This window comes from Podarcis filfolensis (genome assembly GCF_964270895.1).
Source record: "Podarcis filfolensis genome assembly, chromosome: 9".
Lineage (NCBI taxonomy): Eukaryota > Metazoa > Chordata > Lepidosauria > Squamata > Lacertidae > Podarcis > Podarcis filfolensis.
This window is the reverse complement of record NC_139610.1, coordinates 67,703,016-67,925,472: the sequence shown is the minus strand read 5'-3', so window position 1 is coordinate 67,925,472 and position 222,457 is coordinate 67,703,016. Positions and strand designations below refer to the sequence as shown.

Sequence of the window (222,457 nt, the reverse complement as noted above, 5' to 3'; positions counted from 1 at the left end):
ACACTTTGGTTTCCGCACATTTTGGAAGTCAAACAGACTTCCGGAACAGATTCTGTTCAACTTCCGAGGTACGACTGTACTTTTATTCTCGTTTTATTTAACTATGCATCTCGTATGTAATAAATTATTTATTTATATTTATAAAAAGAAATCTAAACAAGGTCTATGGAAGAACAGCATGTCAGAAAGTCTGAGTGAAGGGAAAAACCAATGAAGGAGCATGTGAAGAATGTTCATTCTCCTGTGGAAAGCATGGAAGGAAAGAAGTTCTTCCCTGCCCACTATTGTTGATCTTAGCTGGGGTTGGTGGAAACCGGAGTCCACCAATATCAGGAGAGTCACTGGCTCCCCATCTCTTTTGAAAGCGCAAACCCTCACTATATGTCAGGCTTCGAGGAAGCGGCTTCCTCCCTCCCATTGGATAAGCAGAACAAAGCAAAAATAGTTTCTCGTCATTTAAAGAGTTTTTAATGATCACAGCGAAAGAACAAAAAGTCCATCTCACAGTAAAGGTGCTCCCAGTTAAGGTTTCCACCCACTTTCTCCCTAGTCACCCCTGTCTCTTCCGCGCCTTGCAACCTGATCTCGCAACCACCGTGCTTTTTGTGTAGCCACCTTACATAGCTGTCAACGTTTCCCTTTTTTAAATTCCCTTACAGTGGTGCCTCGCAAAATGAAATTCGTTCCGCAAGTTTTTTCTTCTTGCGAGTTTTTCGTCTTGCGAAGCACGGTTTCCCATAGGAATGCATTGAAAATCAATTAATGCGTTCCTATGGAGACCGCTTGCCAGGCTGGCGGTGCGGAGAAGGGCTTTTCTCCCCACCGCAAGACTTCAGGACAGGTACGGGAACAGAGGGGAAGGCGCGCAGCGCTTCTCCTCTGTTCCCGGGGCTTGCGGTGGGAGGAGGGTTTTTTCTCCCCCCCCGCCAACATTCAGAACAGCATTCTGAATGTTGGCGGTGGGAAGGAAAACCCTCCTCCCACCGCAAGTCTTCAGGACAGCCATCTGAAGGCTGGCGCGGGGAGAAGGTCTCTCCGCCCCACCGCCAGCCTTCGGAGGAGGTCCGAGGACAGTGGGGAAGACGCGCTGCGCTTCCCCGCTGTCCTGGAGATTTCCCTATGGGCTTTCGCCTTGCGAAGGAAGCCCATAGGGAAATTCGTCTTGCCAAGTGCATCGAAAAACGGAAAACCCTTTCGTCTAGCGGGTTTTTCGTCTTGCGAGGCGTTCGTCTTGTGGGGCACCACTGTATTCCGAATAGGATTCCTCGCAAGAAAAGGGAAAAGTTGACAGCTATGCCACCTTATCTGCTCTATGTGACCTTGGACTTATAGGCTTGGCAATCTCCGCTGAGAGAGAGTCTGTTCTGTCTCTTCCAGTTCTTCTTCGCTTTGCTGTTCACCCCCCAGTTCTTCCCAATTTCTGTCTTCAGAACTATGCCCCTCTGCAAACCACTGTTCCAAATCTATACTGCTCCCCTGCTCCTGGGCAGCTTCAGAAGGGGAAGGCTCCCACCATTCGTCATCAGAGCAGTCCTCCTCAGCCTGGTCTCTGACATTATATGACAATTCCGCTGAATTTTCTCTGGCAGGAGAGAAGCTTCAGTTTGGAACTTTACTCCTGCTGAAGGTTCTAGCCAATGAGGTCAGGACTTGTTCTTCCTGCTTTGCATCCGATTTTCCCATTGGATGGTTTCAGACAATGAACCCGTCCAGCTCAAAATGGGTTGATTGGCTTGTTTTGGAAGCCAGGAAAAGCCCTAGAACACACTAGCATTCTGGCTGAATCAGTCGTACAGTTGGGAGGGATGAACAAGAAAAAAAGTGCCAAGAATTTGGCTGAAGAAAATAAACCATCCTTTAAGCTCTTCCCTTTTTCGGGTGAGTGCCAGTCCCGATTTTCGAGGGACACTCCCGAAATTGCAAAAGCCATCCTGGCTTCTGATTTGACTCTGGAATGTCCCTATTTCCCCTGCAAGTGCTATTGGTGTGTGTTTAAGGGGGTTTCTTAGTATGGTGGAATGTGTGTGTGCTATGTCCCACACATAGCAGTATGGAGCCAGTGTGGTGTAGTGGTTAAGAGCGGTAGACTCGTAATCTGGTGAACCGGGTTCGCTTCCCCACTCCTCCACATGCAGCTGCTTAGGCTAGTCACACTTCTCTGAAGTCTCTCAGCCCCACTCACCTCACGGAGTGTTTGTTGTGGGGGAGGAAGGGAAAGGAGATTGTGAGCCGCTTTGAGACTCCTTAAAAGGTAAAGGGACCCCTGACCATTAGGTCCAGTCGTGACCGACTCTGGGGTTGCGGCGCTTATCTCGCTTTATTGGCTGAGGGAGCCGGCGAACAGCTTCCGGGTCATGTGGCCAGCATGACCAAGCCACTTCTAGCGAACCAGAGCAGCGCACGGAAATGCCGTTTGCCTTCCCGCTGGAGTGGTACCTATTTATCTACTTGCACTGGCGTGCTTTCGAACTGCTAGGTTGGCAGGAACAGGGACCGAGCAACGGGAGCTCACCCCGTCGTGGGGATTCGAACCGCCGACCTTCTGATCGGCAAGCCCTAGGCTCTGTGATTTAACCCACAGCGCCACCTGCATCCCTTGAGACTCCTTAGGGTAGTGATAAAGCGGCATATCAAATCCAAACTCCTCCTCTTCTATTGGTGTGGAGGTGGCGGCAGCACTCGCCCTTCTTCCACTCGGGGGGCGGGGAAGGAGGAGGTCAGTTGGTGGGGAGTCAGAAATGTCCCCATTTCTATCTGAGAAATGTTGGGAGAGTATGAAGTGCTAGGAAAAATGGAAAACACGAGACTGTTGAACATGACGTACAAACATGTTTATATGCTTCTGCTTCCTGCACCCAGTGCAGCCAAACAGGTTGCGCTCCCCTAGATGTGCCTTTGTTGGGGGCAGAGGGCTTTGAGGTGTGTCAGAGATTGCCCTCATTTGGGCGAGAAGAGAGGGGAGGAGACTAATCCAATGGTAGGAGCTGTTCAACAGTTGAATGGACAATTTCAGAAGGAGGTGGGCTCTCCTTCATGGGCGGTTTAATAAACAGAGGTTGGCTAGCCAGAGATTCCTGATTCCTGAGTTGTGGTCCCTTGTGGCCCTACAATTCTATGAACAGCAAGAATATCTCCTACCAGATCTTAATTTCTTCAAAGCGCAGCATAGGGTTCTCTCTCCCATTTCTCATACCACACCGGTGGCATAGGGTGGGTTGCCAGTGCCCGGGGCCGTTCTACCCATCTGAGAAGCTCCTAATGTTTCTTCCCTTCTCCAAAGAGCTTCTTGGACAATCAGAAACAACAGGGTTGTGAGCTGCCTGCCATTTTACTTACCCACAATGCTCCAGTGGTGCGCTGCTATGGCACAATGTGGGCCATTTAAAATGGCAGGCTGCTTCCTAGGCCCAATCCCTACTACCAGTTAAGTCGATGGCTGAAGAAATGGATGGGTGGCAAGGCCAAACTTCTGTGTCATGTGGACTCTGCCATGATACCTGACCCCAACAGCTGCCCAAGGTTGCTAGCTGCTGATGCCAGCTGTTTGATGGGCTTCATGTTTCTGTACTCCAAAAAGCAAGAGGCTATATCACACATCTCTCTTTTTGCATCTCAGCCTTCAGAGGAGCTATCCTGATCCAAACGTGGTATCGACGCTATGTGGCCCGGCTTGAAATGCGCCGAAGATGCACATGGCGCATATTTCAGTCCATAGAGTATGCAGGAGAGCTGGATCATCTCAAGGTATGATGGCAAAGGAGGACGGCAGAGGGGAAATTCTTCCTTCTGCCTGTTCTACTTTTGCTGTTGGTAGTGGTAAAAGAATTATTCTTCTGATTCTCATCTGCCCCCAACACAGCCCAGACTTGGCTAGAAGTACAACAGCAGGGAGCATTCGGTTTGGAACCTAAGGGTTAATTCTGTTCATAATTAGTAGGTGGTGTGGGGTGGAGGTGTTGCCTAGCAACAAGTCAGAATGGCATGATCCATGCTGAGGTAACTCGTGCTGATTGGCTGGTTATTTCTAAGGGAGTTTTCCTCTGTACGCATAGCTGAATATTTTTCTGATATGTACAAGGCCCAAAGTAAGGGAGACAAAATCTTTTCCCCCTCAAATTATACACTGTTTTGGTTCAGTTGTCCACAGTCAAGTGTTATCAGGGTTTATTTCCCCCCTGGTCTCCATCCTGTGTTAAGTGACTTTGCTAACAGAATTCAGTGATCCAAATTCATTCTAAACCCTCTGCCTAAGTACTTTCATGCAAGCATAACTCAGTCCAACAGTGCTCTCATTCAGTCTTTGCTATCCTCGTTTTGAGTTGTGACTCCTATTAGTAATATATGTATATGTATGCATGTATGAGGGACAGAGGAGGCAGAAAACTCCAAACAAACCCAAACTGCCCAACGATGCAGAGTGTGTGTTGGAAGGAGAAGCACTGCACACTCGAAAAATTACATGGCATGTGCCAGCTTTGCACATCCTCTGAATCACATGCAGCCCTGTGTGGCACAGTCACCTAGTGTGAGTTGGGGGGCACAGGGTTGGTTGCCCCAGGCACAAAATCAATTAGGGGCACAAAATTTCTTTTCTTTTCTTTTCTTTTCTTTGAAATCAATTTTATTTGATTTTTCCAAATGCAAATTAGTTACAGTGCCAAATACATATCCATAAAATGAGATTTCTCTGAATCTCGCAACTTCCCCCCATCCCCTCCCTGGGTCCTATTGTCAACATTTCCAACTGCATATTATTTCACAGTCTGTGTTTTGTACCCATCCATTTTGTCCGTAATATTTGTTACATGACAAGTGGGATTAAAATCCTGCTAATGTTTTCATCTGCTTACAGTGGTCTCCTAAATAAGTTATAAACTTTTCCCATTCTTTCTTGAACTTCTTGTTTTCTTGGTCTCTGAGTTTCCCACTCAGTTTAGTCATTTCCGCATAGTCTAACAGCTTAGTTTGCTATTCCTCTCTGATAGGGACTCTTTCTTCTTTCCATCTCTGGGCTAGTAGCATCCGTGCTGCTGTCGCATACATAAAAAGTCTTTTCTGTTCCTTTGGGATGTCGGTACCTATAATTCCTGATAGAAAGGCTTCTGGTTTTTTAACAAAATATTTTTTTTAAACATTTCCCCCCCCCAATTCATTATATATCATTTCCCAGAAGGCCTTTATTACCTTACAAGACCACCACATATGAGGGAAGATACCTTCTTTTTCTTTACATTTCCAGCAGGTATTTGTACCTGTTCTGTACTTTTTTGCGAATTTACTAGGAGTTAAATACCACTGGTACATCATTTTCATATAGTTTTCTTTCAGCGTACAGTGGTACCTCTGATTGCGAACAGGATCCGTTCTGGAGGCCCGTTCGCAACATGAACAGAACGCAACCCGCAGCAGCACATCTGCGCACGCGCGGGTTGCGATTCACCGCTTCTGCGCATGCGTGAGCGACAAAACCTGGAAGTAACCCTTTCCGGTACTTCGGGTCGCCGCAGGACGCAACCTGAAAAAACATACCATGAAGCAAACGTAACATGAGGTATGACTGTACAACACGCCGTGAATTTCAATTTCTTATCTCTACAGTTGTGATCTCCTGGGTGATGCGGATGCTGATTGGCAGCCGAGTGCGAATGTGTACTCTGTCCGTTTCTCTCCCTTCCAGCCCAGCCTCTCCACACGGCCCCGGGCTCTGGCAACCTACGCTACATCACTGGTGTGGCATGAGAAATGGGAGAGGGAACAGAATGGGAGGGAGAGGCTATGGCAGGGGAAGAGAGTACAAAGATGGCTTAATGATGGACGTTGACAGCATTCTTCTTGTCTTCTGCAGCTCAACCATTTCTTTGACTACCTTATGACCTACTTCACACCAAGCAACAACAAAGATAGTAAGCTCAAAAATGGGGAAATACAGTTTGTATTATATATCACTCTCTCTCTTGTCAGGGCAACTAAATTTTGTGACCTTGTATGCATTTTGCAAACCGATCAAATGTGGAAATGTTGGTACAGTGTACCTCGGTTCTCAAACATCTCCGTTGATGAACATTTCGGAATATAAATGGCGAAAACCTGGAATACTTCTGTTTCCGAATGCGCCTCGGAAATCAAATGGCTTTCCGCATGTTTTTCAATTTTCTCAATTGAATTTGCAGACAGCCCTTTGCACCTTGGTTTTCAAACATTTCGGAACTCAAACGGTCTTCCGGAACTGATGACGTTCAAGAACCGAGGTACCACTGTACCTACAAATCCTGGATGAATAGCTCTGGAGCAGGGGTCAGCAAACTTTTTCAGCAGGGGGCTGTTCCCCTGTCCCTCAAACCTTGTGGGGGACCGGACTATATTCTCAAGGGGGAAAAAAAGAACGAATTCCTATGCCCCACAAATAACCCAGAGATGCATTTTAAATAAAAGTACACATTCTACTCATGTAAAAACACCAGGCAGGCCCCACAAATAACCCAGAGGTGCATTTTAAATAAAAGCACACATTCTACTCATGTAAAAATATGCTGATTCCTGGACCACCCACGGGCTGGATTTAGAAGGTAAGTGGGCCGGATCCGGCCCCTGGGCCTTAGTTTGCCTACCCATGCTCTGGAGTGTACAATCTAGATTTATATTTCAGAAAGCTGCACCTTTAACAACTATTGGCTTTAACCAAACTGGACACAATGTTGAAGAGCAGGCATTTTTGTCTGTGTTTGGATACCATCACATCAAGATGGTTGACTGAACCTTTCAAAATGGCACTGACTTGAACCACGGGCTCTGATTGGTTGGTTTCTTAGGATTCTTGAGCCAATATAAGGCCAACTAACTTGTAGCTAACTGAACAGCACTCAGGTGTGTTAAATTTCATGGTGTGCTCACCTCTTTAACTGTCAGCAGGTGGCCTTTAGAATTGTTTCATTGCCTTCAGACTATTCTGATGCTTTCAACTGGCGTTACCGTCTGGTTGGTTTGTTTGTTTCTATTATTATTGTGTCTTTTTGGCCATGGAGTGGTTTTAATTTCTCTGGCTTTTACGTGATACTTGTAAGATGCCTTTGAGGCTGCATGTGAGAAGGGGGTTGGGAAGAAAGGTCATCTACGAAACCGACGCGCTTATTTTGCATCATAGAATCTTAAGAGTTGGAAGGGACCCACGTTTCCACGTGGAAATAACTAAATTAATGGTTATTATTACCCTGAGTAGTACCGAGTTAAAAACAAAAGAGGAATGAAAATGGGTAAAATTGATGGTAATTACAGCCAGACATGTTATAGTGAGTAATTGGAAAAATGCAGAAGAGCTAGGGGCGAACCAATGGAGGAAAAAACTGAATAATATTATAATTTTAGAATACCTAACTGTGAAGATACATAGAATGAAAGGTCATTGAGAAAGAGGAGGATTGGTTTGAGATGATATTGAATTATTTGAGTAGGTTTGAACAATTTGGGGCAATTAAAATGTTGAAAGTTAAATAAACCTTGTGGAAGGAGGAGTGTTAAGGTATATAGAAGTGTACATACGGTTAATTTGAATATGTTATTATTGAATATGTACCGGTATATTATTGAATATGTACATTATTGAATATTGTATACCCAATGTATCAGCCACCTGGGGGGTTTCACTGTTTGTGTTTTGGTGGTTGGTAAAAATAAAATAATTTCTTTAAAAAAAAAAGAGTTGGAAGGTACCCAAGGGTCATCTAGTCCAACCCCATGCAGTGCAGGAATCTCAGCTAAAACTTACGCTGCTGCTGCTGCTGCTGCTGGCCATGTAGAGAAGCAAAGAGCCACATTCTAGAAGCCAACCGTGTTGGTTGTCATTCCACCCTAGGAGATTTCCTTAACCGCATATTGTCAGAACCTGAAATCATCTTTGACCCCAAGCTCGAAAAACCCATTGAAACCTTTGAATCCGTTGTGGTGCCGGACACCTATGTGGGGCCTCGCCTTTCCTTCCCACTCGTGCCTGAGGATGCCACTAACTTACTGGAAGCATACCAACACGAGCAAGTAAGTATCTTCACAGTAGCCGTCTACTTTTACCTCAGTTTTTGCTTCCAGAAGCTCCTGCTAGGTCAAGAATGGAACCAAAGGGGAATTTCTGTAGCTCAGTGATACGCAGCATTTGTGAGGTCCAGGCTGGGAAAGACTCATCTCCTTAAATCCCTGGAGAACCACTGCAAATCATTGTACGCCCGGGATGAGGGATTTGTGGTCCGCCAGATGTTGTTGGACTACAACTTGTTTGTGTTCCTTCTGGGAACTATACCGAAAACATACCTTGGCTTTTGACACCTGAGCAGGTGCCATAACTAACCCTAACTATGCCTGGCGCAAACCATAGGTTGCTATTTGTATAAACCAGGGGTCAGCAAACTTTTTCAGCAGGGGGCCGGTCCCCTGCCCCTCAGACCTTGTTGGGGGCCGGACTATATTTTGAAGAGAAAAAAAAATGAACAAATTCCTATGCCCCACAAATAACCCAGAGATGCATTTTAAATAAAAGCACACATTCTACTCATATAAAAACACCAGGCAGGCCCCACAAATAACCCAGAGATGCATTTTAAATAAAAGGACACATTCTAATGTAAAAACACACTGATTCCCAGATCGTCCAGGGGCTGGATTTAGAAGGCGATTGGGCTGGATCCCACCCCGGGCCTTAGGTTGCCTACCCATGGTATAAACGATAAGCAACCCAACCCAAAATGCTTTGCTGATTTGGCTTCCCAATATTTTACACCACAGCCAGTTAGCCGGCAGCAGGGCCATGCGGCTGATGGCTCTCAGACCCCGGCCTTAGCAATAGCTGTGGGAATAGACTGTTCCGGAAAGCATGAACTGGTTTAGAGAAGGGACATTACTTTCTCTGCCTTTACTGAGGATGTTGTCAACACACTCTGTCTGTGTGACGTCATGGCTATTTGTGTTGCAAGGATTTTTAAGGTACCTGTGACCCACTCAAGTTCTGTCCAAGAATTGACAGACGCAGCAGTGGAGAAAAAGAAAGTGATATTTATTGCTGAGCAATAATTGATTTCCAGTGGAATGATTTCCAAAGACTGGGCCCCGGGCTCTAGCGCCCTGAGGCTTTATACCCGAGTACATACATGACATGATCGAATACAATCGCACACGGCAGCAAAAATAAGACCAATGAGCGCATTCAAGCCTTGCCCCCTGACCATGTAAAGAGTTCCCCCCCCAACTTTTGCTTTCTTCAGTCTGAACATTCAGTGTAACCTTTCCCCTGATTTATGGCAAGAAGGAGAAAAGGAAACTTAAGGCGAAAGGAACTTTGACCGTTACGTTCTCCTACGTGGCATCTGCTATACAGGGACATTTGCAGTTAGCATCTTCCTGTTTTTAGCTGCTCAGGACCCTGTCTGGACAGGGGGGAAAGTGCCAGCACATCAGATTTATTGCTTCCCCCTTATGTTAGCGAGTCATTGAGAAGAACAAGGGAAGGGAACTGGGGCAGAGTTCATTTAGGATTTTTCAAATCTAAGCAATTTGCTCTAAGCTTTGCAGAAGCCTTCATGATTCAAACATGGATTATATAAAAATCATCATAGAAATATTTGGTTATATATGGATATATGAATAACTGATTATAAGAAAGCATAAGGGTAAAATTCCTCCAGGTGGTCCTGCTTCATTTGGAGAAAGGCCGACTTTAGCCCTGGGAGCATCTTGGCGACTGTACCCATAGGTGTCCAAAACGGGAGCAGTGGGTTTAGGGGCTTCTGCTGGAGCATTAAAGCTGCACCTGCTCCTAGGCAGTGGCGTAGCGTGGGGGGTGCAGGGGGGGCGGGCCGCACCGGGCGCAACATCTGGGGTTAGGGCAAATCCATGGGTTAGGGGGCGCAAATCCACGGGTTAGGGGGCGCAAATCCACGGATTAGGGGGCGCAAATTACTTGCCTTGCCCCGGGTGCTGACAACCCATGCTACGCCACTGCTCCTAGGCTAAACTTTGATATTTGCAAACGAAAGCAAATGCTGCAAAAAGCCATAGGACACCAAATCTGGCTAAAGTCCTCCGCCCCAGAAATCTCCCACCACTTGGAAAATTGGGGCATGCATAACGCTGTGTTGTTGTTTTTAAATTGTGAACTGCCTAGTTTCTGTAGAAATGCGGGGTATAAATTAGCGCAAGTAAACAGTTAATTGCTTCTCCCCGAAGGATCCTGGGAATTGTAGTTTGAGAGGCGAGCCAACACTCTCCTCGATGGCTTTCTGTAATTTCCTCACTTTCTCCCAGTAGCATCTTCACGCTTACTATGTCCTAAGACTCTTGAGTGAGACTGAAAAGCATCTTGCCCAGCTTCCCAACATCACCTGCATCTCCACCTGCTACAGTGAGGAGATCACTGTATGTGGTAAGTGCTGTTGTTTACCAACACTGCTGAGGTACATGCCTCAAGCACCGCCTCAGCCCATGTGATCTAATCCAGACCCTGCGCTCATTATTTGAGGTGCTTCTTCATGTGCCAGCTCCATGAGAGGTACGCAGGGTGGCAACGTGAAAACAGGCCTTTTCTGTGGTGGCTCCCCACTTGTAGAATGCTCTCCCCAGGGAGATTCGCCTGGTGCCATAATGATATATTTTTAGGCACTGGGCAAAAAGTATTCACTCTCTCCAGGCCTTTTGCCTTTAACTACCTGTGGCTTTTTAAAAGTGGCTGGGATGTTTTTAATGTATTGTTATAGGTTTGTAGGCGCTAGAATTTAATTAAGGCTTGGGGCATCAGAAGCCAATTAGGATAATCTAGTCTCCTGTGTAAGGTGATGGATGGACCCGTGGGTGTATTTGACCTGTGTATTTCCAAACCCTCTGAAATTAGCATGTGTGGAAAGCTAATTTTGTTAGGCAAGCTTCCTAAACTGTGTATTAGGCATCTCTAAAGCCTAGGAAATCAGCTTGTATTAAAAGCTAATTAACTCAGCCTAATTTCCTTGGAGGTGTTATCCTGTGGGGGTATTGATCCATTAGCACAGCAATGGCTCAAAGGAAACTCTGTGAGATGACAATCTACCCTAAATCTTCCAACATACAAACAAATTGGAGATAAGAGGAACAGGTGTGTAACTGAAACAGATCTGGAGAAGGGAGACAGGTGAGGGAGACAGGTTGGGCATCTACAACAGAGTGCCCTTTGCTAGGATACTAGTACCTGCCCTTTCCCCACTCTTAACATGAAAGAGCAGTGTGCCTCTAAGAACGTACAAAGTGCATTTTCTTCCAAATATTAATGACCAACTGTAGTCTGTACGTTTCTTCCTCGTTTACACATAAGGAGCAGGGCTAATGAACATCACTTCTGTTCAGATAAGTTCCAACATCTGTCTTTAGAAACCAGGCACTGCCCCTCCCACCTTTCTTAACAAACTGTATAACTTGTTTTCCATGGGAAAGTAGTGTGATTAAAGAAACCCTGGTAGAGCAGAAACAACTCTTGCTGGTCCAGAAAGGAAACCTGTGATAGTGTCGTGGACTGGTTGGACTCAGAGGAATGGCGGGAGGAACCAGCTGGGGAATCCCCAAGGGAAGAAGGCGCAGAACCAGGAGAGGCATGATAAGGGCAGAGGAGAGATTGACTATGTGAAGGGGCACAGTCCTTGACTGCTTGGGGGGAAACCTGGAGAGGAGGCGGCTTAGGCAGCTGTGGGGAGTCAGGGACCACCTATCTCAGCAACTGCTTCATGGGGGCAAGACCTGCCAGAGACAAGTCGATGCACTCATTAGGCCCGACACTCCTGTGCAGATGGTGTTTTTGCTAATAAAGAGTTAACTCCAGCTTGCTCAGTGCGATTTACTGCTGGCTCGCTTCTGGCAGATGGTGACAGGCAGACCTTCATGGGGAGAAAAGCCACAGTTCCCTGGGAAATATAACCTTGCTCAGTGCGATTTACTGCTGGCTCGCTTCTGGCAGATGGTGACAGGCAGACCTTCATGGGGAGAAAAGCCACAGTTCCCTGGGAAATATAACCTTGCTCAGTGCGATTTACTGCTGGCTCGCTTCTGGCAGATGGTGACAGGCAGACCTTCATGGGGAGAAAAGCCACAGTTCCCTGGGAAATATAACCTTGCTCAGTGCGATTTACTGCTGGCTCGCTTCTGGCAGATGGTGACAGGCAGACCTTCATGGGGAGAAAAGCCACAGTTCCCTGGGAAATATAACCACAGTTCCCAGGTCCAATGGTATGGTCCGAAAGCACATGGCACCACCAGCTTGCTGAAGCTAAGCAGGTTTGGGGCTGGTCAGTGCAGGGAAGGGGGACGACCTGCGAACTACCAAATAACACGTTGGGTTTCACAGCAGAAGGAATGTGGGCTGTAGAACGTGAGAGGGGGGTGGGAATGTGAATAAACCAGCACCATGAAAGGAATACACTGCTTGATGTGAAATGCTTATAACTTTAAACCACAAAGCTGACTTTTTGCCCCCGTCATTTATTAGGAGATTTGCACGGGCAGCTGAGTGACTTGTTCCTCATTTTCTACAAGGTATGTAAGGAATACGTGTTCGCATTACATGTATGGCCACGTGCCAAAATGCAGCATATATATTTTTTTGGAATCATTTTTATTTGATTTTACATATATAAATTTATAACAATCCAAATGCAAATCCATGTATAGAAGTTACTCTGAATCTCGAGACTTACCCGCAAACCCCTCCGCAGGTCCTATTGTCAACATTTACAACTGCATATTATTCCATAATCTATACTCTGTATCTATCCATATTATCCTTCGTATTTGTTACATTACAAGTGGGATTAAAATCCTGCTAATGTTTTCATCTGCTTACAGTGGTAAGCAGATGAAAAGTGGTAAGTGGTAAGTAAATTATAAATTTATTTAAGAGACTCTTTTTTAAAAAAAAAATTGTTCTCTTGGTTCCTGAGCTTTCTGGTCAGCTTTGCCATTTCTTTTCTTTTTAAAAAATAATTTTTATTGAATGATTTTATGTTACAAAAAAACATTACAACCATACTACCACTAAATATAATTGAGAAATAAAAATTACGAAAACGAAGGTTTACTTCACCCACCCCAGTACACCTGGCCAGAACCAGTTAGGATGATGCTTCCCTTAGAAAATAATAATAATAATAATAATAATAATAATAATAATAATAATAATAATAATAAAATAATAGTTTTTATTTATACCCCACCCTCCCCAGCCAGAGCCAGGCTCAGGGCGGCTAACACCAGTAAAATTACAATAAAAACATAATAGGGGAAGAAATAAATTTAAAATACAGGTTAAAATACTGTATTTAAAATGCAGCCTCATTTTAAAAGTAGCCCATAGATAAAAACCGTAAGGGGAGGAAAACTTAAGGGTCAGACTGAGTCCAAAACAAAGGCCAGGCGGAACAGCTCTGTCTTGCAGGCCCTGCAGAAAGATGTCAAGTCACGCAGGGCCCTAGTCTCTTGTGACCGAGCGTTCCACCACGTTGGGGCCAGTACTGAAAAGGCCCTGGCCCTGGTTGAGACCAATCTAACCACCTTGCGACTTGTGACCTCCAAAATGTTGTCATTTCTGGACCTTAAGGTCATCCAGGGGGCATACCAGGAGAGGTGGTCCCGTAGGTATGTGGGTCCTAAGCCACAAAAGAGTGTATCTGCCCCCTGACCTATCTGCCTGGGTAGGATTGCTCTGCCTGTGTTGTTGGGTAAAGGTGTCAGGTTGTCCGCTTGCCTTTAAATTTACAGTTGAATTGGGAGATGAGGCAGCTGTGGTTTCTCCCCTTCTTCCCCTTCTTCTGTGTCCTCCTGTCAAGCCTATTCCCCTCACCTGTGGCTTGTGGAATTCCTGACTGGCGATCTTCTCAAAGTATTGCAGAGTGGGAGCTGTGGAGGGTGGCTGGTAGAAACTTCCAACCATTTTGTCTCCAAATTTAGCATTTGGTAAGCGGGTGGCACTGTGGTCTAAACCACAGAGCCTAGGGCTTGCCGATCAGAAGGTTGGTGGTTTGAATCCCCACGACGGGGTGAGCTCCTGTTGTTCAGTCCCAGCTCCTGCCAACCTAGCAGTTCGAAAGCATGTCAAAGTGCAAGTAGATAAATAGGTACCTGAAATATACTCAAGAGTCGCAAAGTGATTTCATGCTCTTTATTCAGCTCATAGTGGTGAGGAGGAATGAATGAATGTCCCCTCAAAGTATCTGCTTTATATACATTATTTACACAATGGGCTGCACATGATTGGCTAATTCCGGAATTCTACTGTAAGCCAATCAGGTTGTGGATTCACTTCTATCTGGAGCATGATTGGGTGGTTCCTGCCAACCAATCATACTGCTGCATTGTTCTAGGACCAATCAGACTGCTGCTTCTGAATCCTATTGTTCTAGGACCAATCAGACTGCTGCCTTTTGGATCCTATTGTTCTAGGACCAATCAGACTGCTGCAGTTTGGATCCTATTCAACTCAGTACATAACAGTACCGCTCCGGTGGGAAGGTAAACGGCGTTTCCATGTGCTGCTCTGGTTCGCCAGAAACGGCTCAGTCATGCTGGCCACATGACCCAGAAAAACTGTCTGCGGACAAACATCAGCTCCCTCGGCCAGTAAAGCGAGATGAGCGATGCAACCCCAGAGTCGTTTGCGACTGGACTTAATTGTCAGGGGTCCTTTACTTTTACCTTTACCTACGTACTTCCTTTATGACTGTTGTTGTTTTTCCATTGCAGAATGGTATTCCCTCTCCACAAAAGTTTTATGTCTTCAACGGTGACTTTGTGGACCGCGGCAAGTGTTCCATAGAAGTCCTGATCATCCTCTTCGTCTTCCTTTTGGTTTACCCGAAGGAAGTCCACCTGAACAGAGGGAACCACGAGGACTATATGATCAACTTACGGTATGGCCCCTGAAAACACGTTTCAGGAATTAAGAAATGTATGGGTTATGTTAATGGGCATCTACTTACAAGTCCTTTCTTCTCTTGATCTCTAGCTATGGTTTCACCAAAGAGGTCACGCGGAAATATAAGGTAAGCTTGTTTGTGAACCTTAGACTCACAGACGTTCTCAAAAGACATCGAGTCCAATCTGCACTGTCAACACAAGAAATCCACTGCTACAGTCCTGCTGAGATGTAGCCATCCAGCCTCTGCTTAAGAACAGAGGACAGTCCACCACCTTCTAAGCGAGGCTTCCCCACCCATTTATGCCATGTTTTAGTTTTTGCTATTTTGGTTAAAGTATCAATTCCTTCCAGTGATTGCTTAGTTTGCAGTTTAAGGTTCCTAAACCTGTGCTGCAAATATTTATGGTATCGCCATTTGCAATTTGAATACTGCCCTCCAGTGATGGGTTAATATTCTCAATGCTGCCAAAGAAACATTTATCATAACGTATGTGAGAAGGAACATTCAGAATAAATTTGTTGGATTTTGTATCACAGCTGTTTACAGCTGGTCTCTTCTCTTTCAAAAGAAGATTGCGTTCTTTGTCCCTGTTCCTCTTGTTTGCCTCTTGCCAGCGTGGTGTAGTGGTTAAGAGCGGTGGACTTGTAATCTGGTGAACCGGGTTTGATTCCCCGCTCTTCCACATGCAGCTGCTGGGTGATCTTGGGCTAGTCAAACTTCTTTGAAGTCTCTCAGCCCCACTCACCTTACAGAGTGTTCGTTGTGGGAGAGGAGGGGAAAGGAGATTGTTAGCCGCTTTGAGACTCCTTAAGGGGAGTGAAAGGCGGGATATCAAGTCCAAACTCTTCTTCTCTTCTTGTTTTGATTCCCTTGTCCCTTGGAATTTTGTTGCTTAAATGAAAGGAATTTTGCTGGTTTGTGGGCTTCACAGAATTTGGATATATGCCCTTCTTTGTTGCATCTGAAACAAGTAACTGTTTTTGGTGGAGCCTTGGCTTTTCTCTTAGAGTCAGACATATAATGGCTCAGGGCCTCAATACTTCAAGGATCACCCCTCTCCATATGAACTGACCCAGACCGTGAGATGACTTTCTGAGGCCCTTCTTTGTGTGTCTCCTCCACGAGAAGTCAGAGGGTGGCAACACAAGAACAGGGCCTTTTCTGTAGTGGCTCCCCGATTGTGGAGTGCTCTCCTCAGGGAGGTTCACTTGGCACCTTCATTACACACCTCTAGGCACCAGGCAAAAATGTTCCTCTTTAACCAGGCCTTTGGCTGATTGATAGTCTATGGCCTTTAAAATGTGTATTTTAGGGGGGTGTTGTTTTGTACTTTTATTGTGTATTCTTATGTTGTGACCCACCCTGAGGACTTTAGATGAAGTGTGGTATAAATAATAATAATAATAAATAATAATGCTCTATCTCCCCAATGATGTCCCAGTACAAAAAAAACAAGCTCAGTCTGTATTCTCACACTGTTAAATCATTTGACACCCTGGTGAAGACTCCCAGCATTTAGTAATTCTGAATATGTAGGAATTAAGGCTGCTTTTGCACCCACAAACTCTGGGACCTGGATACATATCAATATGTGTGTGTGTTATTCATTTTTTAATGTATCATTTTCAACAGTCATTCAACATAAGTTACATCTTATACAATTTTTTTTAGACTTCCATCAACCACATCTGAAAATTCCCCCCCTGCTTAATTTACATTTCTTAATTTCACTATTGCTATTAATTATCTTATCTATTGACTCTCTCATCATAACCTTCCTTACAATATTTCATATATTCCTCCTTACAAAACTTCTTGCAGTCCTACTAGCGTAATCTGTTGATTACAGTTGCTTTTCAAATGGTTCGCATATTTATTCCAGTCTTCTGAGAATCTCTGGTCCTGCAGGTTTCGAATCCTTCCTGTCATCTTATCTAATTCTGCGTAGTCCATTCATTTCGTCTGCATTCTTCTTTCGCTGGTAATTCTTCTTGTTTCCATTTCTGTGCCACATATTAATATTTGTAGTGGGCCTTTCTCTCATTCTCCTTTACTGTTCCTGCCCTCCGTTCTAGGAACACGGCAGCAAAATCCTGAAAGAGCTCAAGAGGGTCTTCAGCTGCCTGCCTCTGGCCACCCTGATTGACCAGAAGGTCTTGATTGTACATGGAGGAATCTCGAACATGACTGATTTGGAGCGGCTAGCCACGGTCGACCGGCGCAAGGTACAGAGCCCTCCAGATCTGTAGATCTCAGGGCAGGTCCTCGGAAGGTTCCCTATGAGCAGATGCAGCCCACTTATGAGGCAAGGGGAGGCAACTGCCTCAGGCGGCAGGATCCAGAGGGGCAGCAAGGAATACATTGCCTGCTGCCACCTCCGTGTAGCTTGCTCCTTGGAGGCTGGGCCTGCCAGCACCTCAGCAGCCCCCCAGCCCCAAATTCTTCCTCTACAGCAGCTTATTGGCAAATAGGGGGCACTGTTGTTGTTCTCCTCCCACCTATAGGGAGGAAATAGTGGGGGCTGCCTTCTGGGGTCTCCTGATCTTTGCACCTGCCCAACATTACTCAGAGCGGCCCCCTGCCATGATTCCCACTTCAACCGTTGTTGGATAAGATGGATTTGATGCCCCACTCTTCTTCATTTATGCTTTCTTCCCCGGCTGGAGGGAGGGGTGACCGTTTTGTGGTTGACCTCAGGTGCCAAAATGTGTTGTGCAGGACCTGCCTGTGGAAAGTGGTCCTTGGGATGGAAACACTTCCTCATCCCTGCTCTCAACCCAGTTTTCCTTCATCTCCTCAATAGGATTTGAGTGGGGAGTTTGCATGTCAAATCCCCTCTTCCCCTCCTCCTTCGGCCTATCTGTGGGATGTACCGTATTTTTCGCTCCATAAGACGCACCTAGTTTTTAGAGCAGGAAAACAAGAAAAAAAACTCTGACTCAAATGTTGTACTAAATTATTTAAAACAGCAAAGTGGGCGGCTCCTGTCCGCTTTGCTGCTTTAAAGCGAGCCACGGTATATAATGAAGAGAATGGGAAAAGGATAGACATTCCATGACAATGTAGCTGTTTTCATTATCACTGGGAAGTCAGTATTGGCAGCGGTCAAGTAAACTAAAATTTGAGCATTTTACTGTATTAATCAAGAATGGTAATAGTCAGGGAGAGAAACCAGGGCTGTGCAAATGAGAAGGGCTTGGAGTATGGAGGAACAGCAAAGAGATCAAATGATTGCGCTCCAATTCCTAAATCTGTGAAGTTTTCTCAAAATAGGCATGGTTGTTTTGAAAGGAAGATTCAAAGAGTGGGAAATCGAGTGACTGAGCAAAGAACAGAGGAGGAAAAGCCTTCCTGCTGCTTGCAAACCTTGCCTGGACTTTAGGGGAAAGCGAAGGCTGAACGCAGATCAGTGTGGCTTTCCCCCCACCCCCCACAAGCAGCCCAGGAGCACAGGGCAACGGCGATTTGGCTCCAGGGACCACACATTCGCTCCATAAGACACACAGAGATTTCCCCTTACTTTTTAGGAGCAAAAAAGTGCGTCTTATGGAGGAAAAAATACGGTAATCCGTTGGAGCAGTCAAGGACAACATTCCTTGTTTGCCTAGAGTGGACACAGATGGGGGGGGTTGGTCCAGCCAGTTGAACTTCCTGTTACACCTGGTCTGGAGCATCCTCCCCCTGCCTGTGACCAGGTAGGTGGGCGTGACCCTTGGAGATCCCACAAAAGGTCCAGTCACACAGCCACCTCCCTCTTTTGAGGCCATTTCTTCACATGGGCCCATCCTTGCAAGGATGTAAGCCACACTGTACAAGCTAAAGCCTGACTTCAGGGATCCAACTGTGAACTGAATGTGAGTAAACTTGTTATCCTTTTAAAAGAAGACTGTTTTGTCTTTATTCTTATTAGGAGGGAATCAAAGGGGTCTTACCAGGAATATACTCTAATCTAGGCAAGCCAGATTGGATTGTTTAAGTAAAGAGATTCAAGCGAATCTACCAACTAGCTTCCTGCTATATTTTGGGGAATGTCGCTCTGCTGCTGACTCACAGGCATGAGTTAGGAAGGATACTATTAAATCAATATATCCTCTCCTAGTACGATTTTTACTATATCTTTATTGTCATTGTCCCATACAGAACAATGAAATTGAAAATCTACATAAGACATTCAAAAACCCCTAAAAACTCTGAAACCCCATTTTAAAATACATTATACTATAGAGGCTCCTTATGCTGCGTTTAGAACCAGTATTGCATTTGCATAGAAACTGTTTCTACAACATTCCCACGTTATCATCAGCCTCCACAGTGAATCTGGGGGGGGGGGGGGAGCGTGTGTGGTGTAGTGGTTAAGAGCGGTAGACTCGTAATCTGGTGAACTGGGTTCACTTCCCCGCTCCTCCACATGCAGCTGCTGGGTGACCTTGGGCCAGTCACACTTCTCTGAAGTCTCTCAGCCTCACTCATCTCACAGAGTGTTTGTTGTGGGGAAGGAAGGGAAAGGAGATTGAGCCGCTTTGAGACTCCTTCAGGTAGTGATGAAGCGGGATATCAAATCCAAACTCTTCTTCAAACTCTTCTAACCCCATCACCTTGTCTTGAGTGCCTTGAGTGCGGCTTGAAGCCCATTAACTTGATCTGGGGGATCCAAAAACCAGATGGATTTTTTGTTCTCACATTCCTGTATTTGGATTATCTGACTCCCTGCCTTGCTTTTCTTAGCTTCTCTCTGTATTGACCCAGAAGAGAAAACAGTCAAGAGTTTGGGGCGTCCATGAATCGAAAGCATCCCGATGCGGCAAGAGCAGTTTATCAAGCAGGTCTCAGCTGCCCCACTCAGCTGTGCAGGAGAGTGTCCAGGAAGAGCTCCGGTCCTGCCGCAGGATGGCGGGAATGTCACTTACCTCTATGGATACCAGATCTGTCGACTCATCAATCCTTGAAGACGAGGACGTTCAGCAGGTAGGTTGATTCGGAGAATGAATGTAGCGCAACGCCCCCCCCCCCGGATGAATCTTCATGAGTATTACAGGTGAAACTCGAAAAGTCCACTCAGTCCACTCCTTGTGAAAGTTCCCAACACGTTTGAATGGCCTTTTCCTGACAATCCTCTCCAGGCTGCGGTCATCCCTGCTGCTTGTGCACCTTTTTCTTTCACACTTTCCCTTTCTGCATAACTTTCCATTAATAATAGCACTTTGGGAACATCCAACTTCTTCTGCAGTTACCTTTTGCGGCTTTCCCTCCTTATGGAGGGTCTCAATGATGGCTTTCTGCACAACGGTCAGGTCAGCAGCCTTCCCCATGATTGTGCTTCCTACTGAACTAGACAGAGAGAACATTTAAAGGCTCAGGAATCCATTGCAGGTGTTACAGATTGAATAGCTACTGCACCTTTTCACAATATTCTAATTTTCTGAGATTGTTAATTTGGGGTTTTCATCAGCTGTGCACCATGATCATCACAATTATAACAAATAAAGGCTTGACATATCTCGCTTTGCATGTCATGAGTCTATCTCATATATTAGTTTCACCTTTTAAGTTGAATTACTGAAATAAATGAATTTTTCCACAATATTCTAATTTTTCAAGTTTCATCTGTCTTATTATGATTATTTAATAGCAAATTGTGAATTCTAGACTGGAAAAATGGGAAACGGAGGGCAGATCCATCCATCCCTCGTCGTCCAGGGCTACAGGTTCCTCAACTCTGAATAAAACTACATCAAAATGTCATACACATTCACATATCGAGATTACTCCTGACTTCCCCCCATCCCATCCATGGGTCCTCTCAATTCTGTTTTCATCTGCATATCAATACTTCTCTAAAATTTTCATCTTCCTAAAGTATCTGTAGTTTCTATCACATTACAAGAGTATTTAAAATCCTGTTAGTGATTTAACCTGTCAAGCCTTTATTTGTTATAATTGTGATGATTATGGCGTACAGCTGATGAAAACCCCAAATTAACAATCTCAGAAAATTAGAATATTAAATGAAATCAGCAAAACAAGGATTGCAAATAGAGCAATATTGGACCTCTGAGAAGTAGAAGCATGCATATGCATTCAGTACTTGGTTTGGGACCCTTTTGCATCAATTACTGCCTCAGTGTGGCGTGGCATGGATGCTATCAGCCTGTGGCACTGCTGAGGTGTTATGGAAGAACAGGAAGCTTCAATAGCAGCCTTCAGCTCTTCTGCATTGCTCGGTCTCATGTCTCTCAGCTTTCTCTTGGCAATGCCCCATAGATTCTCTATGGGGTTCAGGTCAGGGGAGTTTGCTGGCCAATATACATTATAAACATTTCCCATTCTTTTTTTAAAAAATTGTCGTCTTGATTCCTTTCCACATATTTTCTAACTAAACTAAGATAAAGTAAAATAAAATAAAATAGACTTCCCATCGTTTCCCAATGTAATTAACATTTGTAATATTGAATGTACTTATAACTATTACCTTGCTCTTAATATATTTCCTAATACTTTCTTACAGCATGTTGTACCATTTCCCCTTATTTCTTAATATTTACTTTATACAAGGGTCATTTGAACGCTGCCATAGATGTTATACCACTGTTACATTTTTGTAAATATCTCTTGAACACATCCCATTTTTGAATAAATGGTTGTTTAGTATTACCCCCTCAGTTTATTTGTCAATAGAGCCATTTCTGCGTAATCTAATATTTCTTTTCATTTCATTTTATATCATTTCCCAGAATTTTAAAATTACATTACAGTTGCACCACATATGGTAAAAGGTACCCTCTTTTTCTTTGCATTTCCAGCTTGTATTGGTACTTGTTCTATACAATCAATCAAATCCATTTATTGTGAGGACCATGCCTGTGCACAAACATCAACACTACAATAGTTAAAAATATTAAAATTCATTACATACTATGCCAACAAAACCTTCTTCCCACAGAATAGAAAAGGAGGGAAAACGAGCAACGAGTTAAACAGACGATGAAGGGGTCTTTACATTGTCGTCCATAAATCTTTCCCTGGCTTTCATGGCCTTCATCACAAAAACCGCTACCACATGGGTAATGCGTGGGTTTGCATCAACTAACAAAAATTTTACTCTATCTTCAGGACTGGTTATAGAATTGGGTATAATTTGCAGCAATGCGTCTCTAAAGCCCGAGTAAATGGGGCAATAGAGGAGGTAATGTGTAAGATCCTCTTTAATTTTCATAAGGCAAGGACATAAATGGTGTTCTACTGGGGTTTTTGTGTATCTACCGGTCAAATAAGCAGTTGGCAATGTTTGGAACCGTGCCATAGTAAAAGCTCTCCGAAGGGTGGGATCGGTGATCTCCACCAAGTAGTTGACTTGTTCTATACATTTTTGCTAGTTCTGCTGGGGTTAAGTACCACCGATGCATCATTTTCATACAGTTTTCTTTCAGTGAAGACCAGCACTTTGGTTTCCAATCTGGGTCGGCGCCAAAGCAGTGCTTAACAACTCAGCTCCTCCTCTCTCCATTTTCAGGTGACGGATATATTGTGGAGCGACCCCATTCCTCAAAATGGCTGCAGAGTGAATCAGGACCGAGGAGGAGGCTGCTACTTTGGCCCCGATGTGACGAAGGAGATTCTGGAAAAGTACAACCTGCAGTTCATCATCCGTTCCCACGAGTGCAAGCCGGAAGGTTATGAGTTCTGCCATGACCGAAAGGTAGCTCAGAAGAGCATCAATCAAGGCTTTGGGCAGAGCTGGGAGTGGGAGGATATGTCTTGATATACAGCATTTTTCGCTCCATAAGACGCACCTGACCATAAGACGCACCTAGTTTTTAGAGGGGGAAGGCAAGAAAAAAATTTTTCTTTAAAGGGAGCACTGAGCAGAGCCTGTATGCATCCCAGGCTCTGCTCAGCGCTCCCTTTCACGAGCCGCGTGGAGCGTGTGTGCGCTGCTTGCAGGCTTTTCGGTAACGGGCTGCCCTTCTCCCTCCTCGGGGAAAAGCCCACACACACGCTCCGTGCAGCTCTTTAAAGGGAGTGCAGCTCTTGGGGGCTTTTCCGGGAGGGGCTGCCCTCTATGGGGCTGCCCTCTGTCCCTTCCCCCACCTCCTGGAAAAGCCAGCAAGAGCCATGCGCTCTTTAAAGAGCCACGTCTAGCGTGTGTGTAGCTCTTGGGGGCTTTTCCGCGAGGTGGGAGAAGGGACTGACAGTGTGCCCTTCTCCCACCTTGTGGAAAAGCCCCCAAGAGCCATGCTCCCTTTAAAGAGCATGCGGAGCGTGTGTGCAGCTCTTGGGGGCTTTTCCCCAAGGAGGGGAAGAAGAAGAAGAAGAGTTTGGATTTGATATTCCACTTTATCAATACCCAAAGGAGTCTCAAAGCGGCTAACATTCTCCTTTCCCTTCCTCCCCCACAACAAACACTCTGTGAGGTGAGTGGGGTAGCCCTCCTCGGGAAAAAGCCCCCAAGAGCCGCACACACGCTCCACGCGGCTCTTTAAAGGGAGCGCTGAGCAAAGCCTCCCTCCTGCATTCGCTCCATAAGACGCACACACATTTCCCCTTACTTTTTAGGAGGGAAAAAGTGCGTCTTATGGAGCGAAAAATGCGGTATTTTCCTGATTGCCCTTCATCATGCAGAGTGAAGAGGGGTGCATGCATGCATCCTGCAGGAGTCCTCAGTCGCATATTCACATTACTTCTAGCCAGTTGCATTAGTGGGAGTTATAGGGGGAAATGAGAGGTGGTGTGGAGGGTGGAGTAGTGCAAATGAACTGGCAGGGGCACCAGATTGGCTCTGCTAGTGTGTTTGCACTGTGCCAACCTTGCGGGCCCTCCTCCCCTTCCTTTCTGCCTCCACAGTAAGCAGCGGCAATGTGACTGACCGGAAGACGCGTTTAATGGATATTTGGCATATGTTCGGGTCTAATTTAATATCTGGCAGAAAATGGAGGTAGAAAAATTGATATGAATGGGAAATCCTGCTGACGGACAAAAGGAGAATGTGGCATTTAATGAGAATACAGTGGAACCTTGGTTTTCAAACGTAATCCGTTCCGGAAGACCCGTTCGACTTCCGAAATGTTCGAAAACCGAGGATCAAGGCTGGCTGCAAAGTCAGTGGGGGGAAATGAGAAACATGCCTCGGAAGCCGTTCGAATTCCAAGGCGCATTCGAAAATGGAAGCAATTCTGGGTTTTTGGCCTTCGGGTTCCAAATTGTTCGGCTTCCGAGACACTCAAAAACCGAGGTTCCACCGTAGGTTTAAATGGAAGAGTTTCTGGGATCTTAGGCAAGGAAGAACCTCCCAGAGGATTTTATTCTCGGTTTTGCAATGTGAGTTTTGTTGCATGGTAAATGCAGTTGTCATGGGGAAGAAAGTGCGTGGAAATGCTTTTGCAAATCTGTAGGGCATGTTTATGATGAGACTGTATAGCTGGGGGGAGAAGGGAGCTGACCGTAAAGTAATATGTGCTTCTTACCGATTTGAAATTGCCGGTTTGTTTCTGTTTACTTGCTTAGGTAATCACTGTATTTTCCGCTTCAAACTACTATGCAGTTGGCAGTAACAGGGGTGCCTACCTCAAACTGGGGCCTGACCTGATCCCTCACATCATCCAGTATCAAGCCAGCAAGGATGCACATAAACTGACAATGACTCAAAGGCAAGCATCTCCCTCTCTCTCTTCATCTCTTCTCCTCCCCATCACTTAGGCCATTGGAGAAAGCAATCCTTTGTATGGCCCTATCTTGCCCCATTAGTTTTCATTTATATGCTTGTTTATATCTGCCCCTTCCTGCAGATACGCCATTAAAAATGAAAGCAAAGCGAAAACATTCTAAAACGGACGAAAGATTCTAAAAACAATTACAGTTAAAAAACATACTTCCATCCAAAGACCTCAAGGTTACCAGGAACTGTATTCTTCAGCTACTAGGAACACTTTCGGTTTCCTCCTGAAATTTAATACTGATGGAGACAGGAGCCACTCACTAGCAGGGGAGGGCATTCCACAGCAGGGGAGCCACCACTGGCAAGGCCCTGTCAAGGGTCACTGCTAACTGGGCAGACCCAACTAGTGGGTGATAGTGACTTATACCAGGTGTGGCAAAGTTGGCCCTCCATGTGTTGCTGAACTACAACTCCCATCAGCCCTAGCAAGCATGGTCAATGGTCAAGGGATAATGGGCGTTGTTCAGCAACAACTGAATGTCAAAAGCTTCACCATGCCCTGATTTAGACAAAATCCTATGCAGGTTTGGGACCCAGTTAAGAATGCATAAATTTCTGTTCCCATCTGTACTTGTTAGTTTCTGTTGTTTCCATTCATCTGCAGTTCATCTTCTGCCACATAACTACATTGCTCATCTATCTCACTGACCCCTATTTAACTTAAGTTACATATCTATTCACGTAACTTAAGGTCATTTTAGTATAAAGGAAATGCCAAAACAATATTTAAAAGGTCCTAAATTACCGTATTTTTCGCTCTATAAGACGCACCAGATCACAAGACGCACCTAGTTTTTGGAGGAGGAAAACAAGAAAAAAATATTCTGAATCTCAGAAGCCAGAACAGCAAGAGGGATCGTTGCGCAGTGAAAGCAGCAATCCCTCTTGCTGTTCTGGCTTCTGTGATAGCTGTGCAGCCTGCATTCGCTCCATAAGACACACACACATTTCCCTTTACCTTTTAGGAGAGAAAAAGTGAGTCTTATAGAGCAAAAAATACGGTAGGTATTATTTCCTTTCTGTGGTCCTTTCACCCAAAGCCCAGAAGGGCTCTCTGTTTCTCAGAAGGGGCAGAGACGTGTGTGTGTGTGTGTGTGTGTGTGTGTGTGTGTGTGTGTGTGTGTGTTGTATTTTCATCCCTCATGTATGATGTTACATGGCAGAAATGCTTATCTACTCTCCTCAGGATCAGCCGGGTGGAGGAATCAGCGTACCAGGTTTTAAGGGAGCGATTGTTTGCTCACAGGTCAGAGCTCGCCTCCGCCTTCAGGCAATGTGATCAGGATTCAGGTAAGGTGATGGGTAAACACCTAATATATAAGGGTATTTAGAAGGAATATAAGGAATTTATTTATAAGGAATGTAAGTACCTGACAAAAAGGAGAGATTTCTGACAGCCAGCCGTGCAAGCTCCCTGCTGGATATAAGAAAACAAGGCTTGCCCTACGGATGCTCTGCAAGAGAAGTGCTCCTCCCAAAACTGAAATTGTCATCGCAGGCTCTGCGAACCATTGGTGCCTCTGCCTTGGCAATTTTACATGTGTAGACAATGAATTTTGCTGTGTTTGTGAACCCAGGATACGTCGACCATTGGTAGTGAAACAGTAGCAGGGGCGCCACAGGTAAATCAGGAAAGGGATGGGAAGACCTCCATGCTTGGCTATGACACAGCCAGGCGTGCACTTCTGTTTGCCATTCCCACACGGACTGCCCTATTTGGGTGCTTCCAGATGAGCATTCAACCACATCTACACCATACTGTTATGAGTTTTGGGGTGCCAAACATACACCTCAGCACTAAATTCCTGGGTCCAGTAGGGGTGAGAATTTAATCAATGCTTGGAGTCTTAATCTCGGTGCCAGACAGATTTAGTGTGTGTTAAAAGGTAAGACAGAGCAGCTTCTTGTGTTCAGGAGATCGCCTGAGAGATGGGCCATTGAAAGAGGGAAAAAGAAAAGGTGATGAGCCATTAAGGGAAATAAAGGAGGGCAGAGAAGTGGAGTTCTAAATGTTTAATGGATTAAACCTTATTCTCTGCACTTTTGGAGTTTGCATTTTTATTTCTGCATGGTTGCTGCCTTCCCCCTTTCTGCTTCTGATCTATGGTCCTAAATAATCCACACTGTTTTTGTAGAAGAGACTCTTTCCTTTGTGTCCCTCTTCTCATCACCCCCAAACTGATTTGGGAAGAAGGAGGCTGAGGAAGTGATCTATGGCTTAGTTTTAGAAGTCATTTCCTAGTGAGCAAACCTTTCCTGGAGCGGTGCATATTGGTGGGTGGGGTCAGAGGCAAAACCAGGAACGTAACTCTGCAGAGTCAGCTAATTCCAGTTACACAAAAGCAATCTTTCTAGCTTCATGCATATGGCAATTTTGGCAGCCCATTGTCCTTAAAACACCTTGTGGCTTCCCTTTCTGGGCAGGAATGATCACACTAAATGACTGGGCAAAGGTGGTGGAGTCCGTTCTTAATCTAGGGCTGCCCTGGAGGATGCTGAGACCACACCTTGTTTCCAACGCTGTCGACGGGATGCTGGATTACAATTTGTGGCTCAAAGACCTTGTGACGGAGCAGTGGTCAGCCTCTCAAGAGGTAACATGGACTTTGTAGTACATTGGTAAATCCGAAGTTGAATGCTGCCTCCAGTGGTTATGGGGTGGAACTGAGATTTCACCCTTTAGCTTGTTCCGATGCTTCCTGTAGCAGCAAATGAACTAAGGGGATGTGATAAATGATAGCGCCAGCTCCTATGGGAATAATATTATTCCCAGGTTCGGTTGGTTGGGGAGCGGCAATTTGACCAGAGGGGGGCAACGGAGCCAGAATGGCCACAAATATTCTTAAATATTCAGGAACTAAGTTGTCAGGCACATCTTTTATTAGGGAGGTTTCTGATGAAATGGCCAGTGGATGCGTTTTGAATTACTTATTCTTATTTATAAAAGAATATTCATGTAGTGGTATGCCATGGGGGGGGGGGATCAAAGCTATTTACAGCAATAAAACATTAAAACAGGCTAGCCATTTTTGTGTTTTGTTTATCTGTGAGATTGTTAAGCCGTAGTCTTGTTTTTTTCAGCGCATTCAATCAAGTTTGCTGGAAAACATTTACCGAAACTTATCCAACCTGGAGACTCTCTTCAATATTATAGACAGTGATCATTCAGGTAAGTGCATTAATAATTCCCTATTGTTTTTAGTTCAGAATTTTACATAGCCCAGTGTTGAAAAAGGAATAAATATCACATAGGCGGGGCAATAGATGCCCCACTTTTTTATATTAAAAACGCCCTGAAAGGAGTAATCAGAGAGGAGCACTACATAAAAAACGGAGGGGGAGTCCCTTAGATGGTTGTATGGGGTCTTGCACACCTCCTTCCAGCAACTCCTGCAGCAAAGCTGATACCAAATGCACAGTGGTACCTCGGGTTAAGTACTTAATTCGTTCCGGAGGTCTGTACTTAACCTGAAACTGTTCTTAACCTGAAGCACCACTTTAGCTAATGGGGCCTCCTGCTGCTGCCGCACTGCCGGAGCACAATTTCTGTTCTCATCCTGAAGCAAAGTTCTTAACCTGAAGCACTATTTCTGGGTTAGCGGAGTTTGTAACCTGAAGCGTATGTAACCCGAGGTACCAATGTAAAGGTAAAGGACCCCTGGATGGTTAAGTCCAGTCAAAGGCGACCATGGGGTGCAGCGCTCATCTCGCTTTTAGACTGAGGGAGCTGGTGTTTGTCCACTGACATCTTTATAAGTCATGTGGCCAGCATTACTAAACCACTTCTGGTGCAACGGAATACCGTGACAGAAACCAGAGCGCACAGAAACGCCGTTTACCTTCCCGCCACAGTGGTGCCTATTTATCTACTTGCACTGGTGTGCTTTCGAACTGCTAGATTGGCAGAGCAACAGGAGCTCACCCCATCACTGGGATTCGAACTGCCAACCTTATGATTGGCAAGCCCAAGAAGCTCAGTGGTTTAGACCACAGCGCCACCTGTATTGCTCTGCTTTCGTTTGGATCACATCAGTGAGTTGCCTGGGCAACCTGAGGCCTCCATACACACTGCGGTTTGAGGTGCACTCCTTTGGCTCTTGAGACAACAGAGGCCAACGGCAACAACAAAAGATATCCCGTAAATAATGTGCACACACATAGCTGGTAAATCGTGTTCTGTCCTTTTGCAATTGGTGAATTGGAAGACTGGTGGCAGCAAGTGGAGTTTTCCGTAACATTTCTGAAGTCTGCTGCCATCGAACTGTTAAAGGCCTGGGGTTGCATTGTGAGACGGCGAGACAGCAGTCAAGGTTATGTTCTTAGATCTGCCAGAAGATGGCGGCCATGGACTTGAGACAGCTTTAAGAGGACTTTGGAAGTTTACCTGTAGTTACTAGCCATGGTTTAGGGGCAAGGAGGGAGGGTCTGTTGTCTTCATGCTTGTTCCCAGAGACATCTGGCGAACAGGATGCTGAAATTCCTGTTCCAGAACAGTAGGAGGGAAATAGAGGGTTCTGCTGTGAATAATGAGAATTTGTGAGTTTGAATTATCTGCTATGCGTCTCAGAGATGCAGCAGGCTACACATTAGAGGTGGGGGAACCAATGGCCTTCTGGATGTTTCTGAACTGTGACTCCAAGCATCCCTTTGCCATTGGCCATGCTGGCTGGGGCTTGGGGCCCAATCCCCACCTATAGGGTCACAGGTGACCCACCACTGCTACATTTATTCCCCTGCTATTTGGGCAAATAAAATGTTTTTCCTCCACCACCTTCAGGGTTCATTTCTCACGACGAGTTCCGCCAGACCTTCAAGTTGTTCAGTGCCCATATGAATATTGAGATCTCAGACCAGGACGTGACGAACCTGGTCAACAGCATCGATTTCAACAAAGATGGAAACATAGATTTCAACGAGTTCATCGAGGCCTTCCGCATCGTCCGACAGTCTTCCTCGGATGACATTAGCAGCTGGAATCCCCGCGTCACAGACGCCACCAACCCACAGACAGCATCTTTGTAGTGGCTTCTCAAACCAGGCTCATCTTTCAACCTAAGAACTTGCCTCACAACTAAGTGGTAAGACAGTTCCTAGCAACTGCCTCACAACTGATACAGCCATTTTCAGATTTCTTCTGTTGAGCGAGAGGGGAAAACAGGACATCTGCATCCCCGTTCCATCCCAACGACGGCATCTAATATTAAGGAATTGCTGTAGCTTTTTTTTTTTTTGCTTTTTTTAAAGCCATCGGTGAGTCAGTCTTAGCCTGTATTTAATGTTTTCTCCAGCCCAGCTTAAAAATGGACTGAATAAATGTTTATCACCCTGTGTCTCCCTTGACCCTGACCTCTCTAGACGGCTTCCAATCCTCACTCGGCTATGAACCACGGCCTCTCGGCCTGGCCTACCTCACAGGGTTGTTGTGGGGTTTCTTTAGAACTGTGTTATTCCTATCCAGGCTCATTTTCTGACTATTTTGTAGTCCATATAGGCCACCCTGACAGTTCTTCAAGGCAGGCAGCTGTGTTAAAGGACTGGTTTTGTTTTGTTTTTTAAAAAAGTTCCCTTGTCAAATAGGCTTATGTTAGAAAAGCCTGTTGTGAATACACTGAGAGTTTGCCAGATATTGCCACTTTCGCCCAAAGCGCCACAATTCTAGCATGGGCAAGAAGCCAGGATAAATTTGGCTCTGTAGCTTCCTCACTTCTCTGGGCCTGATACCCCCTGAGTTGCCTTGCTTGCTCCACTGTCCTGCTGTTGCCCTGGTTTGTTCACCTCCCGCATACGCTTCGATTTATCTTTCTTTTTAGAACATTTGTACAGGACAGCCGTGCATTCCGCAAAGTACTTGGCATCATGATTTCCCCACAATGCCCCTGGACTCTTGGAAGGGGCAGGGAATCTTGCAGGTGCTGCAGCAGGTCCTTGCTGGTGTTGACACCCACAGCTGCTGCATCTAAAGTGATTTTTTAAAAGGCATACCTACATTGTTAACCCTTGTTTACAGAAATGCATTCGCACAGGAGGCGGAGTACTAGCTGGATGGATGTGTTGCTGTTTTTATTAAATCGCAACAGCTTCTCCTGCTGCAATCATTGCTTGCAGTTTTTGCCAATTGTTTCTCCCCGCTCCAGGCATCTCATCCACTGCTATTTTTGAGGAGGGCTTTGTAGCAGCACTGCCCCCAGACCAGAGTCACGAAGCAAACTCTTGGCTTCGTTTCAGTGTCGGGTCACATGGGAAAAGTATACTTACTTTCAGCTCGGGGCTGTAGTTCAGTTCTGATCTTCAGCACATAGAAAGTATATAAGCAAAATGAGAGCTATAGCTTAAACACAGAGAATTGTAGCGGTGATGTTAATGCAAGAGGAGGGATGCCCTGCTGAGGAATCAACAATAGAAAAATCACACTGTTGAAATGCTGCTCAGGAAGAAATTGCATCCACTGCACGAATTTGCAAACCTTGTTTTCCATTACAAACAGCATACAGCAAGATAACAAGGGTAAATATTTGATTTTATTACCTCTTAGAAAGAAGGTTTTGCATATTCTGTTGAATTAAAATGATATAAAAATATAGGCTTTAGATACCAATAGTTTTTTTTTTGTTTTTAAACACCTTTATCCAGTGCTTCTTTTCCATCACCTGTCTGAAAGAAGCACATCAGACACCCAGTTTCCCCCCTGTAATGTAGAAGGTTCAAAGCTTTATTTCGAAGTTTGTTTAAACAGATTGGACAATGTCTTATGGGCACATAAACAACCAGCAGTTATTTTGGGGCGTGTTTGCTGTAAGCAATAACATTGTATTTCCTCTCAAGATGTTAACACGGAAGGTGTCTTCATAAACCTAACCCACACAGTCGATATTGCCAAAGTTGCAGGCTTAGATCACAAAGCAGCTTCTGAAGTGTCTAAAGTCTGTTCTTGAAACCAACTGCACCATTAGGAAACCGAACCACTTGATGGCCAAATTGGGGAAAGGACACCAATACTATTGGACTCCTCTCGCCACATACTAAGATGTATTGATATATATATATATATTATATTTTAAACCGCCTAGTGAGTTTTGGTCATGGAGAGGAAATTACAGGTTCCATAAGCCTCTGGACAACGGAAGGGTGTCCATCAACTGAACACCCCTCCTCTGATAGGTATGCTCTCATTTAATCCATGTTCTATGAGCTTGATATCTTCCAGGTCATCTTTTACGATGCTGATCAGGTGGCTGAGCCCTTCTTGTTGCTGCTTCAGATGCTAAAAGAGAGGGAAGGGGGGAGAGAATAGCCACGTAAACACTCCGCTTTGACCTTCCCAAGCCTAGCCTGTAAATTGCCTGGCAACGCTCAGCCCTTCTGTTTGTAAAATGCTAGGCATCAGTCCTCAACTGAGAGGTCACAACTGCTCCAATCTTTTTTTTTATTATTATTAAATATTTATTAAAATTTTCCACCTTAATAAAAAAAAATCAAAAAAGAAAAAACAAAAAAAAAATTAAAAACACATAAAGTTTACAATCCATATTTTCAATAACATATTTCCCTGACTTCCCCACACCTCTCCTTCTTATATTCCAATTCCAATTTGTTAGTTCAACAAGTTCTTATCCCCAAATTTAACCTTTTTATATTTAATTCATTTTAGAAAAAACCAATTTTAACTTATAAACATCAATATTTGTACATCAGTGCTCCTTCTTAAAACCTTTTTCTAAAGTCGACCCAAATTCCCTTCCACGAATTCCCCAATTTTCATACCAGTAACAAAACAAAATATAAAACAGATTATAATTGTACACCCTTTGGATTCCCAAACCCCAAACCCCACCACCCCCTTTCCCCTATGTGTTTACATGAGAGACATGGGTTACTCAGCAGAAAGTCACATGCTGATACCTCCCCTTTCATACACATCAACACTGGAATCCAGACCCAGGATTAGGTCACAGCTCTTTTTGCCTTATTCAGCTTACTATATTTTGGTGTGTTGTTTTTTAAATGCAAGTTTCTAGCCCTTATGTTTCGGAAGACAACCTTGGAAACATGTAAGCGTTGCCTGGTGGCAAATGGCCAAAAATTAGGGTTGACCAGGGCTTGCAGCGGAGGCTCTGCACCATGGAGTCCGTTCCCCAGGTTTTCTATGCTACCAAACACAAATTTCACTGGCCATCCCGCTCTCTGACCTCATGCAACAGACACATCCAATTCTTTGGGAATAGAGATATTGGAAGCACAAAATATGCATCCGGGACTTTCTCATGTTATTTTGACGAAGGAATTTGCATTCCTGCCGATTGTTACCTGTTTAATTTCCCGCAAGAGGTCTGCATCGATGTAGTACCTCTCTTCCGATCTCACAGCTCCAAAGTGGTTCTGCATTCTGATCTGGGACATCAACTCATTCAGCCGGCCCTGGAAGAAATAAAGGAAGAAACTCTGAATTCAGGGCAGAAAGCAGTTTCTTTTTCCCTGCCTGTGGGACAAGTGGCAGAGATTTATAAGCAGATCCAGTCCTTAGTACAGGGGTAGGCAACCTAAGGCCCATGGGCTGCTCCCAAGTCACCCGCTCGGCGAGCCCCCGTGCACTGCACTAAGCCAGCGCGGCACAGGGATTCGCTTCCGCAACGCCGGAAATCGTGTCTACGCAGACGCCGGAAATCACGCACGCACACAATCCGGCCCACAAAGGAATCTCCGCTGGAGTGAACCGGCCCAGGCGAGGTAAACCTTGCCAACCCCTGCCTTAGTATCTCCAACAAGCAAGTATCTCAAGGCCTCTCAGACTGATGTGGCACCCTGTTGACTTGACTCAGTAACCTCTCACTAAGGCTGCTTACTGGAAAGGAAGCATCAATGATCAGGTTGGGAGGCCTCTGAAAATATACCACTTACAGATTTTACCAGATTAGTTTGAAGGAGCTCAAGGCATTTCAAAGACACTGTCATTGTACCATTTTTCCAAGAGGAACTCTAAAATGCATCTAAACATGAATAAGCAGCATGGCATAGGTCCAAGGCGGCCACAGCCTTCCACATTAGCATAAAAGAACTTGGGAGATGTAAGACAGGCATGAAATGCAAGTGCAAAGAAGGAGCAAGCACAAGAAGAAGAAGAGTTTGGATCTGATATCCCGCCTTTCACTCCCCTTTAGGAGTCTCAAAGCGGCTAGCATTCTCCTTTCCCTTCCTCCCCCACAACAAACACTCTGTGAGGTGAGTGGGGCTGAGAGACTTCAGAGAAGTGTGACTAGCCCAAGGTCACCCAGCAGCTGCATGTGGAGGAGCGGAGACGCGAACCCGGTTCCCCAGATTACAAGCCTACCGCTCTTAACCACTACACCACACTGGCTCTCAAAGCTCACAAAGCACCAGGCAGCTTATTGCCCAGTTCTGTGTTTGGTATGCAAGGTTATGCGTCCTGAGTTGCTGACCTTGAACTGCGTGGGAGCATTGAGTTCACACTGGATCGTATCCAACTGTACGCGAAGCTGCTCCTCATCGGCTTGGATGGCATAGCCGCTTTTCCTCTGGATCTCTTGCTTGATCAACACCTTCGTGAAGAAATTGAGATGCTTTAGAAGGCTACCCCTTGCCAAAAAAAGAGATTGTCCTTTTTTGGGCAGCACAGCTGAATGTGGCGCACCTGGTCTGTTTTTCCCAAGGTGCTGTGGGAAGGCCATCCTCAGACACACCTGAGGTCAATAAGACCACTCAAGGGAGTGGACAGATGCAGAGTGTCTTTACACAGAGCCACAAGAGGGCCTTACTGGTAGTGGCGCCCACCCTGTGGAACACCCTCCTATCAGATGTCAAAGAGTTAGACATTTGAAGGCAGCCCTGTACAGGGAAGTTTTTAAATGTTTGATGTCTTACTGTGTTTTAGTATTTTGTTGGAATAATAATAATAATAATAATAATAATAATAATAATAATAATAATTTATTTATACCCCGCCCATCTGGCTGGGTTTCCCCAGCCACTCTGGGCTGCTTCCAACAAAATATTAAAATACAATAGTCTATTAAACCTTTAAAGGTTCCCTAAACAGGGCTGCCTTCAGATGTCTTCTAATAATCTGGTAGTAGTTCTTCTCTTTGACATCTGGTGGGAGGGCGTTCCACAGGGCGGGTGCCACTACCGATAAGGCTCTCTGCCTGGTTCCCTGTAACTTGGCTTCTCACAGCAAGGGAACCGCTAAAAGGCCCTCGGCGCTGGACCTCAGTGTCCGGGCAGAACGATGGGGGTGGAGATGTTCCTTCAGGTGGGCAGGGTACAAATAATAAAATTATTATTATTATTATTATTATTATTATTATTATTATTATTATTATTATAAGATACACATGGAGGTTTACAGAGTAATGGAATTTAAAAAAAAGGAAGAGGAGCTTCTAAGCCCATTTTCTCCCTAGTTGTGTAATAATTTTTTTTTAAAGATACAATTGAAAGTTAAGAGACTGTAAAATAAACATGTCCAATGTACACTATTCCATCCCATAAATCAACCATGTACCATATCAACTGTTGTTTTTTAATTATAAAAAGGGGGGGGGATGAGAAAGCAGAACCTAGAAAGGCAAGGGTCAGTGTGTGGCTAAACTGGGATCAAGACCCAAAGATTCTTTGATCTCCTATCCAAACAGAAGTTTGAATGGCTTTAAGAGGAGAATGAAGATCTATCTACTGGTGGCTGATTACCCATGACAGCAATAGGGAACCTCAGTGTTCTAAAGTAGCATAGGGGTATGGGAGAAAACGCAATGTCAGGCAGAGCACTCTTGCCTTTGTGGGCTGGGCTTATGAACTTCCCAGAAGCATCTGGCTGGCCCCAGATGAAATCAGGATGCAGGTATAGACGGACCTGGGATCCTCTTTTTATGGTCTTATCCATCTTCCCCCACACTGCAGATGGGAGGACTGAGGCAGAGACAACAGGGGCTTGCCTAAGGACCACCTTAGACAACCCTAGTTGAATTGAGACTTGACCTGAATATTTCCTGACCTTCATCTCATGTTCTTCGCTCTTGCACTTTGCCGTCATTCTTAATCACCACCCATTTTTACCACAGGGACAAGCAACAGCCTACCTGCAATGTTCTGTGCGAAAGATCCATTAGCTTCCTCTTATACTGAGCTATTTTGGCCATCGTTGTAGTCTGGTTTTTCTGAAGCTCACTTATGTCTTCTGATATTATCTACAGACAGGGAGAGATTGGGTCAACTGTTTAGAGAGAATGCACAGGTTGTGAACTATCAGGTTTTACACCTAGGTGTCCCTTCATGTGTCGAAAGCCTTTCAAATCCTTTGCAGCTACAGCCCACAACCAGCTACAGAATTATGGAGCTGGGTGGATCTACAGTGACTGCTCTAAAAATCCCCTGAAAATCAAAAACACACGCTTCAAAAATCACAACAAGCCAACTGCAGAGAGAGAAAAAATGGACGCAATGTACCATAGCAGAAATGCTTTGAGGCGGGGAACACTTTTAACTAACCAAGCCAGCTGGTTCCAGTAAGAATAATAGAACCTGAAGATTAAAAGAGATTTGATACCATTGAAGTTAGTATGCAAGTGAAGAGGTATTACTGGTTTAGCCACTGGACAGATTTAAGACTAAACACAGGAAGCTGCCTTATTGCAACTCAAACAGTTATATTGTCTGCACTTGCAAGGAGTGATTCAGACAGTTTCTGCCAACACTACTTTGAGATGTTAATGAGTGAACCTGGGACCTTCTGCACATAACACAGTGAGCTATGTCCCTCCTCTAAATTAGGGAGGTTAGACTGAAATCCCAAATTTTTAAAAAAGAATCTTCATGCATGCGACAACAGTGGCTAGAATTTTAATAGCAAAAAATTGGAAAGGAGACGTGATAACCACCAAATTAGACTGGCAGGTACAGATGATAGAATATGCAGAAGCAGCCAAAATGACGGGAAGTTTAAGAGATGACTCAAAACAGAGATTAAATAAAGAATGGAATGTCTTTAGAGAGTATATAAAACAGTACTGTAAAAATCTAAATGCTTTAACGGGTCTGCACTGAATCTTGCAAGACAATAGAGGACCAAATAATAAAGTAATTTTAAATATTTAGAAAGAGGAAATATAAAAGTGTAAAGTAACACAAGGGGATGAATGGAAGTCAAGAGAATGTGATGTTGTTGGTGTCTTTGTTTGTTTGTTTGTTTTTTTGTAAAATGTATGTATTGTTCTAATAAAGCTATAAATTAGAAAAAATAAAATAAAATAGGGAGGTTAGACTTCACTTTGAGCATCTCAAGTGTAACTCCTAGTGAAAGTGAAGAGACTGGGTTGATTTGTGTCCCTGGAACACATAAGCAGTAGAATCTCAGTGGAATTGTAGAACGTGCTATGTTATGCATCTTGACTCCTCAAGTTTGACATCTTCCACGCTCTTTACAACGGACTTGGAAATTGCTAACCCCAGCCTAGGTGGAGCAAGCAACCAATCCCTGGCCCCGAGAGTCCAGAGTGCTTTATGGTATTACCGCATTTTTCGCTCTATAGGACGCACTTTTTCCCCTTCAAAAATGAAGGGGAAATGTGTGTGCGTCCTATGGAGCGAAGACGCCATAGCCCTGCGACCCTCTCCCGGCTGGAGAGGTGACGCGCGGCTATGGCAGGAGCCTCCATAGCTGCGCGTCACCTCTCCACCCGGGAGAGCGTGCACGGGGCTAAAGCAACCCCCCGCGACCCTCTCCCGGCTGGAGAGGTGACGCGCGCCTATGGCAGGAGCCTCCATAGGCGCGCGTCACCTCTCCACCCGGGAGAGCGCGCGCGGGGCTAAAGCAGCCCCCCGCGACCCTCTCCCGGCTGGAGAGGTGACGCGCGCCTATGGCAGGAGCCTCTATAGGCGCGCGTCACCTCTCCACCCGGGAGAGCGCGCGCGGGGCTAAAGCAGCCCCCCGTGACCCTCTCCCGGCTGGAGAGGTGACGCGCGCCTATGGCAGGAGCCTCCATAGGCGCGCGTCACCTCTCCACCCGGGAGAGCGCGCGCGGGGCTAAAGCAGCCCCCCGCGACCCTCTCCCGGCTGGAGAGGTGACGCGCGCCTATGGCAGGAGCCTCCATAGCCACGCGTCACCTCTCCACCCGGGAGAGCGCGCGCGGGGCTAAAGCAGCCCCCCGCGACCCTCTCCCGGCTGGAGAGGTGACGCGCGCCTATGGCAGGAGCCTCCATAGCCACGCGTCACCTCTCCACCCGGGAGAGCGCGCGCGGGGCTAAAGCAGCCCCCCGCGACCCTCTCCCAGCTGGAGAAGTGACGCGTGACTATGGCAGCAGCCTCTCCGCTGTGCCTTTCCGCTGCTCCCTGACCTGCTCTTTGGGGCTGGTGGTGGGCTTCCCCCCTCCAGCCCCAAAGAGCAGGTCGAAAGGAACCTGAAGCCTGGAGAGCGAGAGGGGTCGGTGCGCACCGACCCCTCTCGCTCTCCAGGCTTCCAAGGTAGCCGCCTGAACGCATCTTAAACGGCACCTTGTTTTAGAGCGGGAAAACAAGAGGGGGAAAATTCTCCCACTCTCTGCGCAGCGCCTCCTGCCACTTCGCTGAAGGGGCGCTGGGCAGAGAGCGGAATAATTTTTTTCCCTTGTTCTCCCCCCTCTAAAACAAGGTGCGTCCTATTGTCCGGTGCGTCCTATGGTGCGAAAAATACGGTAAGTTTCTGGCACCTGGAACACAGGATTTGCAAAGCAAAAGGCAACTCTTAGCCAGAGCATCCATTGCCAGCCACAAAGGATCACAACAGTGGTATTCAGAAGCTGGTGCTCACATCTAATCTGGTTTGATGCTGCTTCGTCATTTGGTCTTGGACTTTCAACCTCCTCAACAGTTCTTTGAAACCAACCATCGGCACTGGAATCAGCCTAGAGAAGTAAGAGCATCGACATGGTAGAAATTAGGCAACACATAGAAATGATTAGGCTATAGGAGCAAACAAGGCACTCTAACTAGGGAGTCAGGAGGCCTCACCATCCCTTTAGGGGAAAAAGACGGTGGTTTTTGTCTCTGGTAAATTACCATGAATCTGGTTCAAACACATGCACACACACCCTTGATTGTGCTAACTCTGTTGCCAGCAGCTGGAAGTCTTAATAGATTCCACTGAAGATTGTTGGGTTTGATGTCCCAACAAGCTCTTAAGAGTACATATGAGGGATAGCATGCCTGAATATGCACCAACATCTAAAACTTTCTTCAACCTGCAAATTTAGCGTAGCTTCTCCCCAATGTGGTAGTAACAAAGCAAGATTTTAACACAGGGACACACTCAAACATGCATTCTTGTGATGGTTCAGTCGTGCATGCGCTTCCTAACTGAAAGCCATCTAGATTTCGGTGTGGCGTTATGACTATTTTCCAGCTGTTGCTCTTGGGAGCTGTGATCTCCAGGGTGCTCATTTTGCCCATCCCTTCTCAGAAAGACACATAATTCCCATAACAAATTATCCAAGCAATGCAAAAACCACCTTGAAAACCACCAGACTTACTTTTCAGGATCTGGATTGTCAACTTTGGCCTGTTCCCAAATGATTGGATCAACTCCTGGAAAAGGAAAAACAAGTTAAGCCATTGAGGACAATGAGTCATTGAGCCTCAGCCATTGTTTACTAGGATCAGTTGGAGGTAAGATTTATCTTGCTAAAAAACACACACCCAGGTTTAACATACATATAAATCATAGCCCCCCTCCCCTCCAAAGAAACAGGTGAACTACATTTCAGAAGTGACGGTTTTAGCACACTTCAGATATTCTCTTCATATCCCATTTCCAATTAATTCAGTGAATTTTTCTCTTGTGAGAACCCACCCCTAAAGAAGCATTAATTGCTGCTGCAAGTACCACTTTCTGCTTCTGTTCTGATGTTTTGTCTCATGAGGGAAAAGAAAAAAAACCAACCCACCGCTGATCTACCACACAATGAGTGAGTTAGAAGATTATTTACTTGTCCTTTAGGTCTCTTTCCAAATTGTATCTACAAACCAAGTCCAATTAAAATACATCCCATATCTAAAGCAAACCCCTTAAATGGCTAGCCAAACACTTATTTTTAAAGAACACCACAATTCTTTCAGCTTGTATTACAGTAGGACATGCTCCTCCATCATCTAACCCAGGCTTCCTCAACCTCGGCCCTCCAGATGTTTTGAGACTACAATTCCCATCATCCCTGACCACTGGTCCTGCTAGCTAGGGATCATGGGAGTTGTAGGCCAAAAACATCTGGAGGGGCAAGGTTGAGGAAGCCTGATCTAACCAAAGCACTTAGCTGCAGTACAGATTACCTGCAGGAGGACTCTGTAGCAGCTGCTTGACCTGTGCTGGAGAAAGCTCTGTCCTGGCCATGATGAGGGTGACTCCAAGCTGCTGCAGCTGGTTTTTGACATTCGCTTGTTCAAAGTGTGCATACAGAGTGGTAGAGGGGACTCGCCTGGAAGTCCCATTTGGAGATCGCTCAACAACATAGATGACTACTTCAGTCCTAAAAGAGCCAATACAAACACTTACATTTTACACATTTTAAAATGATTTACTGTTGTTAAGCTCAAGGTTGATCTCAAGAAACCAAAAGTATTCATAGCATCACAGAACTGCAAGGGACCCTGAGGATCATCTAGTCCAACCCCCTGCAATGCAGGGTCATGTAGCTGTCCCATATGGGGATTGAACCTGCAACCTTGGCATTATCAGCACCATGCTCTAACCAACTGAGATGGTCTGGCCAGCTTCCTCCAATTATTATCTGCCTGGCTGGGCTCTTCATCTGATGTATGTATGGAGCTTGCTGTGGCGGCAATTTCCACCCACCAGCGACTTGGATGGGACACTCTGTACATGGACCTCCAAATGACAAGCCTCTGGGGTGCCTTTACCTGCTCCTGAGAGGGATGTCTTGCAGATAAGAGGAAGCACCTCAGCCCAACCTGGCACAGAGAGGAGCAAAGGAGGTGTGATGGCCTGGGATTTGGACTCGGATGCTGAACCTGAGGGATCCCAGCCTGCACAGGATTCCCCGCCTCCAGAACCAGCTGAGCCGGGGCTGGGGCATGACCCTGAAGGGTCCTCACCTGTGCTGGATCCTCAGGTGCAGGCATCAGCTGAGTCTGCTCTGGCTCCTGAGGTGATGGAGGACCCATTGCCTGCAGGTGCCCCACTCTCAGCCCCGTCAGGGGAAGCTGAGGTTGCCTCTGGGTCCGGTAACCCTCTAGCCTCTCCTGAGCTGCAGAGGCTCAGGGCAGAGAGGCGGAGGGAACTAAGTTCCCGCAGGAGTAGTGCTCGCCTCCAGGCCAGGAGAGGCGAGTCACCAGAGGATCAGGGACGCCCTATGCCTCAGGGCAGATAAAAGCCAGCCAGTCCCAGTCCCAAGTTGCAGGAACAAAATTGTTGGTTGCTAGTTCCTGCCTGAACCCTGTCCTGCTTTTCTGCCTGACCTGCCCTGGCTCCCTGCTTGCAAGCCTGTTCCTGACTTTGCCCGACTCCCTGTCCTGCACCCAGCTTCAGCTTCTACGAACTTCCTCCATGTTGTACCTTTGACCACAGACCGGACTTGGACCTCGCCTCTCGGGTAACCTACAGGACCAGCACAGGAGGCGAGGTGAAATGGCTGTGCCTACACCTGTTTGCCATCCCTGCATCAAGCATGTTACTCTCCTTGGGCATAAAGAGGCCTCTTCTTGTCAGGAAGGGACACACATGCACCATGCAATGTACTTACTGATCATCTGGCATGGTCTTCACACCTTCCACGTTGACTGTGAGAGTCTGGTTTGAGCCTAAGATTTTGTGCAAAGATTCCACAAGCTGCTGCTGCTGGCTTCGGATTTCTGCTTCCTTCTTGTTGAAGACCAGTGCTACCAAGCCATCTTCATCCTTGTTGTTGGACATGCAGCTATAGCCAACAGCCTGTGAAAAGACAGCAGCCTTTTCAGCCAACAAAAAGATACCCAAACTTTTTGCTGCAGCAGCAAAGCACCACAAAGACATGAAAACTACAATTCCACAACTCCGTGAAATGTAGCGAAGGAAATCAACTATAAATGTCTAGCAGCAATTAAGACTAGCTAGCCAACCAACTGTTTCCAAGAAGGTGGTCTTCAGAAAAACCAATCATACCTTAAACCTGCAGAAGGGGTTTTCCTGCGAGAACTCCACTGGGGCAATGCTGTTGTTGAAATATCCTTTGCCTGTGCCCCAAAATGCCTGCAGCTGGTTCCACTTGGCCAAAATAGCATCTCGCTCATCTCCCAACAGTGTGGGTGCAGAAAGGGCACTTGCTGTGTTTATCAACTGGTTAGACTGGGCAGGGGCTTGAGCAGGCTGGCTGAAGAGGCTTCCTAGGGCTAAAATGAGATGGGAAGATAGATGGCAAATGAAATCCAACCACACAAGGCTAGCCCACTATCCTCTCCTCAAAGTAGCCCCTTTGTAAAATAAGATGCTGACCAAGAGTTTACATATTTTCTGAGCATATCACTCTTATATTTTTTTGCAATTTAGGCAGATATATCATCATCATCATGAAACCTTTATTGGCATCACATACAAACATTCAGAATAAATAGGCCAGTGCGATCTTGTTGCCATTTCAACAGTACAGTCATTTGCCAAAGGGAAGAAGAGGCAAGCAATCTATTTCATCTCTGTGGGTCTCCAACAAGGGCAGGATCCTGTAGCATACTTCGGTGACAAAAAATCAAATAGAGGAACATAGCTACTGTCTTGGTGAGCTTCTGGTCTCTCCCCTGTAATAAGAAGCGTATAACCTCTGTCTCTGGTTTCCATGTTGGAATACATAGATGGTCTAGAAATTGTTGGTGGAGATAATCATTCATTTTACATTTAAGGGCCATGTGAGCTAGAGTTTCCACCAGGTGGGCATCACACAGGCAGATCCTATCTCCTTCAGGCAGGTATGTGGATGCCTGACAAAAATAATAGCTACAGCAGACGCCTGAAACACCCAACCAGAATACAGTTCATAAAGTCCACTTCTTTGCCCAACAGGCTGTCACCCAGATGTCTGATGGGAGGGAGAGAGGAAAGAAGGAGCTCCAATATGAAATAAAGAGGTTAGATAAAACCCCTGGCACAATTTAGCCTTAGGGTACTTACTTGGTTGCTGCTGCTGCTGCTGCTGGGTGCTGAAGGCTCCAAATCCCAAACCGGTTCCTAAACCTGTCCCAAGGCCGGTACCTGTCCCGAAGCCAGTACCAAATCCAAAACCCTTGTTCTGGGTAGCACTAAACAACCCTTGAGAGAAGAAAAGCAGGACAACACAGTGTGAATAAGGTCATGCTAAGCTCCCGCAACTGGAAAGACACACATGTGCAGAGCAATTCATGCGCTCTTACCACCAGCCCCGGTGTTGGTAGGTGCCGAGAAGCTGAATGTAGATCCAGCTGTGGTGTTTGCCGTCCCAAATCCTCCAAAGGCCCCTAGGAAACCAAAAGGCCAAAATCAAAAGAAGAAGAAGCCCAGCAGGCTCTTACGAGGCCACAGTTTTGATGATCACATGCTGGTGAGTTTTTTTTAGGAAGGGAGATGGTGACAAATGAATGCTGCTGAGGAAACAACTCGTATGCGTTGCCCTCGTTTAAAGCCGAAGTGATTGCAGAAAAGGGGCTAACACTAAAGTAGCTAACACGCTTTCATCTTTTGGGAAATCATATCAGATGCACATTTTTGTTGTTATTTTTTGGAAAGCCTATCCTGTTACTAGAAGGAAAACACATTTAAATTCTTTAAAAAACAAACAAACTAATCAATGCAGTGCCTCTGCTTTAAGCTACTCTAGAACATCAGTGCTCCTTATGTGGGCATAAATATGTCTTCTGAATTCTCCTTGCATTGTAGAAACCAGCTGCTCCCAGCACTCTTTGCATGCCTTTCTTTGTGTTAAACAGGCACAACAGAGTTGATTAAATGGCTTTGCTGGAGCTCCCAGAATAGGTTTCAATCAGAAGAAGGGTTCCAGCCTGCCATTGACACGTTGGCCCTGCAACTGCTTATACGGACCCTGCTCTTCTCCTTGACCAAGCGCCAACCAGCACTGTTCCTGACTGAACTTTTTGGGTGAAAGATGCACTGGTTAAACCTGTCCTGAAGCACTCAAAACCTATACAGTCATAAAATTGGGGGATGGACCCAAAGACTAAGTTAGTTGTGCTTTAGCCCCACTGAAATCAGTGCTGCCCTGGGCTCCTTTGAATTGTAAATGTATTAAACAAAAGAATAAATAAACAAATAAATAAATACTAGTTTGAAACCAATTTTTTATAAATGCATTAGAATTTGTGACCCCTGTCTGCACTCAAAAGCTTAAAGTTCAGTTATAGCTGCCATCTTAAAACAATTATTTTCATGTAATACTAGTGACAATCGTAGTCCAATGGTAAGCTCTTTCTCGTGTCCTTCCTTGCACAGAAATTTTCCAAGAAGAATTTTAAAACTGATTGGAAGTGTGCATGCATTTGTATGCGGTGGGTGGAGGTGCAAGAGAGACTCACATTGTGAAAGCCATTCAGACCAATCACAAAGCAAACAATTTCACTGGGATGAACAAATGGTTTCTTTAACAGCTGAGATGAGAGTTACACTATACAAATAATTGAAACTGTTGCATATTACAGTACAGAAATGATAGGACTATGGAATGATATAATTTCCTATACGAACAGCCACAAGAACTGAAGGTTAACACTAAATGAACGCGTTAGAAATACTAAATATTAGAATACTGAATATTAATGTCAGGCACATTCAAGTACAAAGATGGATCAATGCCTGGCTGTTCAAAATCAGCTAATTGAATTATCAACTTGTTCTACAGACGGTAAATAGTTGAGAATGTTTAAAAGTCAGAATCTTTTTGTCAAAGCCAGCATATTTCTCAAAGACCAAAAGTGAGGATTGCTGATTTTTTTAGCTGATCGTATAAAATTTGCTTCTCCATTGAGCCTTGATAAAAGTGTGGTGAGTTCGTGATGACTGAAATCCAATGAAGAGACGTAGGAAAGGGGAAAAACATAAATGCAGTAGGGTCCAAGAATTTGAGATACAGAAAAATACCTTTTCAAAGTTATTCAACTTTATTACCAAGGGATCATAGTTTTATATCCCTGTTTGCAGAACGCACATGACAAATTTGGCCTGCTAAGACACTCTGAGTCTTTAAAACGGTTTTCCCCCAAGGGAAATGAGCCAATCTAGATCCACATGGATTCAAGGCTAATTCACACATTACACCGTTTCATAGGCACACAGTAAACGGGAAAATTGTGAAAGGAAAGTGAGAATTCCACACCCTCCCAAGCTGATAGGGCACAAACATGGTGGATGTGTACCATGGAGGAATGATTTGCCATGAATTCATCCCAAGTTTGGAGAGGTTGTCTCCCCTTCACACTTTACATCACAGCAAGTAGCTAGCAGTCCCACAATGCTGTGTTCAGTATGTATTGCCTCTCACATAGATTTCCTGACTGTGCAGACTTCCTCATTTATTGAACGGAGGGACCTGATCAATCATTTCTTTAACTAACGCATGGACTGCATCCTGTGAGGCTTTATGTTCCCATAAGCAACTGCTGGATCAGAGCAGTCTCTCTTTGCAGCTACTTCAGTGATAAAACAGCTTTGAAAAATTAAGCATTTCAGTCACACATTTAAGGAGTCCAACGCAAATGTTATTTTAAAAGCTACAAGGATAAAAGCAAAAGAAGTATTCTGCTTCTGCTCCAGTCCTTAAACAATGAAAGAGGTCTTCAATGGATTGTATTGGAACAATGCCACATGAATGAGTCTAGACCCCAGGGGCCTGAAGCAAATTCTTGGACCCTTCTCAGCAACAATGCAATTACAAACACCACTTGTGTGCATTCTCTACCTGCACTGGCCAGACTGTTACCAAAATTGAATGGTGGAGCCGAGGTAGTAGACACACCAAAATTCCCAATATTAAAATTCACTGCAGGATTAGCAGTTAATCCAAAACCCCCAAAATTAAACCCGCTGGCAGTGGAGTTTGCTGTTTCAAGCCCACCAAATCCTGATGAGTGGGAAGCAGAAAAGAAAGCAAGGAAGTATTAGTGAGAAACAAAACATGTAAGCAGTAAAACCATTTCTGATTAGCAAAAATGAGAAATTTCAAAGAACGCAGGAGAAGAAACATCAGTCCATAGCAAGAAAAAGTACAAGAGTGTTTCTCTGCTGTTATAGGACAAATGAAGTTTTCACTGCCAAATATTAGTTCCAAAAACATGCAAATAAAAATTCCTTCTCAGTATGAGAGCAGGGTGTTTTGAATGGTCTACGTTTTGAAGGGTTTAGAAATAATGAGCTGAGCACTTAGGCTTAACATTTTGTAGATATGAATGACCAAGTAAAGAACCATTAACAAACTTGACAGTGGTTCCCTTCCCCAAACCTCCTCCTTAGAATTACACTCTCCCCATGCTGATTAATACAAATACTTTGCATTTAAACATGGATTTTTGTTCAAAGTGCTTCACATACATTATCACAACAGTCCATATCAACATGCAATTTGTGAATTCCCAAGTCAAATGCAGCCTGCCAGCCATATACTAGACAAACACATACTCTTCGCAGTACCAGGCAGACAACAACAGGCTAGCACAGCGGTTCTCAATTTGCTAAGTACTGTGAACCTCCTGTTTTTCAAAAGCCAAGCCACGGGACTCTACAATCCTACCGTATGCATTTCGTAGGAATTAGCACTAATTATGTTTATTTGTGGGGCTCTGCAACATGGGACTGGCAGCAGCCAGAGACCTAGTTTTGCTAATGGATGGAAATAGAAGCATGGCAGTGGGAGAGCCACACTTTGCAGCCCCTTGGCCAACCACCCCGTGATATTAATGAATAATAATAAGAAGTGCCTCTTTTGTATGTGTGTGGGGGTGCTCCTTTGGGATATATATAGTTACATTTATACATAGACACTGTGATATTAATTAATGTGATTATAATGAATAATAAGCGCCTCTTTTCTCTCTCTGTGGGGGGGGTCCTCCTTTGGGATATATATAGCTACATTTTTATACAAACCCTGTGATATTAATGAATAATAAGCGCCTCTTTTCTCTCTCTGTGGGGGGGGGGTCCTCCTTTGGGATATATATAGCTACATTTTTATACCAACCCTGTGATATTAATGAATAATAATAATAATGTGTCTCTTTTCTCTCTGTGTGGGGGGTCCTCCTTTGGGATATATATAGCTACATTTTTATACAAACCCTGTGATATTAATGAATAATAAGTGCCTCTTTTCTCTCTGTGTGTGGAGGTCCTCCTTTGGGATATATATAGCTACATTTTTATACAAACCCTGTGATATTAATGAATAATAAGTGCCTCTTTTCTCTCTGTGTGTGGGGGTCCTCCTTTGGGATATATATAGCTACATTTTTATACAAACCCTGTGATATTAATGAATAATAAGTGCCTCTTTTCTCTCTGTGTGTGGGGGTCCTCCTTTGGGATATATATAGCTACATTTTTATACAAACCCTGTGATATTTATGAATAATAAGTGCCTCTTTTCTCTCTGTGTGTGTGGAGGTCCTCCTTTGGGATATATATAGCTACATTTTTATACAGACCCTGTGATATTATTATTATTATTAAGTGCCTATTTTGCGTGCGGGGGTGGTGGTTTTCTTCGGGGATATGTGTGTGTGTGTGTATGTGTGTACACACACACACTTGCACTGCAGGGGTTTGGACTCCAAGCCCCTCGAGGGTCCCTTCCTGTTCTAAAACCCTGCGCCAAGCGGACATTCAGGCAACCTTAAGGCGCATCATCATTTGGTGCCCTGCTTCTTCACGTCTTCCTTGCGCTCGCGTTCATTTGCGCGCGTTGTCGTGCTTGTCCTGACCTACGGCTGGAACAAATAAAGCTGACTCCCTCCCTCCCACCCCCTCCTCTCGATATCGCCCTGCTGCTCCGCGATAGGCAGCCGGGGATTCAGCAGGTGCTGCCCTTCCCCGCCGCCCCCGCTACCTTCTCGGTTGCCAGGGCGACCAGGGCCACGCCCCTCCCCCACAGAGCTCGCCCCCCCCCGCTTCCCCTTCTCCGCCCCGCTGTCCCCGCACTCACCCGCAGGGTTTGGGGCGGCCGCAGCGCCGGCGGCTGGCCCGAAGTTGAAAGCCATGAGGGAACCCGAACGGCGGCGGCGGCGGCAGCAGCCTGACCCTGGAAGGTCCGCTCAGCGCCGTCGTCCGGGTGGAAACTGCAACCCCGACGCGAGAGGCCGCGACCAGGCCATAGAGATAGGAAAAGTGTAGAGTGGAACCCAATATTAGCCGGCTGCGGTTTTCTAGGGACCCGCCGCTCTGCCCTTCGGCCTGCCTTAACTTCGACTCCCCTTTACGCATTTCGCGTCGAAAAATTAGAGCGGGAAGCTAGCTGAAATCTGGCACCGGGCGTCCCGGTTTGGAATCGCCGTGGCGCGTCACTCTACATTTCTGCGTCTGTGGTGAAAAAAAAGGTTCCGCCTCCGCCCGGAGAGCGACGCTCGAGCTGGCTTGTTGCCCCGGCAACGAGGCGCTGTGGTGACGACGACGACGTAAGATGCCATCGCGGATTCCTAGACCGGCCCCTGAAGCGCCACCAATTGGGGAGCGGGGTGCGGGAAGGTAGAGGCTCCGCCTTGTGGACTGGAGGGGAAGTGCCCGATGGGATCCTGATGGGGAAAGTCGGCCGTAGGGCAACCGAAGTCGGAAGTGTATATTTTTTTTGGGGGGGGGGGGATTTCTAACAATGTTCCCCCCCAAAAAAAACCTCAACAACTTTTCCACTTTTTGAATTTGTATTGTATTATTCTATGTACTGTGGCTTGCCGTTGTTTTATTGATTATAGTTAGAAATTATTTATTGTAACTGTTGAGTGGATTTCTGTTTAACTTTCATATGTTATTATTATTTAATACTATTCTAATGATTGTTGAATGTTACTTTTTGATGTAGGTTGCCTATTTTAAAGTTATGTTTTATTATCCCCTTTTTGTATTGCATTAAGATTGTTATAAATTGTACATTCTTTCTTCAGCTTGTAAACTGCCTTGAGTACTGTAAGATAGAAAGACGGTATACAAATTAAAAATGATGATGAGGAGGATGAAAGGAACTGCAACCTATGACTCAGTGAGGGGATTTAGGATGTGTGTTTCAGGCCTCGGCCAGTTTAGTCCTGCGTCATCCGGTCCCGTTTGTCACCTGTTAGTCCCATTTATCACATGTTTAATTACGCAACCATTGTGTTCTCCTGGAATCTGCTGCGATGCATGCTTAGCAGGAAGGTTTGCAAAGGACACACTTGAGAATATTGCAAATGAGGTGCAGGGATCACTGGGAGGGCTTTGTCTGTAGCAGCTGCACACCTCCAACTGACTTCCCCCTCTCAGGTGCATCTAGCCAGAATTCTGTTTTCCTTTCATTGGCAGGTAAACACACATGCCTCTTTTCAGGAGGGGTGAGGTGCACTAAGTATTGAAAATGTATTTTCTACTGCTGCTGCGTGGCTATACCTCATTATGATTTCAGTGAATCTGTGGTCTTTTGCTTTAGCTTTTTTGCGTTTAATCTAGCCGTAATGCCAAGATCCTTTTCAGGGGCAAGGGAAACTGCAGAAAGTACGTTTTAGGCCATACTAATGAGAAATGACTACCCAGAACTCTGGGACAGCTAGAAAGCACACGGTGTGTACAGGGGCAGACTTCGGTGTTTCCAATTTCAATGGCACCTCACCCAAGGCCAAAATTCAGTGCCCCTGCCTTCTGTCCTGCTTAGTGGACTACATCTTCAATGCGATACCTTACAACACTCCTAGGATCTGTGCCCAGAGCGATGGAAATGTTCGCTGCTGTCCTAAATTCGCCTCTGGTGCATAGTAGTTAAACTACGGCATTTGCTCCTACAAGAGGCAACAATGGCAATCCATTTTGATAATTTTAAGAGAGATTTAGGCAAATTCATGGAGGATAAGGCTATCATCAGTAACTACTAGATGTTCTATCCTCCATTGTCAGAGGCAATCCCAGTTGTGGGAAATCACCCATGGCAGTGTGTGGCTGCATTCATTCCTGCTTATGGACTTGCCACAGGCATCTGGTCCAGCTTGTCTTAGCATTTGTCACCTGGACAACTGGCAGGTAAGAATGTATCTGCTCACCTGGCCCAAGCGTATAAATGGACAGGATTTCCTACTGTCTTCTCTCAGAAGCAGCAGAACTAAAACAGGCCTGGTTGGGGTTTTTTTTACATAGAGGGAGATTCACTAACTAAACAGATGTTCCTTAGGAGAAAAATATTCAGAAATGCAAGTTACAAGAATAAGGAGAAAAGGCAATGAAACAAAAAAGCCATTTAATGTGATATTCCACATTAACATGACAACAGTTCATTGACATGACAACAGTCCACTTCGTTCATTACTAACAGGGCTGAGTGTAAAGAGTCAGTGTTAGATACCCCCCACCAAAAAAGGGAATTCTTTTTGCTTTGGAGAAACTACCATGATTGACCTACAAAGAATTGCCCCAAATAAGAGCTGAATCTTTTCCATAGTTTGTCTCCCGATACCAGGTTTCTCTCTCTTTGCATTAAAAAGCTGTCAACTGTGACATGTCCCTATAGATTTTCTGGCTGCACCACTAAACATGTTTTAAATATGGAGAAGTATTATTGAAGAGAGATTTGATAGTAGGCTCTTTTACTGCTTCTACAGTGCGATGGTTAAGAGAAACTCATCAACCATTGTTGTGGTCTCGGGAAAACTCTCTCAAGCTTAGGTCCACATCATATAATATGGGCCTAATGCAGGCTTCCTGGCTCACACCAGTCTTATAAATATTCTGTACCTGAAGCTCTCTGAGCAATTTAAATAAGCACTTACAAACCATTAGTTATGTCAGCGCAGCCCACAAGAGAATTTATGCTCCAGGAAATCCCAAAGTCCCCTAGGAGCTCCTCTGTCGGAAGATGACAAGCTTCCTTGTCCACAGCTTCAGGAGACTGTTGGACATTTCTTGCAGCAGAACTATTTAACAGGGAAGCAAACGGTCTCCACTACAACTAGAAAAATAAAAGTGCCCAGAAATGTCACCATCGCCACCCCTCAAACCAAAAAAGGAAAGGATCCTGGAACTTTCAGTTTTGCTCTTTCTCTAGCTTTGCACTCACTCAGTCGTTCACAGCAAGCAGCTGGCCCATCCTGTTGTATACATGGTTATGCCTAAATTTAGAGACACAGGACAGGCGACCTTTTATGAGGGCTGCTCAGTGTTTTATAAACATTGCACAGCCCTCGCTTTAGCCACTCGTGATAGTACTGCGCACAATCTCCCTGCCTTGACCAGACACTATAAACAAGGGAGGAGAGACTGTGGCCTTGCAGAAGTTGTTGGACTCCAACTCCCATGAGTCCCAGCCAGCATGGCTAATAATCTGGGATCACGTTGAGTCGTAGTGAAGCAAAACCTGTAGTGCCATCTTTCCCAACTCCCACATAACATAACTTAAGCAGCCTGGGAGGCCCTAAACACTACTCAACCCCATAATACTAAGACTGAGAGGCAGCATCAAAGGGGCAATTTCAAGAACTTGGAATTCCTTTTAAAGTATGAATGAACACTGAAAGGTGATCTGAGCCAATGACCTAGCTGTAGAGGCGCATCTATCAGAAATAATACTATACGAATACTATTCACGGTTCTAAGTTATCTTTTGCTCCTTTGTACCCTCAGAAATATATACAAGCAGCCTCCCTGCTGCCTTCCAGTTATTTTAAGCAATGCTGTGTGCCAACTGCTTTAAGTGTAGATGTTCATGCTATAATTTTGTAAATGTACTGCGGGAAATAATTTGCACAAGCTTCCAAGGAAACAATTAAGGATGCACATCAGTCTGCAATGCCTGCAGCCTCCATTGGACAACCACGGGGCAGCTTCCGTCCATGAGATGACTCTCAGGGTCTAGTAATGGGAGAACCATCTCTTTCTCCTACATAGACTTGAGGTCTTTAATGAAATCAGGAGTTGGACAACACCTGGAAGGCCACTGGTGAAACCACAGCTGGAAATGGAACAGTGGACCAGATGGGTCTTTCGGCTGCTCCAGAAAAGGAATTCCAGCAACATATTCTGTGGTTCCTGCACCAGCACAACCAAAATAAATGAGTAACTGTTCTTAGTGAACACTATGAATGACAGAAATTTGTGTGTCTTGAGAACCACTCCAAAAATAGATGGGGAAACTGCCTTCTTACTGCAGCTTCAGGTAATAATTGCTTTTCCAATGGGAGAGGGAAATGCAATCAACTCAATAATGGGGCGTTTGGATGGGGGAGATAGTTATACCATGTTACTTTGAAGAATCAATAAGAGATCTTTAAATATAGTAATGGGACATTTGGTCAGCAGGCAGAATGAGATTTTAGGTAACGCCAGAAGCAATGCAGATTACATAAGGAAGAAAAAGTGTACAGAACACTGGCAGGTTATGTTGCTTGCTATACCTATCTAAGTATGAGCTGGGCCTCTCAGAAGAGGCTCAGCTGGTCATTAAGTAACGTAGGTTGGTTTGACCTAGTGGTTGGAGCTACCTTCTCTCCAGCGAAGGTAGCTTGCGATTCAACTCTTCCCTTCTTCTCCGGTATGCACACCTGTGCAAGACAACAGTACAGCTCTTTTTCCACAGGCTTCTGATTCAGGTGCCTTAAACTCCCCATTAGGCAATGCAGCCCTTTCCTCTTCCAGACCTCACAATGTAAGTTTGTGCCTTTTTACACTCAGGGAGGCTCAAAGGTTTCTTTCTAGATAAGCAGACAGGAAGGGAGGGTTGGCACAGCTAGATGCCTCTCACTGAGAGGTCTCTTAAAATGCTGCATGCTACTAGATCTGAGAAACTGGCTTATTCGGAGATTATGTCTAAAGAAACTAGGGAAGCAATTGCAACTCCAGGCTGGGAGCAGCGGGGCTGAATCAGGCAGCAAAACCACCATTGCATACAGAGCCCTTCTGCCGCCGCAGAACAGGATGGCAATAAAAGCTGCGCATTGCTGTTACACCAACTCTAGGCTGGCTTGGCGAGAGATCAGGTCCATTGCCAATAGCTGATCCACCTAAGGCAGCTCTCCCTGCCCATCCCAAAATGCCTGGGGTTTTTTTTGGGGGGGGGCGTGGCAGTGTAAGGTTGGCTGCCGCCAGCAAAGATACTGTTGATGGCTGCTTCTACCTGTCTGCACTTTCAGCATTTTTGCAATGATGGGAGGCTCCTGCTGGCAGAGCTGAGGGCAAAAGGACAGCGTTGGCACTTCCTAGCCCCTTCGAGGTAGCATGTCAAGGGCTTGGTTTTCTCAGTAGAGAGACCTCACAGAGAATGCAAGAGGGGAGCATCTTTGACAATTTTAGGCAGCCCATGGAAAAAGAGCAATCAGTGATCTTTACAGGTGTCTGATTCAAATGCACTCCCTTAGTGTTCCTTATCAAATACTTGAGAGCCGGCTCTCGGGGAACATTTTCTATCCACAGACCAGCTTTTAGAAAACATTTGCATGGCGGGCGGTGGGAAGACACACCAATTCACCTAAAAGACAGGTGCTGATCTGGACACGTTTTTAAAATAGCCCACTGGACCAGGTATCTGTGACTCCCAAGTGGCGCTGCAAGACCGGCTCCAGGTCACTTTCACAGGGATGCATTCATGGGGAACCATCCCAAAAGTGATCCAATGGATGCAGAGCAGTATGGTACAATGGTGGACTGTGTCAGTTCTGTAGCCATACTCGTGAAAAATGTGATGGAGGCTGGAGATCTCCCTTTGCATCGTAGGATCAAGATCATGAGCTAGCTAGACCGACAAAACATTCCCAGCTGTGCAATGTGAAAATGGACACAAGGAGGAAACTAAAATGCCTAGTATGTCAGAGAGACCGGCAGTAAGTCAGGTTACTGAGGGACAGGATTGTACCTAGTGATTCTAATAAATAAAAATGGACCCATTGCAGCTGACACAAACTCCTATGGCCCGCCAAACAGGCAAACAAAAGGGGCCGATCCACAGACACCTACACTACTACAGTCCCATGGGAGTCAATGGGAGAACACCAGTGCAAGTGTCTATAGCCACACAGGGATATTAGAACGCTGCTTTTTGCAGTCTCGGAAGATAACGGAAGTTGCCTTTGTTCCAGCTTTTTAGAAAAGGCAGCACTGCAACCTCCACTCTTCAAACAGCAGTCCACTTTTCACAAAGCAAACCCTTCCTGAATGCCGCAAAACCCGAAACAGAATGTTAACATATATTAGTGTGCAGGGGAGACGGTTGAGACTGTTGTACAGCGTAGTGGTTGCAGTTAAGAGCAGTTTGCATAGTTCAGTCATCACTAAGCTCGTTTCTGAAAAGTGTTGTTCTTCTTGTTGCTGGGGAAATTGAGTCACGATGTCCGGATGAGCGGCGCTCTCTCGTCTTCGGAAGCCTGCAATTAAGACAGGTAGGAAAGACAAACACAGAACTGAAAGGTGCTATCCTGACAGGTATCAATATTGCAACCCAAGGCTGACAAATACAGCATGCGCTTCCCCTACACTGTAGAAGTGTCTCGGTTTTATACCTGTAAAACTGTCACAGCTTCCCGCAAAGAATTCTGGGACTTGTAGTTTAGGTTGGGTGCTGAGTATTAAGAGATCCCCAGGCTCCACTCGCAGAATTACAATTTGGGGGGTGGGTGGGCAGAGAATTTCACGAAACTAGTTGAAGTCTGTGTTATGTATATGCCTTCAGAGATCACACAAGCACATATATTTGGAAAATTACAATAGAGATATTATGTATATGGCTTTTAGGGAAATGATCTCATATGTTAGATTTCTACATGCGGGGAAGTTTTCATCTCCACCATCAAAACGAGAAATCTGAAAGTAAGTCAAGATCACATGACTCTCCATTAGATGACGTGTATTGCCCTCGAATGTATCTTGGATCCAAATTCTGGTCAAATCTTCCAGCCTCCCGGGCCGATCGACAAATTGGGAATTGTACCCTCAACATTCCTGTGATAAGAACCAGCTGTTGTCGCCCCCCCCCCAAAAAAACTGGACACATTTTGCATACTGAAAATTATTGCATAATAGTAAACAACTGGCAATACCCACCCCCCACTCCCCAAAACCCATCACCTTGGCCGCAAGACTTGGCCTCCCCTGGTCCATGCAGTCTCTTAGTTAACCCATAAGCGCAGTAGGAAAAATTGCTTCCAGGGGGAGCAGAGTAAGAAGGACAGGGAGAAGCAGGGCAGAAGGGGTTTACCTGGTGGAGCCAACCCAGGGGTTCCGCAGGTGCACCTGCACCGTGCTGACCTCCCCACTGTTTTCCGCTCTCGCTTCTGGGAAGCGGAAGAGATTGCAGCTCCATCCCACCGGGCAATGCTGCCTCTAGGTTCAACTGAGAAACCGATGTCCGGCCAGCAACAGAACCCCTTGCTTGTTTCTTCTCTCTCTCATTTTGGACAAAACCCACCACCACCGTGATGGACACCCCAAGCAAAGCCGCATGGCGCACACCAACACAGACGCAGGTTTGCTTTTGCGGTTGCAAGAACCTGCTCAGAAACGAAGCCCACACAACAGGCAGAGTGGGGAAAAGACTCCTGGAACACTCTGGTATCCCTCTGCCAACTTTCAAACTAGGGTGGGCTCCAAAGTACCCAACTTGGAATGGAGAGACCTGGGTTCACGTTCTCACTTAGCCCATGATGATTGCAAGGAGACGTTGGGCCAAGCAGCCTTGCATGGTTGTCGTGTAATCTCCCTCTTGGACTACTGCAATGTGCTCTACGTGGGGCTACCTTTGAAGGTGACCCGGAAACTACAACTAATCCAGAATGCGGCAGCTAGACTGGTGACTGGGAGTGGCCGCCAACACCATATAACACCAGTCCTGAAAGACCTACATTAGCTCCCAGCAAATTTCCGAGCACAATTCAAAGTGTTGGTGCTGATCTTTAAAGCCCTAAACGACCTCGGCCCAGTATACCTGAAGGAGCGTTTCCACCCCCATTGTTCTGCCCGGACACTGAGGTCCAGCTCCAAGGGCCTTCTGGAGGTTCCCTCACTGTGAGAAGCCAAGTTACAGGGAACCAGGCAAAGGGCCTTCTCGATAGTGGCACCTGCCCTGTGGAACGCCCTCCCATCAGATGTCAAGGAAATAAACAACTACCTGACATTTAGAAGACATCTTAAGGCAGCCCTGTTTAGGGAAGCTTTTAATGTTTAACAGACCACTGTATTTTAATACTTTGTTGGAAGCCGCCCAGAGTGACTGGGGAGACTCAGCCAGATGGGCAGAGTACAAATAAATTATTATTATTATTATTATTAGGGAAGGAGGAATGGAAGAAAATGTGTATAAAAATAAAAGAAGAAAACAGTAACTAGGACTGTTCCTGACTAAAGAAATCTAGTTAAGGTATTACAGGATTAGGATTATATATTATTTATTTTGGTCACTGGCCAGTAGAACTAGAATAATTTTAGTCAGTGAATTAAATCCACACATGAGGAAAGTTGTATTTCTAGCTTAGGGAAAAAGACCACGCTTGCTTTCTTATTCAATAGGGGAACACAGCAACACAGGAAGCTGCCTCATGCAGTCAGACCAACAGTTCATCCAACTCAGGATTGTCTGAACTGACTGGCAGCTTCACCTGCAGATGATGGGGACTGGACCTGGCAAATTACCACTGAACTACGGCCCTGACCCAAAACACACAAATGTCTGAACGGACATCACCTTAAGAAGGGCATCCCCTTCTCTCGCTTTCTCTCGCAAGCACACACATGCTCACACGGCGACTTGACTAATCAACCAAGCAACGGTGCCATTCTGACTACGTCGACTCAGAAGTTAAGCCCCGCTGAATTCAATGGGGCTTACTCCTAGTAAGTGGGGTAAGAACTGAAGCCTAAACGTCCCAACATTGCTTGGGCTGCAGGAGTGAGATTGCCCAGACCTTCAAGCGAGGAGTGTTGACCTTAAGGCTGGTACACACATGCATGTGTTTGTAGTTCTCGACTCAAAAGATGTGTGCTTTAGGGTAAAATGCACATTCACGCAGCGCGAAAAATACACATTTTGTGATAAAGTATTTAAATGTGTATACAAAGGTGATTTTCATACTGATTGTTTTTTAAGTCAAAAAGGGAACAAGATGGGCATTGCAAACTGCCACAGATGGGGAATATATTGACTGATCCATCCATTCCCAGTTTGAGCTGATATTGGGCTATGTGAAAAAAAAAACCTAAATTTGGCAATTAATTAGTCATGCAAATGTGCAAGTCAATGAATGATGGTCATCATACATGTGCGAAACAGACCTTAAGACTTTGGCATTCACTAGCTAACCGTTTCTCCTTAGCGAATAAGGGTTGTAGCTAGGAAGGAGGATTAGGAAAGAGATATGGACTTTGCTCATCTTACCATGTGTCTCAAGACAGCTGCTGAACGTTTGCGGAAAGGTGTTTACTCTGTGTCTACTAAACCTTCGCTGCCCTAGAACCAGCATTTCGGAAGAAACAAATAAAAGGAAGACACAACAGAGAAAGGAATAAAACAAAAACACAAAATCTTTCTGGTGATTGCATGAAGAAAGTAAGACAAAATCAAGAGAAATTTTTAAAAAAGGAAAAGCTTTTGATTTTTATGAAAATGAACAAAATAAGAGAGGTACAGAAAGCAGAGGGGAAAGGTCAGATCCAAGCGCTACCTTACCTCCTCCCTCGCCCGTAAGGGCTTGCAGACAAGCGCAATGAACAGAGCACCAAAAAGAATCCCTAGTGCCATGATGATATAAGGGACGCTGGTCATCACTGCAGTTTCAAGAAGAACAGTCTTCAGTTTTGCCACGGATGCTTTGTCCAGCACGACACTCTGGAGGAGCAAAGGGGGCAGGGAGGAGAGAGACAGAGATTCATTCTGTTATCCACACAACTCTAGTCAAATAAGATTCAGATCTGCCATTGTCGACACGCTGCCTGCCAGATGTTTTGGACTTGCTATGCTGCCTGAGTGGGGCTGATGGGAGATGTAGTCAAAAAAGTCAGGAGGGCAAGCAGACTGGGGAAGGCTGATTTAGATCGTGTCTCCAACTGGTGCTGTGGAATGAGCTCCCTGCTGGGAGGCCTCATTCGCATGGGCATTCCGCTGGCTCTTGGAGGCAACCTTCTCATACAGACATTCCCTCGATCCAAGTCTGCTGTTTTAATCACTACATTAATGTGTTAATGGGATGGGCTGCACTGAAACTCCCAAAGTGCATCACTGCCCCATCCCTCCCAGACAGAAATTCGGCTTGAAAGGCACATTCAACTGTAGCAAGTAAAATACCTTGTAATTTGTGCAGGCTTGCACTTTTTTTTCCGTGGACATAAACATTTTATTGAGATTGCTTCATTTTTTTTATTTTAATTACAGTGCGTTTCTAATCCATCTGTATTTCACCCATGTTGTGCAATTGGATTTTATGTTTTGTGATCCACTTAGAAGCTATCCTGGCATTAAGCGGGATGCTAATTACATAATCATCAAGCTTCTCCTGCTTGTAAATTTGCCCCTGCAGCCTAAGGTAAATCTGTAAGCTAATACCCTGAACCCTTTCAGTGTCTTCTTTTCTCAGGACCACACCCAATACATTTTTGCTGTTGCAGGTGAGTTCAAATTTTGCAGCCGTGTTCTTCCCTGTACTGCACTGCTCTCTAATTGTATGCTGAGTAACATAACAATAACATGAGAGGAAGATCTTCCTGGAAGTTTGGTAACCCACCACCACCCTCGTAAAGCTCCACACGTAGGCAATGCAAATTCCGCAGAAAGAGCACTGAATTCCGCAACCTACGCACATCGTGCAAGTAGACTAAGTCATATTTATTCTGTTTTTGGCAATCAAGGCAAGGAAGACTAATGATCTATGCACTAAAGCATGGGTAGGCAAACTAAGGCCTGGGGGCCGGATCCAGCCCAATTGCTTTCTCAATCCGGCCCTCAGACGGTCCGGGAATCAGCGTGTTTTTACATGAGTAGAATATGTCCTTTTATTAAAAATGCATCTCTGGGTTATTTCTGGGGCATAGGAATTCATTCATTTTAAATCTTTTTCAAAATATAGTCCGGCCCCCCACAAGGTCTGAGGGACAGTGGACCAGCCTCCTGCTGAAAAAGTTTGCTGATCCCTGCACTAAAGTATTCTCTCCCTCTTCAAGTAAACGCTATTCTGTAGCTTCTCTAGCTTCTGAGATTTCAGAATCCACATTATTCCCCAACAATTCTCCTTGCAGTATATGGGCCCTCTCCCCCCCCCCCCCCAGCTAAGTTCCACCTGTCACAACACGCTGGGTTAGCGGTAAAGCAGCAGAAGGTGTTTTGCAAAAACGCCTACCTCGTTTACGTAGAACACAGGGAGGAACATGGTTTTGATGTTGCCTGTTTGGCTAAAAGAAGGTGAAAAAGTAGTTTAAAGAACTGTTGCATATGATATAGTTTGCCACTTCACTCTCAGGTACTATGAGATCAGAGACTGGCTCTCTTCGCTACCCCCAACCCCAGTGGATAAAAGCTTTTGGAAACTCTGCTCCCCCAACGCGGTGTCTGCCTCATCCATTGTACTGAGTGCAAGAGGTGCGGCTAAAAATTGACAACACAATGGTACAGTACAGGTGCCTAGTCAGAAGCTTGGCTGGCAGAGCAGCTCTCCCTATCCAGATGCCAAAATAGGCTGCTCACCTCTCTACACATGCAATTTCTCTCCTACTCATGCCACAGGCTGCCTGAAGTGGCTTAGCAAGGTCAGAGGGTGGAAATGAGAGGAGCACGCAGATCTCGTCACCCCTCCGCTTGCACTTATCCCTGGCCAAACCAGCACCAGACCTTTGAAACACTATTATACCACTTTGTAAGAGTCACTTTGTAAGGGATGCGGGTGGCGCTGTGGGTTAAACCACAGAGCCTAGGACTTGCCGATCAGAAGGTCGGCGGTTCGAATCCCCGCGACGGGGTGAGTTCCCGTTGCTCGGTCCCTGCTCCTGCCAACCTAGCAGTTCAAAAGCACGCCCAAGTGCAAGTAGATAAATAGGTACCGCTCCGGCGGGAAGGTAAACGGCATTTCCATGCGCTGCTCTGGTTCGCCAGAAGCGGCTTAGTCATGCTGGCCACATGACCTGGAAGCTGTATGCTGGCTCCCTTGGCCAATAAAGCGAGATGAGCGCCGCAACCCCAAAGTCGGCCACAACTGGACCTAATGGTCAGGGGTCCCTTTAACTTTACCTTTAAGAGTCATTGCTTCCCTCCAACGAATCCTGGGGACTGCAGTTTGTTAAGGATTCTACCAGCTGTTAGGAGACTCCTCTCCCCTCTCACAGAGCTACAATTCCCAGAGCGGTTTTAGTACTCAATCCCTGTTCCCAAGGAACATCAAAATGCTAAAGCGATACAGTTTAAATAATTAAATATCCTAAAAATCTCATTCTTCTTTTCAAGTATCTACTGCGCCTTTTAATTTAACGTCCTTTGTTCCCCTTCTCCTATCCTGCTTTATATACAACTCATTTTAACCGTTTTCTTATACTGATTTTTTTAAAAAAATTAAAAACCCCAACAGAGTACTTACATAAAATCGGGTAGCTTTTCAACGTAAGTATTGATCTGCAGTCGCCGGGCTGCTCTGACCAGCACTCCTGTCAACTGAGGGATAAAGGAATTGTGACTCACTAAGATTTTAGAAATTAGTTATTGACATGCATTAGTGTGCGCACTTTATTCATTTGCATCTAAGCCTCTGCCATCATCATAAACAGTCCTAAGATGGTGCCCAAAGGAGACATCCCTACGAAGCACAGAATAGCGCTCAACCCAAGAGTCATTGACCTATCTAGCTTAGATTTACCTGCACTGATTGGCAGAGGTTCGCCAGGGTTTTACATCCTCAACCTGGAGATGCTGGGAGGTTAAACCTGGGACCTTTCTCATTCAAAGCATGCGCCCTGCCACTGAGTTATGGTGCTTTCTCGCCATGCCACATGGGCTGCAGCAGAAGCAATGGCTCCTGCTGCTTATGGAGGTTCCCATATGCATGTTAATTGCTTGCTGAATTTGTTAATCCTATACACAGGCAACTCTCCATTTGCGTTCATGGCACATGTAACCGCAAACCCGGAAGCGGCGCAAAAAGGAGCAAAAACAGCCCTACAAGGGCTGTGAAAACGGCACAAAAATAGTGCCTAGCAAGCCATTGAGCCCTTTGAGGCCTGTGGGGTGTTGGAGTTTGAGGAGGAGGAGGAAGAAGAAGAAGAAGAAGAAGAAGAAGAAGAAGAAGAAGAAGAAGAAGAAGAAGAAGAAGAAGAAGAAGAAGAAGAAGAATAATAATTTATTATTTATACCCCGCCCATCTGGCTGGGTTTCCCCAGCCACTCTGGGCGGCTTCCAACAAAGTATTAAAATACAGTGGTCTGTTAAACATTAAAAGCTTCCCTAAACAGGGCTGCCTTCAGATGTCTTCTAAATGTCAGGTAGTTGTTTATTTCCTTGACATCTGATGAGAGGGCGTTCCACAGGGCGGGCACCACTACCGAGCAGGCCCTCTGCCTGGTTCCCTGTAACTTGGCTTCTCACAGTGAGGGAACCTCCAGAAGGCCCTTGGAGCTGGACCTCAGTGTCCGGGCAGAACAATGGGGGTGGAAACGCTCCTTCAGGTATACTGGGCCGAGGTCGTTTAGGGCTTTAAAGATCAGCACCAACACTTTGAATTGTGCTCGGAAATTTGCTGGGAGCTAATGTAGGTCTTTCAGGACTGGTGTTATATGGTCTTGGCAGCCACTCCCAGTCACCAGTCTAGCTGCCGCATTCTGGATTAGTTGTAGTTTCCGGGTCACCTTCAAAGGTAGCCCCACGTAGAGCGCATTGCAGTAGTCCAAGCGGGAGATTACACGACAACCATGCAAGGCCCAACCATGATTGGCCCAACATCTCCTTGCAATCATCATGGGCTAAGTGAGAACGTGGTCTCGGCGGCTGCTCCCAGTCACCAGTCTAGCTGGAGGTAACGACTGTGGTGCTTGCAGGCTTTTCCAGTGGTGTTCCTAATAGACGCGATTTCACTTAAACGTGCGGTGCCTCGGAACGTAACCCCCGCGTAAATGGGCAGTTGCTTGTACTACAGGTGAGCAACCTGCTGCTCATAGCATCAGAAGAAACTGACTTCTAGCAAATAAAGCTTCTGGCCCATCCATCTTGGCGCTGTCTACAGTGATTGGCAGGAGCTCTTCAAGCCCTCATAGAGGATTCTCTCCCAGCCTTATTCAGTGGCAACACCCACATTTGGCAAATGGCAGTTTCTCTGAACCATCATTTGTTTCCCTGAGGAGTCAGAAGTTGCATTTCAAGCTCTGGTTTGGAGCCAAACCATTGGTCACTGGGAAACTATGGTTTGCCCAATTCAGATGCCAACGGCAAACTGTGGCTCCTGAGAACCAGGAAGTGGGACAGGAAACTAGCACCCCTGAAAGGAGAAGGAAAGGGGGCCCCATGAGCTCACATTCCCAGCACAATTCACAGTGTTGGTGCTGACCTTTAAAGTCCTAAACGGCCTCGGTCCAGCATATCTGAAGGAGTGTCTCCACCCCCATCGTTCAGCGCCGAGGTCCAGCGCTGAGGGCCTTCTGGCGGTTCCCTCACTGTGAGAAGCCAAGCTACAGGGAACCAGGCAGAGGGCCTTCTCAGTAGTGGCGCCCTCCCTGTGGAATGCCCTTCCACCAGATGTCAAAGAGAAGAACAACTACCAGACTTTTAGAAGACATCTGAAGGCAGCCCTGTTTAGGGAAGCTTTTAATGTTTGATGCATTACTGTATTTTAATATTTTGTTGGAAGCCGCCCAGATAATTTATTATTATTATTACAGGTCCATCCTGAAAGCCAAACCGTAACAACTATAAGGCAGAGCAGGGTACCTACAGGGTTTATGTCCACATATGTCTCGTGCTCCTCCTGATTCGGATGCATGCCATCAATGTCCTGGACATACTTATCATCGGATAGGTAAAAATGTGGGGGTGATAAAAATATTGGTGCACCTGTAAGAACAACAGCTGTCAGAAACTGAACGGAAAAGGGCACATGTCCCTTTAAAAATTCCCTCCAGACATACAGCCACAGTTCTGCCCGTGTGGTGTAGTGCCTTCAACCATGAAGCTCACTGTGTGACCTCGGGCCAGCCATTACCTGACCTCCCTCGCAGAGCTGTTGGGAAGATAAAATGGAGAGGGGCAAAGCCATATACACCACCTTCAGGTTGCTGTAGGAAAGGCAGGATATAAATCGAGTCTTGTAGCGCTAAGTAAGTGTCCTGATTTTGCTCACCCTTTAAATCTCATGGACTTAACACTATTATAATTATAATCAATAGTACCACTGTTTTAACATCATGAAGATGAATTAAAAAGCCAGATAACTAATCAACCGAAGCTGCTGTGATAATAAGAGCTAGCATTTATATGGCACATTTTAAGCATTCAAAGGTCTCTACCTTCGCTCGGTGAGCCTTGCGACAGAACTATAAAACAGGCTAGTATCATTATCCCCCTCCTGCAGAAGCTTCCCTGACAGACCACCAAATGAATTCGAGCCAGAGGTGAGAACTGAACCAGGGACATCCCAGCACACAAAATTCTCACTGGTGCCAAAGCAGCATTTCATAGAATTGCAGAGTTGGAAGGGACCCAAAGGTCCTCTAGTCCAACCCCCTGCAATGCAAGAATCTTTTGCCTACAGGGGGAAAGTGGTGTCAGGCTTCAAGGACTTGGCTTCCTCCCCCCGCTCCCCTTTGGCAGTAAACAAGCAGAACAAAGAGAGAGGAGTCTCTTACCAGTTAGACATTTTAATGATCACAGTGAGAGAACAAAGAATCCATTCCTAGGAATGAAGGTGCTCCCAGTTAAGGGTTACCCCCACTTCCCTCTACACCCCCACGTCACTACCGTGTCTTGTAACCTGATCTCGCAACCACTGTGCTTTCTGTGCTGCCACCTTATCTGCTCTTCTTGACCTTGGGCTGAGCGGATGAACGCTTTCCAGAGAAATTGAGTCTGTTAACCCTCTCTCTCTCCCAGTGCTTCTTCTCCTAGCTGTTCCCCACCCAGTATTTCCCAGTTTCTGCCTTCTAAACTATGCCCCTCTGCAAACCACTGTTCCAAATCTATACTGTCCTCCTGCTTCTGGGAAGATTCAAGATCCGGAGCAGCGGGAGGCTCCCACCATTCCTCCTCAGCACGGTCCCTGGCAAAAAAATGCTGCACCTTGGGGGGCTCCTGTTCAGGATTCCTTCCAGCCAGTCATACCCTTTCCCAGGATACTGCATTGCATGCCCCCTGCTCTCCCAGTTTCCATTTCTTGCTCCCTCCAACTGTCAGTCAGCATTCCATACCCACTGAGGATGCACAGTCCTTGCCGGGCTATTTTGGGGATTTCCAGGAGTCAGAGATTACATATACACACACACAAAAACCCAACCAAATCTGCAAAATGACACAGGGAGGTGTGCAGGGCTGGCAAAGTCTGTTCTGCCCTAGCATCCCTTTTGGCTCACGTACCTTGATTGCAGGCGCTGATGTTCAGGAGCCCTGCCCCTAGGCAGTTCCCTGCCGGCACACAAAACCCAGCATTGTCTGGATTGACAGAGGCGTTCGCAAAGAGCATCTCGGGAGGCGAAAACCGGTAGGCTGAGATCCCTTCAACCGTCACGTACTTCTGAAACGTGAGGTACATGGACCTGGAAAGGACAAGAAGAGCCTGAAGCCTTCCGCCGCGGGCTTTGATCGGAAACAAAAGACGCACTGTGTGTTCTTCAGGACTGCTGTGGTGTGAATGGAGGGCCTGTGTCACTGGAAACCCCTGGGGCAAAAGCCAGGGACCCATCGAGCTGGAAACTGCTGCCCTACTCAGTGAGCCAACAAGGCTACAGGTTAGAGCATCGCTTGGCTGGCAATGGATTAATGGGCTCCAGTCAGACTTCACCCACCTAGGCTGGCCATTGCATCCCCTCATTAGAAAGAACGATGAAAGCTTCCTGTGCAGGGCTGAGTTGTTGCCTGGGCAGCAGTGGCGTAGCGTGGGGGGTGCAGGGGGGGCGGGCCGCACCGGGCGCAACATCTGGGGGTTAGGGTTAGGGGGCGCAAATCCATGGGTTAGGGGGCGCAAATTACTTGCCTTGCCCCGGGTGCTGACAACCCACGCTACGCCACTGCTGGGCAGCAACACGCATTGGCTCTGACTTCCCAGTTTGTATTCCTGTCAGCATTGCCCTTGAGCCAGTGTCACCAACTGGACTCATCCACTCAGCCCCGACTGGGCTAGGTGAGCTGGGTAGCACTTCCAGAGACCACCTTCTGCACAGGAACAGGTCAAAGTGCTGTGGACTCACAGCTTAGAGTTGTGAGCACCAGAATCACTTCCACAAGAAGACAGTCGTCGGACAGCAGAGTATAGCAGAGCATAAACGACTCGGAGAGCAGCTCTGTAGAATATCTTCTTTATTCTATCTACAACTATAATACACAACTATATACAGAGCTAAATGGAGTCTAAATGAAAATGCTGAACTGCACTGAGTGTCTGCAGCTGCTCTTAGCAGCAACCTTATCTATACACACGATCTCTCTCTAACACTCAGTCTCTCTCTCTCTCCGACACTTTGATGTGAGGCTGGAGCGGAATAAGTAGAAACCACCCCTCCTCTCTGGAGAATCAGCAGAGAACATCAGCAGATTCTTGGATATGGGAGGGGTGAAATCTCCTCAATTCCTGGCTTCCGATTCCTCTGGTTTGTGGCATCTGGTTCCCAGCTCCTGTTGGACAGCTGCTTCCAGCTCAGCTTCTCCACCCCGTTTTCTCTCTTCCGTCTTCCAAACACAAAGACGTGGACCAAACACACACACGTGGTATGTTGGGGGCACAGCAGGGTAAGGAGCGATTTACACGGATTCCAAACAAAGTATAATCCAACGCTAGCAATGTTCACCAGCAAGTTATGGGCTTGGGATGCCCCATATATCCCACTGAAACGCACTAGTTAACTTTCCTTGTGGCCTGCTTGAATCTGCTCCTTCCCAAGTGTTGTTGTGACAGTAGGAAAAGCACTACGATACGAACACCTTCCACCATTCTTACCTACAGAAGTCTGACGAGAAAACGTAGATGGTTTCACCAGTGTCTATCAATGGGTGAAAAGTATCACCGTCGGTTCCATTTATCATGTTACAAGTTGGCGACGTCCACCAGTCTAGTGAGCTACAGAGGGAAGACATACAGAGGAGGAACAGCTTTTGAGCACGTAGAAAAATCAGTGTTTTGCAGCAGCCTCAAATAAAACAGTCTAGGGCTATTATTCCCAAGTCACTTCCCCATGCCCCAGATAGAACCTCATCTCTGTTTCTTCTTATCGCCTTCTATATGCAGAATAATTTCTTTGTCCTCAATTTAAAGATCTCCACTCCCCCTTCCTTTATTTTTACTTATAGCCCAATATATTTATCTACTGATCCCTGCCTCTCAACTTGGCTCCCTCGATCTTACCGCCTTAATAAGCATAGCTGTCAACTTTTCCCTTTTCTTGCGAGGAATCCTATTCGGAATAAGGGATTTTCCCTTAAAAAAAGGAAAATGTTGACAGCTATGTTAATAAGACCTCCTGGGCTTTTCAATGAGACGGCCCATTCTCCCCTGTGTGGAATCATTTCGTAGAGAACCAACAAAAGCCACCCCGTTCCTGTCTTTTTTTTATAAAAGAAACAAATAACAACTACCTCTTTTTATTTAAAAAACAACAACACGACCCCTTCCACCAAGCCTTTGAAAAGTCCAGCAATCTCCAACCTGGTGCCCTTGTGCTCTCCAGACTCCAACTCCCACCATCCCCAGACAGCATGGCCCATGGTGAGGGATGATGGGAGTCGGAGTCCGAGAGCATTGGGCTTGGGGACAGGTGCTTTAATCCTTATGCCCAACTAAAACGAAGCTTCAGCACCTGTCACTCCAGGTGTGCAGATTTATCCCATGTTAACTCCATTTCCATTTCCCCTGTCTAAATTTAGAGCTACCAGTTCTTGGGGGGCGAAGACCAGCCTTTTGTTTAGTGTGGGGATTGCCAAGGCAGAGCACATGGGCGCCACAATGTTCATAAAGGTTTCTTTAGCTGCCCTTGGGCTTTTATTTAAATTAAAAAGTAAGACTCTATCCCTCCTAGAAATAAAGTTATGGACCCAAACATGCAGGTACCCTTCTAAGTGGTTTCCGTGAACTAAGCCAGTGTTTTAAGCCAATGGGTGAAGTCAGAGCTGTGAATGATTTGTTTGGGCACCTGGAAACAGAAAATCTTGGGGTCCTTATTTGCTGGGTTTCCCCTCTCCTTTATTATTTTTTTTAATAATTTTTATTAACTGGCCAATCACATCAAATTAAATCACATCACATAAATTCCAAATTACAAAGCCAAATTTTTAAATTTTGTTGGGGGAACCCATACTTCAAGATCCAAAGGGGGATTCAGATCATCTTCTTATTACTGCGTTAATGTCCAAATCAGTCCAAACAAAATTCATAATTCTATCCAGTCTTATCTTGGTGTTTCCACATCATATCTTGTTCATATAATTTCTATTTTTCCTTTACGATCTCTTCTGTTAGTCTCCTTAAGCCGATAAGCAAAGGTTTCCCCTCTCCTTTAATGTGCTTTCCCCTGCTTCTGTTTCATTTCTGAGGCAGAAATGCAACAAGCTTAAAAGTCTTCTGGTATGGAATTACAATTCTGGGGAAGGCTTCCCCAAGACTGTGCTCCCTTTAGTGTGTCATGCCATAGCAACCATTTTCTGATGGGCACCCGAAGCACTCTCTCAAAATGTGCTCCCTGGCTTAGCACACTGAGGCTGCTCTATCAAATCATCGCCGTCATCGCCCAAGAGCTCTTGCTCTGCACGTCCTTGCCTTTCAAAATTTGAAACGCGAATTATTAACCACGGAGTCCAGCGCTCAAATTAAAAGGAAAAGAAAGAAACATTACTCTTTCCCTCTCCATTTGACGATCTTCGTGAAGTCAAGGTAGTTCTTCTCCCCGCTTAGGACAATGTACTCGCCATCATCGGACCCGTTCATCTAGAAATAAAACACGAGATAGAGAGAGCTTTCGCTTTCATGACTGCTTTTGTGATTGGTGGGATGAGGGGACAGGAAAGAAGCAATTGATCCCTCACCCTCTTGCAGGACTTGGAACCTTTTCAGCCAAGACTAATATGCAAATCTGAGTATTTATACCCCGCCCATCTGGACGGCTTCCAACAGAACACCAAAATGCAATAACTTATTAAACATTAAAAGCTTCCCTAAACAGGGCTGCCTTCAAATGTCTTCTAAAAGTCTGGTAGTTGTTTTTCTCTTTGACATCTGGTGGGAGGGCGTTCCACAGCGCGGGTGCCACTACCGAGAAGGCCCTCTGCCTGGTTCCCTGTAACTTGGTTTCTCGCAATGAGGGAACCGCCAGGAGGCCTTCGGAGCTGGACCTCAGCATCCAGGCAGAACGATGGGGGTGGAGACGCTCCTTCAGGTATACTGGGCCGAGGCCATTTAGGGCTTTCAAGGTCAACACCAACACTTTGAACTGTGCTCAGAAACGTATTGGGAGCCAATGTAGGTCTTTCAAGACCGGTGTTATGTGGTCTCGGCCGCCGCTTCCAGTCATCAGTCTAACTGCCGCATACTGGATTAGTTGTAGTTTCCGGGTCACCTTCAAAGGGAGCCCCACGTAGAGCGCATTGCAGTAGTCCAAGCGGGAGATAACTAGAGCATGCACCACTCTGGCGAGACAGTCCGCGGGCAGGTAGGATCGTGCGGTCAGAACCTTACCTTTTTAAAAAAGCCGAAGTCTGGGTCAATACTGGGGCGGAATTTGTGTAGGGCGCTGAGCAGCTTGTCTGTGTAGCCCCACAGCAGTTCGTGGACAGTGCGTGTCGTGAACAAGTTTTCGTCAAACAATATGAGCAAGATCTCTGCAGGGAAACGCATGGGCGTTGCTGTAGCCATGTTCATTGCAACCTGATGGAGGAGGAGGAGGAAAGCTTGTGAACATGTGGGGCTCACAGGGGCCAGCCAGGGGCTTGCAGGAAACCCACAAGGAGGACTCAAGCACAAGAGCACTCTCCGTAGCTCTGACTCCCAGGAACTGGTAGGAAATGGAATCTAGGCAAGGCCGGTTCACCCATGAGGTGGGGTGAGGCAGCTGCTTCAGGCAGCCCAAGATTGAGTGCCCCCACAGGCTCCATGCCCACCCCCGTACCACCATCTGTGGATAAGCAGTGCTGGCAGCGGCGCCACCTTCTGGCAAAATCTTGGATCCTCTGACTTTTGGCACCGTTTTACTGGAGTCAATGTACTGCAGTAGCAGACCACCTGAGAGGACGAACAGAGAGTTAGGCAAACCGAAATAGAAGAAACTGAACTGAAAATCGGGAACTGCTTTTAATAATTGGATTCGCTTTTTTTTTTTTAAAAAAGTATTCTGTGTCTTTTAAGAACTTCCCTCTGCAAGCTGCTTTGCATGTGTTTTATAATGAAAAACAAGATGTACGTTTTAAAACGAGTAACATGAGCCCCCAGTTTAAATTTCATGGTGGCCATAAAACTCAAGCAGGCGGCCCTAGGCAAGTCATTTTTCTCTCAGGAGTACACAGCGGCACCAACCTAGCTCACGGGGCCATTGCAAAGAAAATAATAATAATAATATTAATAATAATAATTTTTTATTTATATCCCACCCTTCCCAGCCGAAACTGGGCTCAGAGTGGCTAACAACAATAAAATAATACAGCATTCTAAAATCAATTCATTCTAAAATCAGTTCAAATCAAATTGATGGCAGCCATTGGGCTAGAGTTCTGTGAAGAGTTACCAAAGGAGGGGGTCAGACAGTGCCCTGGCCAAAAGCCTGGTGGAACATCTCCATCTTGCAGGCCCTGCAGAAAGATGTCAAGTCCCGCAGGGCCCTGGTCTCCTGTGACAGAGCATTCTACCAGATCGGAGCCACAGCCAAAAAAGCCCTGGCTCTGGTTGAGGCCAGCCTAACCTCTCTATGACCCGGGACCTCCAGGATGTTTTTGTTTGAAGACGTGTTAAACTTGTGAAATGTGCTACTGAGACATCATTAGGGTAAAACTGCACATTGAGTGCCTGCATGTTTTCCCCTTTGTAGCTGATGGTAGTCCAAAAGGAAAGGGGAGGCAGAGTTAAGCCATCTTTTGGAAGTGCAGAGTGCAGCTCAGCTTGTACTGAAAACTGGCGGGTTTGCATGGGTAGAGAGAGTAGATAGAGAGGGGGTCCTGCATACTTCCCAGACTGTATTTCTGACTTAACCTGCACTGACCTTCCTACGATGCCAGACTGACACCCTTAGGGTGACCGACTTCATTTCCTATTTTGTCCTTACCTTGGGAAAGGAGGCCTATTTGCATGTCTCTCCTGCATAGCTGTCAACTTACAGATTTGAAAATAAGGGACCAGCAGCCTCGAAAATAAGGGATCAGCAGCCAAAATAAGGGATTTTCCAAGCATAGGTATGTTCAACTTCTGAGCCCCTCCAAGCCAAAGGCAGAAAGCCCAGCCGGCAGCCAAATGAAGCCTCAAGCAGTGGTTCCCACAGCGCAGCAACCCGGCAAAGGGGATGCAGCAAGGAAAACCACCGTCACCTCTCCGCTGGGAAGCGCTGAGCAAAGGCGAGTCCCCAGGCAACTCAGCCAATTTGATTGGCACAAGGCATGCAAGTTCCACCCCCCCAGTCGTTCTTAGACTTCTTATTGGGTGAGCAACGCAGCCAAGCAACACAGTTGGAGCCTCCCTCCTCCCTGGCCAGCAGGGAGGGAGGGAGAGGAGCTGCTTCCTTTGAAACCCAGGAAATTTAAGGGACATCATCAATAAGGGACAGCAGTGGGACACAGTGCTGGGATAAGGGACTTTCCCGCCAAATAAGGGACGGTTGACAGCTATGCTCTCCTGAAGGATGAAAGAGCAAGCATGCCTCTTTGTATCTCCACCTTGGCTACACAGAACGAGGATATTTTCTGTCAAGCATGTATTTCCTTTAACCAACTTAGCTTTTTTTATTATCTTACTAAACTCAAACGTCTCAGTGTGACTACATCCAATGGTTAAATGTGCTCCCTCCAAGCAAGGGTTCTGGTTAAGCTCAACTTCTGCTAATGCATTTGAACCCCAAATGCCATCACCATCAGCCCTATGCCAGGCATGGCTCCACAGCTCTTTTTGGATAAGAAAATTATGTGTGAGATTCCCATCACCTGCCATGTAATGTGTACTTTAGCCTATGGAATGCCTAAATGCCAGCGGTTCTTCAATCCACCACAAGGTGGAGCCCCAGCCCGTAACACCTTGAATTGCCTTCAAGTTCAGTAAGATCTTATTCTAAATAAGCACTCTGTAAACGGCAAATAGTTGACAACCCCCTTGCTGCTGTCACAGAACGATCTGATTTTTGACAAGCAGGCCCAGCCTGTTTCGGGTGAATCTTCCTCTGATAGGAAGCAATTTGCATCAACCAGAGGGCATCCAAATTTTTTAAAAAAAGAAAAATGAAAGGAAGATCAGGCAAGCTTCCATCAATTACTCCATGGGCTACCAAGTGTAGAGTCCCTGCTGCAACGAAGAAAAGGAACTCACAGATAATAATAATAATAAAATTATTTATACCCTGCCCTCCCCGGCCAGAGCCAGGCTCAGGGTGGCTAATACCAGTAAAATTACAGTAAAAAACACAATAGGGGGAAAAAAACAATTTAAAATACAGGTTAAAATGCAATTTAAAATGCAGCCTCATTTTAAAAGTAGCCCATAGATCAAAACCATAAGGGGAGGGAAACATAAGGGTCAGACTGAGTCCAAATCAAAGGCCAGGCGGAACAGCTCTGTCTTGCAGGTCCTGCAGAAAGATGTCCTGCAGGGCCCTAGTCTCTTGTGACAGAGTGTTCCACGAAGTCGGGGCCAGTACTGAAAAGGCCCTGGCCCTAGTTGAGACCAATCTAACCACCTTGCGACTCGGGACCTTTAAAATGTTGTCATTTGTGGACCTTAGGGTCCTCCGTGGGGCATACCAGGAGAGGCGGTCCCGTAGTTGAAGCCTGCATGGCTAATCACTCCAGAAAAAGGATCTGTTCTTGGAAACTTATTTTTGAGTTTTACAGATAATAGCCACGAGATTTGTGTGAGCTAGGCTGGACAAGTTTAAAGCCATTTGTCTGAGTAATTTTGCTGTTAAAGGACACACAGGACTGTGATTTCACACACTTTGGGGTTAGGGAGTATGAACGCCATTTGCTTTTAATTGCATTTGTTCTGTTTTGTGATGCTTCTTGATGCTGGTAATACGCCAGATTGCAATTTTTAAAGGAAAGAGGCTACTCACCCCTCACCATCCAAGTGTAGGGTGCACAGAGGGTTTAAAACTACAGGAACCAACAGCAAGGAGAGACAGGCACCTTCTATGCAGCAGCTGTGGCTAAACTTTGCCGGTTTGCACTGCAACTCCCATTGGCCACCACAAGCGCAAACAATGGTGAGGGATGATGGGAGATGCAGTTCAGCAACACCTGGCATGACAAAAAGTTCCCCCACCCGGGCTTTACAGGCATAAGGTTCAATCACGGGCGTCTCTGATTAAAGCAGCACAAAAGTGACAATAAAATCCTTGCAAGCTGCCCAAAAGAAACCTCACCAGCGCAGGCATGTTTATAGTCCTGATCAGATGAGCTTCCGGGTCCCCCACGGACATCTCCGGCTCGAAGAAGTAAGTCTTTGGATTCAGAGAAGACACTTTTGTGCCGTTGTCTAAAAAGTGAACATTTACGTGGAGCCTGTGTTCCCTGCAGAGAAAGACAGAGGAGAGAAAGAGAGAGAGGAAAGTAGCTTTTTAAAGTATCTCAGTTCATCCTAGTGCAGTACATCGACTCTAGCAAAACAGTGCCAAAGGCCACAGGGTACAAGATCTCGCCGGAAGTTAAATGCCTTCATGGCAGAAGTTGGTGTCACTGCCAGCACTGCTGATCCACCCTAGTCATAGCAGTACCAGCTCAGAACCCCTAATCCATGCCCCCCCCATGTTGCGCTATGCCACACTCCCATGGCAGCCATTTTCTGACTGGCACCCACAGCGCTTTCTGATTTTTTTTTTAATGTGCCCACTGGTGCAAAAAGGCTGACGACACTGCCTTAAGCTCTCTGAGAATCCACCAGTGGCACCTTGGTTGTCAATTGGCTTGGCTCCCAAACAAATGGGCTCCCTAACACCGCAAACCCAGAAGTGTGTGTTCCGGTTTGCGAAGGTTTTTTGGAAACCGAATGCCCGATGTGGCTTCCGATTGAGTGCAGGAAGCTCCTGCAGCCAATCAGAAGCCGCGCCTTGGTTTTCAAACAGTTCCGGGAGTCGAACGAATTAAGTTCAACAACTAAGGTACCACTGTATTACTTATACAATATTATTTCTATATCCATGAGGGCTAGAAACTTATACAGATCCCAACTCTACAGTTAATCCTTCACCTACCAGCTCCTTTCTTACTTCTCTGAGTGGACAAGTTGTCCTGACATTTTGACACCCTTATGATTCCTGCTTTCACCATCATCCCTTGACCCCGGCAAGACTCTTGTTTTGGGACCCAAAGCACAATCTCTTTATAAACTGTCTTGGAGTAATGAATGAAGCAAAAAATACCTGTAAGTGTATGGTCCAACTTGTCTCACAATGGGAGGTTCGCCTTGAACCACTTCCAAAGGATTGGTCAAGTTAAAAAAATAGAACTGCATATAAACTGGCGGCGGAGGCTCCTCCCACATTTCAAAAAATTCTGTACCATTTTTTAACACGGTTTGCTACAAGGAAGAAGAAGAAAGGAAGAACATTATTGATATACTTCCAGGATGTGCACCGAGTAAGGGAATTGATCTACATGTGCAGCAGAACCACGTGATATACTGTAGCTTTCTGTGGATTGTGCCTTGCCTGGTGATGGTCAGAAAACACTTTAGAAAAATCCAGCAGAAAACTGACATGGAGGTAGAAGACTTAGAATCTTTCCCCCCTGACATGCGGGCATTTTTCCTCCTCTGCTCCCAGGAGCTCTCCAAAATGCAATCTCCAACATGCAGCCAGAATGGTAGAGTCCAAGAACAAACCCTGCACCATTTGATTCAATGTTCTGCGTCGATGAAAGTCAATATTCCAGAAAGGTAGCTGTTTTAATCTGCTGCAATGGAACAAGGAAGAGCCTTGGGATGCTGTAAAAACTAATCAATTTATTACAGCACAAAGTGGTCAAGTTCACTGCATCAGATGCATGAAATTTTACAGGTACACACACACACACACACACACACACACACACACGTATAGAGAAAACCCATCACAACAGGTGGGGTCAAATGACCACGAGGCACACAAACTCCAGTCTGTAAAAATTCAATTAAAGTTTGAAATGTATGAAAAATAACCACAGTGATCACGCACAGGAGTAACTGTGATAACAGAAGTCACTGGTTGTGGCATTACAGTGGTACCTCGGGTTAAGTACTTAATTCGTTCCGGAGGTCCGTTCTTAACCTGAAACTGTTCTTAACCTGAAGCACCACTTTAGCTAATGGGGCCTCCCGCTGCCGCCGCACCGCCGGAGCACGATTTGTGTTCTCATCCTGAAGCAAAGTTCTTAACCTGAAGCACCACTTTAGCTAATGGGGCCTCCCGCTGCCGCCGCACCGCCGGAGCACGATTTGTGTTCTCATCCTGAAGCAAAGTTCTTAACCCGAGGTAATATTTCTGGGTTAGCAGTGTCTGTAACCTGAAGCGTATGTAACCTGAAGCATATGTAACCCGAGGTACCACTGTATAGTACATTCCTAAACGCATCAGAATTGTAGGAGTTGGAAGGGACCTCAAGGGTCATCTAGCACAACCCCTTGCAATGCGGGAATCTCAACACATGGTCCCCCTTCCAAGTTGAAACCATACAGGACCCTCCTTAGCTTTGCAAATGTGCTAGAGTAACTCACAGGTCAACTGAACTAGGGCTGCAGCCTTAACTGTGAAGAGTTGTTGGGCTAAAATCCTTTCAATCCTTTCTATTCCCTTCCCTGCTTTCTATCTCGTGTTCTCATGTGTCCATTTGAAGAGTACTGACTGCCTCTTTCTGGAAGAAGATCAATATAAATTTAATTCTTAAAGAACTGTGCAAAGAGTTAGCCAGCGGTAATGAAAATATTGATTTTACGCATGCTTGGTGGCTCTCTTCTTGTGTTAAATCCCCAAGTTGTTTCAAGGAACTCTGGGTAGTTTTTTATAACAGCGGTGGCAGCAACACCAAGCTTTTGAAGCAGACGAGGTGCAGAGATAATGACTTTTCCAAGGCCAGTTAATCAGCCTTGTGGTGAACAAATATTAGAACCCAGCCACTATCCCTGTAACGACCCTCAAAATGTAACTTATCAAGTTGTTCTTTCCACAGGGAATTCAGGGTAGCAATACAGGACGCTCTCACATTTTTTTCCTGTGAGGTAGATTAGACTGACACAACGACAGGACCAAGATTGAAAAAATCACATTGGTAGGATTTAAGATCAACAGTTGAAACCTATGCATGTCCACTGTGAGTTCAGTGGGTTTTACTCCCAGGTAAGAAGGTAGAGAATTGAGGGTGAAATTCTTGAATTGAATCTCTTCCCTTTGTCTCCTCCCTACTGCATTTTAGACTGTACCATCCTCAGGGCAGGGACCTCTCTTGTTGGGCACCTTTACACACTTAACAATTACTCAGAAGTAATTGCTAAGTTTAGTGAGAATAAGTCCCATGTAATTGGGTTTTAGGGACGCGGGTGGTGCTGTGGGTTAAACCACAGGGCCTAGGATTTGCCGATCAGAAGGTCGGCGGTTCAAATCCTCGCGACGGGGTGAGCTCCCATTGCTCGGTCCCTGCTCCTGCCAACCTAGCAGTTCGAAAGCACGTCAAAGTGCAAGTAGATAAGTCGGTACCACTCTGGCGGGAAGGTAAACGGCGTTTCCGTGCGCTGCTCTGGTTCGCCAGAAGCGGCTTAGTCATGCTGGCCACATGACCCAGAAGCTGTATGCCGGCTCCCTTGGCCAATAAAGCGAGATGAGCACCACAACCCCAGAGTCGCTCATGACTGAACCTAATGGTCAGGGGTCCCTTTATCTTTAATTGGGTTTTATTTTTCCTCCCAAGCCCCATAATATTTTAAAGTAAATAATTGGGCATGATGTATTCGTAAATTAAGCACTTAAAAAACCCACAGGTTTCAGTGAGAGAGGCTGGTATGCAGATATCTCCACTGAAACCATTTAAACTTGAAAACAGAGGTGACTAACCTATGGTCCTCCAGAGGCTGCTGAACTTGTTGGCATCCATCTGTCTCGAGAGACAATGGAGTGAACTGCTGGGGGTGAAGTCAAACTGCTGCATTAGCAGCACCAAAGCGACTTCTCCGGGCACAAGCCTGGGCAGTATGTGTGGAAGTCCTGGGCTGCACAGAAGACAAGACCCCACTCTTGGCCTCACTGATGTCCAGTATACCTGAAGGAGCGTCTCCACCCCCATCGTTCTGCCCGGACACTGAGGTCCAGCACCGAGGCCCTTCTGCCGGTTCCTTCTCTGCGAGAAGCCAAGTTACAGGGAACCAGGCAGAGGGCCTTCACAGTAGTGGCACCCGCCGTGTGGAACACCCTCCCACCAGATGTCAAAGAGAAAAACAACTACCAGATTTTTAGAAGACATCTGAAGGCAGCCCTGTTTAGGGAAGCTTTTAATGTTTAATAGACTATTATATTTTAATATTTTGTTGGAAGCCACCCAGAGTGGCTGGGGAAACCCAGCCAGATGGGCGGGGTATAAATAATAATAATAATATATTATTATTATTATTATTATTATTATTATTATTATTATTATTAGGCCCAAAGGAAAGCAGAGCAAGATGTTTGGCACCAGATTGGCTGCAGGAGTTGCCAGAAGGAGGCATACAAGACGCCATCCAACTGTCTTAGGGAATCCGCTCCAAATTTGTGAAGGGTTTACTCCCGAGCCTATTCTTCTCCTGAAGATGTCCCATTTTAGGATCAGAGTTTTTCTTCTCCTAGATGGCCTACCTTCCCAGGCGGACAAGCCCAATCTGCCCTCACTACAGCACATGCAGAAACCACCTTCTTGACCATTGGATCCACTATTATAGGTCCATAAATAGCAGCACCCTAGTGGTCCCGGGCCCTAAGGAGGTCAGATTAGCCTCAACCATGGCCAGGGCCTTTTCAACACTGGCTCCGGCCTGGTGGAACACTCTGCCTCATGAGACCAGGGCCCTGCAGGATCTGATTTCTTTCTGCAGGGCCTGTAAGACAGAGTTGTTTCACTGGCCTTTGGCTTGGAATCAACTTGATCCCTTTCCCCTCTTTCCTCTTTCCTTTTTCCTTTCTCCTTCTGTGATGGCACTCCTATTTGGGGACTTCCCTGGCTTTTTTCTGGCCCACATAGGACCAGTCTGGATAGTTGGCCTTGGTGAAGATTTGACGTTTTCATCCCCAAAAAGTTTTTGATTTGAGTTTCTAGTGAAATGAGGCTGCATTTTAATGTTATATTTTAATCCTGTTTTTAAGTTGTATTTTAATCAATTGTTTTTATGCCTGGTGTCAGCCGCCCTGAGCCCGGTCTTGGCTGGGGAGGGCAGGGTATAAATAAAATTTATTAATTTTTATTATTATTATTAGTTTCATCTGCTCAATTCTATCTTTGCATGCAGGGGAAATCCCTAACACACTGAGGGTTTGAGACCCATCAGCTACCCTCACCTGGTTTAGCTGGTCAGTCAAAGCCGTTTCCTGGGGTGTGGCCACTGTCACCTGCCAACGGCTTCTAGGAGCTACTGGTGAGAGCCGAGCACAGGGTGGGATCAAAGGTGGACAAACTACCTCCGAAGAAGCATGATATGTCCCCATCAGAGGTACTTTCCTCTCCCCTAACACCCAATATACCCTATTGCTGAACTACAGCTCCCATAATTCCTGATCACTGGCCATATTGGCTGGGGCCCAAGGGATGGCAGAATCAGAGAAGCGGGTTGGGAAGACGAAAAGGGAGCTTAGCGGTTGCATAAGGTGAGAGGCGTTATTTGGGTTGGGTGGGGATCGCAAGTGGAGCAAGCTGTGGGGCGGACCTCCACCAGACTTTCCAAAACATTCCAATGCCATTTACTGAGCTAATTCAAAACAAGTGCAGAAACGCCTTGGCTCCGCTTATCAGCGCTTCTTCAAAGATATAGCCATAGAATTGTGGGGTTTGAAGGGAACCTGAGGATCGCCTATTCCAGGCATGGCCAAACTTGGTCCTCCAGATGTTTTGGGACTACAATTCCCATCATCCCTGACCATTGGTCCTATTAGCTAGGGATGATGGGAGTTGTAGTCCCAAAACATCTGGAGGGCTAAGTTTGGCCATGCATGGTCTAGTCCAACCCCCTGAAAGGGAGGAATATAATATGCTGGAGACCCCCCAGAATGTCAGTTATTTTGACTACTATCAAATCTGGCCTTTGGCAAAACCTCTTCTTGATCTACGCTGCTTGGAAGTGAATTACTCAGAAGTGATTCCATTTAGATGGATGCCTTTCGCAGCGGAATTTCCCGCACTTCCTATTGCATGCCAAATTAGTAGTATGGGAAGCAATCAGGTGGGCAGGTGGTGCTGGCAACCTTCATTTGTGCCTTCTTATTAGTGTCCCATGAACTACTCATAGCCCAGTGATTAGAACATCTGCTCTGAATGCAAGAAGGCAAAGGTAAAGGGACCCCTGACCATTAGGTCCAGTCATGGCCGACTCTGGGGTTGCAGTGTTCATCTTTATTGGCCAAGGGAGCCGGCGTACAGCTTCCGGGTCATGTGGCCAGCAGGACTAAGCCGTTTCTGGCGAACCAGAGCAGCGCATAGAAATGCAGTTTACCTTCCCGCCGGAGTGGTACCTATTTATCTACTTGCACTTTGACATGCTTTCAAACTGCTAGGTTGGCAGAAGCAGGGTCCGAGCAATGGGAGCTCACCCTGTTGTGGGGATTTGAACCACCGACCTTCTGATCGGCAAGCCCTAGGCTCTGTGGTTGTAACCCACAGCGCCACCCGCGTCCCTTGGTTCAATCCCCAGCATCTCCAAGTAGGACATGGAATGTCTCCCGAGAGCACTACCAATCCATATAGAAGAGAGCTGGGGACATTTTCCACCTGGCAGACCATCTCTCTCTCTCTCTCCCAGCAACCCATTGGCCAACTATGACAGGCGAGAGGGACCTGAACTCCCTGCTCATCTGGTGATAGGTAGAGAGTTCAATCCTGCTTCCTGCAGGGATCAGAAGTGTGCCCAGCCAATCCAGACACATCTCAACTTGCCCCCGTACCTGACATCGCATATAACGCCAGGGCAGGTGGGTAAAGTTTGGGGGAAACGGCCTGGTAGGACAGATTTCATAGAATCAGAGAACTGTAGTGTTGGGAGATAACACAAGGACCTTCTCTAGTTCAACCTCCCGCAATGCAGCAACCATTGGCACAATGTGAGGCGTGAACCCGCAATCCTGAGATTATGAGTCTCATGCTCTATACCGACTGAGCTGTGAAAGGTCCATGGGCGAGAGATTTTCCCATCCCTGGTGTACACAATGGTGAGCAAGATGGACCAATAGTATGACACCATAGAAGGCAGCTTCCATTATTCTCTATGTTGAAGGGTGTGTCCCAATGCCACTGCAACGGAGATGAAACTCTATTGTGCTTAGTAGCTCATTTCAATTTTCAAATTTAGGTTTCAAGCGCACGTCTTGAGATGTGCTGATTGCCAAAATCTGTGCCACAGAATCTGGGCTCGGCTGCTTTTAGTGGCTTTAATGAGTTTCATTGTATAATAATATATTCTGCAGCGCCTTGTTCTACAAGCGCTATTAAGAAACATGACCTGCAGTTCGAAACAGCTTTTTAAAAAGCCTCCCACTCCAGGAGAGGTTGTGGCCCCTGAGTTGTGGAATTCCCTCCTTGCAAAGGAGGGAATCTGGCATTTGCTGTCTAGCTTTCGTAATATACTGAAGGACCACCTTGGACGTTAACAAGTGAGATAGCCAGGTGGGCATAAATGAGATGGTCCTCAGCAAACAGCCACATCTAACCAAACCAGTCAAACTTCCTGCTTGGAATTCCCAAGAAAAATGATAACTTAAACTTCATACTCTCTCCCCCATCCCGTTCACCTTTCCTGTAACCTCTCCCACATTCAAGAAAGCTGTTTGCCATAAAGCCTGCTGCTCCATCTTCCCATGAACAACTCCCTTAACAGAAATGGAGAAAGTTACTATCTGAAAGCTTTTTACCTATTGCACCAACTACAAGTCATCTCTGGGACGCGGGTGGCACTGTGGGTTAAACCACAGAGCCTAGGACTTGCCGATCAGAAGTTTGGTGGTTCGAATCCCCACGATGGGGTGAGCTCCCATTGCTCGGTCCCTGCTCCTGCCAACCTAGCAGTTCGGAAGCACGTCAAAGTGCAAGTAGATAAATAGGTACCACTCCGGCGGGAAGGTAAACGGCGTTTCCGTGCGCTGCTCTGGTTTGCCAGAAGCGGCTTAGTCATGCTGGCCACATGACCTGGAAGCTGTACGCCGGCTCCCTCGGCCAATAAAGCGAGATGAGCACCACAACCCCAGAGTCGGTCACGACTGGACCTAATGGTCAGGGGTCCCTTTACCTTTACCTTTACCTTACAAGTCATCTCCAGTTTTGCAAATATAAAAGACAGCCTTATTTCTTCTTTACTTCTGTTTTCTGCCTCACAAGGAACCTGTGTATTTTGCTAAGAGATGGGCATGAGGAAAGGCTGGATTTTATATTCTTTTAAAAAAATACTAGAGAGTCTGCCACAATTGTTTCTTTCTCTCAACAGCCTTGGTACAATCCTGCTATCACCCAATACAGGCTAATCTACTTAAGTCTTCAAACCTCCTTCAGGTCTCCATCATGTGACTTTTCATCAGGCTTAAAGTTAAGGGAAATCTGCTAAACAATTAACCATGATGGCAGGTTTTGAAGAACCTGAAAGTTTGCTTGATATTTTGTGAAATGTTAGTTGTTCCTAATAATGCTACTGTCCTGTTGCAGATTTTGTTTTTCTGATGGACCAAGATGCCTTTTTCTGTTTGCATTCCAGAAGGCTCAGAGAGGCTGCTTCAGAAAAAACAAAGGCCTCTTTTTCTCATCGGACAGAGCAGGAAACGGCAAACAAGTCCGTGCAGATAGCAGCAGAAGTCTGCGAAGGTGGAAGAGGTTACAAACGGGTTCTTCCTCAGCTGACGAATGAACCTGGCACATAAAAGGATGCATTAGATGCATGGCTTGATTTTGCACAAAGCAGGGACACATGAAACCCAAATAAGGGTGATGGGCGAAAAAGATAAGCAGCAGAGAACCCAGTCTTGCAGTAAGAGGAACGTGTTTGACCAGGTTGCGTTTTGACATTGCTCGCCCACATAAACCACACCTTCACAACGGAACAGCACTGCTAACTTGGAGGCAGTGCCAAAGTAGGTCTAAACTGCATGTGAGGGCCTCAGAAATCACATGCAGATAAAGTAGATGCCCTTTAGAAGACCCCTCCAGTGGGACGCGGGTGGCGCTGTGGGTTAAACCACAGAGCCTAGGACTTGCTGATCAGAAGGTTCGAATCCCCGTGACGGGGTGAGCTCCCGTTGCTCGGTCCCTGCTCCTGCCAACCTAGCAGTTCGAAAGTACGTCAAAGTGCAAGTAGATAAATAGGTACCACTCTGGCAGGAAGGTAAACAGCGTTTCCGTGCGCTGCTCTGGTTTGTCAGAAGCAGCTTAGTCCTGCTGGCCACATGACCCGGAAGCTGTACACCGGCTTCCTCAGCCAATAAAGCGAGATGAGCGCTGCAACCCCAGAGTTGGCCACGACTGGACCTAATGGTCAGGGGTCCCTTTACCTTTACCTGTGGCAGAGCACCTCCTTTGCATGCAGAAGGTCCCAAAAGCACTCCCTGGAAGGGCTGGGAGAGAAATCTGTCCAAAACTCTGGACACAGCGGCAGCCAGCCAGCAAGTAGACAGTATTGAGCTAGCTCGGGGTCGGCAACCTAAGGCCCATGGGCCACAAGTGGCCCATGGGGGTCGTTTAAGCGGCCCATGGACCCCCGCCACCTGCTTGGTGGGCTCCCGTGCGCCGCGCTAAACTGGCGCGGAGCAGAGCGGGGACTGCCTTCCACGGCACTGTCCGGCTTCCCATTGGCTGCAGGAAGCTGTGCACGCCTCCTCCACACCGGAAATAGTGTTTGCGCATGCATGCGCACACACACACTCCGACCCACTGCAGCGTCTGCGGGACCGTGAACCAGCCCAAGCCATGAAAACTTTGCCAACCCCTGAGCTAGCTGGATCAGGGGTCTGACTCAGTATAAGTGCTTATCTATACAGTGGTACCTCTGGTTGCGAATGGGATCCGTTCCAGAGGCCCGTTCGCAACATGAAAAGAGCGCAACCCGCAGTGGCGCATCTGCGCACGTGTGAGTTGCGATTCTCCACTTCTGTGCATGCGCGCAACGTCATTTTGTGCTTCTGCGCATGCGGCAAAACCCGGAAGTAACCCTTTCCAGTACTTCCAGGTCGCCGTGGGACGTAACCTGAAAGAACGTAACATGAAGTGGATGTAACATGAGGTATGACTGCATCTGAGTTTCTAACACTGCTACAAAGATACAGTTTTTGCACATTATCTCTGCAGCATATTTGCCGATTCTCTGGGATCGGATCCTGTGTCATGGTGCTCATGTGACAAAAGGGTCACATGTCTAGGCTACACACACCCCCGACATGGCTACTGTTGAGGCAACTACATCAACAGCTGCACTTGAGAATGCAAGAAGAGCTATTCTGAATCAGACCAAAGGCCTGTGTGGTCAACAGGTCCCAGTTCCTCTTTGTGCATCTGGGAAACCCACAAGCAGTACTTGAGAGGAGTAGCCTTCATCTGCCGTTGTTTTCCAGCAGTGTTAGAAGCTCAAGATGCTAAATGGCTCCTAAACCAAGGTTACAGTCACCAAAATGGAATGTCTAGTCTGCCTCTGGGGGCAGGACGGTTCTAGAGTCTTGTTTTTCAAATAATGGACTGACTGTGATTGATTCTCAGCTGGTTCAGGTGACAACCCTGAGCTAGGTTAAGAGCTTTGAGAACTTCAAGATGAAAAGTCGCTTGATCCAGGGACAGTCCATGTATATATCGACCTGTTCTGACTTCTTTTTCTTAATGGTGACTGCTCCTGCTCAGGCTGCACAGGAAAAGCATTTTGGTTCCAGAAATTCATTCCCATTGTTCAGATAAAATACGTATAACCGATAGAATTCTTCAGGATGTCTTGCTAGTGTGTGAAAGCAGTCCAGATTCAAGGCATGCATCTCCAGATGGTGGAGGCATCAGGCACCATCCTGGCCCCAAGGCATCTTCACTTGGTCACAAGTGGTTGAAAGCCAGGTGCAAAATGCGCCTGGCCCCTGGCTAATTTCAAACACTGCTTTTTTATAACATATAGAGAAGGAAAAGGAGGGGAATGAAATTTTCCTCCGGGGGCTCCCACCATTTTCTTTTCGTCACCTCCATTCTCAAAAGGCAACAACCCCATAGTCACCAAGCACAACCTTTTGCCAAGAGGTGAAATTGTCCACTCACAGACAGGGAGCCCCACACAATCTGGAGATCACAGTGGAGCTGAAAGCTGCCAGGTTATATAACTCAGAATTCCTCCCTATTCCTCCTCCTTCATTTAGACCTCTCCTTTATTCCCTCATTTATCTCTCTCCTGGTATGCCCCGCAGAGGACCTTAAGGTCCATGAATAAGTTTAGAGGTCCTGGGCTCTAAGGAAGTCAGATCATCCTCCACCAGGGCCAGGTCCTTCTCTGCGATGGCTCCGACCTGGTGGAATGCTCTGTTCCACGAGACTAGGGCCCTGCAGGATTTCACTTCCTTCCACAGGGCCTGTAAGACAGAGCTATTTCACCTGGCTTTCAACTTGAACTTAGCCTGATCTTTTATTCCCCTTCCTTCCCTCCCCCTCCCCTTTTTATGAAGATTACCCGCTCTGGGATCCCACAGCTAATTCTCCCCTGGTCTCCTCGCTGCCCAAATAGAACTAATTTAGCCAGCTAGCCCTGGTGATCATCTAATGTTTATTGGATGGATTTTCCTCCTGAATTGATTTTTGAAGTCTGAATTTATTGTTATTCACATTTTATACTGTATTTTATGCTGTTTTTGTTGCATCAATTAAGTGTTTTAAATTTGTTGTTAGCCACCCTGAGCCCGGTTTTCTGAACCGGGAAGGGTGGGGTATAAATAAAAACGTACAGTGGTACCTCAGGTTACATACGCTTCAGGTTACATACTCTGCTAACCTAGAAATATTACCTCGGGTTAAGAACTTTGCTTCAGGATAAGAACAGAAATCGTGCTCCGGTGGCGCGGCAGCAGCAGGAGGGCCCATTAGCTAAAGTGGTGCTTCAGGTTAAGAACAGTTTCAGGTTAAGAACAGACCTCCAGAACAAATTAAGTACTTAACCCAAGGTACCACTGTATTATTATTTATTATGGAACCTGAGGCGGTGTTTGCTGTTTGAGAAGGTCTCCCATCCAAACACTGACCAGACCCAGACCTGCTTAGCTTCAGTAAGTCAGTGGCCTCATGTTCCTTTGGATCATACCCTGGGACAAAAGATTTGATTTATTACATTTCTACGCCGCTTTCATTTCCAATGAATCCCAAAGTGGCTTGCAAACAATGAACAACGGTAACATGGTGGAACAGAATGGAACGTCACAGACACAGCATAAACCACATAGAATAATTCGTAGCTCAGTTGGCGGAGCACGGGACTCTTAATTTTTGTTTTCTCACCCAAGGCTCTCAACTCTCACCCACTCATACCACACCCCTTGTTTCAAGTTTAGGTGCTTGCTCATACTGCTGCTTCGTACACTGGGGGTGGGGGAGAGAGAGACCTTTCCAGCCCATGGCCTGCATTTCCTCACAAGGAACCGTACAGGGCCTGCTAGAAGGGTCACAGGTAAAAGAGAAGGGGGCAAAGGGTTCTGCTCTTCCATTTGCATAGCAGCCCACATTACATCCGTGCAAAAGTCTAGAGCTCTTACATGTACACACAGGAACCTCTTCATCCATCCATCCATCCATCCATTCAGTAAGCAAGCAAGCAGAATTCTCAAAAGTTCAAGGACTTGTGCCCGGCAGAAGCACTCCAGAAGAGTGAGGATCAGGGCTGGTGAGGGGGGTGGCCTGGGATGAGTCCCAGGGGCCAGACAGAGGACCCCCAGGGGTTCTCAACCCCTGACCTACACCGACAGATACATATACTGTACACATGTACAGTCATACCTCGGGTTACAGATGCTTCAGGTTGCGTTTTTTCAGGTTACGGACCGTCGAAACCTGGAAGTACCGGAACGGGTTACTTCCGGGTTTTGGCGGTCACTCATGCGCAGAAGCGCTAAATTGCGCTTTGCGCATTGTTTGCGCATAAGCGCCGAATTGCAACCCGCACATGCACAGACGCGCTGCTGTGGACACTGCGGGTTGTGAACATGCATCCCGCACGGATCACGTTTGCAACCCGAGAGTCCACGGTATTTTGTATAAGAGCTTAGCAACATACACTGACACAAGTTTAATACCGGTACTTGTCTAGCTCTTGCCCTAAAAGTTCAAAGTACCGCTCAGGTATTAGATTACAGACTTTTACAACAACTCTGGAATGGCGAGTTGTTCTGATGCTAAATAAAAGAAGGCCGACAGAAAGTACCTGTCATCCAGGAGTATCTCTCGACAGGAGAGAGATGTGCAAGAACATAAGAGACCCGCTGGATCAGGCCAGTGGCCACCTATTCCTGCATCCTGTTCTCAGAGTGGGAAACCCATAAGTAGGACCAAGTAGAACTTCATATTGTTTTACATGAACTGCTTAGAGGCTATTTTGATTAAGCAGTATATAAATCTTGTTACTTAAACAAACTCTCTCCCTCTAAATATCTGGCTGGGGCCCCTTTTCCGCCTGTGAAATTACTTCATGCGTTTCCTTCTAAGTATTCTATTTGGCATTTACGATTCCCCTCCCTGACTCCTAGATTAATTACTGTGTACATTACCTCTCTTCCCAAACCACTGCCGAGCATTTCCCAGTTCTCTGCTCATCTCATGCTTTTAAGTGCAAACCTCTATGAGAAACCTCTCTGTTTCTGCATAATAAACTATGACACCTCAGTTAACAAATCATGTGACTTTTAATCTCAGGGTCCTGGGTTCGAGTCTCATTTGGGCAAAAGATTCCTGCACCTCGGGGTCCCTTCCACCTCTACGATTCAGTGTTTCTTCTCTCATAATGGCAGTGAGTTCATGGCAGTGAGGAAAGCTGATCAAGACTCCCCCGCTTCAGAGTTCACACTGGTAACCACCAAACTATGCCAGATCTACAGAACGGAACTATGTTATGTGAACATACTGCCTCTGAGGATGTGCCGAGTGCCGTTCGCTCACCACCAAGTACCCTAACGCTCAGGGGCAATTCACACATGTATGTCAATCAACCACAAGGTCATAAAAAGGAGCTATCACAGCTTAACCACTAGGGCCAAGATCAGGCATAGGCAAACTCCAGCCCTCCAGATGTTTAGGACTACAATTCCCATCATCCCTAGCTAACAGGACCAGTGGTCAGGGATGATGGGAACTGTAGTCCCGAACATCTGGAGGGCCGGAGTTTGCCTATGCCTGGCCAAGATCCGTCAAGAGCATCTGGCACAGCTTTGAACATAGAACTTTTTCAGAGCCGTAAGTTCACACCATTACCTGCCAGTCATTAAGTGTTGGGCAACTGTGACGAAAAACCAAGGAAGGCACATGTTGTGCAACCCAAGTGGCGTTAGCTTTGAGGAGCAGGGATTCCATCACAGAAATACTGGCTTCCAAGAGCTGACTGATTTAATTTATGCCATGTATAAGGGGAAGGAGCTGCTGTCGCAACAAAGGGAGAAACAAGGCTTGTGATGAAAATGCAAAGATCTATTCCTGAGTTGTGTTGCTTTCCTTGTGCCATCGTTTTATACATGAGGGCAGTTTAATAAGAATTAAGAAGCTTGAAAAAAATGTTTAAAAGTACTCCCCCCCCCAAAAAAAAACCACAAGGTCCTTTTTGTTGGGAATAACTCAGACGGAAATTCCCAGATGTTGGAAAAGGTTATTTATGTATGCCACTATCGCGGCTCCTATTTTGTTAGCTCAAAAACGGAAAACGAGCAAAGTCCCAACTAAAGAAGATTGGCAACTTAAACTGATGGAATGTGGGCAGCTTGCGGACCTAACATATAGAATTAGTGAACAGGAAGAACACACGTTTAAAGAAGATTGGAAAATGTTTATTGAATATATGGAGGAAAATTGTGTTTATTTGAAAACATGGGCAGCATTACGATAAATTCAACAGTGTGAATAAGTTTTGATGGATATAATAATGGACTACTGAATGGTTTAGTTTATATAAAATACGCAGGGATTTATCTTGCGCAAAATGAAGTGAAGTCATTGATATTTTAAGTTTGGTTAAATTTATGTTTGACAATTTAGAATATACACTTAATTTAAAAATTAAACTAAAAAAAGAAAGCAAAGCAACTGCACAACTTGGGTAGGTGTTGATTCCCTGTCCTCTCTTTCCTTCTATTTTACAGTGAACTTTTCAATACCCCTCAATGAACACCTTAATTTCTGCAAGTGATAAATACAAACAGCATCCACGTTTAACGGGAAGTCATGTGTTCCCCCGCGTATTGTCTTCTCCCATAATTATTGCCTGCAAATAATTATTATTTTTTAAATCCCCTGGAGATGGTGCCGTATGTTTGATGGGAAGGGATGGTGAGAAAAAGTTCTGTCCCGAGAGTGACGAAGTACCAAAGAGAGACAAACATGGGAGGGAATTTTAAAGGGCGCGTTTTGTTTTTGTTTTTAAAAATACAGCAGGTCAAAGCTTACACAGAACAATCCCCAGATAAGCCTTCAGACGATCTCTCCCCACCCCCACCCCAACCACCTGAGCGCAACCCTAAGGCCCCAACCCTCCTTCAAGCGTAACGTGTGAATGCGAGCAGTTGCGCGCCGAGGCCATGCCCGCTCCTCACCTGTCGGACTTGCAGCTCCACGGCTTTCTGCAAGACGCGGGCCACGAGCAGGGCGACGCTGGCGATGAGCAGGGTCATGGACAGCACGCCCACCGTGCCCAGGCAGAGCTTCCTCATGGCGGCGAGAGGGGCGAGCGAGAGAGCGAGCGGCTAGGCCGGGCCGAGGGCGCTGCGTAAATGCGCCGGGCGGAGAAGGCGAGCGAGCGAGCTCCGCGCCCTTCCCACTGGGCGCTCCCAGCCCAGGGCCGACCAGGCGCTGCCTCCCGGCCAAGCGCCTCCCTCGGCCCGAGAAGGCGGAGGGAAAGAAGCCGGGTCCTGAGGGGCGGCGGAGGCGGCTGTTTTGGGGCGGAGCGACGCGCTTCGGTTTCGGTTTCCCGAAAAGGCGCACGACCCAGCGAGGCCACCCAGGTCCCCAAGGCGCACCGGCTGCTGCGCCTGCCCGGGATGAGCTCAGCGCTGGGCGAGGCGGTCAGCTGGTAGGGAAGCCCAGAAGCGGCCTGGGTGTTGCTCCTTGGCTGTTCACCTCCGGCCAGGCCTCGCGACTTGCTTTCCCCATCCAAGGAAAACACTGGCCGGATTAGTCACGCAATTTCTTCCGCTATCTGCGCTGCCGGCGACGGCCTGCACTTTCCCTTCCACACAAACGCGGGGATCGCCTCGTGTTTTGTTTCTTTGCAGAGCCCTGATTTTCAGTTTTGGCAGGTTGATCTTTTGCAGATTCTTCACGCTTGCTGGCAATCTCCCAAGTGGGGAGAGACGCTGGTTGCGCTCAATAATAATAATAGTAATAATAATTTATTATTTATACAGTGGTACCTCGGGTTACATACGCTTCAGGTTACAGACTCCGCTAACCCAGAAATAGTGCTTCAGGTTAAGACCTTGCTTCAGGATGAGGACAGAAATCGTGCTCCGGTGGCACGGCGGCAGCAGGAGGCCCCATTAGCTAAAGTGCTTCAGGTTAAGAACAGTTTCAGGTTAAGTACAGACCTCCGGAATGAATTAAGTACCGGTACTTAACCCAAGGTACCACTGTACTCTCTGCTTGAGAGTCCCATGCACTGCAAGAAGATCAAACCTATCCATTCTGAAGGAAATCAGTCCTGAGTGCTCACTGGAAGGACAGATCCTGAAGCTGAGGCTCCAATATTTTGGCCACCTGATGAGAAGAGAAGACTCCCTGGAAAGGACCCGGATGTTGGGAAAGATGGAGGGCACAAGGAGAAGGAGACGACAGAGGACGAGATGGCTGGACAGTGTTCTCGATGCTACCAGCATGAGTTTGACCAAACTGCGGGAGGCAGTGGAAGACAGGAGTGCCTGGCGTGCTCTGGTCCATGGGGTCACAAAGAGTCGGACACGACTAAATAACTAAACAACAACATTTATACCCTGCCCATCTGTCTGGGCTTCCCCAGCCACTCTGGGTGGCTTCCAACAAAATATTAAAATACAGTACTCAAGTCCTGCATGCGAGCTTCCCGCAGAAACACCTGGTTGGCCACTGTGAGAACAGGGTACTTCCAGTGCCGGATTTACGTATAAATTAAACAAGCTATAGCTTAGGGCCCCACTCTCTTGGGCCCCCCAAAAAAATTTAAAGGGGAAGAAACAACAATGTACATTTCTAAAATATAAGATAAAAAACAAATAAAATAAAACCTACATACAGCGACTGTGTTTTGTGTTGTGTAGGCTCTTATTTGTTATGTGCCAATGGCTTTAGATACCTATTAGGTCCATAAATTACCATATGGCATATATTCAACACAAAAAAACTGTGACAATTTGTTGTTGACAAAGGACAGCTGGACATATAAAGGGCCCCATTATTTTCAGTAGCTTAGGGCCTCATCAAACCTAAATCCGGCCCTGGTACTGGACTGTTGTTATTTCATAGAATCACTGCATGGTAGAGTTGGAAGGGATCCCGAGGGTCATCTAGTCCTACCCCCTGAAATGCAGGAATCTCGGCTAATGGCCATCCAACCTCTGCTTAAAAACCTCCAAGGAAGGAGAGTCCACAAGGGAGACCTTTCAAACAGCTCTTACGGTCAGAAAGTTCTGCCTTATGCCAAGTTTGAATCTCCTTTCTAATAACTTGAAGCCATTGGTTTGGGCCTACCCTCCAGAGCAGGAGAAAACAAGCTTGTTCCATCTTCCATGTGACAGCCCTTAAAATATTTTAAAATGCAATATTTGAATATTATAAATGGTGACCCTGCACCATAGGGTCCCAGGGTTGGTTGAAACTATTACAATACAATGTTAATATTCAAAATATTCAAAAACCATGTTACACAATCTTAAAAGCAGCTTATTCAACATAAAATTAAAAATAAGGTGGGCCTCTGGCCTGATCCAGCAGGCTTTTCTTGTGTTGTTTATAGAACAGGTATTTGCAGATCTGTCAACACGAGTGGGGCACCACCAAAAAGATCTCACCAGCTGATTGTAGGGTCCAGGATGGTTTGCTGTTGAGGAAGGAACCCTATTAGGCAGTCCTGTGATTATTCCTCTGGGTTTTGAAACAAACCAAAAGGCAGACATTTGGGTGATGAGAATGTTGGAGGAAGCAGAGGCAAGGGCTTTTTGCTTTCTGACATTTCCCCACTCAGACCCCACCCGACATTCGATGCTTTCCCACTCGTGAAGGAAGTGATACAAGAACAGATCAATGTAAGCTTGTAGGAAAGCATTGTCAAGACCTGGGAGAAACATTCCACCGCCTCTTTGCGTATCAAAGCCATTCTTCCCCGTTGTGAAGGAAAAAAGAAACTGAGCTAGCTCTTTTCTGGAAACCATACAAAATTTCCCCAAATTGCTGTGGCCTTGTCATATCTCCTGTTCAAAGGGTGTCTGTCTTGCCTCACCCTGTCTCTTGAACATATGTATCAGTATCTGTTATTGTTGCAGATCGTAAACTTTCAGGCAAGGAAGTTGAAATATACTCAGAGTCGAGTGTGGATTTCATGCTCTTTATTCAGCTCATAGTAGTGAGGAATGCCAGTTCCCCCGAAATGTCTGCTTTATATACATTATTCACACAATGGGCCCCACATGATTGGCTAATTCCGGGATTCTCCTGTAGGCCAATCAGGTTGCGGATTCACTTCCACCTGGAGTTGGATTGGGTGACTCCTGTGGACCAATCAGACTGCTGCATTCTGAATCCTATTGTTCTAGGACCAATCAGACTGCTGCATTCTGGATCCTACTCAACTCAGTACATAACAGAAGTGGAAGACTGCTGTGTCCTCTACAGCCATTAAAATACCCCCAAACAGATGTAAATTATCTTTCTAGTAGCAGAAATGGAGCCAAATGGCTGAATGCAATGGTAGTCCTAGGCAGGGCTAAGAGATAATAGCGAGAAAATATATGGCCTGTCTTTTTAGGGTATATGAGCTGATATACAAAAATAGGACAGCCACGATCAATAAATTACCTGTCTGTTGTTTATTGATGAAGCATTAATGGTTACAGAGTAGATTTAAAGATCATTACACGGGACAGAGATGGGGGAGGTAGGAGGAGGAAATAAGCCAAACCATCTTCCTGCTGATTTGTTTTCTATCCATCTCCCTGCTGTTTGTTTTCCATCCTGAAAAATACGCATCTTTTAAATGTTTAAATGATTTGTTGTCAGAATGCACTGCAGACCTGGAGTCAGAAAGAAGCAGGAAACCATTAGACTTGCATGTTATGTTTTAATACTATTTTCTTATAGCCTACGCGGCAGTGAAATGTCTCTTGTTACTTTCCGAAAATCTCCTGTTATGTATTTCCCTAAGACTGCCATCATGCAGGAGGCTGCTGGGCTGCTAAGAAGTGTCGCAGAGAACTACAAGCTTAAGGCAGGGGTCAGCAAACATTTCCAGCAGGGGGCCGGTTCACTGTCCCTCAGACCTTGTGGGAGGCCGGACTATATTTTTTGGGGGGGAATGAACAAATTCCTATGCCCCACAAATAACCCAGAGATGCATTTTAAATAAAAGCACACATTCTACTCATGTAAAAACACGCTGGTTCCCAGACCGTCCGTGGGCCGGATTTAGAAGGTGATTGGGCCAGATCCGGCCCCCGGGCCTTAGTTTGCTTAAGGGATAGCCTTCTGAGAGCTGCCAGGCTATCACAGCAGCACTAGAAGGTGGTTCTCTATTACTATAAATTCTCTATTACTCTTAATTATCATTAACGAATAATCCTCCTCATAGTCTTTCTTGCAATATTTCAAATAATCATCCTTACAAAACTTCTTGCAGCCCTACTAGCATTATCTGTTCATTACAATTACTTTTCAAATAGTTCGTAAATTTACTCCAGTCTTCTAAGAATCTCTGGTCCAGCAGGTTTCGAATCCTTCCTGTTAATTTATCCAGTTCTGCATAGTCCATCAATTTCATACGCCATTCCTCTTTCGTCGGTAATTGTTCTTGCTTCCATTTTTTGTCTGCCAATAATATTCTTGCTGCCATCATTGCGCATATAAACAACTTACAATCCTGTAAGTTGGACAAGTTGGCAGAGGACAAGTGGTGGGTTGTGGGAGAGCAGGACAGAGCAGCCACAACCTGTCGCGACTGTTCTTGTGTGGTGTGCCTGGACACACCTGTTCGTGCCTTCATCCTCCTCCTCCTCAAAAGAATATAAGAAGAAGAGCTTGTTGGATCAGGGCAGTGGCTCATCTAGTCCAGCACTGTGTTCTCACCGTGGCCTCCCAGATGCCTGTGGGAAACCCATAGTAGAAAAAAGACAGTCACAGAACCGAGAAATTGCACAAAACAAATGAAATACTGTGAAAATCCCTGAAACGATAAGTAATCAACTAGAAATATTATCTTTATGGAAATAAACTAAAGGAAAAAATTAGAAAAACCTAAAATTTAACTAAGCCTTAACTGGATGCCAGCTACAAACCTCGTTTCACTGAACTATTCAGTTTCCTCAGAAGAAAATAGAAATATCATAAACCTTAAATGACCAAAATTCAAAAAAGGGGGTAGAACTCCCAAAAAATCTGAAGTATTATAATCCTAGCTCAGCCTAGGTGAAGCAAAGCGCAGTAATAAAGGATTGAGGACTCAAAGATACAGTTTCTAATCCTGAATTTACAAAAAAGTTTTGAAAAACTAAATGGCAAGTTTTAGACACAGCCCGACTTAAAGTAAGCAAAGCACAGTAATAAAGAGTTGAGGACTCAGCTGTAAAAATTCTAATGTTGCCTTTACCAAAAGGTTTATAAAACCTAAATGGCACAAATTCAAAGAAAGGAATACACAATAAGCTGTTTTAGATTTTAAACAAACTCAAGAACTGGGCTGAGACGCTCCCTTGGTCTAGATGTTACTGCTAGTGTTAAAGAAACCCACAAGCAAGATTCAAGAACAAGAGCGATCTCCCCTAGCATGGCTTATAGCAACTGGCATTCAGAAGCATTGCTGCCTTCAACTGTGGAGGCAGAGCATGGCCATCATAGCTGCTAGCCATCAATAGTCCTCTCCTCTGTGACCCTCGTGGTCATAGTCCGGTGCTCCCAACCATGGCTAAGTTCAGCAGAGGGAGAAGCCAGCCAACCAGCCAAGTCTCAGGTGAGGTACTTGCCTGGAGGCAGAGTCCATATACAATGTCAAGTCCAGTCCTAAGGTCAGGAGTTTCTCAGTTCATGTATAAAACCGTCTATCAAAAACTTCACTCTTGTGGCCTATCCCCACAACACCTACTCACTATGGGCCCTACTAAAGCATGGGCCCTACTAAAGCAAACAGTCTAATTGGTCAACGTCTAAAAGATATTGAGGGACGAGGGTGGCGCTGTGGGTTAAACCACAGAACCTAGGACTTGCCAATCAGAAGGTCGGTGGTTCGAATCCCCGCGACGGGGTGAGCTCCTGTTGCTCGGTCCCTGCTCCTGCCAAGCTAGCAGTTCTAAAGCACGTCAAAGTGCAAGTAGATAAATAGGTACCACTCTGGCGGGAAGGTAAACGACGTTTTCGTGCGCTGCTCTGGTTTGCCAGAAGTGGCTTAGTCATGCTGGCCACATGACCCGGAAGCTGTACGCCGGCTCCCTCGGCCAACAAAGCGAGATGAGCGCTGCAACCCCAGAGTCGGTCACGACTGGACCTAATGGTCAGGGGTCCCTTTACCTTTACCTTTTAAAAGATATTGAGCGTCAGAACAAGCTGGCCACTATAAGGAAATTCTGCCCTTGGTATGTTCATTTTCCACCTCTCCATTTTGATTCTCTGGCCCCCATATCTGCACAAACTTATTATCCCTAAATACAGACGTGCTTTTACACTTGCAAGACTGGATGTTTTGCCATCTGCGGTACTTGAGGGTCGATTCCAAAAGATCCCGCCTGAGAAACGTCTTTGCCCCTGTGGAGATGGTAGCACCGAAACAGCGGCACACGTCCTCCTGTCTTGTACTCTCTACAAAGACCTAAGGAACGAGATTATCACCCCACTCGTACTAACCATAACAGGGCACTCAACCACTGCCACAGTGTCCTTTCTTCTATCAGATCAAAATGCGCAGATAACAGCAAAGGTTGCTAGGTTCATAGCAGGGGCAATCAGAATAAGGGCTACTAACTGACTGCTGATTCAGGACTTTAAATTGTGCTCTTATATCAAATTTCCTTTTCTGCATATACTGTAATGTTTTACTGTTGCTATGGGCCCTGGCTAATGTGAATAAAGTTTTTTTTAAAAAATAATTTTTATTAATAATATAACAAATTAAGATAACTTATCATCTTCATCATTTCCCCCCCAATTCCCCCCCAAAAAACCCTCCCCCGCAAGACTTCCTCTCTCTGATTTTTTAACATATGTTGTTCTCTGCTTATTGTAAAATTATGAAAATCCTTAAATTGTTTATCTGTTATATTAACAGTCAATAAATTTGTGTATGTTTATTTAAAACCTGCCAAGGAGTCCAATTCATTTTGTTGTTGTTTTAAGTAGTTTGTAAAAAGTTTGCATTCTTCTTTAAAGTCACAGTTGTCCTTGTCTCGCAGTTTATATGTCAATTTCGCCAGTTCTGCACAATCCATCAATTTCTCTTGCCACTGTTCTTTTGTCGGGGTTTCCTAATTCTTCCATCCTTGTGCTATGAAGACTCTTGCCGCCGTTGCCGCGTACATAAATAAATTCTTTATTTTCCTTGGCAGGTCTTTTCCTACAATCCCTAACAAAAATGCCAAATGCGAATAAAGTTTTATCAGCTATCTCAGTTCACATAGTCAGACGATCTGGGGGTCAAGAAAGCTGAGGGTCCAAGGTCACGAGAACCAAGAAGCAGCAAGGAAGCACAAATGTTGTTTCCAGCAACTGACTGAGACTGGAAACCCTGCTTAAGAAAGCTGGAGCTAGCCAGTTCTCCTCAGGAGCAAGAAGGCTGATCAGCAGGAGGTGGAATCACATCACCTTCTGCTCCTTCAGGCTGCTGCTCAACAGGTGAAGCTGACTCCTGGCCCATGACACCCATGGGAGAAGCTCTATGGGGAGGGGGCGAGAGGCTTGGTGAGTTCCAATGGGCACTGGGGGATTTGGTGGGGGAGTTGGGGTTGGCACTCCTTTGCCCCTCTGCCATGTATGGGGGGCAAAGCAAAAGATGGAGGAGGATGGCAAAAGGTCAACCGGATCAGGGCAGGGTTTGCAACCCTCCCCGTGCTTTCAAAGCAATGTTGGGATTTGGGCAACCCACCTGCCAATCAAGCGACACTGAAGTTATGTTAAATGGTAGACCTGTGGGTTGCCCCTCCTGGCTGTCAAGCTTGGCCTATGGGGTGGGAGCCAAAACGTGTTCCCCACCCCTGGTCTAATGGGCCAGCAGTGTGTGGGGTTTGGCGGGGTGTGACAAGGGATGGGGGATTGCTTTGGGGGCAGGAGTGCTGAGCGATTTGTGCAGGGGTGGCACCCCTGAGTTTAAGAATAAAATTCAATGTGACATATTATTATTTTAAGTCTTAAGTACTGTCTATGTTAAGACTTAAAAAAAAAGTACTGTCTCTGTTAGGGACGCGGGTGGCGCTGTGGGTTAAACCACAGAGCCTAGGACTTGCCGATCAGAAGGTCGCAGTTCGAATCCCCACGACGGGATGAGCTCCCGTTGCTCGGTCCCTGCTCCTGCCAACCTAGCAGTTCGAAAGCACGTCAAAGTGCAAGTAGATAAATAGGTACTGTTCCAGCGGGAAGGTAAACGGCGTATGCTGGAAGCTGTATGCTGGCTCCCTCGGCCAATAAAGCGAAATGAGCGCCGCAACCCCAGAGTCAGCCACGACTGGACCTAATGGTCAGGGCTCCCTTTACCATTAGCTTTTACTGTCTCTGTTGTTGCTGCCTCGGGGGATCCCGAATATTCAGGCAGGGCTGGCAACTCATCAGTGCAAGCATGCCGAATCATAGAATCATAGAATTGGAAGGGAACCTGAGGGTCATCTAGTCTAACCTCCTGCAGTGCAGGAATATCAACTAAATCATCCATGACAGATGACTAAAAAGGTAAAGGACCCCTGACAGTGAAGTCCAGTCACGAACGACTCTGGGGTTGCGGAGCTCATCTCGCTTTATTGGCCGAGGCAGCTGACGTTTATTCGCAGACAGTTTTTCCGGGTCATGTGGCCAGCATGACTAAGCTACTTCTGGTGAACCAGAGCAGCGCACAGAAACACCGTTTACCTTCCCGCCGGAGCGGTACCTATTTATCTACTTGCACTTTGACGTGCTTTTGAACTGCTAGGTGGGCAGGAGCAGGGACCGAGCAACGGGAGCTCACCCCGTTGCGGGGATTCGAACCGCTGACCTTCTGATCGGCAAGCCAAAGAGGCTCAGTGGTTTAGACCACAGCGCCACCCGCGTCCCAACAGATGACTGTCCAACCTCAAAAAACTCCAGGGAAGGAGAGTCTACCACCTCCCAAGATGTCCCAATGCTAGGAAAAGCCCACCTCACCAATGGAGCTGACATTCCCTTCCAATAGGGCACTCAAGAAGGATGAAGGCAGCATGGGATAATTTTATATGTGCATGCCGCACCTGTTCTCAGTCGTCGCCATAAATCCTGTCTGGATAGTAATTTTGCTCAACATAATTGTTCAGCACTAGGATAAGCTCCCCTAATAAACATTCTCAGATTAGCAGAACCAAAACGACTTATGTCTTGATTTTTTTCTTTTGAAATAAAAGGCCTTTACATTGCCATTTTTTAGCGTGTTGCTTCCCACGCCTAACTCACCCTTGCAACCGCTGCATGAAATAAGTAGACCCAGACACTAGTGTGCATTTTTCATTGGATGTATGTTCCACTAAGTTTGATGCACCTTGCTGGCAAGTGAACCTTTCCAGGCTTGCCGACTTATTTCGTGTTGCAGCCTGGGAGAGTCGCTCTTTAATATGTGGGTGAGATTGCTGGCAGCCACAAACCTATATCTGAAGGCGCGACGTTAGAGATTTTATTCACAAACATGTATCCACATGCCATACCCATGCTCTAACTGCAGTGTGAAAAGGGTGTGTGCAAGTCTCTTCATTTTTTAAAATTGTTGTTTCGATGAGGCACAGATAGAATAGATAATGAGCTCAGCATATTTGTGAAGAGATGAAAATATCACAGGCGTGCCTTGTGCTCAACTCAGCCTCTAAACAAGAAAAGCAAACACTGATGTAAAGCTTGTAGGTTTCCCATAGGCATCTGGTTGGTCACTATGAGACCAGAATGCTGAACTAGGTAGGCCTTTGGTAGGATCCAGCATGGCTCTTATACAGGCAACACTTACGTGCACAACCACATACCGTATTTTTCGCTCTATAGGACGCACTTTTTCCCCTCAAAAAATTAAGGGGAAATGTGTGTGCGTCCTATGGAGTGAATGCAGGCTCCTTGGCTTCAGCGACAGCAACGCGAAGCCTCCGAAGCACAGAGGGACCCCTCTCGCTCTCCAGGCTTCATGGATATCCGCCAGAAGCCTTCGGAGTGCAGCGCGAGTTCCCGCTGCGCTCCGCAGGCTTCAGGTTCCTTTTGCTGAAGCCAGGAGAGCAAGACTCTCCTGGCTTCAGCAGAGAAGGAGAGCTGCGCAGCGCCCCTTCAGCCAAGCGGGAGGATAAATGGAAGGGGCTCCGCTTCTCCTGCCACTTTGCTGAAGGGGCGCTGAGCAGAGAGGGGGAGATTTTTTTTTCTTGTTCTCCCCCTCTAAAACAAGGTGCATCCTATGGTCAGGTGCGTCCTATAGAGCGAAAAATACGGTATTTGCACAGCACCGGGAAATAATAAAATAATTTGATTCAAAGCTGGAAATGACGCGAGAGCAAGAGAGCTAGAGAGTCCTCGTTGTTTGCAAGGAGATCTGCCCCGGAGCTCAAAGAGGATATCAGTGAAGGTGGAGGAAGCCCCAAAGAGACCAGAGGCACAGCGGGACTTTGTTTACGCTGCTCAGCCTCCCCGCTTAACAGCTGGTGTGTGGGTAGCTCAGCAGCTGCTTCCCTGTACATCCTCCAGCCTCCTGCTGGCCCCAGAGCTTCAATTCTAGTTGTGGATATTTTTGGAGACAGCATTTTTGGTATGTATTGGAGAATGGCAAAGAGGGCCTTTAAAGGGTGTTTAGAGGGTGCTCCCCACTTTATGCAATGTCACCTACGCGTGCGGGCCTGGAACACAGGGGATGCCTATATTCTTAATTTATAATATCATGCTTAAGACTAGGAGCTATGAAGTACCTAAGCCAAATAATATCTCAGCCACTTTTATTAGGTGGTTTTAGACGAGCCTCTCTCTTTGTTGCCTCAGCCTCACCATCTGCCACGTGTGTCCTGTCCCTTTTAATATTATTGCTGCCAACGACTTATTTGTCTACTTACAGCATTTATACCCCATTGTTTGGACAAAAAGCGGCATGCAGAAATCGGTATTTAGACAGTCCCTGCACTCCGTCTTACAGTCTAAAAAGATGTGACACACAAAGAAAAAGGAATGGGAGGGAGGAAGAAAAAGTAAACTCGAGCACACATGCTTAAAGCTGCCGTTCTTATAACACAGTTGAGAGCAGCAATTATTTGTGGCTGGTAGTGGAACCATTTTCACAAAGGGGAACATTATTGAGAAGACAAAGGCCTGGCTCAGAGGCTGTTTTCATAGCCACTAACTGGCCTCGCTGTCTTAAAGGTAAAAGTAAAGGTACCCCTGACCATTAGGTCCAGTCGCGGACGACTCTGGGGTTGGGGCACTTATCTCGCTCTATAGGCCGAGGGAGCCGGCATTTGTCCACAAAGAGCTTCCGGGTCATGTGGCCAGCATGGCTAATCCACAGCAGCACACGGAAACACTGTTTACCTTCCCGCCGGAACGGTACCTATTTACTTGCACTTTGACATGCTTTCAAACTGCTAGGTTGGCAGGAGCAGGGACCGAGCAACGGGAGCTCACCTCGTGGCGGGGATTCAAACCGCCGACCTTCTGATCAGCAATCCCTAGGCTCTGTGGTTTAACCCACAGCACCACCTGTGTCCCTGTCTTATGCTAGTCCAAAGGGGGCAAAGAAAACCACAGAGAAATCTTAGTCATCTTTATTTAGAAGTTCCAGCTGAGTTTTGTGTGACTTAATTCTGTATGTAATAATGTATGTAATAACGCAGTCTTAGTGCGTTAGATTCAAGGGTCAGCAAACCAGATGTGCAGGGGAAACTCCTTAATGATACTTTCTATAAAAACCCCTCCCTTTTCACCTGTCATTTGCATTATTTCACTGTTAACACCTACAGGCAACTTCTAGTTGCGAAACTGGCAGCTCAAGTATATCAGCCTGAGCAGCGTACAATAATACAGAGTAGAAGAACCTGTTAGCAGATGAGATATGGAATTATTTCAGCATCAGTTGAAGAGCATACATGCATAATCAGGCCTCTCTGTAGGTTACCATTCTACAGCAACACAAGAAAACTACAATCCAGAATGTGGTATTGGGTATAGTATCCATCTATCTAAGAATATACATCAAGGTGCAAAATATGCTTGATAATATGTGGGTAATGCTTGCTAAACTCTCAGACACCACAGGGATAGTGGAACAAGATTTCCAGTTTTGTCCTGCACAACTCCTTGTCCTGTATAAGACATTACAAATTGCAGACCGCATTATGCAAAGTAAGTGAAATGTCAAAAATGTGCATAACTGACAGGAGCAAGCCAGCAGTAAATCACACCAAGCAAGTTGGAGTTAACTCTTTATGAGCAAAACAGGACCTGCACAGGAGTGTCAGGCCTAATGAGCACAGCGGCTCAGGTCTTGCCTCAGCGAGGCTCCTCCCCAGATTCCTTCCCCAGCAGCCTAAGGCTCCTTTGTCTTGTCTCTCTTTGCTCAGCCCTCTTCATTTCTCTGTGTTTTCTGAGAGATGAGTAGGGAGGGGAGGAGCTGGTCACAGCAGGAAAGGAAGACTCCCTGATTTATTCAGCAGCTGGCCTCATCTCTGTCTCCTGGTCTCCCTCCTCTCCAGCCTCTGATTCTGGACTTCTCTCTGACACAGACTCTTCCTGCTCACTAAACCCTGTTGCCTCTTCAGCTTCTGACACCTCCTCCTCCCTGTCTTCCCTTTCTTTTCCCTCTGAACACTCATCGTCATCCCACCACCCGTCCCCTGGCTCGGAGCCTTCTTCCCCTGGGGGTTCCCTAGCTGGTGTCTCCCACCCTTCCTCAACATCCAGCCAGTCCACAGCTTAGCTGTGTGCTGTGTGAATAAGTGCTTTCTTTTGCCTGGCATGAACCATCCAACATTCAGCTTAGCGGAACATCTCCAAGTTCTAGTACTATGAGGGAGGAATACCTTCTCTCTATCTCCTTCCTTCACACCGTGCTTAATTTTACACATCTCTACTATGTCCCCCACTTACTTGCCACAATATCTAGGGAACGTTTAGCATCAAATTTTGCAGGAGCGAATATGGGGAAGAGGGGAATTAGCTTCAACACTAGTTCAGAGAATGTAAGCCAGAGCCTTTGTGGCAGTTAGTCCGCCAACTGTTGCCACAGCTTGGCCACCACTGTCTCCTGGCAACCAGAGTCTTTTCCAGCGTGAGAACGAATGAATGGTTGGCTTTGAACTGGTTGCTGGAAGTTAGAGGCTCACAGCGCTGCTTTGTTCTGCCTTGCCTGGCCGAGGGAGAAGCAGAGGCTCGCAGCTGAGCCCTCATCTCATCCACAGTTGCAAGAGCCCTTGCATCCATCACCATGAACTACCCCCCAGGGTGAGCCAAGGAGCGAGTACTCCACGGAACTGAACGAGATGTGTTTCTGCAAGGATCCAAACGCTTGTATTGTGATGATGAGCAGCTGGCGTGACAGTTATTCCAGAACAATTTAAGACAGCGGTTCTCAACCTGTGGGTCCCCAGATGTTGTTGGACTACAACTCCCACCATCCTTGAGCTCTGGCTTTTGCTAGCTAGGGATGATGGGAGTTGTAGTCCAACATCTGGGGACCCACAGGTTGAGAACCGCTGCTTTAAGAGATGCTTACTTCCTGACGGGGCTCAGATATCAGTTCCACTAGCTGGGAAGTCTCTTTTCTATTTATTAATTTTATTTGTATACTGCTATATCGTAAGAACAAATCAAGGTGGTTTACAGCAAGAAAAACATAAAAGCATACAGTAAAAGCATTTCCAGACAGCAAATCTACAGCCGCCGTGCCTGTGCATCTCTTTCACCGGCTCGGGTTGGCAGCAGCCTCAGTGTGTAGAGCAGCACCACCTGAGCCCAAGCACTGAAAAACCAGACATTTCCTTTAAAATGTAAAAATCTGCCCGGATGGGCATGTTGCCAGCAAACCCCCCCCCAAAAAAGAGGACATGTCCGGGTTTTCCCAGACGTATGGCAACCCTACCTTGCACACATGCACACACCCTCTAGCTATAGATAAATGTTGGGCTTAAGCCAAATGGACATGAGTAGAGGGTTACATCTTGTTATTTTGTACTGTGCAATATTCCGGAAGAGTTATACCTCTCTCTCTCTCTCTCTCTCTCTCTCTGTAATACACACAGACTCAATGTTTGATTGCGTTTGATTATGCATAATGTTTGATTGTGACTGGTTTGTGATTTAACATTTCTATAACGGAAGTTGCCTTACAGAGGTTCGTCACTAAAAGGCCTAAAATACTGTATTTTAAATGCTGTTGTATACCATTCCACTGTCCAAGCGTTGTGAGATCCCAGGGGTTCCATATGCTTACCAAGGGTCTGTGTTTCCTTTTGGGAATGAGGCACAGCGGAGACTGTGGTGTCTTTATGATAAATGGTTTATTCACACATATATACAACCTGAGCCCCCGAGGGAGGGGTTCACATCATCAACACCCCAAAAAGGCCTTGTTCCTCCCAAAGCCACAGCCTTGGATTCAAACAGGAATCAAGCATTGCTCTCAAAGTTACTCTGACTCTCTTTCCAGTTTGCTGCTTTACTTCTAGGTCACACTACAGCCTCTTTCGACTCTAATCTCAGACACTATCCCTCTCTCTCTGAGTTGCCATCTCACACAGAGCCCACTTTCCTTTCTCTTAATTGCCCATCACTCAGACGGTCATCTCAACACAGGAAGCTAGCCTGCTTTATATCTGCTGGATCGAGGGGTTAGAAGGATCTAGCATACAGCCAGTGCTTTTTTCTGGGGGGACCCAGGGGGATGCGTACCCCTAAAGATTTTGTGTTGCCCGGACCGACATGTCAGCTGTCTCCGCAGTAGCAGCGTAGACTGGAGCTCTGTCATTCTCCCTGCTGGTGCCCAGGGAGGGGAGTCTGGGGCGGCTGCGATGGAGGCGACGGCACTCCTCCTCTTCCTCTTGCCAGGCTAGAGCCAGCTGATGAACACTTGTCTCTCCTCACTCAAGCCAACTCTGCCATCGCCATCGCCAGGGGCCTTCCCGTCCTCTCAGCGCCACTGCCGCTGCCTTGAGTCCCTTGTCCGGGGGTTGGGGGAAGGAAGGGGGCGAGGTGGAGGGGTAGCAGCCAAAATGAGAGTGCCCCTTAACATTTTTTTTTAAGCACTGCATATAGCCTATTTCCTCCCCCACTATTTACTCACCAGAAATGTGACTTCACAAAGGAGTGTAACTGACAGCAATTATTTTGTGAGTGTTTTAGGACAGCAAGAAACATGTTTTTGAATACTTCCTGTCCCGAAGGAGTGAAGACAATTGAGCTATCTTATGTAAATACCTCTTTCCACAATGCAGCTCTGATGTCACAAAGTGGGACTCTCATATCCTTGGTTTAACCATGTCAATGAAACTCATAATCTTATGGATACTAGAGGAACCATGTGAGCTCTGAGATTTTTGTGCTTCGTCAGCAGCAAACGGGGTTCGGAGCCTGAAGAATTGTGATGCTCCTGAATCTTGTATTGCTGTATTGTTAACATTGGTGGTCTGAACAGAAATTGCAAAAGGGGTTAACTTTTAACTGTTTCTCTTTAAGGGGACTGAATTCAGTAAAGGGGAAACAAATTGTGCTTTGACTTAACCAACCATGTATTTGTTAACCTGTTTCTTAATTTCTTTTTTCTTTTAGCAGGAAAATGTTTGGCCTTAGGAAAAAAACAAAAACAAGAGCAGGATAGGGAGACCTAATATTTGTTCAGAAAAGGGTTGATGCCTTTTGTTACTAGATTACTGGCCTATCCAGTAATAAGGAAGATACTTCCTTAATGGCAGCTAATGACTAGGTAAAAGCTAGATATTTCTCTGAAATGTTCTGAGTGGGGTGATTCATTAGTTTGCCGGTATATGACTGAATTCCCCCCAGAAATAGCAACCGTCTGGAAGCACTCCTGTCTTCTCAGTCATCTAGTCCAATTAAATGCTAATTTTGAGCAGAACACAAAATAACTGTGGTGGAATGGCTCAGGTGAATACTGTGGGGACACCCATAGAATCAAAGAATCCTAGAACTGTACAGTTGGAACCCAATGCAATGCAATGCTGTCCGCAGCCATCCCTGGATGGGCTCAAACCACCAACCTTCTGGTTATCAGCCAGACCCAGTGACCCACTACGCCACTTGAGAGTCTCCAGTTGAGTTCTAGCACAGTCTGGGGTATCCAGGCTGGGACTGATTTGCTTCAGGTGTTGACCATAATGCTTTGCTTTCAGGTATAAGGAGAGACTGGCTACCAAGTGCTTTCAAGAGCGCGTTGCTAACAAAGAGAAGTTTTCTGATGCCCTCAACGGCCAGCGATGGAGATTTTTGAAAAGTGGCCTGGATGACTTCAGAAATGGCTACCCTCCCCCTTCTGATAACATCATCATCCGAGGCAAAAAGGGGCCCGTACCAGTAATTCTAGAGTACAAAAAACCAGGCCCTTCACAGCTTGTGCCATATACAGACACGGGACTGAAGACCAGAAGCGACATTGTGTTCTCCAAGCTCAGTGCTTCTCAGAGAGCCAAAAAGGAGTACATTGCACAGACTGAGCGCTGCCTGACCCAACATCCACTTGCCCTTTATCCTCATCTGGAGGACAGTTTGCCCCCAGAGGTAAATAATAATAAAAATCATCATCATCGACAAGTTTCCACCAATGTACATTCAATCACAAGGGGGAGTTTCAGGTTCCTTCACCCTTAATTCCACATTTCACATTCTCACTTTTTGACCAAAGAATAGCCAAGGAAATAGAGGGAGGGGCAAATACTTTAACTCTTTGCATTAAACCGCACCAAACATTTGCTTCAATCACTTACAGTGGTACCTCAGGTTACAGACGCTTCAGGTTACAGACTCTGCTAACCTAGAAATAGTGCTTAAGTTTAAGAACTTTGCTTCAGGAGCAGAACAGAAATCATGCTCCGGCAGCATGGCGGCAGCAGGAGGCCCCATTAGCTAAAGTGGTGCTTCAGGTTAAGAACAGTTTCAGGTTAAGAACGGACCTCCGGAACAAATTAAGTACTTAACCCGAGGTACCACTGTACTGGTATCAAAAAGACTGTGTGGCCTACATGGAAAAGCTTACACAGAAACTCATGGTATTTTTAAAATGGGTAGATATATTAAAAGTTGGTTTGCCTTTACAATATATGTATCTACTGAAGGAAATAAATGTACTCAGGTACTTGAAGGAATGTCTGTTTCTATACCAATGTACCCATATATTCAGGTAATTTCAGAGGCTTTCCTCCAGTTAATCCTGCCATCAGTAATAAGAGTAGTGGCAATCGGAGACAGAGTATTCTTGGCCGTTGCACCCTTTTTGTGGAATTCCTTCCTCCAAGAGGCCTGCCAGGCACCAACACTGTTACCTATCGAGGGCCAGGCTAATACCGTATTTTTCCCTCTATAACACGCAGATTTTTTCTCCTAAAAAGGAAGGGGAAATGTCTGTGCGTGTTATTGAGCGAATGTGTGGTCCCTGGAGCCAAATGGCAAAAAAAATCAGGCAAAAATCAAATCGCGCGTCTCGGAGAAGGGAAACCTGAAAAGAGGAAGTGGCTGCTTTCCTGCATTCTGCCTCAGGGTCTTACTGCCCACCCTCCTCTGTTTCCTTGCTGTGTTTGCTCAAACGGAACAAAGAGCAGGGAAAGCCCCTCCCCTCCAGGCAAGCAGAGGGGAAAGCAGAGTGTCGTCTCTGTGCTGCTGAAAACATGCAGGAGGGAGAGAGAGAGAGAGAGAGAGAGAGAGAGAGAGAGAGAGAGAGAGAGAGAGCTGGCTGGCTTGGGTGGGTAGGTGAGGGAAAACTTTTGCCTTCCTTTCCTCCCTCCCGTTATACCCCTCTCCTGCATTCTTAGCCAGCTGCTTCTCTGCACACCCCTCTCGTGCTCCTTGTCCATTCTGTATTTTTCCTTCCTTCCCCACTTAAAATGTGGTTAAAAAGCATGGATCCACATGGATCCTCAGGATCTTTGCATTGGGTCACCCCAAATTCACCATCAGATCACATAGCATGTCCATGGCTACAGCCTGCCCCCCAAAAATCACACACGCACTGTTGCCTGGGGCTGCAATGGTGCAAAAATGTGGTTAAAAAGCATGGATCCACATGGATCCTCAGGATCTTTGCATTGGGTCACCCCAAATTCACCATCAGATCACATAGCATGTCCATGGCTACAGCCTGCCCCCCCCCAAATCACGCACCCACTGTTGCCTGGGGCTGCAATGGTGCAAAAACGTGGTTACAAAACATGGATCCTCAGGATCTTTGCATTGGGTCACCCCAAATTCACCATCAGAGCACATAGCATGTCCATGGCTACAGCCTGCCCCCCCCCAAAATCACACACCCACTGTTGCCTGGGGCTGCAATGGTGCAAAAACGTGGTTACAAAGCATGGATCCACAGGGATTCTCAGGATTTTTGCATTGGGTCACCCCAAATTCACCATCAGATCACATGTCTGTGGCCACAGCATGAAGCACAAAAATGATACATCCACTGTTTCATTCAGAATGTTTTTTCCCTTGTTTTCCTCCTCTAAAAACGATGTGCGTGTTATGGTCAGGTGCGTGTTATCGAGCGAAAAATACGGTATATTTTTATTCTCCAAAGTTCTTTAGTGTATTTTAATTTACTTTTTAAACGTATCTTCTTTTTGTATTTATTTTTGTATTTTGTATTTTACCTTAGAAACGCCACTGAAGAGCAAGTTAGAAATCTTTTAAGCAAACAAATTAATGGTTGGGAGAGGGCTGTAATGCTATACAAGGCTTTAGGGATGGCAGAGACAGGGTGGGAATTGATTTAGTTTGCGTTTAAAAATGAGCCTATCTAATTGGCACATTCTGAAACAATTTGCTAAATGAAACACAGCCTTCTTCAGAAAATTGTTCAGATTTTGCAGTGCAGTTTTCCGGCCGATTAACATGTATATAGCAGTGTATTGTGTGCATAAGAAGGCATATGTTAGTGAAAAGAACATAGAAATATGCATTATATTAGGGAACATTACATCCTAGCATATATGCTAGGGGAAATTCACACTAAAACAAAAAGGAAACTGATGTGAAAATGTGGCTAAGTGAACTCAAGCTTTGAAGAATGAGAAACAGAGAAATCAAAATTAACAGATTTGTGCATTCCTAGCAAGGACCAAGACTCAACCCCAAATGATAGTATTAGATACAAATAGATGGAGATTACAATTTGGACATGCCTGAACTAATAACAAAATAATGGAACCATGGAGAGGGCGGAGGGAAATCAAGGGATTTAAGAAATCCCACATTTGGATATTACATTAATTGTATAAACAGTATGAAAAATGTTACAGTTTTATTATTTTAAATTTTTCTTTTCAATGTATATTTTTATATGATGTTTGTTTTAATTAAAACTAATAAAAATATTATAAAACAACAACAGTGCAGGAGAAACCGTGCACTTGAATGAGAATGGAGAATTGAAAAGGAAAAAAAAGACTCAACCCCAACTGTTCAAAATCATATCCCTGAAGCTGTGAGAGTAAATATATACATGACATGTATATGTAATTGCAAGGCCAAGTCTGGGTTTCTGCAGCCACTTTTCTGAGGCCTCAACTTCCCTTTGCTTTACCCACAGATGTTTCAGGACGTGGTGAAGCTCCTAGACCCTGAAATGCATCTGGCCAGAGGCTCACCTGACTATAGCAAAACAGAAGTGGTTCCCCCTACAGTTCAGTATCGGTGGCAGCAGTATGACAAAAAGTCAGAGTCAGACTTCAGCCAAGTAACCCCGTGAGTACAGTGTTGCAGGAGGTGAAATGTGTAATGCGAAAGAAGACCGCCCTAAGCTGATCTCCTGTTAACTCTGGGGTGACTTTGGAGCTTCTGCTCCTTTGAAATGGATTGCGGTGTGACCAGGGCCATACCTAGGGGTTGGCTAGGGTGGCCCTCACCAAGGGCACAGCCATGGGCATAGCCAGGATTTATTTTAGGAGGGGGCAGGCTTTATGTTGTGGGGGGCAGAACTGTGTTATCTGTGATGCAGTCAGTTGTTGTTGTTGTTTAGTCGTTTAGTCGTGTCCGACTCTTCATGACCCCCTGGACCAGAGCACGCCAGGCACTCCTGTCTTCCACTGCCTCCCGCAGTTTAGTCAAACTCATGCTGGTAGCTTTGAGAACACTGTCCAACCATCTCGTCCTTCGTCCCCTTCTCCTTGTGCCCTCCATCTTTCCCAACATCAGGGTCTTTTCCAGGAAGTCTTCTCTTCTCATGAGGTGGCCAAAGTATTGGAGCCTCAGCTTCAGGATCTGTCCTTCCAGTGAGCACTCAGGGCTGATTTCCTTCAGAATGGAGAAGTTTGATCTTCTTGCAGTCCATGGGACTCTCAAGAGTCTCCTCCAGCACCATAATTCAAAAGCATCAATTCTTTGGCGATCAGCCTTCTTTATGGTCCAGCTCTCACTTCCATACATCACTACTGGGAAAACCATAGCTTTAACTATTGATGCAGTCAGTCAGTTAGTTAAGTATTTTTTATGATTTAATTGATGGGGAGGAAGCTGCCCCCCTAGCTACTCCCATGGGCACAGGCCCAGTGGGCATGGAAATCACAGCTTTCCACTCTGGTTCAGAGTGGCCAAGAGCCCATCTGCCTGTCTGCACACTCAGACAGATGGACTAATAAAGGAGGAGGAGGAGAGGCTGAACACAGCAGAGTGGACCCAACCCTGATGGCCATGGAGGAAATCGATGGCAGAGTCTGAAAGGTGGCAAAAAGCAAACTTTGTGTTTCTGGTCCATGGTCTTCGGAGGCACTGTGTGGCGATCACACAGGGTTCCCGGACGTTTGACGGTCTATTGACCCTGTGCCACCACTGTATTTGCTTTCTTCGCTGCCACCAACCCGTTTCTCACGGCTACACACGGAGTCCAGTCAGTTGTTAACATTAACAAATAATCAAGTTTATTTTATAGGCATGAAGAAGCTTATGGTTTCAGTCAATTTTCTTGTCAGTTTCTTAATCTTAGTTCCTTAACTGTCCTATTCATTCCTAACAACTTCAAACTGATTATCCCAACTAACTATCTGACTCCACCTAACAATTCCTCTCTCTCTCTCACAACACAACACGACCAACCCACAGACTATTCCTCCCTCTTCCTTCTTCAACTCCCAACTCTCAACTGAACTCCACACCACACCACTCCAACTCCCACTCTAACTACTATCAGTTTCCACTGGCCAATCACGTCACACTCATTTAACCCTTTCCTTATGACCCACCTAGGAGGCAAACACCACACACTGCCAAGCACACAAGTGAGCCTAGGTACGCCTCTGGGTGTGATGAAATACAGAAGTGCATTCGCTTAGAGGTTAACCATTAGAAACAGCTTGATGTCTGTTGGGTTTTCTGCAAGTGTGCCTCAAAACATTCGATTTTGTATGATGCTTCTATGTCTCACTTTAAATAATGACGATGATGCAATCTCTCATCTTCTCATAAGGAGCGGAGGAAGGAGATATGGCTTAACAGGGCAGTCTTGTAGCTGAGGGATATGGCAGCAGTACTATCGCTTGCTCCAACTCACCCTACTTAGCCCAGGCTGCAAAACAAACTGCTGAATTCCTGGAAGCTACTTATCAAGAATAGGGACGCGGGTGGTGCTGTGGGTTAAACCACAGAGCCTAGGACTTGCCGATCAGAAGGTCGGCGGTTCGAATCCCTGTGATGGGCTGAGCTCCCATTGCTCGGTCCCAGCTCCTGCCAACCTAGCAGTTTGAAAGCACGTCAAAGTGCAAGTAGATAAATAGGTACCACTCTGGCAGGAAGGTAAATGGCGTTTCCGTGCGCTGCTCTGGTTCGCCAGAAGCGGCTCAGTCATGCTGGCCACATGACCCGGAAGCTGTACGCCGGCTCCCTCAGCCAATAAAGCGAGATGAGCGCCGCAACCCCAGAGTCGGTCACGACTGGACCTAATGGTCCCTTTACCTTTACCTTTATATATCAAGAATGCTTGTGGTGTAGTCAGCAAAAATGTTATTCTCCTAGACACCAACTACCTTCATCCATTCTGGGATCTGGCAATGGTAGCTGGGATTGTCAAGCTGGAGAATTCCATGCTAAGTGCCTGTCCCAGTTTTTGAATCTGCCTTGCAAACCCATATAGCCACATGGAAAGCACACAGCTTGGTTATTTTCCTGTAATCAGAGAGAGATGCAACAGAGAGATAAACAGAGCAGAGCTTATTTTGAGGCCCGTATTTATTTACATATTTTGACCTTTATTGACCACTCATTAAGAGCATCCTCTGGGAACTTGACACAACCCATAGAAACTGATCCTATCTATAAGCAGGCAATGTTGCAAGAGTTTCCCTTCTCGAAAGCTACTGCAAAGGCACAATAAATCTCTCAAAAATCTGCCACTTCTCATTTTGCTCTCCTTGCCTTTCCTCTGAATCTATGATTGTGATGACTTCTCGCCAACATCTTTCTTTGCCATACAGCACTTATAGCATTTCCACATAAGGAAATAAGATAAGCTGGATGACTCTGATGACTAATGTGGGAACAAGGTAACTGGTATCCCATGGTCAGGGCTGGATTTAGGTGTGATGAGGCCCTAAGCTACTGAAGGTAATGGGGCCCTTTATATGTCCAGCTGTCCTTTGTCAACAACAAATTGCCACTGTTTTTTTGTGTTGAATATATGCTATATGGTAATTTATGGACCTAATAGGTATCTAAAGCCATTTGCACATAACAAAAAATGTATTTTATCAAAGAAACACAACACAAAACACTCTTACTGTATGTAGTTTTTATTTTATTTGTTTTTTTATGTTATATTTTGGAAATGTGCATCCAGTTTCCCCCCCTTTAACTTTTTTGGGGGCCCCAAGAGAGTGGGGCCCTAAGCTGTAGCTTGTTCAGCTTATACGTATATCTGACATGGCCCATGGTAGCAGCAGAACTCAAGCCAGATCATTTACAGTACCAGATCCTGCACACGAAACTCTGGGAATCTTTTGCAGGGATTTGTTCTGGGATATAAGAAGGCATAATTGTCCATTTTGCTCAATATTCAACACACGCAGCACTGTTTCTGTTCCGCTGCAGTTGTTCTTCCACCAAAAAGTTACCGGTACATTATTCCCCTCACTATCCACTGTGGTGAAATCATGTAACATATGGAAATAAAGTCGTCACTATGTTATTCCTCCCCATTCAATTAAATGCAGGGGGGGGGGAGGGAAATGTAATCGATTCCGTGTGACAGAAACTTGATGATCATGATGTATTTTTCATTTCTCTTTAGGCCCTGGGCGCCTAAAAGCAAGAACCCTTATACGTGGTTTAGTAAAAAAGAAGTGAGTGAAAGAGAAAAGGCAGCCCAAATAGCCTATATTCCTCCCTTGGATGAGAATGTAAAGCGTGCAACGAAGGAGTTTGTTGAGTGGGTCAGCTCAATGGTAAGCTAAGAGAGGTGCAATGGCAGACTTCAGGGCAAAACCATCAAGGGTTCAGCTGATCCAGAATGGGGGACTTCATAAAAGTCATAGAATCATAGAGTCCAAGAGGCCCCTGAAGGTCATCTAGATTGAGGTTGAATCCTGACAAGACAGAAGTACTGTTTTGGGGGGACAGGGGGCAGGTGGGTGTGGAGGACTCCCTGGTCCTGAATGGGGTAACTGTGCCCCTGAAGGACCAGGTGCGCAGCCTGGGAATCATTCTGGACTCAGCTGTCCATGGAGGCGCAGGTTAATTCCGTGTCCAGGGCAGCTGTCTACCAGCTCCACCTGGTTCGCAGGCTGAGACCCTACCTGCCGATGGACTGTCTTGCCAGAGTGGTGAATGCTCTAGTTATCTCCCGCTTGGACTACTGCAATGCGCTCTACGTGGGGTTACCTTTGAAGGTGACCCGGAAACTGCAATTAATCCAGAATGCGGCAGCTAGACTGGTGACTGGACAACCTAACACTGGTCCTGAGAGATCTGCATTGGCTCCCAGTACGTTTCCGAGCACAATTCAAAGTGTTGGCACTGACCTTTAAAGCCCTAAATGGCCTCGGTCCTGTAAACCTGAAGGAGCATCTCCACCCCCATCGTTCAGCCCGGACACTGAGATCCAGCGCCGAGGGCCTTCTGGCGGTTCCCTCATTGCGAGGTTACAGGGAACCAGACAGAGGGCCTTCTCGGTAGTGGCGCCCGCCCTGTGGAACGCCCTCCCATCAGATGTCAAGGAAATAAACAACTACCTGACATTTAGCAGACATCTGAAGGCAGCCCTGTTCAGGGAAGTTTTTAATGTGTGACATTTAATGTGTGACATGTGTGGTATTTTTAATCTTTGTTGGAAGCCGCCCAGAGTGGCTGGGGAAACCCAGCCAGATGGGCGGGGTACAAATAATAAATTATTATTATTATTATCCAAATCCAAGATCTGCTGTGGAACGCCCTCCCATCAGATGTCAAGGGAATAAGCAGCTATCTTATCTTTAAAAGACATCTGAAGGCAGCCCTGTTTAGGGAAGTTTTTAATATTTAATGCTGTATTGTTTTTAACACTCGATTGGAAACTGCCCAGAGTGGCTGGGGAAACTCAGCCAGATGGGCGGGGTATAAATAATAAATGATGATGATGATGATCATCCCTGACCACTGGTCCTGTTAGCTAGGGATGATGGGAGCTGTAGTCCCCAAACATCTGGAGGGCTGCGTTTGCCTATGCCTGAGATAGAGCAACATTCTGAAGTGTGGTGGATGTGGTCTGATTCATATTTGCATTTGTTTTCAGGCTGAAAATGTGTGTTCAGACTACTTTCACGAAACACAGAATATTTGTAGAAAATGGCTATGTGAGGGATTTTTTCAGCATCCCACCTGATAGCTGTTTCTGTGTTCATCTTCCATAAATGTAAAGTCCTTTGACCAGTCTCTGTGCAGTATTTAAAACTTAGCACAAAATAGGGCACCACCAGCTCACTAAGCATAATGGATATGTTTGTAATATCCTTATTTATTTTAGTGTGCTTGTTGTTATTGTTGACATCCGTCTGTCTTGAGAGACAATGGAGTTCACCTCTGGGGATGAAGTCAAACCGCTGTGTTTCCAGAAGAGTATTAATGTGTGATGGGTGCTTCTTACACATGCAATTTTTTGCAGTGTCCACACAACATCATCGGCATCAAAATGTCAGTCCACATTTTTCCTCGTTTAATTCAGATTTACTCTTTTGGCATAAAATCCAGTAACCTTAATATTGGGTGTTGTTTGCAATATTAAGCCCCCATTTGGATTCTGAAAGCACCCTTAGCTATTAACAATACAGTAGGCAAAATAGAAGAAGAATTGTTCACTCAGAAATCAGAATACAAAAATACATAGTCAGGGGAACTTTGACACATTTCTTAATCTTTGTTCTGCTGTTGAGTAAAAAGCAAAAGAAAAGAGGAACTGAGAAACTTGTTAATTCAACATCAGTGAAAGTCTCCCGTGTGATTCATGTGCAGCATGACTTGGTCAATCTTGTGAGGTCCTAAAAAATAGCAGCAGGGTATAAAGCTAGTGGTTTAACGTCTGCACTTTAGCATTAGCGGGAAAAACTTACTGCATACAGTATAATAGAGCACTGTGTGGAGTCCCAAAAAACGATGTGGTTTTAGAACTTTGGTTATCTTATAATTTGCATATTTTAACACAATACAGATCCATAGTAACCCTGGCCTCTCACAGTTCCTGCTACTCAGACACATGTGGGTCTTTGTGCCAGTATAATTTAGCTATTTCCCCACTTGTTTCTTTGTTACAGCCAAGCACTTAGATGCATAAATAGCTTACATAATGTGAGCCATACATTTCTGTCGTGTAGTTGTCTATTTGTTTATTGCACACATGTTCAAAAACTCTAATAAATACTTTTTTAAAAAAAGTAACGGGAAAGGATAGAACAAGCATTTTGCTTTCAACCAGTTCTGGTATATACCATATTTTTCGCTCTATAAGACGCACCAGACCATAAGACGCACCTAGTTTTTGGAGGAGGAAAACAAGAAAAAAAATTCTGATTCTCAGAAGCCAGAACAGCAAGAGGGATCACTGTGCAGTGAAAGCAGCAATCCCTCTTGCTGTTCTGGCTTCTGGGATAGCTGCGCAGCCTGCATTCGCTCCATAAGACACACACATATTTCCCCTTACTTTTTAGGAGGGAAAAAGTGAGTATTATAGAGCAAAAAATACGGTAAATTAACAGGAACTGAGGCTTCCTCCTCCAAATTAAGAGAGATAACATTCTGGAACAGTCCCACGGGAAGAGCTGAGCTTTGTGAAGGGTTATATTCTTATTTCTCTTCTGATGACTTGTTTGTTTGTGGTCTCTCTCCCCCTCTTTGCATGTGATTTTGGGTGCTCTCTGGAGCAACGTGGTTTGGAGGCAGGAAGGTGGGTGATATAGTGTTATTCGATGAAATCTTTGGAGTGACTTCACTTTCAGGTCTCATTAGTCATCTCCTCTAGGGCAGATGACTAGTAGAATCAAGAAGTAAAGTCCGCCCCCCTTATATTACATCACTTCGGGTTGCAGGCAAGGAAAGTATGATTTTGAATGTTGGGGCAGTAACATATGGGACCGCCTCTCCTGGTATGCCCCGCAGAGGACCTTAAGGTCCATGAATAACCATAGTTTAGAGGTCCCGGGCCCTAAGGAAGTCAGACTATCCTCCACCAGGGCCAGGGCCTTCTCAGTGATGGCTCCCGACCTGGTGGAATGCTCTGTCCCATGAGACCAGGGTCCTGCAGGATTTAACCTCCTTCTGTCGGGCCTGTAAGACAGAGCTATTCCACCTGGCCTTTAATTTGAATTTAGCCTAATCTTTTATTTCCCTTCTCTTCCCTCCCCCTCCCCTTTTATGAAGATCACCCGCTCTGAGACCCCACAGCAAATTCTCCCCTGGCCTCCTTGCTGGCCCAAGTAGGACCAATTCAGCCAGCTAGCCCTAGGGATTATCTGAGTGCTTTTTGATTTTTGAATTTTATTGTCATTTATGTTTTTATACCGTATTTATGCTGCTTTTATAATTAAGTGTTTTAAATTTTTTTGTTAGCCGCCCTGAGCCCGTTTTTTTAACTGGGAAGGGTGGGGTATAAATAAATAATTATTATTTATTATTATTATAGCATGGGGAGGTTGCCCTAGCACAAAATTGTTAAGGGCGCAAAATTTCAATACTTGTTGCTGCCTCAATACAGCTGTCCACACTTCCATCACTGGGCACCACTGAAAATGGCTTCTCCATGTGAACCAGTGACTCCTCCATACAACGAAACAACTCTTTGCTGCTGAAGTAACCTGCTGTCTTTTGAGTGTATGTGTGAATGCACAACACCCTAAAAGACTCCAGTCATATGCCCACAGTTAATCAGCGTGACTTAACGGTGGCGAAACAAGAGGCCAAGGTTTTTGCTCTAAAAGCTGTGACAATTAGAGCTGGTGACACAACTAGTCTTCTTCCAGGCCCTTGCCCATCTGCTGAAATGTGCAGCTGACCGCTATTATCTTCCGTAGAGAGTGTTTGCAATGACTGAAATGCTGCCTTCTGAAAGTGTTCTTGGGCTTCCAATTCCAGGGAGTCGAAAAGTATAACATTGACGAAGCCACCATCATGAAATTGTTTGACACAAGCTACGAATCAGAATCCAAGACGTCATCGCCCATGAAAATTGTGAAGCTTTACAATGTGCCAGGAGAGCTGAAGGAGTGCCTGGGGCGCCGTCCGGACTGGCAAACCATCAAGAACTCGATGAAGGTAAATTGCAAGAAAATCCCAGTTTCAGTGGGCTGTGAGTTTGAGCAAAGCAATGGCAGTGGGACGGGTGGGGAAAGGAGTGGTTGCTTAACTCTTGTGGATTTATACTGGAGCTTCCACACATCATTGTGCAGTGTTCCCTCGGTGTTGCCATATTATTTCCATCTGGAGGGGCACTCTTGCACTACAGCACAACAAAAGTGGCACAAAAAATAAACCAGAACATTTGTGTTACAAAAATAATTTCAGCAGGAGCTTACAGGACATGAAGTGTTTGGAAACGAAGCAGTACGACTGCCCTGAAATCTCTGCAGGTGCAAAACAGTATTGAAAGCCAGATTGCATATAACTGGCCTGATACCGTCATGATCACAAGCCATCATGAATGCACAAGCGAAAGGATATCTGGAGGGTTATGAATTGTTTGGCATTTCTGCTACTCAGAACAGTGTTCTTAGATTGCCACTTGCTGGGAACTCTGTAGTACTGCATTCACAGAGATCTGCAGGCTGGTGGCTTCTCTCTTCATTAGATACCAGGAAAATGTCCACCAACTGGTGGGAATATGTAGGGAAAGTTGGCCCTTAAGATGGTCTGCAGTTGAATAGGACTCACAGTTGTTCCCTGCATCCTTTATTGATCCTTAACGTCCAAGCCTGATGGGCACAAGTGCGTTTGCTCCTTGGTTGCTTTCCTAGGCACACAAATAAGTCTGAGGTGAGGGCAAGGATTGGTGCAATCAAGGTTGCGGATATTACAGAAGTGCAGGTGGCGCCCTAATGTTGCAATATTTCCCCCCTGTAAAGGAACATTTGGGGACTGTTCTCTCCTTGGGGAAAAGGGACATCTTTCCCCAAAACATTGTGTTCCCCTCCCTCTTAGCTTTGCAACAGGATTTCCCCCATCCATACCAGCGAAGGTGGGTAGTGCTCGTTGGGGCTGGTAGAGTGGAAGGCAAGGAGGCCAACAGTAGGCGGAGCCAAGATCAAGGACAGGCAGAGCCAGAGTCAACTAATTCTAGTTTTGTTACATCTTCATCTGAAATATACTCGGAGTCGAGAGTGGATTTCATGCTCTTTATTCAGCTCATAGTGGTGAGGAGGAATGGAAGTTCCCCCAGAATGTCTGCTTTATATACATTATTTACACAATGGGCCCCACGGGACTGGCTAATTCTCCTGTAGGCCAATCAGGTCGTGGATTCACTTCCACCTGGAGATGGATTGGGTGGCTCCTGTGGACCAATCAGACTGCTGCATTCTGGACCATATTGTTCTAGGACCAATCAGACTGCTGCATTCTGAATCCTATTGTTCTAGGACCAATCAGACTGCTGCCTTTTGGATCCTATTCAACTCAGTACATAACATCCTCTCTGCTGAGCTCTGCAAGGGCAGCACTGAGGCTACAGAGGAGGAAGCCAACAGGCAATGACATCCAACGGGCTGGTTGCAAGTTGGAAGGCAAGCAGGTATGGGGGTTGCCTGGGGGCAGAGTGACGTTGGTGGGGCAACCCCTGCACTTGCCCTAATGGATCAGCCTCCGTTGCATGCCAGACCAACAAGACTGCATGGATTGTGAGTAATTTTTATGCCATCATGGTGAGATGTAAGCACAAAATGAATACAGTGGTACCTTCATTACATATGCTTCAGGTTACAGACGCTTCAGGTTACAGACTCTGCTAACCCAGAAATAGTACCTCGGGTTAAGAACTTTGCTTCAGGATGAGAACAGAAATCGTGCAGCGGCAGCAGGAGGCCCCATTAGCTAAAGTGGTGCTTCGGGTTAAGAACAGTTTCAGGTTAAGAACAGACCTCTGGAACGAATGAAGTACTTAACCCGAGGTACCACTGTATTTATAAGATGACAGACATGGCAAAAAACAACAACCCACTTAATACCGTGCCCTTGTTCTTTTGCCTATCAGACACCTCCTCCGCCAAAATGGGACAAGATTAAATATGGAGCCTGGTATCTTCCCCCCAAGAAATGGAAAAAGAAAAAAGTCAGAGATGAGGAAGAAATCCCTGTATGTCTGCAATCCTTTATGGATTTAAGGAAGAAGAAGGCGGCCCCAAAGGTAATGAAATTGCCCATAGTGTTCCATGCTGGGCAAGTCTTGATATAGGGCATTCATGAGGTAAATAAATGTTGGTAATTTTTAGCCATATTCCATCGATGCTTTTGTGCTTGAGTATATAGGTAAACGGGTGGCGCTGTGGGTTAATCCACAGAGCCTAGGACTTTGCTGATCAGAAGGTCGGCGGTTCGAATCCCTGTGACGGGGTGAGCTCCCGTTGCTCGGTCCCTGCTCCTGCTCACATAGCAATTCGAAAGCACGTCAAAGTGCAAGTAGATAAATAGTTACCGCTCCGGCGGGAAGGTAAACGGCATTTCCGTGCGCTGCTCTGGTTCGCCAGAAGCGGCTTAGTCCTGCTGGCCACATGACCCTGAAGCTGTACGCTGGCTCCCTCAGCCAATAAAGCGAGGTGAGTGCCGCAACCCCAGAGTTGGTTACGACTGGACCAAATGGTCAAGGGTCCCTTTACCTTTACCTATATAGGTACCAGTGGGATGCAGGTGGCGCTGTGGTCTTAACCACAGAGCCTACGGCTTGCTGATCAGAAGGTCGGCGCTTCGAATCCCTGCGACGGGGTGAGCTCTCTTTGCTCGGTCCTTGCTCCTGCCAACCTAGCAGTTTGAAAGCACATAAAAGTGCAAGTAGATAAATAGGTAAACCTCTGGCAGGAAGGTAAACAGAGTTTCCATGCGCTGCTCTGGTTCGCCACATGACCTGGAAGCTGTCTGCGGAGAAACACCGGCTCCGTCGGCCATTAAAACGAGATGAGCAGCACAACTCCAGAGTCGTCCACGACTGGACTTAACGGTCAGGGGTCCCTTTACCTTTACCTTTATATAGGTACCAAATGCACTCCCTTTGCCTCAGTTTTGAATAGACACATGCATTCAAGGAACTCCTTTTTTGTGTGACAAAAAGCAGGCGCTGGTGGCCTTTGGGAAGCGTGAAAAGTGGTAATTTGAATGCCATTCACAACTGACATGAGGTGTCATGGATTTTGTCCTTGGGTATCTGTCAGGATTTCCCTATTTATAGAGGGGGGGCAGTGTGGGTTGGAATTTCACCACTCAACACAGCTGCAGAGCTCTGAAAGATCAGTAAGTGGAATTTGATGCATGGTGGCTAAGATTTTCACTCATAGAAACAGTGCTTTTTGATGTCGCAGTGAACAAGTATAAGCAAACAGTTCCAAAGTTTCTGAATGAGCAGCAATTCAGAAACTGACACACAAAATAATAAATGTGAATGGAAAATGCACCACAAAATTTGTTTACCTTATTTGTAAGAAAATTACCCAGGTGCGCTGGTGTGCCTCTGGTCCCTAGGGGCAATGATATAGGTAAACCTGAATATGTGGGAAATAGTGTCTGAACATTCCTTTCATGTGTGAAATTAGTAATATCTATTGTTGCAGGTGGAGGAGGCAAGTGGGTTCCATGCAATCTACGCCTTTGAGCAATTTCTTGACAGGAAAGGCTACAGGAAGCCTCAGGTGAGCAAATCCCACTTTCTGTGATACAACTAGAGATCAGAACTGAAGCTGCTGCAGCTGTGTAAAGGCAGCGTTTTCATGTGGCTACATCAAACCTTCCCAACCATGTATGACCTGCCAAGCCTAACTTGACTTACTAGTGCTTGACAACCCTTTGTTTTCGCAGTCAAGGCGGCAAAATCAGGCATCATGCATGGCTGATGGGTTTTATAGGTTTGGTCTAGAGCAGGTGTGGGGAACCTCAGGCCAAGGGGCAGATGTGGCCCTCCAGCCCTCTCTGTCTGGCCCTTGAGATCCTACCTAGGCCACACCCTATCTAACCACACCTTCCTGAGGCCACACCCCTCACCTGCTATGCTTCACACGTTTGAGTATTTTTGCCTTGTGACGGCTGCTTGTCTGGATGGAGGATAGAGGAGCGTGTGCGTGTGTGTAGAGAGTACCCTACTGTATAAGGGTAAAATTTACATTAATTGCTCTGCCCCCCCTTTTGCCTCTGGCCCTGGCCACCACTGGCCCCCAGAAGGTTGCCCAGAAGGGAATTAGCCGAATTTGTGGCTTTCACTATATCATGTGGGAGTCCCATAGTTTAACCATCCACTGTGTGAAGAAATAAGATAATGATTTGAGATGTTATGGGAACTTGTAGCATTTACATAGCACAAGAGTGTTCAAGTGCTTGATTTATATTTTCTCAGTTGTTCTCCCAGCGACCTTGTAAAGGCAAGGCAGTTTTATTTAATATTATCCCCTTAATGCTGACGGAGGTATGCTAATGGCCATCAGATCAATTAATTAATGGTAGAGAATCGAACCAGGGACTTATTGGTTCATAACTTAGGCTCTTCCTATGCATTTTCTTTTGTTTCACTGCTGACCAAACATGCTTTGCAGGTTTTCTGAAACAATATACAGTACAAACTATCGCCTAACATAATCCTCTCCCTATTTAAGAACTGTGATTTATAAGACTATATCAATGTAAGAAAACCCCTACTGGATCAAGTCAAAGGCCCATCTACTCCAACATGCTGTTCTCATGGAGGCCAACCAGCTGTCGAGAGGAAGTTCGCAAGCAGAACCTGAGCGCAACAGTTCCAGTGTGTTTTAGGTGCTTTTGTGTTGTGTTGGTTCATTCTTCTCCTAATGGATGGTAGTCAACTAAGTTTTACTCAGAGTACACCCACTGAAATTAGAGGGCCTAACTTAGCTATCTTGATTAATTTATACTATTACTATAGTTACTATCACCCACTCCTCCCTCTAAGTTCCCAGGGCGGATGACAGCCATTTAAAATGCAATATTAAAAAGCAATATTTAAAAACTTGCAACTACAGTACAAACAAAAAACCATCTAAATAATACAAGTTCACACGGATGTATAGAATTTAGATTTCCGGTGTTCATTCAATGTGTGTACTCTGCATAAAGCTCTGTTAAATATAACCCTTTGTGTTTGTTTCAGTGATAAAAAGGCAACCATGCATTTCTCAAAAAGGATATTAACAGGACAACTGCTGGTATCTGGAGGCATGCAGAATTTGGCAGGGAATAAATTGGAGGGCTGTAATATGGAAACAAGGGACGCGGGTGGCACTGTGGGTTAAACCACAGAGCCTAGGGCTTGCCGATCAGAAGGTCGGCAGTTTGAATCCCCACGACGACGGGGTGAGCTCCTGTTGCTCGGTCCCTGCTCCTGCCAACCTAGCAGTTCGAAAGCACATCAAAGTGCAAGTAGATAAATAGGTACCGCTCCTGCAGGAAGGTAAACGGCATTTCCGTGCACTGCTCTGGTTTGCCAGAAGCGGCTTAGTCATGCTGGCCACATGACCCGGAAGCTATACGCCGGCTCCCTCGGCCTATAGAGCGAGATGAGCACCACAACCCCAGAGTCGGCCACGACTGGACCTAATGGTCAGGGGTCCCTTTACCTTTTACTATGGAAACAACAAGTAGCCTCCCCTACTTGTTACAATGCAGCCACATGTCGCAGCTGCTTCTTTCTTGGAAAGCACCCTCACAAAGATGTGATTTGCAGAAAAGGGGCAGGAGGGGAGGAGTATTAAACCAGGACATTTCTCCAAGATGCTGCACACAAACACACACCTGTGCCACTTCACCTTGCACTCTGGGCTGCAGTTCGCTTCATATGCTGCATTTTGTGTTATGCGCACCTAAGACCCCCCCCCCAGTGAGGCCATCCGGTTAGTTCACATGGCTAAAGCCTGGTGCTGCTGATAATGCCAAGATCGCGAGTTCGATCCCCGTACACGCCTGCTGCGTATTCCTGCATTGCAGGGGATTGGACTAGAATCAGTGGTTCTCAACCTGTGGGTCCCCAGATGTTGTTGAACTACAATAATAATAATAATTTATTATTTATACCCCGCCCATCTGGCTGGGCTTCCCCAGCCACTCTGGGCGGCTTCCAACCAAATATTAAAATACAGGAATGCATCAAACGTTAAAAGCTTCCCTAAACAGGGCTGCCTTCAGATGTCTTCTAAAAGTTTGGTAGTTGTTGTTCTTTTTGGCATCTGGTGGGAGGGTGTTCCACAGGGCGGGAGCCACTACTGAGAAGGCCCTCTGCCTGGTTCCCTGTAACTTGGCTTCTCGCAGTGAGGGAACCGCCAGAAGGCCCTCGGCGCTGGACCTCAGTGTCCGGGCAGAATGATGGGGTGAGCTCATCCCTGAGCTCTGGCCTTGCTAGCTAGGGGTAATGGGAGTTGTAGTTCAACAACATCTGGGGACCCACAGGTTGAGAAAGGCTGGACTAGATGAACCCTTGGGGTCCCTTCCAACTCTGATTCTAAGTGTGCACTTAATGATTGTACAACGGCCACAAGCACATGCGTTGTATGGGTATATGCATAAGGATCAATGAACAGCAACAGTATTCTGCTAAATGTATGTGTGGCGACAAATGTGGGTGTACAGTAACATAATGTTGCAACATAATGTGTGTACAGTACAGTACAGCCTTGGTGTATACAGTAGTGGAAAGTGGAAACAATTTTGCAAGGCTGATCCAAAGAACAGGAACTTATCACAGTCCGATTTGAGGACAGCCATTACCTTGGTCAAGCTGATGGATGACCTCTGCCAGGAGATAGATAGAAACATCAACATCCCTCCTGGTTTTCCTAGCTCTCTCGCCAGCCTTTGATAACACTGATCACACGCACAGTGGGCTGGCATAAGACTGAATCTTCTTGGTAGTGGCACCCGTATTTAGGTAATTCCGTGATGAAGACAGTTCAGCTGTCATGCTTTGTTGGCTTTTCGAAGCAAGGTGGTCCAAGACTGTTTCTCTGAATCAGGACTTTTAAGATAGAGAATGCTTGTATATATTTTATGACACTCTTGTAGAGTAATTTTATTTTATTTACTGTACCGTATTTCATTGTAAACCGCCCATATCGCTCACTATTAAGCAATAAAACAATAAAACAATAAAGTTAAGAATTCATGGTCAGGATAAGAAATATTGCAACAATTAAGAATCATGAACACAGTGAAAACAATGACTATCAGTTGCAAATTGAGTTCAGACTGGGAGCATTCAAGAGGTATCAACCCTGGGTTAAATTTTTGGTTAGAGCTAGGTTTAGCCAACATTTCAGCAGATTGGGTATCATTTTCTTTGCATTGGAGCAGTTGTGCACATGGGGATGGGGGCAAATGGACTGTGGCTGCAGCAGCGAGGGCAGAAGAACATCAACCTTGCTATTTTATGATGACCTGATCTTTTCATTACCTGCCATGCTATTTCTGGTTCTAATTATTTTAATTAATTACTTATGGATTATTGTCTTTTAAATGTTGTTTACGCCTAACGCTACTATGTTAAGAGGAAAGGTGGAATATAAATTAGCCATTAAGGGGGGAATAAACCTTCCCCTATCCCCCTGCAATGCCATTTTTCTAGTGGGAATTGCACCCATCAAGCTGCTTTTAGATGGGGTGTTTGTGGAGAGAGTTTCCTCTACTCGACCTATCTTTTTTCACCTAATTTGGGAAAATCCATGGGGTGTCAGTTTAACTTCCATCCCTATAGGATTGTAGTGTAAACCACTTTGCCAGCCTTCCCCAGCTTTGTGCCTGAAATATACTCGGAGTCGAGAGTGGATTTCATGCTCTTTATTCAGCTCATAGTGGTGAGGAGGAATGGAAGTTCCCCCACAATATCTGCTTTATATACATTATTTACACAATGGGCTGCATGTGATTGGCTAATTCCGGGATTCTCCTGTAGGCCAATCAGCTTGTGGATTCACTTCCACCTGGAGCTGGATTGAGTGGCTCCTGCAGACCAATCATACTGCTGCATTGTTCTAGGACCAATCAGACTGCTGCATTCTGAATCCTATTGTTCTAGGACCAATCAGACTGCTGCATTTTGGATCCTATTCAACTTAGTACATAACAGTGCCCTCCAGATGTTTTGGACGCATGCTGACTGGGGCTGATGGGAGTTGGGGAAGGCTACACTATGTTATACCAGCAGTCATTCTGCATGTTATGCAGCTCCCAAAGTCACAAAGTGCCTGTTTATAAAAGAGTGGCAGCCCTAAGCAGAATAAATTGCATTCTCAAGCATTTTTGCAAAGCGGACAAAAAACCAACACAAAGTAGAACAAGAAGTCCCTGTGGGCCCTGAAGGCACAATGGGCTGATTTGACACACACTCAGCCCTGCCCCTGGCTGTTCCTGAAGGAAACATCCCACACCGTCTGCCTCTGCTGCAACAACTGTGCTGCTCCCATAAAGTTAAGGACCCTCCAACTGGAATAATTACTCACAATGTTCTGGTGTGGTAGTGCTTCGTGGCGGGTGGGGAGAAGGCAGGCGAGCAACCTTCCTCTTGGAGATGACACCTGCACAACACAACAAAGCACCCTTAATTATTTATCCTTGGAAGACTGTGCCCAGGGCCAACCTGAGGACAAAGAGTGGGCAAGGAGGACTGCGGCCCCTCCTCTGTGGCCAGTTCTGCAGGGTTGCCAAATTGAGTGGCTTGCAAAACTGGGCTGCAAAATCTCACAGTATAAGAGGGCTTCCTGCTCTCGGGCCTCACAGTAATGTCCTGTTTTGCTGCCAGCTGCCCCCCTGTTCAAAGTGAGCTTTCCTCAGTGGCAGATATAGCCTCTGGAGGTGAGTGGCACCTCTGTACCTGGCTACCGCTCCCATTTTCTCTGCGCCCACTTCTTCCTGCACACCGGGGAAGGCGGGGGCACGACAGAGGAAAAGGTGGTGGCATTTTCTGTTTTGTCTGAAACAGCAAAACATCCTGGGCCAGCCCTGAGCAGAGGGGCAAGCTTGGTTGTTCCTCTGCCCCCAGAGGGAAAACATGGCTCAGGAGAGGGCATTCTCTGTGGCAGCCCCTAAGCTGTGGGACTCCGTCTTTCCCTCTGCTTGGCACTTTGATTATACAGCTTCCAGAGAATGCCGAAGTCTCACCTCTTTACCCTGGCTGTTGACACTTGAAGTGTATATTTTTAGCACCCGCCTTATTTTGTGATTTTTAACATGTAATATTGTGCTTTAATGTTGTAAGTAGCGATGGGACCTTAGGGTGAAGGGCAGGCAATCAATCAATAAGAAAGAAAGAAAGAAAGAAAGAAAGAAAGAAAGAAAGAAAGAAAGAAAGAAAGACTCAGTTTAACTTAGTACCCACTTCAGCTAAGCATCAAGGCAACCCACAATATTCTGGTTGTGCCAGAATGTGGACAGTGATGTGAATTTGAACATGCATCTTCCTGAGAGAAATAGATGGCTGCTGCATTTACCATATTTTTTGCTCTATAAGACGCACCAGACCACAAGACGCACCTAGTTTTTGGAGGAAGAAAACAAGAAAAAAATATTCTGAATCTCAGAAGCCAGAACAGCAAGAGGGATCGCTGCGCAGTGAAAGCAGCACTCCCTCTTGCTGTTCTGCCTTCTGGGATAGCTGCGCAGCCTGCATTCGCTCCATAAGACGCACACACATTTCCCCTTACTTTTTAGGAGGGAAAAAGTGAGCCTTATAGAGCAAAAAAATACGGTAGATGCTCGTTCAGGTCCTCATTTCTGCCTAACACTTCCTAATCCTGCAAGTGATTCCCTACAGCAGCTTTCTTATGCAGATAAGGTTTCAGGTCTAATTTCTACATTTTGGGTGTGGATGCTCCACTTCACTTCAGTATGGCAGATATGCTATATGGGTATCTTACCATTAGAAACTAAGGGGGTATATGATACCAAAAACTTCCCCAAACCTCTTCCCTGTGACCATATTAATGCACATTTATACGTGATAGGGCAAAGCTGTTTGCAAAGCCAAAACGTTTGGCGATCTAACAGGGAAAACTAAGACAAAGAAGACTGGAGCAAAGGACTTGAACAGATCTTCATCCGAGAACCTGAAGGAGCTGCATGAAGCTAAACTAGAGGAGTTCAAGAAAAGTGTTTGCTTTCCTCCCATTTATTTGAAAAGGAAACCTTTCCTCTGTTCCCCCCGACCCGGTCTCTACTTATAACATGAATAAATAATGTTTTAGATCATTCTTGGAAATGTGTGGTTATATCCACATACATTTTCTTTCCTATTGATCCTGTCTCTTTGCACTACTTTCGTTTTGGAGCCTGTTTTTATACATTCAGCAAAATCAAGTCATGAAGCACATCTTGCACCATGAGGCTGCCACAGCTTTTGAATACTCCGTGTGAAGGGAGAGACAGAATCTCTTTGCACAGGAAAAATAAAATCTGTTAGCAAAGTGGCACGGAAGGGGAAAGGTTTATACCTAACTTGGAACGTAGAGGGGGCTGCTCGCATAGAGCCCAGTTAGAAAAATCAGAAATAAGTAGTTGTTTGAGAGATGCATGCTGTGCCCTAATTAAGTCTCCTCAATCCTGACTTTCCACTCAGGTTTATTGTTGCCTCTGAGGTTCTCTAAGTGGGCTCCACATGCACAGTGCAGTGGCTGCAAGCTGATCTGTAGCATAAGAGTTGCAGCCACTCTGACTAGCACAAGATGTGAAATAAAACTTCCTAAATTCCCAAACCAAGCTTGGTGCCGTCCAGATGTTTTGGATTAGCACTCCCATCAGCTTCAGCTGCAGATGATAAGAGTTGTAATCCAAAACCTGTTGAAGGCATGGAGTTGGCCTAGGCGGCCCAAGACCAACAGAATACTAACTGGACCACACTGGCTTACCCATCTGACCACACACACTGTGAAAGCTGTCTCAGCTGGTTACCAATTTTACTTTAACACAGCAAGTTTGTTTCTTACATTGATGCAACAACTGATGTAGTCATCAGACAATGGCTAATATGCCACAGGAAATACAATTAAGTTGTGATTTACCATGAAAAAGTTGCAGCCCCCTATGTAGCTTATTGCCATGGCAACATGATAATTCTTGTGTTTGTCTGCTTCAGTTCCTTCTGCAGATGTTGGCTGCAAATAATTCTGCCAAGCTATTAGAGGAGGATGACCCTTCCTCAAGGAGATTATCTATGAAGACCCTTGAAGAAATGAGATTGAATTCCTCCTCAGTCTTCTAAGAATCAATCCTGGTCAGCGAGTGCCTGTTTTTCCTTATGAAAAACCAAGGCAAAAAGTTACTTGTAAAGAGATTGCCAAAGTTGTTTCAGATTTCACACTTCCCTTCATCAGAAACTGCAGAGACGAGCATAATTTGTTACACACACAGATAAATTAACTAAGGAAATGGGTGAGGCCATAAAATTCAAATAAAAATTGGCCACTAAAATGTCTACTATTACAGGGGTAGTAGAGAGAATTATTCAGACATTATATATTAGGAGAAACTTAGTACATGTATTGTAAGTGTAACTGTTGTTTAACACAATAATTTACATACTGCATTTTAAATACTGGCTGTATCTAATAAAAAAAGCTTTGTCTCTGAGCTTGACCAACATTACTACCTGATTTTGTTCTTCAATGTAGTGTGAATATTTATTATTATTATTATTATTATCATCATCATCATCATCATCATCATCATCATCATCATCATGACAGAAAACATATGTTCTGTCCCAATTTCAACCCATGAAGTTGCAAGTTGAGCCAATTAGTTGCAGCACCCTAAAGAACTCTGAATAAGCAGCTTGCTCCCCAAAAGGATGGCTTTATTCCTCTAATTCTGCAGCCACATCATTCCTAGTAGGCGCCATCCCTTCCCTGAGAAGTAAGGTAAAGGGACCCCTGACCATTAGGTCCAGTCGTAGCCGACTCTGGGGTTGCGGTGCTCATCTCGCTTTATTGGCCGAGGGAGCCAGTGTACAGCTTCCGGGTCATGTGGCCAGCATGACTAAGCCACTTCTGGCGAATCAGAGCAGCGCACAGAAACGCCGTTTACCTTCTCGCCAGAGCAGTACCTATTTATCTACTTGCACTTGACGTGCTTTCAAACTGCTAGGTTGGCAGGAGCAGGGACCGAGCAACGGGAGCTCACCCCATTGCGGGGATTCGAACTGCTGACCTTCTGATTGGCAAGTCCTAGGCCCTGTGGTTTAACCCACAGTGCCACCTGCGTCCCTGAGAAGCAGAGGACCTTAAAGGGACTGTCCTCTGGCTTGGAAACCCAGACAGATGGGCGGGGTATAAATAATTTTTTTTCTTTTTCTTATTCTTATTATTGGATCCTAGCAGCAGTGGCTGGTTCCTCTTGAGACTGATAGGATGGGAGGCAGGGAGACCAAGGCTATGTTCACACCTGTGTTTACTGCACACTCACTGTGTTTCCAGTTCTGTGTTTCTAATCTATGTTCACATGACATCCAAAATGCATATCTATCCTGTTCTTCATTATGAGATACTACTGTTTGATGTGTTGCTTGCCCAACAAGTTTCACATCAACTGGAGTCCTTTAAATGTTCCTAAGTTGTCCTGACCCCACCATCACTGTCTCCTGGTATGTACATGAACAGAACCGAATTGAAGCAATGCTGATGTGAATAAACATTTAGAGGGGGAAAGAGCTGTGAAATGCACAGGGTGGGGTGAGGACTTCACCACTCTCTAATGTGAACACACCCCAACAGTAGGTGGAGCCACAGATAGTGACAGCAATGAGCCAAATCATTCTTCTATTGTCCTTATCCTCCTTCCTGAGTTCTGCAATGGCAACATTAACACTAAGGGGAGGAGGAGGACAGCCAGTGTGACCTCCAGGGCAGGCAGCTGGGGGATGGCTGAGAGCAGATCAAGGTTGGTGAGACAGTGCCCCATTTGCCATAATGAAGCAGCTTCCACATGGATCTTGGCATTTGTCCTCCTCCTCTGGGTTAATTCTATAATAGTCCAGCTGGTTGGTTATATGTTCTGAACCAGTTACTGGCCCTTTGATGGCCTGAACTGGAACCAAATGGGTTGCAGCCAGTCAAGCAAAAACAAAATTAATAGTATGACTCCTTGCTTGGAGGTACACAGCATTGAACTCTGAATATACTGTATTTTTCCGTGTATAAGACGCCCCCTATTTTTGGGGACTCAAAATTAAGAAAATGCACTATCAGTGTATAAGACGACCCCTTATTTTAAACTTCAAAAATTTAGGGGAAAATATAGTCTTTTACACGGAAAAATACGGTAGCTTTCTGAATATAGGACTGCACAGGTGTTTGATTTTGGCTGGCCTAAATCAATGGTTCTGCTTGACGTCTAATTGTAGACTTGTCCAGGAACTGTCTTTGAAACCACCCACAGCAGGAGAGCCACCTTTATCTGCACAGGCTTCCTGGAAAGCTGGCTGTGATTTCACTTTTACAATATCAGCAGATTGGTCCTGACAGTCAGTAACAGATGGTTAAGGTGCTAAATGCTTCATAAGATAAATAAACCGCAGCGCTACTCTTTATGAGCGGGTTAGGCCTCTTGTTCCAAGGCTTTTGTGAATCTTTCAAAGAAACCCAAACTGGCACATCCACCTGTATTTATTTCAGCATTGCAAGTTCCATTTGGCACTGGTAGGGAGTTACTCTGGACTTGCTCAATCGTTTCTAAGTGGTTTCAGGAAAAAACCATTCGTTTTCTGCTCTTTCTACCCAATAAACCAAGGGTTGGACCTTCAGATGTTGCTGTGCACTCCATCATTCTCAACCATTGACCATGCTGGCTGGGTCTGCTGGGAGTTGGAGTCCAGCAACATACGGAGGGCCACTGCGTAGCCAGCCTTGCAGGAAAGTAAGATCTGAATGTGCAATGCTAAGTTAACCGTGGGGAGGTTCCAATGGATACGCAGCTTTAAGGATGCCAAGTCTTCCTGGGGCACAATCCACTGGGAACTTCATCTGCACAACTCCAAGTGTTATGTACTGAGTTGAATAGGATCCAAACTGCAGCAGTCTGATTGGTCCTAGAACAATAGGATCCAAAAGGCAGCAGTCTGATTGGTCCTAGAACAATAGGATTCAGAATGCAGCAGTCTGATTGGCCCTAGAACAATGCAGCAGTATGATTGGTTGGCAGGAACCACCCAATCATGCTCCAGATAGAAGTGAATCCACAACCTGATTGGCTTACAGTAGAATTCCGGAATTAGCCAATCATGTGCAGCCCATTGTGTAAATAATGTATATAAAGCAGATACCTTGAGGGGACTTTCATTCATTCCTCCTCACCACTATGAGCTGAATAAAGAGCATGAAATCACTTTGCGACTCTGAGTATATTTCACCAAGTGAAATGTATGGAAGATGCGCAAGAACATCATTTCCAGGGGGCTTACATAGGAGAACTTTCTGGTGGATTGTGCCCTCAAATTGATACTGTACGAATTCAGATAATTGCAAAATGGTACAAGCTTAACACTGTAGCTTTTAAAAAATCTGAAAGGTTACAAATGTTACTACTGTTTTCCACTTTTCAAAATACAAAATGTAATGAACAAGTGGGCCCTGCAGCAAAAATTGTATATTGCTCCTGTTCAAGATACTCCATTTCACTTCTTCTTCCATACATTTTAGTATACCCTAAGCTCCGTATAGTTAAAGCTATGGTTTTCCCAGTAGTGATGTATGGAAGTGAGAGCTGGACCATAAAGAAGGCTGATCACCGAAGAATTGACGCTTTTGAATGATGGTGCTGGAGGAGACTCTTGGGAGTCCCATGGACTGCAAGAAGATCAATCAAACCTATCCATTCTGAAGGAAATCAGCCCTGAGTGCTCACTGGAAGGACAGATCCTGAAGCTGAGGCTCCAATACTTTGGCCACCTCATGAGAAGAGAAGACTCCCTGGAAAAGACCCTGATGTTGGGGAAGATGGAGGGCACAAGGAGAAGGGGATGACAGAGGACGAGATGGTGGGACAGTGTTGTCGAAGCTACCAGCATGAGTTTGACCAAACTGCAGGAGGCAGTGGAAGACAGGAGTGCCTGGCGTGCTCTGGTCCAGGGGGTCACGAAGAGTCGGACACGACTAAACGACTAAACAACAACAGCATATTATACATTTAAAAGTGTATTATGTCCCCCACAAATAAATCATGGGAATTCTAGTTTTTTAAAGGGTGATGGGAATTGTAGCCCTGTGAGGTGTGAACTAAAGTTCTTGGGATTCTTTGGAGAAAGCTGCAGGGAGCATGCTTAGTCCTCGCTGAGTTCTTTTTGCCCTCCCCACGTAGGTTTGTACTTCTGCAAACCTCTGCCGATTTCCTTCTTGTATGTAGGGAGTGCTGTTTTGGCTGTGCAAAACAATGGCACGTACAACCTGAAGTCCAATTAGGAGGGAAGGTTGCTGTGTTTAGTCTATCATAGCAAAAGGAAAGAAGGAAAGAAAACCATAAGCACTAACAACACAATCCTACACATTTACTTTGAACTGAGCCACATGGAGATGAAGACATGATTGTTTCATTTCTGACTATGAGCTGTGGAGAGGCAGGCATTCAAATATGAGAAGTCTGATGTTGCCATTGTGAAGACTGGAAACTTGTGTGTCTATAAATTAAAATGACATTTAATATCCCATCAAGTTAAAAGCTCTGAATGACATGGGAAGATTAAGAACTCTAACTACTGGAAATAGATTCACAGAGACATCCAATTAGCCATTCCCTTTTTTAATGAGATAGCTGGGAATGAGATCTCATTAGTGCGTCTTAGAATTCAAATTATGACCATGATTAAAGAAAGATAAAAATAATGGATTGAAAATAAATATTCTATTCAGAAGGGATGTGGCGATATTTTCCAGCATTTGAAGCAACAACTAAATGAGTTTCTTGATGTAGAGTCTCTCTACTGACATCTAATTTATCATTTTTTGTAGCTCTGCAAAGTCTGTATTCCAAAGCTTCTTGCAGTCAACTTCCTTGGCTGTTGGTTTAATCTTTCACCAGAATAATCTTTTAATCCTGTCCTAAAATCTGACATCACTGCTTCAAGAGCAGCATCAAAATGGGTAATAAAATTGAATTAGCATAATTAGTAAATCTAATTTGTTTTAATAGGATCTGATAGCCCTGACTTACCCGCCCACTCTTTGCAAAATCCTTCATTTCTTTGGACTTCATCACAAATAAGGAAGGGCAATGTGGTATTAAGAAATCTAATCTAGTTTGTGGAAGCTATTTTTTAAAATAGAAAAAAAAAGGAATTCCAGAGGAGAAAAGGGTGGTGGTGGTTTGAATTCAGCATTTAATTATAGCACTTAGAAAGCTCAACAATCTTCATAAATATCCTAATTCTGCTTGCAATTGTTGGAATTCATGTTCACAGCACCTGATGCTGAACTTGTTGTGAGAGCGTGATAGAAGCAATAACCCTTCTATTACATGGAAATAGATTAAAATTTGTCACTGTTGCTTACAGGAAGGAGCCATGGAGGTTTTTTTTTTTTGTGTGTGGGGGGGTATATTGGGCAACCACCACCCAGGGCCCCACACTTTAGGCTACCAACCTCTTGTGCAAAACTCTGCTTGCCTCCTTTACAGTCTCAGCCTGCCTTGTCTTTAAACCAGCTGTGTTGCAAGCAAGCAAGTACAATAACACAGGCTGAGGACCTTTTCCCCACTTCCCCCACATCAGTATGCTAGTTCACTGAACGATGGCTGTCTGTATGTCTCCCCCTTGTGCATACATGCTCATTTGCCCAGTTTACTCAGGACATCACAAGAAGGAAATAGGCATTTTGTTTTAATAAAAGGGGAAAGAGGACTCTCAGCAAAGTAGAGAAGATAATGTCTTTCAGTCTTTCGCTAGAAGAAGGGGTGGGGAGGTGCCACTAGAAGGTTACTCAGTTATTGGTCAGAATATCTCTAAGTATCCCCCTCCCCACCAAATGGCAAATAAAAAATGTGTTCCAATCAAGGGAAGTCATGGTACCGCTCTATTCTGCCATGGTCAAAACAACCACATCTGGAATACTGTGTCCAATTGTGAGCACTCCAATTTCAAAAGGATATTGACAAACTGGAATGTGTGCAGACAGAGTGGCCAAGATGATCAAAGGTCTGGAAACCAAGCCTTATGAGGAACGGTTGAGGGAGTTGGATATGTTTAGCCTGGAAAAGAAGAGACTGAGAGGAGATATGAGAGCCATCTTTAAATATTTCAAGGACTGTCACATGGAAGATGGAGCAAGCTTGTTTTCTTCTCCTCTGGAGGATAGGAGCAGAACCAGCGGCTTAAAGTTAGAAGAAAGGAGATGCCGACTCTATATCAGGAATAACTTTCTGATAGTTAAGAGCTGTTTGACAAGGAATGGACTCCTTCAGAAGATGACACACTCCTTCCTTGGAGGTTTTTAAGCAAAAGTTGAATGGCCAATAACATTTTAAAAGCCCTGTTACATTATCTCAGTGATTTTGGAAAACAGGAGCAGGTTTTCCCATCAGTGCTTCCCCTTTCTCCGATCAAGAGGTGTATAAATTTTATGAAATCGATAAATGAATAAATAGCAGCATATAGAGCATAGAGATGGGGGCAAAACATTCAAATAAAAATAAATCAAGTTATACTTTTTACAGTATTAGCTTATTAATACTGTACAGTATGAGGTTTTGTTTCTAAAATTATTGGGATGACAGGAGAAGCAAGAAAAAGCTTCAAATATTGTCTTTTTACAATATTATCAAATGGTGAAGAAGAGGTAATAAATCTAAATCTAATAATAATACTTGTATCTCTCCTATTCCATTTTTTATTATCGGCATGTTGTTATTTAGTGTTGCAGGAATCTGATTTTTTCTTGATTTTATTGTTTTGCCTTTTTGTAACCATTGCTTTGAGGTGTGTACATTTTTTCCGTTCATTTTGGATTTGTGTTTCTTAAAATGTTTAATTTACTGCCTATGACTACTTTTGTTAAGTGACCGTTTTGCATCCCCCCATGCTGCAGTTGTGTAACTTTTTTTCATGTTGTAAAACAACTTTAACATGGTTCAAATTGCAGAAAGGTGTCAGACACACGAAATCATGCATGCTGTGATTTATGTGGAAATTGTTCAGTTTGGATATTTTTAAAATATTTGATTTATTACCTATGAATACATTTGTTACGCTGCAGTTATGTATTCTTTTAATGTTGTAGTTATGTCATCATCCCTCCCCCTTGTAGTTATGTGTCTTTTTTCATTCTATAAGCCACCTTGAACTGCTGGAAAGTGGCATACAAATAAAATACCGGTAATCTATGCAGGAGTGGCTTTTTAAAAAAGCAGGAAGTGGGCAAAACTGAGTTCTCTTACCTTTTAAAAAATGAACTAATTAATTGGTGGTGGTGGTGGAGTTTTGAACGGATATACACCCAATGCCTGAGCCAAAAACCCACCTATATCAATAAAGCTGTGGCCATTTCTAACCCAGATCATTGTTTGCTTGTGTTTTATTAATCACATTTTACATTTAGCCATTGCCAGGAGGTGTATTTGTGTGTGGCACTTCCACAAACAAACTTGGTGGCGAGTTTCCCCACCTTTCCCCCAGGAAAAAAAAGAACTTCATACTATACCCTTTTAAAATGTGGCTCTTTTTTGGGGGGGGGGTGTTATTGGGTTATTGTTCTTACTTCGATTTTATATATTGTGATCTTTTCCTGTGAACCGTCTTGAAACCTCCGGGTATAGGGCGGTATATAAATAAATAAGGGAAGCCTTTTCATGTGTCTCATATATATAACATATATATATATATGTTGGAAGCCGCCCAAGGTCGCTGGGGCAACCCAGTCAGGTGGGCGGCGGGGATACAAATAAAATAAAAGAATTCATGTAAATAAATGGTGCGCGGCTTGAAGTGAAATGGAAGGAAAGTCTCCTCAGGAGTAAAGCCAAGGCTGGAAAATTTGGCCATTCATCTTTTATGATTTAGTTGAGATTCTCGCCTTGCAGGGGGTTGGACTAGATGACCCTCGGGATCCCTTCCAAGTCTTCAATTCTATGCTTCTACGAAAAATATTCAACATCATTTAAAAAGCCCTGTTACATTATCTCAGTGATTTTGGAAAACAGGAGCAGGTTTTCCCACTCAGTGCTTCCCCTTTCTCCGATCAAGAGGTGTATAAATTTTGTGAAATCGACCAAATGAATAAATAGCAGCATATTATAGTGCATAGAGATGGGGGCAAAACATTCAATTCAAAGTAAATCAAGTTATACTTTTTTACAGTATTAGCTTTTTAATACTGTACAGTATGAGGTTTTGTTTCTAAAATTATTGGGATGATGGGAGAAGCGAGAAAAAACTTCAAATACTGTCTTTTTACAATATTATCGAATGGTGAAGAAGAGGTAATAAATCCAAATCTAATAATAATACTTGTATCTCTCCTATTCCATTTTTGATTACTGCCATGTTGTTATTTAATGTTGCAGGATTGTGATTTTTTCTAGATTTTATTGTTTTGCCTGTTTGTCAACACTGCTTTGAGGTGTGTACATTTTTTCCCGTTCATTTTGGATTTGTGTTTCTTAAAATGTTTAATTTATTGCCTGTTAAGCATTTCTCAAAATGTTTTAATTTATAAGCCCCGCTGCGTTTCTCCGAGGAGGAGAGTCAGCGAGTGCACGCGCGGAATGAACGGCTACCTCGGAGCTGGAGCCGAAGCTAATCCGGAGTGACTCCGCTTCGCCGCTGCTCCACTTGACCTGAGGAGGAGGAGAATGAGAGGCACGAGCAGGTGCGGCGGCGGGCGGCGGCTCCACCCCGAAGGCCCGTCCTGGGCCTCGGCAGGCTCCTCCCTGGGCCGGGCTCCGGGCTCCTCTCCGGGCCCATATAAGGCTCCCGCCGCGGGAGGGAGACCCTTCCAGCCCTCGCTCGGGCCTGCCGTGCCTCGCCTCACGTCTCCCCCGGCGACTCTCCCCGCTCTCCGGCCATGGCTGCGGCGGCGGGCGAGGAGGGCGGCGGCGACGCCCCGACGACGCCTCTGCGCCCCGCGCCTCACCCGCTCGGCGACGGCGGAGAGCCCGGGGCGGGTCTGTGGCCGGCCTTGCTGGTGGCGCTGGTGGCGGCGCTCCTCGCCTGGCTGTGGTACGGCCGCGGAGACGGCAAGGGGAAGGAGGAGGAGGCCCGGGGGTCCCCTCAGCGGCAGCGCGGAGACGGAGGTACGGCGCCTGGTTCCCTCCCTCCCTGAGGGGAAACTCCATAATAATAATAATAATAATAATAATAATAATAATAATAATAATGACAACGACAATAACTTTTATTCTTTCTACCCCGCCCCTCTGACTGCGTTGCTATAAGTTGGTTCCCCAACTTTTCCTGGCTCCCCTCCTCTCCTAACGTCTTCCTTTCCTGCCTCGTTTCGTCCCTGAGGGGGTCTTTGTGGGGTTCTCCTCGCTGAACCCCATGTCTTGGAGGGGGTGTGACACCCCCTCAAAAAACCCTTGGGTTTTCTCTCTTCTCCCCGCAAGGGATTGCGTGCATCGTGCGCTTTCCACGCCAGCCCCGCTTTCCCTTCTTCACGTGTCTCAGGTGGTCTTGGGAAGGGAGCGCGAGTTGGGTTAGGGGGGAAAAAACCAAATTAAATCTGCCCTTCGTGCATTGGAGAGCTTCTAGGTCAACCTACTCCTTTGGCTATAATCTTTCTCCCCCCCCCCCCCCAATCCATTCCCGCAAAGTATGTGTTGTGGGGTGGGTGGGTGGGTGGGTTGAAGGGGGTTCAACCCCTCTGCTTTGTTTTTTTATTTATTCATTAAATTGGTATATTGCAAATTTATACCCGCACCCCGGTGTGCTAGATTGCTTAAAAATAAAATAACACATGCAACTATGTAAGAGATGTTCGGCAGGGGAGCAGAAAGGCTGTGGACTCTCTTTCCTCCGAGGTTTCAAAGCAGAGGTTGGATGGTCCTCTGTCATGTATGATCTGGTTGAGATTCCTGCAGGGGGTTGGACTAGATGATCCTTAGGGTCTCTTCCAGCACTTCAATTCTGTGATTCTACGCTCCTTGGAGAAGCCTCCCCCCCAAAAAAACCCCCCATCCCATGGTCCACCAGATGTTTTAGCCTACAGCACCCATTATCCCGGTGCAAAACTAGCACCTGCTTGGGGACGCCTGTCCTGCAGGGCTGTTGTGCCCTGCGTGCAAATTCAGGAGATGCCACTTCTACCCAGGATGGAGTGGTGCGCAGTAATTATTCCTGATTTTCCTCCCATAACATGCCTTATGGTTCCTGATCTGAGGGAATAGGGAGCACCTGCTTCCTTTAATTGCCTGAGGCTCCTATCTGAAAAGCCTGTTCCATGTTTTGCCTTTCCTTGCCTCTTGCTGCTGCTGTGTGTGCAGGAAGTAGAGAGTCTTTTAGCTGGTGCTTGGTCCTGAGTGAGTCTGACCCACTGTCTCAGACTTGGTGACCTGTGTGCAGTGTTCCCCTCTTCTCCTCCTTCTGGAGGAAATGGACCCTTCAGTCTTTTCAGATCTCCTGAGCTCAGAGAAACACAGGAAGGTGCCTTATAACTGAGCCTAAACCATTAAAGCAGGTGCTGTACCACTGAGCCACAGCCTTTCATACGTGAGCTACTGCAAAAACCAACTCTGATCTCCTGCTGCTGCTTATGCATTTTGCTTGCTTGCTGATTTTAATGTATTTTTAATCTTTTGTTGGAAGCCGCCCAGAGTGGATGGGGAAACCCAGCCAGATGGGCGGGGTACAAATAATAAATTATTATTATTATTGTTGTTGTTGTACCGAAGATTTACACGTGTGGAAGTGTTGTAGTTGCAAACAGGTTTCATTTTACCACGTTAAATGAAAACGGAAGTGAAAGTAATCATCTAATGGGAAAAGAAGTGATTCACGTTCGTGTATGAATCAGCTTTTAAAGCTGTTAATCTCCCTGCAACCTGCTCTCTATGCTTCTGTTTCTGCTTGTTCTCAGTAATAGAAAAGGAGATACGATCAGAGCACATAGCCTGAAGGAGTGAGCTGGAATCTCTTGGCTTCTTGCTAGCCTACTAAGCAACTCTTCAGCATGGCTTCAGCTGCTATGGAAAGGCAGGCAGGAGAATTATATTGGCAGTTGTGACCTTTTGCATCGCCACATTTCCATCAGGCAGAGCTCTTGTCTTTTAGTTCTGGCTGTCCCGTGGGAATCTTCTCCTATGAACTTGGGCTGCGCACTAGCCTGATGGACACTTATGGGCAACACTAATGTAAATCAAGCCATCGGCTATTTTTAGTTCCCGTGTGGGAATAGCATGTTTGTCATTAAGCATATTCACGTCAGAGCAGAACAAGAATCTTGTAAAACCTAGCAGAGTCCAAAACAATAAAATGCAAGGTTTTGGCTGGGGAACCATTTGCTGACCAGGAGTTTAAAAATAAACTTCCGTGAGAAAAAAAAATAAAGGCAAATGAGTGTCAGTATATTACTGTTTAGGAAAAATAATGATGGCTGCATGCTACTTTCATTTTAGTTGATACTGCTGTGTCCAACTTCTGTCCAACTAGGACAGAAAAAAAGAAGGGGTGGGATTTAGTGATACATTTGTGGGGAGCCAAATCTGGGCAAAATTTCTTTCATTGGGCCATTTCTGTCATTGCATGGCCAAGCCGTTTTCTGCCATGACTATAGTTGCTCATCTGCCAACTGGCTTCAAGTACAATCTGGCATCTAGCAGCAGATAGTTGGATACGGTCCAGTATGTGGTGCATTAGAGCCCTTCCCCAGGGTTGGTTGTCTCTGCCAGTTTTCTTGCTTATATATTTTTAGTTTTGTATAGTGTTTCACTTGCAAAGCTTCAGCCAGATCAGGGTAATGGTTGTGGCTTGCTCACTCATGTGCAGTTAAATTTGCTTTATCCTTGTAGTTTGGAAAAAAAAAACCTTTCAGCACTCCTGTAAGTGCAATGAAAGCATTTTTTTTTAAACTTGCACACACACTTACAAGGATTCCACAGACAGGTGTGGCTGAAGGTGCTGCAGTTGGGAAAGGCAGGAGGAACTTGATGAGGATGATCTCACATGGTGGTGGAAGGTGGGAATTCGTATAAATCTGATGTTCACCAGTTGCTGCTGGGGACAAAAATGTTTGTGTGCTAGTGTTAGATTGCAGGGGAGAGCACAATTTGTGAGGGGTTAAATTACTTTTGAGTGGAACTCAGCAAAATTCTACTCCGAGGAAACCTACTGAAATCTGGGACTGGTGTTGGTAGAAATAGCAAATATCATCCCATATAAAGAAGCCCAACGTGCTACAGTACATAAATTGAGACACAGACAGGGAGCTAGAAGTTGTGTTCTTCCTAGCTAACTAACATTTTTTTCTGTTTAGAATCCCTTCAGAGAAGCTATGAGCCTGCCATACCTGAAACAAAGCCAATCAATGTGTCCAGCCCCCGGGATCCAGTGGGGAACCAGCTGGGTCCTCCAGGAGAACACAGTTCCCCCAATGTTCCTGGAGAGTTTCCTGAAAGAGAGCAACCGGCTGAGGAGCCTACGACCCCCTTAATGAACTACAAGGAATATCTCAGGAATGAAGCATTCGGTTACCCCATGACAGCAGCTCAACAGAGCCCAGAATCTGAAGTTCATGAGGCGAGTACTTCAGCAGAGGTAGGGACCCCTAGTGAAAAGCATGAGGAGAGATTCACGGAACAGAGGTGCCACCACTCTGTGGACCATGAGGAATGGGAAATCGTCCCTGAGCATTCGGCGTGGGGAGAGGCTACGAGGAAGAGCAGCGTGGACGACGCCAGCAGCAAGGACCCAGAGCAAGCCAAGAGGGTTGCTGCCGTGTCTCCAATGCCTCAGACTGTCCATGTGACTTTTCGGGTACATTACATCACTCACTCGGAAGCCCAGCTGATTGCCATCACAGGTGACCATGAGTGTCTAGGCCAGTGGCACCACTATGTACCACTCAGGTGTGACAAGAATGGGTTCTGGTCGGAGTCTGTCGTCTTACCAGTTGATACCAGAGTTGAGTGGAAGTTCATAGTGGTGGAGAATGGGAAAGTCAGACGGTGGGAAGAATGTGACAATCGAACCCTGGTGACTGAACATGAGGATCGAGTGGCCCATAAGTGGTGGGGATTTCACTGAATCTGGCCTAGCACAGGGGTTCTGTTTTTATTCCATTTCACTATAGGGAGTTTTCCTGTTTTTGCCTACCTTAGTATATCTCTGTGCTGCATGTTTTGCCAGAATTGCCTTAGATTAAAGTGTCTCTGCTGCTAGCTTAGGCTTTTAAGATATAAAGAAAACTCTTCAAACTGAATCAGACCAAAGCCTTCCTAGTGCAGACATGTTAGAGCTGTCTAGCGGGTGGTGTTTCAAAACAGCTCCCTGCATAAAAAAGCTTTAATCCCTAAACTTGAGATTGTACTGTGTGAGGAGATAGGAGCATTGAATGTGGACACTGGACTGACAGAGCAGAAGAAGGTGCAGTTAAACTACACTGTAACTGTCTGTTAAAATGTTCTTAACTTATCATGACTGCAAAAGGAAACAATAAAGATTATTTTTAGACTGGTGACCGTCCCTTATATCTTCACACCTAAAGCAGAAGTTGTCTCTCCCTTCTAGTCAGTAGGAATTAAACAGAAGCTCCTTTGCCCTTCCCAGGTTGCCCTCATGATTCGACAGAAATTCTTCGTTGCCACTGTTCTCACAATGTACTTTTGTGAGAAACAGAGAAATGGCGATGGGCTGGTTCCTCCCATTTGAGATGCTCAGCACATGTTTGGGACGAGTTAACTGTTACAGAAGCATGTTGACCATAGTGAAGATCCTAGTTTCCCTGGCTTTTTCTCCCCTGATAGGATTTCAAAATTGCTGCTTTGCACAGCAGGAATATCTGCGACTACATATCCAGAGTTTGTGGATCTTTCCAATGGAAGGTAATGGTTTCTGTCTAACCAGTGGTGGGTCTTTGACAGGGGGCTGTTGAAAGACTTGAAGTGTAGCCCTCTCTCTCTTAAGAAGGAAACAGTGAAGGGAGGTTGAACTGTTACTTGGTGTAGATCAGCGATGGGGAACCGCTGGTTTGCAGGGCCTAATGAGGCTGCCCTGTTTGGCCCATGAGTCTCTTTTGGCCAACCATGAACACACCTGCTATTAGATATGATGTCAAATGTAGGGCAGGTAAAGGTGTGGCTGGGCTGAAAGGGGTTTGCAGCATGCAAAGCGTTGCTAGTCAGATGATAGCCCTTTCAGAGCACTGTGGCTTTGTCCACATGGGTTGATTTCAGAATGGGTGGGCAAAGGAAAGCAGCTCAGCTGACATCATTGCAAGGTTGAGCAGCCCTGCCTATCTGTCAAACATGGCCCATGAGGTGTGGGAGAGAAGGATCCACTCAGCCCCTGGCCTAAAGTTACAGGATTTTTTTAATGTTTCAGTGTTGGTTTCTGCACAAAATCTGATCCTTACCTTACCTTACATTGATGGACTTCAAATTAGGGATAGAAGAGTTCATTCAGTGCACTTTTTTGCAGCAGACGCAATTCAGCGGGTCATAACTTGCTTGTGGATCAGAAAGAAACTCCCAATTGGATTATGCAGTTACCTTGATTTTGCGGTGCAGTTTGGGTGCACATATGCATATAAAAATACATACAGTATTTCACAGTTAAAATACAAAACACATATTCTATGGAAAAACCTATGGGGGGAGGAATGCATACAACTTAAAATGTAAATATCATGCATTCGTTGAAAAAGATCTATACAAAGTAGGATTGAGTGGGCCTGTGACTGAATGCCAGCAAGAGTGAAATGGGATGGACTTCGGCTTATCTGTGCATTCCTATTTGGAATTATGGCAGCTGAGGTAAGAGGCCCAAAATGTTATTAGGGTTGTTTTTTACCATCCAAATGGCTAGGTACTGGTATCGGATAAGGCCAGCCCTCTTGTTTGGCTGCAAAGAAGTGAAGATGAAAGTTGTTCAATAAGATGCCTCTATACTTTTCCTGAAGAGCTCAAAATGAACCAGGGGATATTAGCATTGACCACAGACCATCTTAAAGTACAGTATTATACCGCAAATGCTTTTGGCACCGCACTTAACTTGGCAAGTCTATCTGGGGAGGGAACCATGGGAATTTGCTTCGGGCTTCCACAAACGCTTCTGCCATACTTAATGAACTCATTAATCTTTAAAGGTGCCTCAGAGCTGGTTGTTCTCTCCTCAAGGAATTGCAGAGAGGGTGCAAGAAAACAGCAACAAACATGCTCTGGCCAAATGGTAAATGTTGCAGTATCATTGGAAGGTCCTGGCCACGGTACCCAACTTTGAAGAAGTCCTAAAGTCAGTGGGATTACCATTAATATGGGTTTTGTGCCAAAGATGACAAAATGGTGTTCATGCAATTGTAGGTATGGCTTTTAATAATGTAATACCAGTTGTGGGGGAGGCAAGCTGATCACTGGGACCTTAGCATGGAACAATTAAAGGTAAAGGTAAAGGGACCCCTGACCATTAGGTCCAGTCACGGACAACTCTCGGGTTGCAGTGCTCATCTTGCATTATTGGCCGAGGGAGCTGGCGTACAGCTTCTGGGTCATGTGGCCAGCATGACTAAGCCGCTTCTGGTGAACCAGAGCAGCGCACGGAAATGCCGTTTACCTTCCCGCCGGAGTGGTACCTATTTATCTACTTGCACTTTGACGTGCTTTTGAACTATTAGGTTGGCAGGAGCAGGGACCGAGCAACGGGAGCTCACCCCGTCGTGGGGATTCGAACCGCCGAGTTTCCCGTAGGTATCTGCTTGGCCACCATGCAAACAAAATGCTGACCTAACAGGCCTTTGACTTGATCCAGCAGGACTCTTATGTTCTTAAACCTACTGTGGTCCTAGTCCTGTCACTCGGCACTTGCTGTGGTGGGTTTTCTGAATCCCCCTTCTAGTTCCTTTGCTCTCAGCATTCAATAGAAAAACATAAAATACTCTTTGTTTTGTAATATAGTACCACCACCACCAGCTTTTAAGAACGGTATATCAAGACTTTCATGCATACTTGAGCTGAAGCTTGCCACGCTCTTCAAATACTAAGACAGAAGGGGCTTCCTTGAATGCAAATATTTCTGCTGGTGTTCAGAGTTTTTTGGTTGACTGACACATTACAAAGGTTAAAGCAGTCTTAACAAGGGCTTTTAAGTTTTGCAAATGGGTTTAAAGGCATGTTGGAGGCCTGTCTGAGAGGATTATCTGCATTATTTAGCTGATTCAGATGTTCGCATCTGAAAGCCACTTACCCTTCACTAGAATAGCTCAGTGTCTGTTTCTGGGGAGTTTATTCTTGCATGGACAGGAGTTGGGCGCATAATCTCAATTTGCAAAGCTGTGTTTAGCAGATAGCTTCTGTGCTGCTGGTCCAAGTTGATAAAGGAAAATCCACCTGGAACCTGTTTCAGAGTCCAGAGATACTAAGCAGCACACCTCACTTCCCACAGCATACGTGCATATTGGACTTTAGTACTGGGTGGTCTGCAGGCTCATGCAAAGCTTGTCTGAGGTCTGGGTCAGCAGTGGAAAGGACTCCCTCGGGATGTTGTGTACTTCTTCCTTGGAGGTTTTTAAGCAGAGGTTGGATGGCCATCTGTCATGGATGCTTTACAGTTGAGATTCTTGCATTTTAGGGGTTTGGAATAGATGACTCTTGGGGTCCCTTCCAACTCCACAATTCTATTATTCCACACAGCCACAACAGGCAGCAGGGAGGTCAAAAGACCTGCACTACCACTTGAAAGAAAACGACTGCCTCACTACATGGTCATTCTTTAACCAGAGGAATTGCAGTGTAACGGTGCTGTAGCAGAGTTCATGAGAGTTTGCTCTCAAAACAGAGAACTGACCTTCCAGATAACTACATTTTGAAGCCAACTAAGTGGTACCTAAGCCTTTAGATCACCTTTTTTCAATTAAAATCAAGACCTGTCTGCCCATGCTAAATGGCGTATATGTAAGATGCCATGGTTTTGCAAATATGCCTCTTTTAGGACTCGTTCATTCCCATTACAGCTGAAGCTGTGGTGTTTATTATAACAGACAGATACAGGGAGGTGCATCTTGTGTAAGGCTGCAGCAGTCCAGCTCAAACCTGTTCTGAATCTGTACCCATCTGAAGTTAGCTGGGGCTTCTGGCTAGCTGTTTAGGGAGACAGTGCTTAGAGCACATTAACAGATTGTCTTTTCTAGTACAACAATTAATTAATTAATTAATTAATTAATTAATTAATTAATTAAATAGATCTAGGGGCTGGGCATATAATAGCTTGTTCTTTTATAATCTTGTACTAAACTCTAGCTCGCTTTTAGGAAGGTCTTAACCTATTCTTAGACTCAAGAGTGGGACTAGTCCAGTTTTCTAAAAAAGGTAACAGCCATGTTAAAACACACCTAGAAGACAGCAGGGAGAGTGTTCCGTATGCTATATATGTATCTCTGAATGTCTGGCATGCTTGGCATATTAGATTTATTTTTAAACTACCCAAGAACATCAACATGTGTGTTTGAGTAAATGGCAGCTCTGATCAGTCTGAGGTAACGGGTAGCATGCAAGTCCGGGTCAGTATTTTCATTCTTCTTAGTTAACTCAAGATTATACCAACTGTAGAATTTACTCCATTGACTTGGCAGTGGATTAGTAACTTTTAAAATCATGCTGTATTTGAATGCAACCCTTTGGAAATGGGCGCTGTTTACTTTGGCTGAGATGTATAAAGGGAATGAAAGAGGAATGTGCTGTGCAACCTTACAAAAGACCAAAGTCTACATAGGAACTGAACATAAACACATATACCGAGGGGGTGCGGTTTCATGAGGAAGGGAGAACTGATGGCGCTTCTGCCAGCCTGCAGGAGCGGTCATATGGTGGGTGGGTGGAGAGGCAGCCTTCTAAGCAGAACATAGAATACAGTTAGATGGCACCCGTTGGCACCTCCATTTGAGACAGGGCACCCCTTAATTCACTGCACAGCCAGCCACCTTGGCAGCAGAGAAAGGAAACTGTGGCTTGTGTTTGCGTTGAGTAAGAGTTGCATGAATGTACAAAGCAACAAGATAAATATCTCTGAGCACTGGCATAGATTTCCTTTTTTAAAAAAAATATATATTTATTAACAGTTTAAAGATTTCCAACCAGCCCCTCCCTCTCCCAACTTTGACTGGAAAATGCCCTGTGGGAGGGGGGTCCCCAGTTCATTCTGCACAATTGTTCTAAAAAGGAAACGTACTGGTGTAAATATAAGATACTCATTGAAATCATAGCGTTGTAGAGTTGGAAGGGATCACAAGGGTCATCTAGTCCAACCCCCTGCATTGCAGGAATCTCCTGCCCAACGTGAGGCTCGAACCCATGACCTTCAGATTAAAAGTCTCGTGTTCTACCGACTGAGCTACCACATTGGGTCTCATAAAACTCCTAATTAAATAATAAAGGATAAGATGCAAGTTAAGGTGGTATGAACATTTAGGGAGTTGTTTGTAGCTGAGCACATCCATTTGATGAATATGGCCACTGCCTTGTTTATGCCAACAAGAGACTGGCACTTTTGTTTGCCAAACCTGCTTTTTCTACACAGAGAGGCAGATTACAAAACTATGGCAACTTTTATTATTAAACAGTAACGGTAGGCTTTTAGCATTCCATTTAACAGAGCACAATCTACATACATCTGAGCGACTGAGAACCACACCACATTTCATTTGGACAGCTTCTTCTCCTTCTCCTTCGCCTTCTCGATCTTCTTTTCCTGGCATCGGATCATTGTGGACATTGCTGAAGGTAGCATTGAGGGAAGGAACGTTAATACACAACAAAGGAGGGTAGAAAACACAAAAGAACAACGCTCCCGTCCCGCTGCAGGTTGGCTCTTCACGAAACCCAGGACCGTATTCAACAATGCGCACCAGTGGAAGGGATGAGGTTGGCAAAGAACCTTTTGCATTTATGACCAGAGCTTGTTCCTCTTGTCACAAGTACCATCCAGCCAGCACTGGTAACAGCAGGGCGGTCCCCAGTGCATTGCAAAGGAATGAAGGTGCCTTTTCCCAGCATTCTCCACTCCTCTTTTCTGCTTGGCCTGTGTCAAATGACCCCTCCAGGTAGAGATGTTTCCAGTATGCACTCAAACATACTGATGGCATGCTATACATAAACATTCTGTCAGCAAGGGGTGGTTTGAGCTATTGCCCTTCCTCTGCAGGGGTGGTGCCAGAGCAGGTGCAGGGATAGGGGGGTAAATGTCTGGGGCCCTACTAAGCAGAATAAGCAGCCCCCCCAATCTCCATAGCAGGATTGGCCTACCATGCTTTTTGCTGTTTTTATTCTACGTCGCCTTGAGACTGATTGTACAGAAGGCGATTAATAAACTGGTGTTTTGAAATAATTAATACACATTGCTAACTAAAGGGTGTGTGTGTCCCCATCCCCATGACTACTAAGTCCAGAGTTTAAAATCACCTAACTGTACCACTGTTTCCTTTCTTGATGCATCTACCCAAAAGTTTGCAGCAGCTGTACCAGGACTCTCAGAATTACTCCCCCCAAGTATACATATTTGCATACATATTTGCAATGGGCAGTAAAATAATTTGCAAGAAGGTTAATTTGACAACTTTTTAGTAAGTGGTACATCCTGTGTAGAAAGTCTTCTCTTTTTTGTTGACAGCAACATGTAGGAAGACAAGTCTTATTCCAGGCAAATTACTGAATTGTCAAACAGGGTATGATTTCGTACCTTGGTTTTTCAACTGCAATGTTTCCACTAGGTTTTGCAGACTCTCCATCTTATTCTGTAATTTCCTGCAGGCGTTTCCATTGGCTTCCCCTGCCTGAATAGCTACAGACAAAATATTAAATCACAGTCAGAGATATAAACGGCGTGTTCATCTGAAAGCAGGCCTGCCATAGTGTTGAAGACCCTGGAACTGGGCCAGCTCACAATTTATTAGTGGTATCACATTAACACTGGCTGATGGTGGTGGTCATGTTGATCTTCTGAAGATCAGCACATTTACACTTGAAATCCTAGTTGTTTAAGGGCCAAAACAGATGCAATGGGAATGCTGCTAACATTTCTGCCATGTTCACAAAACAGGAATGAAGTGTGCTTTACACTTTTCATGAAAAGAAGTGTGCAGAGAAGGGAGATTATACATGAAACGGGAGCTGAACTAAAACCCTGCAGATTCCAGGCCAAGTTCACCATCATCTGTGGGGAAACCCAGCTGGAACTGGCTTAACATGAAGCAATGTGAAGCAGTTGCTTGGGGAAAACACATTCCAGAAAGCTGGCCATTTTCCTAACACCAAAATCTGTCTATCAGTAATTAAAAGCAAGCTCAGGCCTGTGGCTATCTATGGCCTGTGAAAGCATAGGGGAGAAGAATGTTACTATTATGAATATTTTACTATTAGGCTGTCTAGCAGTGTGCTTTTTATTTTGTTTTTATCATTGATGTTTTGTAATGTGTTTCTAATGTACACAGCCCTGAGATCTTTTGATGGTATATAAATTGAAGAAATAAAACCACCACCACCAAGGCAAGGATGAAATGGAATGTGTGAAGTAGGCAGAATTTCTTTTTCTCAATATTTCAGTGAGCTGGGAGACATTACAGCAGTGGGAGCAGAATTATTTAGTGAGAAACGTTGCAAAATGTTTAAGCAAAAGTTCACTTACAAGAGGTGCCAAAGGAGATACCTGTTTGGAAAGAAGGAGGAAAACCCCAGTTAAGATAATGTGGTTTTAGATCATGATTTCATGACAATAAAAGGTGCCACTTGACCTTTATTTACACCTGGAAGTTTTGCATGTTTGCACTGACTGGCGTGCCAAAAGAGGCCCAACTTCTGCACACGGCATCCTTGGGCACCTGGGAATGGGGCTGCAACACCCAGCCTAGTAGCCTAAGACCCACCATTTTTAACATGCCATGAGTGCTCCTGAATGACTTGAATGCCAGGGGCATTGTGGGCAATTTAAAACGCTCACTTTGCTGACACCTTTTGCTACACTGCTGCTTGGTGAAAACCACAGGGGAGCACTGTGCTGATGGCTCCCTCAGGCCTGTAGCTGGCTCTGATGCCAAAAAGCTAAATTTGGGCCAAGTCCTCCTTATGCCCCTACATTTTCTGTTCTTTCTCTGTTCCTTGTGATGTTATCACCAAGCCTGTGGGCAATGTCTTCTCCCTTTAATAATACAGTCATACCTCGGGATAAATATGCTTCAGGATAAGCATTTTCAGCTTGCACTCCACGGCGATCCGGAAGTAACGGAGCGCATTACTTCTGGGTTTCGCCGCTTGCGCATGGGGTCAAAATGACGTCACGCGCATGCGCAGAAGCGGCAAAATGTGACCTGCGCACGTGCAGTTGCGTCTTATGTTCCGTTCAGGATGTGAACGGGGCTCCGGAACAGATCCTGTTCACATCCCAAGGTACCACTGTATATAGTACTTGGATGTTGAAGCACATTGGCATTCTGCCAGAGGATCCAATAGGCAAAAAGAGGCAATTGCCTCAGGCTGTGTGTGGGCCTCACAGCCCTTATTTGCTTTGTCACTCAACTGCTGCCGCCACTGCCACCTGTCCAGATTTTGCGAGGCTCTCCGGTAGAGTCCTTCCCCAGAGCAAGACTTTCTGGGTAAGGGGATCTGGGAGAGTGGCTACACTGCAACAGCTGTTCTGTGGCGGCGGCTAGAAATTCTTTTTTTAAAATATTAGTTAAATGTCAAGCTTCCACTTGAATCGACATTTAAGAGAGAATTCCAAGCCATCGTAGGAAAGCAATGGCAGAGGCATTTTGCCCAAACGCTTCACTCTAAGGACCCACTTCCACACAGTGAGGCAGAGAGCCTGCCAGCAGTGCCGCCATATTAGCAGCAATGAAACACTCGAAAATTAAGGGGGAAGAGGGATGGGATGATGCAATATCTTGCAGCTGCCCTTCTCATGGCAGCAATTATAGAATCGTAGAATTGGAAGAGACCACAAGGGTCATCTAGTCCAACCCCCTTTAATCCAGAAATCTTTCACCCAAGGTGGGTCTCGAACCCATGACCCTGGGATAAAGAATTTCATGCTTTAGAATAGAATAGAATTTATTATTTATACCCCAGCCACTCTGGGCGGCTTCCAACAGAGTATTAAAATACAGTGGTCTATTAAACATTAAAAGCTTCCCTAAAGAGGGCTGCCTTCAGATGTCTTCTAAAAGTCTGGTGGTAGTTCTTCTCTTTGACATCTGGTGGGCGGGTGCCACTACCGAGAAGGCCCTCTGCCTGGTTCCCTGTAACTTGGCTTCTCGCAGTGAGGGAACCGCCAGAAGGCCCTTGGTGCTGGACCTCAGTGTCCGGGCAGAACGATGGGGGTGGAGACGCTCCTTCAGGTATACTGGACCAAGGCCGTTTAGGGCTTTAAAGGTCAGCACCAACACTTTAAATTGTGCTTGGAAATGTACTGGGAGACAACATAGGTCTTTCAAGCTATCCAGTTGGCTCTCTCCTAAATCTAATACAGTTGTACCTCAGGTTACATATGCTTCAGGTTACATACGCTTCAGGTTACAGACTCCGCTAACCCAGATATAGTACCTCGGATTAAGAACTTTGCTTCAGGATGAGAACAGAAATCGTGCGGCAGCAGCGGGAGGCCCCATTAGCTAAAGTGGTGCTTCAGGTTAAGAACAGTTTCAGGTTAAGAACGGACCTCTGGAACGAATTAAGTATGTAACCAGAGGTACCACTGTATGGGTTGGGAAGACCATATGAAGAAGCCCCAACCACCCCTTGTTCCAATGGTTTTATGGCTGGCTTTAGATGATAGCTTGGCACTTACTTCTACAGGCAGAAGAGGATGTAGCTTCCGGGGAGCTGCTCTTCTTCAGACTTGACCGGCGTTCTGAACAGGTTGCAGGAGTTACCTTCAGGTCATCCAGATGAGCCGTTAACAGTGAGTGCACGGGAGACCTGTCTTTGTACCTCTCCTCTGGGGACAGTTTATTCGAAGAAGTAAAACGAGGAGTGGAACTGAAGATTCCTTTAGACACTGGATGTGGCAAAGACAGCATTGCAATAATGAAGGGGAGTTAAAAAAAAATTAAACAAACCATATAGAAAGAGCACGTTAGGCAACACAACATCAAGGCCTGGAAAACAGAACTCGAGTCCATATTCCAAGCCGATACTGTGCCCTCCCTGAATATTAGTTCTTGAATTGTTTAATGGAAACTCACCACTGGACGTGAAGGGAAGGGTAGCATCTGAATCTTCGAGGTCTGTAGCATGTAACGTTAAAGGTTCCCTGTGCACAAACAGAAGAACACAAGAATAGCCCAGCTGGATCAGGTCCATGGCCCATTTAGTCCAGGAGTCTGTTTTCACAGTGGCCAACCAGATGCCCATGCAAAGCCTGCTAGCAGGACCTGAGCGCAACGGCACTCTCCCCTCCAGCGCTGGCATTCGGAAGCATACGGACTCTGACCATGGAGTATAGCTTTCATGGATAGTAGCCTTCAAAAGCTTATCCTCCATCTCAAGAAGCAGAGCTGCTACATAAGCAGAGCTGTGCAAGAGCCACGCAGAAGTCCAGAAAGCAGTCGTGTTGCTCCAAATAGCACAAGGGGGCAGAAGTACTTTGCAACCACACCATTTCATACACAAAAACATCATTAGCGGTTCTCAATCTGTGGGTCCCCAGATGTTGTTGGACTACAACTCCCATCATCCCTGAGCTCTGGCCTTGCTAGCTAGGGGTGATGGGAGTTGTGGTTCAACACCATCTGGGGACCCACAGGTTGAGAAAGGCTAATTTAGGTGCTGGGGGTTATATTTCTGGAAGCAGTCACACTCTTACATATTCACACAAAAAAAGAATTCATCAGTTCTCAATTAAACCTTAGCATTATGGCTGGGTGTATAAAATGGTTGAGATTAAAATATGCCTCTCATATACATAGTCATATACATGTGAGTTTAAAAGTCTGCTTTTCAAAATATTTGTATTATTATGTCAGGGAACTGCCATCGGAGCCAAGAGTGGAGGTAAGGCTCCCCAACGATGCAGGAGAAGGGACCAGCAGGGAGAGAGAGAACACTTCCTTTGGGGAAGGAAATCGGCGTGACACCAGGAAGAAAGGGGAGCAGGGAAGGACTTCGGAGAGATGGCTTCAAGACTCTTCCACAGAGACCAGCGGGGAGAGCCCAGGACCTCCGCTGGCCACGCCCACTCTGCGCAGAAGACTTCCGCGCAGGGAAGCTAGGCGGAGACTTGGCGTCAAAGAGCTTTTATGTTGGAAGAAGTTCAGGAAACACCCACTGACGGATTCTGCCAGTGACTGACACAGCCACGGAGAAAGGGCTGTCCAGCCAGGGAAAGGTTTAGCCAGACAACGTTGCCTAGAGCAGCAGCCCCCTTACGCACGAGCAACCCCCAATTCCCTTTACATATTATCATAATATAAAACCACAAAATACATAATAAAAACAAAAACAGCGCTGTTTTAAAAGGGCATTGGATGTCAATCAGCCAAAGGCTGTCAGGGACTGGGAAGAGGAGGAATGGTGGAGACCGCTTCCCCATCCTGACCTTTCCAGGGAGGAGGAAGAGGAAGACAGTATAGATTCACAACAGTGGTTTGCAGGAGGTCACAGCTCAGAGGCAGATGAGGGGGAAAGTTGGGAAATAAAGGGAGAGGAGGACCAGGCAGAACCAGAGCAGCAGCTGGCTGACACGTTGTCGCTAGAAAGCATTCCAGACCCACCATCTCCCAGAACCTGGTGAACCTTGAAAGTAGGAGAGCAAGGAGCTCAAAGACAGAGGGCATGTAGCAGCACTCGCAGAAGTCACGAATGAGGGAGAGACGGGGGTGGGGGTTCACTCGGGACAACACCGTTATCCAAGAGGCTGGGTTCTATAGCCTCTCTCTGTGAAGACTGAAATAAAAAAGGATGGCAAGAAACTTTTGCTTGCCTTACAGAAAGGCCTGGTTAAAGAAGAACGTTTTTGCCTGGTGCCTAAAGGTGCATAATGAGGATGCCAGGCAAACCTCCCTGGGGACAGCATTCTACTCATAGTAATAGTTTGTATGATTTCATCCTTTGAAACAACTATTCTTGTTTTGTAGTTTTGATTGATAGCATTTTTAATTGTATTAATTAACAGCTAATTTAGGGTGTTAAAGAAATAGTGTCTAAGAGCATGCACACAGATGGATACAAAAAGCAAGTTTGACAGTTTTCTTGTTGAAAGCTGTCCACTTGTGTGATATAAATCTGGTAAGCCACAATTACTCTTAGAAGTTTTGTATTATCCGTGCTATGATTTCGTGAATTTTTGTATTAATCTCATCTTACGTTTTTGTCCTGTGATAAGATTGGTTGTTGTTTTTTACTAGCAATTCAACTTAGTTTGTCTCAGAAAGTCATTCCTGATATAAAAATATTTCCATGTGTCTAATTCTCAGCGGGGAGAGACAGCTGTCCGGGGCAGCCTGGTGTGCTCTGTTACCAGCAAGTCTATGGCTTTCTAAATTAAAGGGTAAAGTCTTTGTATAGGGCCTGATATGTCGCAGTGTGTAGAATGGACCAAATGAATGCACAGTGCAACACACCCTTATTTATTTATTGAACTGCAGTGGAAGATTTTTATGTCTAGCTACACTCAGACCTGCAACTGCTGCTGCTGGCAACAGCAAGCTAATATGCTACAGGAGTTGTGTGTGATCCTCAGGGGCTGCTGCAGAATTTGTTGGGCCTGGTTCAAGGCAAGCAGAGAGGCAGGAGACTTCTGGAAGACCAGCTTGGGTTTCCTGAGCTCTTATAAGGAGCCCCAATGCATAATGTTGCAACATAAAACTGCCTATCACTTTCCAGGATAAAAAAAATAAATACATTTACAGAAACTATGCTAAGAGGATGCTGCCACTGTCTCAGTGGTGAGATTTTCTCTCCCTCCCTAAAACATTTCTCCTTTGTGTAAAAAGGGAGGAGTGACAAATTTGTCATGTCAGAGGACCCAAACCGAAAGCATCGTTTCTCACCTGCTGAAAGTATCTTGCCCCATGCTGACATCGGAAGGCATGTCCCGGACTGCGGTTTCCCTGTGTTGAGAGACAAAAGTCCCATTAAAAGGAGAAGTGATGATGCTCAGGCACAAAGCAATACTTGAGCCCCTCTGGAGAAACCCTCTGGGTGAAAAAGGAGAACACTCTTTTAAAGGGGGAATAGAAATTAAAAATAAAATTAAGACGCCTCTGAGATGGCACCCGCTATGCAGAGAAGGGTGACCAAGATGATCAAGGGTCTGGAAACGAAGACTTATGAGGAATGGTTGAAGGAGCTGGGTATGTTTCGCCTGGAAAAGAGGAGACTGAGAGAAGAGAGGAAAGCCATCTTCATATATTTCTGGGGTTGTCACATGGAAGATTGAGCAAGCTTGTTTTCTCCTGCTGTGGAGGGGAGGACTCTCGAACCAATGTGTGGACTCGTAATCTGGGGAACCGGGTTCGCGTCTCCGCTCCTCCACATGCAGCTGCTGGGTGACCTTGGGCCAGTCACACTTCTCTGAAGTCTCTCAGCCCCACGCACCTCACAGAGTGTTTGTTGTGGGGGAGGAAGGGAAAGGAGAATGTTAGCCGCTTTGAGACTCCTTAGGGTAGTGATAAAGCAGGATATCACATCCAAACTCCTCTTCTTCTTCAATGGCTTCAAGTTACAAGGAGATTCCAACTAAACACCAGGTAGAACTTTCTGACAGTAAGAGCTGTTCAACAGTGGAATGGTCTCCTTTGGGAGGTTGTGGACTCTCCTTCCTTGGAGAGTCCCTTGGAGGTTTTTAAGCAGAGGTTGGGTGGCCACCCGTCATGGATGATTTAGCTAAGATTCTTGCATTGCATGAGATTCTTGCATTGGACTAGATGACTCTTGGGGTCCCTTCCAACTCTACAATTCTATGCTTGCTTTTCTTAACCAGTGCTCTTCCTGAGCAAGTTGCTTGGGTAGCAGTGGTTCATAGGCAAAATCATTGCTCAAAGAGGCACTGTTTCCTATCGGGCAACTGCTCTATCCCATACTTTAAGAAGAAGTGGTTCATTCTTCCATGCTGGATGGAAGTTGCTGGAGAATCAGGAGAGCATTTTATATTTTTTTGCTTGGGCAATCCTCCTCCCTAAGGGAGCAGCTCAGCAGGCTGTACTTTCCGGGCAAGTCCCACCCGGCCTCTAGGCCAGACGCTGGCTCCTGCTGTGCTTGTGTCAGCTCAAGAAACACCTATATCTGTGGCACGAAGGCAAAAAGGCAGGCTGGAGGGAACTCCATCTGTTGGCTGTACCTGGAACAGCTTTTTGAGCGGCCAAGTAACGCTCATAGATATACAGATATCACAGAAGTGACCGGTAGGTTTTCACGAAACTAAAGAGCAACTTGTACATTAAAAGAAATACAGAACTGTGACAAATGCATCCTCGTTCTTCTACCTGGCTGCACCACAGAAACTTTGATCTTCAAAGGAATTTCAGAGCCTTGGCTGAATTGGCTCACCTGCTGTAAGTTTCATGTGATCTCCTGCCAATGCAGTCTCTGCTTGCAAGGTCCCTGTGTGGGAGGAAAATACCGCATGAAAGGTGCTTGTTTAAATTCCTAATCTGCTCCCACCCTGGAGAGTAATAGAATGCTTTGAAACAAATAGGTAAGTATTGGGTTGCTAAGCCTTTGTCCAAAGATGCTGCTTATCTATAACGTAGCACAGTGGGTTGGTGGGCAGACTTCAGGCCTGAAGGATCTACGTTGAGTTGTTTTTACCAGAATCCTGAGATTCAGCAGCAGGGAGGGGGAAGAAATTCAGTTCAGTTTACATTTAAAGCTGAAACCATCACATATGCAGGCTCCAAAACAATATAAGAACCGAAACACAGACATCCTTCGAAACTTGCACTTATTCGCACTTAACCGAATATTACAGCACAATTCTCTAACCATTGTTTACAAAAAAACCACGTATTTCTGGAAATGTGAATTAAATGAATATATTAAGGAATGTAACATACAAAAGTGTGTTATATTAGAAATCACTTGCAAAAATGTGTGCGTTAGACAAAACGGTATACGGAAATATGTTTATTATGAAAATTCGCACTAAGCGGCTGAATAATTTCCATGAGCATTAAAAAAACAAAAACAAAAAACCCCAGCAAATTGCTGCAGAAATGTGGAAGAATGAATGAAACACTTTCCATATCAAAACCCAATCTGGGTTACCCCAAGCTTTCTTCAGTAGTATAATTTAAGGTGGGGTGAGAGTGATTTTGTTGCGGCTATTGTTAGTCAGAAATCCTTGTTGGTCTACTGCAAATCACCCTGTGATCTCTCAGTAGATCCTGATCTACTTTCTGCCCTCCCTTGATGTAATGTACTTAAAAGATTTTGTGGTGGTGATTAAGCCTCTCAGTGATTGGCTGAGCTGCCCTCCTGAACCCAGAAGAGAATCTGTGGGTGCTAGTGGTTCAAACTGCTGAGATCATAGACAAGGGCAAGGCTGGCTGAAGAGCCTAGGGAGAACAGGTGTTTGGAGGGGGCTAGAAATATGCAGGAGAAAGGAGAAGATCAGAGAGAGGAACCTGAGAAGAATAAAAAGAAGAGGGGGAATGAGAAGAGAAGAGGGAGAAATGAGAGGTGTACATGGAGCTGCATGGGTGAGGGCCACCAAGTTCCATGTTCATTTGAAAGAACTAGCTCAATCTGAATTTCAAAGTTCACCTACTACATCAATCACTCCTGCCTGCTGCCGGGCAAAACTAGAATCCAATTTGAAGCCTGTTAGTGGATTAACACAGCATGGGTGATGTATCAGTAAATCAGAGACCACAGTAGTTGTCACACATTGTATGAGCAGAAAGTCCCTTGCCTAAGAATCATTCATTTCTGAAACGAATCATTCTTCTCCAAACCCATGGATAATAAGATTTCACCCATTTCTGAAGGCATGTTCATGGTGTTTTTGTACATTCTTACAATAAATTGCTAGCGCCTTCCAGAATCGAATCGGGCTCGCTGTCACTTTCTCTTCTGGGGAGAATGGTAGAGGGGATCTCATCGATGGTACACCGCAATTCTTGGAGGAGTTGCTTTAAATCTCGTAATGGGTCATCCTTGCCAGGGCAGCTGGCCCTGGATGGTATCTGAATGGAAATATGGATTTCAAATACTATGAAAACAGGCCTTCACTTTTCAGAAGCATAACGAAGCACCCCCAAATAAATATAGTAATTTTTTTTGGCACTAGTTAAAAGCAACATCTACTTTCATTTTTATACTGTCTGACCAATTACCGAGAATTGTTATCCCACAGGAGGTAGTGATGCCCACCTGGTCCAAATACTACGGATGTCTTCACTTTTTTTTTCCTTCAAAGAGGAGGGATGTTCCCTAAACTGCACTGCTGTATTAACCAAGTTACCGTACTTTTCCGTGCATAAGACAAGGTTTTTTTCTTTAAAAGTTATGTCCAAAAATTGGTGGTCATCTTATACATGGATAGTGCATAAGGTGGTATGTGGGATTGGTTGCTGCCGCGAGCCGGAGATTGCCAGCGGCTATTGGGCGTGTTATTGGTGGCTGTGGCAAGGGCTGCGGATGATTGGCTGCCGCTGTGGCAACAGGGTGGGCGATTTGCGGCATTTGGGATGCATGCAAGTGTCAGCATTGGGCAGACAGGTGAGCGATTTTCGGCAATCTCAACAACTTTGTGCCCCCCCCAAAGCTCAACAACTATGGGCAATCCTCCCCATTTTCCTAATTTTGAGTCCCCAAAACAGGAGGCGTCTTATACATGGGGGTGTGTTATACACGGAAAAATACGGTAATTTATGGAAGGTAAAGGGACCCCTAACCATTAGGTCCAGTCGTGACCGACTCTGGGGTTGTGGCGCTCATCACGCTTTATTGGCCGAGGGAGCCGGCGTACAGCTTCCGGGTCATGTGGCCAGCATGACTAAGCCGCTTCTGGCGAACCAGAGCAGCGCACGGAAACGCCGTTTACCTTCCCGCCGGAGTGGTACCTATTTATCTACTTGCTCTTTGACGTGCTTTCGAACTGCTAGGTTGGCAGGAGCAGGGACCAAGCAACGGGAGCTCACCCCGTGGCAGGGATTTGAACTGCCAACCTTCTGATCGGCAAGTCCTAGGCTCTGTGGTTTAACCCACAGCGCCACCTGTTGCTAAACCTGGCAGGGATAGTTTGTGATACTTACGATGTGGCCAGCGAAGGCTTGGGATGCTGGTGCGCTAGAAGAGTGGGAATGAGGCAAGGATGAAAGGCGTGGCCTGGCTGAAGAGGAGCCCAGCAGGTACCCTGGTCCTTGCAGCTCCTGTGGATGGAGTGTCTGAGTAAGTAGAATAAAAATTATGTTCATAGGGCTTTGGTTTCGGCAAAGAATCCAGAATGGAAGGTTGCCAGAGAAACAGGCGTGTGCCCACTTACAGAGAGCTCCCTAATCTACAATCTACAATAGCTGCCCAGCATTAATGATGGGTCAATTAATAGAAATATAAAATATGGGGACTAGTCTGTTCAACAAACCCAGATGCCAACTCTGGTCTGACTATGCATCTCCATCTCCACCCTTGTGTGCAATTCCCACCCCCCAAAGGTGCTTTTTAGTGCAAACAGCACCTTTAGGAACAAATAATATCTTGTGGGGTTGGGTGGGGAGTTTGATAAGCAGCACACTGTGAACTGGGACTCTGTAGTCACTTTTTCTTCAAAATAAAACGCGACCAGTTCAGGCGCATTTTTAAGAAAGCATGTTTCATCCCAGTCTGTGCTTTCTCGCCGTATCTACGCAGGAAGAACTATTATAAGAGCTAATAACATCAGCCATGCCATCAAAGGCTCATACACCTGCAAAGCGATAGATGCCACACTGGTTGAGAATAAACGGATGCAGATCTGACATAAAAACTGTTGATATTCAGAAACCGGGAGGAGATTTGCCACTGCTTACCTGAACGAAGCTTCCATTGTGAAATTGCTGGACCAGACTGATTCTATTCATTTAGGGCTCAGTCAAGAGTGGATTTATGCATAAGCAACGTTGCAGAAAGGCTCGTACAAGTTTTAATTACCAGGCAAATTATGAGGCACCAGCTTTCATCAGTGGACTTAATAGCTCAGTTGGTAGAGCACAAGGCTCTTAATGTCAGAGCTGTGGGTTCAAGCCCCACGTGGGGCAAAAAGATTCCTGAATTGTAGGGGTTGGTCCCTTCCAACTCTACGATTCTATGACTTCATGATTCTGAGGGAAACATGGGGTACAGTTTGGAAACTGCAAGCTGCCCCCTGCCTCCAAAAGTATGCTTTGAGACAAAGTGTGCAATAATTTGCTGGTGTGGGCATGCATTAAGAATGTACTAGGGTAAGAGATAAGCTTGGCTTTCAAAAATTAAATTTAGTTGTAAAGGATATGCTCCCAGTGCACCTCTTCAGTGAAGCTGAAGACTTACTTTCACATCTAAAGTGTGCTGAAGCTTGAAGCGCATCGCTTCCTGTTCCTGCCGCTGCATAATGCACTGACATTCTGCAAACTGCATAGAAGCCTGTGAGAGAAAATGGCGGAGATTATTCACCTTCATGAGGGAACTTTGTGTAGTAAAACTTGAGGCCCTTGAAGAGTTTTTCTTGGTAAACTCACACAAGCTTTACAAAAAACAAACAACCCCTAAAAGCCACTGGATGATATTCAGCTCACTTTTGCTCAGAGAGCAGACCCACTGAAATTAATGGCGCCAATGCTCATGGTCATTCATTTCAATGGGGCTACTCTGAACAAAACTGAGGTAAATACCAGCCACAGTCCTGTTTGGGGGCTTGGATGCTAGTATACTGAGTGGTACAAAAAAGGAAATAAATCCCAAGAAACTGAACATGTGATATTAAAGAAAGCTTGGGATCAAAAGATCTAATTGGCATAAAAACATGTGGAAGAAGGGAAAAAAGCCATCTAATAACAACTCAAAACAAACAGTATGTCTACTAATACCAGGGACAAAATAATACAAAGTCAGATAGGCGTGGTATAAAAAAATAAATTATTATTATTATTATTATTATTATTATTATTATTATTATTATTATTATCATTATTACTTTATCCAGTGCTGCCTCCATGGTAGCAAGTTTTTCTCTCAACCGTTTATCCTGTGACTTAAGAACCTCCAACTCTCCAGCCATTTTGTTGTTTAAAGAAGCCACACAGCTCAATTCCTGGCTTAACTTATTTCTCTCTTCTTTCAGATAATGTTTCTCCTAGATGGACAAAGTTGAAAGAATAGAACAAAATTTGAAGAAAAGGTAAACACAGCACTGCATTTTGATTTCAAAATCTGAATTTCTGATCATTATTTCCTGGAATTGAGTCAGATTGTGATTACCGTATTTTTCGCTCTATAAGACGCACCTTTTCCCTTCTAAAAAGTAAGGGAAAATGTGTGCGCGTCTTATGGAGTGCAGGCTGCGCGGCTATGCCAGAAGCCAGAACAGGGAGAGGGAGCGCTGTGCAGCGCTCCGTCTCGCTGTTCTAGCTTCGGGCTTTGCTGCGCAAAATCTCCGGAGGGCAGCGGGATGAAGGCACCCCACTGCCCTGCGGAGGCTTCACGGGCTGTCCCAGAAGCCAGAACAGCGAGGCGGAGTGCTGTGCAGTGCTCTGTCTTGCTGTTCTAGCTTCGGGGTTAGCGGCGCAAAGCCTCCGCAGGGCAGCGGGGTGCCTTCATCCCACTGCCCTCCGGAGGCTTCGCAGGCTGTCCCAGAAGCCTCCGCAGGGCATGGGGCTGAAGGCTCCCCGTGCCCTGCGGAGGCTTCGTGCAAAGCTAGACCAGCTATCCCAGCGGCTATCCCAGAAGCCAGAACAGCAAGAGGCTATCCCAGAAGCCAGATCCCTCTTGCTGTTCTGGCTTCTGGGATTCAGAATTTCCCCCCCCTTATTTCCTCCCCCCAAAACTAGGTGCGTCCTATCATCTGGTGCGTCCTATAGAGTGAAAAATACGGTAAATGGACAATGACCCCACTTCTGTGAGGTAACACATAGAAACTGATCAGAATTCTGTATCTGCATACTAGTTGGTAGGTTAAATATTCTAGCTGGACATGATCATTGGTCCCAACTCAGAATGTGATAAAGCAAATATACAGAGGGAAATCTTTAAAAAATATATATATCAGTATTGAAATATACAACTTAACAAATTCAAAACCTCCCTGTAAAAGTTATCACAACATTGACATACTGTTCCATTTCAAATGCCCTATCAGCTTGACTGATCTTTTGTCCTTTCTATTAGACAAAGGAAGATGCTTCTATGTGGGTTTCATGTAAACAATCTACATATTTTGACTGAACTCTCCTAGCAAACGCTGCTATATCACAAGTACCCTGAGGGTTCTTTTAATAAACAAAAGGACCAACCCTAAGATAATGCTCAGTGGGATTTGTGAGCTTAGTTAAGTAAATTTGATCCCCCCCTCCAGTAAGAATCTTTGCTAGTGCAAAATACATACGTTCAAGGCAGATTTACACCGATAACACTCATTTTAGCATGGCTTTGGCATGTTATAATTTGGTCCAGCCATTCTACTGGGACACATTTATCTAAATTATGTATCTTAGCAGTTTTGACCTTAGTTGCGTTGGTCATTGCTTCCTCCAGGAACTTAATCTTGCTCTGCAAAGCATCTATCTGTCCGCGCTTGGCTGTGATTTGCTTTTGCATCCCCATTGCAACTTTCATTGCTATAAAAGACAAGATTTCCAAAGCATTAGCGGCATCGTGTTTGACAGCAAAGTTTAAGAACGCCTTGTGGGTAATATACTGAGCTAAGGCTTCTTGTCCTGGGCAAAAATAACATTATTCTACTATGTCTGAAATGAGAGGAAGACAGTGTGCATAATTAAAGTATATTTATACTATAACGACTAATGATCTAACCCAGCTGTTCTCAAATGGTAGACAGGACGCACAAATAGCTTGAAGGTGTTTAAGATTGATAAGGCTGGCAGTAGGGAATGGGAGTGTAGAATGTGGGTCTAATTTCACTTAGCATGTAATCTAGATTCTGGGCCCAAAATAATAAAAAAAACCAATTCTATTGCTGAGCTCTTATGTAAACAGAAGCATCTACACTACAAATCTACCCTGAAACCTGGGAATTGTAGTTTGGTTAGAACACTAAGAATTCTTTGTTAAGAGATTTCTACCCCACCCTTTTCAGTTTTCTCTGGAGAGAGGGAAAGATGGTTAAAATGTGGGAAACAGATCGAGGATTAAATCTGTAGATGCAGATCCAAACCTCCTATCCCAAATGTGTGGGAGAAATACAAAAAGAATAGCTGGGTGAAGAATTTTCAGGAGATTAAAACACATAAATTTTGCAGCTAATTAAAGATTAAGAATAAGGCAATTACACCTTTTTATCCCTTCTATTTGTGGTCTGTTGACTTCTCTTCACTATCACTGCAGAGAATGAACCACATTTTTGTTTGGTTTGTTTGGTAAGATATGTGGAAAAGGGGTTTACAGTACTTACATTTCAATGCAAGCAACATATACAGCAAAGCAATGTGCAGAAAAATACTTCTAATAATTGGTAAAGGTAAAGGGACCCCTGACCATCAAGTCCAGTCGTGGATGACTCTGGGGTTGCAGTGCTCATCTCGCTTTACTGGCCGAGGGAGCTGGTGTTTGTCCGCAGACAGCTTCTGGGTCATGTGGCCAGCATGACTAAGCTGCTTCTGGCAAACCAGAACAGCACACAGAAACGCTATTTACCTTCCCGCCGGAGCAGTACCTATTTATCTACTTGCACTTTGATGTGCTTTCGAACTGCTAGGTTGGCAGGAGCATCTAACAGTTGGTAGTCTTAGCTAATATGGCTGAAACCAGGAGCCTTAGTCATCAATGTGTGATCATCTTGAAGGCATGGTGGAAAGAGAGAATCTCCTCACAGGCAGAAGGAAATACAGTGGTACCTCGGGTTAAGTACTTAATTCGTACTGGAGGTCCGTTCTTAACCTGAAACTGTTCTTAACCTGAAGCACCACTTTAGCTAATGGGGCCTCCTGCTGCCGCTGTGCCGCCAGAACACGATTTCTGCTCTCATCCTGTAGCAAAGTTCTTAACCCGAGGTACTATTTCTGGGTTAGCGGAGTTGGTAACCTGAAGCGTATGTAACCTGAAGCATCTGTAACCCAAGGTACCACTGTATAAAGGATTGTCTCCTTTGTTATAGAGTTCCCACCCACAGGAAACAAAGGAAGTGACCATACACAGAGGGTGCTCTCTAGGAAGATCAAGAACTCTCTGTGTACTAGCCCTGTGCTTGTCTAGCAAAACATGCATTTGTGATCTTGACAGCAAACCCCACATAAGCTCTAAAGCCTAGTACATATATGCTCGTTCACAATTTAGGAACCACTAATTTTGATCATCTCTAGCTGCAAGATTCATCAGTTCCATGGCTTTATAAATCTACACTGAACACTTAGTTTCGATTAAGTGTTGTCCACGGCATTTTTCCTATCTGAAAGTCTGTATTAGAAATATCAAATGACGAAATAAAACAGGTTTTACAAATTCTGCCTGAAAGGTAAAAAAGGTAAAGGGACCACTGACCATTAGGTCCAATCGTGGCCGACTCTGGGGTTGCAGCGCTCATCTTGCTTTATTGGCCGAGGGAGCCGGCGTACAGCTTCTGGGTCATGTGGCCAGCATGACTAAGCTGCTTCTGGCGAACCAGAGCAGCGCACGGAAACGCCGTTTACCTTCCCGCCAGAGCGGTACCTATTTATCTACTTGCACATTGATGTGCTTTCGAACTGCTATGTTGGCAGGAGCAGGGACCGAGCAACGGGAGCTCACCCCGTTGCGGGGATTCGAACCGCTGACCTTCTGATCAGTAAGTCCTAGGCTCTGTGGTTTAACCCACAGTGCCGCACGGTAACAATCTTACAAAATAAAATGAAATAACACTTCCACGATTACCGTGGCCATCAGATCCCTCCATAGTCTTTACAGTGGCCCTGGTTTGCTCCAGCTCAATCTGAGCGGACTTCAGTTGCACTCTCAGCTTGCCCACAGTGGTTTCCATCTCTTCGCTTTTATCTCGGTAGCTGCTCTTCATATTTTCCAATTCATCTGCAGGGCACAAGAGTCACAATGAAGTCACAGCGTTGCGTATCTCCAAACACATGTGAATGAAATAATAATAATAATAATAACAACAATAATAATTTATTTATATCCTGCCTTCCCCAGCTGAAGCCGGGCTCAGAAATGAATGCAACATACGTATCTCAGGGACCAGTTGGAGGAGCAGTATTTAAGGTTTTACATGGCAGCACCAAGTGTATGACGGAACTGGATTGAGGGTGGAATCACAAATAGATCAGTCACAGAGCAAATTGTAAGTGAGGATCCAGGGCAGACAGGTAGGAAGCAAGGAGGGAGGATGAAACATCTGAAGCATGTAACACAGAACTGGGATGTCTCAAGTTTAGGGACCAAATCATAGAACTGCAGAGTTGGAAGGGACCGCGAGGGTCATCTATAGATAGCTTGCCTTCTATCACTGTGCCATTGAGAGCGTGCTCACTTATGGCTTATGTGTGTGGTACGGAAGCTGTACTACCCAGGACAGGATGGGGTTGTGCAGAGTTGTTAAGGCAGCAGAGAGCATTGTTGGCTGCCCACTCTCCACCTTAGAGCAGATTTATGCCACAAGGTGCCATAGGAAGGCACTGGACATAGTAAAAGATCCATCGCATCCTGGTCACTGTCTCTTCGAGCTCCTGCCGTCGGGACGGAGATACAGGACGATGAAGACAAGAACGAGCCGTCTTAAGAACAGCTTCTTCTCCAGAGCGATCTCGGCCCTGAATGGGAAGCCTGGACTTTGAAAGTCATCTAATCTTCCTTGCTGTACTATACTGTATTGTTTTAATTAGTGTTTTTATGGAGCAGTCAAGCAATTTCGTTGTCCCTGAGAGGGGGCAATGACAATAAAGATATTATTATTATTATTATTATTATTATTATTATTTAGTCCAACCCTCTGTGACAAAGGAATATTTTGCCCAACATGGGGCTTGAACCCGCAACCCTGAGATTAAGAGTCTCATGCTCTACCAACTGAGCTACGGTCCTCAGGAATCTCTCAGGCTAGAGGACAACAAACATGTTTACACCATGTGAATACACAAAGTAGGCCTTGCTGCATAGAATCAGCTACAAAAACACAGAGTCCTGTTTATACTGGAAATAAAATACCTGCATCAAATGAAGGAGATGGTGAAGCTGACATACAAAGCACTTTGTATTTATCCCTGCCTATAATTTTGAAGGAAAATGTAAGCAATCCACTTTAAATTATTTGACTGCAATGGTTCAGCAGCCAGCAATTTTTAGAGGAAAACGTGGAGTGTGTAAACTGAGCCTTTCACTGCAGGCCTCTACAGGTCTACTAAAAAGCAAGTCCCACTGAATTCAATGGTGCTTACTCCCCAAGTAGCTAGGTAAATGCCGTGCAATCCTAAACATTTCCTAAGCAATCCTAAGAACCTTGCCCCACAGCGCCGCAAGGTAACGATCTTACAAAATAAAATGAAATAACACTTCCACGATTACCGTGGCCATCAGATCCCTCCATAGTCTTTACAGTGGCCCTGGTTTGCTCCAGCTCAATCTGAGCTTTAACTGAGCTATTATTATTCAGAACTTCCTAGTTTAATTTTTAAGTACAGATCTCCACTGGGGCCGTTTCAGAGCAAGAAAAGTACTCCCAAGAGGGATGTGTGGATTGGAGAAATCAATTAAAAATGATGGTATCTGCAGAACTCCATGATTTATAAAAGAAATATAGATATCTTTCCCCTCCTCTTCCTGGTCTATAAAGTAAACTGAAAATAACACAGTATAACACAGAAGGGGAGTAGCCAGTGCAGGACCTCAAAACAGGGTATTACAGGTGTGTAGCAGGGCTGGTACAAATCTGGCTATGGGGCCAATGAATTTTAAGTTAATATATTCCCGGAGGGGAAAGATTCAGGCCTATTAACTGCATTAGCCTGGAGTTGGCACTGTCGAGAACCAGTGCCCCAAGACCTGGGACACCCTTGCCTCATTGTTTGTTCAGCAGAGCAGCGGAACTTTGATAGGCACGTGAATTCCAACAAGACACAGAATGCAGGAAAAGTCTTTAGTAGAGGTTTACTAAGGCATAAATCGTATCTTTTTCTTGCCAGATCCCTAGCAAGGCAAAATGTAGCTCATGTAGAGCAAATCCAGTTTCAGCAGGGGAAAAAATACACCACACAAATATAAATGCAAAGATACAAGGAAAAACAGAAGAGCAGTAGGAGAGAGAGAAAGAGAGTAATGAAGCACCCCAGGCAGACAGTTGGTGTTTCTCAACCTGTGGGTCCCCAGATGCTGTTGGACTACAACTCCCATCATTCCTAGTCAGCATGACCAGTGGTCAGGGATGATGGGAGTTGTAGTCCAACAAATATCTGGGGACCCACAGGTTGAGAACCACTGGATAGTCTGTCTCCTTGAAGAATTGAGATAGCACAATAGAAGAGCAACATCTGTGCTTTCTCTGCCTTCGAGAAGGCAGGTCCTCTAGCACCTGAATCAACCAAGTCACTTCATTGCAAGCCACAAAAGACAAGACACCCCTCCTGCATTCTTCTGTGAGCAACAGCGCTTCAGATGTGAATCTGCCACTCTGGTGTGGGCTGCAGCTGGAGTTTGGATGCAGCAGGGGACGCTGTGGTGGGGCTGTGCTGCTAACCTGACCTACCTCTGGCTGAGTCACTGCTACACACCGCAGAGGGGAGGGACGAGGCAGCAGAGAGGTCAGCACGGTGCAAATGCACCGGCAGGGCCAATCCGGCCTTCCTGCTGGTATGTACTGTTTGGTTGTGAAGGCAACCCAAAGAAAGATGAAGCAGGTGAATAATATCCTGTCTGGTGGTCCATACCTGCAAGCGTAGCAAGCTCAATGCGGCTGCTTTTTACTTCACTCATCAGCTCTTCTTTTTCCATGCTTACTTCTTTCAGTGCCCGGAGCCTCTCAGAGCTGGCGTTGATCAGTTTCACCTTCTCCAGCTCCATCTCGCTCAGCCTGGCCTCCAGCTCACGAACCTGGATGTCTTTCTTGTCCAGCAAAATCTAAATAAAACAAGCTAATTCTCCTTTATGCTCCTTGACTAAACGTGCTAGCCCATTTGACCTTCACAGGGCTAGCCTAAATAAGGAGGAGGGGACACAACTTCTGCAAAACTTCCCTCCATAGCTGGTCACCCAGAAAGCAATTCTTACTTGCCACAGGTGACTAGAAAATGGTAATTTCTAAACTTGAGAACAGAATGGGAAAAGACACACCACTTTGACAGCAGGGTGCTGATAGCACAGTCTTTGTCCGAAAGACAAGTTGCTCAAGACTGAGACGATAGATGAGAGAGTATTTGTACAGCCAGGGCTATACCCATGGGCCTACTGTATTACCTGACCACTGATGAGCTAGTAGTTGCAACAGCATCCTCAGGCCATCTGCAGTGATGGTGCCCAAGGGCAGCAGAGAGCTGGCCAGCAGTTCCTTCTGGAAAACTGCCACAGCGGTGCAAAGAGTAAGCTGCTTGACTCTGGCTGCCCGGGCCCCTGATTCAAGACCCCCTCAACCCTTGCAGACAATGGATTCATCCAGATACACAACTATATTTTTAGATGATTGAAATGAGCAAAATCAGCTGTGGGAAGGGCCCTTTTGACCCATACACTAAGGCAGCATTCGTCAACCTGCTGGCCTCTAAATGTTTTGCACTACAAGTGACATCTGCCCCAGCCACTACAGTGGTGTTGGCTGGGGCTGATGGGAGTTGAGGCCTAAAACATTTGGAGGGTGCCATGTTAGTGAAGGCTGCACTAAAGACATTGAACAGTATGAAATATGCACTCTCTGCAAAACCAAATAAACAGAAATCTTATAAATCTCTGAAAGTCACAAAATATGCACTCTTGATGGATTCTCTTGAAAACATAGAACCAAATAAACATAAGTCTTATAAGTCTCTGAAAGTCTTTGTAGACTATGCAGGTCTCTGAAAGAAGCAATGGGTCAGATTCTTATCTGGTGAAAACAAGCTGTAAAGCTTTGTTTTATGACGTCCAACACTGCTGGAGTGGTCCGCAAACAGACGTAGTGAACAGTGATTCCGGATATACCCACTGTTTCATGGAATTCTTCTTCAGCACAGCAGAAGAATACAGAAATGCTTCATAAACCCATCTTTATGGTAAATGGAATTGTATGGTTACATAACTTTATGACCACTGCTCCATAGCAATTGTTCTATGTTTTCAAGAGAATCCATCAAGAGTGCATATTTGTGACTTTCAGAGATTTATAAGATTTCTGTTTATTTGGTTTTGCAGAGTGCATATTTCATATATTTCATACGGTTCAATGTTCTGTATAGATTATATAAAGAGTTTACACTGACATCGCATTGTTGTACTTGGTCATCGTATTGCCTTGGATATTACTGATAACTGTTTGCAACACAGGGGTTTAATTGTTTGCACTAAAGACATGCCATATGAACTGTCTTCCCAGATCAGTATGCATTTAGTCAAGCATTCTGTTTATAGCTAGCTCTTCTGGTCTTGTTTTCTGACCCAGAATTCCCATGACCAAAAGAAAAGCTTCATCTTTTTAAAAAAGTGCCAACACTCCCCCGCACACAGCGAAACATGCACACCTTAAGCTCATGGAGTTCCATTTTCTTGTCGTTGACTTCTTTCGCGAGCTGGCATTTTTCCATCTCCATTGACCCAGCCGTCCGACTATGCTGGCCCACGATCTGAGTCATGTTCTCGACTTGCTTCCGCAGGATCTCAATCACCTTCTCCTTCTCCACCACCTGCAGCCTCAGGGAGTCGCAATCCGAGCGCACGCTCCGCATGTGGTCGCTCTCGCTCTTCAACACCTGGAGCTCCTGCAGCTTCCCGTCCACGCGCCCACGCAGCTTCTGGATTTCCTCGTTGGTCGCCTCGATCACCTTCTCCTTCTCCTGCAGGCACGAGGTCAGCTCTGCCACGTGCTTCTCTGCGGCATCCAAACTCACCTTCTTCTCTGTCAGTTCCTCCACGACTTTGCGGAGCATCTCTTTGGTGGACTCTTGCTGGGAGGCCATGGACGCCATCCTCTCAATGCTTTCGTTCTTTTCCTTAATTGCAGACATCTGGGGGGGGGGGGACACAAATGTTCCATATGTTTTCATTGTATCAAGGGAGGTTATTACAATTTTGACTGCCCGGGGTGGGACTGGGGAGGTACGGGGGCTGAAGTGTCTGTGGGGTCAAGTCAGTAGTCTCCCTCTCCCCCACAGAGCCTCAGATCAGAGGGGTGGGCTTAATGCTTTTGTCCACTTTCTCCTCCAATGAAACTTTCACCTAGGCACCTGGGCAAAATTTCCTCATCACCCTGTCACTCCCGCCATCTCTTTCTTGCTTGCCTATTCTCAACCACTTCTTCCCTTTGCATAAGACAGTGTCTAGCATGTTTTGGATATCTGGTAGCCACATCCATTCTCTATGGCAAAGCGTGGTTTCCTGGATGGAAACCATGTTTTGAAAAAATATGTATCTTGTGATACTTCCAGAGGGCCAGAGGCTCCCTCTCCTTGCCACCTCTGTGGCATTTAACACCCACCAAGCTGTCTGCTCTGAGCCACCCCTCTTGCCAAATGCCTGAAAGACCTTCCCTCACAGCAGCGCATGAAATACCAGGCCGCAAAGAATTCAAAAAAGGTTTTAATCTTAAATAAGCTTCCAAAAGAGAGGAAGCTCTCTTTAACAGTGCAACAACTTGGCTTCCTCCTTTACTTATCACATTTGTCTCCTGTCTTTCCTCCATGGCTCTCAAGGCAGTGTATATAGCTCTCTCCACGACTTCTCAGAGAGATCAATGGGGCCAAAATGAGCCTTGTGGGGATTTGAACCTGCCTATCTCCTCGATCCTAGTGGGTCAGCATGCTGACCATTGCATTCACAACACACTTGGATGGCATCATTCAGGCTGGGTTAAGCAGACGCTGCCCCATTGCTATTTTTCATAACTTTTTGTCACAAGCATTAAAATAAATTATTTCATCCCAGCACAAAAGTGAGATGTCCAGGGCCGTGGTACTTTCAGTACCGCCTGGTACAACTGCTCAGTGCCTCAATTTTTCCTGCAGTTGCAGCCCCACCATGGTCTTTAACTCCAAAAGCAATCATGCCACCTGCAGGCCAGTTGAAGAAATACCCATAGATTGCCCACAACTGAAGCCCCAATGTCAGGGGTGGAGGAAGGGGGGTGCAGTAGGGGCGGTCCGTCCTGGGTGTCACCACCGAGGGGCGGGGGTGACAAAATGCCAGGCGGCACTCACCATGGGGCATGCAGCGCACCCGAGCCACACATCTCTCCTGGGAGACACGGTGGCTTGGGCACGCACAGGCTCCATGCTGCCCAAACAGTCCGCCCGCTGCCCCAGCTGCAAGACGGCTCACTGCAGACTCTGGAGGCCCCGCGGTGCACCACGCCCCTATGGGCGGCTCGCCACACCCCTGGGCACCCCGCCCCAGGCGCCTGAGCGGCTTCCTCCACCGCTGCCCAACATAACCCACTGCAGGCATAATAATAATAATAATAATAATAATAATAATAATAATAATAATCAATTTTTATTTATACCCCGCCCTTCCCGGTTCAAAAACCAGGCTCAGGGCGGCTAACAACAAATTTAAAACACTTAATTAATGCAACAAAAAACAGCATAAAAACAACAGTATAAAACGTGAATAACAATAAATTCAGAATTCAAAAATCAGTTTAGGGGGAAAATCCATCCAATAAACATTAGATGAGAACCAGGGCTAGCTGGCTAAATTAGTCCTATTTGGGCCAGCAAGGAGACCAGGGGAGAATTAGCTGTGGGATCACAGAGGGGGTAATCTTCATAAAAAGGGGAGGGGGAGGGAAGGAAGGGAAATAAAAGATCAGGCTAAGTTCAAATTGAAAGCCAGGTGGAAAAGCTCTGTCTTACAGGCCCTGCGGAAGGAAGTGAAATCCTGCAGGGCCCTAGTCTCATGGGACAGAGCATTCCATCAGGTCGGAGGCATCAATGAGAAGGCCCTGGCCCTGGTGGAGGATAATCTGGCTTACTTAGGGCCCGAGACCTCTAAGCTATGATTATTCATGGACCTTAAGGTCCTTTGCGGGGCATACCAGGAGAGATGGTCCCGTAAATATGAGGGCCCTAAGCCACAAGGCACAAGAGTGAAGCACACCTCCAGCTTTAATTGAAGGGGTTAGCAGCATCACTTGGCTATCAGGAACCTATACAATCTGCAGTATGGATGTTTCCCTTTGGCTTGGGGGCGTTTGCATTGTTCCCGGCTTGGGCCACCTTTCCTGACCTGACGTTCCATTTGCCCCTGGGACTCCATCTTCATGGACGACACGATGGACTCCATGCGCTGCAGTTCCATGTTTTTGTTGTCCAGTTCCCTCCGCAAGTGGTCAATGGTGATGCTGCTGCCGGTGTCCCGATCCCAGAGCCGCTTGTTCTGCTCTTTTTCCAGATTCAGCTCCATATCTTTCTTATGAAGCTCACTCTGAAAGGCGGGGCGATTCCCAAGCATTAAATAAAGCTTTGAAAAGTATTCCATGGGTCTAGTTGGCAGCCATTACAATAGGCTGTAGAAGAGGAGAGGCATCACAATTAGCGCTGCTGGGAAATCAGGCTCCTCGTTCCATCCCTCCATCTGGCAGCAGCCTTTCTGGCAGGGTGCAGCAGAGGAGAGAGGAGAAGGGATGCCACATCACTCCATCTAGGGTTGCCATACATCCAAAATATTTTGGACATACAGTAGCTGGGGTTCCAGGACTCAGCTGTCAGAAACAGTGCCCAGATGGAAATTGCAAAAATTTCCAAATAAAAGAGAGAACTTTTGTGCCCAGATTTTCACTTTTTGAAATATGGCAACCCTAAGTCTCCATCGACACAGCTTGTCCTTATGAGAATTTGTAACCAAGAACAGAGTTTTGCTTAATTACTTATTTATTAGCAGCCATTTCTTCCTCCCACCCTATCCATTTTCCTGGTTTGTTGTGTCTTCTTAGGTTGTAAAACTCTGAGGACAGGAACTGCTTTTTGCTTGTTTGTTTCAATTATTTGTTAAGTCACTTTTGGAGCCCTTTCTGAAGGAAGAGTGCGATAATTATTATTCTGATGATATTTTCTTTTAAATTCTTTGAGAAAAATAATAATAAATGACTAATCCTACAGGGCAGACCTAGGTGAGTGACTCATTTGCGTAAGCTAAATGCACAATGAACTCCAGCTCAAATTAAACATAAGGTATGATTTCCAGTATTTACAATATCCAAAGTATCGGGGGGGGGGGGAGAGAGAGAGAGAGAGAGAGAGAACATGTAAAAGGTACGCTGTCTGTCTGGCAGGCAGACATCAGCTAGCTATTAACACCTGAAATGTTGTCCTTGATTTGGGCTAAAGGCCAAGATATATTCTTCCCTTAAAATGTTTCTCCACCCCCAAAGTAAGGCTGTAATCTGAAGAGGAGATGGAGCCCAATAAGTTTCCTATTACTTTCCATCTGTGCTCTCCCCACCATGATGAAAAGAGCCACTCCAAGCTCCCTTTCCCTAATGAGTAGGAAAGCAAATTGGGAAAGCTGGGGTGGGGGGGGGGGAAATGGCATAAGAGTATAGGAGGCTCCTCTTTTCCCTGTCCCAATGCCCATCTTCCCTTTCACCACCACCCCTTGCTTAGTCTTTTACTTATGACTGATGCACCCAACTCACAATGAAATTATTCCTGTCCTAAATGAAGCTAACAATTCAGACTTCTCATGAATCCTGTTATGTGAGCGTTGTGTGATAGTCAACAGCATTCCTCGGACTATGCCTGTGTGATGTTCTTTTACATGCAGCTAAAGAACCCTCCCCAGCACCATTTTCCAAGTCCTGAATGATCTGTGCTAACTGTTCAACTTTCTCAAATAATTTTCCAATGAGTATTTTCCTTTTTTTATGTAAAGGTAAAGGCAAAGGGACCCCTGACCATTAGGTCCAGTCACGGACAACTCTGGGGTTGCAGCGCTCATCTCGCTTTACTGGCCAAGGGAGCCAGCAGACAGCTTCCGGGTCATGTGGCCAGCATGACTAAGCTGCTTCTGGTGAACCAGAGCAGCACACGTTAACGCCATTTACCTTCCCGCTGGAGCAGTACCTATTTATCTACTTGCACTTTGATGTGCTTTCGAACTGCTAGGTGGGTAGCAGCTGGGACTGAGCAATGGAAGCTCACCCCGTTGCGGGGATTCAAACCGCTGACCTTCTGATTGGCAAGCCCTAGGCTCTGTGGTTTGGACCACAGCGCCACCCGTGTCCCTTTTTTTAATGTAGTGGTGGGTTTATGTAGCATGCAGATTAAAGCTGGCTCTTCATTACAAGCTCTGGTGTCCCCCAGTTTCACACAAAGGATTGGAATTTGATCTACTTACGTAGCTGGACCGTTGAAGTGATTTACAGAAAGCAAACTTTATGGAAGTGATTCAGTCTCAGATGCCTACCACCAACTGCTGAACCTGATCGTCCAAGTTTCCAGTTTCCTGGCTATACTGGTCCCTTTCATTTTGAGCTTCCGCCATCTCGGAATGAACCAAATGCAGCTGTTTCTCCAGTTCTTCTATCTAAGATATTAACACAAAGACACACAAAATAGCCTTACAGCAGATTTCTATGAGGAAGAAAGGGGTAGCATGCCTGCTGTGATCCAATTTCTGGAACAGGACAAACGTGGTATCACAGAATGAGGTACTAGGAGCAGAACTCGGCTTCCTGGGAACCTTAGCTCTCCTTTCTGTTTAAACAAAAGCTTTTTCTAGCCTGCAGTTTTGAAGGCACATTTGACAGTATATGGAATGTGCCTCCTGAATTGTCAGGAATCCAAAAGGTGCCTGGGTGGATATTTGCAGTGCTCGGGGGCCGGCCTTCAGGTTCCTACAGGGCAACTAGCTGCTTCTGATTAGCAAAAACTAGAATCGTGCAAAGTAGTTAAAACTGTCCAACCAATAGTGCAAAGCAAGACATAATGCAAGTCTAGTTGGTTTGCAAAGTTGGCACTGCTTTCAGGATTCTCTTTCTTTCTTCAGCGCATAATTTGGATTGCCTGCTTGAATCTTTTTGGTTGTTTGAACACCCTCTTAGTTGGTGGAGGTAGAAAGCAAGTCCTGTTATTAGTTTTCACTATGGCTGCTAAAACAACATCTGATACTAATCTGGAAGTGGACTAGGCTGTTAAGATATTAACAGAATACTTCCAAATATTTGTTTGGAAAACTGGCACAATTCACAGATCAATCAAATCTCAGCACAACTTCACCTGTGTTCTTGACCAACACCCATTCATTGCAAGAATACATGTGCTTAGTGATTCACTTCCGTGATCAATACATGAAAAAGTAAATGAAAGGCATGTGGAACTCAATAAAGCATGTACTGAATCACTTTACCAACCCCCCCCCAAAAAAACACCTCTTGATATCCACTGCCATGTCACCTTGATCAGCCTACCTGTTATTTGATTTCTTGGACTTTTCTATATAAGAGAAAACATCATTCACTTGTAACTTGGAAGAAGGAACCTGCCCAGCCCAATGTGGCTTGTAACCTAAGCTGCAGTTGGGAATGGAAGTCAAATGACTATGTGTGAATTATTGCCTCTAAATTTTAAAAGACAAAAATACAGTGGTACCTTGGTTCTCGAACTTAATCGGTTCTGGGAGCCCGTTCAAAAACCAAGGTGCAGCTTCCGATTGGCTGCAGGAGCTTTCTGCACTCAATTAGAAGCCATGGAAGCCACGTCGGACGTTCGGCTTCCAAAAAATGTTCACAAACTGGAAAACTTAATTCTGGGTTTGTGGCATTTGGGAGCCAATTTGTTTGACAACTAAGCCATTCAGGAACCAAGGTACCATTGCATAACCTTCCTCTAAGCAATCATTGTCTAAGGCCCTTCTTTGTGTTCCTCCACTGTGAGAAGTCTGGAGAGCAGAAACATGAGGACAAATCTTTTTTGTGCTGGCTTGCTGCTTGTGAAATGATCTCCCAAAGGATATTCACCTGGTGCCTTGGTTATGTATCTTTAGGAGCCAGGCAAAACATTCCTCTTCATCCAGGCCTTTGATTAACTAAACAATCCATGGCCTTTTAAACTGTGGAGGGGTTTTTTGATTTTGTTTATTACTATGTTGCGTATTTTATTACTTTTACAATGAAAACCATGTCAAAGGGGTCTTAAAAACCACTCTGTTGCTGGGTAATTCTTTTTAAAAAAACGAATACTGCATTGCTACTGATTTTTATTTCCTCCTCTTCACTACCCTAAAATACTACTACTATAATAGTAATAATAATAAATAATAATAATAATAATAATAATAATAATAATAATAATAAATAATTTATTTGTTCCCCAGCCACTCTGGGCGGCTTCCACAAAGACCAAAAATACACTAAAATGTCACACATTAAAAACTTCCCTGAATAGGGCTGCCTTAAGATGTCTTCTGAATGTCAGGTAGTTGTTTATCTCTTTGACATCTGATGGGAGGGCGTTCCACAAGGCGGGTGCCACTACCGAGAAGGCCCTCTGCCTGGTTCCCTGTAGCTTTGCTTCTCGCAATGAGGGAACCGCCAGAAGGCCCTCTGCACTGGACCTCAGCGTCCGGGCAGAACGATGGGGGTGGAGACGCTCCTTCAGGTATACTGGACCGAGGCCGTTTAGGGCTTTAAAGGTCAGCACCAACACCTTGAATTGTGCTCGGAAACATACTGGGAGCCAGTGAAGATTCTTTAGGACCGGTGTTATATTGTCCCGGCGGATAATACTAAATGCATTAGATTCATGATCACAGAACACATACACAGAATTTAATTGCAAGTGTCTCGCCAACATCATTTTGCAACCCACCTTGTCCTGAGACATCCTCCTTGATTCTCGGAGCTCAGAACGCAGCGAGGACACAGTGCTTTCCAGCTGATTGATCTGTCGCATGTAAAGTGAGTTCTGGTTTCTTGCTTGCTCTCTAAAAAATATAGTAGGACAAAGAGAGAAAGTGAACAACCTGAAGCCAATGTGAAAGCGCAACATGTACAGAGATAATGGTGCAGACATAAAGCCACGACCCTGAAATTAAGAGCCCCATGCTCTACCAACTGAGCTATCCCAGCTCCCAAGCCCTTCAGATAGGGCATGCCAGAAATGGAATACATAAAACAGACTTATAACTACAGTACACCTGCAATGGCTTACTACTGGGCGATAAAATACAGTGGTACCTCGGGTTACAGATGCTTCAGGTTACATACGCTTCAGGTTACAGACCACACTAACCCAGAAATAGTACTTCAGGTTAAGAACTTTGCTTCAGGATGAAAACAGAAATCGTGCTCCGACGGCATGGCAGCAGTGGGAGGCCCCATTAGCTAAAGTGGTGCTTCAGGTTAAGAACAGTTTCAGGTTAAGAATGGACCTCCAGAATGAATTAAGTACTTAACCCGAGGTACCACTGTATTGTGTACTGCTTTTAATATTTGATGAATTATTGTATTTTAATATTTTGCTGGAAGCCGCCTAGAGTGGCTGGGGAAACCCAGCCGTATGGGCGTGGTATAAATAATAAAAATATTATTATTATTATTATTATTATTATTATTATTATTATTATTGATTAATTATCCCGTTTCCAATAGTTTTATTGTTATTCTGCAAGCTGTGCCTTCCAAAAACATGATATTGCACACTGAACTAGATCTTCACAGATGTGTGAAAAATCCAATGAGAGTTTTTGCTTAACCGAGGTTCAATTCAGCGGGTACGATCAGTTTTTGGCATGGCACAGCCACAGAATGAAAAAAGTTATTGGACCTGGGGGAATTAATTGATACATAATACAATACATTCAAAATACGGGTCAAGCAAAAATGTGAATGAGCCCCAAATTTGCTCCAGCTATGGTCTACTACACATTATTCCTGTGTCACTAGAATTTCTCTTCTACTTAAATTTATACTGCATTACACTGGGAAAGCAGGAGGGCAGGGGTCCTAACCAGCTTTCTTCCACCCCAGAATTCTCACCCTAAAAGGTTTAATGAATCCTAAGAGAAATCTAGTAAACAATCCGTGTCCTGCATTGGTATAATCAAGGGTTTCTGTGTATTCAGCAGACAGTGTTTGCTTGCAATACTCTTCAGTGATGTACTTGCAGAACAGCATTACTGAGACACTTACTGGATGATCTCCAGCTGGCTTTCGATGTTGCTTGCATGGCTGCGAGAGCTGTTCAGCTTTTCGTTCAGAGCTTCCAATTCCTGTTCATGCGCACTTATCAGTCTCTCAACACTGTTATTAAAAAACCCCCACAAAAAACAGAAATGCAATAGTAAGACATCAGTGATCTATCTGTAGAGAAGGCAGTGGCAAAAATAGAGGGCTTATCCACACTTCACTTTGTCTCGTTGCTTCCCACTGCTCCCCAGAGAAAAATTTGTTCCGCTGGTAAAGAATGGGTTTTCTTTTGGAAAGGAACAAGGCAAGGGGGAAATTGTTCTGACCCATGCCTAAAAAGGGTGTGTGAAGCAGAAAACCTCTCAACCTCATGCTTTTTATGCACAGCACAAGAAGAAGTGTGGGCAAGCCCTCAGTCATGCTTTAGAGCGATAAAGACACAACTTAGGATGAAGCAATGCAGATAGCAGGTGGCTTGATTTCTAATGTCTCTGAGATCGTACATTCTTGTAGGGAAAAGTAAAGCTCTGTGTTTGGGGACAATCTAGGCTGGGTACACACCTCACATCTTTCCCCCAAATAATCCTGGGAACTGAAGTTTGTTAAGTGTTCCGGGGTCCTCACCGTGGGATCACATTCACCCGGTGCTATACCAGCTGCACTGGCTCCCGGTGGAGTACAGGATCAGGTTTAAGGTGCTGGTTTTAACCTTTAAAGCCCTATACGGCCTAGGACCCTCGTACCTACGGGACCGCCTCTCCTGGTATGTCCCACGGAGGACCTTACGGTCTTCAAACAAAAACATCTTGGAGGTCCCGGGCCACAGAGAGGTTAGGCTGGCCTCAACCAGAGCCAGGGCTTTTTCGGCTGTGGCTCCGATCTGGTGGAACGCTCTGTCACAGGAGACTAGGGCCCTGCGGGACTTGACATCTTTCTGCAGGGCCTGCAAGACAGAGCTGTTCCACCAGGCCTTTGGCCAGGACACAGCCTGACCCCCTCCTTTGGCAATCCTCACAGAACTCTAGCCCAATGGTTGCCATTGATCTGATTTGAACTGATTTTATAATGAACTGATTTTAGAATGTTGTATCATTTTACTGTTGTTAGCCGCTCTGAGCCCAGCTTCAGCTGGGGAGGGCGGGATATAAATAAATAATAATAATAATAATAATAATAATAATAATAATAATTATTATTATTATTATTAGGATAGCAGCTCTGTGAGGGGTAAACTACAGTTCCCAAGATTCTGCACACAGCCCAGTCCCCATTTATTCCCGATGGGAGTTCAGCCATCATGTTTCGCTAGACAAGCACAGGGCTAGTACAGAGAGGGTTCTTAAACTTCCAAAGAGGACCCTCTGTGTGCCCACTTCCCTTGACTCCTCTGGGCAGGAATTATGTAGCAGAGGAGATAATATTTCATACTTCCTCCTGCCTCTGAGTTACTCTCTTCCATCATGCTTCCAAGCTAAGCAAAGATGTTTTGTTGAAGCTCCTGGTTTCAGCCAAGCTACTGAGACTACCAACTTTTATTTTACTGTAACTTGGAAGTAGTTTTCTGCATACTATTTTGCTGTATTTCCTGCCTGCATTGAAATGTAAGTAAACCTTTTTTTGTTTTATCTTACTAAAAACTTGTGGTTCGTTCTCTGCAACAGGAGTGAAGAGAGGAGGTCAGCAGACCACAAATAAAAGGGATTAAAAGGTGCAATAGCCCAATTCCTAAGCTTTAGTAAGATGCAAAAACATAGAAGTGTTTTCTAAAAAGACTTCTCAGCCTGCTGACTTTTTGTCTTTCTCCTACACACAGGATAGGAGGTTTTAATCTTAATCTACAGATTCAATCCTCAATTCATCTCCTACAAAGGGGCAACATAGAAGGCTGGAAGTTTCCATCCCTGCTTCTCACCTTTCCATTTATCACTGTGAAGGCAGTGGGAAGGAGTAGTAGCAGTGAGGGAGCACGTATTTCCCAAGCCAACCTCGTCGCAACTGACAGCCGTCTCCAGATCAGGCCAGCTTCTCTAACTCAAGATTGGATGTGCAGTGAGGTGGGAAAAGAAATGGGAACTCTCCCTGTCTATGAAACTGGATGGGCTTTTAACTATTTACTGATTTATTAGATTTCTATCTTACCTTTCTTCCAAGAGTTCAAGGTGGCAGCATATTTTGACAAATGCAGTCATTTTCTGTTCTTTGTTCTAAATTTTAGTCTTATGAATTATTTTCTAAACAAATATAGAGGAAGAAGATAAGAGCACAGTGTACCTCTCTTGTTGCTGTTGAAGCAAAGCTTCAGTTTTGCACTGTGATTCTCTCCTCACCATGTCCACTTGCTCTTCCATCTGTTATTAATAAACAGTCATCAGTCACAACCAAGTGAGCAATTAGCCTTACTTAAACGTATTTCATAAAGGACCTTACAGCAGCCTATTTACAGAACACAAGCATTAAGGGGGATAGCGAAGTTTGTTGATTCAGCACTCCTATGTTTAGACTGATAAGGATCACATGGTGGTTTATCATTAACATGCAATCAGTGCTGACTGTGTATTCTGAATAACTCCAGCTGCATTTGTGGTGGGATGGGAGGTGTATGGGGTGTCAGGAGAGGGCTAGTACCTCTGGTGGGGGACACACTGTGCTCCTTCTGGGGTAGTTTGTCCACCTTTGGTCCCCACCTGGCACTTAGCCCTCACCTGGGGCTCCTGGAAGCTGTCACCATGCAAAAGCAGCCACACCCCAGGGAATAGCTTTGATTGGCCAGCTAAACCAGGTGAGGGTAGCTGATGGGTTTCAAACCCTCAGCAAAATAGGGACTTCTCCTGCATGCAAAGACAGGCTCTGGTGGATTGAGCAGATGAGACCAATAGTAGGTACAACAGTGGAGAAGGTGGTTTCTGCACATGCTGTAGAGCAGGAGTCAGCAAACTTTTTCAGCAGGGGGCCGGTCCACTGTCCCTCAGACCTATATTTTGGGGGGAAATAATGAACGGATTCCTATGCCCCACAAATAATCCAGAGACACATTTTAAATAAAATCACACATTCTACTCATGTAAAAACACGCAGATTCCCAGACTGTCCTGGATTTAGAAGGCGATTGGGCCAGATCCGGCCCCCGGGCCTTAGTTTGCCTACCCATGCTGTAGAGCAGTGGTTCTCAACTTGTGGGTCCCCAGATGTTGTTGGACTACAACTCCCATCATCCCTGAGCTCTGGCCTTGCTAGGTAGGGGTGATGGGAGTTGTAGTTCAACAACATCTGGGGACCCACAGGTTGAGAAAGGCTGCTGTAGAGGGAAGTGAGGGCATATGGGGCTTGTCAGCCTCTACTGCCTGGCAGGATATCTTGGGGAGAAGAAAAGGCTAAGGAATAAACCCTACACAAATCCAGAGTGGAGTCCCTAAGACAGTTGGATGGCATCTTATATGCCTCTTTCCGCTAACTCCTGCAGTCAAGCTGGTGCCAAACGTATTGTTCTGCTTTCCTTTGAACCACATCAGCCAGGCCTTGTTGACTGGTCAGCCCAGGACCTCCATACACACTGCCTAGGCTTGCACCCTGGGGAGTTCACATCGGTGCTGCTAACTTTACCCTCAGAGTCGCACTCCATTGTCTCTCGAGACAGAAGGATGCAAACAACAGCAACATCTGCACAAGATAAGCTTGTGGTTATTGCTCCCACTGTTGCTTATTCCAAGGGACTTGCCAGAGCCTAGAAGCTGAAAGAATAAAATGCCTCTACTTGGCTCTTTCTCCACCTGGCACAGGCTTCAACAACTGTCCTGTATGTGCTCCACAATTCACCACAGTGTCATCTTAATTGCCAGGCCTGTGACCACAGGAAGGGGAAGAGATTGCTGTGGTTCAGAGGCTTCAACACTCATCCTATGGAAGTATGAGATTGGCTGCAGCCTTTCACAGCTGTGTGCTTTCCAGATGTTTTGGTGAACAACTCCTGCCAGGCCCAGCCAGCATGGCCAAGGGCCTGGGATGAACTGTAGTCCAAAGCATGTGGACGTTTTGGACCACAGATTAGGGAAGGATGCAGTATGCAGCATAATACCATGAGTATGAATGAGCCTAGTTGACTCCTCAGAGAGGCAATGGGTCTTCCAAGGTCTCAGGCTCTTTCCCAGCTCTGCTACCCAAGATTCTCCAAATGGAGATGCTATTGATTGAAACTGGGACCTTTTGCATGCTGGGCTGGAAAAACCAACCTGATCCTGACCCCCTTTGGGTGAGACATTTTCCTGTATAGTTTGAAACCAGACTGCTAAGGCATAGGTCCAGGGGTTTGCAGAAAAAGCGGTTCTGCATAAATAAGAGAATAACAATAGTTGTGGTTATTAACAATAATTTATTCATGTTAGGGCTTTAACACCCATTAAAATCTTAGTTGATTGTTCTGCCTTCGTCAAATCCCAGCAAGAAAAATGACAGGAGGTAGGAATTCATTCTGGGGAGAGGTGGGTGAGATTTGGCAGGAGCTCAGTGCCCCCTCCCACCTGCTTTTGCTGCCCTTTGAATCTCCCCGCCCAGCTCCAAACTCCAGCCTTATGAGGAGTGGGAGGTGACCCAAGTTTTGACACATGGAATGGACGTTTTCATACCAGGTCTGCCCCAGAGCCTAATCAGAGGTGCAATCTAGTTATCTGCATTTAAGCCTCAGTGTTTTCAAAGGGACCAGAGCATGCATGGCTGCACACCAGAAATGTGGCCGATCACTGGCCAACAAAAAGGGATGCCAGTGTGGTTAGATCCAAAATTGTTGCCTAATTCTATCCTGTGAAATAGGATAATCAAGTGTAAAAATGACCACAGGGTGTGAGCTGAGCTTGTGCTCCTGTTACCTGGTTACAATTCAGCGGTCAATATGACCTTGGTTATGCCACCAGATTCCCTCCTGTCTTGAGTACACAGTGATCTTATGCTTAAATTTCATTCAGAATGAGTTGAAGGGCACTTACTGGAGTAAGCCTCGCTTTGAGCAGGGATATCTCTGTATCTAGATCTCGCAGAACTTTACTGAAAGCCCTGGGAAGGTTGCAGATGTGAAGGTTGGCGATGCTCTCCTGATCAAAGATCTTCTTTCCCGAACTTTCTTCATAGGCCAGTAGGACATTGCGAAGTTCCTGGAGGATGTCTTCATGGCCCTGTACCATCTTTTTCAGATGTTCTGTTTGGTTGTTGGCTTCCTTCAGCATCTCCTCCTGAAGGTGATTGGCTGTTTGCAGCTCACTGATTGTAGCCTTCAGCTTGCAATTGAGATCCTCTTGGGTTTGAGACTCTTTTCGCCTATTTATCAGAAAAGGAAGCATCCAATGCAAATTCAGGGGCTTCTGACAACATCCCACAATTGTGTTTTGTGGTTTCTTTTGCAGTCTCAAACAGGTGTACAGCTTCAGTCTTTTAGTGATATTCTGGGTACACTTCTATGCTGACCTAGACTATTGTACAAAGGTAAAATTTACATAGGTCTCCCCACCCACTTTTGCTTTTGGCTCCACCCACCAATGGCATGTGGCCTTTGGCAGGTTGCCCAGAAGGAAATGTGGCTCTTGGGCTGTAAAAGCTTTCTGCCCCTGGTCCCCCCAAACCCGCAACAATATGAAAAAGAAACCACTGTTAAACTTCTGATATGCCATCGTCACAAGACAACTGACCGTGTAGCAAATTGACTCTGGAACTTCCCACTACCTGGGAAAACGGGAGGTCTGCAAAACAATACCAGCTCCCTGAGTTGCACAGGGCATGGGGCCATTCCCAAGATGTTTTCTTTGATCCCAGGTCATAATTTTAGAGCCTAGCTGGGAAGCTGCAATTGGAATATGCAAATGGTCTTAGAACTGTGGCCCTCTGACAGGAGCCAGCAGTAAATCACACTGAGAAAGCTGGAGTTACCGCATTTTTCGCCCTATAGGGCGCACTGGCCCATAGGACGCACCTCATTTTTTTGGGGGGAAATGAATAATAAAAAAATTATGTCCCCCCCCAGCTGCGGGGCTGGGGCGGGGGAAGCCCGCACTTCCCCTGACCACAGCCCCCAGAACAGGCTGCTATCCGCAAGCCTTGCGAGCCCGGGGGGAATTCCCCCGGATGCGCAAGGCTTGCGGACACCTGCGTGAAGCACGGGGCGTCCTCCGGAGGGCGCCCCGTGCTCCGGGCTGCAGGCTGCCGCCCGCAAGCCTTGCGCGCCCGGGGGAACTCCCGCCAGGCGCGCAAGGCTTGCAGAGAGCTTCCTGAAGCCTGGAGAGCGAGAGGGGTCGGTGCACACCGACGCCTCTCACTCTCCAGGCTTCAGCGAAAGCCTGCATTCGCCCCATAGGACGCACACACATTTCCCCTTCATTTTTGGAGGGGAAAAAGTGCGTCCTATAGGGCGAAAAATACGGTAACTCCTTATAAGCAAAACCGGATCTGCCCAGGAGTGGGAGGCCTAATGAGCATGGCAACTCAAGTTCTGCCCCCACGAAGTAGTTGCCAAGACGAAAGGTCCCTGCCTCCCCATAGATAGCTGTGTCTTCTCCTCTTCCAGGTCCCCCCCCCCCCCAGCAATTGGAGACTGTGCCTGCTTGTCTGTATTTGCTCCTCTCGCTTCATGCCTCTCCTGGTTCTGGGAGACCAGGGGGAGGGGAGCTTGTTGCTGTAGGAGGCGGAGACACCCATGTTTCTTCACAAGCCTGACCTATCACTGCCACAGACTCTCCAAGCTCACTAAGCCATGTTACCTCTTCAGCATTTAACACCACTCTTCTCCCTCTTCTCCCTCTGACCACTCATCACTGTCCTACCACCACTCCCTGGGCTCTGAGCCTTCTTCAATTGGGGGTTCCCCAGCTGGTTTCTCCCACCATTCCTCTGTGTTGAACCAGTCCCTGACACCCTCTCTAGTTTGTACCATGAGGGTGCTCACCTGAGATCAGTTATAGACTCTTTTTCCCTCGTTACCTCCCGAAGGTTTGTCTGCAACTCAATTATTGTCTGTCTTAAAGTTAATTTCTGTTGCTCATGCTGTTCTGTAGCCTGCGGGAAGCGAAATAAGATCATGAAACAGCATTAACAGTAGACAAAATGCAATTTGGGAAATGGAGCAAGGCAAATATTGGCGGCACTGCTCTAGGACAGATCTTCCGATTTGCAGAAGTCAGATAATTGTAATTAAGAGAAGGCTTGCTGCAGTTTTCCATGATGAATTATCCGGCTCTGGCTGTTTTGCTAATCTGATGAGCGCAAAAGGTATCATTTAGACATAGCAGACCATTTTCATTTAACAGAACCAGCCATAAAAGGGAGCCTGATCTATCCCTAGCCTTCAACAACACCCCCTCATTTTCACAAACATGCACCACACAAAGGCATGCAGTTGCAGATTAAAATCCAGGCTCTGAAAGCGTATCTGCAGAATAGAAACTAAACTAGTTAAACTGGGCTCCTGAACTGAGATGAAGAGAGGTTTCCTCACCCTTAACAAACAGTTCCCAACATTTGGGTAGTGTAACCAATATCAATGTGTGCATTTATTTATTAAAATGTTTCTATTAAAACTTCCTAAAAGCTGATTATGAAATTTTGAAAAAATTATAATCACCATATTTTTTGCTCTATAAGACTCACTTTTTCCCTTCTAAAAAGTAAGGGGAAATCTTACTTTTCTTGTGTCTTATGGAGCGAATGCAGGCTGCGCAGCTATCCCAGAAGCAAGAACAGCAAGAGGGATTGCTGCTTTAACTGCGTAGCGATCCCTCTTGCTGTTCTGGCTTCTGAAATTCAGAATATTTTTTTTCTTGTTTTCCTCTTCCAAAAACTAGGTGCGTCTTGTGGTCTAGAGCAAAAAATACAGTAATTATAAAACCTTTCCTGTATGATCCCAATCTGCTGCATTCAGATTTTCTTGGTGCATAACTTAAGTTACCTTGGTCAACGGTTTTGATTCTCCCGCCACCACCTTTAGTGCAGGGAATACACTGCCCTGGTTGTGATATCTACCCCCTGCAGTTAAATGACATTCAGTACACTGAGAGCCTTTCTGCCAAGCTTGAAACTCACTTCATTTAGCTTCTTCTGCAGATCTCTGACTTGCTGAGAATATTCTTCCAAGATGGACTCAATGGACTCTTTCCCTTTCCCTGGACATTTCTTGGGCCTTTTACCGGTCTCCATGTCAATGTCCAATTCATATTTAGTATATAAAATTTTGGGAGGGCTACTGCTGGTGGCAGCAGCAGCAGCAGGGGCTGTACTACAGGTAGAACTTGTGGAGCCCTCCATCAGTGTGCCGAGCCTGGAAGATGGTGCATTTGGGTTGCTCTTATATGCAGAAGAAGTGCCTATGGAAAACAACAAAGACGTTCAGGGCAGCTGAAGAAAGTGAAACAGCAGCAATAGCGTAGCAAGTACAGTAAACAGCGACTGGCTGCTTGCCTATTCCACAACCATTCACATCCATGTGTGGGATGTAAAACGCAGGAGCAGTCAATGACAACATTCCTAGAGTGTACATGTTAGAACATGGGGAGGGATGTCTGTCCAGCAAGCAGGTAAACTTCCTGCGGACGGACTTCCTCCGCAAGTGACCAGAGGTGGGTGGGGCCTCACCTGTGCAGGTAAATGATAAAAGCACAGGGCAGGCAGCCATCTCTCTCTCTCTCTCTGCCATCACCTTTCGAAGAAGTAGGATGCCCTCTTGGCTCTCAGCCAAGAGAGGAGAGGACTATTTTCCTATAAGATAGATTCTACGTGTATTTTACCTTTTTAAGCCTGTCTGCCTTCTGGGATCATATTGTGATACAGAACGTGAGTAAACTCTTTTATACCTTTATAAAGACTGTGTCGTGTCTTGTATTTTAAGAGGGAACAAAGGGGAAACTACCAGAGTAATTATTATAGAGGTTCTAGCGAACCTGTGCAGACGTTACCGTTGCGAACAAAAAGGGGAATGTTATAAACTCTGCTGATATTTTGGGAACTTGTTAGCACAAATTGGATTAGGATATAATCTCACAATATATCCTCTCCTGCACCCCTGAACATTCCCACACCATGAGGAAAAAAATTGAGAGCAAACAATAGGTTAGCTATTAGAGCAGGGTGTGCTGTGTTGGAAGCTCCTCTGGTTGAGCATTTTCTATCGCAGAATCATTCTGATAGGGATTTATTGTTCACAGGACTGTGGGTGAATGAGAAAACATCAACAAAAGACAAGATCATGAAAAACGGCTACGACAGAAAGAATCTCAGTTCATTTTTATGTTTAAGACCATTCACCCTGAAGGACTCAATTCTGAACTGGATTTAAATTGTTTTATTTGATGTTTTCTTATTGTTGTTATATTGCTTTGTACCCTTAAATTGAATTACTGCAATTCATTCTCCCTGTAATGAGCGCCACCTGGGAATGGTTACTTATGCTTCAGGTATCATGCAACTGGTAGCAGTGGTTACATATCCACATGACCACTGCTCCTTGTGCATTTTACTAATCTATGGGGTATGTACTTTTGTTGTTCTTATTGTAGTTGTAGCATATGGATTGTAATGTGTGAAGCTTATATAGTGTTCATGTACACAGGTCATTGTTTCATATTTGAATTCTTTTGTAGTTCTGCTGAAGAAGATTCCAGCGAAACAGTCAGATTATCCGGGATCACTGTCCGTTGTTATTCACCTACTACTTCGGCACCATGAACGCCTAAAAAAAGTTTTACCGCTTAGCCCACAGGATAGCATCTATTACTTTGTTTCAACCATAGACTTATTATACTTCTATGGACTTTCAAAGATTGACAGACGTTTGTTCAATTGATTTCAAATATATTAAGAGTATTTACAAGTGCACACATTTTGTTTTTGTTACTAAATCATGTATACTATGCAGTAAGAATTACAGTGCTATCTAGTATACTGGTCTGCGTGTTGTTTGTATTGTTTGTTGTATTAGAGCAGGGGTTGGCCCACAAGTGGCCCACAGGGGTCGTTTAACTGGCTCATGAGCTGCTCCTGAACCAAGCCACCGGCTCGGCGAGTCCCCGTGCTCTGCGCTAAACCACCGCAGCGTGGTGCGGGGACTTGCTTCCGCGGCGCCGAAAATTGCGTCTGTGCAGACACAGACACCAAAAATCACGGGTGCGATCCGGCCCACGGAGGGATCTCCACTGGAGCGAACTGGCCCTGGCGAGCTAAACCTTGCCAACCCCTGTATTAGAGTCATGTACACAGAGTAGAAGATGGCAGGATCCCCAAGGATGCGCCATACGGGGAGCTAGTTTCAGCCACCAGGCTCGTTGACAGAGCAATTCCGTGCTACAAAGATGTGTGCAAACATGACATGAAGGCTGGCAGACATCAAGCCTGCCATGTGGGAAACCCTTGCAAATGACCGCAGTGCCTGGAGACAGGCAGTCAGGTCAGTGACCAGAGGAGAAATGACCACTGTGAGGACCGCAGAGAGATGAAACACCACGGTGCATCTGCAGCAGCAAAACTGGATGCCTTCATCTGCCCCAGCTGCAACAAAATATGTCTCTCCTGTATTGGTCACTACAGCCACAGCAGGCGCTGTAACTCTCCAACGGTTTGACTTCACCCCCCTGTGGCACACTTCCAGTAGCTCTCAAGGAAGGCAGTGTCAGGAGTTCAGCCTACACTCGAGTAGGACCCTGGCAGAGACACATGCCCAACTGGCATGTTCCCTCCCTATCGGTCGATCGTTCGGGAGCTTCATAAGCTTTCTTCAGCCCGAACATCACAGCGACCGATGCCAACAGACATTGGCACACTTAGGGATCTGCAGAGTTTGCACACCTTGCGTGACAGACCTCAGTGACTCAGCATTTTGGCTAATCTACTTTATTTACATATAAACACACACGGAGCACTGCAACATGGCTCCCTCTCTCTCTAGCATCAGACAGAAAAGAGAAAAAGAACAAAGGACAATAGTCCCACTTCACGGAACACAGTAACACAAACATCCTGTTTCCGTCACTTCCCACTCTGTGGAGTCAAAACATATACTGTCATGTGAAAGACAACAATCCTATGACTGCAATTATGGAGCAGGAATCCTAACAGGCAGATGCCAACAGCAAGAGACAATATCCTTGTGGAAGTTGTAGTGTTTGTCTGAACTGCAGCAAGATATGGGCTGCGTTTTGGGAACTGTAGTTTGTTAAGGGTGCTGAAAACGGTATCTCTGTGAGAGAGAAACCATATGATGAATTAATCCTAGGAATAAGAAGGAATATATGATTAAGGACTTTTATACATACAGCACTGAAGGAGCAATCGGTATAGGGCCGTGCTTTTGTTCATTATGAAACGAAGGCATGACAACCCAAAAAAACTACAACTCCTATCTGTGAGCATAGAAGTTGCACTGGAACTAGTAGACTTCAAAGTCCATAGGCCAAACAATCTTTGAACACAAACTTGCAGGAAAGATTCTGAAATTGTGGTGTGTAGAGCATGCACAAGCTTCAGGAAAAGAACTATTCAAACAGTTAAAGAAAAGGATGTATTGGGCCCACAGATAAGGGTAATGTTATTGCCTAATGGGCTTGATGAGGGTATCAACTGGATGACAGCTACAGATGTGATGGGAAACTCAGACTCTTAACTTTCCTGTGTTTTATATAAACCTTTCCTATTTTCCATTTGTATTGGGTTTAACTATAACATTTTTTTGCTGTTGCAATTTATAATAATATTGTAGAATAATGTAGAATAAGTGTTGGGAGGATAGTTTTAAAGAGTGAATTGGGTATATGAAAATTTAAGCAGGATGCTTATTAGACTTGATTGCCTTATTGGGTCAGGTATCTAATTTCTTGGAATGGTATAAAAATCCCAACCTTTTGAGCATAGACCTAGATCAGTTTGAGGGTATTTATTGTCTGAATGAAGAACTGGTTCGAGTATGTAACATATTTGAAGTGAGTTTTGCTCCATTTTTTTAATATACACAGGTTTTTTTTAAGTCTCTAGCTAAACTGATCTAATCAACTCACTTTTTTGTAGAGTTTTAGGCTGCCTGTTTGAAATTTAAGAGGATTAATATTTTCATCCATCTTTTGAACGCAACTAGTAGCTCTGAAATCACCTTGTTGCCTCTATGGTCAACTGCAAGGCATTCTCCATTTTTTACACTTTATGTACATGCAGGTTGTACATACCTGAACTTGTCAAGAGGTTTGAAGGAGAGGAACACCCTTGACGTGTGAGGGATTCCACTGAGAATTTGGTTGCTTCTTCCTGCAGTTTCAAGGTCTCTTGGGTTTGCCTTTGCAGCGCTTCCCTGTAGAGTCAAAAGGCTGCATATGAGTAGAGACTATGCTGGATGGAAAGCAAAACACCGATGGACAACAAAAGAGGTTTAAAGATGCTCTCAAGGCAAATCTAAAAAAAAAAAAAGCAGTATAAGCACGGAAGATTGGAAACACTGGTCTGTGAGTGCTCCAGTTGGAGGACAGCCTTTACCAAAGGTGTTGTGGGTTTTGAAGATGCTCAAACTCAGGGCAAAAGGAAGAAACAAGCAAAGATGAAGGCATGTCTGGCAAACCCTCACCGTGATCAACTCCCGCCTGGAAACCTATTTCCCCACATAGGTTTGGAAGGACATGTGGATCCAGAATTGGCCTCCACAGTCACTTGCAGACACATTGTTAAGACCGTGTTCATGGGAGGCAATCTTACTTACAATCTACGAGTGATTGCCAAAGAAGAACTACACCGCCTACAGGTGACTTGCACCTTACAGGAAAAGACACTGTGGAAAGAACTTTATGAGCCCTCTTCCTTGCTCCCAAAGTCTGCTAAGCAAGGCGGTGGGCAAGGCCCACTCCAGACAGGTAAGGATGGTTGCCGGTGGCGGGGGGGGGGGGGAGTTCTGGGGTTTCCTGGCTTTATGTGATTTTGCATTTACACACTGACCCCAAAACAGAACCCTTCCATAAAATGTGAGTTAAAAGGTAAAGGGACCCCTGATCATTAGGTCCAGTCGTGGCCGACTCGGGTTGCGGCGCTCATCTCGCTTTATTGGCCGAGGGAGCCGGCGTACAGCTTCTGGGTCATGTGGCCAACATGACTAAGCCGCTTCTAGCGAACCAGAGCAGCGCACGGAAACACAATTTCCCTTCCTGCCGGAGCGGTACCTATTTATCTACTTGCACTTTGACTTGCTTTCGAACTGCTAGGTTGGCAGGAGCAGGGACCGAGCAACGGGAGCTCACCCCGTCGCGGGGATTCGAACCATCAACCTTCTGATCAGCAAGTCCTAGGCTCTGTGGTTTAACCCACAGCGCCATCTGTGTCCCTCAAAATGTGAGTTACTTGTACATTTATTCCATAATCTGGCCTAATATTTTCATTCAGGTCACATTCCTAAATGTACAGTGACAGTTAAAAGCATTTGCACACTTCACACCTTAACACATGCACTGTCTGCTGGACCTTTCTGAGAAATGATAGTGTCGACTAACAGATAAATCCTTTACTACTAAATTCTCCCAAGAATCTATTAATTATCAAGGACATTCCCGTGCTCAGATTGTCAACTGCAGATTATTGACACCTCTGTAACAGGGTAAAAGCAAGCAGGTACTACCTTAGTTCTTTAATATTCTTGCTCATTTTTGCAAAACCTGCAAACAACAACAATTATTTCATAAGAAATCAATTTGAGAAAGCCTTTGTGATGAAATTTACAAATGAATGCAAGAGCATTACAAATATACATGGGATACATTTATTTTAGAATCCAGCCATGCTTCTTAAATGTTACATATTTTAACAAACTGATTATGTATTTTTAAAATTACGTGTTTTTGCTCTTTTCCATTTCAAAACAAACAAAAAGTTTAAGAAAAGCTCCTTTCACAAGAAAGCTTCTTTACTATAACTTTTTTTTTAAAAAAATGAATACTTTGCCTTGTACTATTGAACAGGTGAGCAACCTGGAAAACAGGGACCAACCACATTTTATGTGGTCTCCCAAGCCTCATGAAACTGACCTAACTTTCCACCCCATCATGATTACTTCCTATCTGTTCATTTTATCCTTATTGTTCCTTGCCTTTTCAGGCTTTCTATGTAGTGTCTGAATAGTTGGAAGGGAACAGTATTTTACTGAATGAAAATAAGTGTATGGCTTTTAAATAAAAGTGTTTTTCCTGGTTGTATTGATGGGGGAAAGAAGTATATTTATTTGAGACCATCCCCATTATACCCAGTGGTTACACCCACAACATACATTTAAAGTGGATGGCTTCCCCCAAAGAATTCTGGAACTGCAGGGCAATTCAACTAAATACACACGCCCCCTTACTCAGCCAGTGCCAGATAACAGCAATAAAAATCTTTATTTATACCTCAAAAGGTGTTTGTCCTCTCCAAGAACCGCAAAAGGATTTCACGACAAACCTAAATAGATATAAACTTTATCAGCATTCAAAAGTCACACATACTTTTAGAAGGCAGAACCTTTAGAAAATCAAGATAAGAGATTTCACATTTTCAGGATACAGCTTCCAATTTCAAGTTTAAAAGATGTAGTAGAAATTTGCTCAACTCTTTGCTTATGCAGGTGTGACACAAGAGGATGCAAACCGAAGCCAGATACATTTGACTGCTTTGCCTTTTTGACTTTTGGTCAGATCACCAATCAGCGCATCATGCTCAGTGTGATGGATGACAAATCAGCAAAGTGCAGCAACTCTGCTGGCTCACAAAGTCTCAAAAATGCACATGCAAGTCAGGAGGACTTTAGATGTTTCAACAAAGAGCCGCAAACAGTGGTGATGTGGAATTTGCCAAAGGGACTAGATGCAGAAGACAAGGAGAGTAGGACTAATTCTGTGCTAATGATGTGCTGGACAGGGAGGTGCCTAAGAGTTATTGAAAATAATACAATTGCCTTATGTTTCATGGAGCCTGGATGTCCTGAAGGATCATAATATTTAATTAAAAATGAGGGATGTCAAAAAGCACTTGCATTGACGAAAATAAGATGCTAAGATCTTGCCTTTGCACTATCCAGAAAAACTTATCAGGAGAACATTCTCGGGGGATCCTCCCACCAACATCCGCCAGGGAAAAGGGAGGCTTTGCTGATTCTCTAAAAGGCACAATCCAGTTTAACACATTTTGGCTATGTTGTAGACATTTGACCTTTTTATATAAATAAATTACATTTTTGTGCCTGTGCAACCACAAATGAATGGGAGGTCTTGCAAGAATAACTAAGCCCGGGTGAACTTTGATGCTTTGGAACAATGTGAACACTTATTAGGGGTCATTGTCCAGAATAATCTAGCTACTGTATATTCATGTAAGGAAAGGATATAAATCCCCAAGTGTGTACAAGAGTCTTGTATTTAAACACTCACCTTGTTGCCATTGGCAACCCGGAATTCCATGCAGCTAAGTGTGTGGAATTCTCTCCAGGAGAGTTAGCAGGTTTCACCTTCATCATCCTGCTCAACTTCCCCACTGGGTATGGAGGAAGACAAAACAGGCTGGTGAAGAAGAAACTGCATGGACAGCTACAAAAGTATGGAATTTATGCTAACCTTAACTCAGATAACAAAGAAATCTATACACTCAAGGACAGGTGGCAAGGGAAGAATTGGGAGGAAGGGTGTAGCAGTTTAACTTTTATTTCTTTACATAACACTGTATTCTTGAAAATCAATAAATATATGGGGGGAAAGCCTGTGTGTTCTGTCCTTCCTTTGGCAGTCTGCTGTGCTTTCAGCTGCATAAAAAAGTATTTTTTTTATTTTGCAGGCTACTACTGGGGAGGGGGGCTTATTTACAAGGCTGAAATACATATACTTATTTCTTTTTTAAATGGTTTTATTCCCCTTCCCCTGCACTCAGTATCGAGCTTTGAGGGGTGACCTAAGAAAAGCTGACAACTGAGCTCAATAACAGGCAAAGAGGAGCACTAGAAGTGTTTAAATGTGTTTTTATAGTAACAAGGTCTCTCTAGGGCATGTCAAATACATTCTTCTTTCATTTATTAGTACGGTAGTGTAGAGTACTATAAGATGTTTGGGATCTGCCTTTCTTGACTCTCTTTTAAAATGCAACATATAAGGCCAAAGCATAGGAGAAAAGGAAGAATGAATGAAGCTGGCTGAAAAGGTGAAAAAGGAAAGAACACCAAGAGGACCACTCTGGATTTGGGAGGGGAGAAGGAATCATTTAAAACCAGGATGTCAGAATTTTCTGTATTTGTGACATATTCACCTTGTTGGTGGTGCCACCCCTGGGGTGGGGAGACTGCCTGGTTGGTGCTGACCTGTAACAGAACCTTTGCACTTCCCCTGTTGTGAAATGTTCTCCCTGGTGAGGTGTGCCTGTCTCCCTCATTCATGACTTTCAGGATTTTTTAAAGAAATCCTTTACCTAGGCATTAGATGGCTGAAAGACACTTCCTGGCAACCCTGAGCTCACTGGTTGAGATAATGTTTTAAAACACAATGTTTTATGAACACTTAAAAAAAAATCATGTTATTATTGATGCCATTTGCTCTTTCAGGAGAAAGGTAAAGGGACCCCTGACCATTAGGTCCAGTCGTGGCCGACTCTGGGGTTGCGGCGCTCATCTCGCTTTATTGGCCGAGGGAGCCGGCGTACAGCTTCTGGGTCATAGGCCAGCATGACTAAGCCGCTTATGGCGAACCAGAGCAGCGCACGGAAACGCCGTTTGCCTTCCCGCCAGAGCGGTGCCTATTTATCTACTTGCACTTTGATGTGCTTTTGAACTGCTAGGTTGGCAGGAGCAGGGACCGAGCAACAGGAGCTCACCCCGTTGCGGGGATTCGAACCGCCGACCTTCTGGTTCGCAAGTCCTAGGCTCTGTGGTTTAACCCACAGCGCCACCCGCGTCCTGTTCAGGAGAAAAGGTGGGGTATAAAGAAAATAAATTAATATAGGGAAGCAGCTGCCAAGGCGACTTGACAAGCTGACATAGGCAGGTTCCAGGCCTTTTGGACCCTTTGAGCAAAACAGCAGATTTAAGAACTCAACAATCAAGAAATCCATAATCTGGCATCCTAACCCACAATCCACTGGCAGTTACCCAGGGACCCGAGGACTGGGCCATGCTGACAAAGTCTGCACGCTCTGGGTCCTGCGAGGAAGGGGTGAAATTGTCAACAGTCCATACCTGTTGTATTGTAATAACTCTCAGAGAAAAAATACACCAGTGCCGGATCTAGGGCAGTGCGGGCGGTTCCCCTGCCAGGCCGAAAGGGCACAAAACGGAGAAGATTCATAACTGAGAAGATCCGTTTGGGGGCACCGGATTCTGGCCTCACTCAGGGCACCATATGATGAAAGATGACCAAAATCCGCCCCAGCGTAGACATTCCTCAGAAACAGGGAAGCTAAGGGCAAAACCCCCCGAAAAAGGTATCCCGGGCAGGGAAGCTGCCTGCCTCCCTGTGTTTCAAGTCCCAACACTCTCCCCTGCTAAATAGGAAAACGTGGGTCCGGATGCTCCAAAAGCCTTGTCCGGCAGCTTGAACACCCTGCCAGGCCAAAAATCGAGCGGATAGGTAAACCACCCCCCAAAAAAGCCCCAAAACGTAGCTCTGAGATTGTGTTGGTCACTTGACTACGCGTTGGGCGGAGATGCTCCAATTCTTTATAACCTTAGAACCGCAAGGTCAGTAAAGGTTATTTGGGGAGGGGCGGTAGAGTAGGGGGTGGCTGGCCCCTTGGCCTACAGGGAAACGCCATCTTCTCCTAGGCCCAAGGCCTGCGCCCCACCTGCTACGGATTGTCCTCTTCCCACTCCTCACCTGAAAGAGGATCCAAGTAGGGGAAGGAAGTGGACACACCTGGGGCAGGTGAGCTAGGAGCCCACAGCAGCCCCTGCTGGTGGGAGGTGGAACTGCAGAGGCTTCCCTTAGGCCCAGGCCCTCCCTGCACCACCATATATATATTATATATATATATATACATATGTATATACCCCTTGAGGCCTAGTTAGGGGCAGAGGCATTTGTTTACTTGTTTTACTACTACTACTACAACAACAAAAGACCTCAATGCAGGTTTGCCAAAAGGAGAAAAGCAATAGAATTGGGGGTGGGGGTGGGGGTAGACACAGTCACGCTTTAAAAAAAGAGATTGCTCTTTATTTATGTCATAACACACCGCTTGGTTGCCAAAAACCACCAGAGAAAACCACTCAAAGCAACAGAAGTAATTAGATCATAATATTGTGGTTATGATTTGATAGATAGGAGATCGGGTACAGCAGAAGGGGAGAAACAGCAGCTCCACGGAATAAAAGAGTAGGAAGTCAACAAAAAAATCAGAGAAAAGACAAAATGGTGGTCTTGCCTGTATATGCTAAAAATGTGGAGACTTAATAAAATACAATTGTAAAACAAAAACCGCAGGCCTCAAAGCAGATTTACAAAAAGGTAAGAAAAAACACACCAATAAAATCAAGGGAGGGTGGCTTTTAAAAAGATTGTTTATTTCATAATACACCACTTGACTGAAACAACCAACCAACCAAACAAACCTTCAAAGCGGGTTTACAAAAAAGTAACGAAAATGATAAAATCGAGGAAAAAAGCAGCCACACTGTAATGTTTGTGATAATGTGCAGGTGTCAGGTACATCAAGTGTTCAATCTGGAGCTCTTAGGGTTGTTCCCCAAAATAATCTGCAATAGAAATTCACCCAGATTCTGATACAGTATGCAATGAGGGTAGGATATCTATCTGTCTGTCTGTCTGTCTGTCTGCACACTGTGCTTCATGAGAATGGAACCAAGGCCGTAAAAAGCCACTGTGTGAGAATCCAAGAAGGGGGAGGGTATCAGACGGAAAAATCCCGCTGCGGTGCTAGCAGGAGATATGTTAAAAAGTGCAAAGATTGAAATAAATTTCCAAACAACAAAGTCCCATCCTGGGACTTGTTGCATTGCACCTACCTCTGAGAGCGACACCTGCGGGGTTTGTGCCTTGCGGTCTTTAGGCCAGGAGTTGTGCTGAACTGCCTTGCGCGATGATGACCTTGCTCTGCACACACGAGGGGAGAAGGGACCACATTGCTTCTCTCCGAGGGCTGCCCTGCAGTTCATGCTTCCCTCCTTCTTTTGCACACGACACACGGGCCACCGTTGAATGCCAAAAAGGACTCCTGAAGTGCAGAACCGTTGAGAGTCAGCAGCCCTCCCTCCGGCTGGCAGCGTATGGAATAACCTAGGCAACAAACTCCACCTCTGATAGTAGCTGCTGTGTGCATGTGTGGGAACCAATGAATGCCACTTCTGGTGTTTGGTTTCTCCAGAAGACGGCTTTTGTTCATGCATCTCGGTAATTGCTGTGGAAGGAAACTGAATACTGCCATGCTACAGCGCTTGCTGGTGCTTCTCTGCTGCAGGTCAGCATAAGCCCTTATGCACTTGGGGTTGGGGGAATTTTTAGAATCTCCTATCAGAATATAGGGGTACCTCAGGTTAAGTACTTAATTCGTTCCGGAGGTCCGTTCTTAACCTGAAACTGTTCTTAACCTGAAGCACCACTTTAGCTAATGGGGCCTCCTGCTGCCGCCGGAGCATGATTTCTGTTCTCATCCTGAAGCAAAGTTCTTAACCTGAGGTACTATTTCTGGGTTAGCGGAGTCTGTAACCTGAAGTGCATATAACCTGAAGTGTATGTAACCTGAGGTACCACTGTAACGCACGTTTGTAACATACGCAACAAAGAAACTGTGCACATATTCCTGTGTACTCTGCATCCAACACGCAGGATGCAGAATACACAGGTGAACACATCGGGTAAATCACACCCCATAATTTATCCTGCATCAATCCCAACATGCTGTGTTTTGATGGCTTCCAAACCAAGAAAATGACCTGGCCGCGCTTTGAAGTCCAACTCTATGATTCTATGATTCTATGAAGTAGTAATGTGTACCCACGCACAGACTTTTTTTTCCTTGCTGTGAAACGCTGGACATTTCATACGTTCTGCTTGCAAGGCCAGAATCTCTGATTAAGACTGGGCTTTCACAGCCAACCTACACATTACAGTGGTACCTCGGGTTACAGACGCTTCAGGTTACAGACTCTGCTAACCCAGAAATAGTACCTCAGGTTAAGAACTTTGCTTCAGGTTGAGAACAGAAATTGTGCGGCGGCGGCAGGAGGTCCCATTAGCTAAAGTGGTACCTCAGGTTAAGAACAGTTTCAGGTTAAGAACGGACCTCCAGAACAAATTAAGTTCTTAACCCGAGGTACCACTGTACACAGAAACAGAAAGTATTAGAATCCCAGCAGCTGTTGTTTCTAGTTGAAGTTGCTTTGGGGAAGGAAGAGTTTTGGGAAGAGAAGAGGCAGAATAGGCGCTTTATTATCCCCAAGTTTGCTGCTTTTATGTCATGACTCCCTCCCCTAGCTGTGGGGGCTTGTAATGCAGCAGGAAACCTTTATGGCGCATTTCTGGTGATTTATAGACCTGATGCTTTCAAGGTAGTCACATGCTTTCAGCGCTGTTTGCACCTGCAAAGGTTTTGGGGTGGTCGCACAGCTTCATTACCGATCAGAGAGAGCATCGTATAGTGGTTAGTGCATTGGATTTCAGCTGTATAACTCAGTTGGTTAAAGCATGGTGCTGATGACACCAAGGTTGCAGGTTCAATCCCTGTACGGGACAGCTGCATATTCCTGCATTGCAGGGGGCTGGACTCATTCAGGGGTCAGCAAACTTTTTCAGCAGGGGGCCAGTCCACTGTCCCTCAGACCTTGTGGGGGGCCAGACTATATTTTGAAGAAAAAAAATGAACGAATTCCTATGCCCCACAAATAACCCAGAGATGCATTTTAAATAAAAGGACACATTCTACTCATGTAAAAACATGCTGATTCCTGGAATGTCCACGGGCTTGATTTAGAAGGCGATTGGGCCGGATCCGGCCCCTAGTTTGCCTACCCATGGACTAGATGATCCTCAGGGTCCCTTTCCAACTGTACAGTTCTGTGACTGAGACAAGGGTTGGAATCCCCACTCAGCAATAAAGCACCCTGGGAAACTGGTTGGCCACTCTGAGAAGCGGAGTGCTGGACGGGTTAGGCTTTTGGCAGGCTCGTTCCAATCATACTCTGTCCCCCACATCCTTCTCACATTGCACAACATCTTCTCCATCCAATTCTTCAGTTATCCTTACCCTCTGCCATGCTGAATAAAAATATAAGGTAATGAAGAAAGAGAACAGAAAGTCAGGTGGGATGCTTGGTATTCTGAATCAAATGTTGTACTAAACTATTTAAAGCAGCAAAGCGGACGGCTCCTGTCCACTTTGCTGCTTTAAAGCGAGCCTCAGAGGAGGGAAGGAAGGGGAGCCATGGCTCCCGTCTGTCCCTCCTCCGTGGCTCGCTTTAAAGCAGCAAAGCGGTCAGGAGCTGCCCGCTTTGCTGCTTTAAAGGAGGAAAAAGTGCGTCTTATGGAGCGAAAAATACAGTACTTAATGTATGGGGGACATTTAGATTTCCACTGTTGCAAAACCAAGCACTTCAGCTCAAGTACTTGAGTGAAAAGAAGTGAAAAGTACTTGTACCTATTTTACTTCCAGAGTGGTTCCATACAATTCATCTGCACAGATTTTGGGTCTTCATGACACAAAATGAGGTATAACACCTTAGGAAAGTAGTGAGAGGCTCACAAAAGAGGCCCTTGCCTCATATTAAAAAAGGATGTTGGACAGCATTTTCAGTATTCAGAATGTGCATTTTGAAGAGTCCATTGTGCAATGTACTGAGACCCACAAGACAAACCACAGCGCTACCCTCCTTCAGTTAACCTGGTGCAGTGTTGGAGCCAGGCCTGACAGGTAAATTAAGAAAAATCCCAAACCCTCTTTTGAGAATTAGCAACACGTGGAAGTTTGTTGTGTTTGTCATTGGGTTAATGTAATTCTTTTGGAAATTCAAAATACGGAACATTTGTTTTATGTTATATTTAGTGACTGCCAGAGTCATCATCTTGAGACATTGGTATTAGGCAAGTACCTCTCTTTTATCCTCCCTCTGCCCTCCCTCACCTCAACAAATATATTGAGAAAATAGACTACCTTCTTTGCATCACAGCTTGTGTTTTAACTGGATGTCTACTATCCCATTAACAGATCTGATTCATTCAGAACTTGCTGTAGACAATTTGACTGAAGAGCAGACGACGGCTGTCTTCAGTACATATAAGCGGATATCAAGAACACACACCATCATTTCAACAAGCCAACTAAAAGTTTGATGGAAATAACGTTTATTATAACCGATGCAATTCATACAAAAATTCATTAGTACTTAGGTAGGCCCCTCCAGACATCATTTTTTATTGCACACATTCATAATAATTTGTGCTTGCAATGCCAGTGTGGTGTAGTGGTTGCAGTGTCAGTCTAGGATCTGGGTTCAAATCCCCACTAGGCCGTGGAGCTCACAGGGTGGCTTTGCGGCAGCTACTGCCTCTCAGCCCAACCTACCTCACAAGGCTGTTGTGGGAATTAATTGGGGAGGGGGACATAAATACAATAAATAAAATAAATAAAAAATTTGGGTGTACTTTCCAATAGTGTTCCCACCTGCAAATGTTTTGGGGCGATCTTGCCGCTTCGTTTCCAATCAGTGCATATCCTGCAATGTCCTGCTAAAATCCCATCACCTTTTATGCCACAAATGTTCTGGTTTATTTTTGTTCTGTTTTGGCTGTGCTGGGGAGGGAGCAAAGCTCAGTGGCAGAAGGTCTGCCTTGCAAGCAGAAGGTCCCATTTTTGATCCCCGTCATCTCTAGGTAGGGGTTGGGAGAGACTTGTGCCTGAAATACTAGGAAGGCTGAACGTTGTGCTCCTCAAATTCTGATTATATGAATTCAAGCATGATCTAAATTGGGTGCTTTCTTACCGAGTGTGTCTAAATTGAGGGCGAACTCCTCTTATGTGCAAGACAAGCCAAATGAAGCTGGTCAGCTTTCTGACTTCTTTTTCATTTGGATGTAGCCAAATCCTTGAACTTGCTGAGATATTTGTTCAATAAGCATAGGCTCTTGGGAAGATGCATGTACAGGGTTCCTCCCATTTAAGTGTGTTCAATCTACACGCAGCTCTGGAAACCTATTATTATTCCTTTTCCACAAGCACTTACAGCACTAATTGAGAAGAGTGCTCCATCAAGACTGCCCACCTCTTCCTTGTCCTCGTTTTGTTGTCAACCACCCTGTGATCTCCTGATGAAAGGTGCTCTATAAATTTAATAAACAATGATAACAGATAGCACTGAGCTAGATGGGTCAATGGTCTGATTCTGTATAAGGCAGCTTCTTATGCTCCTATTGCTCCTCTGGAGATCAATAATGTGGCATTAGGGAAGCATCGCAGAACTAATAAAGCAGAACACATCCACTATTTTTGCACTATTCATGTGGCAAGAAAATGATGCAGAATATGCCTGCAATAAAACACCAGTCTGGAGTGGCCCTAGGTCCTATGTTACCCATGATAACTGCCACAGTCTCGCTCCCTGCTATCATATCAGGGTAATAACTTGAGAAGCCAACACTGCACTTTTACACCAGGAACCACCCCTGGAAAACTGGGCTTCTTCCACATGATCTTCTGCAGGGGTTTCTCTTGTTAAGAAGAAGCATCTCTACTGTGGGTCCCATCACGCCACCGGGACCACATGGGAAGCTCATCTTAACAGAAACCTCATTCTTCATGAAATTACTATTTCACACTACAGCAACCAACCCGTAAAAGTAAATAATATTTCATTTGTTGTTTCTACATACACCATCCTTAACATTAGGACTGGGGAACTGTCAGCCCTCGAGACGTTGCTGGACTCCAACTCTTACCACTTCGTGTGAGGATGGTAAGAGGATGTTTGTTGGTGTAATGGTCCCTTGGCAGCGGCATTCTGCAATGGGCAGCAAAAAAAGAGGCGCCGAAATCTTGCCTCTCCTCCTGTCCCCATCTACCGCTGCTAACAGATGAGTGCTTCAGAAACAGGAGGGAGTTCTCTGGGTTTGCGATTCACAGCAATCACCCACATTGGGGGTAAAGGTAAAGGGATCCCTGACCATTAGGTCCAGTCGTGGACGACTCTGGGGTTGTGGCGCTCATCTCGCTTTATTGGCCGTGGGAGCCGGCGTACAGCTTCCGGGTCATGTGGCCAGCATGACTAAGCCGCTTCTGCCAAGCCAGAGCAGCGCACGGAAACATCGTTTACCTTCCCGCCGGAGCGGTACCTATTTATCTACTTGCACTTCATGCTTTCGAACTGCTAGGTTGGCAGGAGCTGGGAACGAGCAACGGGAGCTCACCCCGTCATGGGGATTCAAACTGCTGACCTTTTGATCGGCAAGCCCTAGGCTCTGTGGTTTAACCCACAGTGCCACCCGCATCCCTCACATTGGGGGTGCCCCCCCAAAAAAAAATCACGGGAGGAGGGCTGCATCAGGTCCACAGGTTTACCACATTTGAAAGACTGAATCACGTGGGATATTCAGATCTTATGGGAAGCTGCCGTATCATTGCTATACCTCCCTAGGTAATGCATGACTTGGAAGGAGAGAAATACTTAACACCTAAAAAACACCTATACTGTAATACTGTACTGGGTTATCAAAATTGTTCTTATTTGCTTGTTTCAAGGAAGTCAGCGTCTTCACAGTAAGACGGATATCAAACAGCCCCAGCCCAGACCATGCTTGGTGATTATTGGTCTCTAAATTGGTCTCTAAATTGGGAGTAGATGCTGCACTTTCTGGCCATGTCACTGAAAAGGGGCTTTGGCTCTGCAGTGTAAAAGGCTCACTGGAGGAAGAATTAAAATGTCAGGAATACGGTCTAAGGAAGGGAATGTAAGTGATTGCTTTACCCAGTAATGAGAGTCACTTCCATATCCCAATATTCATGTTCTCTAATAAAAATTAAAATAAATCCACACATTTAAAAGTGCTGCACGACGTTAGAATGAACCACCAATTGAGAACTTTTTCATTCATGAAGTCAAGAAACACAGCTCTAGGCACAGTAACCTATATAATAAAAAGGTTCTGGATCTCTTTCCAAACACTAAACCATTAAATATGCACTAAGGAAATTTAAATTACCCACAAAATCGTTGTGGGAAGCAAAACGTTATTTTCATGTACATTAAAAAATACTTACCCAACTGAACATAAAATTAAAAAGGAAAGCAGCTGAACACAGTAATAAAAAGTCCTTTAGGGCATCCTGCAAGATGGAAAAACTGAGAGTGCCTCCTTTGGGGTGGAGGAGGCTGCAGGAACACACAGAATCCAGTCTTTGGGATCATTTTCAGTCACTAACTTGTCTTTCCGCAGAAGTTGCAATGTATTCCTCCACTGAGGTCTCTTACAATTCTCTCTTTTATCAGCTTCTGAAGAAATTTTGCTTCTGTAGTCACATTGTGCATTCTCTGGCTGTTCATCGCAGCCATGCAAAGATTGTCAAAATAATGCAGTGGGGTGTTGGGTTGACTCAGATCGTATCCAAATCCAGCTATACTCACTTCGTCACATAAATGCGAGGCCAGAACCACGGCCATCACACCGATTGTAGGCACATTCTAAAGGGGAGGAAATTACATTCCCAAATTAGAGTATGCTTGTTATATTAGGGTGACAATGCCATATTACACACTACAGCTGCAGAAAATCAACTACCGTATTTTTTGCACCACAACACTCACTTTTTTCCTCCTAGAAAGTAAGGGGAAATGTCTGTGCGTGTTATGGAGGAAATGCCTACGGGTGGCATGCCTACAGATTTTCCTCCTCTAAAAACTACGTGCGTGTTATGGTCGGGTGCGTGCTATAGAGCGAAAAATACGGTAATTACTAACAAATATAGTAAAGGAATCAATTAATAGATCATCACCTTGTCCAAACACTGGCAATCAGAAGATGCCCTAGACTTAAGCCATGCCTGATATTCTTTGCTTGGTTTAAAAATGAAGAAAATCATGAAGAATGTGCATGCAATTATGATTTCTTATGCTATCTCTGATATTTTGCATTCCACTGCAATTTGTTTAATTTGCACAAGTCTGCCTTAAGTTGCATTAGATACTTTCTTAGCTGTTTGCAATATTCTATTTTACTTGACCGTTTTTGTTTTGAAACTGCAGTTTTACTGAGAAATTGTGATCTACCGTTATTTGCTGAATTTATTTAGTTATCTAATGCCAAAGGCACCAGGTGACATCAATAAAAATTAGTTAAAGCCATCCAATGCAGTCAATGGCAACTAGTAAACAAAGAAACAAAACTGACCACAGCAAACAAAGGAAACTAAAAACAAAACCACCACACTAACAACCACACTTTTGATCAAGAATAAAAGTAAATGATGTTAAAGGTACAGTGGTACCTCTAGTTACGGACTCTATCCATTCCGGGGTGCCATTCGCACCCCGAAAAGTTTGTAACTAGAGCACTGCTTCTGCGGGCGCGGAAACCCGTAAGTATACACTTCTGGGTTTGCCGCATTCGCAAGCTGAAAAGACGCAACATGAACCTAACACAACACAAGGTATGACTGTATTAGCTGATCATAGATTTGTAGAGCTGGAAGATGGCCAAAAGCTGATAAATTTATTTGTCTTTCAGGTGCGACAAAATTCTTGGCTGTTTTTGCTGCACAAGACTATCAGGGCCACACTTCTGGAAACTTATCAGCTTTGACAGGGAACACCCAGGGGAAGCTGCTGGTATGTAAATATTGTCGATAGATGAGATATGTGTGTCTGTTGCACGTTACATAAAAAAGTATTTCCATATCCATGTCTAATGGAACTTAAGACAGACCTGTGCAAATTAAACAAAATTGCAGTGGAATGCAGTCAAATGATATATAATGAGATGAAAAAGATGGTGAAATATACATTCTTAAAAAAAACAGAAGCATTTTTACTTGGTATTATAGGTGAGGACATTAATAGACAAGATGTTAAATTGTTTTTACATGCAACAACTGCGGCAAGAGTATTGTTAGCCCAGAAATGGAAACAAGAAGAAATTCCAATGAAAGAAGAATGGCAGACAAAATTAATGGACTATGCAGAATTGGACAAAATGACAGGTAGGATTCGAAACCTGCGGGACCAGAGATTTACAGAAGATTGGAAGAAGTATATGAATTATTTGAAGAGCAACTGTAATCAACAAATTACGCTAGTAGGACTACAATAAGTTTTGTAAGGAGAAATATACAAAGTGTTACAAAGTAGAAAAAGATAAGAGATATTGGTTATGAGTTTGAAATGTAACAGGGAAGATAAGAAATGCATACTGAGAGATTAGATTAGAAAATTTTCAGACAGGATTGATGGAAGTCAAAAATTTGAATAAGATGTAAAAGTATGTTTAATTACTGTTGAAAATGATATGTTAAAAAAACTAATTTTATACACACACACACACACACACACACACACACACATATATATATATATATATATATATATAAAACAGCTGGAGACCTAAGTTTGGGGGACCGTGGATTAAGACATTTTCATGTATCCTTAACAATGACTGAACTGCAGCAGAAAAATGCAAGCATCTTCTTTTATCCGCAAAACATACACACACCTTGTCCCAGCCCCAGAACATTGCTCGAGGTTCAGGATACTCCAGAATATCAAAAGCTGTCTCTTTGACTATTAACGGGTTTAAGATGCGAATGTGTTTAGGTAGCACTGGTATTTTCTCGGCTACCTGCTTCCAAAAAAACAGCCGCATCCAGAGTGGCTGCAAGAAAAAGAATATTAAAATGATTACAAAGTTTGGAATCCATAACGTACGTATAACACACACTTCCCAGGGTTATGAGTCATAATACAGTCTAATTTTTATTATACAACTGCCCTCCCAAAACACATTTAGGTTTGGAAAAAGTGAAGAGTACACATAGTAATAGTCCCTACTAGCTATTTCTGTATAAATCATGGGACTTACATGTTTAAGTCACTCCTAGCCATGATGGAGGTAATGCTTTGCCTCCATGGTGAACTAAATGTTCTTAGGTAAAGGTAAAGGTAAAGGGACCACTGACCATTGGGTCCAGTCGTGGCCGACTCTGGGGTTGCGGTGCTCATCTCGCTTTATTGGCCGAGGGAGCCGGCGTACAGCTTCCGGGTCATGTGGCCAGCATGACTAAGTCGCTTCTGGCAAACCAGAGCAGCACACGGAAACGCCGTTTACCTTCCCCCGCTGGAGCGGTAGCTATTTATCTACTTGCACTTTGATGTGCTTCGAACTGCTAGGTTGGCAGGAGCTGGGACCGAGCAACGGGAGCTCACCCCGTTGCAGGGATTCGAACCACCAACCTTTTGACTGGCAAGTCCTAGGCTCTGTGGTTTAGACCACAGCGCCACCAATTGGAAGAACAGTGCAATACGTTCCATGAAATGGGATAGACATTCTCAGATTATGCAGACTTCCAAGAATTTTGAACAGTAATCATGAAAACCGTATTGATTCTGGCAGTCCTAAGCTTAAAAAAACCCTCTCAATGTTATTTACACAGGTAATATCAGGGCTTTTTTTCAGCCAGAACTCAGTTCTGGTACCCCTTTTTCTGGAAAGATAGGACTGAGTAACAGGAAACCCAAATGTTGATAAGGTGTTTATACGGCTATTACTTACAAGTGTTTCATTTTTCACCATTGCTTGAATCCAGTCAAAATCAACACTTTTAAACAAAACAGCAACAAATAAGCCATTTGGATAATACTCATGTTCAGATAAGGGGGCACCTTCTGGATATGTCATCCTTATGGTAGTTTTATTACCAACATCATCTGTGTATCCCTGAACTGGTGCGTTATTTAACCTGTAAAGTAAAATAAATCACATGAATGAGTGCCCATCTTAATGAGTTTTGTAAAGACAAACTTAAAAGATCCCTCTGTATTTCCTGCTTAACTACAATTTTAGATTCATTTTGAAACGAAAAAGCATACAGTGGTACCTCTGGTTGCATACTTAATTCGTTCCGGAGGTCTGTTCTTAACCTGAAACTGTTCTTAACCTGAAGCACCACTTTAGCTAAGGGGCCTCCTGTTGCCGCCGCGCCACCGGAGCACGATTTCTGTTCCCATCCTGAAGCAAAGTTCTTAACCCGAAGCACTATTTCTGGGTTAGTGGAGTCTGTAACCTGAAGATTATGTAACCTGAAGCGTATGTAACCCGAGGTACCACTGTAGTGACAATCACATTTTAAACGGTCGTAACTAGAAAACGACCGATCACAAACTGAGCACAGGAAGAACAAATCTAACAGAGGCTAACGTTTTTTCAGCAAATTCGATTCTGAATTTCAGTCACAGCTCTATGTTTCACTCAAAACCTTCAAGGGGGGAAAAAAAAGCAATATCTACCTTATAACAATGTCAAATTGGTTCAGGGCATAGCCCAACTCCAGTCCATTAAGAATCCCGCCACTCCCAACGACAACACAGCGTTTACAAGGCTTCGATTGCAAGCTTTCCGGAAGGTCATATTCAGGTAAAAGTTCCAACAGGTCTTGAAGTTTTTCGGAAAACTTGTGAAATCCAAAGGGCGGTTTGTATTTGAAGACGGCTTCTTGCGTCTTTATGTCTCTTCTTACAAAAGGAGATGCGTTCATACTGTACTTTCCCATAAATAATCTGCCCATCCCTTTCTTCACAAAAGATGGCCGGCACTCAGCTTGAACAACTTGCTCAGCATACTTCTGTGCTCTCTAGAAGATGAAGACACAGAAGTTAAGCTGTACCATGTTACTTTGATTTACAAACTTAATCTGTTCCGGAAGTCCGTTCTTAAACCGAAACCGTTGCACGCTTTCCCTCATGAGGCCTCCCGCCGCCAATGCCCTTCCACCGTTCAGATTCCGTTCTTAGACCGAGGTAAAGTTCTCAAACCAAGACACTATTTCCGGTTTTGCGGAGTTTGTAAACCAAATTGTTCTTAAACCGGACTGTTCTTAAACCGAGGTACCACTGTACATGCAGTCTTAGAAACTCAGATATCTAAGCTAGGGGCCAAATGGCTCCTAAAGCCAGGGTCACAGTCACCAAAACCGAATGTCTAGTTGCCATTTGGGGGCTAAAGTTGTATTTTTCAGTATGACATAATAACTAACCTTTGCGTGCTCAGGGTTGACATAATGAATTCTTGCCATGTCACATTCTTTGGAATGAAAGCTTAATTTGACCATGTAGACAAAGCAAAGGCCAATCACAACTAGGATGACATGCCTAAAAATAAAAAGGAGAAATTTTGTTATTTCTCTACAAGCATAAAAGCACTAAAAGGTGTCCCATAAATGTAACATTTATTCGCAATTCAACACTAAAACGAAAATTACACATACCAATAAAATCAAGAAAGGCTTTCTTTCATTGTATATTTTTGTGTGCAATTTTCTAGAAATGGAAACTGGACAACTTGAGAGCAGTCCAAGAACAGTCAGAGTTGGCACACCAAGTGAAGCTGGAAATGGGCACCCCAAGCCACTGATGCCATCTGGGCCTCTAGCAACAGCAATGCATCTAGAAGCTCCCCAAACTGTGTACCTGCTCCTTCAGGGGAAATGCAACTCCACTCAGAGCTGGTACACAAACCAGTTCCCAGACTTGAGAACTGCTCGCCCATGTTGTTGTTGTTTAGTTGTGTCCGACTCTTCATGACCCCATGGACCAGAGCAGGCCAGGCACTCCTGTCTTCCACTGCCTCCTGCAGTTTGGTCAAACTCATGCTGGTAGCTTCGACAACACTGTCCAACCATCTCGTCCTCTGTCGTCCCCTTCTCCTTCTGCCCTCCATCTTTCCCAACATCAGGGTCTTTTCCAGGGAGTCTTCTCTTCTCATGAGGTGGCCAAAGTATTGGAGCCTCAACTTCAGGATCTGTCCTTCCAGTGAGCACTCAGGGCTGATTTCCTTCAGACTGGAGAGGTTTGATCTTCTTGCAGTCCATGGGTCTCTCAAGAGTCTCCTCCAGCACCATAATTCAAAAGCATCAATTCTTCGGCGATCAGCCTTCTTTATGGTCCAGCTCTCACTTCCATACATCACTACTGGGAAAACCATGGCTTTAACTATACGGACCTTTGTTGGCAAGGTGATGTCTCTGCTTTTTAAGATGCTGTCTAGGTTTGTCATTGCTTTTCTCCCAAGGAGCAGGCGTCTTTTAATTTCGTGACTGCTGTCACCATCTGCAGTGATCATGGAGCCCAAGAAAGTAAATTCTCTCACTGCCTCCATTTCATCCCCTTCTATTTGCCAGGAGGTGGCCATGATCTTCGTTTTTTTGATGTTGAGCTTCAGGCCATATTTTGCGCTCTCCTCTTTCACCCTCATTAAAAGGTTATTTAATTCCCCCTCACTTTCTGCCATCAAGGTTGTGTCATCTGCATATCTGAGGTTGCTGAGGCTCGTCCATAGGGTCGCCCTATTTCCCAATTCACATCTAATATTAAGACTCCAGCTCTTGACACAAAAACCAGACCCAAATAGCAATCCAATGAACACTCACTGGGGTTTAAGTCCCAATGAAATAAGCAGGACTTGAGTAAAAATGCAAAAGACTGTGCTATCAAAACCATTTGATTACATTATCAACAACATACCGTATTTTTCTGTGTATAAGATGATGCTTTTTGCTTAAAAAAAAATTAGGCAAAAATTGGGTGTCGTCTTATATACGTATCTGAAGATGTGTGCATGCACACGAAAGCTCATACCAATAACAAACTTAGTTGGTCTCTAAGGTGCGACTGGAAGGAATTTTTTTATTATTTTGTCTTATATATGGATAGTGAATGCAGAGGGGGGACGTGTGGTTAATGGCAGCAGCAAGCAGGAGATTGGCAGCGGCAATTGGGAGGATAAACAACTTAATTTCTTAATTTTGGGTTAAAAAAATAGAGGTTGTCTTATACATGGGGGCGTCTTATACACGAAAAAATACGGTAATCTGCCACTGGATTAAGGGCTCATCCACATTTCTGCTTGTCCAAGCGGTTTTCCCCTGGCCCTGCTCTTTTCCAAAGGAAAACCTGCTCTTTAGCGATAGATCAGAACAAAAGGCAACTGGGACAAACCTGAATTGCCATTTGTTCCGATTGAGCACTAAAGAGAGGTTTCCCCCAGAGGAATGCAGTGGAACAAGAGGAAGTACGGATAAACCCTAAGTCTGAAAATAGTATTCAGAAAGCAGTGGAATAAATCAGAAACTTTTTGTAAGCAAAACACAACTTCTTTTTTCTTGTGCTTTCACTGAACCAAGCATGGGTGGTGTTCTTTTTTTAAAACATTCCAGGATTTAGTGGCAAATATAACTTTTAAAACAAATCCAGCAGTCAGGCTTTAACACCCTACCCCGTAAGGAGAAATAATAAACGAGATGTTAAAACAAGAATTTACGGCTGATATCATAGACAGAGTCACTTACTTGAAAGTACCTTTTAAAAACCCACTTGGCCTTTTCATCTTCATGTGCAGGTACCTTAGAGCATGGCGCAGAACACAAGCACTCCTTTTTCAGGTTAATAGTGTGATCTTCACTCCGCATTGCTGCAAAGAGAAATCCTGTTAACAAGGTTAACATTGCACTTTAAAAGAAAACACCCACCCACAGTAATTGACGGTTTCCTCCATGCAAACAGTATCTCTTGCATTTTCTAAAAAACATGACGATAACATGGTGAAAGCTTAATTACAATTTTAGCTCAAAATGCACCCTTTGTTAACGAGGTTCTTACATTGCTGCAACATGCAAGAGGGTGCTGACTGAACAGGACTCGGAGAAGATAAAATCCGTTAGAAAGTGTATTTAAAGACCAGTGAATGTGACCAACTATAGTTTGTTAGTCCAGTAGAACCTTAGAGACCAATTAAGTTTTTATGAAAGATTATAATAATATCAAACAGAAATTAACACCACATTATACATGAATGAATTTTGGAGAAGAAAGAAATAAGGAACAACATATACAACTAATGATTATATGGAAAACAAAATAAAATATGAATATTTTAACTTAACTCAAAAGAGCGTCTCCACCCCCATCGTTCAGCCCGGCCACTGAGATCCAGAGCCGAGGGTGCTCTGGCGGTTCCCTCGCTGCAAGAAGCCAAGTTACAGGGAACCAGGCAGAGGGCCTTCTTGGAACGCCCTCCCATCAGACGTCAAGGAAATAAGCAGCTATCTTATCTTTAAAAGCTTTCTGAAGGCAGCCCTGTTTAGGGAAGTTTTTAATATTTAACACAAAATTAACTATGCCTTAACCATTGCTGAATTCTACATTATCCTGGCTGTCTCACCTACATGGCTTTTGGTTTAAGAGTTCCCAATCCAGTGTGAGATTCCAGGGAAGAGGCTCCTGTGGTTTTAGATAGAAGTTAAATGAATCTGTTATTCCAGGATATTTGATCCTGGAAAAATCCAAACAAAAAATGACTACAGGTAAAAATTAAAGAAAAATGTTTTAATCCCCCCCCCATAGTGAAGCCTGAACCTCGAGTAGAAATAAGAGCAGGGCAGATAAGCTTCACTTAGTGTAAAATTATTACAACTACTAAGAATGGAAGCTAAAGGCAAAGTTTTCTTCTCCTTGTGTATTCCAGAGAAGATATGCTATCAAAGGACGCAAGAATAAGCTGCATCTGTGAAAAAGAGATGAAGCGAAGATGGAGTCCAGAGAAGGAAAATGCAACTTCTATCTTTTCCCTGACATTCCAAAAATCTTCTCTTGCTTGTTAATCCAGGCATAGGTAAACTCGGCCCTCCCGAAGTTTTGGGACTACAACTCCCATCATCCCTAGCTAACAGCACCAGTGGTCAGGGATGATGGGAATTGTAGTCCCAAAACATCGGGAGGGCCGAGTTTGCCTTTGCCTGTTTTCATCCCTGCTTGCTCAAAACTAAAATCTGCCTTGATTTGGCAAGTGGCAGCTCACAGGGCAAACACTTGCAGAAACAGTTCCCTATTGTTCTAGGGTCTGGCATTATCCCAAGCCTTATCGGGGTATAAGGGATTCTCACCAAGGTCACTCAGAGCAGCTAAAGAGCCTTATGTCTTCTTCTTTATCCTGGTACATGATCTCAGCCTGACTGAAACCTTGCCAAGCCTTATGTTGTTATATGTTCTGGCTGAGGTCCCTGGGAGAGAGAAACTTCTGCCCTTAAAGCAGACAATCCGGCCAACTGCATGGGGACAGAAATACCTGTGTGCATTCCCAGAACAAGCTACTGTAATGGTAAAAAGAGGGCAGGAGTGATTGAAGGGAAGGGCAAAACAATAACCACTCACCCTAGATACACCCTAACCACTAAACCACACCGGCTCCCCAGAGCACTTCTGCTATGGGGCAGCTTTATAAATTAAGTAAGCAAATAACTAAATGTGGGGAAAGCAAAACGTTACTTAGAGAAGGATCTGAAATATTTCCCTTGAGGCTTGAATTTGTTCTGAAGATTGAAAGCTCTTGACTGGCTTGGGAGCAGAAGAGTAGAATCTAACCAAACTGAGCTAGATTCCGGATTATTTGATGTTTTAATGTGTCGTAAGCTGCTTGGAGATTTTTTTCTTTAATATATAAGCAGTATAGAAATGCAATGAATAATAATAATAATTAATAATAGTAATAAATCTTATTGTAAAAAAAGGCAGCTAGACATTCCATTGTGGAGACCATAACCTAGATTTAAGGTGCCATTTGGCGATTCTCTTATATATATGAGTTTCTAAGTAGGTCAATAACTGTGACTCAAGTCAGTAGATAATTAACTCTAAAGTGGTTGACCGCACAGTATGAATCTTCCCTTGTCCTCCAGATAATTAGCTGTGATTCTCCCTTAACCCATTTCCCAGGAACTTCTGGACTTTGAAGGGATCCACTTACGATTCACACTTTTCTGCTTTTCATTCTCTATAACTGCTTTGCATCATACCCTCCACCTGCCTTAAAGAGGTGAAGTGAATTCCACTGTGTGTCGTAAAGCTATCCAAGATCACTGACTGATAAAGGACTTACAGAAATAAAATACCGATTGTCAAAATGACAGGGGGCTATGTCTTCACCACGGGGCAGCAGAGCCTGTAACTGCAAACACCCCCTGGAGGGTGGGTGTGCATATTTCCCTGCATTCTGCGCATGAAATATACTGAAAACCTCCTTGAAGAAAACCACACGGAGTCAGGAGTGAAGGCCATGTTTTATCCTCACTGCAACAGTATTGTCAAGAAATAACAGCAACTCCTCCTGTATACGGAAGAACAAAAAGCTGTGTGTTCAGGACACAATTTGACGCATTTGCTGCCTGGACCCAATGACTTCAACCCCTGAGAATCAAGTCTGCTTCTGCCTCCATAATCTTATCTCAGGTTTCTTGAGCAGCTGGCTATTAAACTGTGCAGGCATGACCATTATTTCACAGCACCACCCGCATCTGCCTGCCATCTCCACATCTTCACACTATTCCAGCCCAAGGAAAACTATGCAGTGTAGGGTTTTTGTTTTTTTTTAGCAAGAGAGGCATCTGCGCAGCCTCACAGCTCATCCAAGAATTAACTGCACCCAGACACCAGAGTATGCAACATTTTGAAAGGCAGTTATAAAAATGTCTGCCAGGTTCTCAAGTTCCGTTTTCATTCAGGTATTTTTAAATATATATTGGGCACACATCATGCTTGCATTGTTTGCAGGGTACTTCTAATGTAGGAGTGCAAATATCCAGAGTGTGAAAATCACAGTGGCGTAACGTGGGGGGTGCAGGGGGGGCGGGCCGCACCGGGCGCAACATCTGGGGTTAGGGCAAATCCATGGGTTAGGGGGCGCAAATCCACGGGTTAGGGGGCGCAAATCCACAGGTTAGGGGGCGCAAATTACTTGTCTTGCCCCGGGTGCTGACAACCCACGCTACACCACTGGAAAATCAGATGGGATTACTATGAGGAATTATAAAATATGCATCAAGCCATTGTGTCCGCTAAGAAAACATGGCGTTGACTGGGTTTGAGTCAAATCCCACAACCCTCTGCATCTCTGGCCATTTCCTCTACTGTCCATTTCTCTTGCTTGACAAGTCAAGTACACAGCCCAGTTGCCAGTTGCTTCGCCAGGCATGCATCCTGGGCCATAAAAGATGTATATCATCATATGTTAATCTTAGGGCCAGGAAACAGATTTTCACAAAAAGGTGATAATGAACTCTATCCTCCCTGCCATCCTTCTTATCATGCATATTGCTCGTTATGACCTCCAGGGTTGCTGAATGCACTCCTTTGTAGTTCTGTGGGACTGTAATGTAATTGAAAAATTTTGGGAAATGATATACAACGAATTGAAGAAAATGTTCCATTTAACATTTGTTAAAAAACCTGAAGCATTTTTGTTAGGGATTGTAGGGAAAGATCTGCCAAAAAAGCTGAAAAACATCTTCATGTATGCGACAACGACCGCAAGAGTTCTAATAGCACAAGGATGGAAGACTGAAGAAACCCCAACTAAAGAATCACGGCAAGAAAAATTGATGGACTATGCAGAACTGGCAAAACTGACATATAAGCTACGGGACAAGGATAACTGTGATTTTAAAGATGAATGGGAACCCTTTACAAAGTATTTCAAGACGCAACAAAGCGAACTGGACTCCTTGGCTGGCTTTGAATAAACATCCACAAACTTTTTATTGATAATAATCAGCTAAATAGTGTGAGGATCTATACAACTGTGTAACATGCAGAAAACAGCATTCTCAGAGAAACCAAAGACTGGAACTGAGGGAAGTTGGGGGGTGGGGATGGGTGGGTTTTGTGTGGGAGGGAGGAAAAATGGGGAAAAAATAAGGATGATATGTTTTTGGATAATATGTTTTGTTTTAATTTTGAATAACACTTTTTTAAAAAAAAAGAGAGAAAAAAGAAGAAATATGATTGGTTCTTACGAACACTGTGTAAAGGGTTCTTTTGTTAATAAAACGGCCTGGATGGGGGTGTGGAGATACACACTTTGCACTTCCTCCGAGAGCCTGGCCAGTCAAAGCCTTGTGTCTTATTTTAATCAGGGTCCAGTCCTTTTCCTTTGGCCTCAGAATGCAACATGCTAACTGCTGTTGTTTGAGCATGAATTAATATTTGCAACATGATACAGCTCTGACTCTATTCTAGAAGCCTTCGGCTTTTTAAAAGTACAAGCTCTAAGTGTTTTAGCATAAATGCATTTTATATTTATCTATGAAATGTTTCCAAAGTTTGAAAGCAAGTGCTAAGAGGACAGTAATAAATTAAGAATGGAAAGGAAGCAATGGCAACTCCCTCATTAGAGGTGCCAAAATTCTGTTAACCCACCCAGTGCATGCAAATATCTACCACTGTTCCATCTACAGTGGACCTCGGGTTAAGAACTTAATTCGTTCTGGAGGTCCGTTCTTAACCTGAAACTGTTCTTAACCTGAGGTACCACTTTAGCTAATGGGGCCTCCCGCTGCCGCCGTGCAATTTCTGTTCTCATCCTGAAGCAAAGTTCTTAACTTGAGGTACTATTTCTGGGTTAGCGGAGTCTGTAACCTGAAGCGTCTGTAACCTGAAGCATCTGTAACCCGAGGTCCCACTGTATTTTTAAACACCAGTGTTACATTATAAAAATGGTGTACAGATGTATTTCAACACCAGGATGCCAAAACTTCTAGACAATGGCTGTGTACACACTACTAACTTAAAGGTCATTTTCACTGTGTTTTAAATGCATTTGCACCCTGTTGTACACATAAGCACAGTTTGAGATGCATCTACATCACTCACTGCATGTGAATGGCATGCAGAGATCAGTCAGGAATGCCTTTACCCAATGAGCAGTTCTCAATTCAAATCAAAGCTGATTTGGGGGGGGGGGGAATGCATCAAAATGCAGTATTTCACAAGAAACTACAGAATAGATATGGATTATGGCTGATGTTGCGTATACAAGCTTTTCGAAGACAGCAGTGGGAGAACACAGGATGAAGAGTAAACAGAAATGTGCAGACAGCCAGTGTTAGAAATTCAGATATATAAGCTAGGAGCCAAATGACCCCTTAAACCAGGATTGTTGTTGTTGTTGTTGTTGTTGTTTAGTCGTTTAGTCGTGTCCGACTCTTCGTGACCCCATGGACCAGAGCACGCCAGGCACTTCTGTCTTCCACTGCCTCCCGTAGTTTAGTCAGACTCATGTTTGTAGCTTCGAAGACACTATCCAACCATCTCGTCCTCTGTCGTCCCCTTCTCCTTGTGCCCTCCATCCTTCCCAGCATCAGGGTCTTTTCCAGGGAGTCTTCTCTTCTCATGAGGTGGCCAAAGTATTGGAGCCTCAGCTTCACGATCTGTCCTTCCAGTGAGCACTCAGGGCTGATTTCCTTAAGAATGGATAGGTTTGATCTTCTTGCAGTCCATGGGACTCTCAAGAGTCTCCTCCAGCACCATAATTCAAAAGCATCAATTCTTCGACGATCAGCCTTCTTTATGGTCCAGCTCTCACTTCCATACATCACTACTGGGAAAACCATAGCTTTTACCATACGGACCTTTGCTGGCAAGGTGATGTCTCTACTTTTTAAGATGCTGTCTAGGTTGGTCATTGCTTTCCTCCCAAGAAGCAGGCGTCTCTTAATTTCGTGGCTGCTGTCACCATCTGCAGTGATCATGGAACCCAAGAAAGTAAAATCTCTCACTGCCTCCATTTCTTCTCCTTCTATTTGCCAGGAGGTGATGGGACCAGTGGCCATGATCTTTGTTTTTTTGATGTTGAGCTTCAGACCATATTTTGCGCTCTCCTCTTTTACCCTCAATAAAAGGTTCTTTAATTCCTCCTCACTTTCTGCCATCAAGGTTGTGTCATCTGCATATCTGAGGCTGTTGATATTTCTTCCAGCAATCTTAATTCCGGCTAGGGATTCATCCAGCCCAGCCTTTCGCATTATGAATTCTGCATATAAGTTAAATAACCAGGGAGACAATATACAGCCTTGTCGTACTCCTTTCCCAATTTTGAACCAATCAGTTGTTCCATATCCAGTTCTAACTGTAGCTTCTTGTCCCACATAGAGATTTCTCAGGAGACAGATGAGGTGATCAGGCACTCCCATTTCTTTAAGAACTTGCCATAGTTTGCTGTGGTCAACACAGTCAAAGGCTTTTGCATAGTCAATGAAGCAGAAGTAGATGTCTTTCTGGAACTCTCTGGCTTTCTCCATAATCCAGCGCATGTTTGCAATTTGGTCTCTGGTTCCTCTGCCTCTTCTAAATCCAGCTTGCACTTCTGGGAGTTCTCGGTCCACATACTGCTTGAGCCTTCCTTGTAGAATTTTAAGCATAACCTTGCTAGCGTGTGAAATGAGTGCAATTGTGCGGTAGTTGGAGCATTCTTTAGCACTGCCCTTCTTTGGGATTGGGATGTAGACTGATCTTCTCCAATCCTCTGGCCACTGCTGAGTTTTCCAAACTTGCTGGCATATTGAGTGTAGCACCTCAATAACTGTAACCAGGATTACAGTCACCAAAACAGAATGCCTAGTTGCCATTTTGGGGCCAGGTGACTCAAAAGTTGTATTTTTCAATATGACCTTTGGGTTCCCAAAATTCATTCTGATTGTGCATACAAAATATAACGGATAGAATTCGACAGGATGTGAAAACAGTCAAGATCCAAGGATTCCCCAGGCATGCACCTCCAGATGGTGGAGACAGCGGGCATCATCCTGGCTCCCTCCCAGGCATCTTCACTTGGTTGCAAGCGGCCAATAGCCAGCTGCAAGATACAACAGGCGCCTGGCAAATTTTGAATGCTGTACACGGCCTCAGACACTGAGCTGATCCACACGTGATGGTAAGCCATGGTTTGCAGAGTAAACCATGCCTTCCTGTTAATAAATCACTCCCATTTTGCTCCACCCTGCCTGCAGCCAGGTGCAACAAACCAAGAGCCTTGGCTTAGCATTACATGTGAACCAGCACTTGCAGTTTTGCTTCTCTCCAGACCATGAGCTGATCATTCGCAATAAACCACAATGCGCAAACCAGTTCAATTATTATTATTACAGTGGTACCTCAGGTTAAGTACTTAATTTGTTCCGGAGGTCCGTTCTTAACCTGAAACTGTTCTTAACCTGAAACACCACTTTAGCTAATGGGGCCTCCCGCTGCTGCCGCGCCGCCGGAGCCCGATTTCTGTTCTTATCCCGAAGCAAAGTTCTTAACCTGAAGCACTATTTCTGGGTTAGTGGAGTCTGTAACCTGAAGCGTATGTAACCTGAAGCGTATGTAACCCAAGGTACCACTGTATTATTTTACAACCAAGCAGTGTATAAATTTTATGAAATAAATAAATAAAATTAATATTCCCGCTGGCAGTGCCTGGCAGAAAGCTCCAAAATGGGGTGTTCTTAGAGTGGGGACTGCAGAAGCGCAATAGCTCTGCTGTTCCACCAAAATGTTGCAGTGAGCAGTCTTTGCTGCTACTGACTAACAAAGCAATAAACAAGCAAATACATCTTGTGGGATTCCTCATACAGTATGTGCAAGATTTGTACAGTATCCGATAATGTGGTCTCTGCCCCTCATAGCTTTACACCACAATAAAGCATTTAGGCTCAATGCTCTAAAAGACTGTTTCTTCTCCAATGATTTCGTCTCACAGTCATGCTTGTGGTTACATCAAACACCACCAGTTTTGGATACACCTATTATTTATTTTTGTTTCATCTACAGGTCTAACAATACTTTCATGTGCACAATCACCACTTTCCTTTAAAATGTGAACTCTTTTAGATCAGAAGTGCATTTCTTCAGAACAGAATGGTGGAAGAATACCATTCTATAAAACGAGAAAGAATTGTATTTCAAAAGAACTAAATACACACACAGCATCCATTTAATTGGAGGTTTTACTCATACAAAAAGCAGCTACGAAGAGTGAAATGTTCACTGTGTGTTTCACATATATCTTTATCAAGGGGAAAACATTCATATTTATTCCTTCATGAAAACTTCAGAACTTTGAAATTCTGTTTTTGTTTGTTTGTTTTACCATTATTTTAATAGCTGTTTTTGCCCCCCCCCCCTTTTTTTGCTGAATTCGGAAGCCAGGCTGCTCACGGTTTGAGCATATTATACCTATCCTGGCCCAACTGCACTCAATTAGCTTCCGGGCCCAATTCAAAGTACTGGATCTGACCTATAAAGCCTTAAACGACTCAGGACTGCAACGCCTCAAGGACCACCTCTCTCCATATAAACTGTCCTGGACAGATAATAATCTGAGGCGCTTCTTTGTGTGCCTCCTCCGCGAGAGGTCCGGATGGCGGCAACACGAGAACAGGGCCTTTTCTGCAGTGGCTCCCCGTTTGTGGAATGCTCTCCCCAGGGAAGTTCGCCTGGCGCCTTCATTATACGCCTTTAGGCACCAGGCGAAAACGTTCCTCTTCAACCAGGCTGAATAACATCCTATATCCTTTTACATGCATTTGGTGGGACGGGGAATATTGTTTTGTTCTTGTTTTTATTATGTATATTGTGTTTTTTTTCCTTGTATTTTTAAGCTGAGGTCTACAGATGAAGGAGGGTATACAAATTTAATTAATTAATTAATTAATAATAATAATAATAATAATAATGGCCAGGTGCCCTAACGTACTTAAAGCATTTTTACCCAGTAGAGGCTGGTCCACCAGAGTGAATGGGCCACTACCTCACCCATCTTTAGGGTTTAGGAAAGCTTTTAATGTTTGATGCATTACTGTATTTTAATATTGTGTTGGAAGCCGCCCAGAGTGGCTGGGGATACCCAGCCAGATGGGCGGGGTATAAAATAATAATAATAATAATAATAATAATAATACATTTAGGCTCAATGCTCTAAAATACTTTCCTCTCCAATGATTTTGTCTCGCAGTCAGGCTTGTGATGATAATAATAATAATAATATTATTATTACAGTGGTTCCTCGGGTTACATACGCTTCAGGTTACATACGCTTCAGGTTACAGACTCCGCTAACCCAGAAAATAGTACCTCGGGTTAAGAACTTTGCTTCAGGATAAGAACAGAAATCGTGCTCCGGTGGCGCGGCGACAACAGGAGGCCCCATTAGCTAAAGTGGTGCTTCAGGTTAAGAACGGACCTCCAGAAGGAATTAAGTACTTAACCTGAGGTACCACTGTATTAATAATAATAATCTCATTCTGCCCTTTGCCTGCCCATACCTGCCTTTTTTCTTACACCCAAGTCCAGGGGGTAGCAGTGCCTATCGGTTTTCTCTTCCTCAGCCTCAGTGCTGCCCTCGAAGAACTTCAACGGAGAGGAAGATGGGGAGAAAACTAAAATTAGTTGACGCTGCCTATTTGTTGACTCATTAGCTCCAGTTCCAATTACTGTCCACCATTTGAGTCCCAACAGGCTTTATTAGAAAAAGCTCCCTGTGTGGCGTACGAAAGCCAGTAGTCAGTTCTTATCTTCAGCCTTACAAATCTAAAAGACAGAAGACACGCGAAAGAGGGATGGGGGTGAGGGAGGAAGAAAGAGGCAAGTTCGGGCACCAGTTCTTAAAGGTTCCAGTTTGTTTGTTTGCACATTTATAGCGCACATATAATGAAAGGGTTGGTGCCATGTTGTTTTTACTGTAATTATTTGTAGGGTTTTAATAGCTTTAACAGATATATTGTTCTACCACTGCTAAGACTGTGACTGTCGGCACTGTCAACATACAGGTGAAACTCGAAAAATTAGAATATCGTGGAAAAGTTCATTTATTTCAGTAATTCAACTTAAAAGGTGAAACTAATATATGAGATAGACTCATGACATGCAAAGCGAGATATGGCAAGCCTTTGGGGTTTTCATCAGCTGTACGCCATGATCATCACAATTATAACAAATAAATACATGATATTCTAATTTTTCGAGTTTTACCTGTGCACTTCTCTTCTGCAGTTTTAAAAACCTCACTCGGTGGTAGAAATTGGCATAAGAGGCTTGTATGAACGGCCAATTTTTTCCTGAACCATGTTCCACAATGCCAATCCAGTCATCATCTTGAGCAAATGCAACACTCCACTCATAGGCAACTGTTCTTTCAATTAATAAAATGGGTGTTTAAAAGGTCACAAGGGCCTGTGGGTGGAAGGTGGTATTTGGAACCAGTGTTCAAAATTCACCTGGAAGCCCATCTTTAACAGGGTGGAATTTATGCTTTTCATTCTGAATCAGGGCAAAGTGTAGGTTGGGTGTACAGTATTCTGAAAGGGGCTGGATGGCCATCTGTCATGGATGCTTTAGATGACATTCCTGCATTGCAGGCGGTTGGACTTCAGAGTTCCTTCCAACTCTGTGATTCTAATAAAGAGTTTTAATTCTAACAATGTTTAATTGGTTTTTAATGATTGCTCCCCCCCCAATGTTTTTAACTGTTCTTATTTTTATCTGCAAGCCACCTTGAGTCCCTGTAAGGGAAAAAGGTAGATTACGATGATGATGATGATGATGAAGAAGAACAACCACAACAACAACCACAACCACAACAACAACACATAGAGCGGCTTACAGCAGGCAAAGAAGAAAAATTATTTTTTTTGGAAAAACAGTACGTATAGGAGAGGCAGGGCCAGAATTCTAAAAATTCTAAAACTGGCTGGGATGGAAACAATTCAGGTAGCCTGATGGAATAACTACAGCTTGAGAGAATGACAACTTACATGCAACCAAAGGCAGCAAGAGAGATGGAATAGCGCTGCTTATTTTTTCTACCTCATGCTTTCTGGTGGAAAATGAGATCTGTAGCCCCCCTCTTTTCTCAAACTTCTCACCCCCCTAGAATCTGGAAGAGGGGCCAAAAATATTGTATATAAATACAGAGGTTCAGAAAGCCTAATTTAGTCTCCAACTACACCAAAACTATTATCCAATTCACACAAACCTGTTACAATTCTCCGGAGCAAAACACTGAATAGTAAAGTCACATTCACTAAGCCACACTTTCTTATTCTGGAATTTTATTTTCACGAACCATCACTGTCATTAAGACATTGCTTTGTCGATGTAATTACATAAAAAATGCTGAAAATTCTGATTGTGCACATTGATGGGGGGAAATAGTTGCAAAGCAAGTGAGGGAAAGGGTCAGCAGATTAAAAAGAAAAAAGGACAGATGGGCATGAAGGGAGATCACAGATCTATACCACTGGCCATTTGCCAGCCAAATACAGGAGACTGTAAGCAACACCAACTCTACTCAGAATACATTTACTGAAGTTCACAGACATGGCTAATTTAGGTCCATTAATTACAATGGATCTACTCCGAGCGGAACTTTTGGGGCACAACCCCAGGTGTCCATAATGGTGAACCTAACTAAGCTGAGCAGTTCGGGGGCATCAGGGTGAGCAGAAAACAGAGAGTGCTGATCCACAACAATGAAGGCACAACCCACCAGGAAACCTTATAGAAGTGAACAGGAACTTTCCTTTTCTTGCAAGGAGAGTGGGTGTCACATAGGCTGGGAGCTGGGAGACCAGGGTTCAAATCCCTGCTCCACCACATGAAACTCATTGGTTTGACCTTGGGCATCTCTGCCTAACCCACCTCACAGGGTTGTTGTGGGGGATTAAATGAGGGGGAGCAGCTGGGTGGTTAGGAAGAGAACCATGAGCCCCGTAGAGAAAATGCAATAAATGCAACGAAAGGCAATAAATAAATAAATGCATTAAAAGTCAGTAAATAAATGCAATAAAAAATAAATATATTAAAATGTAATACATAAATAAATGCAGTAAAATGCAATAAACAAAACAAATGTTGTGGGGGATTAAACGAGGGGGAGCAGCTGGGTGGTTAGGAAGAGAACCAGGCGCACCACCTGAGCACCGTAGAGAAAATGCAATATATGCAACGAAATGCAATAAATAAATAAATGCATTAAAATGCAATAAATACATTAAAATGCAATACATAAATAAATGCAATAAAATGCAATAAATAAACAAATGTAATAAATAAACCAACCAACCAAATAATCAATCAATCAACCAAGAAAATGCCAATCAGGCTTTGCTCGGGAGAACTTACCCGGGTGCGGGCCGTAGCCCAGCGGGAAACAGCGCCTGCTCCGCATGCAGAAAGTCCCTGGTTCGATCCCCAAACGCTGCGCCTCCCACCCAAGAAAACCCTGCAGTGCCCACCTGCCAGTCAGTGCAGCCAACGCTGACCCAGGCGGGCCAATGACCTGGCTCAGCCTAACGCAGCTGCCGATGCTGCTCTCCCTCTCCGAACCAGGGAGCCCTCCCGTTACTTGGCGACCGCGCGGGCCCGCCTCCGCAGCAAGCCGGGCCAATCACCGCCGCCTGTACCTGCCCGTTACCTCTGCACGGCCGGGCGACGACTCGGCGCTTTACCTGCGGAGGGATACGCTGCTTCTACGTTTCCGAACCGGACCCTGCTTCTCCCTCCGCGCTGGGCCTCGTGAGCGACAAAGTCCCATCGACGAGAGAGGCGCCCAGGGAGAAAGCGGGGGCACTGGCGCGCAGCGGGCAGCGGGATGGTGGACAGCCGGGCCCGTCGCCGAGCACGTGGCCCAGGGCCAGCCAATAGCTGGCAGCGAAAGAGGGAGCGCGAGAGGGGATGGGTGACCAAGAAGCAGCCCACAGAGCTAGGAATGATGCAGAGTGACACGCTGGAGCCCTTGCTGAAGGAGATTTTTTAATTTATACTTTTCGTTAGAGTTCCCCCCTTCTTATTCAGACAGGAGCTTTTTTTTTTTTTAATTGTCCCTGTTGCAAACAAAAATTGCCCTTTTCCCTTATGGGGTATCCAATAGCCCATATAGAGTCCTTACATAGGTTCCCTATTGGTAGGAGAAGATAGCAGAGGCCAACCAGAGAATATTGAGAAGCAAAGCAGCTAGTAAGCTTGATCTTTATTGAACTGTTGCAACAGGGTGCAACGGGGAGAGAGGAGGAACCCCGAAAAATGACGCGCAATACCTTATAAAGACTTTTGAAATTGCCACCCTGTAGAACAAGACCACCCCCAGAAACATCATACATATGAAGGGACCTGCTACCCAAGCCTGAACACAGCTACCCAAATGAGGCCCCAATAACTCCCAAATTCCTTCTTCAGTGATCCATTAGCTAAAATCCATTAACTTGAGCTCATGTATAACAGGAACCCAGCTGTACAAACATCACAGAAAGGGTGTAACCTAAGACCCCTCCAGATACATCTCACC

The 222,457-nt window shown here is 45.1% G+C and overlaps 7 protein-coding genes and 3 long non-coding RNA genes across 34 annotated transcripts; 5 read left to right on the top strand and 5 right to left on the bottom strand.

Annotated features, from left to right (window-relative positions):
- The first annotated feature begins 1,721 nt into the window (after nucleotides 1-1,721).
- PPEF2 (protein phosphatase with EF-hand domain 2) lies at nucleotides 1,722-29,951 on the top strand. The gene is made up of 16 exons (XM_083571277.1): nucleotides 1,722-1,878; nucleotides 3,617-3,744; nucleotides 5,846-5,903; nucleotides 7,850-8,028; nucleotides 10,288-10,402; nucleotides 12,485-12,531; nucleotides 14,734-14,900; nucleotides 14,996-15,032; nucleotides 16,985-17,134; nucleotides 19,635-19,874; nucleotides 22,420-22,605; nucleotides 24,411-24,553; nucleotides 25,808-25,911; nucleotides 27,046-27,215; nucleotides 27,703-27,790; nucleotides 29,399-29,951. The coding sequence occupies exons 1-16, from the start codon at nucleotides 1,806-1,808 to the stop codon at nucleotides 29,641-29,643; spliced, it is 2,130 nt and encodes a 709-aa protein (XP_083427403.1). The 5' UTR covers nucleotides 1,722-1,805; the 3' UTR covers nucleotides 29,644-29,951.
- A 1,166-nt stretch (nucleotides 29,952-31,117) lies between these two features.
- Nucleotides 31,118-48,128, bottom strand: NUP54 (nucleoporin 54). Of its 2 annotated transcripts, XM_083571407.1 has the most exons (13): nucleotides 47,771-48,128; nucleotides 45,533-45,694; nucleotides 42,999-43,082; nucleotides 42,760-42,897; nucleotides 41,761-41,987; nucleotides 41,363-41,550; nucleotides 39,933-40,129; nucleotides 39,137-39,191; nucleotides 38,419-38,512; nucleotides 35,712-35,819; nucleotides 34,056-34,175; nucleotides 32,926-33,036; nucleotides 31,299-31,882 (listed from the first exon to the last, which is right to left on the bottom strand). In XM_083571407.1, the coding sequence occupies exons 1-13, from the start codon at nucleotides 47,823-47,825 to the stop codon at nucleotides 31,754-31,756; spliced, it is 1,668 nt and encodes a 555-aa protein (XP_083427533.1). In that variant the 5' UTR covers nucleotides 47,826-48,128; the 3' UTR covers nucleotides 31,299-31,753. The 2 variants fall into 2 exon arrangements, with proteins under 2 accessions (XP_083427534.1, XP_083427533.1); XM_083571408.1 differs by lacking the exon at nucleotides 45,533-45,694 and having other exon boundaries at nucleotides 31,118-31,882; nucleotides 47,771-48,121.
- Nucleotides 39,923-43,404, top strand: LOC310742629. Its single transcript, XR_014538627.1, has 2 exons — nucleotides 39,923-40,595; nucleotides 41,238-43,404. It is a non-coding gene; the product is annotated as an uncharacterized lncRNA (long non-coding RNA).
- Nucleotides 48,129-50,021: 1,893 nt separating the features above from the next.
- SCARB2 (scavenger receptor class B member 2) lies at nucleotides 50,022-88,489 on the bottom strand. Of its 2 annotated transcripts, XM_083571499.1 has the most exons (13): nucleotides 88,045-88,467; nucleotides 73,480-73,637; nucleotides 72,484-72,631; nucleotides 68,610-68,798; nucleotides 67,771-67,862; nucleotides 65,883-66,002; nucleotides 64,307-64,485; nucleotides 62,673-62,791; nucleotides 60,333-60,406; nucleotides 59,106-59,157; nucleotides 57,443-57,601; nucleotides 57,152-57,223; nucleotides 50,022-54,149 (listed from the first exon to the last, which is right to left on the bottom strand). In XM_083571499.1, the coding sequence occupies exons 1-12, from the start codon at nucleotides 88,159-88,161 to the stop codon at nucleotides 57,194-57,196; spliced, it is 1,437 nt and encodes a 478-aa protein (XP_083427625.1). In that variant the 5' UTR covers nucleotides 88,162-88,467; the 3' UTR covers nucleotides 50,022-54,149; nucleotides 57,152-57,193. The 2 variants fall into 2 exon arrangements, with proteins under 2 accessions (XP_083427625.1, XP_083427624.1); XM_083571498.1 differs by lacking the exon at nucleotides 57,152-57,223 and having other exon boundaries at nucleotides 88,045-88,489.
- Nucleotides 88,490-91,484: 2,995 nt separating this feature from the next.
- On the bottom strand, nucleotides 91,485-135,524 carry LOC310742539. Its single transcript, XR_014538530.1, has 3 exons — nucleotides 135,392-135,524; nucleotides 124,144-124,218; nucleotides 91,485-91,707 (listed from the first exon to the last, which is right to left on the bottom strand). It is a non-coding gene; the product is annotated as an uncharacterized lncRNA (long non-coding RNA).
- On the top strand, nucleotides 100,976-127,270 carry LOC310742290 (protein FAM47E-like). Of its 5 annotated transcripts, none has more exons than XM_083571541.1 (8): nucleotides 100,976-101,284; nucleotides 104,188-104,572; nucleotides 107,592-107,746; nucleotides 111,279-111,432; nucleotides 115,586-115,765; nucleotides 117,696-117,848; nucleotides 119,263-119,340; nucleotides 125,644-126,739. In XM_083571541.1, exons 1-8 carry the CDS (start codon nucleotides 101,268-101,270, stop codon nucleotides 125,860-125,862), a joined length of 1,341 nt encoding a protein of 446 aa, XP_083427667.1. In that variant the 5' UTR covers nucleotides 100,976-101,267; the 3' UTR covers nucleotides 125,863-126,739. The 5 variants fall into 5 exon arrangements, with proteins under 5 accessions (XP_083427667.1, XP_083427668.1, XP_083427670.1 ...); XM_083571542.1 differs by lacking the exon at nucleotides 100,976-101,284 and adding an exon at nucleotides 103,156-103,247 and having other exon boundaries at nucleotides 125,644-126,740; XM_083571544.1 differs by lacking the exons at nucleotides 100,976-101,284; nucleotides 125,644-126,739 and adding exons at nucleotides 103,232-103,358; nucleotides 126,771-127,270.
- Nucleotides 135,525-135,676: 152 nt separating the features above from the next.
- STBD1 (starch binding domain 1) lies at nucleotides 135,677-140,284 on the top strand. Its single transcript, XM_083571751.1, has 2 exons — nucleotides 135,677-135,907; nucleotides 139,084-140,284. Exons 1-2 carry the CDS (start codon nucleotides 135,679-135,681, stop codon nucleotides 139,851-139,853), a joined length of 999 nt encoding a protein of 332 aa, XP_083427877.1. The 5' UTR covers nucleotides 135,677-135,678; the 3' UTR covers nucleotides 139,854-140,284.
- A 5,059-nt stretch (nucleotides 140,285-145,343) lies between these two features.
- On the bottom strand, nucleotides 145,344-195,582 carry CCDC158 (coiled-coil domain containing 158). Of its 9 annotated transcripts, none has more exons than XM_083571022.1 (27): nucleotides 195,124-195,582; nucleotides 190,535-190,586; nucleotides 189,772-189,808; nucleotides 188,342-188,463; nucleotides 184,218-184,498; nucleotides 183,085-183,194; nucleotides 181,139-181,466; nucleotides 178,434-178,510; nucleotides 176,166-176,276; nucleotides 174,844-174,958; nucleotides 172,442-172,561; nucleotides 170,264-170,461; nucleotides 167,563-168,045; nucleotides 165,784-165,973; nucleotides 162,779-162,937; nucleotides 160,424-160,536; nucleotides 158,898-159,056; nucleotides 158,255-158,347; nucleotides 157,003-157,119; nucleotides 155,765-155,931; nucleotides 154,295-154,348; nucleotides 152,797-152,856; nucleotides 149,992-150,059; nucleotides 149,595-149,804; nucleotides 147,438-147,458; nucleotides 146,493-146,594; nucleotides 145,344-145,531 (listed from the first exon to the last, which is right to left on the bottom strand). In XM_083571022.1, exons 3-27 carry the CDS (start codon nucleotides 189,795-189,797, stop codon nucleotides 145,455-145,457), a joined length of 3,561 nt encoding a protein of 1,186 aa, XP_083427148.1. In that variant the 5' UTR covers nucleotides 189,798-189,808; nucleotides 190,535-190,586; nucleotides 195,124-195,582; the 3' UTR covers nucleotides 145,344-145,454. The 9 variants fall into 9 exon arrangements, with proteins under 9 accessions (XP_083427148.1, XP_083427154.1, XP_083427153.1 ...); XM_083571028.1 differs by having other exon boundaries at nucleotides 162,785-162,937; nucleotides 195,124-195,165; XM_083571027.1 differs by lacking the exon at nucleotides 195,124-195,582 and adding an exon at nucleotides 193,976-193,994.
- Nucleotides 165,863-172,408, top strand: LOC310742589. Its single transcript, XR_014538589.1, has 3 exons — nucleotides 165,863-166,132; nucleotides 167,695-171,907; nucleotides 172,275-172,408. It is a non-coding gene; the product is annotated as an uncharacterized lncRNA (long non-coding RNA).
- Nucleotides 195,583-198,437: 2,855 nt separating the features above from the next.
- Nucleotides 198,438-221,802, bottom strand: ST3GAL5 (ST3 beta-galactoside alpha-2,3-sialyltransferase 5). Of its 11 annotated transcripts, none has more exons than XM_083571600.1 (7): nucleotides 221,588-221,802; nucleotides 208,653-208,774; nucleotides 206,343-206,457; nucleotides 205,597-205,940; nucleotides 204,863-205,049; nucleotides 203,807-203,965; nucleotides 198,438-201,783 (listed from the first exon to the last, which is right to left on the bottom strand). In XM_083571600.1, the coding sequence occupies exons 2-7, from the start codon at nucleotides 208,694-208,696 to the stop codon at nucleotides 201,520-201,522; spliced, it is 1,113 nt and encodes a 370-aa protein (XP_083427726.1). In that variant the 5' UTR covers nucleotides 208,697-208,774; nucleotides 221,588-221,802; the 3' UTR covers nucleotides 198,438-201,519. The 11 variants fall into 11 exon arrangements, with proteins under 11 accessions (XP_083427726.1, XP_083427718.1, XP_083427727.1 ...); XM_083571592.1 differs by having other exon boundaries at nucleotides 208,663-208,774; nucleotides 221,296-221,789; XM_083571601.1 differs by having other exon boundaries at nucleotides 221,409-221,789.
- Between the last annotated feature and the right edge of the window lie 655 nt (nucleotides 221,803-222,457).

Bases quoted from the DNA above. Each gene is read 5' to 3' on its own strand.
- NUP54 (XM_083571407.1), bottom strand. From the start codon at position 47,825: ATGGCTTTCAACTTCGGGCCAGCCGCCGGCGCTGCGGCCGCCCCAAAC. The intron at 41,551-41,760 runs GTATGATTGGTT...GTCTTTTCACAG, and splicing joins ACCCCTTCTGCAGGTTTAAG to GCTGTTGGCTATAGCTGCAT. The intron at 33,037-34,055 runs GTCAGCAACTCA...TATTTCTTCCAG, and splicing joins ATGCTCCCACGCAGTTCAAG to GGCCGGCTGAATGAGTTGAT.
- SCARB2 (XM_083571498.1), bottom strand. From the start codon at position 88,161: ATGAGGAAGCTCTGCCTGGGCACGGTGGGCGTGCTGTCCATGACCCTG. The intron at 67,863-68,609 runs GTAAGGTTCTGA...TTTTATTTCTAG, and splicing joins ACTTCGGCTTTTTTAAAAAG to ATGAACGGGTCCGATGATGG. The intron at 59,158-60,332 runs GTAAGTACTCTG...ACCTTCTTTTAG, and splicing joins GAAAAGCTACCCGATTTTAT to CCAAACAGGCAACATCAAAA.
- ST3GAL5 (XM_083571592.1), bottom strand. From the start codon at position 221,341: ATGCGGAGCAGGCGCTGTTTCCCGCTGGGCTACGGCCCGCACCCGG. The intron at 205,050-205,596 runs GTAGATATTGCT...TTTACTTTACAG, and splicing joins CAATTTGACATTGTTATAAG to GTTAAATAACGCACCAGTTC. The intron at 201,784-203,806 runs GTGTGTGTATGT...CCTCCCCTTTAG, and splicing joins TGTTCTGGGGCTGGGACAAG to AATGTGCCTACAATCGGTGT.
- STBD1 (XM_083571751.1), top strand. From the start codon at position 135,679: ATGGCTGCGGCGGCGGGCGAGGAGGGCGGCGGCGACGCCCCGACGACG. The intron at 135,908-139,083 runs GTACGGCGCCTG...TTTTCTGTTTAG, and splicing joins GCGGCAGCGCGGAGACGGAG to AATCCCTTCAGAGAAGCTAT.
- PPEF2 (XM_083571277.1), top strand. From the start codon at position 1,806: ATGAACAAGAAAAAAAGTGCCAAGAATTTGGCTGAAGAAAATAAACCA. The intron at 10,403-12,484 runs GTAAGTGCTGTT...GTCATTTATTAG, and splicing joins TGAGGAGATCACTGTATGTG to GAGATTTGCACGGGCAGCTG. The intron at 19,875-22,419 runs GTAGGTTGATTC...CTCCATTTTCAG, and splicing joins AAGACGAGGACGTTCAGCAG to GTGACGGATATATTGTGGAG.
- CCDC158 (XM_083571022.1), bottom strand. From the start codon at position 189,797: ATGAGCAAGAATATTAAAGAACTAAG. The intron at 172,562-174,843 runs GTGGGTTGCAAA...TTAATATCTTAG, and splicing joins GGAGGATGTCTCAGGACAAG to ATAGAAGAACTGGAGAAACA. The intron at 160,537-162,778 runs GTGGAAGTGTTA...TGTCTTTTATAG, and splicing joins ATCTGATGGCCACGGTAATC to CAATGAAAGTTGCAATGGGG.
- LOC310742290 (XM_083571540.1), top strand. From the start codon at position 103,339: ATGGATACTAGAGGAACCAT. The intron at 103,359-104,187 runs GTGAGCTCTGAG...CTTTGCTTTCAG, and splicing joins ATGGATACTAGAGGAACCAT to GTATAAGGAGAGACTGGCTA. The intron at 111,433-115,585 runs GTAAGCTAAGAG...TTCCAATTCCAG, and splicing joins TTGAGTGGGTCAGCTCAATG to GGAGTCGAAAAGTATAACAT.